The sequence below is a fragment of the Oenanthe melanoleuca genome, chromosome 20, assembly GCF_029582105.1.
Source record: "Oenanthe melanoleuca isolate GR-GAL-2019-014 chromosome 20, OMel1.0, whole genome shotgun sequence".
Lineage (NCBI taxonomy): Eukaryota > Metazoa > Chordata > Aves > Passeriformes > Muscicapidae > Oenanthe > Oenanthe melanoleuca.
In genome coordinates this window covers 5680201-5942207 of record NC_079353.1, presented here as the reverse complement: position 1 = coordinate 5942207, position 262007 = coordinate 5680201, and the positions used below count along the sequence as shown (strand labels likewise).

Genomic DNA, 262007 nt, shown 5'->3' with positions numbered 1-262007 from the left:
AGGTCATTGTGTCATTGCCAGGAACGTCAGCAGCTCCTTCAGCTGGGGGAAGGAGAGGGGAAAAGTGATGCTCAGAGTTTCTTTTGGGACCAAAACAAAGCCACAAAGTGATCCTTTACGTGGATAAGTTGGTAGGGGTTTTTATTTGCAAGGGGGTGGATCAGGAGAAGTTTGGTTTGGGGTCTGTTTCCAGGGCTGGGACACCATGGCTGGCATTGTGCCTCTGAGCCTTGCTCTGCATCCACTGCCCAAATCCCATCTGTTTTCTGCTGTGACTTCAAACCCTGTCTTTCCACATTTTCCCTGTGTCATATCAAGAGCCTGTTAAGGATATTTAGGTGACAACTTCATTTCTGTGTGGCCTTTGAGAGGTTGAACATTGATTTGCTTGGGGTGGAGACTCACAGCCTTTTTCTCTCCTCCTGTTTGCTTGACCACACACAGCAACCAGGGGAGACCCAGGATAATTTTGGCCTTAGGGAAGATGTGGGTGCAGTCTGACAGCTTGCAGACAGGAAATGAAACCATTCTTTTGCTAGTGCCCAGGGCCAGCATACCGGTCTTTTCAAGGAATGAGGAAGGAGGAAGTATCTTCACAACTTTTCCTGCCATTTTTCACCATTCAGGAGGGGAAAACCTTGTTCTTAGGGAGCAGCTGGGCTTCCAGCCATGATAGTTCTTTTCTTTCCCCTCTTGAGCCATGTTTTTGTTAACTTCTGCAGTTTTTCCCTCTTTGTTTGTGCTCCAAAACTCCTTCTGGCTCCAGATCTCTTTGTGCAGAGTTAACACAGCAATGCCCTTGACCTCCACACAGAGACAACTTTAAATGCCAAATGCTGTAAATTGTGCAGATTTGCCTCTGGTGTGTTCCAAAATGAGATCCTTTCTGCTAGAACAAAAAGTGTCAGCAGGTCCTAAATCAAATGTGGTGGCCTGGGCTTTCTACCCACCACAAGAATGGAAATTGCATTTGGTGAGGCAAAAGTCAACATTGCTCCAGCCAGCTGCTCACTGCAAATTTTGTCCAAGTCAGAGATAACAAAGATTTATTCTCTTATTTGTTTGCAATTACTCTTCAAGGCCTGCTGGAAATTTGGCACAGAGGGTATGATAGGGAGGCAGGAATTCCAGATGAGGATGAGGATAAGGATGATATCATGCAGTCCTATTGCAGCACAGGTACATGACTGGTCTTTAGTCACAGAATTGTTGATTCACAGAACCACAGAATGGTTTGGGTGGAAGGGGACCTTAAAACTCATCTTTAGGGGTTACATAGGAAAAATTCAGTTTTTCCTCTTCAAATTCCTGCTCTGGAATCTATAAAGATCTTTTGACTTGTATCTTGAAAAGTTGTTGGATTTGTCCCATAATCAGATTGCAGAAAACTGGTTTTATACACATTTCACATAGAATTCACATAGAGTTTTTTTAGAAGGTATGAGATATATTTTTCTGTGATGTCATATCAAAGAAATTCTGACACACCTCCATGCATGAACATGCCATAAATCATCACTTCTCATTCATCCAGGCAAAACTCCATGGAATTTGGGGTTAGTTTACACCAGAATTAGCTACAAATAATGCTCATCATTTCTATGAAATTATTTGAGTCTGCATTAACAATGACAGGCCCTGCTTGTTGCTTATTGACATAAATAATTTCATTCTTCTCCTAAATCATAGTCCAGTAGTCTCTGAAATTCTTCCCTTCTAATCACTCAGCTCCCCCATGTCTGTACCACACATTCCTGGTGGCAATCTCCCACAAGAAGTCTTAACCACCAGACTACAAGGAAATAAAATAAATCAGCTTTGGGTTGCTGATAAGGCAGTCCTGTTGACAAAGACCTTTAAAAGGGTGGAGAGGCAAACTTTGTCCCTCTGCTGAGCCTCTCTTGGGCTACTCTTTGCTCCCCTCTTCCTCCCAAATCTTATTCCATATTTTTTGGAGGACAGAAACAAGTTCTAGGTGATGCCAAGTGTGGACAGAGGAGTCCACAGAGAGCTGAAGATGTGAAAGCCAAATTTCCAGCAGACCATCTTGAGCTGCTCCATGCCCACACTTGGTTCTGTGCCCAGAGCCTGGTTCCAGGCGTGTCTGTGCTGAGTGTGAAGCCAGACCTTGGACCAGAGCCTGAGCTCTGGTCTCCAAGAAACTTCTGGGCTTTTTTTTCCCCCCCCATAATCTGGGTCTAGGTCTGGAAAGAAACCCTGTAATTGGCCCACCCGTGGGATGGAGCAATGCCTGGGGCTGGGACATGAAGCCACAGTAATTTTTTGTGTCCTTCGGGTCCAAGAGTGAGTTCAGGTGGTCTGAGGAGTTCTCTGAGCAGGAGATGTGGCTGGAGATGTTGCAAGGTTGCCTTTCATAATGTGACCCCGAGACAGAGGAACAGCCATAAGTCAAATTTCCCAATATTTGGGAAGGGACTTTAATGTTACTCAAGTGCAGATTTTGTATGTGAATTTCCTTGTTGACCCGTTTTCTTAATAACAGTTTTTAAAGCAGAAAATGTCAAGGAGCTTACCAAAACCAAACCTCTCATCCAGCTCAGAAAGCCATTCTGTTTCTTTAGACAGACTATGTGATAGATCAGATTTTCTAAAAATGCATTTTGTTTCAATGCTGCTTAGCAGGTCCAAATAAATATTGCAGGGTCATTGCTATTTATGGATAAATAGGTATATTTTTACATTTTTACTTGATTTTTAAAATTTTAAATTATGTGAATTTTTAGGAAAAGTTTGTATAATCTACCTGAGAAGCCAGAGCATCACCTCAGATAGAAATGCTCCTCTTACAGATAATTACCCAAGAGAAAAGAAAAACACCTTCACTCATACTTTTATCTAGAGGGAGCAACTGGAAATCTCATTTTCCTGATATCCTCAGACCACCGTGGTCACAGCAACATCATTGCTAAGACTAAAATATAAGTATTTAAAGAGAAACTGAAATTTCCAAGGGATTTACCCAAAGTTGTCCCACACAAAGACCCTTAGCAGTGAGTATTTCATTGGGAATGTTAAAAAGCCCAGGAGCAGGATAAGGATTTCTATTCTCCATCAGGCTGAGTGAGCCCTGAGCCTCCAGCCCTTTCTTCCCAGCCCACAGCTGCACGCCCACATCCTCTCCATCCTCTCTCCACCACGGGTCAGCCTCTTCTGTTCTCATCAGCGTCCCTTTCCTGAGCCAGAAACAAGGAAATCAGATACAAAAGCTCCTTCAGCTGCAGGTGGCACTGAGGAGGGGGCTGTGGGGAGGGCTGGGGGCTGCAGCCCCTCCCAGCCCTGCGGGGTCACTGCTGCTCAGAGGTGTGAAAGCAAACCTTTGCTTTTAGCACACAAACACCCCAAGCTCTCTGCCTCACGGAGCAAAGCCTGCTCAGGGCAGGGGTGTGGGTTCACTGGTGTTTTTTAACAATAACAATAGGGTGGGTTTTTAATAATAAGGATAATAATACTGCATAGGAATCTTCTTTAGTATATCTTAGTGTTTGATGCCCCAGTGACACAATACTGCTTGCCTTACCTTAGTGTCTAGAGGGAGAGGGATCACACACCTTTTGATACACTATTAATCATGCTTTGAATTTAGGTAGCAGCAGGGTCCTTTTTAACTTATGAATGTGCTTTCTGGACTATCTCACTGACTGTACTCTCAATTTTGCCTGCTACTGCATGCAGCCTGAGATGAGTAGACAGCAATATGCTCCAGCTGTATCTGCACTCCCAGATTGCTGTAGTACCTGACAAGGTGACATTGCCAAAAGCATCGCTCTGGGGAGGGGCTGTCCTCCCAGGGAGCCTTCTGTAGGTAATAACACTGATACACCAAGTGTCTTTCATGCTGCAGCTGGCCATCACCCATCCCTCTGACACAGCATGCACTGACTCCATTTCTGCTTGTGACTGCGGGGTAGAAAACCATGTTTGTACCTGTGGTTCCTTCAAACGAGCAAATGGGGAGGAAAAAATACGAATATTGTTGGCTGTGTGTCACAACCTCCTTTCCATCCTGAGAAAGAGCATCCCAGGTAGTCCTTTCTGTGGGTTTGGAGGAGCAGGCAGTGCCAAGGGTGGAGGCCTGGTCTTCATTTCAAAGATGCCATTTGAACCCACACGTGTGGGACCTGCCATGTGTCTGCTTTAGTTCCCATAGGATTCTCCACCTGCAGCCAGCCCTGGGGTGCCATGTGCTTTTGTGCCTGCAGCACAGCCCGAGGCACAGGGGAGAGTGTGACTTCCAGACCTTGGGAACCACTCTTTGGAAATTCCTCCCACCCCTCTCTAGAGCCTGGGTGGTCTGGGGCACCCTGCAGCTGTGCCATAACCACTCCTCATGGAAGCATCTCTCACTCCCTTTACAGAGTGGCACTGAGCTACATTTTCACCTCCATAAATATTTTGCCAGTGTTCTCCCTTCTGCAGTACCAGGCTGTCATGAGGCCATCAGGGTTTGCCCATTTGCTGGTGTTTGCAGTCTCTCACATCTCTTGGCACTGCTGCCAGGACCTGGTTTGACCCTGGCCCCATATCCTCTCCTTCCTTCCCCAGACTATTTACCAGGGAAGCTGTAACGCCAGAACTCTGCCCTGAGACTTGGCCTGGCATCACCAGATGTCCAGAGAGCCTTTGTGTTTTGTTAGCATGACAGTTTTGCTTTTTATTGGCAATTCATTTGCTTCCTCATTGAGCCACCATGGCCTCAACACATCCCTGGTTTGTTCTGCTGGATCTTTTCCATACAGGGATGGGTCTGTGTTGTCTCTGTGCCCCGTGGCTTTAGCTGATTAAAGCTGAACAGGGATGAGGGTCTGGCTCAGGTTTTCTTGTCCAGGTGAACATCTCCTGGAAGAGCTCACAGGCTCTACCAGTGTAGAATGGTTTTGCTCCCTGAAGCAAGAGCTGTTTCAAGACCCCTGTCCCCCTTTGCAGCCCACAGATGTGGCTGTGCATGCCAGGCTCCAGCTCGGCCATGGGGAGAACTGGAAAGCAGCTGGTCCAAGCTGTGCTGTTTCCAAAGCTGCCAGTGAACCTGGAAGCATCTTGCCCTCTCCTAATTCCTGTAAATACAGCTGCAGGTGAATTGTTCAAGCAGCATTTGTTAGCTCTGTTCTGAGAAACCTGAGCTCACCACAAGGCTTTCCAAAGCTCAGTGCCAAGCCCAGGCTGGATTTCACCTGCAGCTATGCCTATAATTTTAGGGCAGGGTTAATGATTTCAGGTAGAAGCCATGCCAGAACCTCCATTTAGGATGGTCCTGACCCCAAAACAAGGCTGAATGTCACTGCCAGCAAAGCCTCCGCTGGAATTTCATTCCATTTGACACTGATGGCTGTGGACCTGGGGAGATGCTCTCTCCTTCCCACTCCACACAAGAAAAGGCCAGCACAAGCCTTGCAAGCCACAATGGGAAAACACCTCTTTATTTTAACATGCCATGGGCACCTCCCATTAAATCAGCAGCATTTCACAGAAATCCCTTAAACGTGGCAGTGGCCATGACCCAGTGCTTTCCATATGCAGTGATGCTCTGATCACAGGTGTGGGAGTGGAGGTCTCAGTTCTTTAACACCTCCATAGACACCATGGTCAGCCTTGCTGAGAACCTGGGGACAAGTCACCAAGGCTGGTGACAGGTCTTTTCTGTCCTGCCTGGTTCTTCACACTGCTCCAGCATCTTCCCTGGAGCTGGAGTCACCCCACGCTCCTGTCAGCAGGCAGGATGGAGACCTTTCTTTGTTGGTTACTCTTTCCTACCCCCCAAACACCCAAAATTTGAAGTTTCTTCACTTCTTCCTCAAAAAATTCACGCACAGTGTAGAGTACCTGAGACTTTCAGGAACACCGAGGCAAAACAAGATATAGCTGATAAATGACAGAGATTTTGTTGTTTTAAACCAAGAGCAGATTTCAAACATAGTTGCAGTTGCTGCGTGGTGTATCAAATGCTTTAGGAGATTCAATAAATTATTCTTATAAATGTTTTATTCTTTTATCAGTAATTCATATAGGTGGGTGCCACTGTTCTTATACAGCAACGACGCTGCACACACTAAACCTGTATTCCTGTTTCTCCAATATAGACACTGTATTTATAAAATTTATCTTGCTTGGTGTCACTTTGGCACATTATCCACATGTACTGCACACGGATTGCACATTACATGCCATGTGCTGATAGGTATCTCTACATGTAATCAACATATGTGCATTGAACAGACACCAGAGTGTCACCTGCCTGGTTTGTGATGTGACTCAGCATAACTGGGAAAAGGGAAAAAATGAACATCCTGTTTTGTTAAGAAATTCACTGCATTTGAATGCTTCTTTAAACAGATTTTATCAGGAAGCTAAAATACGAGATTGCCTCTGTGATGTTAATTTTAAAAAAACCTGAACAAAACGAACACACACAGCCCATAAATACTTACCAGCTACTGTATTCCTATGTATTCTTCATTGCTATTCATCTGAACTGTAAATTCTGTACAGATTGAATGAAGCTCACAGTTTATCTTTGTCATAACATGCAAGATAAAAGGACAACACAACTTTGGCTGCAGAAGTGTGTGCATGTGGTTGGAGTACATGCACCCACGTGTGGCTGTATGTGCGTGTGGGTATGAACACGTGTGCCAAAACAGATAAAAACAAAACCAAATCACTTTTTCAATGATTTGTTTCGGTCAGAAAGGAAGATTTGCAGAGGGATTGGTGTGTGACTGCCATGCCAAGGAGAAATCCCACTTCTGAAGGCAGCACAGCCCGTGCAGCAGAGCAGTGCAGTTCTTTGAGTGATAATTTCTTTGGCTTCCTTTCAAACAAACAAATACAGAGTAGCCAGTGCCAACTTCAAGTCCAAAAAAGCCCATTCCTAAGATGTGTGGCCAAACAGTTGTCCTGTGCCCTTGGAGATCCAAGGGCAAAGTCTTTTCCTGCTGTGCCAGGGTGTCCCACGGCAGCGGTGCTGACTCAGGGCAGTGCCAGGGTCTCCCACAAACCTGCTACCCAAGCAGAGCATCCCAGTGCCCCATGGGTCTTACCTTTACCTGTATTTAAAACCCCCCTAGGTAAGAGGTGTTTAAGAAAAGAAACTTTAAAAGCCCATCTTTGATCTTAGAGTTATGGAAGAAAGGACCATATTCTAACCAATAAATCTGATTTTTCAATCAGGTCAGCCCACAGACTCCAACAGCCCCTACACAGAGATTTCACCAGCCTCACCAAATGAATCATCCTCTAGGAATGAATTCTGCCAATATTTTCACAGATACAAGATTTATATTGGGTAGAGCTTGCCCTTCAGTGTTTAAACTGAATAAACAAAGGCATGAAGAGCTAACTTTCCTGGTTTAATATTACTGGATGCCTTGAATAAATCCTAAATTTTTGCATTGGCCTGAAATTCATCTCTGGGTCCAAAGTTCTCAGCTGGGCTCCTTCAGCCCTAAAGAGGTCACTGAGCAAAGGGTACATCCACTGCTGGAGTGCTGCCCCTTCCCTGAGATACCTTGGCACTCCCATGGTTTATAACAGCACCTGGCTCCTCTGGCCTTGCCTGGGCTGGAATTGGTTCGTGTTTTTGTCCTGACAGTGAGAGCTGAGAGGTGAATTTCCCACCAGGGGAAGTTTGGTTGTCCTTTAGAAAGCAAAGACAGCTGCTGCTTTGCTTCCTTTCATTTGCTCTGTTGCCTTGGCTTTCTTGCACTTTCGTTTCATCTCCAAAGAATCTCTCATAATGCCTTTGGTACTTATGTACAATTTGAAAACATTTTGTATGTATGGAATGAGACACACTTTTCTCTTGTAAAATAGCAATCAGATTTTCTTTTCTCTCTTCTTTTTTTTTTTTCCCCCCCTTTTTTTTTCCTTCTGTTGGCGAATGTGTAATTTCCTCTGTACATTTCAATCATGACTTTGTGCAATGTACATTTTATAGGGACAGGTGCCAAGGGAATGACCTGTATTTTTCCTAAGGGACTGGTTAGAAGCTGACAGACACAGTCACACATGGTTTTACATGAGCACCGTGGAAAAGCATCATAGCCCAGACTTTTACACTGAAGCATTGAGCGTGGGTCAGCTTGTACCTTCACAGGAATGACTGTGGCAGCTGCAAAACTCTTCATGTGTGGTGTGAAAACCAACAGAGACGTTGCAACTGGAAGGGAAATGGAGGAAAATTAAATAATCACAATCATTAATTTAAGCCTCGAAGCATCAGAATGGAAAATTTGCATTCAGTAAAAAATACCAGAGATTTAACCTTCATGAGATGAAATACACATTTATTTTTCTTTGCACTTCCTCTGTTCTCTTTGTTTCTTTATTTCTGGGGATTTCTTGGTACTTTGGGGACGTATTTAATGGCTGATGAAAGGAAGAGGAATGGGGACCTGACTTCCTGACATTAAACCTCCACACATTTTTATTTCCAATGTTAGAATATATTTTTCTTTCTGAAGCATAAAATCAAGCTCATAAATCTAAATGCCCTTAGTTACAAGGACAGTGCCCCTTCAGAGTCCTTTAAAAATATTGACTCTCTTAGGGTTCTACATCAACCACATCCTGACAGATAAAAGATGGTTACTGAAGATTTTCACCCCCTGTGCCAGCTCCTTATCTAAATCTACCCTGCTAAAAATGGAGGTTGGTGTCATTGAGGTGGGCTCAGAGCCAAGAAATGGCACTGGGAAGGGAGTTACCCATGAGTTACTTTGCTTACCAGCCCTAAATCAAAAAATGTGGATTTTGGAGCACTGTCGAGGAGGAAAGTGGATTGACTGACAGCATTTCCTGTAGTGATCTTGGCTGAGGAAACAGCAGTTCCATTTTGCAAGAGAAAAGGAAAAAATAAATCCCTTCCTCCATGCTGATATTTTTTTCCAGAGTGATGTAGCATGAGAATCTGGAGGATCCAGAGCCTGGGTTTTAGACAGCCTGCCAGTCCTTTGGGCAAGGCAGCGACAGAGGCTTGGCAGGATGAGCAGCCTGCCCAGGCACAGCAGCCCCTGCTTGTGCCAGAGTCCTTGGCTCAAAGCCTCCAGCAGCTCCATCCTCCCCAGAGCTACTAGAGAGCCCGGTGTGAGCATTTCCCGTGGATACAGCACGCTGAGAGGGCTTCAGCAGCCTCATCCTGTTGGATCTCATTAGCTTTCACACCAGTGAGACAAACAGGGAAATTCCCAGTTTGCTGAGGCACATTCCCAGCTGTCTGCACAGGATTATGAGCTGCATCCAAACACTGTCCTGCTGCATCCCACAGGGATGCTGCTGGAGCCAGACGTGGCACCTGCTGTGCCAGAGCAGAGCAGCCAAGCAGACCTGCAGCCTTTTCTCACACGTGTGCTGAGCCAGGAGAGGAGGCAGCAGGAGGAGTCATGGCTTTCATTGGGCATTGGCCTCCTCACAGACTGGAAAAATCAGGGAGGCCCTTCCCCTGCAGCAGAAATAAATACAGGAGTCTTAGAAAAATTTATATGAATACAAACTTTTTATATGCCTTAGGAGAGTGGTTGCTATCACCTGTCTTCTCACATATAAAGCTCCTCAAGGGAAATTAGTTTTATCCAAACTATTTGCCCTCAGTGGTGTTCAGCTCAGGATGCAGGGAGCTGGGTCCCAGGGAGCTGTGACAACAACCTTCAGTAGCTCAATGATCCCATGCAAGTTCACAGCCCCTGGTTCTATCTAAATTCCAGAATTTAAGTAAAAGTGATTTTCCCAAATTAGCCCAGTTATTTGGGACTGCATATGCAGCCTGAAGTTCTGCAGGAGGAACTCGGTGCCAAAAACTCTGCTGTGTTCTCTTCCTAAGCAAAAACCCAATCTTTTTGCTTTGTTTGCTGACTAATTAAACCATTTAATCTCCTTGAAAATTAAATGAACATTTCTTCCTTATTCACTGGAGGGATAAGCAGGTGTTGCAAGATTAAGATGCAATTTGTAAAACCTCAGTCCTACTTTTGAGCACTGCATTTAAGACACACAAAGCTGACAATTCTCAGTCCAAGGTGAAAAAAAAGCCAACCCCAGCTTTTGGTCTTGATAGCACCTGATTCCAGCATTTTGATTTTGTGCTCAGGGTGGGCAGAAACCTTTTCCCTTTGAGAAGTTGTGCAATAACTCAGTGGCAGAACAGTGAATGAAATCTCTCTGATCCATTAAATGCTACTCCAGCTCTGCTCTGGGGTATAATTTACCCTTATTACTTTCTTGGCAGCTGTTTCCTGATGAAACCCTGTTTCCATCAATAGTAACTTAATGGTGGTTTTGGGCATAAAGTGTCTTTCTGGAAAGAGAAACCATTTGCAGCAAGGTGGTCACTCTCTTTATATAAGGAAGTTAATAGTTAAAGAGAAAGGCAGACAAATTGAAGTGGAAGGAAGAGGGCATGGGACATACTTTAAAGGATTATGTAATTTGGCATGAATAAGGGATTCAGTGAATAATGGAACATGAGACTTTTCATACAAAACTCATGAGCAAATTTCCTTATCTCCTTGCCCTCAAAAGACTGTTAGCATGAGACAAGTCAGAGATGGAGAGGGGAGGTTTTGGACACACCTAAAATCTGATAAGATTACTCTTTACACCATGGTTGTTAAACAAAACAAACAAATGTCCCTGAGCTCCTCTTTCCACTTTGAATTTCAGAGATTTCTTGGCTTCAGCTGAGCCAGTCCCAGATATTCCCCCATCACCAGACCTATAAATTACACATTTCCCAATGATTTATTGAACAAATGTTTTAGATGCACTGACACACTTTCTCTCTCCAACTTTCTAGTACCAAAAATGAGTGGAAATCCTTGCTGTTTCTTTTTCTCCCTCTGTCACTGGTCAGCACTGGTTAGAGGGTTTTGTTACACTGGCATATTTTTAATTTATGTAGCATTCTGCTCAATTCATTTTTGGGCACAAAAGCAGTTCATGGGTTTGGGGCTGGTTCTCCAAACTAAATAAAAACCACAGTTGCTGTGTCTTTTCAGGTCCTGATTTCTTCTTAAAGGGTAAATATTAAAATATTATTTTATAGTTGGGCTTTTCCTACTTAGCTGAAGCTTTTATTGAAAGCAGAGTATGAAGAAGCCAGTGAATATGAACCAATGGATAGACTTTTAATTGAGGGTTAAACCAAACAGCAGCAAGGCACAACAGATGAACTGGGAGAACTGGTGCAGCACATAATCCCATCTGCTCTTCATCAGTGGAGCATCATTAGGGCAGGTTTTGGAGTGGCTCAAAGCTGAAATTTCCTCTCCAGCCCATCCTGCAGAAAGGCTGGAGCTGCTCTCAGGAGGGAGGGAGGCGAGCTGGACCCTAGAGGGCAGAACGAGCCTGCTGCTGGCTGGAACCCTGCTCAGCATCCCTCGGCGCAGCGCCCTCATTCCTCCCTTTTCCTGCCCGAATCCTGGCTCCTGCAGAGTCCAGGAAACCACACTGCTGCTGGTGATTACAGCCAAGCACCAAACACAGTGAGGGCAGCATCACAACATCTCTGGGGAGAAGCAGATTGCTCCCAGAACTGAGCACACACACAGGCTGTGCCCCAGACCACCTCACTAGCCCAAAGCATCTGCATTTCATTTCTCCTAAATAAGGGAGGAAAGCAGACAAATTTGGGGTCTTCCCTGATTTAACAAGTCTTCCTTAGGATGTCTCACCCGTCTTCTTGCAGAGTGGAAACAGCTCTGTTGGCAAAAATAAAAGCATTCAGTTAAACCGGGTTCCTAAATGGGGCAAAACATGTTTTCTTGCAAGGAATGGGGTATTGTGTGAAGTGGGAAAAGTTACTGTGTGGGAAAAAACAGAGACAGGAATATTAATGTTTCCTGGCCTCTTGCCCTTCAAGCTGAGGATGGGAGGAGAATAAACATTATTTAGGTTTTATTACATGATTTATTGATAGCACTGAATATATTATTCAAGGCTTCCTCCTCATCTGAGGTCTGCAGGCTTTTTGTTCAGCATGGCAGGAAGGGCCGGGGTGGGTGGAGATCCTGTCTTGTTTTCCCCATCTCAGCCACATCCCTGTGAGTATTTCCATGGTAAAAGAAGGAATTTTAGATTAAAGTCCTGTGAAAAAGCAGCATGCAAACAGGACATGGTTGATGTGCCACGGGCATCTCCCCAGCAGAGGGTGCAGGAGCTTTATTTCCAGAGTCCATGGCTCCTCACATGTTTAATTTGGGATATTTGTTAATGCAGAGCTGGTAAGCTGACCCTGAGTTATTTCACCTGCATTGTGTCCTGCAGATTACAGAGACTGTGCTCACCTCATGCACATCCAAAGGTTTGTCCTGTGAGAAGGGAAGGATTTCCCCACAGGTTCAGGGGGGATAGCTGCACTGTTTCTGCCCATCTTGCACAGTTGCAGGCTGTCCTGTGTGGAGCAGAGCTATTTAGCTAATGGACACACAGCTCTTGGAAGATGTATGGCCCTTTGTAAAGGCCTGCTATGATTGTTCTGCATTACTCATAAAAGGCAATGGTGCAATTCATCTTCCACCACAGCCTGGGAGCCTTTGGGACCAGCTGAAGAGCTGATTTACTTCATCCCTTCCTGATGAAGAGAGGGCTGGGAGGCTGAAATTGGCCTTTGAAGGAAATGCTCTGTGATGGATATTGATAGGGAGGGTGCTCAATACAGAAATGGGGTGGCTGAGAGAGGAATAAAAGCAGATTGTTTGCAAATCAAATTTCTGCAGCTGTAAAGTGGGTGAGGTGGTGCTACACAAAATGCAAAAAAAAAGCTGCTTTCATGGGCTGGAGTTTAGCAAATGTGGGATAAACACCATGGTTCTGCAGAAATATGAGCTCTTCAGGAATCCCATTTCCCCACAGCATCCCAAACTGTTTGACAGAGCAGCCTGTGCACTCACATGGTGACTTAGGGACACACAGGGACAGGGTGGAGGCTCCTGCTGTGTCCAGTGGTTGAGGCTTAGCTCAAAGGAGGCACCAAAAAACCCAATATCACCAACACAAAGTACAGCAGCATTTGAGAATATTATCTGCCTTATTATGGGGTTGTGTAGGAGTAAATCTCAAATAGGTTTTTCACCACACTGCCTGCAAAATGGGAATTTTGATCAAAGGGATTGAATCTCAAAGCTGCACCTCAATCATCCCAGGTGAATGAGGATCTGGAAAAACAAAAAAGCAAGCAAGGAACTTTTCAAGTTCTTTAAATTCCAAGATTTCCAGTACCCAGGAACCACCAGTACCAACAAATGGGATGAGAGCTCAGTCCTGTGCTGTGCAAAGAGACAATTCCTTTAAACTGCCAGTGAATGGATGTGCCAGGTGCTGATCTTTATTCAGCATTCACCCTCTTGCTGTACAAGGAAGAAATGAGAGTCACTGAAAGGAAGGATCCAGCTGAAGAATGAAAGAGAAGCCAACCTTGGCTTGCAATGATAAATCCTGCTCCTTAATACAGCACTGCTGCAGAGCCTCTCGTTCTTGCCCTGCTTCCAAAATGAAAAGGTTTGATTCCCAAAGCCTGTTTTCTCCTTCAGTCTTCACAGATATTGATCTGTATGAAAATGGATTTTAGAAGAAGGAGGGAGAAAACAGCCCCATGACCTTCACGTTTATTTGGCAGTCAGAGTCACTTGAAAAATATCTTGATTATAGCTTGGCAATTTTCTCGGGCTGGGCAGCTGATGTAGGCAGGAGGGAAACACAGGCAGCAGAATTTACCTCTGCACTCTGAATAAAGACTTATTGCAGTGGGGATTTTGCCCAGTTCAGCCCTTTTGAAGCAGAGTCCAGGTAAGTGGGTTTGTGAACACAGTTCCCCGTTGGCTGCTGGTCAATGGGTGCAGCTCCACTGGAGCTGTTTGCATTGATGGAGAGCTGGTCAGAACCTCATCACCCCCACCCAGATGTGCTCCTCTAATCCACACCCTGTGGGATTCCCAGCATCCTGCCCAGGAGCCACATCTGGGCTCCAGGGTCACCTGTGACCCGTGGGACAGCAACAAGATGTTCCCAAGCACTGCTCACATCCCTCCAATAAACCAGGTACATTCTTCCACTTTAGTGGCTGTGACTGAGCATAAACAGAGTTTTGGATTCCTACACTGAAGGCAACACACAGAGCTCTGCTCACATGGTTTTGGAAAAAATCTTAAAACTTTTCTGTTTATGGATGTTATATTAACATGAAGTCAGAGAAATTTCCAGGCATTTCATAGATGTGGTGGCAGATGGGATTGGTGCCTGATTTCTGGAAATCCTTGCTCTAGTGGGTCCTTGCACTGCATTTCTCATTTTTGTGCAAGGTATGATTTATGCCAAGAAAAAGAAAAATAGAAAAGAGCAACTTTTACAGAGAAAAAGAGAGGTTCTGTTCTCTTGCCTTTGGCTAAAGTACCTGCAGTAATGTTGGCAAAATAAAAGGAAAAGCCAAGTTTTGTTTTTCATGGACATGTGGGCAGAGGGCTTGTGAAGAAAGCTCCAAACTGACCCTGACCTCTCCCTCCTGGGCAGAGATTTCCCCTTGCCTGGGGGTTGTTATGAGGATCTGCTCTCTTCTCAAGGATTTTTAAAAGCATTTAATGAGTTCCCAGTTTGGAAGTCATAAGCCAACATAACAGCACAGTCTGCTCTTCAGCATCTCAGGGATACAATCTCCAGAGTTCTCTCCTTCTCTGGAGCAGTAAAGGCAAGCATAGAAAATAAATATCTTAAATATTTGTTAGTCCTAAAACCTCCAGCCACCAGCTCTCTGCACAGTCAAAGCAGCTCTCCTTGGGGTCTACACAGGCACAACCACTGAAAAAAATGCTCTGCTGGAAACACTCATTAATCCCCCAGGGACAGAAGATACAGAGAAGCTCTGAACGCTTCTTCAGAGTTGAGAGCTCCTAGTTTTTGCCTTCTGTGGAGCTGCAGATGCAGAGTCCTGGCCAATTCCTGTTATGCCACTATTTGCTGAGTGAATAAAAAGTCTGTGCTTATCATGGGCACACAAAACAAGTGTTATCTCTGTAATTAGACTGTTAAAACCACAGCACAAGCTACAATTTCTCATGATAATAAAACAGTTCATTAGCATAAGTCCATCAAGAGCAGATTTTAAAAATAATTGGTTTAGATTTTGAGCTAACATCTGCTTTGATTATTAGCTCTTGGACACTTTGGTTTTAATTGGACAATTTAAAGAAAATGTTATCCAGTGCCTCGGGTCTTCTTTCAATAGAAAATTTCTTTTAAAAGAAGAGTTCTGTGGAAGTTTGCCTTTCTGTAAAGAAGTGTGTGTGGGTAAAACAGTCTGTAATAACAGCAGTTACTGCTATTCTTAACTGTAATGGTGGCCAGGGCACAAAATTAAAAGAAAGTGAAACTGGGTAGTACTTTTGGAAGTACTGATTCCTCTCCCCTAGATCCGAGCACAATGCCCTGGAGGAACAAAGCATCTTGCAAATCACAGTTTCTTCAGGTGCTGGAGATGCTGTTCCACCTGCAGTTGTATATTTCAAAGTGATTCAGGGACATTTTTGGGGGTCCAAGCCCAGGATGGGCTAGGATGCCCCAATGGGCTGTGCTGGCAGAAAACCCACCGTGGTCTGCAGAGCCAGGGACAGAGGGAGCTGCTAGAAATGGCCCATGAAGTTTTCTGTTACAGAGAATGGATCACATGCACAGAACACCAATTTAGAGAGCTGGAAATACACAGCAGATGGAAGAGACCTGTTTGTGCCAGAGCAGAACTTGGCAAGGGGTGGCTGAAGCTGTTGAGGTAACATCAGCTTCTGTTTCCTTGGAAAGCTCTGTGGAATTTTCTTTTTAACCTGAAATGCTGTTGCAAAAAAAATTGTGAGCAAAACAGATTTTACAGCACATGAGGGAGAAGTATCAGGTCACAAGCTGAGACAAGACCCCTGAATCTTCCTCTTCCAAAACAATGTCAGTCCTGGCCCATCTCTGGTGCTTCCCCTCTTGTTTTTTAAACTCCAGCCTTTGGCATTGCCAGACATCTCCTGTTCTGCTACTGCTGCTCAGCAAGTTTGTGCCATGTTCTCAAATCATCCTCTCACTGTCTCCAGAAGCTTTGGACCATCTTCTCCCCAGTTCTGCTGCTGCAAACCCACTTTGGGACCCCCCCCATCCTCCCAGGCTTCCCACGAAGGTCTCTCACAGATCAGAGCTCTCCCAGGTCACTGCTCCCATGGCAATTATTAGAAACCTGTCCAGACTATTTTCCCTTTCCAGCCCAGATTTCTGGAAATAGCAGCCTGCCCACATTTGGAGAACTTGCCTGATATGAGGCAGACGAAGCCTCTAAAACTCTTTCCCTGACATTCAGAGCTGCTATTTCTTAATGCAAACTGTTGCCTTGGTATTTGCATTCCAAATGGGTTTACATTTCCTTAACTCTGGTGCCACTCCCTCTACAGCAGGATAGACTCTGCAGTTTCACAGGAGCATTTGAGGCATCAGGCTGTCCCTGAGAACTTCTGCTCGTGTCCCCAAGATGTGCAGCCTTGACACACTCACCAACAGGCTGCTGCTGCCCTTGGCACTGCCAAGAGCCATCCCAAGGCAAATCCCACTCCTCACAAACCAGTGGGAAAAGGACCAGTTCTGGCACATTCTGTATTCCAGTTCTCTCTTTCTTTCTTCATGATTTCATGACTTAGAAGCTGTAATCAAACCATTTTGTTTTCTCAAAGGCATTTTAGAACAGCTGGTCATTCAGCATGGATCAGCTTCTATGGAGCATTATATCCTACAGGAAGGGTAAGACATAGTGTGGATGATCAAATAGTTAAAACCTCCTTTGCCTGGAAGCAGAACACCCTGAATATAAAGCAGAAATGAAAGATGATACATTGGGTCTTCTTCTTATCAAGTTTTTAAAATATTGTAAATTCAAATCAAATTATTGACAGGTAAGGGAGGGTAGGTGATACTGCCAGGTAATAATATATTTATGCTGAAAACTCCCATGGTTTTTGGCAGCTGAGGCTAAGATTAGTTAAAATCTAGCTAGAAAAATATGGAGTAAAACAGATTTTAGTGTGGGAATATCCTGGGCTGTGAAATTTTCAAAGCATATCTCTGGAATTTTGCACACCAATTGCTTGAAAGCAGAATTCTGCTTAAATGTGGAAGGGTTTGATTGCACAGAGCCCACCAAACTTGCTCCAATATGATGACAGATTAGGAAGATGGAAAGTTAAAAGGGTATTTCATCACTCTCTTTTTAAGGAGTGTTTACTGCAATCACTCATTCCAGCCAGCAGATCTACAAACCTGCACAGAACCTCACATAAAAAAATGCTGGGACCAACCCCAAGTTTCCAATGTGGGTGTTCAGAGCAGATTGAAAGAGAAGTGAAGGGATTGAGAGCACATTTCTCAGGAGAATGAATCAATTCCAATACACTCAGGGTGAAGGGGGAATTTCATGCTTTGGTAACTTTTCCTGACACTGTAATTCATATGGGCCCTGCCTGTGTATGTGCTGATCTGAGTGTTTTTCCTGAGGAAAGCTCAGCTCATTTTCCCCCTGTGACACCATGCAGGGCTGGAGGAGCCCCTGGGTGCCTCCTGCCCAATCCTGCTGCCCAAGCAGAGAGCACCACGGTGTTAGACCCAGCTTTGGAGTCAGACCCAGCTTTGGAGCCAGACCAGTCTGCTCAGGCCATTTTGCCATTTCTGAATGTCCCCAGGGATGGACAATTCCCAGCCTCCACAGGAAACCTGCAGGGGAAGCCTGAAGCTGAACAGCAGAGGGGTTGACTCAGTTTTGACTCTGCTGATGACCCAGTGGTGGGCTGCTCTTATCAAAATAGAGTCCTTATCAAAATAGAGGCAGCACTCAGTTATCTAAACTTAACAGACCCATAGACAAGTGCTACACTTGTGCAGTTTCTCTGCCAAATCATGTAAGCACATAATCAAATGAAATCAAGTCATGGCATGACAAGTTTCAGCTCAGCAGAAGAGAGAAGAAATCCTCATCTGTGCTTTCATCCCTTTGGATGCTGAGCTTCATTTGCTTAAGATTCCTCATTAAATCAGTCTAACTTGGCCATGTTACCTGGCACCCTGAGCCTGGCCATGCTGATGTGGATTATGGAAACAAATTGGGGGGCTGCCCTCTGTGCTTCCCTTTTCTTCTCTGCACAACTGAGTTGCCTTACAGGAGATTAAATACCAAGGGTGTTTCTTCATATGCAAATCAGGCATGAATCTCAGGGGACAGAAATTTATTCACCCAACTTCTCTGTTTTAAAACTGGTGAAATTCAGCATGTGCTGATGTGCTGATTGCATGAGTAATCTCCAGATCACAGCAGTGCTGGCTGGACAGTGCTCCTGGAAGCCTCTAATCCAACCTCCAGCTTGAAGCAGGACTAATGCCAGCACTTGATCAGGCCAGACATGACTGGAAATTCCTGACCTTGTGGATTTTATCCCTGCCCTTCACACTGTCCTATTTTCCCCTATTTTCTTACTCAGTATTTCTATTATTCTGTCTCCAAGAACCCCCAGCTGCCATCATGCACCACTGTGCACAAAGATGCACAGATACAAAATGGATGTGATTTGCCTGAAAACTGTTGAACTAAGCAAGAAACAGCAGAGTATTTACTGTGCAGTTGGACACACAGAGGTGCAGATCTGCCTTAGGGCACGTGAAGGGCAGAAGGGACACCAGAATAAGGAATATTGTGACAAGGGAGGCCTGGGCCTGTGTCTCAGGGTGCAGACACACTGCTGGGTGTGATGGATGGGGAGTGAGAACAGCACAGGGTCAAGAACTCAGTAACCTGATGCCTGGAACAAACTGGCTTTTCAGAGTTCAAAATCACTGAATCACAGAATGGCTTGGGCACCTTCCACTATCCCAGGCTGCTCCACCTAACCTGGACTTAAACACTTCCAGGGATGGGGCATTCCAAAACTCATTTCTTGCTGTTTTTCATTTTCTAGACCCCAGCCTAAGTTTTATCCGAAGCAAGAAAATCTCATTTGCCTCCTAATCATTTCCCACCACAAGAGCATCCTCAGGAGGGGCAGTTCTTGCTGATCTTCAGGGTTCTGTCAGCTTGCAGCAGCTCATGATTTACTCCCCAAGAACACCTCACAATCAGAGGTTGCAGGACCTGTGCCTGTAATCTATTCTGGGAAAGGAATCCATCTTCATTAACTCTGGAGGCAGTCATGTGCATCCAGAGTCCTACATTAATAATAACCATACTTGATTAAAATGGGGGCATAAGCCCAACCCTCATTAAAAGCAAGGGCCCAAATCCCACAAACATTCCTGGTGCCTTAATTACAACAGAACAGAGAAAAGGCAGCAGTTAGCCATGTACTGCCTGACAGGCAGTTGCAGTTGCTCTGTATTACAAGGGCATAGGGAATAGAAATCTTATTGGAATGCATCAAGAAAGTGTAGCCCTCAAAAGAGCCCGAAGAAAATGTCTACCATATTTTAATGATTTTTTTCCATCTAATTTTCCACTTAAACAAGGCAGCAGTATCAGTTTGCAATCAGCTGAGGCTCTGGCACTAGCTCCCAGTGCTTCCTTATCACATTTACAGCAGCTCTTCCACACAGCAGGGCTGAATTAGCATTCAGGAGCAGCAGCAGGGCTGCTCTCGAGCCAAGCACCTGTAGAAGATAGAAATTAAAATCAGGAGTCAGAGCTGCAAGCCAGATCTCACATACCAGCAGCCCAGGTCTCCAGAGATGTAGTAAAGACTGGAGGATTTCATGCTGCATTGAGCATGAATGGAGCCTGATTTCTAGGACCAAATCTGTTCTTATTAAAGGCAGACAGAGCAAGGATAACACACGAGGTAGGATTTGGGATGAGGGGCTCTGCTTTACCACAGATTAATCTTGATCAATCACTTTGCTTCTCCATCCCTCAGCTCCCTGAAAAATGAAAATAGCAGTTTCCTCCATCCACCCTTCAGGCTGTGAGATGCTGAGACCTTCTGGGCAGGAGGGGGTGGAGGAAATAGGCATCAGAGTTGCTTGAATAAACTGTTCAAATACCAAATGTTTATTTAAGCGGGAAAAAAATCCCACCAAGAAAAAATTAGAAAGCACAGACACCCTCTTTCAGCCATTAAAATGCACACTTATGGAAGAGAAAACCTGCTGCACTGAGGGCTTGGGGACAGTCCCTGGCTGCGGTGACCCTGCTGTGTTCCTGGCTGTGCACTGAGTTACCTGAGCACAAAACCTCTGTGCTTATCCTCCCAGCCTTGTCTGCTCACACAGCCCAGCCCAGCAGAGCACTTATCAGGGGCAGGCAGCTCTGCACAGCTCCAGGGCTCTGTGCCTTCCCTCTCTCTGAGGAGTGATGCTGATCTCCCCATCAAACCTCTGCTCCATCAACAGCCCCAGTGGGCTCCACTTTCCCTGGCTCCAGCTGGAGCTGGTGCCTCTCCATCCTGCAGTGCCCCACCCGGGTGCTGGCACCACCTCGAGCGTTTTCTTCAAACACACACTGAGAAAAAACAAAACAAAGATCTTCTTTCATTCACAGCCATTTTTACAGAGCATGGAAAGGTAAAGATCAGCATCCCCTTGTACACAAATCCAAGGGCACGGTGAAAGCCTGGCTGCACTCTGTGCTGACCAGAGCAGCTCCTTTCCTCCCAGGACCAGGAGCTGCCTCTCCCAGTGAGCTCAGCTCGGGGGCATCCAGCTTTTCTCCAGGATAACCGAGCTGTTACTGGGTCTGTGCCCTCAGAAAGGAGCTCAGACGACTCTGCCCACACAATATCTTTGGTTTTCTTTGCCTGCTCTCCGTTTAACTGAGGTTACACACCATAAAATAGAGGTTTTCTGCTGACCCCCAGGTTGAGGGCAGCAGAGCTGGCTGTGCAGATGTTCCCTTGTGGATTTGGGCTGCACATCCCAGATGCCTGTTGCCATCCCAGGCACGGGGAGGGAGGATGGGTGTGCTCCTGGTTTCAAGCCATGGCACTCAGGTCCTGACCACTCAAGCTGACCCAAAGGAAGCCTGTCCTGAGCTGGTGGAGTCAGACTATCAGATTTTCACAGGTTACAGGCACTCACTGAGGTGAGAAGTGTTCTGCAGCACAAAGACCCAGATCCTGTCTGGGAAAAGTGAGGCAGAACCATCTTTGGGGTGAAGGACAGATGTATAAATCTTCTTTTCACACCTTCCCAAGCAGGACTGAAGTGTTTGCCAACCCTTAGTTATGTGAGGTAGATGAGAGTCTGGAAAAACAAGATTATATTCCCTGGGCACTTCAGAGAGGAGTGGCAACAGCTCCAGGCAGCAAACCCAGCTGTGCCTTTCCTGTGCATGCAGCCAGGAGAGGAGATTTGCTCTGCCAAAAGCAGGAAAGGGACTTGTGCCCATCCCTGTGCCCAGCACAGCCCTGCCTGGCCACCCTGGCACACACCAGCACTGCAGCAGCTCTCTCCTTCAGAAATACTAAATCTGTGTTCTGCCTCTCCCTGGAGTCATCTTTTCATTCCAGATGGCACGTGATTAGAGTCCTAATCGCTGTTAGCTTATCAGCAGCACCCCCAAGCACTGACCAGCCCATAACAACAAAAGCAAAAGGGAATTAAAGGACTGTGGATTGGCTTGTTTAGCTTAGAAGGGTTTGAGGAAGCAATTAACTGGAATCCTCTTGATTGGTATTTTGTACAGAAGGATGCTACTATTGACACCTTGGAGGAAAAACTATTATGGGAAGGAGAGTTAGAATGTGAAGGGAAAATATATTGAAATTAATTGAGCTCATTCTTTTACCTTAAGCAGAGAAAACAACAGAAACAACAAAAAAAAAAGAGTAAAATGTTATTTGTGCCCAGGCACTATTCCCACCTCCACAGGCTCTGAGTCACTCTGACACACACAATCCAGGGTGTATCAAAACCTCATTTGGCTCCTGCAAGATCTGTCAGTCACATCCAGGGGTTGCAAAAAAGCAGCTGAATTCCATGATTTTCACTGGAATTATACAGATTTGTATCCCCTCTGATGATCTGGCCCTACCTATGCCAGGCATGACACAGAAAGGGGCTGGAACAATTGAGATTATCAGAATAATACCTTAAGAAAGTTGGGAAACAGGTAAGACACCAAAATAAAACTAATGACACATTTAGGTAGGCAGAGAAGAGGGAGAGCATTCCATCCTGAAAAGCCATTAAGGAAGGAGCTGAATTACAGAGCCAAATATAAACCTGGTTTGGATGTGATTCATCCAACAGGGGGAAACCCAGATATAGAATATATTTATATAGAAATATAAAAATATAGAAACATAGAAATATAGAAAATTGAAAATATAGAAACTTGCTCAATGCTTGGAATAGCACTGGACACAGTGCCTGATACCTTTGTGAGGAGCAGGAGTTCTGCCTTAATGTGCCATTGAAATGAAATTCAGAGTGAGCTCAGAAGCAATGGCTTTGTGCTATATTCATCATGAAAAGTGAAATGGAAAAAATATTCCTCTTTTTTTCCTCATTGGTTTGTCTTTTCTTCTCCACCCCACTGTTATTCTGGAATAGTTCATGTTCCAGAGGTCACCAAATGTGTCCTCAGGTCCTGTGGACTTGTGCCAGGCTCTAGTACTCCACTGATTGTTCCAGCATGACAGTGCTGTGTGTGGGAACAGGCAAGTTCTTTCTGGGGGCAACACTGCAAGGATAAACACTTCCCCTCACCAATTACTTCCTCCTCATTACAACTTGGAAATCTATTTATTGCCCAATTGTCCATCTTCAGCCAGGCTGCATTTGGCATCACTCCTTGCTGCCTTTTTCTAAATAAAAAAATCACTCTTGCTATAGCTTGAAATTAATTTGATTCTCCCAGATTACAGGAACTAATCTAACATTTGACACCATTTGAGGATTCTCCCTATCTATCCCTTTGCTGGATCTTGTTAAAATAAATAAATAATAACAAGAAAAGAAAGTCCAATTTAAGCTGCATTTGAAAGATACAATAGATTGGTGCAGCCAGGTCCTTTGAAGCTCTTTATTAAACAGAGCTGGCTGGGTTCTCAGTGTGTCAGACAAGCTCTCCAGGTGGGATGAATGTATTCATGTGATATTTTATACATCCCTGGCTGTGCTGAGGCAGAACTGGTAGCACAGCAGTGCTCAGAGGGTGGGAGGGGGCACAGCTCAGTTTGGGTCTCTCAGACTTTGCTCAGCCCCTGCTGGGCAGGCTCTGCCCTCAGCCCTGGCCAGGCAGGTTCAGGTTTCATTTGTCACCAGAGCAGTCTATAAACAGCATCCTTGGCTAACCCTTGGATGGCAGATGCTGGACTCTTCCTCAGCCAGTGTGTCTGACAAAACATCTCCAGGTCAGGAACTGGTGATGCCCTGTCCCTGAAGGACAGTGCTGGGTCAGTTTTGCCAGGATAGAAAATTCAGGGTTGGAGTTATAAAATCTTCCACGTTTTGGACAGCCTGGAAAGCAACTTTCCTCATTCTAATCTGTTTTTTAAGATATGATTATATTTTTAATGCTCTATTATTTGTACTTTTAAAAGGGCAGCAAGGTTGCAAAGTGAGTTCCATTCCACTCCCCAGTTTCCCATGGCCCTTTCAAAGAACAATCTGACAAATCTTGCCACTATGGCTTGGGTTATTCACCCCAAAAACATCCTTTTAGCATTTGAAAGGAAAAGTCTGTGAAGCTGAGAGACTGAGAAATTTGTCTCACTGTATTTCCTTGCTGGAGACAACTTGAAGACTTGCACACAGGCTCAGAATCTCTCTGGGTCTTCCTTTGCTGAAATCAAGAGGAATTGTTAGCACTGAATGGGAGCTTTTGGAGGAAAGGGCTGCCTGATTTTGAAAATCACTTACACTTTATAAAAAAGTTATTTTTATTATTATTTAAAATAAAGGTAGTGAGAGATGCCAGTGAGAAACTGTCTGGGCTGCTCTACAAGAAGGACACCAGCAGGGTGGCTGTGCTCTGCAGGGAGTGGTTGCTTGTTTGCTTTAATTATTAAACCTCACAAGAAGCTCCATGCTCCACAAATCAGCAAAAGCTGGATTTTCCACCTTACAGTTGTGACTAAGTGAACCAAAACTTCACCAAACCTCCCCTTTTTCTGACAGTAAATGGTGGTGAAATTCCACCCTGAGCCAACCCCCAGCTTGGAGTGTGCTTTGTATTGACATCTCCTGTTAGCAAAAGAAAGGAGGAAGAAAGGAGTAATCTGAACTGGAGCACTTTGTATGAGTCTATTAATGTTTGATTTCTGGTGCCCAGAAAGAGGATGTTAATAATGCATTATTGCTGAAGGCTCTGCACAGCCTGGGGAGGAGGACAGCAGGGTGACAACTGCAGCAGTGAGGCACAAGAGCCAGAGACATCTCCCAGGACATTTCCACTGTGCCATTTCTCTTCAAACCACAACAGTGACAGAGGCTGGGAAGATCTGGGTACAATTTAGTGTAGGTGCAGTCACCTCCTCTATTATGAATGTGGCATCTCTGGGGGTACCCAGCAATACATTGCCAACCCCACGACTACATTTAAATGTTTAAAGCAAACATCACCTGAAAAAATGGCAAAAAACCACAACACTTCCCCAAAAAACCCTCAGAAGCTGGTTAGGTTTGTGATGTTTGTTAAACAAATATTAGTGAGCAGGATGTCACAATCTAGCTCAGCCCAGTTTGTAAATTATTTCTCTCCATGTCTCAGTGCTACACCAGGACAGAGGAAAGTTGAATTTAGAGTCCCTGCTCCTTTTTGTGGGTAAAGCCCGTGAAGTTTCTTAAAAATATTCAGTGTATTTAAGTGTATTTGAGGACTGCCTGTGAAACTAATGTAGGAGACAAAGAATCATTTCTCTCCCTGGGTAAAGCTAACCAAAATATAAGATGGGAATGCATTATAGACTCTTAAATGAGAATCACCCAAGGAAAAGAATATGACCTTAAATTTAGAAATTTGTCTAGTGAAAGCTGGTTTCTAAGAAGGGCATTATTACACTCTGTGAGAAACAGTGATATCAGTGCATTCTTCTCCAGCAAGACTGACAGTGCCTCTGGTCAATGCCATTAGACTGAGGCTCCTGGAAGTCTTTGAAATGTTTTTCTTCCAGAATGAAAGGGAATGAGTCAGATCAAAGTTGAATAATGCAGACTAAAAAGCCTCCCTTTTCCTCTTCCACTTCCTAATTAAGATGAGTGTGTAATCTCCATGAAGACAGAGGTTCAGCAAAACCGGGGGATGGAAGTGCTGCAAATACAGAGCCAGAACCTTTCTTCACTAATTGAACCTTTTCAAGTAGGCTCCACAAACTATGAAGAGACAAATTACCCTCCAGGACTGGGTGAGCAGGAAGAGGGGTTTGCTAAAGACAAAAAGCAGGAGGAAGAGAAAGGGGAAAATATGCATTCTGAATCATATTTTTGAGTCAATTTCCAATTCCCTTTATCAGCTCCATGTGGCCTGAGATTGGTGACTGATTCTCCCTAATTATCATCTTGAAGACCAAACCCAGCCATTCCCAGAGTGGGCTTTAGAGCAGCCTTTGAAGGAAATAAGAGACTCATTTTGGGAGAGTTTAGGGGTTCTGAACATGCAAATGATAATTTCTTCCAGAGAAAACTCAGTGCTGTTCACACTGGCAGCTGAACAGGCAGAAGGTCTCAGCTGCTGCCTTTTTTTGTTGGTAAAATGTGTTGGGTGCTGGGGACCTGGCTGGCTCTGACTGAAGGGTTTTCCTCTTTGCTCTCTTCTTGCTCAGCAGAATAATTCCAAATAGCAAAGCAGAGCATCCCAGGGACTGCTCAAACCAGGCTCAGGGCACAGGCAAGCAACAAAACTATTGTTTGTGATAGTGGATTTAGTCCTTTTATTCTCAAATCACTGTGTCCCATCACATCCCAGCTCAAAAACTCACCCTGTCTCCTCTGCTCCAGGCATCTGGCCAGCATTACACAGGGGCCAGTGGGAGTGAGGTGAGCCAAGAGGATAAATAATTATCCCTTGGTATGGTGAGATGTGCTGGGGGAAGGGAGGAAGAGATTAAAATAATCTTTTTGGAAAATGGATCAAAAAGCTCTAAGCGGAGATTATCCACAACCCAAGCCAGGCCCAATGCTATACCTTCCATAAATAAAAAAAATCCACCCCAGAAAAATGAAAAGTCAGAAGATTGACATAAACCCCACAGAAATGCGTGGCTGTGTCCCTGCCTGGCTGTTTGGACCTAAGAGCAGCAGAATGACAACAGACAGATTAGAGGAGAAGGGTGCCTGTGGAATCTGTTCCACTAATCACCTCCCACGGGCTTATTATTATCTCATGGGGGTAAAATCAGCTTGGTCCCACTGTATCCCTATAGAGGCCACCAAGAAGCTCTAGTAGGGCCTTTCCCCTTCTCCCACTGGTGATAGATGAGGGCAAGCCATCTCTAAAGGATGCCAAGAGCACCAAAAGTACACAAAGATAACCAGTAAATTGCTTTGTGATTTTCAAATTTACGATAACAGTGGTTTCTGGTACTTCCTTTAGGATAAAATAAAAAATCCATAGAGAAAGTGTGCAATTGTCTGTCTCCAGAAGTGATGCTGGAAACTCCCAGCAGAAGCAGGAAGGCAGGTTTGGACACAGAGCTGCACAGGGTGAATTTGTGGGGATGGGCAGAAGGTGAACTCTCATGCCTTTGTCCCACAGAGAAATCCCAATATCTGTAAAGTGAGTCTGGTGGTCACTCCTGAGCTCTCTCATCCCAGAGAGAGTGAATGGAGCAGTTCAGAGAGACATGGAGGTGGAAGAGAGAAAACCAAAATGTTACATTTTGCCTCCAGTTTCAAGTTACCCAAGAAAAAGGATAAATATTTCATGACTCCTTTTGCTTAAAATAAATTGCTGTGAGTCAGAGAGAAACTGGCAGCCAGATCAAGTGGGCAATGTTGAAAAATGCAGCTGGTTGTCTTCTTGAAATGCCATGGCATAAAGTGACTGATAAAGGATGCTGGAGTCAAACTGACAAGTGACCACTCCAGAACACTTAGCAGAAAGCCGACAAAATGCTGCAATTTCTGTTTATAATATGATTATGTTTCAAGTTGCACAAAGGGAATGGGTAAACCCCTGGGAAATCTTTGCATGCACGTGAGCAAGAGAGGAGCTTCTTTTTTTTGTCTGGTCCCTGGTCCATCCAGGCAGAGGGAAACAAAGCTGAAAGTTAATTTCGTGTTGTTGGATAATTTCTCCTCCTCCTCGTCTCGCTGTTTTCACTTGGAGGCATCATCTTGGAGGCTGAGATTCAGTCCAAAGCCCGGGCAGCTCATCTGCATCCCTCTTTCCTGAGCAGCGGCAGTGCTGAGTCATTATTTTGGCACAAAGGGCTGTCTGTTCTGCAGAGGAAAAGGGTCTCAGAGGGGCACTTTTCCAGGCTTTATCACACACAGGATTTGTACAGACATGCTGTACACAGAAAGGCAGCACAGAAGAGGGAGCAGAACAAAAGCTCAGGCTCAGAAAGGACTGAGAGTGAAGGGGAGTGAAAGGAGGGACAGTGCGAGGTGGGGAGAGGGAAGGGAGGATGGAGGGGGAAGGTCGGGAAAGGTGGAAATTAAATAAAAGGGAGGGAAGGGCAGCCAGGCGAGAGAAATAGAGACTGCAAAGTGATTAAAAGCAGGAAAAGGGGGCAGGACATGGAGTTCCAGCAGGGAGAGCCACCAAGCCCAGCCGGACAGGTCTGAGCTCCTGGAGGCTGGTAACACCTGGGTTTGGGGCTCTGCTGGATTTGTCTTAGTCAGGGGCTGTTTCAGGGCTCTGCTCTGGGATGCAGAGCTCAGATCCCACCTTCTTCCAAAGCAGGGATGGATCAGGACTGTCGTGAAAGACGTAACAGGAAAGCCTTAGTTACTGAATATCTATAAGACAATGGGATAGCCGGCTAGAGGTAATCCCCTCTCGATAGAACAATGCCTTCTGCCAGAGAGCGAGTCCTGAAGGTCAGAGAAAACTTGCTAGGGTCCCAAGACTGGTTTTTAGAGTTTAAAGTGCAACACACTATGATAATATAAGGATTCCTATAGGTTGTATGTAAATGCTACTGAATTTGTATCTTGTATTACATTGGTTAGTGGAAATTAGAATATTCATCATGGAGGAAGATTTATTGTATTGCAAACGGGAAATCGCTCTTTTGCTTTTACTCTTTACTCTCTCCTCTTACCCCTCTCTTACCTCCCTCCTGCTCTCTCTCCCTCTCTTCTTTTTCTCTCTCCCTCTCTCTCTCTTTACTCTCTCCTCTTACCCCTCTCTTACCTCCCTCCTATTCTTCCTCTCTCCCTCTTCTCTTACCCCACCACCCTTTTATCCCATTGCTCTTTCTCTTCCCCCTTTTATCTCTCTATCCCACTCTGGGCTGCCCTGGCAGCTCTTAGCAGGGCTCGTTACAATGAACTGCAATGTAACTTTTAGCACATACATATAGAGCACATGAGTTTGTCGCTGGCGACCGCATATCGTGACACAAGGACACCCTCCCTGTGCAGGCACACAGCGGGGCTGGAGGGAGCCCTTGGGGTGGCTGAGCCTCCTCACAAGTGTCAGCAGTGTCTCATTTTACAGAAACACCTTTCCCCCGAGTTTCCACACTCCCTAGGACAGCAGAGCCCTGTGTTTCAGCTCCTGAGGCATGGATAGATAGCAGAGGTGTTTCCCCTCACCTGCATGCTCTCAAGTCCCTGCAATAGGCTCAGCCCATGTTACATTGTGCAGTAAAACTGGTATTTTGCACCGAATTCAAATGAGATTCCTGGATTGTGCATGCAGAGATAACTTAGAGGGAAGAGCCTGGACAAAGAGCAGCGCAGGTTGTGTGCTGCTCACAGGGCGAGGGGTTGGACTCAAGGTCAGTGAATCAATCACCATCCAGAGGCAGAAAAGAAACTGGACAATGCAGAATCTCTCTGACACGCAGATCCTAATCACGGCCTCCTGGCATGGCTCCAGTGACAGAAATAAAGGGTTTCATTCCCTTTGGCACCATTTCAGCACCTGGGCAATTCTTCTTCCCAGAGTAAGGACAGCTTTCATAATCCATTATTGCACTCACTTGAACTTCTTGCCCATCCATCACACATGCCAGCACTCACAGCAATGTGGACCTCACACTTCACATCCCTCAGATGTGTCCTTCCCCTCACAGGGCTGACTTGCCCTCAGGTTTCTGTCCACAGAATGTCAGCTCCATAAATTATTATTTCCAAGTGAGAGCTTGGGGCTGCTGAGAGCCCAGCAGCTCTCTCTTCCACCCTCTTCCTTCAGTACTGTGTAAATCCAACTTTCACCTGACAACTGGAAAAATAATAACCCACTACTGCCTTTTGGTTTATACCAAGATTAGAGTTGAAATATTTTATCAACATTAATTCTGTTTAACATCTGTATTAATTTTAAATCCCAGCCTGCCTGCCCTCTCCTAAGAATATCTGCTGTCAACCCTGCTAATCATATGTGCAAATGGATCCAAAAATCCCCCCCAAATACACAAAAATCAGCAGGTACAGCATTTGTGGGGATCTGTGGAGCCACCCAGGTAAAGTACATGGGGGATTTATCACCTAAATGCATGTTGTTATATAAAACTGTACAACTCCTTTGTGCCCCGTGGGAACATGATTCATAAAACTGTATCAGTGCAGCGAGGCTCCAAGTGTCACAGCACTAAATGTGATTAACCATCTTCCCTGAGTCAATTCAATCATTTCAGTGCATCTCTGCTGTCTGTCAGTGGGAGCCCTGAAAAAAACCAAATTGTTTTAAGGAATGGCTGTCCACGGGAGAAGAGGGGAAATGTCTTCATTTGCTGTCAGGACAGATTAGCTGCAGGGCCAGGGCTCAGCTGGGCACGGCTCTGGCACCTGCAGAGGGACACAGCCATGGCTGCACTGCTGGCACCAAGGGGGCTCCTCTGGTCCTGGAGACTCAGGGAAGGCAGAGCCAGCCTGGCTGAGCAAGTGCAACAGAGCCAAGGGGGGCCTGTCCAGGCTCTGCAGGGTCTGGTTGAGTTTTACCCTCTCCACATCTCTCCTTACATTGGTTTCTTTCAGTCCAAAGGAAGAGTGAAATTTGTCATCCTTCTGACTAATGAGAAGTGCAAAGCTTCTGCCAGTGCAGGAGCCATGGGAAGAGTGTCCCAGCAAAGCCCAGGCTGGTTTGTGGCTTCAGGGTGAGATCCCAAAAACTGAAAACCAACTTCATTTCCAGCTCAAACAGCGCCTTGCTCTCCTTCCCTATTTTGTTTGCCCTTGATCAAAGTCAAGCTCTCATTGAGCTGACATGAGTGTCTAACAGCCACCACAACTTTTATTTTCCACAGTGAATAATGGTAATTAATATTTGACTAGGGGACAACTTGCTTTGCAGTCTGAAGTTTTTTTTAAGCTGTCACTCAGAAAGCATGTTTGTAATGGGCTTAACACTTCCTTCCTCTGCAATTCCAGGAGGGAAACCCAGATGAATGTGCACTGTTATGTCTACAAAAGTGACACAAGAGTGATATGAAAATAAGGATCCAGCAGTCCTCAGGGTGTGTGAGAAATCCTAAGTGTTGCTGTGCAGGAAAAGGGTTCCCTTCCCACTGGGAGCTGCTGCCTGTTCACTGACACCTGCAAATGCTCAGGGGAGCTTGGGGGAGCATCAGAGATTCACACATCATGATGAAGAGCAGATTTGGGGCTGTTTCCCCATTCCCATACTCTCTTCTCCATGCCTCACCCAAGTGACCCCCTCACCCTGCAGGATGCTGCTATTTCCTGTTAGAAAGGTTTGGAAATAAATAACCCTTTGCACTCCCTCCTCCCTCACCCCCTCCTGCACATCTTGAAAGACAAATTGCCAGCAAAAGTAGCTGGAGAGCAGGCCAGCCACATCTAATGACACCACTCAGCCCCTAAATGGTTGTCACTCCCATTACTGAATTAGTCCTGACAAGGACTCATTCTCCCTGCAGTAAACACAGGCAGGGAGTGCAGCAGCCTGCTCCCAACTTTATTGCTTTGCTGCTGCTGCTGCTGGAGCTGATGCTTGGCACATCCACGAGGTGCAGGAAAAGGGGTGGAAATTTTCCATCTGTGTTAACAAACCCCCAATACTCACTTCCTGCTGAGCCACAGGGGTACAGACTGCCCTTGCTCGCCACAGAAAGGATAGAATTCACCTGTTTCTTTGAAGTGTGCACCAAAAGGATAATTATTTATCATCTTGGTTCACCTATCCTTTTTTCATGCATTCCTGGAAACCTGAGTGCTTTCTCCTGTCTCTCCTCTGAGGCTTCAGGTTGTACTGACCCACCAGAACAGAGGCACCTGCATCCCTGTGAATCAGCTTCCTCTTGCTTCATTTGTAGAAAAAAAAAAATATTTGGAAAGACAGTTTTTAGGGGGATGGAAAAAATGAAAAAGTTTGCAGAAAAGAGAGAAGCCTCTGAGGAGGTACTATCAATGAGGAACTTGGAATATGGAAGATCCACAGTTTTAGGCTTTGTTTTAGCTTTTTCCTTGCTTCACTTCATGACCCTAAAGCTGTTGCTCCCCCATGAAATTTCCATTCTCCAGTCTCTTCCTTTCTCTCTTTTTTTTCTGCTTTGTCTTTCAACTGAGAAGTGAAGAGAAAGAGAACAGAGCTAGGTTTATCAGGAAGCTTAGCTTCATCTTCTGCCTGACTCCTAACACGTTGGGAGGGGAGGAAAGGGTGTGAGCAGCTCATTGCTATGCTGCTGTTGCATGCCAGGGAATGGCTGATGAATACATAAAATGGCCCATCCCTGCAGGGCAAGGTTATGTCCCTGCTGCTCGACCCTCAGCCAATTCCTCTGCTGGAATCCAGCTGCTCCACTGAGCAGGAGGAGCATTAGGGATCCTCTTCTGCTCAAATCCAAGGGTGGCTTCTCTCTGAAACGCCCCAGGCTTTGCAAACAAATGCAACGTACAGAAATCACATTTCTCTGCTGCATGACAGTCCCAGCCAGCAAGGTATGAGAGTTAATAACCCTAAAAACTCCTCTCCATGCACAGCTCTCTATGCTAACAAAGATTTGTTTACCCTATTAAAGCAGACCCTGCAATTTACATAGACTCAGTGAATTCCTTCTTGTTAAAACCTTTCTTGCCTCCTGTGTCCTCTTTTTAGAGGTGGAGATTTAATTTACCCTCAGACTGTTCTGCAGCAGATCCTGTGCAGAGGTGATGCTCTTGTGAGAAAGGTCCCACATTTCTCAAGACTTTAAATCCACTCCAGACGAAGTGTGGATGTGGGTTTATCCAGCCAGAGGCTGTCAAGTAGCTCTGCTAATTATTCCCATTATTTTTTAAGTGTTAGGTTTTGGATTTGTATCATGCTGCAAAATTCAGGTGGGTTGATCACAGGGCTGTAAATTGAGAAACCAGCCATGGCTGGGTCCCTGTGCACATCCCACCATCCCTGTCCTGTCTGAGCACCTCTGCCTCCCAGCACATTATATTTAAAAGTAGCTAGATAAAAGAATTTTTTCTCTACTATGTAGAGAGCTGATGCTCTCTGTTGAAAGCTGAAAAGTGGAAAGCTCTTTTTGGAGACTTTTCCTGGTCATTTGCAATTTTAACTGTCATGAGGAAGGGAGCAGATGAAGCAGTTTCCATCCATCATTTGTACATGTAACCAGCACCAAATGGGAACCAAATTTAGCACAGCTCTGGCAGAGACCTCATGGCATTGATTTCTTCTGCTCTGGGATGATCCAAATCTGTTACTGATGGATTTGGCTTTGCAGAGCTGCTCCACACAAACACAACAAGGGATTGTGTTGGCTTCTTGAGCTCCTGAGAAACCTCTGGAAGAATCAGACATGACTTTGAAGTTTGGTTCCACTTTGTTTGGCCTCAATCCCATTTGGTACTTTTTGAAGTTTCCTCTCATTGTTCCTCATTGGCCAGTGACTGGCAATAAAAAAGCAAAATGTAAAAATATAAAATTATACATGGGGTGGTTAATATTTGCTTGCCTATGTATTTATCTATATATTTGTATATGAAATATATTTTGTATATATAAATATTTATGTATATATATAAATATATGGGTGTTTTAAGTGAGGCTTTAAAGAGTTCCTACTGCCTGCCTAAAAATAAAAAGATGTTTAGGGAAGATGCAAAATTATAATTTCTTGTGACAGTAAAGTTATGTTTATTTAACCTATTTCCAGTACTGGCTTTCAAGTCTTATCCTGAAGAAAATGTTTTGCCAATGCTTTATCATATTTTCACAACTTGGACTTTAAAGAAAATGATCATCCCTGAGCTGGTTTTTTTTTTTTTCAGATCTTCAGAAACTTTAAATAGCATTTTCTGCCTTCATCACAAAACCAGTTCAGCACTATCTGACTAAATGTGTGAGCAGAATTATCTCATTTCGTTCAAGCTTTTAAACTCTCCTTGTCAACAAATGATTTGAGCATCTCTGCAGAGTGTGCTGTCACTTCTGTGCCATCTGTCATCCGTCACTTTCTCTCTTTTTCCCCAAGGAGAAATGTCAATCGCTGATTTATATTTCATGTTTTCCTTTACAAAAGAAAATCCTGTTAGGAGACAAATGATTTTTGTAGCTCTTACTCAGCTTCTCAGAGGCTATTAATTGTTCTCTTCCAGGCACTATGTAATTCCTTCCTACTGACATATTCTGGTTTTCTCCCTTTTTTAAAATTTTATTTTAGGAAGCCATACCTTCTGTTCATTTGAAAGTAAGGAAAGCATAAACAAGTTTCAGCAAAAGTACTAATTGTTTGTTGATACTGCTGGAAAGATGTGGAATCAAAGGTCTGTGGATTATTCTAAATTAGAGGAGACAAACATTATTAAAATTTCTCAGGACAGCTTCAGACTCACAAGATTTGCTTTTGGAAAAAATATTTTAAATCACCCGTGGCAAACCATTTCCAGTCAGCTCTCATCCACTCTGGGATGAGATGGCACATGGGCAGACCAGAACAGCTGATGTGTTCAGACAGAATTAAGATTCCCTTTTGATTTTAAATCTAAGAAAGAGGGGAGGGGAGAGATGGTTTCACTGCTCTATATTTAAATTGATCCATTTACATCCATTTAAATCCACTGTCTGTCCAGTCTCTTCATAAAGGAATAAGTAGGAAAATGCTGTTTTTCTGCACATGGAAAACCATTGTTAATTCTGAACCTCCTGTTTAGCAGTTTTTGGCTCAAGAAGTGTGGTGGTGATGTTTGACCTCCTTGGATGCTCCTGATGAGCTTCCCATTGTCTGGCTGGGAACCTTCTCCCTTTTAGGGGTGTAGGGCAGGGTCTGGAAGCTGCCAGAAATTTTGGTGCCAGTTTGTATTACACTCTCAAAGGAAGATTTTCTTCTGAGAGGAGAAAGTTTTGGATACAGCTGGTAAAGAACCCAATTTGAAAACTGTAATTGTTGCCATGTGTTTATTTCTTCTCCATCTGCTTTTGATCACTTCTTTCCAGCTCTGGAGAGTTTTCAGCTAATGGGTAGGATTTTAACTTTAGCTAAGAAAAGCTGATGCTTTCAAGATTTAATTAAAAGTAGCACTTGTAATGATTTATGAATTGGCCCCCACTGCACAGGGAGCACCAAACTCCTGCTCTAGGGGGAATGGTGCTGCTCCAGCTTGGGGAAGAGCCCTGACTTGGATCAGCACCTCTGGCTGAAATGGACACTCAGGAGTGATTATTTACAGCCCCTCTCCCCTGCCTCAGATTTCTACTGAAAAACACTGATTTATCTTCTGTTTGGATGCCATCAAGAGAGGCTCAGTGCCTGGGGAAGCAAACCAGGAGCTCTGGGAAGCTCCAGTTGGATCCCTGAGGTGGGATTCACTAGGAAAGGGTCACCCAAGGGCCCCTCACAGCCCTTTTCCCATTAAACCAGGATTACTGTGGTGAAATGTGCAATTGGATTTTCGACCCAGCATCTTCAGTAGAAAGAGGAGCAAATAACAGATGAATAATTCCAACAGAAAAATGTAACACATTGCCCAGAGGAGCCTGGTGATGTCATCTACCTCATTTCCCCCGTGCCTGAGATGATGTGCTGCTTCCAGCAAAAGGTGAAAGTCTGCTCACCCCTCCACATCACTGTGCACCACAAATTAGATCCAGATGAAGCTGACTTTGATTTAAACACCCTTGCAGGAGGAACATCGGCAGCTAATTAAACTTGCAGCAGTTCACCTTTGTGAGAGCTTAATTAGCTGAGATCCTGCCTTCTCTATATTTATCTTGTGTGTCTTGCAGAGATGTGTGTTGAGAGGGGGGTTGATTTGTGAGTTGTGTAACCACAAGTGCAGGCAAGCTCTTCAGTTCATCTCCTTGGAATGCTGAGTGTGGGGTGGTGCAGGATCAGTGGTTAATTCTTTTTTTTTTTTTTTTAAGGTCCCTGAGTATTTTTAGAGACACAAGTGCCATAATTTTAAACTGAGTTGCACCATGAGATGTGTAAATCACTCCCAGTGCTTGAAGTGCTGGTGCATGGCCAGAGCCTTGTGTATCACCCCTGCTGGTGTTTGGATCAGGAGCACAAACTCCCACTTAGATAAACGGTCTTTGCTTCCAAAGCACGTCCACTGTGCTTAAAATAAAGTACAAAAGGCCCTGAAATCCCCCTCAGCCCCCTGCACATCACATGCTTTGCAGCAACTTTCCTTCTTGACTGAATGTCTTGGGTTGTTAAACTTCTCCTTCTCTCCTTCTCCCCTTCTCCCCTTCTCTCCTTCTCTCCTTCTCCCCTTCTCTCCTTCTCTCCTTCTCCCCTTCTCTCCTTCTCTCCTTTTCTCCTTCTCTCCTTCTCTCCTTCTCCCCTTTTCTCCTTCTCTCCTTCTCCCCTTCTCTCCTTCTCTCCCTCTCCTCTGTTCTTTCTCACATGGGTTTGCTGGTTTTCAGTGCAGATGGGTGATGCTGTGTGGGAGAGGGACAAATTGCTTGTGCATGGCACCTTTTCTCCAAACCAATGCACCAGTTCAATGAAAATCTCAGGAAAAAGCTTAAAATCACCAGGTTTTAAAGATGATTTGTTTACATGTTTGTTTGTGAATTGCTAATTTCACTTCTTACTTCAGCTGCAAATATAAGATTTACAAATCCACATTTAAAATAATATAAAATATAGGATGTTTCATGGCTCCACAATTTGTAGTTTTAAAGGAAAGGCATTCACAAGGCAGCCTTGTGAGGATTGGGTTTAGTGCTTTTGTTCATGTGTGAAATTTTTTCAGGCAGGTATTACTAAAATCCTCCAAAATCCTGCCTTGGTAGCCCAGGTTTAGCCCAGAAACTCAGCCTTACCTTCTCTCTTTGGATGGTTTGAGGGGTCACATCCCAAGAACCTGAACATTATTGGATCTGAAGCTTCTGTGTCTGTGTCACTGCTGGACTTTTACTCTCTGGAATAAAAGATTTTTACTCTCTGGACCCAGAAACTTTCCCCTGCTCCTGAGAGCCAGTGGCTCCATTGTCAATGGTGCCCAAGGTGCAAATAATGTCTCAATTCATCAGTGTAACTCCAAATAGTGTAGAAATAACAGATTTCTATTAAGATCGGGTCACCTCTCATATATATCCTGAGAAAAGTCATTGTGCTCCCCTGTAATATTTTTAAAAGTATGTAAAAGTCATGTAAGTTACACAGACCCCTGCAATTCTGGAAAAGAATTGCTTTAAAACTCCATATATCACTGTCTTCCCCAAAAAACTACCAGTGCTCTTGGAGAATACCTGGGAGCAGTCCATAAGAGGGCAATAAATATTCATCAGGGCTTTGGAGGATGGGTTTGAAGCACTCTAATTACCTCTCATTAGGCTCACAAAGCCTCCCCTGTGCACACTTAGCTACTTCAGACTTTTTTGGTTGTCAGCTCTCCCCTGAAGGGCAGCTCTGGGCTCTGCTCACACCTGGCATTGTCCCACACAGCCGGGAGCAGAGATCCAGGGAATGGAGGTGGGGAATTAAAACGGGGACTGCGAGGAAGGGGAGGTGTGGGGCCACAGCCAAACCTGGGAAATGCAGGGAAATCCAGATTCCTCCTTCCCAGCCGTGGGGAGAGCGTGGCTGGCGCCTTCTGGGTGCCTAAAAAACATGGATCCTTGTGGAAATCATTGCCCTGCTTGGGACAGCGTCGTGTTTTCCCAGGAACTGAGTGTCCCAGGAGTGGTGGTGGCCACTATTCGATGTGTGGGTGGTGATTTGGTGGCAGCAGCTGCCCAGCTCCCCAGCAGATGCTGTCAGCCCAACTTTCCCAAGGGTCCCTCATCCACCCTGCCAGGGATGCTCACAGCCAGTCCAGGGCCATCTCTAGCCTTGGCTGCTTTAAACACTCTGCATCTTCATGGGAGATGGGGTGTAAATTTAAATTTAAATTTTTGGTGCTCGTTTTTTCTCTCAATGTGGCATCTGAGGGGCAAGGCAGCCTCGCCAGGGCTGAACAGTGTGATGTGGATAAAGAAAAAGGATGTGCATGGCTCTGGGCTCCCACTTTGGGACCAGCACTGCTGCCCCCACAGATTCCTACACAGACATCATTGCAGGGACCACTCTGCAGGCATCATCTTTCCCATTTAATCGATTTCCATGGCTGACAGCTGGATTATTTGGGTAAAGATGTTTACATCTTGGATAATCACCAAGAAATTGAAGCGCTGACTAGAGTGAACCATCCCCTCGAACGTTTGGAGAATTGCTTGTAATCAGTTGTTGCTATGACTCTGGACACATTTCCCTGTATCCTAGCAATGATTGTCTCTGACTGAAGTTTTGGCTGCTGCATTTGGGATCCTGATGGGAAAATTCTGACTGTCAGCCCCCTGCCTTCGCTTGTGCCGAGTCTTTCACATCTGATCTCCTGCCCTGCTCCACAAAGCTGGTAACTTGCCTCAGGCAACATCATTCCTTGCAACACAGCCATTTACACCTTGCTGAAATGATGGGGGCATTAGAATAACATCAGTTCTGGGTGGGACCTGACTGGATTTTTAATAAATTGTGGTGTGAGCAGGGATTGCAGTCACCAGCCACAGCAGAGAGGAGCCACTCGCTGCCTTCCAAACACTGCCAGTGAATTCCCCCTCAAAAACCTCACTGATTTCTGCCTGCATAATTTACACATCTGTGTTTTCCTCCTGTAGCTAGAGGACCAAACAATGGCAGTGCATTGAAGCAAATATCCCTCAGTGAAACACTTCCATGAATTCCAAAGCACTTTCACTCGCAGGAGGAAAAAAATAACAAACCCCAGCAATAAAAAAATATTACTGTAGTGTGGGTTGTAAATGTAGGAAGTTTTCCACACTTCCAGCAAACAGCATGTTGCAGAGAAGAGGAGGCCATGATGAGATGGGGCCAGGGGTTTGGTTTTCCCACTTGTTTCTCCTGGAATTCTGCAGCAGTGTCACTGGCAGAGGCTGAGCTCTGGTGCCAGGGGAAGGGCTGAGGTTCAGGGCTGCCAGGTCTTGGGGTTACACCACAGGGCTTGTGATGTCTCACCAACATCTGGCAGACACTGAAGGGAAATAAATATCTAACAACCTCTGGTTTTTTTTCCTTCTTATAGCTGTAAAAAATCTTAGTCAGGAAGTGAAGTGTTTGGCCTCTGTAGGATGGGGGTAGTAAGCATTGCAAAGAACCTCAAACACACATTTAATCCTATGATTTTAAAGAAAAACTGCTCTTTGGACTATGACTCATGTTTGTGGGTGCTTTTTTATGTTAAGTGGTCAGCACTTTCTTCCTCACACAAAGCAAGGCTCAGCTCAATGATTTGAGTGTTCATTAAGGGCTGAGATGAGAAATCTCTCTCCATCAGAAAAGAGATGCCCCACAGGAGCCTCTTCTGCTGCAGGTGTTTGAATACATGGAGCAAAATGGCTCTTCAGCCCTGCAGCACAGCCTTTGTATTTGCTATTATAGTTGATTGATTTTTCACTCTCTGCTGTGTGGAGCTGTCTGTCTGATTTCCATTTGCAATCTCCATTGCTCAAGGAATTTATGGGTTACAGGACACATGTTTTATGTTATATATCTTAAGCCATAGGACCAAACTCAACTGCTGCCACATAGGAGCAGCTCTTTATCCATCAAAATTTTCGTCCCACAAAATGGACATAATCAGTGATTTCAGTGTTGTCCTGTTCCAAGAACCTGGCTTGATTCCCTTGCCAGTAACAGAATCATGACTGAGAATATTTGAGGATTGCAAATATTCTATTATAAGCACTTTCTGGACAGGCAGAGAGAATAATTTTTCCATGCCCATCTTTTCTTCCTTTAGACAAATTTAACTTCTTGCTGCAACCCACAAATTAGTCAGCTCCTCTCTTACTGCTGTAAAATGCTTTCATCAGGTTTACAGGAAAAATAATGTTACCACCAGCCTTGCTACTAACAGAGAGTTTTGTTATTTGCTTCTCATTTATCCACACCTGGTTTTGTGTGAAATAGTCTGGGGAGTCCTTTTTAATTTCCCTCCTATTCTATAATGGCAAAATTTGAAAGAACAAGTAACTTTTACTCTTGATGGTGTGGATAGTCCAGAGGACTTCAAGGAAAGTAAGTCAAGATATGATGTGGTTTGGGGATGGGTTACAAAAAGAAATCTCCCAGTGTCCCTGTCTCCAAACTTCTATCCCCAGGTCATTCTGTATGGTTTGGCTGCATTTCCTTCCTCACAGATGGAAGGAGGTGGTTGATCTTGTTCTTTGATCTTGGGTGTAGGTAATCCCCCACCCTGTGGAGCAAGAGATTGCTCAGACCAAGAGTTGTGTTTCCCAAGGGAAGGAACCACTTGATTTCTAAACCCAGAGGCCAGAGCTGGGATTGGGATTTTATTCCTCCAAGTTCCAGTCAGAGCTGACTGTGTGATCTGAAACCAGTTTCCAGTTGGAAACATGCTACAGGAGACCAAAAGTGGAATATTTCATCTCCTCAGAGAATAAACTTGCATGTGTATTGCTCAGTGTAGAAAATGTCTTCTTCCTGTTGAACAGTGAAATAGAAATGACACGACTGTTTCCATTTGCCAAAAGCATTTCCAGCCTGAGCCAGCCCAAAGGCACAACTTGGTATTTTCAAGTGTCAATCAGAGATGCTTTTCCTTCAGCTGGTGCAGGGTCCAACAATGGGCCATATGGGACACCAGTCTGTGCCAAAGGAAGAAGAATAGAATCAGGAATAAAATATGTCAAAGTATCGTCATGCTAATTCCAGTCTCTGCAGTCATCATGATGGGAGTTGCTGCAGCCATGCCAGCCCAATCATCTTGCTTGGCAAAATTAGCAGCAGTCCAGGTATAAATATCCCTGAACTTTTGGATGTTTTGAGTGGCAGGATGAGGCCTAAAGACATCATGATCAATTGTTCTTGTAGCAAAGTGCAAAAAATAACTGAGTTCCTGAATAGCATGAGACTGCTGTGGTTCCCTGACAATGCTTTGGTGGGCATGGTCCAGATTTCCAAAGATATCCAGGCACTTGAAATCAAGTGTTTGTGTTCCTCTGCTCTGCCTGAGCAGTGAGTGGTGCTGTAAATAACTGCTGTGCAAATACAAGTGTTGTGCATGGATCTGAAGCAAAGGCCAGTGTGTTGCTAACATGCAGGACAAGAAGCTGTAATTTTAGATGAAGACACAATATTTTGGGGGAAATCAGTGGGAAATGGGTGCCTTTTGGAAAAACTTCCTCCTTAATCAACAACACTCTTGTGATCCAGAAAACTGTGGGAGTAACAGATGGCTGATGTTTCTTTCTGTGTGGGCCAGTCAGCAGGAAAATAATAGAAGCCTGTATCTTAATGAGCAGAGAAGAGCCTGGAGGTACCAGAAACGTGGGAGGAGGGTGTAGGCAAATCAGGCTCTGCCTTCCTGAATCCTCTTTGTTATTTCTTTAACTTTGGACACAGATTTTATAGTAGGTATGAAAGGTATCTCCACTGGCTTGATCACAGCTAAACTACCAGACAGGATGGTAGCATCTCAGCAACTTCCAATTCCAAAAATTCACTAAAAAAACTTTCCTTTCCTGTTTGTGCAGCACTTTTGAAGATTCACATCCTAAGACTGTATGTGAGCTATATATGAATGAATCCAGTAAATAAAGAAATTTGATGGAAAAATTAAAAGCTGGAAAAGAACTTCCACTACATCTACTGCAGGAAGTTTTTGGACAGTGACTAAGGAAGTCTAAACATGAGGGTTTTTTCATCCCAGCTCTTTCTAAATTAAGAAAGAAAACAAATGCTGTTGAACTCTGGAAATCAGAAATCAGTTTCAGGGTTGCTTCCAAAGCTGTGGGAAAGCTGCCCTTATTTGCCACACAAGCAAGGCAGGACCCTGGTGCCAATGAGTGAGAGCCAGTTACTACTCAACTATAATTGAGATTTAAGAGCTATCATTTCCTATTGGTTAACCAAGGAAATATTTATGGCCAAAGCTTTGTGCCAAGCACAATATTTATGACCAAGTTTTTCACTGGCTGCAGATTTTAAATGCTGATTTTTGCACAGAGGACACAGATCACATTGACAATGATGTGGGCATGGAAATAAAGGCTGAAGTCTTCAAGACAGAGCCTGGAGTAGGGTCACATCACTCTTCTCTCCATGCCTGGCTAAAATATCCTATGCAGGGAGCTGAAGCCTGGCATGGGAGTTGTTGTGGGTCATGTCTGTGCAGTGGCATCAGGAGTTTTAAATCAGGGACCCCCTGAGCTGCAGAGATGCAAACAGGGGTGGCTGGAGGAGCTCCCAGCTCCTCTCTGCAGATGGATGGGCAGGACCTGCACCTCACCTTCACAGCCCAGTGCTCAGCAGGTTTTTGACACCCCCATCACCAGGCAGGAGTCAGGGGAGGGTGTAACTCACTCAGTCACCTCATCCAGCTAATTACAGCCTGTTCTCATGAGCCCTGGCTTTGTCTGTAGCCTGCAGCACCCCAGACAGGTTTGCACTGGCTGGGAAGTTGTGATCTGCTGCTGGAGCTGATTGGGGAGAGGAAAGGATTTGTCAGTCACTCAACCCCAGATTTCTTCAGTGAGTAAATTGGGCAGTGTTTGCCCTCTGGTGAGGAAAGGACAAGAGCCTAATTTAGATCCACAAAGCTGAGCAGTGAAACCAAAGCTATCCTTGGAGAACAAACTTGTCTGGAGAAACATGCTTCAGTTCTCTAAATTAAAAATCCATCTCCATGGATCTTAAGAGAAGTGAAAGCTGCCTCCTTGCTCTTTATGGGCTCTTTACAATGGAGCCTGGCATTTACAAATAAGATGTAGAGGTCCATCTGATCTGTAACATGAGCCCTTTAATAGTTGTAGAGCTGGAAGTCTTAATGAGGCCACGACTTTCTGCTTTGCTTCATTTCCTCTTTCAATGCTTGGCTCACTTTGTTTGTTGCTTTGTTTAAGCACAGCCAGAACCACAAATCCTCCTGTTGCTTCATTAATAAAGAGCCTTTTTCAGAAATTCCCAGGATAAGCCTGAGTGAGCAACAGGAAGAAGAGAAATCCAGAGAGGAAGAAATGTGTGGATTATTGTGTTTTGTTGGCATGATGAGTCATTGGACATAGAGAAAGAGAATCAATGCATTGATGTGGAGGACAGAGGTGGGAACAAGTCTGGAGACAGAAGGAATGAGAGAATTTTCCCTGCTCTCCATCAGGACAGGCTGTTTAGAGGTAAACAGAGCTGGATTCTCCCCAGAGCTTTGTTATGGAGTTAATCCTGCCAGGTTCTGAGCTCCCCCAGCTCCCAGCCCCACAATGCCTGACAATTCCAAGGCAGCACAGAAGGGCTCCTGTGCTGGATTCCACTGCTGATGGGCACACAGAGCAGGGGGAGATGCTGCATGAGGCACACTGCCCTGCTGTGGAGTGTGAATCCCTCTGCTCCAACCCCCCTGAGCATCTCCTCAAGGATGGACCTGGGGCTGCCCTGGCTCAGTGCTGGGGGGGCATTGATGCCTTGGAGTGGCTGCTTAGAGCAGAGGCTGGACAAGATTAAAAGCAGGTATTTATTAAAGGCATTCAATAGGTACCAAAGCCTCCAAGAGGGGCTACACCCAAGGTGGGTGATCACGACTTTTTCACACAATTCTAACTTTGGTCCATTTATATATCAGGGGTTAATCCTCCAATTACAGCTTTAGGTAATGAAGTCATGCACCCCCAGTTTGCTCCCCACTCAGCTTACTTTTTGTTTACACTCTTCAGGGCCTGAGACAGTAGGGTGTCCTTGAGTTTCAGGCCCAGAGAGGAATTGTTCTGAATAAAATGGGCAGGCAGTAACTAACAGGCTGTGGGGCTTTAGAGTTACACACTGCGGGAGTACAGGATCTGAAAAATATCAAAACTAAAATCCTAAGGCATCACCCTGACTGAACAATGCCAGGGCAGGGCTGCCAGGTATCTGCTCACCTGGAGGGGGACACTGGTCTGGAGGGGAATCCCAGGGGAGATGCAGCTTTGGAGCATCTCAGAGGTGTTGGCACACCTGGCTTCTCCCTGGGGGTAAGGTTTAGCAAAACCATGGCTCTGCCTTGGTCTGCAGGGCCTGGTCAGTGCCATGAGGGTGCTCCAGGAAATAATAACAGGATATGGTAAAATTCTGTGGCTGAACACACCACTCCGTAGCCAGCTTCCAAGAGGATGAGAAGCCTTGGAAAAGCTATCTACTGCTTTGGAAATAATCATTCCTGCATTTACAGGCAGCATCTCCCCCTCCTCTCTGTGTGCTCATTAGGATTTGAATCCCTTTAATTTCCTACACTGTTGTTTTACTCTTGTTCTTACTCCCATGCAGGTGTCTCGGCTCCCCTGCATGGCCAAAAGTCTCTTACACAGTAAAAAAATTTTTGATTTAGTTAAAAATGTCTTTCAAAGCCTCCTGCCACTTCAGAAACAAGCTGAAATGAATATGAATAAATCAGAGTCCCTCTTGAGAGGCCAGCAGTACCTGGCAGGTCTCCCCAGAGGCAGATGGAGCCTGCTGTGCTCAGAAACAGCCCTGCACATCCCTCTGCTCTGCTCATTTCAGTGCACATTTCACTGAAAGGAGATCTCTCTCCTTTCACTCTTGGTTTTCTTCCTTCTGCTTTTGCTCCACCTGAAGCCTCTGTTGATGACAAAGCGGTTAGGAACAGGAGAGGGAAATATTTATCACAGGAACAGAAAGACAGGAAAAAAATCCTGATCCCTTTTGGATGCAGGGATGGTGTTTCTCAAGCATTCCATTAACCTGTGCTGTCCCCCTGCCAATCCCAAATGGGCAGGGGTAAGGAGATATTATCATTATAATGTCTCACTCCTGTGGATTTAAACATCCAAATGACATTTTACAAAACAAACAGAGGCCAAGGGCTTGCCCTGGAGGGCTGGCTGTGACATCCAAGACAAGATCATGGAGAGAGAGCAAATTCAAAGGAAATGTGCAATCCTAGGAAGCCTTGGCAGTGCAGCTGCTTCTGCCTCCTTGAGCAGTGAGTGTTTCAATACTGAATGAGTGATGGCAGGAGAGGGGGCTCAGGCACAGTTTATGTGCAGGCATCCCTCCCAGGCACCTTCAATCTGCTCCTGCCAGTGCCTTTTATAGAATAAAAATTATCTGAGAAAGGGTTAAAGTAGACAAGAGATTTTCAGGAGTGCAGAATGCAAGAAGGCAGAGTCAAGATTTACACATCCTTGCAAAATCATGGAATTCCACTAAGTGGCTCAAAACTGAGCTTGTTACTGGCTTGCCCTTTTTCCAAGGACAAGTCTGAAATTTCACTGGAAACCTTGGGGACACACTGCCTTGTTTCTGTTTTGTTCAGTCTAGAATCTTCAATAGCTGGGATGTTTCAATCAGCTTTTGTGAACATCTGGATCACCCAAATTATCCATGTCTTTTTTGGACAAAGGAAGATAATAAAAACGAGGAGACTCAGAGCTGGGTCCCTGGAAATCAGGCTGCAGTTGCAGCTTTGTATCACTATAAAAAAATCATTACATCCTTTAAATGGCATCTTTTGTTCCAGTCAGAGTCCCTTGCACATGTACCAGTGGAAGTCATCACCTTCCAAATACACACAGGAGCTGATGGAAATTTTGTTATGGCCCAATGATGCAGAAAGAAACTGGCAGTGAGATTTAACAAGGTCACTTCAAGGCACAGAAACCACTGTAAAATATGCTCATTCCCCACATGGCCAGCGAGGTGAGGGATAAGCATTTCACTCATAGGATATAGTGATTTACAATTAATTTCCTAAAGAAGGAAATCCTTTTTTAATCAAAATAATTTATAGGGTTAATCTAAAGGCAGTGTTTGCTCGGCAGCACGGAAAGGCAGGCAAGGTGAAGATGGATGGGGTTTGTCCATGGGGTTTGAATCAGTTCTGCACAGGAGGGACTGTAGTCAAGGATACTTGTATTATTTATGGCCAAGGTTTTCAAAAGGGAATAGTTGATCTTGCATCCCTTGGGTCTGGCTGCTCAGTGTGTGACCTGTGCAGAGCACCAGCCTCACTGAAAAATGGCCCCAGAAATCCCATTCCCCACTATTTGTCTGTTGTGCTTGGTGCTCGTGGCTGATGTAGGTGGCAGAAACCCAGGGTTCCCTCATTTAATTCTGCTGGGTCAGAACTGAGCAGGGCTGGACATAATGAGGAGTACAAGGACCTGCACACCTCAGATGCCCCAGAGAAAAGGTGTTTAAAGAAGTGCCAGGAGGCTTTTGTAGCTCCTTTGGGAATGTGTGGCTGCAGTAGGTGACAGGGTGATGCTGTTTTAACCCTGGAGAGGAGTGACTGCCCCTCTGCTCCCCTGTTGCTGGAGGTGCTCAGAGCTGCACAGGACCTGGCTCTCAGGATGTTTCAGATCCCAGTTAATTTGATCTCACATCTGCTGCTTATTAAATTAATGCTGGATGGTTCCCTGGAATGAGCACTACAGATTTTTATTGCATCTCACAGGTGCTCAGTGAGGGTCAGGACTGAAAACAAAGCAGGCAACTGTACAGGAATCCATAAAGTGGGATTTGTCACAATAGTTGAGGAAGAGATGAGATAAGAAAAACAAGTCGAGTTTGGTACTACGCTGTTATTTATAATCTCACTACAGACCTAATTTCTCTTGTGACTTTAATCCTCCCCATTTGCAGTGAGCAATCTATTATATTGGAAGATATTTGAGATGCTTTGGGAGTAGGGAAATTATTATACATAAAATATGTAGCTAATATTATTAGAACAGACTCTGATTAATTTTGCAGCTGGCAACATTACCCCTGCCTGAAAATTAAATCCATTTGCTATCCATGTAGAAGTAATTGTGTTAATATCAAAGCTAGTTTTGAAATGAAAAGGGGAGAGCTCTACTCTATGTCTCCCATGCAGGGAATCAGGGATGTGAGATGAAGGGCTGGAGTGATAATTCCTTGCTAACACAAGGAGTTATCCTTTCCTCTAACAAATTTTCAAGACTTCAGCAGAGTTTTTTGTGATGTATTTAAGGTACATTTAACATATAGATAAATTCAAGTGACCTTGCCTCGGTCTCACCCCAGGTTTGCAATATTTCCTGTGGGCAGACACTGATATTTGTATTTTCACTCTGTGTTTGTGCAGCACCAAGCACAGCAGACCCTGTTCTCACGGGCAGGTTCATCACCCCAGTAATTATTGATAGCAAAGATTCGTGCCCAAGCCAGAAATATCTCAGTCTAATTACACTGGAGTGATTTCGAAAAGCAGTTGGACGAGATTAAAGAGACAGCTTTCGTTAATTAAGAACTGTTTGGGCTTCTGGTGCTATAAAGATCCCAGCTGGCCCCACATCCACCTCTGGCTGCAGCTGGGCTCTGCATCTCCCCCTTTATTTCTCCTGCAAAAGTTTTCCTGCCTGCAGCCTGTTTGCTGGAGCTCAGGGATTCTCTCCTGCTCCTGCTCCTCCTCCTAAGCAGGAGGTGGGCAGGTCTGACTACATTAAATATACAAACACGCTGTGCTCACTCTCAGGCATCATCCGTGGCCCATCAGCAGCAAAACCCGAGCGAAGGCTGCCCCAAGGGCTGGGGAAGGCTGAAAGCAGCAGCAGCAGCAGCAAATAAAGCAGCAGCCTGGTGGGAAAGGGGAGAGGAGCAGCAGGAGGAGGCTGGGCACCCCAGGCTCGCACAGGAGCTCCTGCAGCCCCTGCACATCACCTGTGAGTGACCCAGCAGCAGCGTCCCAGCAAACAGCATCCTTCGAGGAGGAAGAGCATCCTTCGAGGAGGAAGAGCTGGAAGAGAGAAGAGCAAAAAAAAAAAAAACAAAACCACAACAAAGCACCAGCTGCTATCCCTTCCCAGAGGGAGAGAGAGTGGAAGGAGTTTAAGGGAATGAACCTGGAGGATCCAGAGACTCAGAGTGGAAAAGTTGCCCTGACGGGAGACTCTGCACACTGAAGCTCTGCTCCACGATGGGATTTCTCGTGCCTAAGGGAAACCTCCTCCTCCTGCTGTGTGCCAGCGTTTTCCCCGGTAAGTTTGAGACAGCTCTTCTCCCCCTGCTCCACTCTTTATCTCTTTCCCCCCTTATCCCTCTCAGAGACACCTTGCCGAGACCAGCCCCTCTCACCAGGGAATTTCCCTGACTCCTCCACCCTTCTGCCCCATCGTTTCTGGTCCCCTGAGCACCAGCCTCTGCTGAGCAGCGCTTTGCCTTTATTTCCTGCTCCATGTCTGATTTGATGGAGAAAAGGTTAAAGCCACGGTGGGAAGGGGACAGGAGGGGGGACGCTGAGCAGGGGCTCAGCATCCTGCTTCTTGCCTGGGCTTTTCTTCCCTGGGTAAAGCGTGTTAATGTGTCTCGGGGCTACGGCTCCGGCTGGGGAGAGCACAGCCAGCGCTCAGCTAATGCTTCCCTTTGTATAATCCAGGGCAGCTACACACTGAATAGAAGCCATATTCCACGGGGGACGTGGGGACAGCCCCCGGCTCCCTCTCCCCTCTGTCGGGGACCGGCACAGGAGCGCAGCTCCTCCGACAGCCCCTGGATGAAACGTGGCTTTAATTGTTAAAAGCCACCAGGCACCTCTGACAGCTCCTGGAGCCTGTGTGTGGGGTCAGGGCTGCTCCTTGCAGCCTCCAACTTTTAAAGTTATGCCTGAGCAAAACTGGGATCGTGTTATCCAACTTGTGCTCTCCACCATCCTCTTCTTTCTCCTGTTGTTTTTGTGAAATATCCACTAATCAGGTTAAAGAGCTGAATTTCAGTCTGCCTTTTTTTCTGATACATATAATGCCAATTTTTTATCTGTAAATCTGATGTAAAATCCCTATCTCCCTGCAGGAGGCTACTTTTTCCTTTTTGGCTTGCCCTTCTAGCATCCCTCTTCCCTGCTTGCAGACTCCAGTGCTAGGAGCTTGCCACAAAGTGGCCATAAGAATTAGACCAGATTCAGGGAAGAATGGCTCATGTAGTGGTTTCTAAGACGTATTACTGGTGCCCTCACTTCCTTCAGAGCAATCCTGGTCTGTAACAATGGGTGAATAGAGTGAGGAACACCTGGCAGTGCCAGGGACAGAGGGGAGACACATCAGCTGAGCAGCATCACCCTCCTGTGTGTTCGCTGCATTTCCCTCCGGAGGAGGCTCCAGCTGTGCCAGCCCTTGGAGCTGCAGGTGTTCCCCTCCCTCCCACAGCCTTTGGCCACGTGGAGACCCGAGCCCACGCCGAGGAGCGGCTGCTGAAGAAACTCTTCTCAGGTTACAACAAGTGGTCGCGTCCCGTGGCCAACATCTCGGACGTGGTGCTGGTGCGCTTCGGGCTCTCCATCGCCCAGCTCATCGACGTGGTAAGTGCCACACGGCCGGGATCAGCCAGGCTGGCACCCAGGAGGGCTCCTGGAGCATGTGGGCTCCGCTGGCTGGTCCAGGGTTGGGTGGGGAAGGCTCTGCCCTCAGCAGAGAGGAGTGATGGTGCAGGCAGACCTGGTGACTCATGTGAGCAGCTCATCATCAAAGTGCATCCTCTACTCTTCATTTACTACAGGCAAAATCCCAAATTCCCTATTAAACCCGCGGGAGTGGTCACAGCAGGGCGGTGGAGCTGCTGGCATAAGTGCCAGAGAATTCTGGCAAAAGAATAAATCAAACAGCTAATTTGGAATTTGAGCCATGATCGTTAACACACTAATTTACACAAGTTAATAGGGACAGTGCTTTGCACACCTTGGGAAGAGAGATTGCCTGAAGAGGTTTCTGCAAATGAAAGTTTTGAGGGTTTTTAGCTAATCTGGCAGATATTAAGAAGAAAATTCTTTCTGAGTGTTTGCTTGAATAGAAGTCACATATGTGCAAACTGTACTAAAAAGAGTGGTGTGCATGCAGACTGATGTGTGCTGAAACAGGATTTATGGGATTATTCTGGCACAGAGTGCTGGGGTCAAGTGTTGGACAAAGGAGGTCCCTGCAGGGCTGCAGATGCCAGACACACTCAGGCTTTAGAGCTTGTGCAGATCCTGCTCCTGCATCCTCCTCCTTCCTGTCCCTATTTGCACGTGGCACCTCCCAGGACAGTGTCTGCACACTCCTCGAGCAGTACTGGGCTGGCTTTCATTGGACACTTTGGCTTGGAAGGGACCTTTAAAGGCCTTCTTGTCTGACCCCCTTATTTTTCAGAAGAGGGGCTCCCTGTCACTTTTTACTGTAGTCTTGTGGCAGAATGAAAGGGCTGATAATGCCCCAGCCCAGGCTGGATGAGGCTTGGATCAGCCTGGTCTAGTGGAAGGTGTTGGAGAGGGCTGGAACTGGATGAGCTTGAAAGCCTCTTCCAATAGAAACCATTCTGTGATTTCTCTGATGGAAAGAATAATGCAACCTAAAGACATTACTGGTGTAGGACAGTCATAGCAGGTGACTATCCACACAGTTTTATGTTTTGAAATCAGACTTTTGAGATGAAAAGGGAACAGCTGTGGTGGTTCAGGAGGTGAGGAATCAAAGACACCAGTTGCTGGAGAGTCTCATCTCCTCATGCAGAAGCCATCACTTCCAGCTTTGCAGCCCAGCAATGCTCTCCCATTCCCCTCCTGGCTCTTACATCAGCCTGAGGGATCCAGGGCTGTTTGCAGTTGCTAATGTTGAAGTTGCATGGCTCTCATCTGAATAATTGATAAGACTAAAGATGAGACATTAGTGACTGTGGAGGCATGAGAGAGACTTTCCATTATTCAGCTGCTGAATCGTGGAAGAGGGGGATCAATACACCTGCTCCACGGAGCTTTCCCAGTTTACTTAAGAAAAATTAATTTTCTTAAAACCATGTCAGTGGTTAGAAGTGCAGCTCACAGGCAGAGCTGTGCCAGGACCTGTGGGCATGGCTGGAGGAGAGCTCTCAGCCCTCCTGCCCAGCCTGTGGCTGGTGACACTCCTGCCACCACTGTGGCTCTTCAGCTCCTCTCCCCCTTCCAGACAGTGACAGTTTTGGTGCAAACCCTGCTGCAATTGTTAGACACAATGCTCAGCTCCCAACGACAAGGAGTCTGAAAGGGAAATCAGAGCTGTATTCAAAGCCCAGCTCCTGCTGACAAAAGCTGGGAGCAGGGGAACAGAAATCAATGGGGAACTCTGCATTCCTGCATGTCCTTACCTCACCCTGGGTGGTTGAGGACTTTCTGAGACCAGAAATAAGGGGGGAAAGATCAAATATGTTTCCAGGAGCAGCCAGAAGAGACACAGTTGGACTCTGTGCAGGATCCCACCTGCTGTGTTCTCCTGGAGAGGAGGGGCCAGGTGGTGCAGCATCCCATGGCTGTGGGGTCCCCTCTGTCCTCTGGGCTGGCTCCAAGAGGAGCATCCAGCTGTGCCAGCTGTGGAGCAGCTTGGTCATTAGCACATTGCAAACCCCTCTCAGAGAATCCCATGGCACTGGAGCTGGGCTTCACTCAGGTCAGGAGGATGGTGTGGTGATGGGCAGCAGCTTCCACCAAGGCTGGTTCCAGGGGGAGAATTCCAGGAAAAGGCAGCACCAGCTACACCTGGATGCCCAGTGAAGGGGCTGTGGAGGTGGAGACCCTCAGGGGCTTGAATTGCAAAGTGGTAAGAGAAGCAGGTTCTCGGGGATTGGTCCAGGCCATGGCATTCTTCATCTCCCATTGGCACCAAAGAGGCAGCTGGGTATTTTCTCTCCCTTTGTTCCTCAGTGGAGTGTTTTTGTATTCATCCTTCCTCCATGTGCTTCTGGTCCCTAACCCAGAGGAGAGAGCTCTGCTCAGGTTTTACATCTGGTTCCACAGCAGCAATCAGGAGGCAGAGCTTCCCCCAAACTTCCTGGGTTTTAATGTTCACAATCAATCCTGAGCTGCCACAAGAGCAAGGTTAATGATGAGCAGTTTGCTGTCAAATGAGCCCTGCCAGCTCAGCTGGGTTTGTGCCAAACAAGGGAAGAGATAAAAAGCCCCACACAAATAAACCCTGAGCTCTGGTGGGACACTTCAGTCAGACCAGCACTGGGCTCTGCCCCATGTAATTCATCTGAGTTACAGAGGGCACAAAAGACAAGCAGCAAACAGTAATTAACTCTACTGCAGTGCTGCCAGCATTATAAATGCCAGGCATTATTTAAATATGTATCTACAGTCTCACCTTTCCATACTGTTTCTGCACAGAGTTGGGAAAAATCTACCCATCAATGGAAATACACCAGGCAGCCCAAAAATTCCATGTCAGCAGAGCAACTGGGGTTTATTCAGAAATCCCAATCAATAGTGCCACAAGTTCATGTGTTTGGTAGAAGGAAAAATGCTGCTGAGCTTCCTGTTTCCAGAATTGTGTCCATGGGTAATGTTTCACAGGGCAGCACCCTTGCAGATGGAGCTGAGCCCTGGAATCCACCACACACGTGTGAGTAAGGGTTTGGATATCCATCACTCCCTTCCTTCAGGGCTCAGCTCAAAGGCAGGCTGGGGAGCTTTTTCCTCTACCTGGAGTCATCATCCCAGGCTGAATCCATCAGCACTAAGTAAAATCCCAATAAATTCCAGTCCATCTGCTCACAGGATTGCTTAGGTGCAGGCTCAGCTGTTCAGTGGTATCAGACAGCTGTGCCCTGTCCCATGTCAAATGACAGAAACATCTGCTTTTTATTTCCAAGACAGAACTTACATTTATTGCAGAGGTGATTTGCAATTACATAAATGAAATACAATTAAGGGAAATTAAGAGTCTTCTTTCAGCCTCTTAATCTGCTCCTGTAACCAATATCTGATCTTGCATTTCAGGATGAGAAAAACCAAATGATGACCACGAATGTGTGGGTGAAGCAGGTGGGTGCCCCTAAAAGTGTGTTTTTCCTTGTTTCTTTGCATTTTTTTCTGCTGAACTCTCCCAGGTTTGTAACCACCTATTTTTGGCAGGAGTGGCACGACTACAAGCTGCGCTGGGACCCCCAGGAGTACGAAAATGTCACATCCATCCGCATCCCCTCGGAGCTCATCTGGAGGCCAGACATTGTCCTGTACAACAAGTGAGTGTGACTCTGTGACCAGAGGGTGAACTCATCCTTCAGATTTTCTCTCCTCATGAGGTTAAAATGTTTCCTGCAGTTGCTCCACTTCAATTTGGTCTCTGTGGTCGGAGTTCATGTAGATTCTATAACATGCCTTAAATGACATGAGTGGCATTCAGCACAAGGGCTTTGCTCTCCTAATGATCCTTCCTCTGGGCAGCCAGTTTTGTTGGGGGATGCCAGGTATTGTTTTCTCTTCACATGTCAGATGCACAATTAAGCTGGATTTGAGCTTTCAGTCCCCTTCAATTTCATTTCACCCAGGAGCTCTCCCCTAATTCATCACCATCAACTGGAAAAGCCAATTACTGAGGATGGGCTTAAATGAGGAAAATATGCTGAAACATGTCAGGCTTGTGTGTCTACAAACAGGGGTTTCAGGTCAGCTAAATACCATTCTGGAATGATTTCTAAATTGGTATTTGTTCCTCATTGGAGATGCTTGGAGTCTGTCCCTTGTATGGACACTTCCTAGGGAGCAGCTTGTGGTTTTCTTTCTTTCTTTCTTTCCTTTGGAGCCTGTTGATATTCAGAAATGCTGCACAAGTGCCAAGGCTGTTTCTCCCTGGAGCCCCCAGCACAGCTCTCCAGTCTCCCAGGATGTCAGATATCCCAGTCCCCCACCCCAGCATAGAAAACCCCCAGAGAGAACACTTGCTGCAGGCATCAAAGAAAAGCATCTTTGCATGTGGCTGATGCTCAGAGAAAACCCTCACAGCAGCAGCCAGGCTTGGTTTTAATAAACAGTTGCCTGGTTCTAGCTTGATATGATTTTGCTTCTGTTTAAAAACCAAAATAAATGGCTGGAGCTGGAATCTGCCCAGGGGATTGTGAGCTTTGGAGACTACAGGGGCTGTTATCTTTCCCATTAGCTTGTTCCTGATCCTCAGTGGGGTTTAGTGATTACAAACCTCTTGGAAATCACTGCATCCTCACTGAGCACCTTTCACAGATTAGCCCAATGGAAATGAGTCATTCAGAGGCACTTGGACCTTCCTGCCCTCTGAGCATGAGTATTGCATCTCAAGTGCCTCACTGGGCAGCCAAGAAAAAAAAAAAGTCTTTGTCATTCTCATTGTTTAATTAATGACAATGGCAAAGATTATTATTTTTGGAGCTTCTGGTGGTTGTGGTAGGCCGTGGTGCCAAAGGAAATGATGTGGCACAAATCCCCACTCGATCTTTGTGCATCAAACCATCCTTTTGCTGGAGCTACTGGCACAGAAGAACATGATGTGTCACCTCTGCTTCCTCTCCCTTGGCTCAACATGGTTGGTGAGGATGGTCCATGCAAGGAGGAGCCTGGAAATAAGGAAATCACAGAATAACAGAATGGTTTGGGATGAAGAAGATCTTAAACATCTCATCCCACTCCCTGCCATGGCAAGGACACTTTCCACCAGAACAGGATGCTCAAAGCCCTGCACAACCTTGCCTTGAACACTTCCAGGGATGAGGAAGACTCCAGGAGACCTTGGTATCCTTTAGGTCTCTGGACATTTTGGGGTTTCATGCTGAGGACACCCAGACCTTGAGCTGGGCAGCCTTTGGCTCCTGCCCCTCCCAGGCTCTGCCCCTCTGCCCTGTTGTAGCTCACTGCTGCTGTCACAGTCTCTACAAGGACTCCAGGGTTCTGCTCTGCCCACAGCAGCTACTCCACAATCCTTCTCAACCTCTGCTGGGCAGTGGGAGTCTCTCAGTCCTGCCCACTTTTTGTCTGACTTGCAGTGACAAATCTGACTGTGCTGGGACCTGCAGACAGGGACATCTCATGTCCCAGCTCCCAAATCCAAGCTACTCCCCTCACTTGATCCATATTTAGCATTAATAATATGCATTAGTCTAGTGGTTGTCATGAGCCTATCATGCATTTTTAACTGGTTTCTTTATCCATGAATTAAACATGGGTGTAAGCTGGGCACCAGGCATTTGTGGGTTTCCATTAATTCCATATGCCCTCACTGCTGTATTTCCCTTTGTTCTTATGCAAAATGTTTTCTGCCCTGAGATGTTCTTCTCTCTTCCACCTAACTTCCTACCAAACACATCTGGAGCTGCAGTCAGTGTCTTCATCAGGTTGCACATTTTTTAGGGGTTGCAGGGCAAATGCAAGGCAAAACCTCAGAGTGATGGGAACCAAGGTGAGGCTCTTCTGCAGGGCACTTCACCAACTGCATTCCCAGCCAGGGCTTCTCCTGGGGAGCATCTCAGCTGGAAGTGGTAGTGATGAGCCATGGTGATGCTAGCAAGGAGTCCATCTCATATTTTACACACATGTATGTATAGTTTAGAGGGGGTTTAGCACAGCTGCACATGGTTCTGGGTGTCTGAGAGCAAGAGAATGTGCAAAGGAACCTTGGGGAAGAGAGGCCACACTGACCTTTTGCTGTCTTCAGGCTGGTTAGTGTGAGTTAATTATTGCTTATCACATGCTCTGGCAGAAATATGGTATTTCTGTTTGGGATGGACTCTTTTAGGAAAGATTATACAAATACCTCTTCTGTTTTCATCTTGGGCTGTATACAGAAATGGTAAAATTTCTATTGGTTTCAGATTTACGTCTTTAAGGAAACCTAACCCTCTGTTGTGAGGTTATTCTCCTATCTTGGCTCATTATTGTAAAAAACATTCCATTTACCCACTCTAGAGACCCAAATTAAATCAGTAAATTCAGCTGGTTTGGCCTAGAGACTAAATGTAGTTGTCAACATTCATAAGGAATCTGAAACCAAATTAATATCCTACAGGGAAATTAATATGCTGTTGAATTTTCAGGCTTGATGAGATAAGTTCCAAGACTCTGCAAATAGTTTCTACTGGATGTGACATAACATATGTAAAACAGAGGAATATGAGTTCATAGTGAAGTGACAAAGTCTCCTCTTTGCCAAAAAACCAGGCTGCTCCTTATCTCAGGTTGTAAAGCCTCTTCAGGCACTACCAAATCATTTCTAAATGAATTATCTAATCCTCTGCACTGATTTGTTTTTCCATTCATGAATGGATTGAAGCACATTTTAGTTTTTCTTTGTTTATTTGAAGTTTAAAAAACGAATTGTATTTTTTTTCTCTAATGAGGGAATAAGCTCTTGGGGATTGCATTTTTTGTTTGTGGTGGGGGGTTTTTTTGTTGGTTTTTTTTTGCTTCTCCATCACTGTATTGAGTCACTTGTTCATCATAGGAGCTCCAGAGGGAAACCCCTGAAGGCACAGGTTTAAATCCAGGTGCTCCAGCTGCCAAAGGCTGCTCAGGGCAGTCCAAGCCCATGTCCTTGAGCCCAATACTGCTTTTTCAGCTGGATAATCATGATATTCTCACAGCATTTGTTTTCTCCAGCCTGGTGATTGTAAAACCTGGGTAGAAGCCACTGGGAATATTGAGAATTCTGAAGTTTCTCTTTTCTCAGTATTTTCTGGGGTTAACTGTTCCAGAAAGTGATCCCTGCCTTAGACTCCACAGTTACAAAAAGAAAAAAAATCAGATGTGAAGGAAAATCAAATACAAATTTCTGTAATTAGGGGTAGGAAATATCTTGAGGAATTAATGCAGTGATAAAATGGACACAAAGGGATTACTGGACTGGGTAAGATCATCTGTCAGGCAGCTTTTGAAAATCATGGAACAGCAAAGAGTTCTTTTGGAAAGTACTGTAGCAGCTTGTTCTCGTGAACTGTGCTGTGATGTTTGCAACCAGTTAGATTTATGGAGCAACACTGGTTTCATGACTCATCCCAAAGCTCTTTGGAAGAGAAATACCAAAAGATGCCCCAGTGTAACCTTTAAAATTGGAAACACACTTGACATTTTTCTTTGTGTGCATTGGCACAGACCTCATCATTGTGCACCAGCTGTATTTATAACAGACCAAAAAAAAAAAAATCACCAATTCACCCTTCAGCTCTCCTGATTCTTCTGGAAGGTTCAGTGGTTGTTTTTCTGGAAAGGGATAGCTTTGAGGTTTGCTGCCAAGCTCTGCCCAGCCAGACAGGAGCTGATAGAAGGAAATCTGCAGGAGGGATGCTCCTCCTGCCTGGGCTGCTGCTCTGCTCACACCCAAGGGCTTCTCCTACCACTCTGCCAAGGGCAGAGCAAAGCTTTGCCTTGTGCTGGCGAGGATCAGAGCAAAAATGCCCCAATCCAGCACAGCCAGAGCCTCCTGGGACACCTGAGCTCATCCCAAGGTGTAGCACAGCCTCTGCTGAGAGTGGTGCCTGTTCTGCTGAGCAGAAATCACATCTTTGGTTACTGCTTCTTTCTAAACACCTAAACCGAGCAAAAACTGGGATGTGACTGGAAGAAATCCCATCAGTGCACACACATCTCTCCCTGGGCACCCCAGGAGTTTTGTACCCAAGCTGCCAGGACCCTGGAAATATCTAAAACCCCAGCCAGGTAAGGTCCTGGTGCTCTCAGAGCTGACCTGCTCTGGGCAGGGAGTTTTGGGCAGGAGGCAGTTTCAGAGGTGCCTCCCAAGCAATGCATTTAAGTTGTCATTTGGTAGCACAAAACAACAGTTAAAATACTTTCTTGTTTCCCTTTGAAGAGAATTTTAATCTGAATATTCCAGAAACATCTCTTTATTGTGTACCAAAAGGGTGCAAGCTCCTAATACTACAATTTTTCTTTGTTACTGCTCTTTGATGAAAAAATGCTTTAAATGAGGACATTCTACTATATCCATATATGTGTATAGATAATTTTCAGGCTTTTAAAGGTCTGTTTGGATTTAAATTGCATCATCAGAAATTAAAATAAATGTGTGTCACATTTACATGCATTCTGAAAACACTTAATTTTGTGAGATGGTGTATCTCTCAACTGCAGGAAAATAGAAAGTGGCAAAAGAAAATAAAAATCCTCTGTCAGCAGAGCTTTTTAGTGGAGCATGGCTGGTAGATGTCAATAAAGCAATGCCATCCTTAAACCCTTATAAATTTAGGAGATTTGGAAGAGCAGCCTTTATTCTCAAAATGAGAAATCAAAGGCTGCAGCACACAGCAGCTTTTTCCTTGGGAGCAAAATCAGTAATTGTCTTCTCTCTTTCTTGGTGTGCACTGCTGTGTTTGACATAAAAATATAAGAGCTGCAGTCCTTTATTACTGACATATTTTTAAAGCTGTCAGGTCAGAGTAACCAGGAGAGCCTGACTTTCTGAATTCTCCATTCTTGTGGTGTTTGCCTTGCACTCACACCTTCTTCCAAGTGGATTTTCATGACAACTGTCACAACTCAGTGGTCTCCTCTGAGAGAGGTGAGAATGTGCTGCTGCTCCAAAGGAATGTCTGCAGATTCTCTGTGTCCCACCACATCAGGTCTCCTGTCTGAGGCAATACTCACGTGGTGCTGTAGGAGCAGGAGTGGGTTTTCCCACAGCAAAGCTGTCCAAAAGAGCACAGGCTTCCCCAATCTCCCAACTCCAGACTGTGTTTGCAGTTGGTTGTCTCACCTTCATCCCTTGGAGGAGACTGGGGAAAGACTTGGGAAGGCACTCAGCAGCCAGGTGACCTTGTTTGCTCCCTGTCTGATGGGGAGAGGGGCAGAGTCAGAGTCCCACGCAGGAGGGGAGAGAGAATCTCTCCAGGCTCCCTGCATGGGCAGGGTGCCAGCAGGCACAGCTTCCAGTTCACCAAACATGTGCCTGAAGTCCAGTGTGGGTGGAAATCTTGGGGAAGGAGGCAAAAATATATGTGTGCATGAAGGGTGAGACAAATGGGAGCACTGCCTTTGCAGGATGTGGCTGGCTGGGATGTATTCTATGTACACAGCATGGCTGATTTACTCTGCTAACAAATCCCTCTGCATTGAGCTGCAATGGGAAGTCCAAACACACTGAGCAAAGACAGGAATTCCTTCATAGTCTGGTAGGCTGGTGAGGCAGGAGCATCCCGGGGTGTTTTATGGCTCCTCAGAGTCAGTAACTGACTAAATCCAAAGAGATGTTCTGCAGCTGCTTTCACCCCTGCCATGGCACTGCAGGCAAAGTCCAGCCTGGAAGGCAGTGCCAGTGTTATTTGTAAAAACATGTGAGCCAAAGAGGACCCAGGATGAAGCTAGGTTTGTTATGTGAGCAATTTAAAAATATGTTCCTCACTAAAAAGCAGATAATTTCCAAATTTACACAAGATCTGCAGCATGACAATGGTTCCATCTACACTTGGAGAAGAGGAGTGTGGTGATCACACATAAACTGCAAAATTGGCAGGGAAGGCATTTTTGGGAATGAAACAGTTACATGGATTATTATCTTTCCTTGATGCCATTTTAGTGTTTTTTTCCCAAGAATTTTCAAAAGAAAAATGCACACCTGTGTTGCTTATCCAGCCACTTACACATTGCTCTGCCTAAGAAGGGAAACACTCCTAGTGGGTGCTCATAATCCCTTTTCTCTAATAAGATCCAATTAAAAATATTGCTCCATTAATGAGCAATTTAATCATGCCTCAGAGATATCATTAAATGCAGAATCAGATTCCATATTCCTATTGAGATTTGAAAAGAAAGCCACCAAGAACAGCAAGCACTGGACTGTCACTTGCTGTGCATGTTTCATGTCTCAGTCTGGCTTTACTGTGCTCCTGGCAAAACCCAGGAGGAAAAAAAAAAGGTGGTTTTCATCCAAATCACATGTCCTGGAGTGTAAATTAGATTTAAGAAAGAAGAGGTAAGACAGAAGCTGGATGGATTATACAGTGTCTCAGGTTTGTTTGCTTCAGAGTAAATCACAGTGCTGATTTTGTCTTAATCCCTTTGTGAGGGTCTTGTATGGAGTTTCCACTTTTTTAAAGTGTTTCCAATCTTTAAAGAAAAATCCAGTTTAGAGGTGGCACTATTCCCTTTTGTGTTCTTTTGGCTGTTCCAAAATCTGCCCCAAAGAACATAAAGAATGAAGAAGAGTTTAGTAAAACCTGGTTCTCCACCACACAAAAATTCTGAGTTTATTTTTCCATTAATTCAAGCAGCCTAGAAAATTGTCTCAAGGACATCTGAGCTGTGATCCTGGGGATTGGGGATGTTTCCATCTGTGCCCAGAAACCAGGTTAGCCAAGGCAGCTCAGCAAGTGCCAGATCCTGCCACTATTTCCCAACACTACACCAGTCTCATTTTTAGGATGTTTCACAGGGAAGTGGAAATATGTGATGTGAGTTGTGAGGCCCTGGCACAGGCTGCCAGAGAAGCTGTGGCTGTTTCATCCCTAGAATTGTTCATGGCCAGATTGGATGGGGATTGGTGCAACCTGGTCTAGTGGAAAGGAGAAAAATAGAAACTTCCATGGTAGGGAGTTGAAATCAGATGGTCTTTAAGGTCCCTTCCAACCCAAACCATTCCATGATTCTATGAAACTATCAAAAAGGTCTTTTTTTTTTTTTTTTTTTTTTTTTTTTCTATTTTACTTGTAAATGAATGGTCTCCTAAAGAAATGCATGTATAAAGTTCTGTGCCTTCTGCAGCTTGAGGAGCCCTGCTGGATCACCCGTGTGTTGATGATCCTGCTGCTGGTGGGGAGGAGGAGAGGCGTGCCCCTGTCCCTGCCTGGCTGCTGTCAGGGCACATCTGGGGGATGAAGCAGCAGAGCAGAGCCCAGGGATTTTGGGAACGTGGCTGCAGGCTGGGCTGGCTCCAGCAGGAAGCACCGGGCAGGAGCAGAGAGCTTTCTATCTATATCAGCCTGAATAATTCATCCCAAGGTTTTAGCAGAAGCTCTCTTCCCCTGCACAGCCTGCTCTTTGTCTGGCAGTGCTGCTCTTTGTAACTCAGATTCTTCCTCCAAAAGTCTGGAAAATACAATTTATTCATACAATCCTAGTACAAACTCCTGAGCTGCTACCTAGCTGAGAGCTCCTGTGAGAAGACCCACAAAAGCCAATTCTCTTCCTGACGGGGAAATCAAAAGATTAATGTTCACTATTCCTATTAATAGGATGTTCTTGCTGTTTTTCATGTAAAAGGCTGGGTGATTACCCAACACTTTCATTTTTAGCAGCTGTCACAAATAATTCTGCAGAGCCAACAGCTACACTATGTGATAGCACTTCCTCCCACCTCTAAAACAAACTCAACCCATTCCAGAGCACATCTGGGACACCTTTGGGGAAAACCTGCATACAACCACACCAAGGAACTGACTTATGCCAGGGAAAGGGTGACATGGGCATGAATTCCAGGGCTTGTGTAAGCCAAGAGCTCAAAATCCACGGGGCAGAGTAGATGGATCCAGCGTTTGAACATGATGTGCCCCTTGCATCTCTGAGGTCATTTGGAAGCCAGGCACTAAATGTCCTATTTCCTTAACAGAGTTGACATGTCCTAGAGAAGCCTGAGCCTTTTTTATCTTCCATCTGTCCCCAGTGCTGACGGTGACTTTGCAGTGACCCACCTGACCAAGGCTCACCTCTTCTATGACGGGAGAATTAAGTGGATGCCCCCTGCTATCTATAAAAGCTCCTGCAGCATCGATGTCACCTTCTTCCCCTTTGACCAGCAAAACTGCACGATGAAGTTTGGCTCCTGGACCTATGACAAAGCCAAGATAGACCTGGTGAGCATGCACAGCCACGTGGACCAGCTGGACTACTGGGAGAGCGGGGAGTGGGTCATCATCAACGCCGTGGGCAATTACAACAGCAAGAAATACGAGTGCTGCACAGAGATCTACCCTGATATCACTTACTCCTTCATTATCCGGAGGCTGCCGCTCTTCTACACCATCAACCTGATCATCCCCTGCCTGCTGATCTCCTGCCTGACCGTCCTGGTCTTCTACCTGCCCTCTGAGTGTGGGGAGAAGATAACCCTGTGCATCTCCGTGCTGCTGTCCCTCACTGTGTTCCTGCTGCTCATCACGGAGATCATCCCATCCACCTCCCTGGTCATCCCTCTGATTGGGGAGTACCTGCTGTTCACCATGATTTTCGTTACCTTGTCTATCATCATCACTGTCTTCGTGCTCAACGTGCACCACCGCTCCCCCCGCACCCACACCATGCCAGACTGGGTCAGGAGGGTTTTCCTGGACGTGGTGCCTCGGATCCTGTTCATGAAACGTCCCTCCACAGTGAAGGACAGCTGCAAGAAGCTCATCGAGTCCATGCACAAGACAGCCAACGCGCCGAGGCTCTGGTCCGAGATGGACGTGGAGCCCACCTTCACTACCTCATCCTCTCCCAGCCCCCAGAGCGACGAGCCATCGCCCACCTCCTCCCTCTGCGCCCACCTGGAGGAGCCAGCCCAGCCCCAGCCCCTCTGCAAGTCCCCCTCTGGCCAGTGCTCAGGGCTGCACCCAGAGCCCGCACAGGTGTCCTGCTCCTCTCCCCAGCCCTGCTCTGCCCTGAAGGGCAGGTCGCTGAGCGTGCAGCAGATGCACAGCCCCGGCAAGGGCGAGGAGGGCGCGATGCGCTGCCGGTCCCGCAGCATCCAGCACTGCTACCTGCAGGAGGACTCCTGCCGGGCCAGCGCCCGCCCCAGCGGCTCCCCGGCCTGCCGGCCCCACGACAAGCCCCCCCAGTGCAGCTGCAAGTGCAAAAAGGCTGTGGCAGCCGGCACAGCGGCCCAGGGCAGCAGGAGCCACGGCGCCAAGGAGCAGCACCTCGTGCTGATGTCCCCGGCCCTGAAGCTGGCAGTGGAAGGGGTTCACTACATCGCAGACCACCTGCGGGCAGAGGATGCTGACTTCTCAGTGAGTATTCCAGCAGGGCCTGCTCTCCTTCAGAAAGTCAAAAAACAGCTGCTAAGGGAGCCACGGCCAGCCTTGAGCCGTGCAGAGGGTGTGCATGTTGAGGCAGGCTCAGCCATGCCTCACTTGTGGGTTTTGGCCACCGTAGGCACAGCTGGAGATGTCCTCGGGCTCTTGGAATGAGGGCCAAGGGGGCACCACAACCAGGTCATGCTCAGGGCTGCTCTAGAACAGTGGGTTCTCCAGCAGAAAGTGGGAATAAAGTTGTTGTCAGGCAGCAAAGAAGCAGTAGGGTTTGTGGGAGACCCAAAAAACTGCAGCCATCTCACAGGAGCAGAGATTTATTCCTTATTTAAGCCGCTGACAAATGGGGAATTCACACTCTCTGCCTTTTATTAATCACTGTCTGTGGAGCCCAGGAAAGCAAACTGCCCAAGTAGGCTGTGGGTGTGGGAAGCTGTAGCAGTGTGGGGATACTGCAGGGTCTGTTTGTCTCAGATTATTATCCTGATGTGATTCCTCATTAGTGGACTTCACTGGAGCAGTTGGCTCTGTGCAGGGAACAAATTTCCTGCTTATTCTGTGGGGGTAAATATGGCCACAAATAAAGGGAGTAGAGGCTGAAAGGATTTATTTAATTTTTTTTATGGAGATGCACATAACAAATGCCACATCCTTTCACAGATTTTGTAGCTCTTCCTTGCAGGACTGTGGATACTGTGTGCTAGTAATGATGGCCATAATGAAGGGAGGCACAAGATAAACTGAAGTTAGTAATCTTATTAAAGAAAAGTCTTACCTACTTTTTCTGTGCAAATCCATATGCAAAAGGTGCTTTCTAGCTTTGTCTACAGGTTAAATTTCTTAATATTGAGAATCAGTGCAAGCATAATGTGTTTATACAAGACTTTCTGAACATGCAGAGTGTCTTTTATTTGCATTTTCCACAGCACTGAGCAGCAGCAAGAAAAGCTTAAGTACTACTGTCCATTTCTGCACTCTTTGGTATCATAGTTAAGGGACTCTGGTTTTCAGTGGATTTTGCTTCACAGCATCCCCTTTGAGGAAGAAACTGTTAATTCCTTATGTTGAGGAGTTACAGCCAAAACACAAACTTCCTGCTCAAGGTCACAGAACAAATCTGTGGCAGAGATGGGCTGTGAATCCTCATGTTCATTAGTTGCCAGTCCAAAACTCCTTGCCAGGGTAAAGCACTTCAGAAGCACATTAGGAGTGCAGGAATTAAACTCTGCTCTCTCCCTCTGGCAATAATCACAAGCAAACCCTTGGATGTCAGTTGAGTTTAGCTTAATTTTTTCCCCATGGTGCAAATGAAAAAATATTACACCAATAATACTTCCCATTTCAAATGATTCTCCCTGCTGAGTTGGTTGGTGTTAACAAGAATGGACTCAATTAATATTTTGGGTTCCTTCCTCCTAATTTTTTTTTAATGAAGCAGTCTTCAGAAGCCACAGATTTTCTTTTGATACCTTCTGCTGCTCTTCCCTCTTGAAATTAAGTGATCATCCTGAGGAGAAAGCTATTTACAGCACTAACCATCAAAAGCAGAAGAAAAGGAGCAACTTTGAGCCTTTGGTCTCTGACCCAACCTCCTGCCAGCCCAGGCTGAGAGGGAAGGTGCCAGGAAAACATCCAGCAATGAGCTGTGGGCAGGTTCTGGGCTCTCCTGGGGACTTGGGGTGACCTTTCTCCACTGTTCCACAGCAGCTGTGGTTGGCACAGAAGGCAGAGCTTGAGTTTTCAGGCAGAGGGGATAATGCTGACTCCATTGTGGGGCTGCACTATTTTCTCTCTCTGAACCCAAGTAACATAAATTAGGAAAGCACAATTTTTTTCACCCAGTGCAAATGAAAAAGAAGAAGGAAAATGATCTTCTGGAACTGAAATATGCTGTGAGGAGCAGAACTGATCTAATAAACTGAGAATTTATTGGGGGAAATATCAGTACTCAGAAATTTGCTTTCATCTTAAAATCAAATTGTGGCATTTCCTCATGGAAGTCTTCAATAAATCTATCAGCAAGCACCTCTTGTGCAGCTGCTGAGACACATCTCGCTGTCTTGTGGGCAATATTTCCAGAGACATTCACCTTCCCAGAAGGAGAACAGAGCTTCTTTTAACTTCCTGTCTTTTTTATTTTTTTTTTTTTTCTCTAAAGCTCCATTGCCACAGGGGCAGTGCTTCTAAATTAAAAGTAAATAGCTCATTTAATTAAGTGCTCCAGCGAAGAGAAAATGGGAAATGCAAGAGGCAGTTGTTTGTTACAGAAAGATATCTGCAAACAACTCAGGCACAATGGGGCACTGGGGAAAACACACGGCAGGATTGTCCCAGCATAGGGTGGAAATGCCATTAGAAATTAATTACAGACTGAAGGGCAGAACAAGTTCCATGTGACACATCAGCCAAAATAACCAGACACCACCAGCACTGTCTGGGAAGTCGTTCTGTCCGTGGCTGTGTGCATCTGTGGAACACTCTGGTATGAAGGCATTTAAAAATAAAATGGGAAGGGCTAAAGCTGAGGGGGAGGAAGCAGGATAATCTCACTGGTTATTTATAACAAAGTGCAATAAAACCACCTGGGACTGCTCTAATCTGTGTTGGGTCCTGGAGATCAGATGTCACCAAGGCTCCCCAGTCCTCCACTCAGATCTGAGGCTCAGACCCACAGGGAGCTGCAGCAGGGAGGAGCTGCACATTCCCACTTTTCAGCACTCTGGGAGTGGGGCAGTCAGCTGCTTCTCCCCCTGATTGCTTCCCAAAAATAATTTTGAGTGATCTTCTTAGAACTGATCAGAATAGAGGTCAGGAGTTGTGTGGCAGATGTTGGCAGCTGCATGGGTGTGAGAGATGCCTGGATCAGGCTCCACGTGGGCTGCTGGACCACCAGGAAATGCTACAGCTGTGGCAGAACACAAAACAACAAAATCCAGATCGTTTTCTCTCCCTCATCCTCTTTTTTCTTTTTTTCTTTTTTCTTTTTTTTTTTTTTTCATTATCTCCCCATAATTTCCAATTTCACCCTCTGTGCTCTTAGTCTGAAGCTGGATATTGATTTTACAAACATCTGATGCACTCCCAGCCATCATTTTCAAGATGGGCTCAGTATCTCTGCATACACCATTACATTAGAAAGCAAATTCCTGTCCAAGTTGTTCATTCCCCACTTTCCTTTTTTCTCAGAGAGAAACTCATCAAGTTTATTTTCTTTGTGTGGTTTAGCATTTATTTTTACTTGCATAAATATTCAGAGAAAGTTATTTTACTAGGATGAGGCATTATTTACTCAATCCAGCTTTCCAGCTGAACATCAGGAGGGAAATTTCAGATTTGCTTTATACATTGGTTACATCATAAGACATTAATCCCATAAAAACAATCATCCAGGGCTTGCTTAGATGCCTTTCTCATGAGGAATTTTAAGCATAAGAGACTCAAATTCTCAGCAAGCAATGAATAGGTCAGAAAATAGATGCAGCAAAAGGGAGTTATCCACTGGGCTCTTATCACAAAATTGTAAAATCACAGAATTGGGTTGGAAGGCTCATTTCATTCCCCCTGCCACGAGCAGAGCCCCATCCAACCTGCCCTAGAACTTTCCAGGGCTGGGGCAGCCACAGCTGGTGTGTGCCACAGTAAAGGATTTCTTCCTAATTTCTAATCTAAAATACTCTATTTCAGTTTAAAGCCATTCCCCCCTTGTCCTGTCACTACATGATCTTATAAACCTGAATAAATTACAGTTCACAACACAAGGAAATTATAGAAGCTTGGATGAGAAAATTCTTTTAGGTTTCAAGGGTCAATATTTTTTTACTTACCTTAATTACAGATGGTTGTGCAGAGGGTTGTACAATCATAAGATAACATGATTTTTCCCAAGAAGGTGACAAGATGCAGGATGAACCTGGTTGTTTTTCTCTGCCTATTCAGTAGCAAAGGCTGACTTAACTCAATGCTGGTTTTAAAAGGAATAAATCTATCCACTGAATGAAAACATTGAACCCATTCTTATGCTTTTGACAACGTTCAGGTGTTCTTGAAATTGAAAATGCTTTGTTCAGAGAAAATATAATATGGTCTCCATCCTGTGCCTCATTTCCCAGCTCACAAAGCTGCTCACTGAGCCAAGGAGCTCAGCAGACCTGTGGAAACACCCTCTGCTGCAAGTGGCATTTCACTGATACCTGCTTGGCTTCCGTTAGAAAATGCATTTTGGGCTTGTCCCTTTCTCCTTTCACCCCTCTCAGCCTCTGGGGAGGTTTGAGTGGGCTCCTGCTGAGATGTTTTCCCCACAGAACAAGCAGCTTGCTGAATTTCAGCCCTCAGGTCTATTAATCCCCAAGTGGGAAATTGTAGGAAATCATAATGGGTACAGTCATATCCAATAGAGCTTTACCATCTGCTCAGGCCTCTTCCTGGCAAAGAAATTAATAGTAGCAATGTAATATAAGAGGTTTTCATATATATATATATATGGTTTCTTAATGAAGCAGTCATTTACCATTTCTGCCTGATGGTGCTGGACCTCCCCAGAGAGGAATTGCTGGAAAATTCATCCACAGCAAGGCAAAAAATGGGGGAAAAGGAGGGTGAGGGTTTTTATTTGCTGGTTCATTTTCACTGCTTATTCACCCAAAGCTGTAAATCCCTTCACAGAAAGAGTTTGGCTTTGTTAATCTGTAAGCAAATCTTTTTATGAGCATGGGGAAATGAGTAATTTCTTACCCCCTACAGCCCTAGCTTGAATCACAGCCTCATTTACACACCCAGCCACAGGTGCTGCTGATGGAAAATGAGAGAGTGAGTGTGCAGATGACCTTAATTATCCACAGGGGTTATCCACAGGGATTTGTGACTTCACATGCACACCCCTGCAGTCTGGGAATCTCTCAGGTGATTGATGGAATAAACTTTTGCCATTTTATAGGAGCACTAAGAGTGACTGGGACCACTCCCTCCTATCTCTGGAATTATATGAAAATATCCTACTTTGGAGTGCAGCTGTAAGAGTTTTATTTATTAAAATAAATTTCAAACTCCAGTAAATGTTAATAGTTGGCCTCTCCCCTCTGTGTTCCAGGTGAAGGAAGACTGGAAGTACGTTGCAATGGTCATTGACAGGATCTTCCTCTGGATGTTCATCATTGTGTGTCTGCTGGGAACTGTTGGGCTCTTTCTCCCACCGTGGCTGGCAGGAATGATCTAAATATAGCACCAAAGGGAAGAGATTATTGTCCCACTATCCCTCTGTGGGTTTTAGTTCACCTGGAAGGAGAGCACAGAGAGATGGGGGCAGCCCTTTGAATAATTCACTGCGTGTCCTCACTCGAGCTGCTCCCAGGGAATCCTTTCTGAAGTTGCATTGTTTTGCTGAGCCATTTCCATCTCCTCCATCTAATTTAGGGGAAGAGTTCTTATCCAAGTCTGTACATAGCACGGTGGCATTCATTGGCATATACTCAGCAGTGTAAGAACACGAGCTTGTCCTAAAGCAGCACAGAAAGGGGCTCTGCATCCACAAACCAGCCCCTGGCAATAGCTCCAGGCACCCTCAGCAGCCTCACTGTGCCCTGCCCTGTCAGGCTCAAGTCTTGCAGGGCTGTGTGTCCCTGTATGAGTCATTTTATAAATAAAGTTCTGAATTTGGGATACCTGTGCAGGATGTGGTCTGTGTTCAGCTGGTAAAGGCAAAGAGTCTGGAAAGGCTTAAATTATTGCTTGGGACCAACATGAGGATTAGCACAGCAGATGCAGATTTTATACAGATTTTACTTTGGCCAGTGCCCTCCAGAAACTGTGGAGACTGGGGCTGAATGAGGATCAGGTAAAGGGAAGGAGAATTTGGGGTTAAGGTTGGGACCACAAAGCACTTTAGGGCACTTTCAGAGGAAATCTGCTGGATCCAAGCTATGGCTTCTATCCTGCAAAACAGCAGAGGGTCACCCTGAGCTGTAAAACCTTGGTGTAGGTGGGGAAGGTACCTGGACATGGGGAAGCCAGAAGAAAATCCAGGATGATGTCAGGATCATGAAGAAATGTGCCAGAGTCACCTACAGCAGGTCCCAGAGAGAGAGAGACTCCATGGCCTCACGGGGCAGCCTCAGTGCTCTGCCACCCTCAATATGCAGTTTTTCAAAGCAGTTTTTCCTCATGTTGAGGTGAAACTTCTGTTGTTTCAGTCTGTCCAGCTCAGTTAGTTCTGGCTCACCTTTCCCATTGGGAACAGCCCAATGTCTCCCTGCTTCTTTCAGAGCTCTCAGAGGCAGAAGGGCATGTGAACATTTCACCAGTGTGTGCAGGGAGAGGCAAACGTGGTCTAAAAATCCACCTGCCCCAGGACCTGCCACGAGAGCACAGCTCAAACCCCAGGCTAGCAGCTCTGGGGTCTGGGCTTTGCCCAGCACCTCCTCCACACCCCACAGTAGGATCAGCAGTGAGGCTGCCTGGGCACTGGGAAGTTTACCCTGCCCTGAATTTAGGGGAATACACACCAGGAGAGGCAGGCGGCTGCCTGGGGACCAGCACAAAAGGTCCTGGCAGAAGCCAGAACCAGATGAGAGCCAAGGTGGGAATCCAGGTGAGCCCAGGTGGGAATCCAGGTGAGAATACAGGTGAGAGCCCAGGTGAGAATACAGGTGAGAGCCCAGATGAGAGCCCAGGTGGGAATGCAGGTGGGAATCCAGGTGGGCGCCCAGGTGAGAGCCCAGGTGAGAGCCCAGATGAGAGCCCAGGTGAGAATCCAGGTGAGAATCCAGGTAGGAGCCCAGGTGAGAGCCCAGGTGGGACGTGTGTGCCACCCCTGTGTGGTGGCCTGGCACACGTTGCTGCCCCACGGCTCAGTGAGCAGCACAGAGCTGCTCAGCCTTGTGACAGCAAGGCTGGAACAGGAACAATGGGGTTTAGAGACTTCTTTGAAATACAAGTTACTGCACTCAGCCCGAGCAGCACAGGTTAAAAATCAATGCAGTCATCAGCCTGTGAGGCATCATCTAAGAAACTACAACTGACCTCTGTGTTCACAGGCTCAGCCAAGTGCTGAAAATGCGTTTGGCTCACAAAGAAACCAGAGCAGCCATGGTTTGGGCCAGTTCTACAAAGAGCTGTGCTGGCACAGGCAGGGGGGGAGGAGGAGGGAGCCGAGCTGCCGCTCCTCGTTGCTTGTTTTCAGAATGAAGACAGACTCAGCCTTTGGAGATGCTAATTTATCCCTTTTCACAGTCAGAGGGTTTGCTTATGGCAATGAAAGGAAAACAAACAGTCGAACATCTTCAAGGTCTGGTGCACCAGCGCAGAGGCACAGCTGCAGTGAGTGCTGGGCTGTGACACAGGTGAGCCCTCCCTGCCACCTCTGAGTGCACCGACAAAGGGATCATGAAGCTGGAAGATTTCCACCCTGGGCACTGCTGGGTCAGGGGCATGGTATCAGCAATGCCAGCAACAGCTGCTCAGAGCTCTCCCTCCTCCTCCTGAGCACATGGGAATCACTAGCAGCAGAGCAGGTGGGAGGCTTGGCTGTGCAGGCACATTTTTAGCAGTAAAACCAGCAGTTTCCAACTGGGATGGAGTCAACAGCAGCAGCTCCAGTCTCTGCTGGCATCCCCCAGCAAACAGGAGCCAAAGCAAGGGCTGCTGCTAGGGCTTGTAGGCACCAGGAGAACTGAGAAAGATTTAAGGACAGAAGAAGAGCCAGAGAGATAGAAAAAGAATAAGGGAACAAATAAGAATTTCTTTTAAAGGCAGAAAAAGAAAGAATAAGAATAAGAATAAGAATAAGAATAAGAATAAGAATAAGAATAAGAATAAGAATAAGAATAAGAATAAGAATAAGAATAAGAATAAGAATAAGAATTTCTTTTAAAGACAGAAAAATAATAAGGGGACGAATAAGAATTTCTTTTAAAGAGAGAATAGGAATAAGGGGATGTATTTGGAAGTTCAGTAGGGACAGGCTGTCCTTTGCTCACAGCTAAGGGCTCATCTGCAATTTTTCTGCTCAAAGTTAAGTTCAGTGCACACTGTGTGAAGGGCAGGACGCTCAGGGGAGCGTGGCACTTTGACTGCAACAGAGCAGGGCATGAAATCCCAGGCAGAACAGCAGAAAGGGGAGGAGGAAAGAGCTCCATCAGAAATATCAGGTGCACTTAGGAGCTCTAAGGATGTGGCTGTGTCCCTGAAGTGACAGTGTCACTGCAGGATCACAGGGTTTGGTGGGACAAGATGAGAAGTGACAGCTGAAACCAGTTCCAAAGGTGTCACTGGTGACTGGGGGGAAGCTGGGGTAGGGCAGGACCCTGGCATCCTCTGCTTTGTTAATGTCACAGCAGGTTTCATACACTGCTAACTACATTTCTTCACACATTGCATAAGTAGTTTCCCAGGTTAAAGTTCAAATAAATTCTTGGTTTTGCTTCTGATGTGCCTCCTTTTAAATTCTAAGGGAAAAAAAATTAGGAAACAACATCTACTGCTCTTTCTTAGGTGGGTTATTACATCTTAGAGGTTGTTTAGGAGGATGCTATCCCTCCATGGGATCCAGTGATCAGAAACTGGAATAAAACTGGGACATGAACCAGTCTATAACTGTAGAATAATGGATAATTTTGCTATTTCCAACCCATGGAACACAAAGAGAGGTTTTTAGCATATGAAAGACTCCAGGAAAATGCATGCAGCCAGACTGCTGGCATTTGTAATGCTCCCAGCTCAGAAATTATTCCTAGGACTTTAGTGAACAAGCTGACATCAGAAAAATAGTGAGGAAACAAGAGTGGGACACAACAAGAGCTCTAAAAGTGTCTTGGAAGAGATCCAGAACTATGTAAATGGTTTTCAAGTTCCAAGAGTGCAAAACTAAGCTCAAAGGCATCAAAGACAGCAGATCTGCATGTTGATCTTTTCTGTTCCACTTGTGCAGGAGGGATTGAATCCTTACCATGGTGTTTGATGCTTTCCCTGCAGTGCAGCTCCTTTGGGCATGACTGGAACAAAACTGACTGTAACAGCCTCAGTCACCTCCACTGTTCTGTTTTTCTCTCCATCTTCTTTCTCCTGCTTCCCTAATGCTCACTTGTCCAGATCATGTTCCCAGCCACAGAGGATGCAGGGTGTTTTCTCTGCAGCTGGCTGGTAGGATGATCTATGTAATCCCCATTTCCCCAGCATCTCCAGGGCTGGCTTCCATCTCATTCCCCAATGAGCTAATCCACATAGCTTATAACACCTCCCTTTTGGAAAAGTTTCTCTAGGCATTTATCAAGAAATTTGACTCAAGGAAATTCACTGGTGTGGAGGCAGAGAGGCAGAGGTGAAGATGTGAGATGGAAGATTCATGTACAGTCCCAGGAAAACACCCCCAAAACAGCCCCACTGCCTGGCCCATTAATGACCCTTTATCCACTCCCAGGATATGTTTTTGTTTCCAGCCCTCTAATTCTGGTCCAGCCAAGCTGTTGAGTCATGGAGAAAGGGAACAAGCTCTGCTGCCTGTTAACAGCATTGCTGGTTACTCCTGTGGTTGTGTCTTACTCCTGAGATAGAGATAACACCTCTAAAAGATGCTTGTTGCAAAAATATTTGTCACTGAAAGGCCCTCAGCCTCTGCCAGAATCCACCTACACCAGGTGGGTCAAACTCTCAGTGCCTAAAATCTCACAGCAGAAAACTTCCTTGGCTCGAGGAATTGGGTTACAAAGCACTGGCACAGGCTCTGTGACACTACATGGACTAAATATCCGTGATTTCAAATAAATAAAACCACTCATGGGACAAAGTTGAGGGAGATAAATGGACAAGTTGTTTGTGCAGGTTGTCTGTGTCCTAATCAGTAGCCCTGTTGGGACCAAATTTTTTTAAAGTCTGACCCTTCCTGTTGTAACTGAAATAATGAGACAAAAGCAAATGTCACTTGAAATTCCATCAAAATAGATCAATTCCCAAGACAGGAAGTCTTGGGATTTGAGGGGATGTGAGCAATTTTCAAACACAGTTGATAAAGAAACATAAAGGAGCTGTGTCTCAAATCACCTGTGGTTTCTAATTTGAACAGGCAGAACAGCAAGCTCAGAACTGGGAATTTGGCTGTGCTGCTTCAAGTCAGAAAGGAAGCAGAATAACCTGCAAATGCAGAGGTTCCTCATTGCACTGCCCACCTTCCCCACTTTTGAGCATTTCATGGGAATGGTTTCCTGTTCTGCTGGGCACCCCTCTTGCCTCCTTGCCTTTGCTGCCCACTGCATTCACCTGCCAGTCATCACAGCCTTGGAGTCTATACTCAGTGCTAAATTCAGAGCCATTCTGAACCAGCTTAATGCAGGTTTGGAAAGCACAGTTCCAAAGCTCTTTGACCTGTATAAACAGAAACACTGCATCTCCCAACACCTGTGCAGGGTGTTCCTGTGAATGTGGCACTCCCAAAAGTTGTGTTCTGCTGGGCTGCAACCCTCAGCTCCTCTGACCTCTCCTTTTCCTTCTGACTGGAGCTTTGTCTGCAACAACACTTCATCTGAGCTTGAAAGTTTCCATTTTATATGTCAAGGCAGCTCTGGAGAGCTCCACAGTGAACAGAAATGTGACTTTATCAGAGTGGAATTTCTATGCATTTTCCTACATTTTCCAAAGGGAATGTATGTCATACTGAAACTATTAACTCTTGGGAGTTTCTAGAGAATGAACACACATAAAGCCAAGGACTACTTTAAATACTTACAGAATGCACTAACCATATTTTATCTGACTTTTGATGTAGGTTGGCTCCCACACAAGTCTGGCATATTCCAATGTTCCTTTAGCAGAATTTCTTAACTCTATAGGGTTTTTCCTTAATGACAAGAAGAAATAATATTTGGACTCCTTGTCTAAAAACAGCCAGTTCTCTTAAGGTAAACCCCTTTCTCCTCAGTATTGATGTGACAATCTAGTTTCTAAGTGTGATATATTCTCTGCTAAGTTTTCAAAGGTTGGCTGTATGAACACCCAGGCTGCCAGCCTGTATGTAACTGCAGAAATCACACATCCAGAATAAATGTGGAGGAATGTGCATGATGCTCCATTTTTTACCTCTAACAGCTTTGAAAAATCTGTACTGATAATTTTTGTGCCGCTCTGCTTTAGGGTTAGGATTTAAATCAGAGTTCAGGAAGGTTTGTTTCTGAAGCAGGTTATATCCAGCACAGCCTGAAGCAGTGATTGCAAAGAAGGAGGAACATTTTTATCAGTATCTGCATGGTTTGTTACAGACACATCTCAGCTGATGGCAAGGAAAGGGGTGTAACACAATTACCTCCATGTCATATGGGTAAAAGCCAGACTCAGAGCTGTTCAATATTCCACCTGATAAAATGCAAAGTAGCTACTCAGCCTGCAGGAAGGAGACATGGGAAAGGCTGTAGGTTAATCTCCAGCTCCTCTCAGCACAGGGTTGTGACTCATGTGAGGCTTTGCCTGAGTTACCCAGAGGAGTTAACAGAGGTTTGTCACATCACAGTGAGGTGATCTCTGGCTGCAGTGTTTGTGTACAAAACACCCCTGCAAGGAAACCATCAGCATTCTGCCAACAGCAGAAGCAGCCAAGATGGTGCCAGACTTTGTTACCTTGGCAGCCAACAGAAAATTCAGCTTTGCTCCAGTGGATTTGCTTCTTTGGTTACGAGGTGCTGCTTTTCTCTGTGCTGGGGACACAGAACAACAACTGCTAAAAAGAAACCACAAGCAGACAAGCAGGCAGAGATTATCTGTTATTTCTGAGCATTTCAATACAGTATTTCTTTTTCTTACAAGTCTGTCAGCCTGAGTGTCCAGATGTGCCTTTGTCTTGCTGTGGGATGTGCAATGTGGGTTTGAGCACTGCAGTGGTGCAGACAGACAGCTCAGCCAGACACAGGCTGTGGAGTTTGATTGACTTGTCCATACAGAAATGATGAGGCATTAAAAAAACAGAGCACATCTGCTATTTGGGCTGCTGCTTCTTGTGGAGTTGTGGAGTTTTCTTCCAGAGATTTCCAGGGAAAGGCGATGTCTTCAGCTGCCTCCACCCCAACCATCAGGGGACAAAATCTGTGTGTGGAAAGGATTAGGCCACTGAGCAAATGAATAAATCAGTGCCAGGGCCTGAGAAGGAATGGCACAGAATTAATCCTTTTCCCTTGTAAACCTTTTGTTCCATGCCAGTGAATTTCTTCATCACCCTGGTCTTTGTCTCACTGAGCCTCCATGAAATGTAAATGTAGGAACTGTCCCTCCCTCCATCCCCCATGGACACATTGCTGGGGACACAAAAAACTGATCCCCCATGATCACTCCCCAGCTGCTTGACTACTCTGCAGTTATGTGTTAATCCTTGAAGGATGGCTGAGGAGCAGCCCATGGAACTGGATTTATCCATGTGGGTTGCAGGGGAATCACCCTGACTGCTTTGCAGAGGAGGCTTTGCAGGACTGATGGTGCCTGAAGGATGAACAGAGGTCTCTGCCTGGCTCAAGAGAAGTAACCAGAGACCAGCCATAAAATCAGCTTTTGTACTGACATACAGAACTTACCTCTTCTATCAGCCTCATAACATCCAGAGAAATCACAGCCCCCTGGATGTCCAGGCTGCCCAGGCTGCCCTCTGGCACCAGGGAAACCTGGAGGACCAACATTCCCAGGGAAACCCTTGGGACCTGGTTTCCCCTGCACAACTTCTCCTGGTGGGCCTGCAGAAGGAGAAGCACAATAAGCTGTAGCACATCTGCTTTAGCTCTTCTGTATTTTCCTACATGGAAGGTAATTTTCTGAGCATGGATTCCTCTTTTTGGTGGATAAATAGGACCTGCCTATTGGAAAACCTGTTCTGAATCCCAGTACTTGAATCCCAGTATTTTTGACCTTAAGAGTGCTCAGCTTGGCTAAAAATGGAGCCTGGTTATGAGAACCCAAAATCCACCTACATGTTAATGCAGAGCATCACCTTAAGCCCAGGATCCATCCCAGAGTCATTGAGTTTGTGTCTTTACCTCTCATGTATAGAAAATTAAATGAAGAAGAATGTGTTTGATCACACTCTTTTGACAGTTCCTGGTTTGTTATGCCAGTGGCAAACTTCCCACAGATCCCAAGTAGCAGGGATCAGGGGGGAGGAGTACTCCAAATCCTCACAGGTTACTCACAAACCCTGATGTTCCACAAGCTGAGTTTTCAGAGCCTCTATCCCCCGAGCATCTGGTCTTGCATGCAAAAAGGCAGCAAAACTAAAACTCCCTGGACGTGTCTCAGGTCCTCAAAACACACCATCCCCTGGGAATGGGTACCAGAGGGAAGAAATAATCTTCCTGCAGTAATCTTCTGCAGTTTAGCAGAGAGGAAGCACTGAGGATGCTGCCAGCAGGGCTGTGGTGGGAAGGTCAGCCCAACCCCACCACAGAGGTCCTCCAGCTGCATGATGCTTTGAATCTGAGAGCTGGTGGCCATCACATGGCAAACAGAGCTTGTGGCCACTCTACCTGTTCTTCCTCTGGGTCCTTGGCTCCCTTCCTCACTGGCTCCAGACATCCCTTTCTCTCCTTTGGGCCCTGGGGCACCTGTTCACAGATAAGAGGTAAGTGTTGCTTCACTGTTGTTGAATTTCACCCTGAACTGAGGCTCCTGCAGCCTCCCCATGAGTCAAAGTGGAGTCACAGCCCTTAGCAACACTGAGAAACATCCACTTATTTCATTCAGTCTGGGCACCACTCTTGCTGTGACCAACAGGGCACTGGTTCCTTTGATCCAAGCAGCACTGATTTGCAGCTCAATAGGGGTGGGAATGAGCATTTTTCACAGAGAAATTCGTAGCAATATTGTTACTGCACCAGCCTGAGGGTCAGGCTCTGTGCTCCCAAACAAATCCCAAAGCTGAACTGTCTCTTTGACCAGGTGCTGGTTAGCCAGGATTGATGTTTTCCTGCTAAATTACATGTGAAACCAGTACCTCTCAGAGAGAACAGGTATATTTTGAAAAATATGATTTTTCATTGTTTTAAGATGAAAATATTTTCATCAGCCATGTCCTTCAGGTGGTTTTTCATTGAGATTCATCTTCTGCCCTCTCCTGCTTGACAGGCTGGAAAAATCTGCAGGTTGTTACTCCCTTCTCTCTGAAGTGACATTTTGATAAGTTCTGCAGGTACCAGCTAAGACTGACTACTGCAGGAGGAAGGGGTTAAACAGAACATTTCCAGTTACTCAGAGGTGTTAGGACACTGTTGAAACCAATGTTTTTCTTTTTATTTTGACAAACAATTACCTGAGCCACTGACAAACCTTGTCTGCAAATCCAAGCAAAACATCTCCCCACCTTTCACTCATTCCTGTGCAGTAACTGAGGCCACTTCTGAGATTACATAATTCTATTTCTTGAGTCATGTCTGAGTCTTTCATTGCTGAAAATACTGCTCCAGAAACTTATTTCCCCTTTAAAGATTGCTGCAGCTGCCTCATGCCTTCCATCAGTGTTTTCCAACACTCCTCATTTCTGCCCAAAGCTGATCTGTTCCACCACCATGTGTTCACCCAAATGGCTGCTTTTTCTGTAGGAAAATCCTCCTGCCCTCTAAAATTAAACTCTCCATCCCCCCAAACCTACAAATGGTGCTAAACTGGCCTTTCCTTCCATGTAGAACTTGAAAATAGAGTGGGCTGCATGTGGCTTCTTCCTGCTTGTTGAGATTTATAATTTGGGTGTCTCTTCCTAGAGTGGGGAAGTCCAAAGGGAAAACAGCAATGAAATGAGATAATATCATGGATTATCTACACAGTAGTGCTTGAGGCACTGAGATTTAGTTCAAGTATCAAAGATGCAGTGAAAAATGCTTATGAACACCATACCTCTCTCTCCTGGATACCCATCTTTGCCTGGCTGTCCAGGAGTGCCATTTTCTCCTCTTTCTCCACTGCTCCCAGGTGGGCCTGGAGGACCTGGTGGTCCTGGTTCTCCTGGTTTTAACCTTTCCTCCCAAATGGGAACTGGCTTCCTTGCATGTTCATGTATGAATGAATCAAATTTCAACACATGAGCTGAGAAGGCAAGACAGAAAATAAACGTTTCCTTGGCTGGGAAATTGAGAAGGGAGAGAAAAAGGATTTTGTTTAAAAAGGTATTTAGAGTGATCAGCTAGTGCTAAAAAGCTGTCAGTCCAAGGTGAGAAGATGAAAATGGGCAGCTGAGGGATGACTTTGCTGCCTGACCTTGGACAAAACTCTGCTTCTCTTTGTGCATCACAGCACAGGAGCTTTACAGAACTGCCTCATCTCGGGAGGAATCAGCACATATTGCTGAAAGAGCAATTTCTCACAAATTAGTGTCAAGCTTTTCCATTTGAGAAATAAAGGAGGCTTTGCAAAACACCAAAGGGTTTTGCAAATAAATATTTTGCAGGTCTTTTCTGTGCTGATGGCACCTGACAAAGCCAAAGTATTGCTTACAGCCTGAGATGGGACACTGGCTGCTGGTGGTGCTGAGCAGGGCACAGGGTGGTGGAGCTGCTGGGGTCACTGCAGCTTCAGGCTGTTCTCCTCTGGCTTTCCACTCCTGGACAGTCATAGGATCACAGATCACAGACTGGTCTGGGTTGGAAGGGACCTTAAAGCTCATAATGTTCCATGCCCTGCCATGGCAGGGACACCTCCCACTGCCCCAGGCTGCTCCAAGCCCCATCCAGCCTGGCCTTGGACACTCCCAGGGATGGAACAGCCACAGCTTCTCTGTGCCAGGGCCTCAGCACCCTCACAGGGAACAATTTTATATCTAATATAAATCCAATCCTTCATCTTGAAGCCATCCCCCCTTGTCCCATCACCCCACGACCAGACCCAGGAGCTGGGCTGGTTCTACTCACTCTGAATCATCCTCTCACAAGCCTGGCTAACCAGCTGGTAAATTGTGGCCAAAGACTGTGGTTCCCCCTAAAATGAAGCATTTTTTAGAACATTAAGAAAAAAAGGAAGTATTAATATCTTTTAGAAAGGATCGATCTCATAATGCATGATAGCTTTCAGCCCATTCATTTTCTCAGCTTGAGTTCCAGAGATATTAATTACTGTGAAATGCAGCCCTATTTATTTATCATGAAGCTCTGAAACCAGAAAATTGAAACTGGAAACATCAATAATTGCTTGTCTCCTGCACATCAAAAAGCCCAGACCGAATCTAAATAATTACCAAAAAAGGGAGAGCAAATTTCACCCTCACATTTTATCAGAAAAGATGCTAAGTCTATAACTCAGTGTTCTGTGATATGTAAAACATTTAGTATGATCAGATATTAGAATGTTCTATCTTTGACTCCATCTTCTATAAATATTTATTCTTGCTGTATTTTGAATAAATCATATACAATGGGCCCTTCAGAAAGTTTTAGTAAAGTAGAGAAGAGCAATAAAAATGCAAAAAACCTGCTTAAAAACAAACATGACTGTGAAAATTCATAGCTAATTCACCTGCTTCCAGAACTGTTTATAAAACACACATCTCTGTGGGGATCACAGTCAGATAATCCAGGCTTAAAAAATGCTCTGTTTAACACCCAAAGGAGGGGGAACTGGAAAGTCTCAGTGAAAAAAAAAAAAAAAAAAAAAAGTAAAAAAAAAAAAAAAGTCTAGAAAAGGAAAAGCTGGTGGAATTGGAAGGAGAATGCTCTTAAAAATTATAATTCTGAGGCATTAACTTGAGACAAAAGCACCTCATCCCTGTCTGAAGACAAATTTGCATAAGTCAGTCTTGGCAATGACTCCTAGAAAGTCATGGTATTCTGATTTAACCAGAAGTCAGGATGAGAAAAACTTCCCAAGAAAATAACCTTCCAAGGTAGTGTGGATGTCCTATTGCCAAGGTTCTGTGCTGGGGCAGGGACAGTGATTATTACAAATGAGTCTCCTTTTGCAACACATTAAACCAGAACAAAGTGGAGCCAAGAAAGTTTGGATTTTCCCTTCTCAGCAAAGAATGGATTTGCATTTGATATTTCTGCTTCATTGCTGCCCTAATCCCAAGGATCTCCAGGCTGCTGTGGGATTATTGATATCCCACCAGGGCAGGTGAAAGGAAAGGCAACAAGCAATAGGTACAACAACACTGCAAAGGTTTGCCTTATAATTGTAAGCAAAGTTTGCAGTTCAGGTTACCACATTCACTGTTTTGAGGTGCACCAGAAAAACTCACTTTCTCTCCTCTTTCTCCTTTGGGACCTGGCAGCCCCTATAGGGAAAAAAAAATTAAAAATAAGTAAGTCTAAGGAAAGGAAGAACTGAAAACAAACAAAGAAATTCATGGGGGTGGGTTGCATTAGTGGGACATGGAGCACAAAGTTTGTTTCTCACACTCTTGTTGTTTCCTTGACCTCATGGTAGTTATTGTAAGAGCTTTAAGACCTTACTTAAAAGTATGAACTCATACTCAAACACTTTGTTTTTAAAGAAAAAGTGTAATAAATCAGTTACTGGAGCAGTGGGATATGCACCATCAACAGGGATACAGAAATTTCTCAGATGTGCTCTTAGAACAGATTTCCCAACAGGACAGGTGGTTTTTAACACCTGAGGAGAAGAAATACCTGTGACATTTACATCTGTGGTTTCAACTACAAGCCCAATATTGGCTGCTCCAGCTCAGGAGTGACTTTCTTGCTTTATTCTAGAATCTTACACCAGAAATTTGTTTAGATTTTGTGTAGCAGGTGAATCTGGGCAAAGGGAGGTGGGATTTGTTGAATGCTTTATCAACAGATCAGCAACCTGGGCTTTGAATGCCCAGACATCCCCTTAAGGAGGATAAGTGTGAATTTAAACCATTCTTCAGACTCATAGCTGCTGTGGGAACAGCTCATTTCCATTCAACTATTCCATGTCTTGGCTTTCTTTGAGACCCAAAAGCAGAAACTTACTGTTGGCCCAACATCTCCTGGAGGTCCCTTCTCACCACTGCTGCCTCGGGTGCCTGTGGCTCCTTGGAAACCCTGCAGACATTACAGATTAAAAAATCAGTTATTTCCTAATTTTTTATTTTATTTTTTTCTGTTCAAGGGCTCCAGGGGCACCTGTTGTGGGAGTTTAGAGGACTCAAGCAAGGGAAGAGTGGCCTTAAGTTTCCTGTCCAGCCACGAGCCCTCTGTTCAAAGCACATTGTGTGTGAGTCATGCTCACATCATTTCCCATCACCATCTCAATTATGGCCAAGCCAGCAAAGATGAGTTTTGCCAACAAACTGTAGTGTGGTTTACACCCTACAGGCTTTTGATCTTTCATTATATATTCAGATTTAGACATAGCCTAGAGAACAATGCTCTTCTTCAGCCTCCCAATGCCACATGGTTGTTTTCTTTTTCCTTTAAAACTGTGCTGCCTCCAATATTTTACAACATCAACAGCAGCAGAGAGAGTGGGAAGTGCCTTCTGTGGTCATCTCCTCTTTGTGAGCCATCTGAGCCATAAAGGGAAGAAAAAAATCAGCCAAAAACAACTAGCAGAAATACTTTGGTTTAGGATTTCCCAGCTATTACATTTGAACTCAGTAGGTATTAGCAACCTTTCTGAACAATGAAACAGAAAAGGTTTCAAGGCAGCACCAGAACAGCTTTCAGAGCCTGCTCTGAAGGTGACACTCCTTTCCTCATATTTGAAAAGATGAGGCTCAATCCTGCCAGCTCCACATATTCAAAAGTTAAAGTTTTGAGCCTAATTCAACCTTGGCTCCTATAAATAACTTAGCACAACCTCTGCCAAAATCCTTATAATTCAGTGGTGAGACTCAGCTGTGAGATTCAGTAACTTATCAGGTCCACCAGCCATCAACTAAACCCATATTTGGTTCAATTTCCTGGGGTGCCTTCCAATTAGGAGCTGTAAATCAACAGATCTTAAAGTTCTGCTACCCTGGGCACAACTGAGTGCAAGTACACCCATGTAAATCCAGCCCTGGCAGCAGATGCTGGCAGTGATGTGGGGGGAAACCTTCCACACTGCCTGCATCCTCCAGTCTAACAAACCAAATCACCTCCAACTCAACCAACAGTTGGAAAGCAGCAGTGTCAGGAAAGTGAAAACAGCAAAGAAGAATCTCCTTGCTGGGATGAAGTTCCCTCAGGACTTGCCAGAGGAATCCAAGGATCTTCTCCCTACACTGGGAGTGGCAGGGAAAGGGGTTCCTGCACGATGTGCCAGGTGTTCCCCATGGTGCCCCAGGAAGGGGGTTTGCCCTGACACTTCCAGGTGAAAGCATAAAACTGCTGAGGAGCAGATTTCAGAGAGCATCACTCACAGGGAGTACTCACCCTTGGTCCAGGAGGTCCTGGGGGCCCAGCTGTGCCTTCTAGTCCCCTCACCCCCTGCAAAGCCAAATCCAGCATTTACTAACAAGAGGATTCTAAGAGACCTCATCAGCAGTGAGATTATTTTTCCACGTTCTGCTTTTAACAGGGACTTGCTAAAGATGGGTAAAAAAAGCATCTGTCGAGCAGCAAGAAGGGCAGTATCTGCTCAAATTTAGCCAAACCTAAAATTATCCCATTTTTGTTCCCCAATCTCTCTGGCTTTCTGAAAAGACCATTCACTGAATGCATTGGGATGTTTTGGGTCTCTGCTGGGACCCTCCTAGCAGATTTTTAGGCACTCATTCACAAAATCTCAGGGATGAGATGATTTACCTTTGCACCTTGAAGTCCATCCCTGCCTGGAGCTCCCTGCACACCAGGAATGCCCTGTAAATCAGAAATGCTAGGTAAGGTCAGCATCTGATTATCATTGCCCTAATTCATCTGATAACAGAGGACAGAAGAGAAAGGTCAAAGAAGAGAGTTATTCATGACATAGAGCAGAGAGTGTTATCCCAGCTTTAATTCCATCATATCCAGCTGCCAGACAGGTCTATCTCTCTTCCACCAAGTGACTCAGTTTCCCTTGGGATGGCATTCCAAAAGACAGACACTTCCCAAGAGACAAGAGCAACAACTTTCAGACTGCTAAAGTAGTTACTCAGAAAAAAAAAAAAGGACAAATCTTTGGGACAAGCAGAAGGAGTGGTGTTTACCATTACCTGCATGCCAGGGATTCCAGTGTCTCCTTTCTCTCCTTTAATTCCTGGTGGCCCCTTGGATTAAAACAGAAGCACACAGTTGGGTGTGTGGAAGAACCCTTTAAGGAAAAGAGCATCCTGCTGCTCCACATCCATGTCCCAGGCTGTTCCTGCTCCCTGCAGTGTTCCAGGGTAATTTACAGCCACAGCATGTGCACAGGGATCCTGCCATCCCAGACAAGTGGCAGCCCTTGCCACTGCTCCCTGCCAAGCAATGATGATCACTGGAAAGAGAAATGCCTGAATATTCATAGAATATCCTGGCTTGGAAGGGACCCCACTGGGCTGCTTTCAATAAAAGCCCATTAAGGAGAGTCTGGACAAAAGCAGGCTTTGGCCAGAATGATGAAGTGCAGGGCCTCATCAGCATAAAACCCAGTGATTGTCATCTCTGCCTCTGCAGCTGTTGGGCTGTTGGTGAGGGTGGTGTAAGTACACAAATCACAGCACTGACACCCATTTCTGAGACAGGCTCTAACTGTGAACAGCAAAGAGCAGCTGACAAAGAAAGGCAGTGGAAGAGGTCACATACCACAGGGCCCTGAACCGTGATCCCTTGGGACCCTGGAGAGCCTTGCTGGCCACTGGGACCTGCTGGTCCTACTTGTCCAGGTGGGCCTGGTTCACCCTGAAACCAAAGAGAAGGAAACAATCACAGGGGAATGCTTGGTGCCTGCTCTCCTCATGGGCTGCCCTGCATGGCCTGGGTCAGCATGAACCAGCTACAGGATTCCAGATTAAACTGGGGCACTGAGGGCATCTCCAGTATCCTCAGCTGCCTTTGTGTGTTAGGTCCAAGGTTTTGGTCCATCTTCCATAAGAGCAGACAGCAAAGCTGCAGAGGGTGTTGTGCAGAGCACAGTTCACCTTCCCAAGCAGTTACTCCTGTTATTCAAGGCAGTCAGAGAGCAAAGGGAAATATTCTCAGATAATTTCTGAGATCTGTGTCCATTCTCATTCCTTCCCCCAAACCTTTCCCCTGCAGCCATGCTGCTTTCCCAGATGTCATCCCAAAAATGGGGCCAGTGCTCTGCTCTGGCTCTGCCCTGTGCTGATCCATGGGGCTGTGAACACTTGCACCAGGGTTTGCTACAGTCCCCAGGGCTGGGGAATTCAGAGCCAGCCCTTCCTCAGGCTCACCTCAGGGCTGTGGTTCCCTCTCTGCCTCCCTCCCCAGGGCAGTAGCAGTGTGTCTGATCAGGAGGTTTGGCAGCTCAAAGCCTGACCTGTCCAGCACAGCTGCTCTCAGAGGACATTGCTGACCATGTGCTGTGCATTAATTCAGCACAAGCAGGCTCATCATCTCCATTTCCAAAGCCCCACTGAGCATTTAATTAATAATAAGTGATCCCATCCTCCTTGATGTGTCGTTAAGACCCTGTTTGGGCTCAGCTTGGTGCAGTGAGATAATCTCCAGTTTAAGGACTCACCTTGGGTCCTGGCTCCCCCTGCTCCCCCTGAGGTCCTCTCCTCCCAGGGCTGCCCTGCCAGTGGGACACAAAGATCATCACATTTATTGCACTGTAACAGGAGCCTCTGCATTTCACTGCCCCACACTTCCTGCCCACAGAGCTCAAAACAAATAGAGACAAGAAGAAAATTAATTGAGTTGTCCAGGAAATGCAGGAAAGGGAAGAATAAAGTAACAGCCCAGCCCCTCCATGACCAGCACTGGGAGCACAGCACTTATTCCCAGCAGAGAGAGATGAAGTTTCAACTTTTTAACCTCCCTCCAACTCCCTCTGAGTGGATCCATGGTGAGACAACATCTCATATGGAGATGGGAACACACTTGAGAAGGAAGAAAAGGGGTGCTCACATCTACACTCCTTTGGAACTCAGATGGGTTTTACACTCTCCACCCCACAGAAGTGACATGAGCTGAGATCAGGGACAGACCTGGCTCTGGGAGACCTGGCTTAGCTCTGCCTCTGCCTAACTCTGGGTGGGCAAAAGAAACCAATCTCCTGGCCTGAACTAATTTTGTCTGAATTTTTGCTATTCTTGAATCCCAAAAAATCCCCATGGATTTGAATTGAGAAGCACAGGCAGGGAACTTTGGGAAAGGTGCTTCCAGAAGTGCCCAGAAATCCATTTCAGAAGCCAGCTGGAGCTGGTCAGACACACTCATTAAGGCCAGTGATAAACACAAGGTGGGACATGTCTTGCTAACTGGAGTTTTAAAAACAGCAGTGAGTGCTGTTGTAACTGCAGCAAATTACCAAGGGTTCAGTGGTGTGAGGAGAAGGTTGTGTGTCAAAACCCGATTTCCTCTGATGCCTTAAAGAGTCCTGCTCTTTAAGGAGTTGTCTGTGGAGATGCTTAAACACAGGGCAATGCAAGCTGGTAATTATGCACTTAGGATATTGGAGCAAACTGTGACAGTGGAGTGTGCTGTTAATTAAACTTCCACCGGAATGAGCAAGTAATTACTGCAATGAGGCACTCTGCTTGCACAGAACTGAGCTCACAGCTGAACACAGGTCAGGGCAGGAGGAGATCTCAGACCTTTTCACTTGAAAAAGGAGGCAAACCTTTCCATGATGGTTATTTTCCAGGAGAAAAGCACCTGGAGAGGTTGACCTCAGGTGCTCTGGACAGGCTGTCTGTCAGGTTTCAGCTGCCTTGTGCAAATATTCTTCCCCAAATTTCCCAAAAGCAAATTTTTCAGAACTGCTTCCTAGTGTTTAACAGGAATATTTTCTCCTGGGATTTAAGCCCATGATGGCTTTCCTGCATCCATAATGGATAGAGCAGAATTTTTCCTGAGCATACTGAATATGTAATGGCTGGTTTCTCTTCCCCCTCATTTCTTCAGGGTTTTCTTGCAAGTGACATTCACTGAACAGAAAGAGAACTTTGGGGACAGACAGGATAGCAAAGTCTCCCCTTTCTCTTTACACTGTCCACCCACACAGACACTTACAAGACTCCAATTTAACATACAATCCAGATAGGAAGATTTTTTTTTTTTTTTTTTTTTTTTTTTTTGGTGAGTAGTTTTTTTCCTAAATTTACAGAGAGTTTCAGAGCCTCCAACCCATGAAATCTCTCCAGACACTGAGGGTGACCTGTCCTCCTCTCCTAAGAGGATTAATGTGGAACCAGGAGCTGCTCAGCCTGTTCCCAGCTGCAGCTGTTGCCCTGCCAACTCTCCACCTCCCCATTTCATCACCATCCAAAATCCAAAGGGAAACTCTCAGCCTTGCCCTGGAAAACTCTTTGAGTTAGGATGAGAGGAAAAGGCACCAGGGGAGGTTCAGATTGGACATGAGGATAAAACTTCTCCACCAAAAGGGTTGTCAAGCCCTGGCTGCTCAGGGCAGGGCTGGAGTCACCATCTCTGCAGGGATTTTTAAAAGGTGAAGATGTGGCTTTTGGGGACACAGTTTACAGCTGGGCTTGGCAGCCCTCATTAATGGGAGGACTCAAGGATCTTCAGGATCTTTTCCAGCCTGAATGATTCTGTGATTCTCAAACCTCAGAGAGCCCCAGGGGTGTTACCCAAGGCCCAACATGCCACGACAAATGAAGCAAGAGCAGCACAAGCAATCCCCCAGGTGGGAGGGAGAACTTACAGGGGGCCCTGGGGGTCCTGGCAAGCCTGGGCGCCCAGAAGTGCAAGAACAGGCAGGAGCCAGGGTAGGGCAGGTGTCCTCATCCCTCTGCAATGAAACCAAGCCAAAACCAGTCATGAGCAGCTGCACAGCAAGAGCAGGATGGATCACAAGTGCAACACTCAGTGTTTCAAAATTCAGTTTTTTACTTAAAGAAAAGCAGATTTTTTTTTTTCTACTCCACTGAGAGATTTTTGTGACCAATCGAGTGCTTTACTTTTTCTGTTGAATAACAAATTTAGACCAAAAAAAATCCCCAAAAAACTATGAACCAGCCCTGAAAAACACATATTGGAAAATAATTTTCTCCTTTTTACATATTTATACACCCCACATAGCAGTTCTCTGTGTTGAGAAGTGAGAGGAAGAGTGGGGGATGTTCTGCCTTGGGGCTGAGCTGGCAGCAAAGCCCAGGACTGCCAGGGCTCCTGGATGAGGTCATGCCAGGAAAAATATGCACTGCACCAGCATTGGAAGTTTTCCTTCTTCTTGAAGCAAACATAGTTTTGTTTACTTCACCAATAAATACACTGGTGTTATTCCCAAGAGTAAAAAAAATGCTTTCCCTCTTAAGTCTATCAAAATAATTTGTAGTGTCACTTCAGTGCCATGGACTTGTCCCTTCCTCCCCAGGCTCCTGCCAATGAGCAGAGCACTGTCCTTTGTCTCACCAGTGCAGGGAGATCACAGCATCTGTCCTGCTCTGCCCCCACACTGCTGCACAGGATCTGCAGAGACTGCAGCTGCAACTGGGGAAAAAAAAAGAGAGTTTGATAAGAAAGTAGCATTGGCTCCCACCACCCATCACCAAGCCTTATGAAGTTCAAGTGATAAAAATAATCATCAGGGATGGTTTGACAGGACTCTGCTGTGTGATCCCAATTATAACTGTGCCCCAAAAAAGCCACAACATGAGAGCTGGCCCCAGACTGAGCATTCCACAAGCCCTCAGTTCTCTGTCCTGCTAAGCCAGTCAAAAAAGCAGCTTCACATCACTTCTCCAGTTTACTCACAGCCCTGCAATAGCAGCAGGTTCCCAACTAATTGGGCTTCAGCACCACCAAGATGTGAAAGCAAACTTTGATTTGCTGCCCTTGGGGACATGGGGAGAAGGGAAATGTGGCAGCAGCTTTTCCCAGGGCAGATGGGATCCCCTCCCCAGAAACCCCAACCAGTCTCTCACTGCCTCCCTCACAACAGCCACATCTTCCCATTCTGATTAACAAAAAAGCACACACTGCACAAAGCCAAACAAAATAATGAGGCAGAGATTAATTTTTCTTTCCTTGACACCATTTCTCTTTTTTTTTTTTTTTTTTTTCTTCTCCATGCATTTAACAAGGAGCGAGCTGTACAGCCCAGGGAGGGTGACAGGCAGCATACAGATACAGATGAGCCCTACAGATCAAGTGGCATTTAAAGATTTCTTAAATTAAATAAGGTTCCATGATAACCAATAATGAGGCACTCTGTCTTCTCAAGGACAGCAGAGCTGTTGAGGATGTGCTTGAAAGGCAATGGGAGTAGGGATGGCACAAGGCTGTTTATAATTTGACCAGACCTGTCTAGCTAAGCTGCTAGCAGAGAGAATTTGAGAGGGGCAAGGAAAGCACAGATTCCTGCCTTGATGGCCACAGGCTTGTGATCAAATTGCCAGAGAATTTATTTAGGAAACAAGTGGATACTGATTGAATGCAGTTTCTTGGTTTGTCACACAGCAGACCCCATTTCTTACAGGAAATTCCACTTTTTTTCCTGGTGTATCACAGACCTCTGCCACTCAATTTGCAGCTGGGGATGCACATAGGACAAAGTGATTTTATGGTGCTGCTTTGAGGTAAGGGGAGTTATAAATCACTTGATGAGCCATTTTCCCCTGGACTTCTAAATCTAAAAGCAGAGCCAAGCAGCAAGATCTTCACATCAGTGGTAAATGATTTCCTATAGCCCCACTAGAACCTTGTGAGTGATGAACTTGCCACTGATTCTGCACATGATTAACACTCCTGCTCTGGGGAGTAAGAATGGAACAGACAGACAGACAGAAGGGTGATTTTGCTCTGAGAACTGTGCACAGGCCAGGACACCGAGTGCAACCTGCCCTTTCCCTGTCCCCTTCAGGGAGCAGCTCCCTGCAGAGCTGTGAGGACATACCCACAGGCCAGCACTCACTGTTGGGTTGGGGTTTTTTTCCAAGTAGCAGCTGATAATCTCTATGGGAGATTATTTTCCCCTCATTTGCATTCAGACAGACAAATCCCAACACACTGGAGACTGAGGCACACTCAGCTCTGCTGCCTGCAGCCACTAGCATTTCCCTACATCACTCCATGTGGGCTGATGTCCCCAGGTTTCCCTGCAGAAGCAATTCCCAAACCCTGCTGTCTGCTTCAGCATCTCAGTGCAGGAGCTGTGCTTCCCCAGCCCGGGGGATGCAGCCAGCAGAAGGCTCCTCTGGGACACTCTCCTGCTGCCACCCCCATCACAGTCCCCATACCAAGACAGGAGGGACAAAAACGCTCTCCCAGTGCTGGGAAAGCTCCTTAAACACAAGGGGTCAGCAGGATTAGGGTGCTGTGCACCATAACAGTGTTGGGAGGTGCTCAGAGGATGATGTGACACTGCTGGAAGGAGCTCAGATGAGGCTGATGTGACACTGCTCCTTTTTCCCCAGCCCAGCCAGCCCCAGCAGTGCTGGAAGGAGCTCAAATGAGGATGATGTGACACTGCTGCCCCTGTCCCCATCCCAGCCAGCCCCAGCAGTGCTAGAAGGAGCTCAGATCAGGCTGATGTGACACTGCTGCCCCTGTCCCCATCCCAGGCAGCCCCAGCAGTGCTGGAAGGAGCTCAGATGAGGATGATGTGACACTGCTCCTTTTTCCCCAGCCCAGCCAGCCCCAGCAGTGCTGGAAGGAGCTCAGATGAGGGTGATGTGACACTGCTGCCCATGTCCCCAGCCCAGGCAGCCCCAGCTCCCCCCAGCACTCACGGGCACGGAGCCGCTCCGGGGGCCCCTGGTCCGGGTCACTTTTCCCAGCATGATGAAGCCAGCAGTGGAGATGCTGCCGAGGGTGTTGATGGATTTCTCTGCTATTTTCTTACAGTCCACATAGAGCTTGACCTTGAAGTGGCTCACGGCCACGTGCACCTGCAGCAGGTGGAAAAAGCTGTGCTGGAGATGAGGGGGTTTCTACTGACAGCAACACCTCCTGCTGCCACCAAAACACCTCCTGTCCCATCCCCTGCTGCTGCTGGCACGGGCGGGGTGTTTGTGACGAGTGAATGCATGGAGGGGGCTCAGGAGAAAGTTTTAGTGTGTGCTTTCCCCTGTTGAACCCCTCACCTGTCCTTGGGAGAAGCCTTTCTGGAGCTGAGTAATGAATCTGCTCACAGATACCCACGGAAAGAGCTCATTGCTCATTTGGGTGCAATCCCTTTGCTATGAGGACATAGATAGCCAAAACCTCCACCCTATTATAAGTGATAAAGTGGTTTTTTTTCACAAGATTGGATTCTCTTTGCCTTTCATCCAGGATTAAATGGTTACCAAATTTATAAATTCTAAAAAACCATAATTATTGTTTTTTCAATTTTTCCTGCCTAAAAAACACCTCAATTTTTGGAGTCTGGGGGGAAAAGGGAAAGATCAATATGTGGAAATCATATTTTGAACATGAGATCCACCTAAACTTTTTACAATTATGAATTTCAGCATATCAAAGAGGTTGGCCACTTCCCTGGCACTCAGGCTGCAAAGCATTTGGATGATCACTCCTCAGTTTGAACAACACTCCCTGACCAGAGTGAGATAATGAGCCACATTTCTCCCTCTCTTGATAAGGACCTTATGAAAGCTCCCATAGAATATCTTCTTCACTTCCTGATGGTCAAAGGAGACTTCCTGTAAATCAGCCTTGTAGTCATGGTTGAAATAAGTCAAGGATTTCTTACTGGCTGCAGGGAAAACACGACAAATAACTGCTCAGAAATTGATTTCACACATATATACAATAGTAAATAATTAGGCTTAATGTGGAAGATTTCCTATGTTATTAAGAAGTACTTCTAAACAATGGAAAAATATGTAAAAATAAAGAATATGCTATAAGTAGAATAAAAATGAAAACATATCTTTCAATTGCCCTGGGCAGTGTTTTAAATATGAGGTTGGCAGCCACCACAAAGCCTCCTGAGAAAACGCTGCTGAGTATGGAAACCATTAAAACAATCCAAGTGGGTTCTGCTGCTTGCAAGAGGCACGGAAACACCCGAATTTAACGTGTTCAGCAAGAAATCTTACGGTCAAGGTTAACACCCAGGAGGGGCTGGAAGTCCTCGTCCGTGACCTGCCACACAGCAAAGGGCTCCTTGGGCGTGTCGGGCAGCAGGCGCAGGAGGAGGAGGATGGTGTGCTCGGGTGGGATGGAGAACAGGTGCACGTCACTGCAACGACACACAGCAAGGGGTTTAAAAACACCAGGGATTTAAAACAGCAGGCAGCATCCTGCAGCCTCATCCTGCTGTTTGCTGGGCAGGGGGGCTGGAGAAGCTTTGCTCCCAGGAGTTGATGGTGACGTGTTGGTGTCTTGGGCTGCAATACAGGATGTGACCAGGGGTGTGTATTCTATCACCTTCTGCTGAAATCAGGTGGGGCAGTGACCCTTATCTCTGTGGGAGATATCCTCTGCTAATGGGCCAGCTGTTAAAACCAGGTGGAGTAGTCATCTTTATCTTTTCACAACCCATCCTTCCTTCCTTCAGGGATACATCTTCTGTTAATGGCCATTGAGTCCCACTGCATGACTGATAAAATTACATCATCCCACTGGGAGATGCTCCAGCCAGGGGAGGAACGAAGGCTTTCCTACCTAGATAAAAACTGAGATTTGGGACACCAAGGCACCTTCTTTTCACTGGATTCCAGAGGAAAACTGGGCCTTCCCACATCACCATTGGACCTTTGGAAGAAAACTGCACCTTCTCCAGGAGCAATGCTCCAGCTGAACCACATCTGCCCCTGCAGGAGGATGCAGCCACCATTGAATGGGACTGTGCCAACACCCTGACTGACTGATGGAGTGTCAGGTTGTATTCTGACTCTCAGTGGTTTTGGGATTGTCCTTTGTAATACTGTATTTCTATTTTAATTTTCCTAGTAAAGAACTGTTATTCCTGTTTCCCATATCTTTGCCTGAGAGCCCCTTAATTTCAAAATTATAATAATTTGGAGGGAGGGGGTTTACATTCTCCATTTCAAAGGAGGTTCCTGCTTTTTCCTAGCAGACACCTGTCCTCCAAACCAGGACAGTCAGAAAGAGCCTGGGCCTGCTGGAGCCTGTGGTGAGTGATGAGCACTCAGGGGCTCTCTCCTCGTGCCTGGGGGATGCTCAGGTGGAGCAGTTGGGGTCAATCCATCCCTGCCAGAGCTGCTCAGGGAATGCCAAGCCACAGAGAGTGCAGCCTCAATGCTTTTGAGATGAGAGCTCAGTGGAGGCTCACAGAACATCCCTGCCAGGTTCCAAAGCACTCCCCCAGGTCTCCTCTCTAAGAAGGAGGAATGGCTGCCATGTATCATGGGGTAAATCTTTAAACCTTGGCACAAAACTCTTGGCTTAGGGACATGGCTTATTGGCAGACCTGGCAGCATTAGGGTAATGGTTGGACTCGGTGATTCTTCCAACCTAAATGATTCTATTATCCTAAATCAGTGTAAATGCCCTTCAGGGATAAGCACTGAGCCCACAGAAAAGCCCCCTCTGGATCCCCACATCCCAGCTGCAGGATTTAGGCTCAGCAGCTGTGAGAAGATACAAGGCAATAAAGGAAGGTCAAATTGGTTTTGCCTGAAGCACGCCTGTAATCTGAAACAGGACACATTGGCACAGCATAAACACAACCCACCAGGCATCTTTTCAGGACTGATTCATAAACAATACAACTTCTTTTCTTTCTCTCTCAGTTTCTGAAGGGGTAGTGTCCTTGGAAAGGCATCCATAAGAGCTGAACAAAAGGATTTGCCATCATTTTCTGAGTATTTAGACAAAAGGGTTCTCTGAATCACCCCCACTCTGTTTACTCTAAGAAGCTTTGCCTCTTTAACTAAGATTAAGCAGTGGCTCAGTAATTAGGCTTTGAACAAAGTAGCAATGAATGTCAGGAGTCAGATCAGTCCTGATTCATAATCATAAAAAAGGAATGAGGTCACAGGAGCTGCCTGGCTTGCCTGGGACCCTGTGGAGAAGCTTCATATGCAATGGAATGGGGTCAAGGCACAACCCAGAGCCAGTGGCTGTTCCCTCTCTCAGGCTGCAGAGAGCAGCTACAAATGATATTTTCTAAAGCAAAGATCACTCTCCAAACCAGAGATATTTGGGAGAAAGGATTGAAGATGAAAATGTGACCTCAAACTGCCATCCCTGAAGTATGGGTGGCTGTGGACAGAATGCCTAAAGACTGGTGCAGTGTTCATACGTGACATGGTCCTCATGTCCATCACAGCAACTAAAAAAGCTGGAAAAAAAGTGATTTTGTAGAAACCAAAAACAGCACTGTGAAAACGTTTGGCTGTACAAATGTATAATAAATATTATTGTGTCCTTTTAATTTCTACATGATAACTCATCTTGAGGAATATTTATTTATTATTAAATAAATTATTTATTTATTTAATAATAAATTATTTCTTTAATTTATTAAGAGGTTTTTAATTAATACTTTGAGTAAAAACCCTCTGGCTATCTTTTCAAACTACCAGTGGTTTCATTTAGCTCATCATATTTATCATTTTTTTTGGAAGTTGCCAGTGGGGCTGCACCATTCCTCCCCAAAATGACCTTCCTTTGCCATGCAGGTGGCATGAGAATGAGGATGAGGATGGCAACATCCAGAGCTGTGCTCCCACCTGGTCCTCTGGGTGAGCTGGATGTCCCTGAACAGGGTGAAAATGCGGGAACCACTGAATACAAAGGGCTCCATGGCTACGCCTTTAATGGAGGAATATTCCTTCTCTACCAAGCCAAAAACTTCCATCATATCAAATCCTGGAACAAAGGAAAACAGAGAATTCAGTGGTTAGGCAGGAGTGCAGAAGAAGAGTGTTTGAAGAGCAGGTTGAATAAGCACAGAGAAGGCAACAAGAGAAAATTCCCTTAATGACACAGCATCAGCTCGAGTGCAGCCCTCAAATGGCAGCCAAGGAAAATACTGTGTGCACCATTTTTTGTAATCTCTTCCTCTTGGAGGAGAGTGGACAAAAGATGGAGACTTTCACAACTGTGTTTTCAAATCTTCAGAATAAAAAAAAAAACCCGAATGAGAAAGATGTTACTCCAACGATTTCTTCCTTTCAACTACACTCAAAGTATTATCTTCAAAAGGCATGGAATCAGTCCAGTAATTGCTAGCAGGGAGAGAAAATGATTTCTGCTCTGAAATGCCTTCTATGTAAGAGCCAGGAAAAAAATAGGAGAAAAACTTTAAAACGCGAACTTTTCCATTTCTATTTTCTGGAGGCACCCTGGGCTGACCTGCCTTGTGTGGGCTACAGAGATTCTCCTCTGACACCTCTGACATCTCCTCTGGCTCATGCAGCTTCATCTCTCTCCCCCAGCTCATCATTAAAGCTCCAAGTCCTTTTCATTTCAGTTTTCTGCTCAGTAGGACAGGATCTCACTGTTTGGATTGTGTTTGAGTTTATCTGAGTTTGCAGCAGGGATGAAGGAGATGGTTCCTTCTTGAGCAAATGGAAGGGCTTCATCTCACTGTGGTGCTTTCAGTCTGGATTCCCTCACCCCTTCACCATTCACAATCTTCTGCTGTTTCTTGGTTTGAGTTTTTGTTTCACCTGGGTGTTGGCCCTGGGTGGTTTTATTTTATTATTATTTTTTTAATATCCCAGCTGTACAAGGGAGTTTGCCAAAATAAATGACCTACTTGAGGGATATTTATCTCTGTTATGAAGCTTCTGACACTGAGACTTCCTTTAAAATGCCCAGGAAGAGAAGGCTTGAGCCACAATTAAAAATGAATTGAAATGTAATCCCGTTATTATCACAGTCATGGAATCATAGAGCAGCCTGAGTTGGAAGAACATCTTCAGGAACATCAGTTCCATGAGCAGGGATGTCACCTGTGGGATCAATTTGCTCCACATCCAGCCTGGGCTTGGGCAAAGGTGAAGTGACTCAGCCAGGGAGGAACCAGAGCTGAGACCTGCAGGCAGCTCCTCAGGCTCACCTGGAACTCAGAACTCTCTGGGCAGGAGGTGATGCCCCTCCCTGGGCAGAGCTCACTGCTTCCTCAGCAAGAAACACTTGCAGCAAACCCAGCAGCATGAACAGCTCTCACAGCACACTCAGGACAAAGGGAGAGCAGCAAGGTCTCCTCTGGAGGAGGCACAGGGGATCCTGGGGACAGACTAGAGTGTGACAGTCAGAGCAGCCCTTGTGAGTTAGGAATTCAGGTCCTCTTGAAATTCAAGGGCTGTTTGAAGCTTCACCTCCTCAAGGCTGGTGAAAATCCTGGTGTGCAGCACTAACAGCCAAGAGCATGAGCTGGTGGAGCAGCAGAGCATAACAATTCAGGCAAAATATTCTTCTACCTGATAAAAGATATGTTCCAGTTTTGGTTCTCCCCTTTTCCTTGGGACATTTTCCCCACACTCAGCTCTTGCATATGTCTCCAAACCAAGACCAGGCAATGTTTTCAGTCACAGCCCAGCAGCACCAGGGCTTGGATCTGCTACTGTACCTCTTATGGAACCTTCTGTGGAGGTGATGCTGGGGCAGGCTGTGAGAACAGAATAAAAGGAGAAAACTGTTAGAGGAAAAAAGGACAGTGGGGGATTATTGAAGCAAAATGAACACAGTTACCTTAGACAGAGAAAAAGAAAAATATAGCAAAACTTAGAATATCCTGCAGCTACATTCAGAGCTTGGACTTAACCTTGTTCATATATATATGGAGAAAGAGAGAACTGATGTTTATGAAGTTATTTCCTGGCTTGCCTATCACCAAAATAAAAATAGTGTCTTTCATCATCAAACATCTCCATGATCACTCTCTTTGACTAACTTGTCTGCCACCTGATGATATAGAATACAAGAGAACATCATTTTTAGCAAGTTTTTTTTTTAAACAGACATCAAAACATTTTCTTTCTTTTAACACTGCCTTAGTAGTGTGGTAAAATAAAGATACACGCAGTTTCAAATTTTGTGCCTGCAATTAAAAATACACACAGCAAAAAAAAAAAAAATCTCAACTTGAGAGTCTGGCTTTTGATTTCTTTCAGAAAACACAGAGAGTTTTGAAAAGTTTTGCAGTTTGTTTGTCTTTCAGAAATCCTCTTGATGAATCATCTGAGATGCCACAGGACAAAAAGCAAGAGAAGAGATGGGGATGTGAAGCTTGAACATGAGGCACCAGGGCTATGAGCACTCTGTTTGAAGGCTCAGGTGTTTTAGCAAACAGCTCATGAATGCTACTTTCAATCATCTGCTGCCATGTAAATCCCAGGCCATGGATGCCAGATGCAGCTGGGACAAAGGGAATGATTGACACAAAATGAGAAATGTCCCTGAAAATCAAGGATACTTGACAGGATGGGCTGTTTGACAAGGGTCATCAAGATAATAGAATCTAAGAGATCATTGTGCTGAGGCTTCAGCACAGCCTTGCCATTCTTGCATCAATGCCATTTCCTACCTCAGCTGCAGCATAACTTTTGTAAAATGTGTGCAACAATTAAAGGAAGTGACTTACTCACCCCAAAAGATCTGAGATTCCTAAGCCTGTAAGAGTTTCAGTGCCATTCCTCATGGTGAAAAAAGGGCACCCAAACCCATGACTGATGGCAGGATTTAAACCACAAATACTTACAAGGTCTGACCTCCACTGTTCTAACTGATGCTTATTTTTTTATATACCATAACTCCTGTAGAAGTGGGTGTAGAACTATTGAAGGGATCTATGGAAATCCATTAAAAAAATCTGTTTCTGAGCCTAGCAATGCTGAGCTTGACCATCCCTTGCATGCAGGATCTCCAACCTATACACTGTTCTTTCCCTTCCCCTTCCAGAAACCAACTTTTCTAAATCTTTGAGAATGGTTTGGGTAGGAAGGGGCTTTAAAGCTCATCTCATTCCATCCCCTGCCATGGGCAGGGACACCTTCTACTATCCCAGGTGGCTCCAAGCCCCATCCACCCTGGCCTTGGACACTTCCAGGGATCCAGGGGCAGCCACAGCTTCTCTGGGCACCTGTGCCAGGGGCTCAGCACCCTCACAGGGAAGAATACCTTCCTAACATCTAATGCAAAGCTGCTCTTTGTCAGTCTGAAGCCATCCCACCTTGTTCTACCATCCCACACCCTAGTGATAAGTCTCTCTCCAGCTCTCTCAGATTTGAAGCATGGTGAATGAAAAATGAAAAAGAGATGATCCCAAAGCAGGCTGTAACCTTGTCCATTTTCCAGGTATCTGACTTTCTTGTTTGGAGTCAGTGAGCTCGTTCTGACCCTTGCCCAAGCCCCAGAGCCCCTCTGCCTTTCATCCCTGGCAGTTCTCCCCTCCTGCCCAGCTGGTGGCACTGGGATTGCTCACAGCCCTTTGATCAGGCAATGCTCAGCTTGGGGGAAGCCTCTTACAGCCAGAGCATGGAACCCTGACACTGGCAGTTGCACTTCTGCTTTGAAGACTTTTCCCTAGACTTTCCAGCCTGAGATTCCTGCTGCCTTGTTCTTTTCTTTGGTTTTTGTTTTTGTCTCCAAATCCCAGCACAATGCAGTTATTCACTGTTCAATGAACACTCACTCCTGCAGTGTCAGAACACTTCTCTCAATAATTTGGTTATATATCAATATTGAAGTATTTTATTGCACATCCAACTGTTTTCCCAGCATTGTTACATATTGTCTCTCCTTGTTCAAAAAAAGGTACTTCATAAAACATAAAGAATTTAGAATTTCTTCCATTGTCTTTTCAGCTACCATAGCCAAACAGATATATTAAATTCTACAAGGTGACTCATCAGCCTTTTGAGAGGATTGTTTTCTGCTTGACAGTTGACAGGACTTTTTCACTGTGATCTGAAAACCTCAATAAACCACTTGAAAACTTAATCTGGTATGTCCTTTGTTGGCTATAAACTAAATTTTTTCATCTAAGCTGCCCCATTCTTCAATCTTGACTTCACTCAATAAATTTTAAAACTGAAATTTTGCTTTGGATAGTTTCAAATAGTCAGGAACAGCCTGCACTCCCACAATATCTGCATTCCAATATTTGCTTATGAAAAAATTAATATAACCCCATTAATTCAACATTTCTCACTAATCCATTTCATAGTTTGCTTTCTATCAGCTATGAGAGCATATGCTCATTAAATTTAATAAGGGACTTTACAGGGAATTTTAATTCAAAACATGTCACACTTCCCTACACTAAATTTTGGTCAAGTTGTGCAAAAATCCTCTAAAATACTGTTGGTCTCTTTACTGAGCCTGATGTTAAGTTCTGTGGTTTCTGGCTGTCCTTGGATTGTCCCCAAGGGCAGTGCCAAGAGCTGATGGGCCCCTCCTGCTGCTCAGCAGAGCCCACACTGGGATGTTTGCTACTGAATTCAAACCACAAGAACAAAGCAGGACTTTAGAGGAGATGAGTTACCCTCTGCTTTAGGTGGGATGAATCCTCGGATGGAAGGGAATTTAGACAGCACAGGAGCTGGAAGAGAAAGCAATCATAGAATCATAAAATTGGAAAAGACCTTAAAGATCATCAAGTGCAACCTTTGACCAAAGACCACCAAATCCACTCAACCATATTGGGAAGTGCCACATCTGCTTGGTTTTTAGCACTTCCAGGGATGGTGACTCTGCCATTCCCCTGGGGAGCATTTTCCAATGCCTAACCACTCTTTCAGTGAAGAAATGTTTCCTAATATCTGACCTGAGCCTCTCCTGCCTGAGCTCTGTTCTTCAAGGTTGTGGTGCCTGGCTCAAAACCCAGAGGGCTGCCAGCCCTTTGCACTCATCCTAGGATGGTCAATAACTCACAGGAGTACAGAAATTGGGGCAGGACTTTCACTTTTCAAGGCTAGTATTCTGTGGACACTTCTGAAGGCTCAGGGAAAATTCCAATTTGTATTCTTCCCAGGCTAGAGACTTTCTCAGAGATAACAAGAAAAGGAAGAATGAGTAACATAGATTAATACCTGCTGTTGATCATGTGTGCTATGTGATGTTTTGCTGAAAGCATGTTTTCAAAGAGGTATTGCCTTCTTGGACCAATGAGCCTTTTCTGTTCTGTATGGCACAAACTATCCTGTATCAGTGCAGTGGCTTTTCAATAAAGCACTTCTTGCTGCCTTGGAAGGAGCTGTGTGTGTGTTACTGCATTATTCACCATTCCTAATCAGACAGGCACAGTATTCTACTGCTGAGCAAAACCCTGGCCTCAGGCAGAGCCCAGTGCTGTGGCAGCAAGGTGGGCTGGGGGCTGGCAGGGGGAGATGGGGAATGGATGTGCAGCTGCTGCTGTACCTGTCCGTCCCGTGGTGGCCGTGCTCTCGCTCTCCCCCGTGTAGTGGATGGCAGAAATGGTCACCTTGTAGGCTCTGTCAGGCAGCAGGGACTGCAGGGTCACACTGCTGCTCTTGCCAGCAGCCATGATCTACAGTGGGGAAAAAAGATTCCAGCATTTGGGGCTCTCATTCCAGCTCTCACCCACAGCCCTGAGTTAGGTGGAGCTGACTCCTGGGTGTGAGGCTCAGAGCAGCATTCCTGCAAACTTGGCTGAGTGTTGCTGTTGGACTAGCAACGGCCAGGGAAAAAGCATTTTCCCAGTATTCCCCATGGAAATGCAGCAGAGTGCTTTATAACAGGATAATCAGGCTGTTTAAGCAGGGAATCTGTGTCTTAAAAGGATTATATTCAACCTCCCTAAGCCAGAGGGGCAGTAGGTTTATCCCCCACCCCTCTGCCTCCAAGAATTCCCTCCTCAGTTCAGGAAGCAGAGAAAGCTGTGTTACCAGTGGCTTTGATGGAGAAAAACATCTTAATGACAAAAGAGTCTTGGAGTTCTGATTACACAGCAACACATCAGCAAGAAGAGATTTGGTTTTGAGCCCTGATATCCTGAAGGAAAACCTGACTGGAGTGAGCAGAGTTCTTCTGGTCACATTGTCCCCAGTGTCTGGGCACTCACAGTTTGCTGGGCAGCAGCATCAGAAACAGGGCTGTAGGTGATTCTGTAGTGCTGGACACGGCCATCAGGAGGGGTCCAGTGCACCTGGAGGCTGCTGGGGGTCTCGGAGTCGATGAAGAGGTTGGTGGGTGGGCTCCGGGAATCTGGCAGGGATGGAAGGAGAGCAGCATAGAAAGCAGGGAGAAATCTATAAATGCAGCCAGCAGTGTTTGCTTCCAGGCCTGTTTCTGAACACCTCAGTGCTCTGCTGTGCAGGTAACCAACACCCAGGGCAGACACAGGCACCCCAGGCACCGGGCAAGAGGGAAAACAGATTCTGGAGGGATGAGGATTGTTCAAATACAACACACCACAGCTCAAGCATTCAGCAATTCCAGGCCTAGGACATGGGGAAAACTCTTGGAAAGGTGGAAGAGTCCTGGAAGCACAAGGCAAAGAGGCCCATTGCACACACCATGTACAAACACCAAGGGTGCTCAAACTGGAACTGAATTTCATCAAGCTGGACAAACAGTTCTACTGGCAATTAAACCTGCATCACACATCAGAGCTAATCTGTCATAATTTCTAATATTTTTCAGCTTTTTCTGTCTTAAAATTACTCTTTAAAAAAAAAAAAATCCCAGAGTATCCAGCACACCAGAGTTCTGCCTAGAGCTTCTCACAAAAACACCCACAGCCCTGGAATGGGTCACACATGGTGCCTGAGCCACCCCCTCCTCTCTGGCCCTGTCCTGGGATGGATGGATTGATTCAGGTGATGGGCTGGGCCAGACAACCAGAAAAGACTTTGCCAGAGACCAAAGCCAAGCAATTTTTAATTACATAAATGCGTTTCTTTCCCTGGGGTCCTGCTGTGCAGCAAACTGGATCTGATGACACAGGCTCTTGTGCTGGAGGGATTTCCCTGAGCAGAGGCTGAGAGGGAGGAAGGGAAAAGCACAGGGGGCTAAATCAGTTCAAAAAGAGGCTCAAGAACATGGGGTCATCTGTTCCTGAGGCATGTGTCTGTCCTTAAACTCATGATGGTGTGAAAACACAGAAGTTCTGGGCAGAGAAAAAAGAAGAATTCATTCAGAAGACACTAAAAATGATGGGTGAGCCCTAAAGACAGTGAAAGGAACACACCCAGGTGATGAGGTTTTTATTCTGCAGTTTTCCTGTAAGGATGTTCTGCCCACCCAGCAAAGCCTGGGGTGACCTTAAAGCACAGGTTGAGTGAAGATCATTTGCATCTCCATTGATCCTCCTTCCTTTTGTTTATAAAATGAGCTTATTTTACTGAGGCTGAACTGGGATTGCAGCACTGAACCAGGCTGGAGACTGCTGCTGTGCACCACCACGAGGTAAAGCAGAGAAGAAAACAAGAGTGGGAATAAAGTCACTTCAGCAGCACTTTTATTAGTCAGTGATGTATCTCTGCTGCCTGCACTGGCTTTTTCCTTCACCTGAGGTAAGGGGAGACTGCTTAAGTGAACTCTGAAGGCAGAGTTAGGGAAGTCTTTAGAGCCAGGTTTATTCTGGGAAGCCCTCAGGCCTGGCAGAATCTGATGGCATGGATGTGACAGACAGGGGACAGGCCACCTCCTGAAGCTGCCCTGGAGGACAGAAGCATCTCTGCCACCATCTGTGTCTTTGTTTACCTCTTCAACCTCTGCTCCTCCACAGGAGCAATCCCTGCGTGCTCTCAGGCCTGACCAGCATCACAGGCACACAAATACTCAAATAAAAATAAAACCCTGGGCTCCACCCCATCAGAATGCTCACCTGCAGTGAGTATTTTGTATTAACTACAAGCCATGTTTTTTCCTGCCGTGGGTTGAAGCTTCATTCCCACATTTCAATCTCTTTTATTTGCCATGCACACTCTGCTAGGAAGAGCTCACTGAGGAGCTGGATAAAGAGATTTAGCTGGAGGAGCAGGGCACACAAACACTTTGGGTGGCTCAGCCCAGTTTCAGCAGCAGCCCCCATCCAAACTGCCCCATCCTTGTCCTTCAGCACTACCAAGGGACTCTTTCCTTTTGTTCAAGTTCTGTTTCCCCAGACTGGATGGAAGAACTCTCCCTCTACAAAAGAAGGTCCTGTCTGATTCTAGCAGGACCAAATCCACCCCTTGCAGCATTTCCAAGGATCACCATTCAGCAGCACCTCCATGTCCCAGCAGATTCCTCTCAGGAAAGCACCACCTGCACTCCCCTGTGCTTGCTTTGTGTGGTTTGTGTGGCTTTGAAGGTTGTTTATTAATATGACAAGTGATCACTGTGAAAGCCTTTGGTCAAGGATAAGGACTCTGCTACACTTGACAATTTATAAAGCAGACTGAAAGGAGAGCTCAACTCAAGGGAGAATTCAGTCCAAACATAACAGAGAGAAGAAAAGAAACATCAGAACCATGGCTAAGCAGCACACTTTGACAATTTTGTTGTCTCTGGGAAATACATCAGCATGCTTTTGTTCCTGCTCTGCCTCTTGTGAAGTCTGCAGGGAAAAGTTTGCTAACTGGGTTACTGAAAAATAATCCCAAACTTTTTTCTTTCCTCTAGTCTAAACAAAGAATTTTTAAAAATCCAATTTCTCCAAGACAAGAAAGGACCTGCACCATATCACTGTCTCCGAATTTTCTTTTCTAGATAAAGCTACTCACTGATTTTGAGTTCATAAAATGACAAATCTCAAACCACAACTTTGAAACAACTTCTTTTCCTACCAGAAAGATGGGTGACCTCATCCCAGTCCTTCCAAATGACACATCAGAGTGATGAGTGCTGTTGTTTTTTATAAGAGGATGACATCTCTGGTGACCTGTATTTTGTGAGGGATTGGTTTCTGCAGGGTCCCATGAATGTAACACATTTGGTCTCAAAATGGGTGTTTCAGGTGAGACAAGAGGCATTACTGGCCCTGAATAAAATTAACTTGTTGTTTTAACCTCCCCCCAGGGGAGGAACTCGGTTCCATTTCACAAAACCAGAGGCAAAGAGCATTGCCCTGACCTGGCAATTTTTTCCCTTGACCTTCAAAGAAGAAAGTATCCCAGGAAGGCTGAAGGACAGGGAGAGAATCTTGTGTTACCACTTCCTGCTGAGTTTCACTTCAGTCATCGCCCTTAAACTTCAGCATTTCTTAGAAATTCTACCAAGACATTTTTAAGAAAAACATCATGACTTGACCTATCCTTATATAAAGGGATGCTGCCAAGAGAGAGAAAGAGAAAAGTGATGATGAAAGCAGAAGAAAGCCCTTGCTCCCTCCCACAGCCTCCTCTAGCACACAGTTTGGGAATTGCTCAGCACAGCCTGATCAATGCTGTTCACCATGTCTGCCATCCTGAGGAGAGCCAGACAGCTTTCATCACTGCTTCAGCCCTCAGAATTCCATTTTATAATGAAAATTAAGGGGGAGAGGGCTCAAAGATCAGGCCAAGGGGTCTGGGTTTTCAGATAACAGCAGAGATTTCCATGCTGTGTCTGCATGGGTTACAATCCTCCAGCTCTGATGGTAGATTAGCACCACTGGACATCCTGACCAGGCACAGCACAAGGTGGCAGTTTTTGCTTGAAACACTGAAGATTTGAAATACAAACATATCCCAGGATTTCCCAGAGTCCTGCCTAGTGCCACATCATCCCATACACTCATTGCACAAGGCTTCAGCAATTTTCTGGCATCCCCAGTTTCCCCTGACCTGCCCCAGAGCAGCACTGGAAATCACCAGCCACCCCTTCTGTGCCACTTCTTACCTTAAACACTAGAAAAGAATCAGCATCAAATCACTGATTTCACCTGCAAATGTTGGCTGGGAGAAGTGTGGCAGTGTCCTGACTGCTCCTGCAAAGGGCCCAGCAGCACCCAGGCACTGAACCCTGTCTTGGCTGCCCAGCTGCACACCTGGGTTCCTGGAGAATTTTATTTTCTTCAGGCAGAAGGCAAAGGCTGACAATTCCCAAGGCTCCTGCACAAGGACAGCAGCTGACAAGCAGAAATCAAATTGCTTTTCCTGTCCCTCTGGGGTGCCAGCAGCAGCAAGGACTGGCTTGTGCAAATGTGCCCAAAAGGGCACTGTCACGTGTCATTTTATTGGGCTGAGAGAGCTCCTCTGACATTTCATAATTCATAGCTCAAAACACAGTAATTAATTTTCCTACACCCTCCAAACACCTCTAATTGTCCTCTTGTCAACATACATCAGTAGGATGCTTGCTTTTTTTTTTTTTCTTTTGTCAGTATGCAGCTCCAAGGTACTTGTCTGAGGTAGCTTCCTATAAAAATGGTTTTATTATTTATTATTAATAAAACCTGAGCTTCTTATTCCAAGATTACCATTTACTTGGAGCTTTATCAGCTCAACCTCAGCCTAAATGAGTTTATTCTGCAGAGGAGGATGAGATCTGAGAGAGGAGAGAGGACTGCTGGTGTTGAAGGGATTGTGATCCATTCACTTCCAACCCAGCCATTTTACAGGCAATATTCATTACCAGCACCTCTGGGAGCGCCACTTTTTAACCTCATATCCTGCCTGTACAAAGGCAGATTTAAATAAAGCTTCCAAGGCAGAGTGTGCCTGCAGGATTCCCTCCCACATTTGTAAATGTGGGGTACAGCTCCTTCCAGGCAATATTTTATTAACAAGAGCCATTCCTTGGGCAGCACAGTGACATGTTCAGCTGAACACCCTCAGAATTCGTTTCCATGCCTGCACTGCACTGAGGCAGGGGAGGGATGAAATGTATTTTACATGGAACATGCAGGATTACCACCAGCCTGATGTGGCTGTCCAGCCTCTTGCTCTCAGGACAGATTGAGAATGTTTTCAGACAGAAGCCTGAATATCTCCAGCTTTTTCCAGCCACGTGTGGTTGGTTTTTGTCTGAGCTGCAGGTGTGTGAGCTGTGGAGCATCCCATGCCCTGTGTGCCACCCTGGTGTGGGTCCCAGCGCTGCTCACTTACTGGTCCTGTGGTGAACAGACACGGTGTCACTCCGAGCCCCATCTTTGTAGTAGGCCCAGATGGATATTTTGTAGTCAGTGTTCTTCTGCAGGCCGGGCAGGACGGCTGTGGCCACGTTTCCAGCGAGGGAGAGCTGCAGCAGGGGAGGGAATGGGTCAGTGCCACTGCCAGGCTGGCTCCCCACCCCAGTGCCTGGCTCACAGGCTGCCCTTGGGCACAAACGAGTGAGCACAGGGCTCTGGGGCCACAGTTTGGGGCTGGACACGTGTGAGCAAAGGCAGAATTCCAGCCCTGAGTAATGCAGAGCAGGTGCCTGTGCACAGCAGCCCAGTTACACAGAGCTCTGACACAAGGCAGTGCATGCTCAGAGCACAGAATCCCTTTGCTGAGGGAGGGGAGCTGACCACAGGAGCCCCAGGACCCCCCTGTTCCAGCCCAAATGGAACATATTTGGTCTCACTCATTGCAGAAGAGTCTTGGGTATTAGGCCTCCATTTAAATTGTTGAAAACAGGGGCTTCAGATGGACCAGGGCACCTGGTCCCTCCTGCCCCTCCTGCTATGGTCATTCTCCCCTGTGTGCTCCTCACTTGGACCTCATCCTTCCCAAAGAGCAGTATCCCAAAAGCATCAGTGCTTCTTAACGCTGAGAAGAGAAAATGCTTCTCCTTCTTAAAAGCAATACCTCCAGCTATAAATACTTGAGTATTGTCTTTATCTTATCCACAACATCTTGACATTGGGAGCTGGTGATCCTCTGCAACCCCAGATCTTTTTCGACTGAATTGCTTCGTAGCTATTTGTTCTACATCCTGTATACCTGTGGTTAATTATTCCTGCCTAAGCTTAATACTTTCTGCTTGTCCCTATTAAATTTCATCCTTGAGGTTTCCCAGAACTCTTCTGCAATCTTCCCAGAGCCTGTAGGACTTTGCCCTGCTGTCCCTCCTGCTTCCAGCCCTCAAGGAGGATCAAGGGGGGATCCTGCTGAACTCTTCAACTGCTGGAGTGCATTTCCCTGAATAGTTTCACACAGCTCTCTGCCACTCCAGCAGGTGGGTTCAGGGCCAGCCCAGCCTCCCCAGAGCTGTGTGTGGGCTCCTACCTCCTGAGGCTTCTCTCCACTGGCTGTGCTCCACCTGATCTGATAGACAACCACGTCCGAGGCAGCGACAGCTTCCCACTGCAGGCGGAGGCTGCTCCCGGAGAGCTCAGTGACCTTCAGAGCACGGGGAGGGGGCACCTTCACTGGGGAGCACAGGAACAGCAGTGAAGGGAGGCCCTGACAGCACCCTGTCACAGCCAAGGTGGGGAGCAGATGGCTGGGGAGCAACACATCAACCAGGCAGATGTCTGGGACCAGCCTGTCTGTCGCCCAAGTGACAACAGTCATCAGGACAGACAGGGGAAATTAATGTTAAAGCCCTAATTAAGACAGGTTATCTCGTTATGGAGGGCACACATATCACATTGGTTTTGTAAAGGGAAGAGGTTAGGAGGGCTCTCAAGGACGCAGAGGTTAGTGATACATCATGCTTTTCTTCATTTGCTTCTTTTCTTTATCCTTCCACCTCTTTTTGAGCATAACACAGTTGGACATATTCCACACACAAAGAACAGCAGCCATCTGTGCTCTGTGCAGGCCATGAGCTGCTGGGGCCAGTCTTCAAAACCCCCCAGTTCAGAGACACACAAGCCAACTTTGCCACCTCCAGCTGAGACCAGAAGTGTTTCTGTTCCTTACTTACAGGTGGTGACATTGCCAGTAATTGGGAAGGAGTCCCCTTCATCGTATGTAGATCTGACACTGATGAAGTATTGTGTGAGGGAGGACAGGGGTCTCAGGACAGTGGATGTTGCAGTGCCAGGAACTTCCACCTGCAGTGGGGGAGTTGTGTGAGCATTGTAAGGCTGAGACACTTGGGCTTGTTCAGCCTGAGGAAAAGGAGACACTGTATTGCAGCCTCTCAGTGTTTAAAGGGAGCTTAAATGAAAGATGGGAACAGACATTTTTAACATTTTTTGTTGCTGTAGGACAAGGGGGCCTGGCTTTTAACTAAAGAGATAAATTCAGATGAGATACAAGGAAGACTCTTACAACAAAGGTGGTAAAACACTGGCACAGATTACCCAGAGAGGTGGTGGATGCTCCATCCCTGGAAACATTCAAGGCCTGATTGGATGGGAATCTGAGCATCTAGCTGAAGATGTCCCTGCTCACTGCAGGGGAGTTGGACTAGGTGGTTATGGATGTCCCTTCCAACCCAAACTGTGGGAGTCCAGGGTGTTCCCCTGGCTTCCCTGGATGCCTCTAGACCCCCTGGCAGGGGTCTCAGAGGCCCTGGCATGGTGCCCAGGACTCCTGGGGGCTGGCCTTAAGTCCCTGGGAAAAATTACCATCATTGCAGGAAGAATTACAAGTCACAAAAAATAAGTAGAGTATAAATTACATTGTTAGAAGATAAAAAAGTGAATTTTTAGAAATGTTTATATTAGGGGGTTTGAAGCTAATATGGAGGATTTTGGGCATGGTATGTCTTTTCTTTCTTCTTCTTCTTCATGCCATCCATGTTAAGTGCCAGGCTGGCACTATTGGATTGGTCTGAGACAGAGTTGGACAGTGTAATAAAATTGTCATGTATTGGAAAGTAATTGTAAATATTACGTACGTAATTTATAGTATAACAGATAAGTCCTGCCCCAGGGACAGGCAGTGTGTCTCGGATCTCAAGCTGAACAGACCACTGTTAGCTAGAGAAAGAATTTCTTAGATAAGAAACAACAAACAACCCTGAAAACCTCAGAAAACAGCCTCCTGAACCTTCTTCGGTGACCAGCTGAGAACACCTGAACTTTAAACCACCTGCATGTCCTGCTGTGAGGATGCCAGGCTCACAGACAGTGACACCAGACCATCCCGTGATTCTAGAGGTCAGCATGTGTGACAACCACAGCAGAAATGACAATTCAGAGTTAATTGGCTGTCCCTGGCCCATACAATCTCAATCTCCCGGCCCCTTTTCCCGCCCCAGCACTCACCTGGGCAGCGCTGCCCCCCCTGGCGGACAGGTAGGAGAGGCGGTGTGCGCGCACGGCCGGCGCTGCCGCCGCCCAGCTCACCCGCACGGACGCGTGGCTCAGCTCCGAGAAGCTCAGGAACCGCGGGGGGCTCAGGGCCACTGCAAGACAGCCAGAGACACACTGCCAGCCCCGCCGGGAAATGCTGCCCACTGCCTCCTGCTGCCCTTTGTCACCCCTCCTTGAAACCAGGACACCATTACAGGCCCAGGCAGAATCTTAAAGGATTTTTCCAGTCTGGCTTTCTCAGGCTTGGCTGGGATTTTTTCCCAAGCTAGAGCCTCTTTCTCTACTGTAAACATGAGAGAAAGAATCATAACAAAAGATAAACACCTGCTGGATCCGTGAGAAAGCCTGGGACAAGAGGGGTCTCCTTCTCTGACCAATGGACTGTCTGTATTTTGTTTTTCACAAACTGTCTTATTTAAAGCCATGGCTTCCTTCAATAAATTGCTCTTTCTTGCTCTTTCTTGCTCTTTTTTGCACCATGCAAGAGAGTGCCATGTTACTGTGTCCTTTCAGTGCTCTGTAACCCTGATACAGCAGCACACCTTCAGCCAAGAGGCTCCTTCATTATGCAGGACAATATTCCCTTTATTCACTACCACACGCACATCTGGGAGGTTATGGAGGGGTTTTCACAGATTTAGGTGAGGGAACAGCCAGATTATTGTCTTTCCCCCCAAAGGCAACAAAGACTTTATGGAACACCTCTTTTAGTAGTCTTTTGTTACCAGGGGAACACCACTCCTTTCTCACAGCTCACCATGCAATTACAGACCCCCTTGGGGACCAATATTGGCTTCAGATCCAGCAGAAAAGAGGCAGGGTGTGTACAGGCCACATGCACACTATGGGAAGCACCTCATTTAACATCTCTCTCCTGCCCTGGGTGTTTAATAGCAGCTCAGTAAGCAGCAGCAGCAGCACTTACAGGTGGTTTCCTGGATGCTGGCTGGATCACTGGCTTCTTCCCCATACATGGCATACACTGCCACAGAGTACCCAGTGCTGGGGGACAGCCCCTCCAGCAGCACCTCGGGCTGGGTCACCTTCACCTGCCAACAGAGAGGGTTTAGGGTACCCTGCAGCTCCAGGGCACCTCCCACAGCATTTCAGAGAGCAGGACCTTACAGAGACATGGCCAAGGATCCTCTGGCTACACTAAGGGGACATCTACACTCTAGAATGCTCTTAGAATCGTGGCATCACAGAATATCCCCAGCTGGGAGAGACTGACAAGGATCATCAGAATCCAAATCCTGTTCCTGAACAGGAAAATCCCAAGAATGTGCCTGAGAGTGCTGCACAAATTCCCTTTGGCCTCTGTCACCCTGGTGCTGTGACCATTCCCTGGGGAGCCTGCTCAGTGCCCAGCCACCCCCAGGTAAGGAACTCTTTCTGATGTCCCAGTAAACCTGCCCTGACACAGCTCCAGCTGTCCCCTCGGGTCCTGCCACTGCTCACACAGAGCAGAGATGGGAGCTGCCCCTCCATTCCCCCCATGGGGAAACTGCAGACCTCGAGGATGTCTCCCCTCATTCCCCCCTTCTCCAGACCCTTCCCCACCTGGGCAGGTGCTCTGCAGTGCTCTGCCTCTTGCCCAAACCCTCTGGGGATGCACAGCACCTCCTCCTGACCCTGCTCTGCAGAGCCCTGAGTCTGTCACACCCAGATGCTGCTGCTCTGGGCCGGATCAGGGGATATTCAGGAGCTGATCCCGCTTTTCCCAGAGCCTTGGGAAGCTCTGGCAGGAGCAGCCGGGCTGCTGCCATCTGCTGCCAGCACAGCACGGGCACAGCTCTGCTCCTGCAGAAAGGCACCAGGGACATGAGGAGTCTGCATCCACCGGAGCACAGTTTATAAGAAAATGGGAACATTTTAATGCTGGTTTTGCAGACATCCCCAAAAGTCTGGAGCATTGCACTCTTGCAGGGAGTAGGTCAGGTAAATCTGGAAATGTTTTAGTATGCTGAAATACAAATTTGAACGTTGGTGTTGCTTCAAGTGTTCTGAATCTTATAAAAATTCCATGATTATGCCCTGAAAGCAGAGTATTAATTAGTATGTTTTAGAAACCATCCTGCAATTGCCCCTATTGCTGTGCATTCAAAGGGGGAATCTTATTCAAAGAGGCAATAAATTCCTCCCCACTCACTTTGTTTTTTTTAAACTAATATTCTCAGCCTACAGGTACTCCAGATAAGGCATTAAAATGCACAACAAAGGGTTCTTATATGTTTTTAAGGATTTTCCATTAATCAAGCATTGTTTCATTCATCTGCAGTGTCGTTGCAGATGTCAGCAAAATCCACCCTAACGCATTTTCAATTAACATTTAAAGATACACACAGTCAAGTGTTTATGTACAGCCTCAAGGCTGATTACACTTGGGGCTGCAGGGATGTGGGTTCAGTGCCTTGGTTTCCAGAGCCCCAGGAGGCAGCCAGATCTCTCCCATGCCTTAATTCCCCATATGAAACCCTTGCAGCTATAAATAGTTTTGAGACAAACCATTAAGAAAGAATCTTTTATGAAAACTATTCTTGGCAATAATTCTGATACATTTTTCTCTTTGACCACATGATACCAATTACCCAAGCTCAGAGCTAGCACTAAACTCAGCCCAGACAGAGAAAAAGCAGTATTATCAGTATTGTCACAAGCTGTACCTCTGTTGTGTAGTCCTCTGCTGCATCAGGGGCTGCAGAGCAGAGCACCAGGTAGTGTGTGGCTCCCTGGGCTGCTTTCCAGCTCAGCCTCAGGCTGTTGTGGCTCAGCTCAGACACACGCAGGGAGCGAGGGGAAGACAAAGGCACTAAAGAGAAAAATGAGGCACAAAGGTACCTTCAGTGTATGAGGCCTGAAACAACTCAAAACCCAGGGGACGCTTGGCTTTACAACAGCTACTGCAAGCTGGTGGGCACTCAACCCTAAAATCTCTGTGCTACAGAGATTTTAATTCAATTGGAGACCATGGACTAAAAAGAAAATATATGTCTAGCAGGGTGTGTTACTGCCACATCCTGCTTTGCAGAAGGAAAGGTGGAAAGGATCCCTGGAAGTCCCTGGCCCAACCAGCTGCTCAAAGAACAGGATGCTCAGAACCTTGTCTGGCTGAGTTCTGAGCATCTCCACAGACGAAGAGAGCTGTAGGCAGGCTGGACCTGAGCTGGGGAATACACGAGGCAGGCTCCAGTGTGAGATGGTCAGAGAGGGAGCTGTGCTGTTGGAGAAGATGAAACTGAGGAATCTTGCAAATATGAATGCTCAGATTCGGGGCAATTGTTGGGGAAGGTAGAACAGGAAAGCCCTAGTTACTGAATTACCATAAACACAATAGGATGGCTCACCGAAGCTAATCCACTCTTAATTAAACAATGCTTTTGGCCAGAGGGCAAAGCCAAAAGACACAAAAGACTAGCCAACACCCAAAGATTAGATCTTAGAGTTTAGAATGTCACACACTATGCTAGTATAAGAATTCCTATAGGCTACATGTAAATGCTATAGAATTAGTATTTTGTATTGCATTGGTTCTTAGGGATTAGAATATTCATGATGAAAATGGATTTATTGTGTTACAAACGGGAAGTCTCTCTCTTTTCTCTTCCTATCTTTACTCCTTGCTCTTCTTCTCCCACTTCTCCTCTCCTCTCCTCTCCCTCTTCCATTACCCCATTACCCTTTTATCCCATTACTCTTTCTCTTCTCCTCTTCTTCCTCTCTTTTCCTCTTCTCTTCCCCTCTTTACCTTCTTTACTGTCTCTCTACCCTCCCTCTTCTCTCTGTCTTTCCCTCCCTTTATCTCTTTAATCTGCACGTGGCTGTGCCGAGCAGCTCCTTGCAGACTCTCTTATAATAAACTGCAACTGCAGCTTTTAGCATTTACAGAGCGTCTGAGTCTTGTTCCACAAAGAATCCGGGAGTCCCCCGCCCTGTGCTGCCGTTCCATGCCCATCCTGTACTCACGGGTGGAGGTGACGCCCCTGAGCGCGTCCCCCGGCGCGCCGCCGTACACGGGGATCACCGACAGCACGTACTCGGTGTGCGAGGTCAGGTTGGACAGCTGCACGGAGCACTCTGCTCCCCCCAGAGCCACCTGCAAGCACAGCCAGGCTGTCAAGGCAGGGAATGGAGCACCAGTGGAACAGCTGAACTGGCCGTCCCCGGCCGGTGTGGATTCTCCATGGCAGAAACGTGAAGTCCTCTGTGCTTTGTGCCAGCTAAAATCTCTCCAAAACAGAGGGGTGAGAGGCAAAAAGGATTCCTGGCCTCTAAGCCTGAGATTTGTGCAAACACTGAGCACAAGACTCTAGTCATGCTCTCACTGAAATGGATGGAAACTCATCCACAATTTGGATTTGCTTTTTTAAGTCATATCCATCACAGATGAGTATCCTTGGACAGCTCTCTGTACCTGAGTGTCCTCATTGAGTCAAAACACGTGATTTAGGGAGGGGATAGCACTGGCTAAGAGAAAAATCATCTTCTGTCCTGTCACCCCATTACCTCATCACATTTACACTCACTGTGCATTAATTTCATCTCTGGCTTAACTGATGTCCCACTTACCAGCCTCTTTTTGACCACCCAAGCCTACTAAAATTCCCAGCCACCATCTGGAAGCTGTGGCAGTCTCAGGTGTCCCAGGGAAGGTCTCTCACCTCTTTGGGGGTCCCCCCCTTGGATGGGTAATACACAACCCTGTATTTCTTTGGTGGTCTCACAGGAGGGCTCCAGGCCAAGTGCATGCTCTTGGAGGTCACAGCAGATATTTTCAGGTCAGATGGGCTGAGCTGGGGACCTGTGTTCACAGGGGTGTCTTTCACAGCGCTGCCTAGGAATTAAAAACACAGTTATTTTCTTACATTCACACTTCTCATGCCAAACATACTTTCCAGCTCATAAATATGAGTGACATTTTTCAAATCAAGTTGCAGTCTCGTTCCCTATAGAGTATAGAAACTGTTCCAGACTGCTCTGAAATAAATATTTTAAAGCTGGGTGTACAGAGAACATAAATACTCCGTAAAGAGCAGGCTGGGTGCTGCAAATAATTCTTCAAAACAAGTTTGCGTTCCTCAATCACAAAAATTTGCTAAAATTAACATGCAAAAATTACTTTGATTTCTTTTTGGAGAAGATAATTTTTCTTCAGCCTAGCCTTCACCTTTGTAAAATGCCTAATTATGTAAAACACAAATCAATAAGAATAAATTAATTGATTTATATGAATGTGCAGAGCATTAAAATAAAATTATGTTTGAAATTTAGATGTTCCCATCCTGCTTAGGTCAATCTTAGAGCAAAAAGAGATAGAAATATGTACACAGTATTTCTCCTGAGGATCTAAGCTAACATCTGGAGTGATTCTTCATGCTCTTGATCATGCAAGCTGTTCCCCAGCAAAGAAAAGAAATGGCTGCTAGATTTGAACTTCAAAATGCCTTGGAGATCCAGCATTCAAAGTTTAATGGAGAAAAAAATTGTGTTTAGGTTTTTATCATCTCCTCATCCTACCTCCACATTTACCCCATACACTTCCCCTAGTAGATTTCCATATTAGTTCTGCTTTTTCTGCTTCTTTTTGGTTGGAAGAAACTCAGAAAAGGAGATGGTTACAACACATTTATCACACGAGGGAAGGGAAGTTTCAGGGAAGTTTCAGGGAAGGGAAGGGAAGGGAAGTTTCAGGGAAGGGAAGGGAAGTTTCAGGGAAGGGAAGGGAAGTTTCAGGGAAGGGAAGGGAAGGGAAGTTTCAGGGAAGGGAAGGGAAGTTTCAGGGAAGTTTCAGGGAAGTTTCAGGGAAGTTTCAGGGAAGTTTCAGGGAAGTTTCAGGGAAGTTTCAGGGAAGGGAAGGGAAGGGAAGGGAAGGGAAGGGAAGGGAAGGGAAGGGAAGGGAAGGGAAGGGAAGGGAAGGGAAGAGAAGGGAAGGGAAGGGAAGGGAAGGGAAGGGAAGGGAAGGGAAGGGAAGGGAAGGGAAGGGAAGGGAAGTTTCAGGGAAGGGAAGGGAAGGGAAGGGAAGGGAAGGGAAGGGAAGATTCAGGGAAGGGAAGGGAAGGGAAGGGAAGGGAAGGGAAGGGAAGGGAAGGGAAGGGAAGGGAAGGGAAGGGAAGGGAAGGGAAGGGAAGTTTCAGGGAAGGGAAGGGAAGTTTCAGGGAAGGGAAGTTTCAGGGAAGGGAAGGGAAGGGAAGGGAAGGGAAGGGAAGGGAAGGGAAGGGAAGGGAAGGGAAGTTTCAGGGAAGGGAAGTTTCAGGGAAGGGAAGGGAAGGGAAGGGAAGGGAAGGGAAGGGAAGGGAAGGGAAGGGAAGGGAAGGGAAGGGAAGTTTCAGGGAAGGGAAGTTTCAGGGAAGGGAAGTTTCAGGGAAGGGAAGTTTCAGGGAAGGGAAGTTTCAGGGAAGGGAAGTTTCAGGGAAGGGAAGGGAAGGGAAGGGAAGGGAAGGGAAGGGAAGGGAAGGGAAGGGAAGGGAAGGGAAGGGAAGGGAAGGGAAGGGAAGGGAAGGGAAGGGAAGGGAAGGGAAGGGAAGGGAAGGGAAGGGAAGGGAAGGGAAGGGAAGGGAAGGGAAGGGAAGGGAAGGGAAGGGAAGGGAAGGGAAGGGAAGGGAAGGGAAGGGAAGGGAAGGGAAGGGAAGGGAAGGGAAGGGAAGGGAAGGGAAGGGAAGGGAAGTTTCAGGGAAGGGAAGGGAAGGGAAGGGAAGGGAAGGGAAGGGAAGGGAAGGGAAGGGAAGGGAAGGGAAGGGAAGGGAAGGGAAGGGAAGGGAAGGGAAGGGAAGGGAAGGGAAGTTTCAGGGAAGGGAAGGGAAGGGAAGTTTCAGGGAAGGGAAGGGAAGGGAAGTTTCAGGGAAGTTTCAGGGAAGGGAAGGGAAGGGAAGGGAAGGGAAGGGAAGGGAAGGGAAGGGAAGGGAAGGGAAGGGAAGGGAAGGGAAGGGAAGGGAAGGGAAGGGAAGGGAAGGGAAGGGAAGGGAAGGGAAGGGAAGGGAAGGGAAGGGAAGGGAAGGGAAGGGAAGGGAAGGGAAGGGAAGGGAAGGGAAGGGAAGGGAAGGGAAGGGAAGGGAAGGGAAGGGAAGGGAAGGGAAGGGAAGGGAAGGGAAGGGAAGGGAAGGGAAGGGAAGGGAAGGGAAGGGAAGGGAAGGGAAGGGAAGGGAAGGGAAGGGAAGTTTCAGGGAAGGGAAGGGAAGGGAAGGGAAGGGAAGGGAAGGGAAGGGAAGGGAAGGGAAGGGAAGGGAAGGGAAGGGAAGGGAAGTTTCAGGGAAGGGAAGTTTCAGGGAAGGGAAGTTTCAGGGAAGGGAAGGGAAGGGAAGGGAAGGGAAGGGAAGGGAAGGGACAGGGAAGGGAAGGGAAGGGAAGGGAAGGGAAGGGAAGGGAAGGGAAGGGAAGGGAAGGGAAGGGAAGGGAAGGGAAGGGAAGGGAAGGGAAGGGAAGGGAAGGGAAGGGAAGGGAAAGGAAGGGAAGGGAAGGGAAGGGAAGGGAAGGGAAGGGAAGGGAAGGGAAGGGAAGGGAAGGGAAGGGAAGGGAAGGGAAGGGAAGGGAAGGGAAGGGAAGGGAAGGGAAGGGAAGGGAAGGGAAGGGAAGGGAAGGGAAGGGAAGGGAAGGGAAGGGAAGGGAAGGGAAGGGAAGGGAAGGGAAGGGAAGGGAAGGGAAGGGAAGGGAAGGGAAGGGAAGGGAAGGGAAGGGAAGGGAAGGGAAGGGAAGGGAAGGGAAGGGAAGGGAAGGGAAGTTTCAGGGAAGTTTCAGGGAAGGGAAGGGAAGTTTCAGGGAAGGGAAGTTTCAGGGAAGGGAAGGGAAGGGAAGGGAAGGGAAGGGAAGGGAAGGGAAGGGAAGGGAAGGGAAGGGAAGGGAAGGGAAGGGAAGGGAAGGGAAGGGAAGGGAAGGGAAGGGAAGGGAAGGGAAGGGAAGGGAAGGGAAGGGAAGGGAAGGGAAGGGAAGGGAAGGGAAGGGAAGGGAAGGGAAGGGAAGGGAAGGGAAGGGAAGGGAAGGGAAGGGAAGGGAAGGGAAGGGAAGGGAAGGGAAGTTTCAGGGAAGTTTCAGGGAAGGGAAGGGAAGGGAAGGGAAGGGAAGGGAAGGGAAGGGAAGGGAAGGGAAGGGAAGGGAAGGGAAGGGACAGGGAAGGGAAGGGAAGGGAAGGGAAGGGAAGGGAAGGGAAGGGAAGGGAAGGGAAGGGAAGGGAAGGGAAGGGAAGGGAAGGGAAGGGAAGGGAAGGGAAGGGAAGGGAAGGGAAGTTTCAGGGAAGGGAAGGGAAGTTTCAGGGAAGTTTCAGGGAAGTTTCAGGGAAGTTTCAGGGAAGTTTCAGGGAAGTTTCAGGGAAGTTTCAGGGAAGTTTCAGGGAAGGGAAGTTTCAGGGAAGTTTCAGGGAAGGGAAGGGAAGGGAAGGGAAGGGAAGGGAAGGGAAGGGAAGGGAAGGGAAGGGAAGGGAAGGGAAGGGAAGGGAAGGGAAGGGAAGGGAAGGGAAGGGAAGGGAAGGGAAGGGAAGGGAAGGGAAGGGAAGGGAAGGGAAGGGAAGGGAAGGGAAGGGAAGGGAAGGGAAGGGAAGGGAAGGGAAGGGAAGGGAAGGGAAGGGAAGGGAAGGGAAGGGAAGGGAAGGGAAGGGAAGGGAAGGGAAGGGAAGGGAAGGGAAGGGAAGGGAAGGGAAGGGAAGTTTCAGGGAAGGGAAGTTTCAGGGAAGGGAAGTTTCAGGGAAGGGAAGTTTCAGGGAAGGGAAGTTTCAGGGAAGTTTCAGGGAAGTTTCAGGGAAGTTTCAGGGAAGTTTCAGGGAAGTTTCAGGGAAGTTTCAGGGAAGTTTCAGGGAAGTTTCAGGGAAGGGAAGGGAAGGGAAGGGAAGGGAAGGGAAGGGAAGGGAAGGGAAGGGAAGGGAAGGGAAGGGAAGGGAAGGGAAGGGAAGGGAAGGGAAGGGAAGGGAAGGGAAGGGAAGGGAAGGGAAGGGAAGGGAAGGGAAGGGAAGGGAAGGGAAGGGAAGTTTCAGGGAAGGGAAGTTTCAGGGAAGGGAAGTTTCAGGGAAGGGAAGGGAAGGGAAGGGAAGGGAAGGGAAGGGAAGGGAAGGGAAGGGAAGGGAAGGGAAGGGAAGGGAAGGGAAGGGAAGGGAAGGGAAGGGAAGGGAAGGGAAGGGAAGGGAAGGGAAGGGAAGGGAAGGGAAGGGAAGGGAAGGGAAGGGAAGGGAAGGGAAGGGAAGGGAAGGGAAGTTTCAGGGAAGGGAAGTTTCAGGGAAGGGAAGGGAAGGGAAGGGAAGGGAAGGGAAGGGAAGGGAAGGGAAGGGAAGGGAAGGGAAGGGAAGGGAAGGGAAGGGAAGGGAAGGGAAGGGAAGGGAAGGGAAGGGAAGGGAAGGGAAGGGAAGGGAAGGGAAGGGAAGTTTCAGGGAAGGGAAGGGAAGTTTCAGGGAAGGGAAGGGAAGGGAAGGGAAGGGAAGGGAAGGGAAGGGAAGGGAAGGGAAGGGAAGGGAAGGGAAGGGAAGGGAAGGGAAGGGAAGGGAAGGGAAGGGAAGGGAAGGGAAGGGAAGGGAAGGGAAGGGAAGGGAAGGGAAGGGAAGGGAAGGGAAGGGAAGGGAAGGGAAGGGAAGTTTCAGGGAAGGGAAGGGAAGGGAAGTTTCAGGGAAGTTTCAGGGAAGTTTCAGGGAAGTTTCAGGGAAGTTTCAGGGAAGTTTCAGGGAAGTTTCAGGGAAGGGAAGGGAAGGGAAGGGAAGTTTCAGGGAAGGGAAGGGAAGGGAAGGGAAGTTTCAGGGAAGTTTCAGGGAAGTTTCAGGGAAGGGAAGGGAAGGGAAGGGAAGGGAAGGGAAGGGAAGGGAAGGGAAGGGAAGGGAAGGGAAGGGAAGGGAAGGGAAGGGAAGGGAAGGGAAGTTTCAGGGAAGGGAAGGGAAGGGAAGGGAAGGGAAGGGAAGGGAAGGGAAGGGAAGGGAAGGGAAGGGAAGGGAAGGGAAGGGAAGGGAAGGGAAGGGAAGTTTCAGGGAAGTTTCAGGGAAGGGAAGGGAAGGGAAGGGAAGGGAAGGGAAGGGAAGGGAAGGGAAGGGAAGGGAAGGGAAGGGAAGGGAAGGGAAGGGAAGGGAAGGGAAGGGAAGGGAAGGGAAGGGAAGGGAAGGGAAGGGAAGGGAAGGGAAGGGAAGGGAAGGGAAGGGAAGGGAAGGGAAGTTTCAGGGAAGGGAAGTTTCAGGGAAGGGAAGGGAAGGGAAGGGAAGGGAAGGGAAGTTTCAGGGAAGGGAAGTTTCAGGGAAGGGAAGGGAAGGGAAGGGAAGGGAAGGGAAGGGAAGGGAAGGGAAGGGAAGGGAAGGGAAGGGAAGGGAAGGGAAGGGAAGGGAAGGGAAGGGAAGGGAAGGGAAGGGAAGGGAAGGGAAGGGAAGGGAAGGGAAGGGAAGGGAAGGGAAGGGAAGGGAAGGGAAGGGAAGGGAAGGGAAGGGAAGGGAAGGGAAGGGAAGGGAAGGGAAGGGAAGGGAAGGGAAGGGAAGGGAAGGGAAGGGAAGGGAAGGGAAGGGAAGGGAAGGGAAGGGAAGTTTCAGGGAAGGGAAGGGAAGGGAAGTTTCAGGGAAGGGAAGGGAAGGGAAGGGAAGGGAAGGGAAGGGAAGGGAAGGGAAGGGAAGGGAAGGGAAGGGAAGGGAAGTTTCAGGGAAGGGAAGGGAAGGGAAGTTTCAGGGAAGGGAAGGGAAGGGAAGTTTCAGGGAAGGGAAGGGAAGGGAAGTTTCAGGGAAGGGAAGGGAAGGGAAGGGAAGGGAAGGGAAGGGAAGGGAAGGGAAGGGAAGGGAAGGGTAAGGGAAGGGAAGGGAAGGGAAGGGAAGGGAAGGGAAGGGAAGGGAAGGGAAGGGAAGGGAAGGGAAGGGAAGGGAAGGGAAGGGAAGGGAAGGGAAGGGAAGGGAAGGGAAGGGAAGGGAAGGGAAGGGAAGGGAAGGGAAGGGAAGGGAAGGGAAGGGAAGGGAAGTTTCAGGGAAGGGAAGTTTCAGGGAAGTTTCAGGGAAGTTTCAGGGAAGTTTCAGGGAAGTTTCAGGGAAGTTTCAGGGAAGTTTCAGGGAAGTTTCAGGGAAGTTTCAGGGAAGTTTCAGGGAAGGGAAGGGAAGGGAAGGGAAGGGAAGGGAAGGGAAGGGAAGGGAAGGGAAGGGAAGGGAAGGGAAGGGAAGGGAAGGGAAGGGAAGGGAAGGGAAGGGAAGGGAAGGGAAGGGAAGGGAAGGGAAGGGAAGGGAAGGGAAGGGAAGGGAAGGGAAGGGAAGGGAAGGGAAGGGAAGGGAAGGGAAGGGAAGGGAAGGGAAGGGAAGGGAATTTTCAGGGAAGGGAAGGGAAGGGAAGGGAAGGGAAGGGAAGGGAAGGGAAGGGAAGGGAAGTTTCAGGGAAGTTTCAGGGAAGGGAAGGGAAGGGAAGGGAAGGGAAGGGAAGGGAAGGGAAGGGAAGGGAAGGGAAGGGAAGGGAAGGGAAGGGAAGGGAAGGGAAGGGAAGGGAAGGGAAGGGAAGGGAAGGGAAGGGAAGGGAAGGGAAGGGAAGGGAAGGGAAGGGAAGGGAAGGGAAGGGAAGGGAAGGGAAGGGAAGGGAAGTTTCAGGGAAGGGAAGGGAAGTTTCAGGGAAGGGAAGGGAAGGGAAGTTTCAGGGAAGTTTCAGGGAAGGGAAGGGAAGGGAAGGGAAGGGAAGGGAAGGGAAGGGAAGGGAAGGGAAGGGAAGGGAAGGGAAGGGAAGGGAAGGGAAGGGAAGGGAAGGGAAGGGAAGGGAAGGGAAGGGAAGGGAAGGGAAGGGAAGGGAAGGGAAGGGAAGGGAAGGGAAGGGAAGGGAAGGGAAGGGAAGGGAAGGGAAGGGAAGGGAAGGGAAGGGAAGGGAAGGGAAGGGAAGGGAAGGGAAGGGAAGGGAAGTTTCAGGGAAGGGAAGGGAAGGGAAGTTTCAGGGAAGGGAAGGGAAGTTTCAGGGAAGGGAAGGGAAGTTTCAGGGAAGGGAAGGGAAGGGAAGGGAAGGGAAGGGAAGGGAAGGGAAGGGAAGGGAAGGGAAGGGAAGGGAAGGGAAGGGAAGGGAAGGGAAGGGAAGGGAAGGGAAGGGAAGGGAAGGGAAGGGAAGGGAAGGGAAGGGAAGGGAAGGGAAGGGAAGGGAAGGGAAGGGAAGGGAAGGGAAGGGAAGGGAAGGGAAGGGAAGGGAAGGGAAGGGAAGGGAAGGGAAGGGAAGGGAAGGGAAGGGAAGGGAAGGGAAGGGAAGTTTCAGGGAAGGGAAGGGAAGGGAAGGGAAGGGAAGGGAAGGGAAGGGAAGGGAAGGGAAGGGAAGTTTCAGGGAAGGGAAGGGAAGGGAAGTTTCAGGGAAGTTTCAGGGAAGGGAAGGGAAGGGAAGGGAAGGGAAGGGAAGGGAAGGGAAGGGAAGGGAAGGGAAGGGAAGGGAAGGGAAGGGAAGGGAAGGGAAGGGAAGGGAAGGGAAGGGAAGGGAAGGGAAGGGAAGGGAAGGGAAGGGAAGGGAAGGGAAGGGAAGGGAAGGGAAGGGAAGGGAAGGGAAGGGAAGGGAAGGGAAGGGAAGGGAAGGGAAGGGAAGGGAAGGGAAGGGAAGGGAAGGGAAGTTTCAGGGAAGGGAAGGGAAGGGAAGTTTCAGGGAAGTTTCAGGGAAGGGAAGTTTCAGGGAAGGGAAGGGAAGGGAAGGGAAGGGAAGGGAAGGGAAGGGAAGGGAAGGGAAGGGAAGGGAAGGGAAGGGAAGGGAAGGGAAGTTTCAGGGAAGGGAAGTTTCAGGGAAGGGAAGGGAAGTTTCAGGGAAGGGAAGGGAAGTTTCAGGGAAGTTTCAGGGAAGGGAAGGGAAGGGAAGGGAAGGGAAGGGAAGGGAAGGGAAGGGAAGGGAAGGGAAGGGAAGGGAAGGGAAGGGAAGGGAAGGGAAGGGAAGGGAAGGGAAGGGAAGGGAAGGGAAGGGAAGGGAAGGGAAGGGAAGGGAAGGGAAGGGAAGGGAAGGGAAGGGAAGGGAAGGGAAGGGAAGGGAAGGGAAGGGAAGGGAAGGGAAGGGAAGGGAAGGGAAGGGAAGGGAAGGGAAGGGAAGGGAAGGGAAGGGAAGGGAAGGGAAGGGAAGGGAAGGGAAGGGAAGGGAAGGGAAGGGAAGTTTCAGGGAAGGGAAGGGAAGGGAAGGGAAGGGAAGGGAAGGGAAGGGAAGGGAAGGGAAGTTTCAGGGAAGGGAAGGGAAGGGAAGTTTCAGGGAAGGGAAGTTTCAGGGAAGGGAAGGGAAGGGAAGGGAAGGGAAGGGAAGGGAAGGGAAGGGAAGGGAAGGGAAGGGAAGGGAAGGGAAGGGAAGGGAAGGGAAGGGAAGGGAAGGGAAGGGAAGGGAAGGGAAGGGAAGGGAAGGGAAGGGAAGGGAAGGGAAGGGAAGGGAAGGGAAGGGAAGGGAAGGGAAGGGAAGGGAAGTTTCAGGGAAGGGAAGTTTCAGGGAAGGGAAGGGAAGGGAAGGGAAGGGAAGGGAAGGGAAGGGAAGGGAAGGGAAGGGAAGGGAAGGGAAGGGAAGGGAAGGGAAGGGAAGGGAAGGGAAGGGAAGGGAAGGGAAGGGAAGGGAAGGGAAGGGAAGGGAAGGGAAGGGAAGGGAAGGGAAGGGAAGGGAAGGGAAGGGAAGGGAAGGGAAGGGAAGGGAAGGGAAGGGAAGGGAAGGGAAGGGAAGGGAAGTTTCAGGGAAGGGAAGTTTCAGGGAAGGGAAGGGAAGGGAAGGGAAGGGAAGGGAAGGGAAGGGAAGGGAAGGGAAGGGAAGGGAAGGGAAGGGAAGGGAAGGGAAGGGAAGGGAAGGGAAGGGAAGGGAAGGGAAGGGAAGGGAAGGGAAGGGAAGGGAAGGGAAGGGAAGGGAAGGGAAGGGAAGGGATGGGAAGGGAAGGGAAGGGAAGGGAAGGGAAGGGAAGGGAAGGGAAGGGAAGGGAAGGGAAGGGAAGGGAAGGGAAGGGAAGGAAGGGAAGGGAAGGGAAGGGAAGGGAAGGGAAGGGAAGGGAAGGGAAGGGAAGGGAAGGGAAGGGAAGGGAAGGGAAGGGAAGGGAAGGGAAGGGAAGGGAAGGGAAGGGAAGGGAAGGGAAGGGAAGGGAAGGGAAGGGAAGGGAAGGGAAGGGAAGGGAAGGGAAGGGAAGGGAAGGGAAGGGAAGGGAAGGGAAGGGAAGGGAAGGGAAGGCCCTTCTCTCTATGATGGTAGTTGCTATCGTTAGGTGATTTTATCCCCCAGGAGGAAGGAGGATAGCGAGCAGCAGGAAGCTCAGCCCTCACCCAGCAGGTCCCACTTCACCTGTGGTTTCCTTGTGGCTCCTCTCTTTGATCCTGGCGCACAGGACCCGTGTGAGTCTGCCCACCAGGGAGCTGAGCAGGGGGAAGTCCAGCACGTTGTAGACGGTGAGCTCCAGCGGCTCCGAGGCCACCTGCCTCAGCTCCGCCTCGTCCGCGTTCTTCACCCCTGCACAGAGAGCCAGCTCAGGGACTGCGGGCAGCAGCACAGCGCTCACAGCCCGGGCTCAGCACCACCCTGCTCTCCCACACACTCCTGCTGTCCCACTGGCCCTGGCCTCTCCTGCAGCAACCACCTCAGCCCAGCCCACGAGGATCTTCCAGCTCAGAACACCTTCAGTGGCCTGGAGACAGCCTGGTGTGGACACTGCTGAAGAGTCGTGGAAAAATGCAGTCTGGATTTTTTTTTTCCCAGGCTGTGTTTACAATATATTATACCATTAATATAATATAATATAATATAATATAATATAATATAATATAATATAATATAATATAATATAATATAATATAATATAATATAATATAATATAATATAATATAATATAATATAATATAATGTAATACAGATTATATATTATATATATATAAATTGTACAATATATAATACAATTTTATATACAATTGTATTGTATATAATGCAATTGCTTTCTCAGCTCCAGCCCAGACCTTTCCCAGGCTGGGGATTTTTCTCAGAGACAAAACAAGAGCAGGAAGAAAAAGCAGCACAGATAGACACCTGGTGTTGACCACCGAGCCGTGTGATGTTTTGCAGAAGGCATGTTTTCAAAGAGGTGTTGCCTTCTCGGACCAATGAGTCTTTTCTACTTTGTTTTGCAGGATCTATCCTGTATAAATGCCATGGCTTTTCAATAAATCACTCTTTCCTGCTGCTTGGAAGAAGCAGCGTGTGCTGCTGCATTATTCGCCGTTCCTAATCAGACAGCCACAGCCTGGTGAATCTCCTTTCTGTTCTCCTGCCTCCTCACCACCTGCAGCTTTTGCTAGCAGAAAGGTAGATATTTTTCAAGCCAGAGGCAGTTGGCATAAACGGATGGGAGATTGAATGTGCAAACAAGCATTTTATATTTATGAGGTGCCAGCGCTCCCCACAGAGAGCCTGTTGTTCATCAGAACATCACATTGCATTTCAGCAGAGCTGGGATGAGCAAAAAGCAGCCCGTTTATATAACAGAGCTTCTCCATCACACAGCATCCTCCATCCCCATCCTTCACTCCCCATCCTCATTAACTCTCTGCTGACCAAACTCCACAGCACAACTCATTTTGCTTCCCAGAGCTAGGTTCAAGGTTCCCTAACACCATCCCAGGAGGCTCAGCTGCTCTCCTCCCTCCAGAAAAGCCACTTACCTGCATAACCCTATTTAATAAATCTCACTTGCATTTTACCAACAGAAATCAGCACTAAAACCTTTGGAGATTGCAGTTTAAGGGGAGTTTATTGCTCAAGTATCAATCTCCTGCAGACCTCGTGTGGTCCTCAAGGCCAGAGCTGCTCAAGGCCATTCTGTGTCTCAGTGCTGCTGCCAGACAGTGAAAAGCAGATAATGTTGTTATTCAGAGAAATGGGAAGTTGTGAGAGGCAGTAATTATACAGGAGGTCTCCTGCCATCCCCAATACAATGTTCTCTTGCCTAATTCCACAGCTGAGAACATTGTTTTCATGCCACTGGTCCCTGAGGCTCCCAAAGGTCTTTACATGGTAGGTGTGAAATCTCTCATGTGAATACTTTCTCAAAAAAAAAAAAATATTATCCTTTGAAGACACTGCCTGGGCTGAATAAATGAGTTAATTTTCATCTGAGCCACAATGCAATGAACTCTCACCCACTACCTCAGTTCTACAGCCTCAGGCTTCTGTGAAAATTGAGGGAACATAACCTTCAATTTCATGACCAAGACCAGGTTGGCTTTGTCTTATAGCTTACCAATGGCTGTGATCTTACCAATGGCAAATATCTCTATGCCCAGGTTTTTCAAGGTCTGAGCAGCCAGGTTGGCATCATCCTGGGATTTCCCATCAGTCAGGAGGATTACCAACTTCTCAGCCTCCAGCCGGGCACCAGCCTCTGGTTTCAGATTCTGCTCCAGGACGTGGGTGAGTGCTAGACCTGGGGAGGGGCAGAGATGGAGGTTGTGCCACAGCCTGCCAAAAAATCCCCCGTGCATTTTTCTGTTTTCTCTGCCCCCCAGCAGCCACAGTCCCCAGAGAGCACATCACCTGGGAACAGTTCCCCCGTGGCTGCTCAGAGCCCTCAAGGCACAGTTACCTGTGAAGGTGTTGCCACCCTTGTACCGCAGGCTCCTCACGGCCTCCAGCAGCTGCTCCCTCGTGGAGAAAGCGCTCAGATCCCACTCAGTGCGGGGGTCACTGCTGTACTGGGACAGCCCTGGGCAAGACAGGAGCTGTGGGCAGCCAGCCAGCCCAGGGGAGCTGCAGGAGCCCCACTCTGGGGACTGGTGTGAGGACTGGCAGGGAGGATGGCACAAAATGATGACAGGGATGGGGTGAGCAGTTGGGGCTTCTAACTCCCCTTCTCTGTGTGGTTCTGAAGAGCTGAAGTTGAGTCAGGGGAGGTTTAGGCTGGATATGGTGAAAAGGTTCTTCCCCCAGAGGGTGGTGGGGCACTGAACACGTTCCCCAGGGCAGTGGTCACAGCCCCAGGCCCCATAGAGCTCAAGGAATATTTGGACAGTGATCTCAGGCACAGGGTGGGATCCTTGGGGTGCTCTGTGCAGGGCCAGGACTTGGACCCAATGATCCTTGTGGGTGCCTCCCAAATCAGGATATTCCACAATTCTATGATTCTACAGTCCTGCCGTGCTGGCAGCAAAGCAATGCCTCAGACCCCATGGGGTACAGGATACACACCCCTGCCAGGATAATCAGAGGTATTTGATAAGGTTAATCTGGGTCAAACCATCAGCTGCAAAGGCTAAGAATGATTTATACCATCCTATTTCATGTACAGCCTGGCTGTCAGCATCAGTCAGAGCTGGAGGCAGCCCCATTCCCTGCTGAGCTCACAGCAGCCCCAGTGGGGCATTGCCACTGCACCCAGTGCATTGGTGGCTGAGCAGCTCATCAGAGATGGCAGCAAATCCCAAAAGTATCTCAGCATCACCCCTGACCTAGGGCTGCCCAAAGACAGCGCTTCTGTTCATTGTGCAGATATTTTTCACAGCCACTAGAGGCCAGAGCTTGCTGCCAGATGGGAAAAGCTTCCAAGAGCAGCTCTAGGATACCACCCTAAAGAAACAGCAGCTCCCAAAAGGAGCACATAACCACAAGAGACCAAGGCCCCTTCAAACATCAACATCCCAAGGTCAGGAGACAGGAGCATGTCCTACCTACTCTTATCTTGTCTTCTGCAATGCTGAATGGGGAAATCAAATTGCTCAGGAACTCCTTAATGAGCTTGAAATTGTTGCGCCCGATGCTCCAGGACCCATCCACAAGCAGGACAATATCAATCACTGCAGGTGTGTCACACTGAAACTGGGAGCCTGGGGGAAAAGGTTTGATACTGAGGGAAGCAATTGTAAGGAGGAAAACCTGCTTCAGTTTAAAGATGAAAAGCAAATCTGCTGTGCAAGGCCTTGTCTGGATGGTGGAATGGACCATCTGCCAGTCTGGCACATGCCAGCAGCCTGTGAAAACCACAGAGCCGAGGGTAACCCATCCCAGCACCTCGAAATGGAGTGCTGCACCTCTGCAAAGAAGGGGTTAAAGCTGTCAGGAAGCATGTGCTAACCCAAGCACTGCCCTCTGCAAGCTGTCAGCTCCATTCCATCTCTGCCCCAGCCCAGTGCTTCCTTTTATCTAGCTTAAGTCTCCAAGAATTGCAGGTGATTGCTTAATTCCATTCCATCACGAGATCCCCCGTGGGCTACAATTATTTCATGGCTTAATATTAAATCCAATCTCTCTGTAAAAACCTGCTGGCACCATGGATGCTCCAGCTCTGCCTCCCTCCCCACCCCAGGCCTTCAGCTCAGCAGAGGATAAGATAAGGCATGTTGCTAATTGAATGCATCTTCCTTGAGGATTTCTCAGATGGGGAATTTTCTATTTTTGGTGGAGGGAAAACAGATGATCCCATTAAGATTTATCAGGAATGTCTTCTATCACAGAGATGGATTTCTGCTGGGCCAAAGGGGATGCTCTGGCCCATCCCTTTCCCACCACTTCAGCAGAGCTGGGAGCCACCACAATCTCAACTGCATCTGAAGGATTCTCACAGATCAGTTATCTGTGAAACACAAAGAACAAGCCCAGAAGGAGGAGCAGGCTGGGTAACAAGCACCCCTGGTGTTTGGAAAGGAAACACCTTGGAAAGGTCCATGGCTGGGGATGCTCTGCTGGAGAACAAATGCTTACATGAATCTGCCAGAAGCAGGGGGAGATGACAACATGAAGAGAGAATGGTGCCAAATCAATTAAAATCAATAAATTAAATCATCTGGAAGGAATTTTTGGCCTAACTCCAGCTTTCCTGAGAATTCACATTGCTCTACAGAACTCCAAATTTCTCCAGTGAGCTCTGACAGCTCCCAAAGCATGACCCAGTAATTGGAAGCACAACCAGCAGCAGTGTACTCTGGGGGGGCAGAGGGTGGGCTGGAAAGCTTGAATTCAATGAGTGTTAGTGAAAATACAGGGAAGAAGGAGCAAGACATGTTTGAATCCTCTCTCACCTCGCCTCAGTGAATCCTTTGGGGGTTTTTCTTTTCCTGGAGGCTCTTGTTCCACCTTTGCAGCAGTGTGTGGGGATGATTTCGGGGCTGTTGATGTTGTTTCTGTCACACTGGCCTCCACACTGGGCTGGTTTCTTGTCGTTTCACCTGAGCTCTTTGGCTGAATCCCCTTCTGCCTTTTCTTTTCAGCTCTGTCCTTTGCTGTGCTCCAAAGAGAAAAATCCCATTGTCCCTAACTGTGTTATCCCCATGCAGCCCCACTCCTCAGCTGATTTAAGCCACATTTGGCACAGGTGTAGGGAGCTCAGAGAGGGTAAAATTACAACAAGTTTATGGAAATAGATGGATAGACTGACACCACCTTCACTCATACCTCTCTGAGAGGGCTGCATGTGTGCTCAGGAGCTAAAAATGGATCACACCAGCAAGTCCTTCCCATTATCTTCCATGATGAAAAACAATGAATGTTTATAAAATATAAATCAGGGAAAACATCTCATGGCACCTCATACCCAGTTGCTCTGCAGAGCTCAGCAATCTGTGGCTTGCAAACACCCTGGGCTAGTGCAAGACTTTTTGGATAATGGCCCTGATGGATCTTTCTTCCATCAACAGGTGTAATTCCCTTTTGAGCTCATGGAAACATGAGACTCTGTGGTTACACACAGTCCTGAGCCAGGGAAGTTGAGGAAATCCTTCTTGCAGAGCACCTGCAGCCCTGGGACATGGAGCTTAGGGAAAAAAGCACCAACAGCCCCAGTGCTCAGGGAGCAGCCTGTTCTCAAAGGACCCACATTCACTTGAAGGACAAGTTTGCTGAATTTGGATACCTGGATGTGCGTTTTCAGCTTGGCTGAAATGAGGGGCAAATATTTTTAAGTGGTTTACTGTGTTTCTGTAGCTAAGAATTGGATGCAAAGGATGAGATTAGGCTAGCAGGGCTCTCTGAAAGAATATCTCTGATGAAGGGAGATTGCAGGGAGAAAATGGGAATGGTTTTAGGGAGAGCTGAATGCTCCAGCTGTGTTAGCATGGCACAGGCTATGGTGGCTCAAAATCAACCCCAGTGATTCCAGGATGGTGAGAGCACCCACCTGTCTGTGACAGGGCAGTGTCCAGGGCTGGGGGGGTGGCCTCTGCCCCCTCACTGTGCTCAGCTGCTGAGCCCCCCGAGGAGGTGAGGTTCTTTCCTGACACAGCTCCTGCGTTCCTCCGGTTATTTCTAGTCTGCGATGCATTTTTGAGCTCCTCTACTGTAGGAAGACCAAAACCAGAGAAATCACCCATCTAGAGAGGCCTGTGAGCCACAGTCCCTCATCCCCTGGGTCTTCCCCATCTCCCTTTCCAGCCTTCCAACAGAAATAGCACCAGGCTGTGTGATTGCCAAGCAGCCTGCAGGGCGTGTGCCAGAGGATGGGCTCTGAGCAGCCACATCCCCAACAGCCTCAGGAGCTCTGAGTGGCAAAATTCAGCCCTCTCCACTTACTCACAAATTTCCTCTTGGCAAACAGGGCTTCCTGGGAGCCATTGAGCACGTAGACCTGCAGGGTGTATTCCTTGGTGGGGCTCAGCCCTCCCACTGTGGCTTTGGGAGTCTTGGTTTTCAGCATGACTTCTTGCTCCGAGTCCCCTGAGGTGGGATGAAGCCACAGTTCAGAGCATGTCAGAACTCAAATTTAAGCTGACAATAGCAAAAGCAGCACTGAAATGCAGGGAATGTCTGCCTAGGGACCATAGTCAGCTCCTATTTATGCTTTAAATTTTGAGGAGCTCTGATTTTTACTCTTTTTCTCAATGTAGAGTTGGGAAGATTGAGGCGGGTTTTTTTAAATCCCTGGTATGTGCCCAAATTAGAAAATTACTTCCCACCCAGTATTAGTGTAACCCTCACCAGCTTCCCAAGGAGCTGCTGAGTGAAAAGCTGGTGCTCAGAGTGTAAAGACTGAGAACACCCAGCTGGCTGAGGTCGTGTGTGACAGAATGAGGAAGTGACTCGGTGTCTCTGGAGGTCACTGCTGGTGCTTGGACCCATCTTACTCATCCCAGCTGTGCTGTCTCTGCCCCATCTCTCCAAGGGCAGCTGCTGCCTGCAGGGCACAGCTCATTTTTGGGCTGGCACTGCCTCCAGACCCCTCCAGAGCTGTGTCCCAAGCTGTTGGACCCTGTCCTGGGGCTGGGATGGCTGGCCAGGCAAGAACTGGGGGGTTTCTGTGTTGGCAGGGCAGTGAGCAGAGGGAGCAAGGCAGTGATTGCTGCCCCAAAGCGGGCACAGCAGCTCCTAAATCCTTGCAGAAAGATCTGCAAGCTTTATCTGGATGTGTTTCTGACCCAGCCATCCCTGTGCTCCTGCCCAGGGCTGGAGACTCCCCAGCCTGAGAGGGGAAGCCCCAGGCATGTGCTGGGAGCGCCGCTGGGAATTCCCTGCATTGCCGGGATGCTGATGGATCTGTGCTGAGCTGAGGCTCGGGGAGGAGCAGGCAGGGAAGGAATGAGAAGCCTCCTGCTCCATCCAGCCTGGGCAGCAGGTGGGGCTGGGCTAAGATGGAGCGGGTGATCACAGGAGCTGCCGCCCGCACTCTGCCCCTTTCCTGCTCACTGGGAGCCACTCACTGAGTGCCAGCCGCCACTGAGGGTGTCTCCAGCCCCATCCTGTCCTTCCAGCACCACCAGCTTCAACATCTGAGAGCAGGGAGTGGGGCTGGGGAGGCAGAGGGATGAGCTGCCCCCACCAGCAGGGTCAAACCCTTCCCGTGTCATGTCCCTGCAGTGCTGGCAGAGCTGGTGATGCCTTGAGTTCTGAGTTTTCTCTTCTGCTTGGGTGTGCTTTTCTATTCTGCTTAGGGTGATGAAGACAAAATAGTCTGATTTCAGCTATTGACTCAGGGACAATTTCTTCAAACTTCAGGCCCTAAGAATGAGCAACGTGAAGAGAGGAGGGAGGGCCAGCCAGGAGGCAAGGAGGATGAAACCTTCCAATTTGAGACTATTAATTGGATAGTTGATTGCTGTATGCAAATAGACTGAAGTCTATAAAGATGTGAGATCACCAAGCTCTCTTTTACTTCCATCCCAGAGCCATCCAGGCACTGTGGCACTGGCACTGCCAGCGTGTGGCCTTTGCAGACCTCTCAACAAATACCCATTTTATTCCCCTTAACTCTGTGTGATCTCTGTTCCAGCTCCTCAAGGCATCACTGGGAGCTCCCACAGGAGAGCCAGGCAATAAACCTGTTCCACTTCTGTCTCACAGAGCCCCACAGAACAGCGTTTCTGGCTGAACCTTTCCCCTAGGATGGGGAGAGCTGGATTTCACCTCTTTGCTGTGAATGAGTGATCAAGGGACTGTGCTGTGTTGGGTGGCACTAGAGGCTGCTCCAGAAAGGCTCCTTGTCCATGCTGCACCTACAGCCCAGTGAAACCAACACTTGGAGCCAGAGCAGGCTGTGGAGAATTCCCTCTGCCTTGTCTCTGTTCCTCTAAGGTCTGAATAATGCTGGCACTTGGGTCCTGCTGTGCTCCAGGTGCAGCTCAGCCCCTCTGTCACACACAAATCCCTGTCCAGGGTGTCAGCACGTACCTGCCATGGGCTTTACCCGAATTTTGTAGCCACTGATGCTCCCTTCAGTCTCTTTCCACTTCATCTGGAGCCTGTCTTCTGCAAGGACAGTGAGTTTCAGCCGGCCTGACCCTGGGGAGGAGGAGACGTGTCCGTGCTGCTCTGGGTGCAATTCCTCCCTCCAAACCCTCGTGTGCTGTCTCCTCTAGGGCCATGGGAGTGTTGTAGCACAAAGGGAACCTGCCCCAGCCCAGGCAGCATCTCCTGGGGCTGCATCCTGCAATCCCCTTGCACCTCTGCAGGCCTGGAGCCTTCTGTGCAAAGAGGAGGTTCTCAGGTGTTCATTTTACACCCCTGCAGAGAGGTAAAGCAGCCTCCCCAGAGCTGGGGGCTTCTCTGAACCCCTCCTGTCTTGGAGGAGCTTTCATGCTGAATGTTTTTTTTACAACATGTTCAGTGCAAACATGTGAAATGGGAGGGCAACAAAAAGATAAATGGGCTCAGCAAGGCTCTTCAACAGGCTCAGGCTGCTGAGAAATACTGAAATTCCCCAGGTGATGGATCCCACACTTCTGCAGAATGATCATTTCTGAGGCAGCTCCAAGGACCAGCTGGGTTCAAAAAAAAAAAAAAAGAGAAAAAAAAAAGAAAGAAAACCTGATAAAGTGTAAATAACAGGTCCTGGCAGGACCATAACTGATGGGCACCAGCTTGTATCAGTTTGCTGCAGGGAGCTGCAAACTAAATGACAATTCCTGAAGAAAAAAAAAATAGTATCAGACAAGGATGTAAAGAGAAGAAAGAGCACATTCCTTTATCATCTCCAGATTTCACAGCTCTCTCTTAAGCCCAGCTAGATGTCTGAGCTCATGTGTCACTCCTTGAATCAATGATTCCTGTCACACAAATGTCACCATATGAAACTTTTTCACTCGGCTGGATGCAGGGTGGCAACTCAGCAGATTTCTCTCCCCTCCTCCTGACACTGTGCCCAGAGCTGCCTTTCCAGCAGGATGCCCTAATCTGCAGTGAGTGAGCACACTAGAAACATCTGCACCCAAGTGCTCCCCTCGTTTGCAGCTGTTACCAATCTCTTTCCCTTTACAATTACTCACAAAAAAAAAATGAATCTTAGGGTGACCTGGAGTTTCTGTTCAGTGCTGCCAAACTGTCACCCAGGGCTCCTCAACTCCCTCCTCTGGTCTTGCATGATGCCCAGACACCTCCTGCTGTGCTGTCACCACCCAGGAAAGCAGTGAGAGCTGGCACTGAGGTTCCTGCTTGTCTCAGCCCAACATCTGTGCCTTAACCTTTCCTTGCAGAGACTTCCTGCAGGCTGCCCAACAAGCAGATAACTATTTTGGGAAAACAAAGCTCAGATTCACATCTCACCCCAGGCAAATCTGAAGAGGAAGAAAGAAAACAGGGGAAAGAGGGGTGAAGGGCAAGAAGCAAATCCCAAAATCATGCCTAAGAGAAATGGTAAAAGATCATGGAACAATGAGGGGAATTCATAGTTAGATTAAACATGGAGCTGTCTTCTTTTGGCCAAGTGTGGTCCAGCTTCTTGGGCATCACTCTAGGAGCCCAGAAGCTAAAAAGACAAGAATGTCCCCAGACAGAGCAGAAAGGACATCATCCTCTAAAGCACCATTATGTGCTAGATGCAAATGATCCCCAGTGCCATGAAAGCTCCACTGTTTCCTTGCCCTGTGTTAGATGTGCACTATTTGATGCTGTAACCTTGCTCTCCAGCTCACAGGGAGTTAAGCCCGGGCTCAACTGCAGAAGTCTGGAAGATGCACAGCAGGGAGACACATCTGTCCCAGCCCTGCAGTGCCACCACCTCTCCAGGAACCTTTGTGCTCTTCCACAGAGCATTCAAACATAACATTAAGGTGGATCTTCCACATCAGAAAGGCTGTGCTGATGTGCTGTCAGCATTTTCTGGTCACTCTGGGGAGCAGGGTGATACAGGAGGAATCGCCTCGTGCTTTCTGACCCAGATGTTGCACCACATCTCACCACAAACCCCCAAAGCAGGAAAGTGCAGTGCCTGAAGAAGCAACACCCTTTTTATTCTGTTTCTCAGGCTCCCACAGGTCACATAAGCCCCTGACTGCTTGCCCAGGCTGAAATGCATCCCTGATGCAAGGGAGTGGCTGAACTGCTGCCAGAGATGAGGACAGGCCTGGAGGGGTGGGGAGGGATGGAGGGGCTCTCCCAGATGGGCCCCCTGACCCCTCATTGCTTTTCATGATGGGAAAGGCTGTTTGCAGCTTCAGCAGCTGACACCAGGGCACAGCAGCCCCTGGAATCCTGCCTGGTTTGGGAATGGCCCTGGCCACAGCCAAAGGGAAGGGCTGGGCTCTGCAGGGACAGACAAACCACAGGGAACAGGGGGCTCCTTACCTTGGCCCACTCGTCCCCAGACATGGCTCACCACAGGCAGGCAGGCAAGAAAGAACCAAATGTGAACCAGCATTGTGGCCAGGACCTACAAAGGGGCAAATGTCAGGAAGGAGAAGTAAAAGTTGTATTTCACCACATCAAAATCCAAGTTTTTTCCATCCTCATTTAAGGCACCACATTGATGGCACTGAGGGGGTGGGTGGAGAAGAGCACACAGATTTTCCTGCCACCCCTGCACATTATTTGATCTTTTTGGTCTCTCCAACATGGCTGTTCAGTGCCTTGGGCTAAACTGTGTTTATAAACAGAGTGGGGAGCACTCCTCTCCTCCTGGCTGGACACTGCAGGACAATCTCAGCAGTGGAACTCACAGGGATGGGCTCTGCTCTGGTCATGAGACCCAACCACACTGGCAAACGACTGGACAGATAGATTCCAGAATAACTTCTGGATTAAGCTGTACAGAAGTGATTTGTGATTATCATGACCACAATCATTGCAGGTGTACAGACAGCACGTGCCTCATGTCCCTGGGATGCACACACCAATCACAAGGGAAAAGCACAGAGAGGAGCACTCTGTGGCAGCCAGGCTCCTCAAACCACAGATTTAATGATTTAATTGCTGTGATAAAGCAATTTTGCAGCAGGAGGGATCCACAGACCCAGTGGCGTTGGTATGTGAACAGTTTATGAAGAAGGGGTTTATTTATTATTTCATTCCCAAGAAGTTATATCCAGGACTTGTTGGGATAGTTTTGCTTTATTTCACCTGAAGACACTGAAAGCAGGCAGGACAGACTCAGCCATGGCAGAGGATCAGTTTGATCAGAAAGAACCCCAGCAGCATGGCCAAAGCTGACTGCCAGCCTCAGCCCATGGGCCTCAGGCACCACAGCTGGCTCTGCCAGCCTGGATTTCAGTGCTATTCAGTCTGGGTCAGGAATTTCAGAAAACCACCCTGATGGGAGCAGTGCCACCCTCTCATCTGGCTCTCAGCAAAGCAGGTTTTAGGCTCACATTGCTGGCCTTTTGTCATCTCTGTGCTCCACATTTCAGCCTCACTGCTCCTGGCAGAGCCAGCCCCTGCACCCACTGCCTCCTGCAGTGACATTTCACTTCTGTTCACCCTGATGGACAGGTATGTAGAGCCCCCTTCAAACCTGTTTCCCTTCAAACACAGCAGCTTTGTAGTGATTTCAAGGAAAAATAAATATGCACGTGAGTGACTCAGGCATGATCTGTTTAAATCAGATCTAAATTGCTGGAAGAATGAATGGAAGAACATGCAAGTTGTAACAGGGAGTTGTACACCACCCTTCTCTGTCTGTGATTTTTTTTTTTTTTTTTTTGATTGAAGATGAATGGAACAACTGCAGTGTAACCAAAGCCTTTAGCCATGGGAAACACTTGCTTTATTTTTCCAGCTAATAAAATGAGGTCATTGTTTATAAAAAACAGCAAACATTTTATAGGTGGGTTTCAGGACTCTGACTGTCATCTCCAGGATGTCATCCCTGGCTGCAGCAGGGCAGGCAAAAAATCAGCATTTTTCAAATTCCTCAAACTAAAATTTCATTTTGGCCATTTTGCAATGTCACCAAACTCCTCTAGATTTCCTTGAAACTTCTGTGCAACTCTGCTGACAAACAGGATGCCAAACTCTGGCAAAAGCACTGGATTGTGTGTTATCTGTTCATGTTAACCAGGGATCCAAAGTCCAGAAAAATAAATTCCTTCGCCCTGCACTGATCTGGGCTTACTGCAGGCTCTGATTTAGGCAGGAGCTTCCACCCTGTGCTGTCAGTAAGGATGAGTTCAATGTTATCACAGAATCACTGACTAGTTTGGAAGGGACCTTAAAGCTCACCTCATTCCAGGGGACACCTTCCACTATCCCAGGCTGCTCCAAGCCCTGTCCAACCTTGGACACTTCCAGGGATGGGGCAGCCACAGCTTCTCTGGCTCCCTGTGCCAGGGCCTCCCAACCCTCCCAGAAATCCTGCTTTTAACCCAGACTGGGCACAGTCAGACCCCAGGATGTGGATCTGCTCTGTAACTTTAAAGCAATAATCAGGGACTTCATCTCTTCTGCCACCTCAGAGGAAAACCCATCACCATTCTACCTCTTCTCCAACATTCATTTTCCTACCTGTAAGTCAGGAATAACAAATACACCTGGCTGAAGAGGTGGAAGACACACATTTGGAGGAGCTCCCTCTGCCCAGCTCACCTGCCACATCCCAAGCCCAGCTCCAGCACTCTGTGGTCCCTCCCCATCCATTTCTGCCATCAGAGGTGCCACCAGCCAGCCAGGCTGAGGGAGCCCAGTGGCAGCAGCCTGCTGGCAGGCAGGGAGCCCCCAGCACGCTGATCCCTCTCTCCTGTTACTCACCCCAGGCAAGGAATGTGGAGACAGCAGCAAGTGGTGAGTATTTCCAGAGCCTGGAAAATAGGGGTCTGTTGGGAACACACCACTTTCCACTTGCTCCAGCCATGTGCTCAGAGGAGATTTGGGGGTTCAGGCAGACAGAGATCCCCGGTTTTGTACAGGATATTTTACAAGTAGTTGCTTTAGTTAAATAATTAAAAAAAAAATGCTTGCCACATTTTTAAGTCAGCAGGACTAAAGGTGAGGATTTGGAGGCATTGTGAATTATTTCCATCTTCCAAAGTCACAGTTTGGGGACATTTTCTCATGCCAGAGGTCATCACTGTCTCTGCACAGAGGTGCTGGCAGAAGCAATGTCACCTCGTGTCCCTCTCACGGCTGGACACACAGGGACAGCCCTGCACAAGAGACAGGGACCTGCCAACTGCAGGGGATAAATCTGTCCCACATTCCCCGAGTGCTTTGCTGGGTAAAGGACCTAAAACAGACTGAAAAACACGAATTCATCAACCCCTTTTTGTTTTCTCCTGGAAAGTTCCTCTATTTCAGTTCCACTATCGAACAAAAGGTCTCAGACATCGCAGCACCAGACTAAAAAAAGTCGGGAGGAAGCTCCACTTCTAGGCTGAGCTTTGGCAGCTCCCCCAGCCCGTCAGGCTGAACCCACCCACACCTCCAGGTGGGGAAAACCCACCCAGGTAACAACAAACCCACCCAGGTACCCTCTGGCAGCAGCATCCTGCAGTTTTGTACTATCAACCACAGCACAGAAGGAAAAAAGCAAATCAAACCAGCAAGCAAAGCACGTTTCTCCTGCAATCCCAGCCCGAGGGGACGGGCACAGACCTCTCGGAGCGGCTTCTCCTGGATCCGGACGGCTCCAGCTACATTCTGAGATTCTGGGACACGCTGCCCTGGCGCCTCGGCTGCTCCCCGGCTGATGGAAGATTTCAGTTCCAGACGGCAGGAGGGAGAAGGAAGGGGAGGGAGAGCAGAGGGAGAGGGATGGGATTCCCTCGCCTCCCTCTCCACAGGCACAGCTTGGCCCCTTCCGCGGCCAAATAAAGCGTGAAAAGCGAGAGGCTGCTGCTATGGGCAGGAGCGAACGGCTCCTGGGGCTTTGCGAATGAAAGGAAATAAAATCTCTGCGAGGCTGCACGCTGAGCTCCTAGAAGGCAGCAACAAGTGCTGGCTCCCTCCCACCCTGGAACTGCCTGGGATGGAGTCAGAACAGCCTCACTCACATCCCACCCAGGGATGCCCAGGATCAGCCCAGCCTCATTCACATCCCACCCTGGAACTGCCCAGGATCAGCCCAGCCTCATTCACATCCCACCCTGGAACTGCCCAGGATCAGCCCAGCCTCACTCACATCCCACCCTGGGATGCCCAGGATCAGCCCAGCCTCACTCACATCCACCCTGGGATGCCCAGGATCAGCCCAGCCTCACTCACATCCACCCTGGGATGCCCAGGATCAGCCCAGCCTCATTCACATCCCACCCTGGGATGCCCAGGATCAGCCCAGCCTCACTCACATCCACCCTGGGATGCCCAGGATCAGCCCAGCCTCACTCACATCCACCCTGGGACTGCCCAGGATCAGCCCAGCCTCACTCACTTCCTCCTTGGGATGGTCATCCACCCTGGGATGCCCAGGATCAGCCCAGCCTCACTCACATCCCACCCTGGGATGGTCAGTATCAGCCCAGCCTCACTCACATCCCACCCTGGGATGCCCAGGATCAGCCCAGCCTCACTCACATCCACCCAGGGATGCCCAGGATCAGCCCAGCCTCACTCACATCCACTCTGGGATGCCCAGGATCAGCCCAGCCTCACTCACATCCACCCTGGGATGCTCAGGATCAGCCCAGCCTCACTCACATCCACCCTGGGATGCCCAGGATCAGCCCAGCCTCACTCACATCCCACCAAGAGCTGAGAGAGCCGTCCCTGTGCACTGATGGGAGCTGTGTTTTGTGTGCTGAAGGAAATGCAGCACATCTGTAAGTTTTGCAGGGCCAGAGGCTGAATCATGAACTGCTGCTGCAGGATCCAGCCCTGAGCTCCTAAGGGAAGGATCCCCAGCACCAGGAGCACCTGGGACACACACCCTGCTCCCTGCCAAAACTTCTGCACAGATTTTGTCCTCGTTGCCAGGAGGGAATGACTGACGGTGACATTTCTTGTTACAGAGGCCAGATTTTCAGCTGCATCTGGATGGGCTGTCAGCATCAGTCTCCCATCACAACTGAGGTTTCAGACTCTTGCATTGCCATTCAGCAGGAAACACAGATACCTTTGAAAGTGTCAAGTTAAATGAGGAAAAGAATCATAGTTTTCAAAATATTTTGCACATTAGACAAGTATTTCTTAGCTCTTTGCAGTTTTGTTTTATAATCTTGTAAGTGTTTAAAAGCATCACAGTATACAGACCAAAGGATAACACCACAAGGAAGCACTTAAATAATAGAATTACAAAAGGATTTGGATTGGAAGGGGCCTAACAGCACATGTTATTCCAATGCCTGCATGGACAGGAACTCTTTCCACAATCCCAGGTTGCTCCAAGCCTCATCCAACCCAGCTTTGAACACTTCCAGGGATGAGGCAGCTACAGCTTCTCTGGGCAAAAAAAGTGGGCAACAAATCTTAATAACACAAAGCACAGAGCATGGAGAGAGGGTTGTCACTGCCCTATGTGTAAATACCACAAATTACCTCTTCTGCAATTCCTACTGGGTTTTTGTTCTTGTTCAAAGCTGCTATAGTTTTCTTTAAAAGTAGAAGGAGAGAAAGAAGTGAGCATTTGTCTCCTGTGCTTTCAAGGAATTCAGATCCAGAATTAAAAAATCCTGCTTTGACACAATAAAATCTGGAGCTGTTTTCAGTGCTTGTGTTCAGGATGCTGTTTCCTGACCTGTCTTTCCCAAGGTGTCCACACCATGCTTAAATCTTCTAAATTTGACTTAGAGTGAGCCAAGCACCCTAGGTTAAACCTTTGGGACATCACAGACAGCCAAACTCTCCCTAAAGAGAGTTTAAAAAGCAAAAAGGCAGATGGAGGTTACTGAACTCATGCACTGAATGCTACAAATAACAACTGTGAGTTTATTGACAAACGGCTGAGGAGATGGTCTGGTTCCACTTAGGGGCTGGAAGGACCCCAATTATCAATGCAAACATCTTGCCTGGACCCTGTTCCAGGAATTCTGTGCTCCAAGTTGTCCCATTACCTCAGCACCAGCACTGGGGGAGCAGAAATCCCTTTATACCAAGGGGAAAAAAAGGCAGCCAGCAATACAGCAATACCTGATACACAGCTGACACCAGATTCTCCAATAAAGTTAACTCCATTTTAACACAAATCAAAATTATTATTCTTGGCCTTTTGGGGGTTTTTTTAAGGCTTGGTTTGTGGCCAAAGGAGCTGCACTGAGGACCCTGCCCTAAGCAGGAGTGCTGGAAATCTTCCTGTCTCTGCACAGCACAGCAGGCTAATCACAAAATGGATGCTCTGTGAACTGGAAAGAAGGAAACCTCCCCAATTTCTTGTTATTACCTGTGTCTCTATATTTAGTTCACTTTAAGAATAGTTTGCAAGGAATATTTTGCACTGGCTGCAAATACAGCCATGCTGCAAGCAGCAGAGGACAGGGGCTGGATTTTGGTGGTTTTCACCCATTTTTGCTCCTTCCCAGACCCAGATTCAGATTAGGACACATTTCCTTTAGGGCACTGTCTGGTTTTGGTCCCTCCTTTACCCACTGCCCCCCAAGGTTGGTAGCAGCCTATGATGTTGGGGATCTCTGCCTGCCTCCTTGCTGAGGTGAAGCTGATTAATGAAATTAGGCATTATTAAGGGGTGAGAACACAAAAAGCACAATCATGGAAGTGTCACCTTTTCAAGAAACAGCTGGGAACAGCAACCAGCCCTGGCTGTGAACGTGGCTAAGCCAGGAAAGTAGCAGGAGCCTTAGACTTTACAAGGAGCACACATTCCTGTATTCATTTCCTTATTTTCTTGACAGAGCCAGTGGCACAGCTTATGGGGGCCATCTGGAGAGCACATTGTGTTCTCACAAGAGTGCACAGACAGCTCAGGGCAGCTCAGACAGACTCACTTGGTATAAACTTCTTGCTGCTTACCAGCTTTGCCACCTGCCTCACAGCCTGGCTGGTGAAGGGCTTGCTCCAAGGTGGGGCTCATTGAGTGCTGAATTCTCACACTGGCAACAAAAAGGAGCTGCAAGAGCTTAGACATTCTAAGAGCAGGACAAATATTTCAAGGGCAGAAAAATCCAAGATTTGTCCATTAGAATGTATTTATTTGAAAATACATCAAAATGCCTGGGTGAGACATCACAGTGAATGGTCGAGCTTGGTCCCTCCCCACAGTCCATCCCTGCCAAGTGGAGAGTCCTGCCTTCCCAACAGCAGTGGGATGAGACCCTTGGCTCATTCAATGGCTTCCATGACTTCCATCACCAGAGTCCGTGGTCCTGTCATGATGAGGCTGCTGATGGTCTGATAGTCCAGATGCAGAACATACACCCCATTCACTGAGAAAACAAACTGGCACACCTGCAAGAGAGGAGGGACAGGTCCCACAGCCTGGGATTAACTGGAACCAGGGGCTGTGATGCAAGTAACTTGTGTCAAAATCCTGGAAACACTCAAGCATCACCACTCTATAGCTACACCAATAATCACAGTGCTGTGATCGCTGTGTCATACAAATGGGAGCAAAGGGATTTAGGCTGTGAGCTCACAGAGGGAAAAAAGACTCATTTAGGAGCAGTGGCTCATTTCACAGATGGAAATGAAGCACAATATTAACATCCAGCAATTTGGTGGTAAATGAGATTAGGTAAGGAGAAATTAACTGGGCTCTTGAGTAAATTAAACAAATTCATCCATCCCCTTCCAATCCTGCCTGAAGCAAACAAGGAGTCACACTCTGCCTCTGAAGAATCCCATTATTTCAAATATTCATGTGACTTTAGACTTATAGCAGCTTTTAGAAATTACTCCCTTGCTTCTGGGCTTTCTGTAGGGAACTGGGAAACTCAACACTTCTTTCATTCATGCCTAAGATTTCACACCAAACTCACATGCCTAGGCCTAAAGTGAGTTTCAAGCTCTAAGTTCATTTCTCCTGAGCTGGAAATACTGGAAGTTACTTGATGAATCGAATCAAGCCATCAATTTAATATTATTTAATATTATCATTATATGGAAAACAGCTCCAGGCAGAAGTCCATTGCCAATAGCAGGGAAACAAAATGCTCAGGAGCTGAGCATTTCAGGAATTGTGAGATTCAGGACAAACCTCTGCTGGTCCCCTGCCTCCCTGGGGTTATATAAAGTCACTGGAACTGAGGTGGGAATTCTCTGCTTTGTTTTTAGTAGTTCACATAGTTTTGACACTTCCAAGTTCTGGCACAGGGATGGTTTTCTTTTGATAGTTTTTGAGTTTTAGCTGCCCACAGCCCCTGTGCTGCCTTGGAAAACTTGGAAAAGGCAAATCCTCCACTCTGCCACCATGCACAGGGCACTCTGCCTGCAGAGAACATTCCTCTCTCCACCCTCCCAGAGCTCCATGTGCCCATTCCATCAGTCTGATCCCCAGGGCAGGAGGTGGGAATACCATGGAGGATGTGTTCAGCCCAAAAAGCTCAAGCAGGACACAAATCCTGTCTCCTGTTTAAGGAAGAAGTACCTTCATGCCTGCAGCAGCAGCAGGTCCTCCTGGGTCCACTGCCTGGATGTGGCAAGGTCTTCCCCCTCGAACCACGAACCCCCAGCCCACTGCATCCCCCACAATCTGCAAGGAAAACAAAAGGGGGTTAAAAATCACATAATGGGCTGGAGAGAGGATGTGCAGCAGTTCCTGGAGAGACAGAGAGCTCATGATCCAAACCTATTGTGACAGAAAGGGCCGTGCACCAGGTGAGATGCAGAACTGATTAACTGCTCCCTGCAAAGCTGTTTCTGATTAATTCCCTGTCAGCCTGTCACAGGCAGCATCAAGCTGAAGTGCAAGGCATGCACCACCAGCATGCTTGAGAGCATTCCCATAGCACACACAGAGCCTTTTCCTTGGCACAGCAGAGCACTTCCTGGGGAAGGGGCTGCTCTTGCCTTGCCCCGTGCCAGTGTCAGCCTGCCAGAGCAGTTTGCTGTGACACTGCGGCCCTCTGAAGTGCCCAAAAGAGAAAAGGAATTCCCAAGGGACTTTGCACATCACCCATATAAATAAATAACAGCAACTGCAGAGCTAAGCAGGGGGAAATGAGCCGTGAAAGGCCCAGGCTGGCAGAGTTGAAGGGCAGGGCAAGAGCGTTCAGGAGAATGAACAGCACGTCCCCAGACGTGCCATGCTAATCACCAGCTTGATTTTTCTTGCTCCTTCCCACCACTTTCTGCAGCACACTTCATTGGGGAACCTGATCCACAGCTCCTGGTGCCAAACCAGCACGGCCAGGCAGCTCTCACACTTCCTGCACTGCTCTCTGTGAGTTTGCCCCTGTCAGAGGTGGGCAGTGAAGGGATGGGACACAAAAATAACCAAGTGCAATAGGATCCACAGAGCAGGAGCTGTCCTGTAACATTTCCACCCAGCCCTGCCTTGACCAGTCCTACAGCTTTAGAAATAATTTAAAAAGCAAAAGCCCCAGACTTGGGTTGTTTGCAGCATCCTGGAGATTTGTCCATGCAAAAAGCCCCACATATGGAAGGCAAGAGTGGCCCTTGGATGTTCCCCCATTCAGTGCAGCTCCAGCAGGTGCTGATGGATCAAATCAATACCCCTGATCTGCAGAGGGACCTGAAAGATGCATAGAGCTGTGCCTAAAGCCATGTGACAGAGGGTGAGTGTCACAGTCCCAAGTGTCACAGGACTTACTGATTCTGCAGTTTGCAAGGAGCTGGATGGAACAGAAATCACAGAATATTAGAATGGGTTGGATTGGAAAGGGCCTTGAAGATCACCTCATTCCACACTCCTGCCAGGAGCAGGGACACCTTCCACTATCCCAGGTTGCTCCAAGCCCTGTCCAACCTGGTCTTGGACACTTTCAGGGATGGGGCAGCCACAGCTTCTCTGGGCACCTGTGCCAGGGCCTCACCAATGGCAAAAAACTCCAAAATGGGAGATTTTTGCTGGCCAAGAAACATTTTCTTTCTTAATCTATCTGATTGATATGCATTAAACTCTCAGAGGGGCTGAGCACATTTCCCATGTGAAGACATTGATCCCTAGGGAGTCACCCACCAAAAGCCACAATGATGTGACATGCAGTCAAAGCTTTAGCATAGAGAGGTCAGAGCAGCCAACAGAAAACCACCAGAGAGCAGGCAGGGAGCTGGATTAGCAAAGCCATTCCCAGTGGTCACTCACAGTCAGCGTTTTCTTGACATAGGGGGCCCCAGGGGACAGCAGCTCTTCGTTGGTGACAGGTCTCTTTAACACTAGAGCAGAAGGTGACAGATTCTATCAGAATCAAGGGGTTTGTACAGTAAAGTGCATAACAAGGCAGCCTGGGGGTTACCCCGGGCTGCAAAGCAGATGTTAGAACCATGGTTCCTGCAGACAGAAACCTCTGTGTTATCCAGACACATGCACAACTCTCCAAACCAAGATGCAGAGGTGAGGCTGACCCTCTCCTCTAGATGGGTCTTGAGCCCATGCCCTGAAGGAATAGAAGTCTCCCATATAACAACAGGGAATGCAGAAGCTCAGACCTGATTTGGGGTTGCACTCAGGCACAGGAGGGAATACCAAGGTAGGAGGAGCAGTGAAGTAGGCATTGGAGTTTCCAGAGAGGGAAGTGATGCTGCTCCTTCGAACTGCTGAGACAACTTTGATCTCCTTGTTGGTCTGGACTGAAAGAGGCACAGAAAAATTTTTCCTATGAAAAAACAGAGTGATTTAAAATAACATACTTCCCATCAAGGCTGACCTGCACTTGAAAGGTATGTGTACACTGAAGAGGACATTTGAGCCTAGAAAGAGTAAAACCAGCTCCAAAGAAAGGTCAAGAGCTGATCTGATGCTAAGCTGTTTTCCTGGGACAGGGGGCTGTGCTAGGGACTGTCAGTGCATTGTGACATGCACCACAAACCAGTGGGACGGGTGTTCACTTCATGGGATGCCCAGAGCAAGCTCAGACTCTGCTGGGGTACCCTGGGGTACCCTGCTGATGTCACCCTCGCCTCCAGAGCCGCGTTACCAGAGAGGAAGCTGGTGTTGCCCGGCTCTGGGTTGAGCTTGCGGAGGCAGAAGGGGCTGTCGGGGCTCTCGGGCAGGGCGCGGCAGCAGTTCTCATTGAGCAGCTCCGGCAGCCGCCGCCGCCGGCGGAAGTTGGTCCAGAAGTGGTAGAGGATGTCACTGTCAAAGAAGTGATGCCGGTTGGAGACTAGGAGAGAACAGGGGAGGAGGGAGAGCCTGAGGGGTGGAAACATATGTCACAAATCTCCTGAGGGACCCTCATGAATTGCTGTTAATGCCCCTGTGCTCTACTGCAGATTTCTGCCTGTTTGGGAATGCTGCCTGCACAGCAGGGCCACCCCCAAAGAGGTGCCATCCCCCAGGGTACACTCAGTGTCACAGCCCTCCATCTGCCCCTGTCCCACGGCACTCAGAGGACTCCCTGCCTTCCAAATTGGAAGTTTAATTATAGCAGATGGATGTGATCTCCAGCCAAGAGGAGCTAAACATTACATCCTCATGCCCCAGCCCTCCAAACCCAGGGGTGCAGCCCAGCCCTGTGGCCGGTGGCTTTGAAGAACTGAAGAGCAAGAGCTCAGATTTCATCTCAAAGCCTTTGTGGATGGTAAAAGATTGCTCCAGTTTCAAAGGTCACCAGCTCCAAACATAGAACTAAAAGGCTGCATTGCCATCTCCAAGTGGGCACTTGACCAGCACTTGTTGCATGGCATGAATGAGGATTTGTTCCTCGCACAGCCACGCTCATCCCTTCCCAGCCCAGCTCCAGCCAGAGCCTGGCTCACCATGCTGAATGATGCCGTGCTCCAGCAGTGCCCGTCCCAGCTCCACCGCCTCCTGCCTGTTCTCCACTTCTCCCTCCTGAACCAGCCAGTCGATCATCTCGGAGCCCAGGAAAGCCCTCTGGTACTTCACCGAGTTCTCCTCCCTCACCTTCAGGATGGACTCCTCCACGCTCACCAGCCTGGCACAGAGGTGGGACAAGGCTCCCGTGATGCCAGACGTCCCTGGCAGTCCCCACGGAGCGCAGCCGGGGGAGCAGGGTGGGGAAGTGGGCAAAGCCCCGCAGCCACAGCACTCACACAGCAGCGGGCAGGGAGGGAGAGCGCCGAGCTGCAAATCTTCATCACAGCGAGGCGGCAGCTCCAGCCAAACCCCAGCCGGGCTGTGATCTCAGCTAAAGATCACAGGGAAAGCCAAGCAAGCGTGGCTGACGCAAGGCAGGCAGTCCAAAGGCAAGGGTGAGGTGGGTTCCAGTCAGCGGGTGCTCCCCTGGCAGCACCGAGAGCTGAATCCAGCGTCTCCACGAGAGGGTGCAGCCGGCTCAGCCAGCAGCCTGCGGGATGCTCGCACATCCCTCGGCCACCGCTGCGGACCAAGAGCAGAGCACAAGGGATGCACGGGGGCACAGGGGCAGCGACACCCCAAAATCACCGCCCGCCCCCATGGGGGACTCGCCTTCAGGGCACGTTGGGACTCCCCTGCCAGGGTGGGAGCCGGGAAAAGGCTGTTAAAGGAAACGGGTCCACAGAGTGGGCTGGGCTTAAACTGGGACAATGGCCTGGATTTAGAACCAGAAGCCATCAACACAAAGAAAACAAAACTCTTGGAGGTGGAAGGAGTTTTCTCTACTCTCTGGAAAAGGGAATAATCTTTTCCATTACAAATTTTGCACACAGGATAAACAAGAGGCAGGGACCCAGGCCCACGAGGGTCCTGAAAGTCCCATACCTTGCTGACTTTGGTGGGACAGAAGTCCTGGTACTGGTGGAAACACCTCCCACAAGGAGGCTGGAAGAGTGCTGGGAATGGCCACTGGATTGTTCATCCCAGGAGCACCCAGACTGACCCTCCCTGTACCAGACCCCAGATCCTGCGCGTGGGCTGGAGCCCTTGAGTTCGTGTATGTCCATGTACAGTAACTCATGGGTTCACAGTAAAACTCCTGTCCCCTCCCCAGCACTCTGGCTGTCCTGTCCATGGGTTCATATCAATCTCCTGTTCCTCCCCAGCACTCTGGCTGTCCTGTCCATGGGTTGATATCAATCTCCTGTCCCATCCCCAACACTCTGGCTGTCCTGTCCATGGGTTCCCAGTAAATCTCCTGTCCCTCCCCAGCACTCTGGCTGTCCTGTCCATGGGTTCACAGTAAATCTCCTGTCCCTCCCCAGCACTCTGGCTGTCCTGTCCATGGGTTCACAGTAAATCTCCTGTCCCTCCCCAGCACTCTGGCTGTCCTGTCCATGGGTTGATATCAATCTCCTGTCCCTCCCCAGCACTCTGGCTGTCCTGTCCATGGGTTGATATCAATCTCCTGTCCCTCCCCAGCACTCTGGCTGTCCTGTCCATGGGTTGATATCAATCTCCTGTCCCCTCCCCAGCACTCTGGCTGTCCTGCAGCGGTGCCAGGCTCACCAAGCAGCATTCCCCAGTGGGACAGCAGGGATGCAGAGAGGCAAAGCAGAGCTGTGGCTGCCAGCTGGCCCTGCCCCAGTGGCCCAGAGCCAGGGGACTCACTCACTTCTCGTAGAGGCTCTGTCCCCGCAGGAACACCTTGACGTCCTTGCTGAGGGGGAAGGTGCCGTCGTCCTTGCGGAAGCGGTAGAGCAGCTTGGCGTCCTTGTAATCCGAGTGCTCGTCACACACTGCAACACAGGGCAGGGCTGTCACTGCTGGGGACACGCGGGCTCACGCTCAGCTGGGTGTTGTCTGCAGGATGAAAGCTGTGAGGGCTTCATGTCATTACCTTCCCTGTGCCCCTTGTCCCGTGAACAACCTCAGTCCCCAAAAATTGCCTGCTCAGGAATACCTGAAGCTCATGCTGGTGGGAGAGGTCAATCCCAATGTACAGACCTTGGAAAAGCTGGAGAGGGGTAACACAACCAACATTTTGCACCAGACACTAAAATATTCATTTGAAAAAACATGGCTTCCTTTTTTTTTTTTTTTCTTTTAAGTGTTAATGTTCAGATTTAGACTAAAAGAGGATGAACAGAACTGCCTCAATTAACTTTTTTAAAAAAGCTACAGCCACATGTAAGCAGACTTAGAGTACAGAGGAAAAAAGCCACACTCCACTCAAACTCCCATAAAATCACATCTGTCAAAAATGTTCATAAGCTAAAAAAATTTTAAATGGCACAAACTTTTCTACATCATTTTGTGTCAACCCTGCCCAATTAATTTGCATGGCAAACTGATCTCAAGAGAAAATTTCCTTCAGAGCCAGGTGCAATATAACAGGAGTAATTAAATCTGTATGAAAAGCCTGGGATGCAGCTTGGGGATGGGCACACAGTCTGCAAATGGCTTTATAGCTCATGTAACCTTTATCAGGTAAATATTTGGGCTACCAAATATTTAAATAAATATTTGAGATAAACCTGCCTGAAACAGACTCCTAGAATACAAGTACAAAAAAAAAAAAAAAAAAAGCAAACAAAAACTAAAACAAAGACAAAAAAACCTAGTCCAAAAATCATAGTTCAGCTCTTAACAGTCAGCCTGCCTTCAGCTCCACCCATGTGAAGGAAGAAGAATAAATGTAAGTGATAAAAAAACCAAACCCAAGCAACAAAAAGAAAACAAACACTAGAATAAAGAATATGCCTGGAAAACAAAGAAAAAAGGAAAAAGAAAAACCACAAATGTTTCCTCACTAAAGTAACTTCATTCACTAGAGTGAAATTCAAAAGATTCAAGATACTTCTTGTGAAAATTTTAACACTTTTCATCCTTCTGAGCAGACAGGCAAAACCACATTCTCCTTCAGGTGAGCAGCAAAATGCCAAAACTTGTCAGATTATCTCAGGATCATCATTCCTGCAGAGCAGCTGTCTGAGATGCAATCAGGACTCTGCAGCCTGTGACTCACTGAGCACGAGGGCAGGATGAGAAAATTGTTTTAGCAGTGAAAGTCTGCAGCTCCAAGGAGCAACAATTCCAAAGCCATTGCAACCAGGAATAGAACAAAAAAAAACCCTACAGGACTGTGGCCACAGAAAACCAAAGCAGTTTTCCTATTTAAACACCAGTTTTGATGTGTTTCCAGTGTGTAATAGAACCAAAGCCCAAAGCACAGCAGACAGTTCAGAGGCAGCTCAATGATCTTCATGAGATAATTATCTGGGTGCCAGGGGAGATGAGGGCAAACACTTCAGCCAGACAATTGCCAAGCACCAGCACTGGGCTGCATGAGCTGGCAGCCCCCTTTCCACAGGACTAACAAAATTAATGGACACAAGGCAACCTGGAAATTCAACTTCTGTGTCCTGCCAGGAATTGTCACAGGAGCAGGAGGGACATGCCTTAATATGCAATCAAAATAGTGCTGGTACCTAGCACTACACTGGTTTAATTAACTAATGGATTTATTTGAAACTGTCAGTTGGAGAGATGGAAAAATAATCAGGTGTAAGTGTTAATGGTTAACTGAGAACTCCCTGCCTCAGCTTTTTGTGATAAAGCCCAGCAGCAGTTTATTTTTGTTCAAGGCAGTTTAATGTAAAGGGCATTACCCTCAGCAAGTAGCAGATGGCAACAGGGAGTGTTTGCATTGCAGTGGTCAAAGGCAGCTATTTTTGGACCCCAGAGAAGCAGGGGGAGGAGAGGGTTTGGTTTGGTGTGGTTTGGTTTGGTGATCATCTGCTCTGCCTCCTCAGCTACATCCTCATGTGACAGCCCAGCTTAGCCAGAGCCTTCCCACCCATGGCAGAGGTGTCCAGGGCTGTCTGACAGTCTGGGGTTCTCTTTCTGCCTGGGCCTGAAAACCACATGGACAGGAATTGCTTTTTGCCCATCTGAAGCACAACTTGTTTTCTCCTGTTATACTGGGACCAAGGGCTGGACCTTTCTCTGCAGCACAGAGCTCATTATGTGACCAAAACTACTGAAGTTCCAAAGAAATTTTAAAAAGAAAAAAACCTGAATACTACTAAGAGCTGGGCTTGAGCATCAAACTGCTTTTTCTCAATGCTTCCTTTTTTTCTTCCCCTTCCTTTTAAAATTTTTTTAATTAGGTTCCACAGACAAGCCTTTGTAACAGCAGCACACACTTAAACCCCAAGGAAAGCAGAATTCCTTCATCTCCAGGTTCACAAGTGCCAGATTAAATTTTCCTTGGAGTGATGTGGAACTCCACAGCCCTATTTGTCCCATCATGGGGAAAACTAAGGAGTACTGGGGTCTTATGGCAAGAGAATGAATTTTCCTGCAGATGTGAAGCCATGCTGTAATTCAGCCTCCACTTCTTGTGACAGCTGCTGCACAAACATCCACCTGGCTGGGTACAGGAACACAGGTCAGGTGTGACAGAGCTGGCTTCCAAAGAAGAGACACTTTAGACATCATTTTACCAGTGCAGAGCCCAAGCCCCTTCTCTGGTGGGCAGGGAGCTGGCACATCCCCCAGAAAAAAGCAGATCCAGCCTCTGCAGGAGCCCTGACCCATGGCAGGGGGGCACACTGGGACCTGGCCAGGCTCCTGGGTGCTGGGCTGGGGGACACAGGGGGTGGCAGGGACACAGGGGTGGGCAGGGACAGGGGTGAGCAGGGACAGGGGTGAGCAGGGACACAGGGGTGAGCAGGGACAGGGGTGAGCAGGAACACAGGGGTGAGCAGGGACACAGGGGTGAGCAGGGACAGGGGTGAGCAGGAACACAGGGGGAGCAGGGACACAGGGGTGAGCAGGGACACAGGGGTGAGCAGGGACAGGGGTGAGCAGTGACACAGGGGTGAGCAGGGACAGAGGTGAGCAGGGACACAGGGGTGAGCAGGGACAGAGGTGAGCAGGGACAGGGGTGAGCAGTGACACAGGGGTGGGCAGGGACACAGAGGCTGAGCAGGGACAGAGGGGTGAGAGGGGTGAGCAGGGACACAGGGGTGTCAGGCACACAGGAGATGATGCAGGCACACAGGGGTGTCAGGCACACAGGGGGTGTCAGGCACACAGGGGTGTCAGGCACACAGGGGCAGGTGTCAGGCACACAGGAGGTGATGCAGGCACACGGGGGTGTCAGGCACACAGGGGCAGGTGTCAGGCACACACGGGTGGCAGGCACACGGGGCAGTGGCAGGCACACAGGGGGTGATGCAGGCACACAGGGTGTCAGGCACACACGGGTGGCAGGCACACGGGGCAGTGGCAGGCTGGCACACACCGTGGTGGATGATGTAGTGGTCCATCAGTTTCTGCAGCAGGCGGATGGCGGTCTCGCGGTCGGGCGCCTCCTTGTGCTCCACCAGCCAGTCCGTGAGCTCCTTGGCCACGAAGCAGTTGGGGTAGGTCCTCAGGTGGTACCTCCTGTCCTTCACCAGCTTCCCATCGTGCAGACGGAGCCTGGGGGCAAAGGCAGCCCCTGAGCACAGCTGGGCTCTCAGGGCAGTTGGGCTGTGCTGGTCCAGCCTGGGGAGATCACCCTGGATGTGCTGGGATGGTGCCAAGCAGCCAGGGACTGGCAAATACCACCAAACCCCTTGGCAGGGCCAGGCTGCACCAGCCAGTTCCAGGGAGCTCTCCCCCATCCCCTCCTGTCCTCCTGCCACCACTCAGGGTGCCTGAGCAGACCTAGTCTGACCCATAGCTGTCTTTTCATTCTAAACAAGCCTCTAAAACCCACAGCAGCCAACCAAAGGGGGTGAAGGGGGTCAGAAAAAACAAATAGCAGTACATGTATTTGTTATCTATGATTCTGTGTCTAGTTCTCCTTCCCCATGACCACAAAAACAGGAATAAAGCACAGAGCCTTGCTCATGACTCCAGGTGGGAGCAGTAACAGGAGCCCTCCTTTCTTCTGTCCAAGCAAAGAGTGCCAGGTGGATCCCAGCAGTCCCCAATCCATGCACCCACTAAGCCACAGTGAACAACAGCACTGACATTTTCTGCTTCCAGCTGGGATTGACTGGGACAGAGTTTACCCAAACAACACCACTCCTGATGTTCTGGCTGGTCTGCAGCCCTGATGGAAAGATACATGGGGGAAAGTTGCTCAGGTGAGCACAGCTTTGACTTTTAAAGGACCTTAACAGCAGAAGGAGCCACAGGGCACAGAGTTCCTCTGTGCTCCAGCCAAAGCCAGCCCAGTTTGGCAGGAGATCTGTCCAGGGGCCAAACTTCTGCCCTGTAGCCACGGCCGTTCCCAAAACACCACTGCTGGAAAATGCCCAGTGTGTGCAGCAGGCTCTGAGGGGAGATATTAATTAAACATCTCTGTAACTCCAGGATGGTTTTAGCTTCAAATTATTCATTGCAATTCCCAGTTTTGCCCCAGGCCAGTGAGTTTTACTAAGGAATTAAACACTGCAGCCTTTCATTATTTCATGCCTCAAGTTCTTTTGTTCTTTTTGGAAAAGTTATGCCTGTTGGACAACACTTCAGGACTCAAAAGAAGTTTAAATACCCTAAAAAACTATCAGCAAATAATGGATTATCTTATATTGTAGGATTTATAAATACAAAGTTCCTAAAAGTTTTACCATAAAACATTTTGTTAGAGGAATAGTTAGTCACTGATTATTGCAATTAATGCTGACAAGTTGAGAGAAGTTTTCAGACCTTTCTGCTAATTAAAATACTAAACTAAAGACTCATGCAGAACCAGCTCCTGGCCTTGCCTTGCACAGACCCCCTCAAATCCTGAGTCTATATCCAGTATTTCACTCTTTACCTGGAAGCTGATTCCCACATGTGATCCTCATTCTGCAGATGGATTTTACCCAGAAAGAACAGTCCACAGACAGCTGCCTTGCTTTTTTAGTTTTTGTCTTTTCCCTTTGTTTCACTGTCCACTGTCACAGCAGTGACTGCTATGGGGGCAGACACTGCCAATTTTTATGTTCTCTCTCCTTCACAATCAGCAAGTGGGAAGGCACTTTAGAGGAATGTTTGGTAAAGATATGAAATGTTCCAGGAGTGCTCTGCTGCCATCAAGAGTCTGCAGGACTCTATAAATAATATATCTATATATATTTACACTCACACACACTCCCTGTACATACAATAACACATAGACCACAATCACACAAGGCCTGAATAGAAACTGGTTGGGTGAACACTATTTCCCCTATTTTATTCCCTTTTTAAAATTATGTTTCAGAATAGAGAAAAAAAAAAAAAAAAAAAAAGCTCAGATTTTGAAGATGAAAAATTTTTTAAAAATATTTTTAGCAAGCAATGCTGATAAGGCCTACCTAAGATTTAAAAATTTAACAATATTCTGAAAATATTTGATTTGGAGCAATTGCCAGCACAGGATTGTGGTGTTTCTGCACCTCTGGGGCAGCTTTTTGGACCTTTAATTCTGTTTTAAGTCTGTGAGGAGTTTCCCCTCTGTCCTGCAGACCCAGGGCAGAGGAAGAGGCTCGACTGGAGTGTCCTTGTGGACTTTTCACTTTCCTCTTGTTTACTGCTTCCTGTCAACCCTGAAGAGACAAACTTTGTCCTTCAGCCACAGGATGTAACATCTCTTGTGTGATGTTACAAAAACAAAGCTGGTGAAACCATGAGCGGGTTTTATTCATTCTTCCAGATAAAAAGGATTGGGGATATATATAATAATATGCAATATTATGAGTTTTCCAAATGGCAAAATCCACCCTGTGGACATACTAGTTGTTCAAAAGGATTTTTTAAAAAAGGCAGAATAAGGTCAGGATGAAACACTTGCTGGAACATGAGATGGGCTCTTATGAAACACTCCTGGCTTGGCAGGCAGAGCCTCCACGTGCGTTTGCTTTGGGTAGGTTGTGTTGGGTAAGCAAATTGTTTCTTTGTCAAGGTCACTACAAAGCCATCATTATTCATCCTGGGTAACCTTGTTGAAAGGGACATCCAGACAGAAGAGGAATAACCTCTCCCTCACCTCCCATGTAAACCGACCTTGAGCATCTCCAATGACAAGGTGGATCTTTCAAGGATATTCATTCCAGTTCACATTCCCACAGCAGCCAAGCACAAATGAGTGGCCTTGGAAAGATGCATCAGCCAAAAGATCTTTTCTGTTCCTATCTTCACAGGAACAAACAAACAAAAACCACAAATAAACCCCTACCAAAACAACAAACCACCAAGTGCTCACTAAAAGGCAGCAACGGACACAGGAGCATTTCTGCAGAGCTGCTGCTGCTGGAGAGGCACATTCAGGAAAAAGACTCAGCAAACCCCAGTTTGCACCACCCCCAGTCTGAAAAATCAGGGACAAAGGAGGGTTTTGCACAGCTGTGACATCCCACAGTGGTACTGAGATGTTTTATTTTCTTTGTATTTAAATATAAGTATAGGAAGACTTAAATCTCAAATCCCAGCAGATGCAAGCATAATTCCCAGTCCTCCCTTTCACCAGTGCTAGAAATTTAATAATTAGCTTTTCCAGTTCTTTGAATAAGGTTCACTGTTACATCAAGCAGTGCCCCATGATTCCTCAAGGAAGATTTCACCACAAGAGACCCAAGTCCAACAGAGAAGCACCAAACTTCCTGCAGACAAATGACTTTTGGGCAAGAACACAAATCTTGGCACATTCAGGCACACACCTTTAGTGAGCCAAATTTCCAGAGCACCAAAGTATGAGCACTTTACTTAACAGCATTGCAGTTTGAGAATTCAAATAAAACACCACCCTGAAAGTTTTGGACAGTGGCAGAAACTGCAATTTTATTCTTTGTAGGAAAAAAGCTTCCTTCTCCTCTCGCTTTTTCTGTGCAAGATATAAATTTAATGAGCATATTTTCTGTTTGGGAGTGATTAATGCAGCTTAACAGAGCTATTAGAGCACAGCTGCTTCTCATGACCATGGGAATACCCAGACCTGAGTGCACCAGGGCTTGTCCATACTTGAGGAACTCTGATTACAGCAGGGTGTAAATGCAAAGCAAGGAAGCTGCTCCAGAACCTCTCCGTGCAGATCAGCCATTTGCTGCAATTAGAAGTGACTAATTGGGCCTCTCTCACAGAATGCCACCCAGGAATACACAACGCCCAGTGAAGCTGATGTGAGTCTCATCATGTGTCTGACACAAGAGGAATGACAGCAGACATGAGGAACGAGCCTGAGCCAGCAGCTCTGTCACACTCAGGCCAAAACACCAGTGAAAATTTGATTTTTGTCTTTCTAGTGGAGAGAGGCTCCAAATATAAAGTTATTTTTCTCCCTCCCTGGACTGGGCAGCTGCTGAAGCAGAGGGACCCTGGCAAACCAACCCACAGTGGCCAATGCCCCACTGATTCCTTCAGACTCTTCATTCCCAGCCTTCCACACAGAGCATTCCTCCAGCCCTCACTTGTGCAGCTATTGCTGGCTGGGAAACACATCCTGACACTGAACAGACTCACCCCTCTGGCCAAACCAAACTCTGAGGGATTTTGCAAACTTGCTGGGAAGCCAAAGATCTGTAAAGATGGAGCAAAGGTTTGTTTGATTTAATGTAATAGTGGGGAGGCAGGGCAGGAAGCGGGGAGCAGGGAAAAACAAATGTTTGATGTTTCATGTGGATACAGCAGCATTTATTTGCTGATGGAGGTTCACTGAGCCAGGGCAGCTGCAAGGCTCCTTTCCCTGCCCCTGTGTTCCACATCTGGGGAGCAGCAGGGGAGGACAAGGTGGACATTTAGCCCTGTCCATCTGCTGTGGTCTGACACATCACCAGCCTCTCTGCCTCAGTTTCCCCAGTGCTCCCCACCAGCTATCCAGGTCCCAGAAGATCCATGCCATGACTCCTGACCTGCCAGGCTGTGAGATCCCCAGAACACAAGAGAGAAATTCAAACTCTGTGTGTTCTGCCCCACTCAATTCTCCTTCCAGCCAGAGGTTCAGTGGAAGGAGCAGCCCAGCTCCAGGCTGGGTCCATCTCCTCATCCTCCTCCCCAGGTTTTACACCAACAGCTCCTTCCCATCCTTCTGCACTGGGAACAGGCTCCTGCCCAGACCAAAGCAAAAGAATGCAACTGCTGTGTGCCCAGCCCCAGCAAAAGGACCCTCCTCTCCCTCCTTGTGAGCTCTCAGATTTTGGGAGCTCCCTAAACCAGGAAACTTCAAGGCACTGAAGCTATGGGGGGAAAAAAGAAGAAGGAAAAAAGGATGCATGTCCCCAAAAGTACATAAACTTTGGGGTTTCTATTTAACTTTAGCCCAGTGAACAGTGTACTGGAAGAGTTCTGTTCCCAATAAAAAATTTACTGGATTCCCTTCCCGTGCCTACAGTCACAATCACCAGATGGTCCAGGGTCTGATCTGCTCCTGTCCTGCAACAGGTATAGAGAATTCCCATCACCCCCCACATATGGAACATGGTTTTAATACACACCTTGATTATTTTATTTTCTCTCTGAATATCTGATCCCTTCCTTTGGCCTCGGGGCTCAACTTAAACCTCAGTCACTCCAGATGAGTAAAATATTGGAAATATAAATATGAATAAATCTGCTCTGTCCCTTAGCTGTATTTTCAAGATGGGGCCCCAATCCTTATCTGGAAATTATCAATCCTTGATACAGAACAAATAATAAAGCTAAAGCTAACAATGCTCACTAAGAATGGGCAATGTATCTACACCAAGCTAATTTTAGGGATCTGATGACAGCATACTCAGGCTCTGGACTATTTAGATTATCAAGGATGTATTTCCTATTTTCCACCCACATTTCAAAACAAACCAGAATGGCTCCAGATACAAACAAGCAAACTCAGCTCTGGAGCTAGGAAATCCACAGTCCTTGCTTGGAAGCAAGGAGGGGGTTCTGACCCCAGATACACAAGGAACAAGTTTTCTCAGCCACACATTGCAGAGGAGAATGGATTTCTGTCTTCATAAGAAGAAAAGAGAAGCTGCTGAAGAACTGGGACTACAAACCAGTAGAAGTTCCCAAAAGAGACTTTGAGGAAAGCAAAGATCCAGTTCAGGCATGTGGCACCCCTGGAATGCCCTTCCAAGTCCCCCTGAAAGTGTGAACATCCCCAAAAATGCTGCTGTCCTCATCCAGCCAGGGGTCAGGGACCTTGTGGGGCCGCTCAGTGCCACAACATCATTCCCCATAGTTTGGGGAAGGTGGAAAGGCACAAAGAAATCTGATGCCATCTAACCTCACCCGTCAGTGCCCTGGTACCTGGGGCTGAAGGGTGGGAGCTGCCAGAGAGGAGCAGCAGCCAAGGTGTAACAGGGGAGGACGTGGTTCAGCACTCTTTGGTGGGTGAAGGGAGGATCAGCAGGTACTGGAGAGGGGGATAAACCTTGGAGCCTGCTGCTAACGGGTACAGCCCAGAGCCCCGGGCTGCAGAAGAACCCCAGGAGCTCCTACCTCAGCTGCTCTCCAGCAATCATCACCTCAGCCCTGTAGTGGTGCTCCGTGGCTTTCTTCTTGAGGCTGCTGCTCAGGCTCTCCATGCCGGGCTGGCGATGCTGCCCATGGGATGCGGCTCGGGGGATGCGGCTCGGGAGGATGCTGGTCCTGTGCTGTCCGGCTCTGTCCCTTGCTGTCCCTGCTGTCCCTTGCTGTCCCTGCTGTCCCGCTCTGTCCCTTGCTGTCCCTGCTGTCCCTTGCTGTCCCGTGCTGTCCCTCGCTGTCCCCGCTGTCCCTGCTGTCCCTGCTGTCCCGCTCTGTCCCGCTCTGTCCCGCTCTGTCCCGCTCTGTCCCTTGCTGTCCCTTGCTGTCCCTTGCTGTCCCTTGCTGTCCCTGCTGTCCCGCTCTGTCCCGCTCTGTCCCTTGCTGTCCCTGCTGTCCCGCTCTGTCCCGCTCTGTCCCTGCTGTCCCGCTCTGTCCCGTTCTGTCCCGTTCTGTCCCTTGCTGTCCCTGCTGTCCCTGCTGTCCCTGCTGTCCCTCGCTGTCCCTTGCTGTCCCTGCTGTCCCTTGCTGTCCCTTGCTGTCCCTGCTGTCCCTGCTGTCCCTTGCTGTCCCTTGCTGTCCCTGCTGTCCCGCTCTGTCCCGCTCTGTCCCGTGCTGTCCCTTGCTGTCCCTGCTGTCCTTGCTGTCCCGCTCTGTCCCTGCTGTCCCCGCTGTCCCGTTCTGTCCCGTTCTGTCCCCTGCTGTCCCGTTCTGTCCCGTTCTGTCCCTCGCTGTCCCTGCTGTCCCTGCTGTCCCTTGCTGTCCCTTGCTGTCCCCGCTGTCCCTGCTGTCCCGTTCTGTCCCTGCTGTCCCTGCTGTCCCGTTCTGTCCCTCGCTGTCAAACCTGTCCCCGCAGTCCCCCGCTGGCGCGGTGCAGGTGAGGCTGTCCGGAGCTGCTGGCTCTCTCTCCACGCCTCTCCTGGGCTGCCGGAGGAGGAGTCTGCTGCAATCCGAGCCGGCTGCTGGCCCGGGGCCGGGAGAGCGGCCGGGATGCTCCCAGCGGGCTGGGACAGTGTCCCCTCTGCCCGGGGCACACACGGGCTGGAGGATGGACCCAGCAGCTCCTTCCTCACCCGGTAACTTTCCTGCAGGGGTTCAAGATGTGCCATTCCCCAGCCCAAGCCCTGTGCCTTGTTCCCATCTTCCTCCCTGAGGACTCTCTGCCTTTCCACGGATTGGGATGGGTCCAACAGCACGGCCAATCCTGCTAAAAGGGGGATCAGAGCAGCCTGAGCCCTCCCCCTGTGCAGGAGAGGGTGGATGGAGAAGCACAGGCTGGGAATAGCAAGATCTGGCCCTGGTGATCTGAGCTCTGCCGGTGCCAAGCTGGCACTGGTACCAGCTCTAAAATCTGCCTCCAGGCACTGGCACCTGCCTCAGCCACTGCTCATCATTCCCATTACCTGAGGAGCTTTCTGCAAGGCCAGAGCTGACCCAAAAGTGACAGTGACCAACAAAGTAAAAGGCAGAGGAACTGGGATGTGGAGAGGGTTAATTACACCCATCACTACTGTCGGGTTGCTGTGCTATCACACTTCCAACAGTTAAATCAGGAGTGAAAAATACTGCCTGGCATAGGGGAACAAACCTCAGAAACACAAAAGAAACTTCCCAAAAGAGAGTGTGGAGAAGATGGGTGTGAGGCAGGGAAGGAAATGTTATCAGCTAAGAGGTTCTGCTTCAATTTAAAGTCTAATAAATCAATTAACTAAATGCTGTCTTTAATTAGCTCCTCTGTAGCAGTAATTCATCAGCAAGCATTGACTTTGCCACTGTCTCCATCAGCACAGACTTCCAGGCTTACATTCCCCCATCCCATAAATGCTGCTAAATCCAACCACGTGGATTGGGGATTGGGGAGGAGCAGCATGGTGTGGCCAGAAGGAGCAGGAGGCACAGGTGAGGGCAGCACTGCAGCTGGAGCTGGCTCTGTGCTGCTGCAGGAGCAGCCCAGGTAACCAGGGGGGCTGGACAAACCTCACTGCTGGTGCTGCTGTCCAAGGCAAACACCAGGAGCAGCAGGATGGGCTGTGCCAACCAGGCTGTGCCAACAAGGCTGTGCCAACAAGGCTGCTCTGTCTGGGCTGTCCCAGAGCAGCTCTGCCCCTGTCCCTCTCTCCAGCCCCTAAAGGCAGAACAGGCTCCCCTTGTGCTCCTGCAGCCCCAGGGTGTCCATGCCAGGCTCAGCTAAAGCCTAAAGAGCCTTTGGGCTGCTCCCAGGGCAGGCTGGGCTTGTCCCTGCCCTGCTGCAGCATCCTTCATTCCTACCAGGGACACAGTGGGGAGAGCTCCCCACATCTGCCCATCCCATTGCTCACTGTGCTGCTTCAGCTGTGGAGAAACTGCTGCTCTTTTAATCATTGGATAATAACTAACTTCAACCATTGGATAAAAACTATCTTCAACCATTGGATAATAACTAACTTCAACCATTGGGTAATAACTATCTTCCTTAAACAAATATAAAAAATTTAAAAATTTAAAAAAAAATAATTTAAAATACTCAGTTCCAATCCTGAGAGTGCTTTACAGTAATAAGGTAAAGGATTTCAGCTCTTGCCAGCTTCTTCCATGAAAAACACAGAGGAAAAAAAGGTTCTTTCTTCCATAAATAACTTTGTAAAATGTGCCCTTTAAGTTAGACATTAATGTTTCTACTTAAGATGCACAAAAAAGGAAGAGAAGTGACTAAAAATATATTATCTCCCCATCTCAAGCCTGGGAAACAGTCAAGGAGCAGAGTGAGGGCACAGCAGCCAGAGATATGTGGGGCTGCTGAGGATGGACTGTGCTTGGAAAGCTGCCTGTGAGGATGATGGGCTGGGAGATGGATTAAAACTCCTCCTGAGAGGACAGAGCACCACTGTGAACCTGCAGGAGGTGACTGGAGTGACTGTTTTCCCAACAAGGACCAGGGCCAAGCTGGTGAAATGAGTCAGCAGCCTTGAGAAAACTCCTTGAGAGGAGGGTTTTCCCTCTTCAGCTGCATGAAATTAAATTGGGCAAATTATGAATACTGGATGTTGAGCCTCAAAATCTAAATAAATTTTAAAAAGTAATTAGGTAAATTAATGCAGGACAGGTCCTGGTATTGAACATGGAAATCCAGATGATTACTTCTGTTTTCAGTGATGGAAGCTGTAAGAACACATTAGTGGAGAGTTCACTCACAATTGCTTCTCCTCTTTCCCTGATCTCTGCTACTGGTCCACACCAGAGCAAGGATCCAGGCCTGGAAGAATTTCTGTTCTCCATCAGATCAACACTCTGAATGTCACAGCCTCAGGGTTCTTACACTGACATTTAATGGAAATTCAGGAGAAAATGGATGTTAAACCACAGCCCCAGCTCACAGCACCAAGCTCCTATTTAACCTCAGCAGTGGCTTTCCCCAAAGCATTTTGTTCCCTTTTTTGAAGGGAATACAGGGCATACACCCAGCAAGCTGCTGCTAACTCCATCCTGGAGGTGACAGAATTTCAGGGTTGGGAAAAACAATCCCTGAATAAGTCTCCCTTGCTCCCCATCCATTCAGGGATTAATTAGGTTGAATTAGTCATCAGCTTGATCTAGAGATGGAAAGTGCTTTCCACAGCATGGCTTCAGAGTCCAATCTACAATGAATGTGCAGAGTCCCTTCACCTAGGTTTCCTCTCCAGAGGAACTGCAGTGTCTGAATTTTCTGTTTCAATAGATTAGGAAGTGGTTTGACTAATTAAGTGTTCAGAAAAGATAGAAGCACCTCTAGGTACAGCCAAATGTCTTTGTTTTCAGCTCCCAACTTCATTACATCAAATTGAAGGTTCAGCACCCTATGATTTTTTTTTGTTGTTGTTTCCTTCTTTCTTCCCTAGCAGGGCTGAGGAAAAGACAGGAAGAAATCAGATGAGTTTGTTTTGAAAAGCTGTAAAAAGATCAAAAATCTGTTTGTAAATCTTGCCAGGAGTGAGCACAGAGGACACCAGGAGCTGTCACAGCCGTCCTTGTCACTGGCTGCGAAGTTTGCCTTAATCCTTTGCTTAAATTTTGTCTTCTCTGTGGCAATTCAGGCTCTGCATTTCAAGCAGAGAGCTGGAGAAATCTCCTGTGCAGGGGAGCAGAGTCTGGCAAGAGACAGATTCAGATTTTTCCTGCTAGGAGCTGGCACACCTGATGCCAGCCAGCACTGCTCACCCCACACACCAAATTTAATTTAGCTTAAGCAAAAAAAAAACCCCATAAACATTTTAAAAGGATTTCACTGCCAACATCACCACAACAAAATCCCTGATTTGCAGGGCTGTGTTCCTCTGGCTTTCCCCAGGCCAGCTGACATGGTGCTGTCCTTGCCACTGAGCATTTCCCTGGAGGCAAGTCCTTGTCCCCAGCAAGGTGTGCTCACCTGGGCTGGAGCCCAGCATTGTTTGGAGCCAGCCCCTCCCTGCTGCTTTGGGAAAAGTTGTTTTTATCCAGCAGTAAAGGTCACAGGCCACCCCAGGGCTATTTGTGCTTCACTCATTGGTGTCAGTGCCACAGCAAACACTGGGGCCACCGTGCATCCTCCACTGGGAACAGCACACCAGCAATCCTGGGGCATCTTGCATGGAGATCCTTCCTCCACAGCAGCCAGGAATGGTCCTGGGGCCATTACAGCCAGCTGGAGGCTGCTGTGCACCAGGGAAGCACATTGCACCCTGGAGCATCCTCCACTGCTGGGCTGGGAGTGCACAGCACTGCTCTCAGGGAAAACTGGGAAGATTTATTTCCATCTAGTGGCAGAAAACAAACTCGTTATTCAGCAATTTCTCATTAGCCAGTTATAAATCTGAGCTGGAGTTCTCCTGTCATTGAGTGTCCTTCATTTTGTTCCAGAAAAGAAAATTTGGATGTCTGAGCAATATGTTGCTTCTTTCCACAGGAAAGAGAGGCTGCTAACCCCAAGCAATCAAATGCAAGACAAAATAATTTGTTTGGCTTCAAAGTAACAAATAGGGGATCTTTATTACCCTCATTTATTGTAAACAAATACAGCTCAGTCCTGATTCTCCAGAACTACAAGGGATAGAACTTTAGCTTGAAAAAAAACAAACCAAAAAAATCCCACTGAAAAATTAAATTCTCCTATGGTTGCATAGCTTCAGGACCTACCTGCAGCTTTAATGAAAACACCATCAAGTACTCAGCTTCTTTATGAACTAATAAAAGTTTTCATCGGGAAAGAAGAAAACTGACAAAGAATAAATGACAACAAAAGAAATGCTCTTACACAAGACAAGGAACCTCTGTCACCTCCACTTCCCCATTCCTCAACATCAGAGGAAACATTTCAAACAGTCAATAGTCCTTAGCTGTTAGCTCCATACCAGTGTGTGGGTGTGAGACTTCAGGGCAGAGGAGTTTAATTCCCCCTCTTCTCCCTCATTCCCCCTCTTCTCAAGGTGTTTTTAAAGATCAATTAGGTGTTGCAGACCACTGACACAGGGACACAGAGACTTCCTTGTCCCTGCTCTGGGACATCTCTGAGAGGCACCAGCTCCACAGACACCTCTCAGAACTGGATCTTGGGGGTCTTTCCAGTCCAGGTGATTCTGTGATTCAGGGAGGAGCAGACTCAGAGCTGCACTCAGAGCTTCCCATGGTCTGGACACCCTGACCTGGGTCAGGGCCATGCCATGGCCAAATCTAAACCCACATTTCTCTCAGAGAAGGAATGCTCAAGCTTCAGAGGTGGGCAAGTCTCCAGGCTCCTGCTGTGATGGGAATGTGCTAATTACAACACAATTAGCCTGGACTGAGGACAGGCAAAGGAGCCACTCGTGGCAGGGGAAGTGTAATCCTATCATGATCCATTGATCCATAAGAATCATGATCTGTGGTCCATCAAAAAGAGCTGTTGGCTATTGCTGTGCCAGCCTGTATTGTGAGAGTGAGAGACAGCCTGTCCCAGCTCTGCTCCTCCTTGTCAGAAAGAAAGGGCTCTGACACTGGTTTAACAGCAAGGGCCAGGCTAACAGGGATAACAAAGCCCTGGTATTTGGTATTTGTCACAGCCTGAGCTTTAAACTGCCTCCATGCAGCCTGGTGCACTCTGGCAGAGAAGGGAGAGCTGGAATCCCAAGGCAGCAAATATAAAATCACAGGAGAACGTGTGTGGTTTGAGGACAGGAATTTTCCCCGCTGGCTTAATGCAGCAAGAAAGTCCCAGGCAGAGGACAGGATGGGGCTGTGGATAAGCAGGTCCATGAGCAGAACACGTTTCCACCCCTGCATGCAGCTACTCAGAGCTCAGGTAGGGCTCCCTCAGAGCCATCCATGCCCAGGGACACAATCCCCTCTAGAGGAAGGAAGGTGACGTGACAAGGGAAGATCTGCCAGCAGCTCTGAAAGGAGAATCATCACAGAACCCTACAATCACTTTGGGCTGGAAAGGACCTTCAAGGTCATCTAGTTCCAACCCCTGCTGCAGGGCAGGGACACCTGCACTAGATCAGCATCCTCTGTGTGAGCTGGTGCTGCCCCAGTCCTTCCTCAGTGCAAGAGAGGGTTTGGGTGGCCTTGAGCCATGGTACAAAGCCCTTCCCAACCACCATCAAAGAGAGGACAGGCATTTAACAGACGTGGGAATGGGTGAGTCTCTTCTGCAGAGCTTTAATTTGACAAGCTGGGATCTCACCAGCAGCCTAGATTACACAAGGAGTATTTATTCCACTTCTCTGATATGCTTTGTGCTGCCTCCCAAGGTCTGGGACCAGCTTAGAGACACACCTTGGTGTGGGCAAGAAGTTTAAGAGAGTTGCAGCAGCCTCAGCTTCAGATTCTATCTCTTCTTGCCAGTCCTGCAGTAACACTGGGCAGCCTCACTTGGCTGGGCAGATGAGATTTTAATTCAAGTCCAGAGCATTGAGCTGCTCCCCAAACGTGACAGCTGATGGCTGGAGTCAATAGGCAATTTGTGAACACACAATTAAAACAGCAATTCCCTCTTGAATGGTATCAAGCTTCAATGCAACAACAATACACAGAAGAGGCTCTGTAAGGAAGAAAATTCCTGGTTTGACCTTGATCACAACAGCCTTTATATAGGCTGGCACATCAATTTACATATATTAACCATCTCTGTCAGCAGAGTAGGGAAAAAAATGTATATACAAGTGGTTTTTGCCCTAGAAAGTAAAACACCCTTCCATTGAAGGCAAGATGAGGAACCCAGTGCAGAACTGCTGATACTAAGCTGCAGCACTTCTCAGTCAGAAGTGGTGAAATTTTTTTCATAAAAGACACACTCCAGCCTTTCTGCCTTTGCTGGCAGAAGCTGATTTATTGTAAAATTCACCAGCCCCACAAAGCTGAGCAGCCTCTCCGAGGGAGCACACTTTGGCAGGGCTTAGAGGGCAAGATGAGAACTGGTTTCCACAGTGAGCAGAGCTGATAGCACTGGATTTTCCTGCTTGAGCAGTGGTCACAGTCCTGGTGAGGTACAACACGACTGTTCTTGGCAGTCCTTGCAGCCAGCCCTGCCAGAGATTCGGTCTCTCCCACTCATTCTCAGCAACTGCAAGTACAAGGAGGCTTCTCCTGGAGATCTTTTCAGTATTTTTTAAATCTCTTCTGTTTTTAGCCAGCTTGAATGTTGCCATCAGGTGAAATTCAGATTGGAGGCAAAGTAGCATTTGAGGATAAAAAGCCAGGATGGTTTCATCTCACCTAAAGCAAACATCAGCACCTTGCTCAGAGGAGCTGACCTTTCTTTTCCTGCCTTCCTGAGGAGATGCAGCTTCTTGCTGACAGAGCACAAATGTCTGGAACTGACACAGCCAGGCAGCCTCTCCTGGCTCCTGCAAATCAGTGACTGAACAGCCCAGGAATGATCACACTGCAGCCCTGCCAGAGCTTCCCAACAGGACAACACAGCCCCAGCTCGTTTTCCTGATGGGATTTTCAGTTTCCACCCCATGGCTGCATCCTGCAAACCTCTGCCAAAGCAGTGGGGAGCTGCAGAGCCTCAGGGGGTCCCTGTGTACTGAGCTGAGCTGTGGAGTTTGGGGGGGTGATGGTGAAGCTCCTGAGGCCAAAGGCTGCTCAGATGGCTCCTGTGGAGAAACCTTCTGGAGCAGGTGGAGAGCACAAGGAGGGAAACCAGACACAGCCCCAGTGCCTGCCTGCACACCTCAGGGGGCACCAGGGTGAAGTGGGTGAGCTGTGAAGCCCAGAGTCACCTTCTGAGCCTGCACCTGCCTTGGAGGGCACCTACACAGATAACAGTGGCAGGAAGCTCCAGCTGGACTTGCTGGAGTCCAACATTTGTGTCTTCTGCTCTTAGTGTTTTCTGGTCCAGGCTCCACTTTCTCTACCAGCTGTTACTGACTGTGCTCAGTCTGAAATCCAGAATATACATCACTGTTTCCATGATGGTTTGTTTTTACATCATTAACTCTGGATGTTGTCAGAATAAAGGGCCGAAATCCTCTCTCCAGGACATGTCCTGTTTACTTCCACTAATCCCATGTGAAAACTTTGCAGCCCACACAGCAGCCCTTACAGGAAGAATGGACACAGCCTGTCTGTAGAATAATACCAGTGATGCTATCAAACACAAATGTCCTTTTTTTGTGTAAAAATCAGTAAAATTACCTCTCTAGGGTAAGTAGGATTCAGTCTTGCTGACCAAGAACTTAACAAAAGAGATTTTAAATTTGCACAAAGCCAAGTGCAGTCATCTGGAGTACTCACATGGCTGTTTGGCTCATGAAGGAAACTGGAATCTGAATGTGGAGCACTGCCACAACTAAAGGATTTGTCAGAGGACTCACTTCTTGAAGAAAACTGCTTTAAAAGTTTCCTTTTTCTGCTGTAATAAGTGCCTCTGCAGACAAGCTATTAAAAATCTCAGAGTACATAAATTCATCTGCACTTCCATTTCTACTTATAGTTCTCCCTAAATAAGGAGGCAAACAATGTCTCCAAACTGTTCCTGAGTTTGAAGTTAGACTGTGAAACTTTAATTAAATTTAAAGATGTTTTTTGGCTTTATGAATGTTGGCAGCTTCCTTTCTCCTTTGTTACTGGCAGAGAAGAATATGCCTGACACCAGCACCTGGGTTGAAAATTAACTGAAGGCTCCTGAAAAAGGGCTGACCACTGTTCTGCTCCATATCTTTTGCTTTATTATAATACTCTTTAAAAGATGACACTGCAGTTCAAGTCCAGAACCACTCTACAGAACAATGAATAGTGTTCACTGAAATTGCCATTCCTGTGAACTTCACAAAAAAACACAGCAGGAAAATTAAAGATACAGTACTCCAGACTGACCAAGTTTCTGCTGGCATGGAAATGAAAGAGGGTTCTGCAGCAAGAGGTCACTCAGGATCAAACTCTTAATTATGGCCATGGAAATGTTTCTTGATTTCTCTTTAAATCACTGATAGCTCAAACCTTTACCTGGGTCACTGAAATTTAGTATTTCAGCCAAAATAAGCTAAGAACTGAAATACTTGTGTAGACTGCTACTCTCCAAGAGGACCACTGTATCTTTAAATGTATCCTGGATGAAACAAAGGTTTTATCTACACTTGTTAAATTATTGCACAGACCATTACACTGACAAGTACATTATGAACCCATGGAATGTTACAGTCTGGCCTGGAAAATAAAAGCAGCATTATCCTTGAGGTCTCCACCAGGAGGGAGAGCTGGCCAAGCACTTCTTGAATTGTACTAAATATTAATAGGTTTCAAGACACAAATGAAACACTTTAAAATAATCCCTGACTCCCAGGATTATGTTTGGGAGCATTCTCCAAGATTTGCACTCTTTTGCAAGTGGCACTTAGTTTGATTTCTTGACATTTTTCCTGTCTCAGACTACCTGCAGGAATCCAGCTGCCCTGTATTTTCCAAAGTTGAAGCCATACAAAGAAATAAAAGCTTGGGTGACCAGGGGATTTGAACCAGCCATTGCAATGTCCAACTGGTGCAGCAATTTCACCTACTGCACATCTCCTGGCAGTTTGCTTGTAGGACTTCAGACTGTACTGCAGGAGGGGGATGGAAGGGGGGCAGAGCCCACGGTGACACCACAGCCCTGCCAAAGCACAGGCTCAGATCCAGGGCTGGATCCTCCCTCAGCCAGGCAGCCCCAGCTCCAGCAAACTGCACTCAATGCCTCTGCTCCTCATCAGGCCAAAAGGAGAATTAAAAAATAAAAAGTTTGATTCACACTTGCTCTGCAACTTAATGTGCAGAAATCTCCCAGCCACCTACTCTGAAAAAAAGTAAAATTCAATAAAACACTGTGTGTGCAAAAATAAATGCCCTCATTTTGTCCTCTTCTTTGGAAGGCATGATCACACATTCAGGCTCAGACAAGTCATTAAAAAATGCCCATTTGGCCATCAAACTGACCAGCTGGCACATTGGGTTTGTCTGCAGTTACCCTTCTGCCACTATATTGGTTTATTTGGAACTTCCAGGAACATCCTTCTGTCAGTTGTAGGATTTTGTTGCTTCCTGCAACACTGCAGAAAGAGAGACAACTGTTCTGTCCCTGTCTCTTCAACTGGAGGAAAAATCCTTACCCAAAGCTTCTGCTTGAGCAGGGCTCTGGCTGTTCGATTTAGAATATAAGTTTCAAAAGCTACAAAAATCAACAGAACAAATAAATGGTTCATGCCAATTGCGGCTGCAAGTGATTCATAAATAAACCACTTCTGTCCCAGGCAAAGCTCCCAGCTGAGGAGAACATGCACACAATCACTGCCACTGATAGAGTGGACTGAAAGATTCTCCTGCCATGAACCATTTCAGGAGATTTATGAAAGAGAAACTGTTAATAAACTTGTACAGAAGCTGAATCAGCTTCAGACTGGGCAGCAGCCACATTGACAAGGAGGCAACAGAGGTGCAAGCATAAAAAAAACAAAGTTATGTTTGACATGCAGCTAAGCTATGATAAAATTATACTTGGAACTGGACAAAAAGTAGAAAAAAAAACCTGTTTTAGTCAGGCTGTGACCTGCTGCCAATGGTACCACGAGCAGCACTGCAAACTCTCGTGCCTTTGGCACTTCCAAAGGGTCTGTGACAGCAGGGACACCTTGGGAATGGCTCAGCCTGGAGCTGCACTTGGGTCTGAGCAGCTCAGAGACCACAAGCTTCAGACCACACTCTCTCAGGAGAGGCAAGGGGGAAAAAGGAAATCCCAACTCTCACAGAACAGGGTCAGAGAAGCCTGGAAAAATATTCTGTTCACCATCTGAAAGATCCTAGTCATAGAAATATAGATTCAGGCTGTAAATAGAGCTATTTCTACTCAGACTTCAGCCTTTAAAATCTGCTGCTTATGAGGAAATGAATTTTGTTTCCTTTTTAAACTGTTGCTATTACTATCTGCTCAAAAACCTCTGTGAGGAGTAAAAGAAGTGGAGTGTTATTTAGGGTGACTGACACCTTTGGTTGGTTGCTGAACAAATTAACCAGTTTTTAAAGGAAAAGGCTTTTTAGATAAGTAATAGGATCTACAGGGTTCACAGAAAGAACTCCATGCTGGAAATACAGACCACAGAGAACATAATGATTTGAGTTTTCAAGCAAGCTGATTGTTTTCGTGCTGAGGGTACATTCACAACTCATCCCCCAAAATAAAATGGGATACCTATGACACCTGTGATGTTTAAAGTCACAATTCTTCTCTAGAAGTTATGGCTTGTGTCATGCAAAGCCATTTGTTGGGTCAAAACTGACACATAACTCAATCTCCCGTTCCAGTCCTTAATGCTGACGAAGAGTTTCTCAAGTTTCCAAAATAGTGTTTCTTTAACAAGATCCAGGAAGAAAATGTGGAGAAATATATGACAGAAACAGAGATACAGCTTGACACACTAAAGAATCGTTTGGAAAACATCTGATTAAATTAAATTTTACTATTAAGTCCAGACATTTACTTATCTTGAAAGGGGCTTGCTGCCAGGCTCTTTCCTCAATGTTCTTGTATTTTCCACCCATTTTTTCTTGCTGGAATTTTCTTTGTAATTTATTTTTTTGCTGCCAGGTTGCCAAACAGATGTCCAGGAGGACATAAGCAGCAGAAAGACTTTGTTTTTAACACCATTAATACTACACAGGTAGAAGGAAGGAACAAAGAGAAAAAAGAGAGTACATAAAATACTCAAATTGGGGCATGGGTGAGGAAGGAAAACACCACAGCTTTGCAATTCCACGTACAAACTCAATCCACTGAGTAAGGTGGGAAAATAGAGCCATTCTGGATATCCCTTAAGAGCTCAGGTCAAACCTGTAAGTTTACACAAGTAATTACCTAGTTCTAGATCCCTTCTGAATTCTAAAGGGGAAAAATAAGTTTTCACCTACTAAAAAAAAAATAATGTCATAATGTTTAAAAACAACGCTCCAATAAAAAATATGTTAAAGACCATCTCGAATTGCCAGACCTCCTGTAGTCAGAGCAATCCATAAGGCATTGGAACTTGATGTGTCCAACTGCAGCTTGCCCACTTAATGGCTGTCTTTCCAAGTCACACCCTGTCCTTTGTTTGCATTAAACACCCCAAATCTCAAATTAGATGAGGATTGGATGAACACCTATTAACCTACACATGCAAGGTTGTGCCATGGAAGTGTCCTTGCACTGATTTCTTTCCTTTAACAAGGAAGTTGCTGTAGCCAGCTCCAGTAGTGCAAGGAGAATATATTTATCACTAGCCTTAAAAAAGGGAGAGCCACCTTTATGTAAGGAAAGATTCAGATGCTACTTTTTTTTTCCCTATACCAGGGTAGAAGGAAGGAGAATGAATGGGAAGCACAAACAGATCAGAAAGGTCAGCCATGATACTCCAGGTGTGTGTAAAACTTCCTCCCCTCCATCAGCCAGCACAGCCTCCCCTCTCCCAGCTGTGCAGAGCAGAGTTCTAGAAGTCATCCCATGCATTTTTTGTTGCCTTAGGAGGTTTTCTGGTCTTGCTCTCCCCTCCTGTGCTCTCCCAGTTGGTCTCCCAGTTCTCCCAGCTGTCGCTGTTACTGTTCTTGTTGGAGACTGTTCCTGAGCCCCACACGTCCCAGCTATCCGAGCTCTTCTTCTCTGTGGAATTGTCCACATAGGTCCAGCTCTCACTGCTTGGAGATTTGTGAGCTTTTGGTGGATCTGAGTTGCCAAAGGTCTCCCAGAAGCTTTGATCTACAGCATTGTTCTGGTAGCCCTCCCCTCCACTGTTCTGGTAGCTGTCTCCCTCAGCTGGTCTTTTATGGGGTGGGAGGGAAAGGAAGGTAGAAATAAATTAGTTATGCCAAACATAACAGTAAAAATAAATGACCCCAAAGAAAACCATAATTCTACTTCTCTTTGCTAAAAAAAATTTTTTTAGGTTTTTCCTTGATGATAAAGGAAGAACTAAATATTGCTCCAAATGACGTAAGCTTGTTATCTAATTCACAGATTTTGTTAAGAGATTTAACAGGCCCAGGGAAAGAGAATGTACCTTTGAAGTAAGTTTTAAACTAAAATATCTGCACTACTTTGTTTTCAGCTTAAAAACAAAGCTAAATTGAATCCTTCCCTATTACATAGAGGAGGACTATCAGCAAAGACAGAGTAAGTTCTTAATATTGAAAAAACTCCTTTCACTACTATACTGCAGAGAATGTACAGGAGATAAAATTATGTGTTCAGGGATACAAAGCAAGAACAAGAAATTACCTGTCAGAATTATCATCTGGTTTGCCTGAAAAGAAAGTGGTGACATCTCTCCACCCCTTACTTCCAACTCCCTGAACCTAGAGGAAAAAAAAGACACTCCATTCATTTGGACTGAACCAACACTTCTGCCAAGTCCAACAGCAAAAGCCAGAACAAATTCCTCAACGTGTTCCCATAAATTAAACACATTTAACTCACAGCTCATTCATGTTTTTGATGGGCAGTTCCATGGTGAATATAAAGAACATACATTTGACAGCACTGTGCTGCTGGAAGAGGTGGGAAGTAGGTCAGGTTTAGCTTTAGCACCTATTGTTTTAACATCTTTTGAGTTCTCTCCTAGACTTCCTCGACAAAAATACTAGAATTAGCCCTTACATAAAATTAATGAAAGCACTGATGTTTTATGATTAATGTAACTTGTATGTGTATTTCAGTTGTTCCACACAGCTACTTTCACTCTGTTTCAACATTATTTCACTTCCCATGTAGAACAGGCCAAAAGCTGAGTCCTAGAATTGGATTAGAAATACAACTTCTTAAGTGACACCATGGAAGGTACTATTCTGAGTTAGAGGTAGGGTGAATAAATCCCAGAATTCAGCCTGAGAGTTACCAGGCTCAACACAGAACAGATAACATAATTTATTTTATTTTATTCAAATAGCACCAAAGCCTAAGACACTGAGCTGGTCTGTGGGAGAGCTGTGCTGACTTTCCCAGTGCTAGACACACATTCCTGGGTAACACCATGCAAGTCACCCCAGCAGGTGTGAGTTTGTGCAGGATTTCTGTGCTTGGCAGCCTCAGACAGCACTTACCACATCCCCGAGCACCAAGGGCAGCAGAAGGCAAAGGAGAAAGGTGCAGAGCATTAGCAGGTTTTACTGTACCAGTGCAACACAAGCTGTCTCCATATTCCCTCAGAGCTTTTCTCTGCTGTTTGTAACCACCCCATGTCCTCATTCAAATCACTAAGAGGACACCACCCTGCCTGTGCAGCTGCAAACACCCCAACAGAAGTGCTGCCCGCTGAAAATTCCACTTGCCAAATTTTTCTATTCAACACAAGCACACCAAAGCTGCAGTAGGGTTTTCCATTATTTTTCATAAGAATATGGAGACTGGCTTGACTTGCTTGGCCTCCTGAAAGCCAGGCAGGCCACCTCATACCTTGCTGGCCAACTGTGACACCCCCGTGGTGACCTCCTCAAATATTTTCCCCTCTTTCACCTATGTGGACCAAAACATTGGTAATTAGTCAGAAAACAAAGTATTACTGAAACCTCCAGACAAGCTCATTTGTGCTTAACAGCTAAAAGGTCAAAAAGCCCAACCCCAAACTGAATCAAAATAGATTTAAGTCAACACAAAGTTAAGAAAATTATATATGAAGTCTGTTGATCAATAGTGGAGTGAAGCTCAGTCCTTTGAGTTTGTGGGAATTTTCTGTGGCTATGAATCCAGTCTGAGGAAGGTATCACACCCAGTTCCCAGTTTGAGGAAGGTATCCTTTAAACACACTTCAGGTATCATTACACTACTGCTGAGCACAAAAACACCAGTACAAAAAACATCTGCAAACATGAAGCTTTATCAATATATTCTACTGCATATAAAGATTGTGTTTGGAAACTTAGCAGATCCCTTTTATTCTCTATCTTTCAGAGATTCTTATTTAAATATTAAAAGGGCTTTGAATTTTGGTGGAACACAATACAACAGTTACTTTTCACCACTTAATAAATGGCAGCTGTTCCAAAGCAAGTGACTTTGTAGAACCATATAAAGAATACTTATTTCATAAAGTAACACTTATTTAGAACTAACAGCACAACATCCTAAGGGAAATGGATCTCTCTTTTTCTAACACAGAATGCCTAATTTCTCATTAAATTGTCCTACAAAATAAAAATCAGCTCAAGGAAATGCACCCTAAAAATAACCCGGAAAATAATGCATCTAAGCCCTCTGAAATAAGCTGTGGATAATTCTAGGGAATAGAAAACCAATTAGTCTTCTCCTGTGGTTTGAAATGCCATGTAAAGAATGGTGAATTAATAAAGGCAATGGAAGAGAAATTAGTTTGCAATATGATTAAAACATTCTCTTCAAATGGCTCAAAGATATTTGAATTAAAATAAAGCTGGCAGGCAGGTAAAACACTAGGAACTTAACACTCCAAGATACAACTACTAGTAGATATAAATATGTATATATTTAAACAACTGATTTTATATCCCTTTAGGGTGCATTTTCCCCTTGTTCCATCTTCCATTATTGAAAGCCTATAGTCTACAAAATGGTATCTAACCAGAAAGAATGTGACAGACTCTGGTGGACATGAGAAAGTTGGGTGGAGTGAGTTTACCCTCATTAACATTTCTCTGGTAACAGCCTAACTTTTTGTTTGAGTTGTTTGATGTTTCCCCTTTACAGAAAGGCCCCCGGAGACCCTGGGCAGCTGTGGCAGGAGGAATCAACCACTCCCTGAGTGAGTTCAAGCATTTTTCTGCAAGTCATTTACTAGTTTCAAAGTTACCTTTTCCTGTGCAGGTTTGAGAACATTTTCATTTAATGTCTGACCTAACTCTGATGCCTATTTAAAAGCAAAACAAAAACAAAGTCAGTTATATTTTCTTTTTTAAAAAAACCCAATAAAAACCCACAGCCAACACCTTCTGCAGGCTCATTTCTCAGCAGTATCTCCAAAAACACAAGAAGCCTTTAGCTTTGATTCATACAAGCAGAATGAGCTGAAAAGCACACACAGCAAAGTGCTGCAGGAGACATTAAAAGACAATAAATTAAAATGAGATACACAAGGCAATAGATGCCCAGAGCCCAAGCAAAGTCTGACCTTGCACTGGAAGCAGAAGCAATGGTGCAACCAGCTAGTTTTGAGGATGGGCCCCTTGCTAATGCCTGCAGCTGCATATTTGGAAGAACTGTTCTCATCCCCCCTTATTTTTCCATATTAATTAAAGTACTTGTAGAATTAGATCTTTTTGGCTGATTTTCCCATAATTTCTCTGTCTCATAATGCTCCAATTATCATCTGTTACTAAGAGCCCAAGTGTTTCTGTGCAATACACAAGAGCCAAAGCTGTGACAAAAGACTTGCTATTTTCTTTAAAGCTCCAGGTTTGCAGGGAGAAAAAACAATGAACTTCAGAATCTGTTGCAATTCAGAACAAGATGCACAAGGATATTGTACTTCAGAGGCAGTTTACAAAAATGTAAGCCACAGTCTAAGTCACAAAATTACTTTCCTAAGGCAATGCTGACAAAGACAGGAGGTTTAGAAGAGTTTGAAATAATTCTTTGCCCTACTACCACAATAAGCCTTTGACAGATTTAAACTTTCTTCAGAACTGCTATACCATACTGAATGCCTCCAGAATTATCCTGGTTAATCCAAAAGGGCCAATATGCCAGGCAATTAGGCTAAATTTCCTAATGGTTCATATTTGATTACTATCATTGGTCAGAGTGTGAGCCTTCACTCATGTTCCTCCTGGGAATGGAGCACCTTAAACATCTTTCCTCCACAGACTCCCAGGTGTCTAAGAAGCCTTTCCCTCAGCCACAGCATTCCCAGGATCTCCCCTTTTCCCAGCCATTATCTCCAGTACTTCTACTCCTTATAGGATAAAAATTCTTTGAGGAGCAAAGGCAGAAGGAAATCCCACTTTCACCTAATGAGAAACATGAATGCAAATCCCAAAGGGCTTGTTACCCTTGGAAATGAGGCTACATAGTGTTTAAGAAAACCGAGAAAGGGGTGTTCTCACCTTTGAAAAACCCTCTGGAGTCTACTGAACCCAGCAAACTGTTAATGTTCTAAAATAAATAGTGTAACACACCCAGACTAACAGTTCAGGTGTCCAAGTGGAGTCACTACTAGAATGAGGAAGAATTCTTATCTGATCCTCCTTACTCAACCACATAATTGTTGTAAATGTGGAATGGAAAGGTTTGGGTACAACTGTATTTTCATCTAAATCTTCATTTTTCCTTCCTATTGCTGAATTTAGGACAGCACTCTAACCACCATTACAAACATTTCACTCAAGTGTCTGCCTTCCAGCTACACCCAGCTGTTGGCACATTCCTGGGGCAGACATGCAAACAAAAATCCTGAAATCATCAGAGCATGGACAGCAGCACAGTCAATTTTCAGACAGTGCACAGCTTGGGTATCTCTATCCAACTTCACAAATTTTAAGTAGGTTTGAAGAAATGTTACCATACAAAACACACAACATTATTCTAAACAGGTTTGACGTAAGGCAGAAAAAGAAAAGACAGCTCAGGAGCAAATGCACATATTCAGCACCAACAGACAAGGAGTCCATGCACAAGAACAGATGTGAGGGTGTTACCGGCTCTGGCTGCTGCTTGTAGCCCCAAAACTTTACCCAGAGAGCAAAAGAGAAAAGAGCAAGGAAGGTAGAAGCAGCTTTTAGAAAAAAAATTGGCAGCATTTTTTCAGGCAAGTTAAGTAGCATGAACCTTTTCCAACTTTCAACATCTACTGACAAGACAAAGTGAAATGTCTTTGGCTACTGGGCCCCAAATACACTTTTAACCAATGCAGTGCATAAAAAATATGTTAAATCTGTTCAGCAGAAGTTTCAGGAACAAAATTTAACCTTCAGTAACATAGCTCAGACTCTAGAGCACCATGTTGCTGTGGTCCTTGTCAGTAGAGGTGATGAGCTTTTACACTTAATATTATATTTATTAATAATACTAAACAAAGAGCAGCTTCTAAAAGGAAAACTGCCAGAGAGAGTGAAGAGGAAGACCTGTAGAAAACTTAATTTCTCTTAAGCCAAGCAGTAAATACTTCAAAGCTTTGAAATAGGAAGTTTGGGTGCTTTAACAAGACATTTTTGTTGCAAACATGCCAAAGTTTGGCCATTTGAAGGATTAATATCCCAGTGCACAGACCTGTCTGAACACCAGCACTGCAGCTGCACACTGGTTTTGAGCAATACTTTCTATGCCTATCAGAAAGCAAAGCAGACTAATGCTGCAAATACACAAGTTATAGTTCATTTAAAACTCCTGAACCATCTATAAATATTTGCATCTCACTCAGAACCAGGCAAATTAAGAATCCCATTATTTTATACACTTTTACATTTGAAACTTTTCCTTGCAGACCTATCTTGCTTATGTCAGAGCTCTGTGTAAATAGGTCTGACTGTCTCTGTTTTAACCCCAGTTAGATAAATTAAATCCTTTTGTTACTGCTACTTTTTAAAACACACCCAAGCTGATTTATTAATGATATTGAGCAGTTCACATTTGTAACATCTTATTAGGCTTTAGCCATGGGAAGATAGCTTGCATTGTATTGTATCTACTTCAAGCTAGACCACATTTAAGATTCAGAGAAGTAAAACAGGGGTGTGTTAAGTTTGCAAGCTCTGCAGCCTCTCCAATACATCCAACAGGAACAAACAGCAGACTATCCCTGTTTATCTCTTGCTTAATTTGATCACTGCAGCTGATTGCAATTCCCATGGAATTCAAAGCTAGAACTAAACACTACTGTGCACCATGAAGGAAAAGCACACTGGTCTGTTGATGATCAAATCTAAGTCAATTGGTGCAAGCAAACAAATGGCACTTAAAGACAATTAGATGAGTAAGAGCTAAATCTATAATCACCTTTTGACTTGCTTGAGATCCAAATCTGGTAGCCTGTGAAGAGAAACAAATATATGCAGGTTTACCTGGAATAACTCCTTTAAAAATCAAAGATATACATTTAGAAATGCTGCATGGTCCTCTCCAAGGTAATCTGGCAGAATTTCACAATGAAAAGAGAATACCCATATCACCATCTCTGGCAATCCACTGCTAACTAAACCCCATTTTATTTACTTACACCCTCTTTAGCAGCTGAGGCAATTTTGCTTGCTCCAGTTGTAAAACTGCTCCATCCCTTTAAAGAAAGCAAGAAAGTCATTAGCTACATGTGAATAATAACAGCAAATAGCCAAGTTTCCATTAAAACAGATTAACTTAAGTCAAAATGCTCTAATACATGTTGTCCTGTAGTCCTAAGAACTACCTGCTACTGAGAGAAAAAATAGAGCCTCTCATTTAACTGAAATATAGTGATGAACTTCCAGTATTTGTGTGAATTTGAACAAGCCAGGGTGTTTCAGATGTTACTCTGCTAAAAATGGCTACAAGTGTGGGGAAAAATCAACCCATGCAGTGGAAGGCAAATTGTTTTCCTCACCAGGATGCAAGGAACTCAGCCTCCCAGAAACACAGGATTTCAGAGCACACTGCAGTGTGTGTCTGTGCTCACATGAGGGCATTCCAGCCAGGACATTCAGGGGGATCCTGTCTCAAAGACTGGCTCACAGGAACAGTGCTCTCCTTGGCTGTCTTAGCTCATCTGCAACACACTGCAGAAGTACTTTCTAATCTGAACTCTCTGGCCTAAAAGCTGTGAGATACCTAGAAAATATTTAGCTGATCTATACCAAGCAGCCTGTGGGATCACCTGGAATATGGTGATCAACCTGTTCAAAGGCTCAGGCATTACCTATCTCTGATAAGTACCAGTGAAATGATTTATTTATTTTTAAATAAACAGTGGAATCTGGTAGGGGTATCTAGGCCAGTGAGGCTCTACAGAGGCTGTTGGCCACTAGCCTTGGTAGGATACCTTATTGTATTTCCAAATTACTCCAAACCCCAAATATTGTTCAGCACTGTGACTTTGCAGCGTATCAAAGCACCAGCATGGCCCTGACTGCCTCTGATTTTATTCCCATTTTATTTCAACAATGCATCTTTCACTATCTCTACTTGAATCACGACAACTGTTCAGCCATATGCTGTTATCTCTTCACACCTTGTCACAAGTATTTCAAATGTTTTCATCACTGCTCAGGGCTTCTGGCACCCACATACACACACATTTCAGTTGTTTTCCTCTGAACATTCCTAATACTGTTAACAGATTTAGAGCTATTCCCTACAGGTAACTACATTTTTTTCCTTCAGCCCTGTTGATTATTATTTCTTAATCCATTGCTATATCCTCACTTATTTCTATGAAGTGATACCAGACATAATTCTTAAGTTCTGCTCAAGTTTCTCCATTTTGCCTTTTAAAGTCCACCAGTATCTTCTTCACTCTTTGAGAATACAACCAGTACTCTGCATCTCTCCATATCCACCTGCAGTCTTTAGTTTCTCCTCTCCATTCATATTCTCTCATAACAGGGGCTAAACCAGGAGAAAATAGTAATTCAGAAAGCTCCAAGCAATTCCTTACCGAGTACAATGAGGACATGGCATTATTCAGGAAGTCATCCTCTTTTTTGGGAGGGTTTACTGTGTTCCCAAACCCCACGTAGCGATTCTCTTGGCCACTGCCACAGAAAAAGGAATAAACAGTACCTGTATCAGCATGCAGCCATTAAAACCACTAAACAAGAACTGACAAGCCTGGAAGAATGACAATTGTTTTTGCACCTGGAAAAGAAAGTCCTGCAGCACCCAGCACCCAAAATACAAAACTACTCACTTCATAAAAACCAAGGATCCACTGAGGAATCCTAGCACAATACAATTTCCTCTGTGCAAGCTAATGTGGTCATAATGATTCTTCAGGTTTAACAGATCACTGACATCAGAAAGCTGAGTAAATCCTAATAAAGTGATATATGAAAATGAGAAAAGGAATGAAAGAAGATCTATAAATGCCTCTGTATAATTCAATATACTCTATATAACAATCATAACTGATTGTATGTAAGGTACAACATACAATCAGAATTCCCTGGTTTGGAACCCACCACAAAAATATTTGGAGTTACAAACTTTTTTTTCAGTGCTTCAAACATTTTGTTATGCTAGAGAGAGAGGCACTCAGAAAGTCAGTAAATATTGCATTACCCTTGGTAGGAGCTGACATCATCATTTAACCAGTCTTCAAAAGCCTTGTCAGAAGAGGCAGTTGCAGTCTGAGATTGTCCAGCAGAACTGAAATAAAACATTGAAGAATCAAAGCCATGTTAAGCAAAATCCACTAGCTCAGCAGTGCAGCTTGATGTATACACCATAATAAAGGTTAAAAATTGATTATTTATTTCATCTATCAAGAAGGGAACTCTAATGCAACCACTAAAAGGCATGAAGCTCTTGTTCCTTTGATTTACAACTGCTTTTGCAGTTAACTTGGATCTTTAGTGCACAGAGTAACAAACACATACAAAAGCAGAACAACAGAATTGCTGTGGTACAGAGCTTTGATGCTCCCCTGGTAATTAGCACCAGAAGGGAAAAGTCTGTTTCTTTTTCCCTGGCATCCAATCCCAACTGGCACAGCACCACAGTTAAGGTGAGGATGTCACACACTGCCTGTGAGTGACACAAATGTGCAATTTCAGGTGCACCACAAGTCAGGAGAAAACAAGCATGGCTTGTGCCCTGCTCTTGCTCACTTCTCTCTGCCATGGTTTAAGGCTCAGGTGCAAGGGTGGGAATTATTACAAAAACAAAGTCCTGTTACCTCATACTCCATAACTCCAGCTTGTTCAGACACCAGCACCAACAGAGCAGACATTAAACCATCAGGTTTTGATGATGTGTCTGTATCTGCTGCTGTATCTGTACCAACATTAAGCAAGCAGGGCACGTACCGGTGAGCAGAAGACAGAGACATTTTAGGCTGAGGTGGGGTCCAGTTCCTGGCAGGAGAAGTTTCAATGGACCACTCCTTGCCTTCAGCTACTGTAGCTACCTACAACAGCCACAATAGTCAAGAATACTAAGTCAGACATTTCATACAAATTATAAACTGGTTCTGTAACATGAGGACAATTTGCTGCTGGATCAATTAACTTTTTTTCACAAGAAAACAATTTTTTTTTCTGACTCCCAGGCTGTGATGTTGAACAATGAAATAGAAAATGAAACAATTTCCTCAAAGAGGCAGATTTGGTTTCAAGAAGAAAGACTGGATTAGTGAAGAGATAGAAGCTTATCACAGAGTAATGGAAGAAGAGAACTACATTGTGATTGTATGTTACTGCATACACTAAAGATTTATCAAAAATCACTTTAGACAGAACTGTACAGGTGAAGTAGTGAACTGCAGTGAACTAAGACAGCTCCACTAAACAGCTCCAACAAATGCAGCACTGAAAATCAGAGCTAGCTCAGCTAAATGCAGAAATGAAAATTTCAGCAGAGAACTCTTACAAGACTTGGGAGGAAGCACTCTAAGACCTTTAGGGTCCCAAGAGGGCAGTCCTGGACTGTCAACTCTGAGGTACCAGACCACTGGGATACCCTTGGGCTAAATTGGAAAGTGCTACCCAAAATGAGGAAGTTAGTCCAGAAAAGCTCCTGCCTGACCAAGACACTCTTTTCTAACCCCACCTTATCTCCCTGGCAGGACAACATTCCTTTTCTCTTCTGCCCAATACTTGAGCCATGAACTCATCCAGGTTTACATGAACTCTTCCAGGATTTCACTCTCTCACATTTACCTTTCCAGGAACCACTGCAGAGGTTCAAAAAACTGCAACTTTCCCTCCTTTCAAAACCAAGTGCTTACAAAGCACTTTGATATTTTCAGATCATAGGGGTGAGGACACACCTAAAACTGAGCTTACCTGGTCTCTAAACAGAGCTGCAGCTTTGCTGTTGTACTTCTCTTGCATTGTCCAGCATGGATCATAATCATCTTGAGATTCCAAGAACTGTCGGAATTTGCTGTTACCTCCAGCCTTCATTTTCTCCAGCTCAATATCCTTCCACTTGTCCATGGTTACAGAACGCACAAAACTGAAAAGCATGTTAAAAAAAAAAAAAAAATTAGATCACAGCTTGTTACAATTTCCTGCTGTATCAACAGTGTCTAAAAAAAAAGCTTATTAGAACCTGTCTCAAAAGTTGAGAGTATAAACATGTTAGAGAACACTCTCCTAGTACAGAAAGACAGATCATGATAAGAAGGTGGGCAGATCCTCACTGAAATAAGCCAAAATCATGTCATTTATTGGCATTTAAAGGAGACAGTCAACAGAAGGCAAGTTACTGAAAAAGCAGCTTCTTTTAAAGTCCAGAAACTAATCTAACCCACTATGTAACAAACTTTTCCCATACTTCACTCTGCAATTTTCTTTTTGTCTATTATTGTGCATTTTGACAGCTGACTCGATGATCTTAGAGGTCTTTTCCAACCTTGGCAATTCTATGTTCTCATGTCAGAAATTTCATCTTTTCTTTCATGCCACAAACAGAACAGTTCCAAATGTTCCTTTCCTATGCAACTTCTACTCACTAATGAGCTCCAAATCACCCCTGGAAAAGCAAAGCATGTACTCCTGAATGGCCTCCTTGCTTTGATGATTTCCCTCCTGGACTTTCTCTCCTCTGCTCATCTGAGGAACTGTTCCCTGTTTTGGCCCTATTATATACACACTGTGAGTCTTCAGCACCCAAAACAGTTCTTATTCCACAGACTCCCATCTCAGCTAAGCATGGTTGCTGGAAAACAACAAAAGCTATCATTTGTATTACAAAGAAAAAAGAAATCTCCTGAACAGAATAAAGCTATTTTTTAGACTATTTTTATACCCAACTAGTTACAGACAAGGCACAGAGAGCAAAGCCCACTTTGGAGAGGAGCATGAAGCCAAACTGCCAGTGAAATGTTGGATTTAAGACATTCTATACATTCCAAACCAACACATGCTGTTCACAGCCATAGTGCACCCTGAGTCCAAGGTCTGTTGGAAAGGCTGACCTGAGGTGAACTCCCAAGCCTCTGTGTTTTCCTGAGCACTCCAGACAGATCCAAATTCCATAGGTCACACTCACCCACTGGGGGTTAAATGCACCACATTCAAAACAGACCTGTGAGAAAAAAAAAAAAAAGTTATCTCTGCAATCTGCTATCACTGTCCATGGCAAGTTTTCACAGCTCATAAAGGCAAATCATCAAAACATCACACACTGAAAATAATTTCAGAAGGAAGGGTTCTTAGTGTTTGGAAACACCTTCCCTGACATCATAAAACTCATTCAGGTATTTATTTATGCTGCTTGGATTATAAAAATTACTGCACCATCTACCAAAAACCAGTAAGAAAATACAGACAAGCAAATGGAAATTACTATGCAAAGAATTAATTTTGATTTCATTTTCATGCCTTGAAAGAAAGTAACCAAACTGAATTCTTGAGGTTTCCTTGGCAAAATAAAAATGCAATATTTAAAGTTTTGAACATTTTTTCAGTCACACTACAATTTGGCAGTAAATGGCAGCAGATCTAAACAGAATTTTTTCTTTAGAAATAGCTTTATTGCTCATACAGTGCAACAACTTTTTGATCAGATTCATCACTCAAGACTTAATGCATTGATAAAATAAAACTGAATCTTTCCAAGGACTATCACATTTAAGGAATAATCAAGCTACTTGAAATGGACCATTTAAATATTAAGTTGTGCCCTAGACACCACTTGCTGAAAAGACCCCAGGGTTCCAGAATTACTAGAATACTTGTGCCAAATATGCAGCAATGTATTGTAGTGCATACATGAGATATCCAAATTTCTATGTGAGCATTAGTGAGCCACAGCACAAAGACAACAGCAGCTGCAGCAGATCCCAGTGTACATCTGGAGTAGGTAAAAAGCAAATTCAATTCTACAAAACTGATCTAGATATCATAATTTTCTCACATTGTTCTCATCTTGTGCTCTGACTTCCTTGAGGACTTTCCTTGTTCTTGGACTTGCCATGATTCTGCAAAAGGAGAAAAAGAAGAAAACTAAGTCATGATCGTGGATTTGATTTTGGTAGGATGCTCAGTACCTCACAAGCACAGCTCTGTGACAAAGAGCCTGGAATCTAAACCACTGACTCACAGCCAGCTGCAGAGCAAAAACAGAACACCACAACCTTATTTTTCCATCTACTTTGAACTCTTGGGGGGATTTATTCATCTTAACTCCACCAGTGGAAAGGTGGAATTCAGTCATGGCTGAAAGGTGGGTGTGGGGTGATAAACACAGGAATTCTTCTGTCACAAATGGTACCAAAACAGACTATACTGGTTCCTGTCCCAGACCCATCCACCACTCCTCACAACATCCATGATTCCACAGGATCACATGCACACAAGTCATCAGACCTAGGAAAATAGCAGGAACTCTTACACTTCAGAGTGCAGAACACGTTACTCAAACAGCCCCTTACGAGATGAAACAAGAACTTGTAATTTTCCAGAAATACTGAGTTTGTTTGTCAACTGAATCCTGAAGAAATTAAGGCAATTATTTGGACCTTTCACACAAAATAGAATTGTAATTCAACAGGCACATCTTGCTGGCAGACCACATCATCTCACTCTAATTTTTATGACGCAGAAAACAGCAGGGAGCAGTGTCAAGCTATGGATAAAATTCACATTAAGACAAAAAATGTGATTCATACACAGTACACAGATTGGAAAAACCCAAAATACACAAAGCACTCATGAATTGAAGAACTGTAGTGTAGGGTGCAGCATAAGGTTGCAATTTAGATAAAAAATAAATTCCTAGTACCAACTAATAGCATCATATTTAAATTAACCTTAAATAAATAACATCTGTTCTCCTTTTTTACTTCCTCTCCATCTTATCATTTCTACTCCAGAAAACAAACTTCTAAGATGTAATAAAAGGCAGAAGTCACCATCTACTATATGTCAAGCTCACTGGCCAGTCAAGACACAAAGTATAGAACAGCAGGTTGATATTTTCACCAAACACTGGTGTGAGAGGCAAAAATGCCTTTATGTAACTCTCTGACACTGGTTCACTCTGCTATTTGACTAAATAATCCAAAGTCCTTAGAACATAAATAAAATTAACAATCTCACATTAAATTTAGAAGGGAACTGATTAAGTGTTGCAACTGCCACAGCCCTAGGGGATGGAGGGAGGATGTATCCTTAAATAAAGGAAGGGTGTTTAAAAAGGTAAAATGCTACAGGCAAGGAAACATTGCATTTGTATGACTGACATCAATTTAGAAATCTCTAAAGCAGGGCAGTACAATAAATAGTTCTGTGCATCACCAGCTAAGATAAAATGACTCAGAAAGGAAAAAGCTCAGTTTTGTGTTGCCACTGCCAAAAGCAGGTGTTTGTAGCAGAACTCACTGCCTTTTATCTAAAGCACCTATTCCTCTGTAAATCTTGTTGACAAATGCTTCGTTCAGTGGAATTTAAGGGGCAGTGTTTTCACTGATGTTTAGAATGTGACAGCCTTTTAGCCTTAATTACTTTGTATTAGGCAAAACCAGGTAATTGTGATAAAAGTGTTTTAGGCTCAAAAGGTGAGTAGTAGTGGTAGCAAGTAGTGATGAATAAAATCTTCCTGTCCTCCTGTATTAAAAAAAAAACTGAACACAGTTTTGTCAATAATCTAGTGAGAATTGTGTAACTTTCAGAACAGGAGAATGAAAGTGTAGCAAACAACCTCTCATACAATGAAAAACACCTTTTCCAATAGCATTTCCATAATCTTTAACCTTCCTTAACTTACTCATGTGCATGTGAGCAGGGAGGGAGATAGCACTAAAAGCATTTGCTTGTCCTAAATAACAACCATAAACACATTTATTTACATGACTCCCAGTCCACATCTTCAATTCCACTCCTTGTCCCTGGTGAGATAACAGAGAATTCTTCCTCTGCAGTACAGAAATTAAGTAAATAACTCAGCAGGAATAGCCAGACAGACAACAGTGCACCCTCTGGGCCCTCCTCTCTGCCATTATTGCTGCTTTATCTTTGCATGTCAACACTTCTTCCCCAGAAATGAATTTACCCAGCATCTTCCTGTACATTACTGACAGCTTACAAGGCCCCTCTCTTTGGCTGGATCAATCCTCTAATCCCTACCCTTCCTTTACCATTTTTGCTCCTTTTTCCCAGGTTTTCAATCAGAATAACCAACACAGACAGCCTACATGCAGAGGCCTTCCAGCCTCCATGGCAGATGAGCACTGCTGGAGCTGAACAGGAAAGCCTCTTCCCACTCCAACTCTGCACATGCCAGGAACTGTCTACAAAGCAGAAAATACCACCCATCCTCCAGCAACCAACATCCAGCCTCCTCCAGTGTTTATACAAGAGTTTCAGAACTCCAGCTCCAAGGTGACAGAGGAAGCAATTGCTTTTGGTTCTGCTATAAGTACCTTTTTTTAAAACAAAAACTGAAAGACTTTGCCCAACTGCAGTCGGAAGATACACCCATTCCACAGGCACCAAGCTCCCTGCCCAAACCACCACCTCTGTCTGGTGGAAAGGCAGAGCTTCATCCACACCATGACATCCAAAAAAAGGATGTCAAAAAGAAAACAAAGGCACCAGCTTTTCACCTCCTTCTCCTCTACCAAAGCTTTTAGAAACAAAGCACAAAGTAAAAATGTCATGTTCTAAGCTTTCTAATACATAATGTCTTTAGAGATGCCTAGTTTACTTCTAATAATTTTCCCTCAAAGTTTTAAGGGTTCAAATTATCATTGATTACCACCAAAAAGCAGAGCTCTGGCAGCTGACTGATATAACCACTGTGCTGTTTAAGTTTCATGACTAAATACAGAAGAAAGAAGCCACTTAAAGAAATATACATAGTTTTGATCTAATAGAAACACACATAAGCAGTGAGGACAATGTTTAGTTACAGAGTAAGTTTCCGTTGAAGAATATAAATACTTTTTACAAGGGTTCCAAAGTGGAAAGAGACAGCTTCACACAGATCAATCTCACACTCTTATTTCCCAAACAATCTGTTCCCAGAGCAAAAAACTAGATGTACACCTTATGCGTTTTCTGGTTATGAAATTTTTAGTTTGCTAAACAAGCAAAAAGGCAGAAGTGGACTAGAAGTGGAAATAATACATGACAGAACTTTGCTCCTCTGATTCAGCAGCAAATGCAGCGCCGACCTGCGAAGGGCTCTGCAATTCAGCACGCGAGGAGACAGCGGGTGACGTGGCCTGCTGACTTCGTGCTCCTGAAGGCTCCCTGGGAACCCCACCAGCGCTAAAAGGCCACAGAGGCCGAAGAAACCTCTGGAATGACACACTGCGCCCATCTCCATGGAGCTGGCACGGCTCTCCTCCACAAACACATCAAAGGCCGGTGCATACTTTAAAGCGGCGCAGATTCACACTCACCCGTCTCACCCTGGCAGGGCCGAGAGAAGGGCGATTCCTCCAGGCACACCTGCGCTACCCGGATCCAGCGGCGTCCTGCAGCCTCCCTCAGAACATGGCCCGGTTCCGCCGAGCCCTCCGGCCTCTGCTTTCTAGGCAAGAAAATAACGCAGAAACAGCTGAAGAGCGGGCAGGCAGATGCCTCCTGCCCACCAAGCCAGCCTGGCACCCGCACCTCGCCCGCCCTCGGCACCGTCCTGTGTGACAGGCGGGGGCCGGGCCCGAGCGCCGCCACCTCAGCGCTGGGCCGGGCTGGGGGCACGGGCACCGCCAGCCCCGGCGCGGGGAGCCGCGGGCACGGGGACGCACCACGAGCCTGAGCAGCACTGGTCCTGGTCCCGGTCCTGGTCCTGGTCCTGGTCCCGATCCTAATCCCGATCCCGATCCCGATCCCGATCCCGATCCCAATCCCAATCCCAATTCCCGAACCCGACCCCGGCCCGGTCCCGGCCCGGTCCCGCCCGGCGCCGCCGACGTTGCAGAGCGCGAGGCATTGTGGGCGCGCGGCTTAACCCGCTGATGGCCGGGCCGGGCCGGCCGAGGCGCCCCGAAAATTCCCGATTGTATCGAGCTCCCCGTGCTCCAGAGAGTAGTTTGGGGGGGTTTGTTTCAACCGGGCAAAGCCGAAATAAAGCTTTAAAGCGGACCTGGCGCGCTGCGCTCGGTGCGGTGCCACGCTGCAAAAACACCCGGGGTTTATGGCTGAGGGGAGGCTGCCCGTGCGGGTGAATTATATGGAATTACGTGTTTTTTTTCTCAAACACTTATTGATGTGAGGGCTTTCAGATGAGCTCCGTGTTGTCCCAGGCTGGGAATAGCAGATGGAGGAGCTGGTTGGATCCCCAGGCCTCCCCCAGCTTCACAGTGCTGCTGTGGGCACACCTGGGGCCCTGCGATGGCCTGGGGCACCCCAGTCAATATATGGAGAATCTAAAGCTACTGAGGAGCATCCAAAGGAGGCCACAAGGATGAGAAAGGGTCTAGGAAAAGCCATTCGAGGAGCAGCTGAGGGTGCTTGGCTTGTTCAGCCTGAAGGAGACTGAGGGGATACATTGAGGTCTGAGCTTCCTCATGAGGAGCAGCTCCCATCTCTGCTCTGTGGTGACACAAGGGAATGGCTGAAACTGGGCCAGGGGAGGGTTAGGTTGGATGGTACAAAAAGGTTCTTCCCCCACAGGGTGGTTGGGCACTGAACAGGCTCCCCTGGGAATGGTCACGGCCCCAAGGCTGCCAGAGCTCCAGGAGCTTCTGGACAATACTCTCAAGGACGCACAGACTGAGATTTTGGCATTTCCTGTGCAGGAAAACCCCTGTGTAGGAAAAAGTCCGAGTTGGACTCAATGATTCTTGTGTGTCCCTTCCAGCTCAGTGCTTTGTCTCCAGAGATCTCAAAGGTGAGGGTGAATCGGACGGGAAGAGCACCCAGGGCTGCTTTGTGGTGTTTGGCAGCACGAGCCAGACAAGCACATTTATGCTATCGCTAACTTCTTTTTAATCATCAGCTGTAGGCACGGGGCAATGATTTAGTGTTTACATCTGAATCCCACAGAGACAATACGCTGCTCATTTCAGTGCAGCTCCTAGTCTGGCCTCTGTACTTAATAAGTAGGCTATTATCTGACTATCAGCTCACGGGAGATTAACAGGAGCCATTTTCATTACCTTTAATGGTGGCTACACAGATAATGCCCTCACGTCAATGAGAAGATAATGGGCCCTTAAGTGTGCGTGTGTAAGGCCGACAGAGGAAGGGGTATGAAATATAAAGCAAACCTGGTTTAAATAATTTGCTTTTCCAGTTAAGAAGAAACTAATCTCTTCTCATAAGCACCATCATTTTCTGGTAAACGTGAACCAACAGGTAATGAGGTTCCCATTACACAAATGCTGTGTTACGGGGTCTAATGAGCATATTAATCTTTGTTTTTCCATATAATTGGTAGATAATCCAGGGATATGTGTTGGCTCTGCAGTGGTTCTGGATGAATGTGTGTGCTCACAGCCTGAGCCAGGAGTCATCCTCAACCCCAGACACACAGTGAGCAGAAAAGAATCACCTACATGAGGGCTGCAGGATGGGGCTGTCTGGTGTGCAGTAGGAATGAAGGGATGCCACAAACATTTGTCTTTCTCAGCAAGCAAATGAATGTGTGCCATTCCTTGGCAAGTCCAGTTTGCACCGTTCCTGGAATTTGGGATGGGTGCATAGCTCTCTCCCCATCTCTGCAATGCATGGCAAATGTCTATTCTGAGATAATAGATAATGCCAAGAAGAAACATTTGCAAAGGCAGCCAGCACTGCCTCCCCTACTTGTTCCCTTTATCTGCTTATGAACTGTTTCTAGCCTGAGACTAAATGACAAATATTTTTAGCACAATTGCCATTGTTATAATTGTTATGCCCAATGTCAAGAACATATGAAACATGATGATAAGGAGCAAATTACAGCATAAAATAATACAAGGCAGGCACAGTATCCTTGAGCTGTTTTCCATGTTGAGATTTTCCAGATAGAAATCATTTTGCTTGGCTTCAAAAGGACAATATGCCAACATGTAAAGGTCAGTCTGATTTGAGAACACAGAAAACAGCTAGAGCCAAATTCTGCAGAGATTTCATGAACAAGTTCACCATAATTGCAGTGAAGAAGACTAATAGCCAGTGGAAACTTACTAAGATAAGCTACCTAGTGTGCAGTTTTGCTTGTAAGTTAATGATTTTCTATGATGATTTTGGAACTTCTTTGGGAAAAAAAAAAAATCTCTGGAATAGGATTTGAACCAAAGAGCATTCATTTTCACTTTTTTCCTGTTTTGCAGATTTAGTAAACCCTTTCTAATCTATTAATAAGACTAGATTTGGGTTATTAAATATTGCAGTCCCTGACATAAATGAAGCAGCATTATCACTCCGTTTAAATCACACTTAAATACCTGAAAAATTCTCTTCTAGAACAGCTGACAGGCTGAGCTTCAAATATTAAAGGCAAAAGAGATACCACAAAACCCTGTTTGGACTTGTTTACTGATGCTGATGTGGGCTGAATTACAGCCCTCACTAGTCGCAGCACTTGTCATGGACCGAGAAACTGTGAATTTTTATTGCCTTTTCCCCTCCCAACACACATGAGATGAGCCACAATATCAGGATGTCACAACACTTAAATTGAGGGGGAACAAGAAGAAACGCAGATCCCTTCTTAGATAAATCTCGTTAATAAATCTGAGGAGCAAGCAGCGAGGAATGGACCTGTTTGCATGATAAATGCCACCACTGGAGTTCTGCGTTGTCACTGTGTGTGACTTATGTAACTGTGTGAATAAAGTACAGCCATGAATGTAACACAGACCTGTGTTTGTAACTCAGAGCTGTGTCTGTAAGTAATAATTACTGTGTGAGTAATAATGCAACCCCAAACTCAGCCCTTCTAGCAGGACAAGACCGGTTAATTGATGGGACTACACCCTTTTCCTGCAGGGCTTTTTGGTACTTCTGTGTGTTGTATGCTTTGAGTAGCACCCTGGGAACTGCAGGTTGTCACATGAGCCACCAAAGGCTTCACCTCATTTTCAACTCCACAGGCTTGAGAGTTCAGAGTGACTTTGGAGAGGGTCTTATCTTTGTAAATCTCGACAGAAGATTTGTACTAACGTTATGTCACATTAAAAAATACTAAAAAAATAATATGTGAAATATTTTTTGCCACGGGAGGAAACAGTAGTCTTTATTAAATGTTTACTTTTATATTATTATTTATTATGCTGAATGAAAAATATTTATTTTTATTAATCATAACACTCAGGGCTATTGATACTGCATTTGGCAGCCACAGTCTAGCAAACCTAGGCAGCTACAATGAATATTGCCATTAAGCTAGAGAAATGTCACATGCATTTAATAAAAAAGTCTCTTCCCTTTCCTTGTACAAGGGAACATTACTTTTTTCCTTCCTTTTCAGCTGAGAAACCCATTTTTTCTGATACATTTCCTCAGTTAACTTGAGACTGACACAAATCAGTAACTCCATCTAATGATAGCACAGCCCTGCTGGTGGTCAGGCACCAGAAGCCAGAGTTTAGGCAGGGGTTTAGTCCTACAGGTAAATCACAGAGTCCTGCCTATGCTATGACCACACACCACAGGCTCCAGCACTGAATTTCATGTCTAGCTCTTCAAAGCACAGACAAGATCAGGACAGTAATCAGCCCCCATCCTTCCTCTGCATATTTACAGGGAATTCACTGCCAGCTGAACTCCTGTGCCCACTCCTCCACACAGCTGGGAGGGCATTTTAATATGTGTATTTCTACTACCCATCATGTCACTCAGACATCCTTTCATTATATTTTTCCACCTCAGAGCTAGAGCTGAAACAAAACTTAAGCAGATGCTTGTATTCATAAACCCCCATCAGTCCTTCTCCCTGTGCACATTTTTTTCATATCAAAAACTGAGCAAAATTTGCAAAGCTTTTGTATGAGACCACAGGAAGCTTTACTCTGATATTAGAACACCAGACAGAAAAGCAAAACCTTTTATTCTAAAAGCAGCTGTTACTCCATGCAGCTTTAACTTTGTGTTTATGTCATGTCCATGTGTGTCACATCACAGTTTGTAGCACTGTCAATCAAAGCTGTCAAAGTGGCCAGCTTGGTCCAGGAGAAGGAAAAAAGCCTGGAAGTGCTGCTTGAATCTACTCTGTGGATATGCAGAATGAACTCTGGAGGCTGGTTCAAGTGGCTTATTTCCAAGGCAATTAAGTCTTTCTTAAGTAAATGTGTGTAAAAAATGCTCCCTCAGCCTGGTGGCACCTGACACTGCTGACTTCTTAATACGCATTAGCCCTCCCTGGCTGGGATTGGAGAGAATATCACTGAAAAACCAGCAGAAAAGTAGCTGGGTTTGTGTGTGTATGTGTTGGAATATCTTTGGTCTGCACGTTCCATCCCCTCCCTGCTCAGGGCAGGACTCACACACGCTGGCTCCTGACACCACACACCCACACTGCTGCAGATGTCCTTCAAAAGACATGCTAAAAGAAACTCTTTATTGATTTCTTCTCCATCACATCACATGAGACTTGTTAAATTGGCTCGGGGAAGTTTGTAATCATTTGAGAGGAAAGGATGATCCCTAAGCAAATGGGGAAGCAGCTTGTCTAAAGGAGAGCCCTAAGCCAGTGCCTGAAACTGGAGACTGCTCTCACCCTTCAGGCTCTCTTTTTTGTCATATCATTTGAGAAATGCAACTGTTGCATGGAAACCTTGAATAATCACTTGGTATCAATACCCAGGGACCTTGGCAGCTGCATTGAATTACTCCTTGGTCACAGTGCCTAGTGAAACTGCGGCTGGAAATGTGGCTGCAATCATGCCAGCTACTCGGGTTGCATGGCTGAGGTGCTGGGCTGTCAGCTGTGCTGCTCCTGTGGGGTTTAACCCTTCGGGCACTGCCTCCCCTCTGCTCCAGGCTGTGCCTGTTTTGTCAGGAATGCTGACACAGAATCATAGGATATCCTAGGCTGGAAGGTACATCGAGCTCCTGACCACACAGAACAATTCCTTCATGTGCCTGAGAGCATTGTCCAAACACTGTGTGAGCTCTGCCAGTCTGGGAGGCAAAACCACTTCCCTGGGGAGCTGCTCCAATGCTCAGCCATCCTCTGGGGGCAGAACCTGTTCCCAATATCCAACCTAAACCTCTCCTGACACAAGTCCATGCTGTTCTCTGGGTCCTATCCCTGCACAATTCATCCCCAGAGCTACTACAACACTAGTTTGAGCAGCATTTCTCAAGGTCAGTAGTTGTTACATGTTTTTGGTCTCCAGACCAAAAAGACAGGTGGGGAATTTCAATGGATGAGGGAGGATTTTCAGTGCTGCTGCTTGGGTGAGGTGTTCTGTGGCACAAGGTACCGACTCAGACTAACAAAAATACTGGCAGCTTCCAGGGTGTGTCTGTCTCAATGTTTTTCCTTTATAGCCATGGAGAAATAGAAAAAGAGAGGGTTATGAGAGGCTGTTTGTGAGATGCTATGGCAGAATTACCACATTAGCAAAGCTGTAAAAGTGCAAATTTGAACCTTGACTCCAGTGTAGAGGTAAATGGGTCCTGCTGATGTGTTGGATCCAGCAATTAATTCAGCAAAAGGACAGGAAGATCAGTGTACAGTTCCTCTGGCCATGGCCTGCTGAGGGTGTGCCACTGTGGTGCTGCTCAGTTTAAACTTTTCTTTGGTCCCTCTGGAGAGAAGGACATGTCTGGGCTACTGCCAACTCTCTTGGGTCTTCTACCATGATAGTCTTGATTTCAGCTAGCTTCAGTCCCAGAGCAGCAGTTATTAGGCCAGGGTAATGGCAGGTTTAAAAAATTACAAGTTTAAAATTAGAAGGTCAAGAGTTCTTGTCCTTTTTTTCACACTCTCTTTCTAGCTGGTTCAGTAATCTTTCTCTATGTTGAAAGTTTTCAATAAAACACATGGGACACATCACAGAGCCCAGCTTTTACATCCAGAGCTGGCTGCCCAAGGTGACTGGAGGCAGCCTTGGGTCACCAGCAGTGAGATCCTCTCCCTGCATCCAGCGTTAGTCTTGAGGAGACAGGAGAGAGCTCTTTCCTCCTCCCATGCAGGAAGATGATTTATCCTAATTCAATTGTATATTTTAAACTTCCACATTGTCCTGTGGCAGGAAGCTTCACAGCTCACCCACCTTTGCCAGTGAAGACTTCCCAGTTATCATTTTGGATGTGTGTGCAGGAAATCCTGCTGTGTGCAGTGCTGAGCTGCCATCACTCAGGCTGCAGGCAGTGGGGCTTACTTCTCATAGTGACACAGAAACAGGATGTGACATGCCACCTTGGGGAGGCTGCTGTGTGCCCTGGAGCAGGGGAGCAGGCTGCTGATTAGCTCCTGGAGCATGGGACGGGCACGCTTTGCCTTTGGGGTGTGGATGGAAAGGCTGGAACACTCTGACACTGCTGTGTTTGATCAGACACCTGCACAGGCACGGGGAGCCAGCTGATGTTATTAAAATGGAGAGGAGGTGGATGTAAATGAACTGAGTGGAATAATGCACCCCATGCTACCGTGGGATGTAAGACCATCTCCAGCCTTCAGCAGCTGTGACAATTACAGGGTTTGGCTGTGAAGAGACATGTCCCCAGCTAATACTTTTAGCCTCTACTGCTCCTCTTGATCTGTCAGAGTGAGGAAGCTGCAGGTATTAGAGATAACAAGCTGTGGTAAGGTACTGCTGCTTTGTTTCAAGTGTGCTAACTTTGTTTCTTCATTTCTTCTAAGGTAAACCTATGACTTTCTCCCAGAAATTTGGATGTAATCAGAGAGGTGATAACCAGGTCCCACTAGCTAAGGTAAATCACCCCTGGCAGTGCAGCTGGATCCATGCAACAATACATTTGCATGGGAAGAGATTCCTGATTCAAACACTGTCTAAGAACAGGGATATCCAACTTTTGCAGCACCATTTGAACCTGAGGATGTTTCCTATCCCATAGAGGGATTCCATTCCCTCCATTAAATCAGGATGTGCCTCAGAATCTTAAAATACAGGCACATCCTCAGGAATTAAAGGAGGATAAAGGAAGCAACCAGGATCTCTTAAACATCCCTGTGGCCTGGCATTTGGAGAGGGCTGCAGTAATGATTGCTTGACCAATTCTTTGTCCTTGGTCCTCTCCTGATGGTGAGGGATGCAGCTGCCTGTGGTTGCCTTGCTCTGTGTACACAGATCCCTGCACACCAAAATCCCTGCTAAGAATCCCTCAGACCTCACCCAGAACCCCTTAATCAGGAGAAATCCTTCTTAACATTCAGGCTGGACTCTTGAAGCAACATTTCATCTATCAGAAGCAGAGGGCAAGTTTATACTTCAGGAAATAAAACAATTCAGGATACTGAGAAATTCTGGCTTTCTTTTTTTTATGAATTAAGCTTTCAAGGTAGATATATGGTCCTGCTGCACTCATGCAGGAATTCAGATGGTCAGATATACAGATAAGAAATCATATGAATGAAGGTTATAATATCAGGGTCTGGGAGTTTTAATCTCTTCTTTGTAATACAGGTTGTGTTATTCCTGTCACCCTTATTAAAAAGCATGGGAAAGTCTGAGCTTTCCTTCACATGCATATGGAATCCAAGCCAAACCATGCTTGCTTTCTGCACAGCTTATCAAGATAAAAGTGCAGGTGGAAAAAATCCTATTTCTGTCAAACTTAGCCTTTCAGCAGCAATAGCTTTTGCTGTTTCACACTGTGCCTCCTTTGCAGTACAACTGAGCTGGAAAATAGCAATGCCTACAGGAGGTTTTCAGAAGCAGGAGGTGGAACAAGAGATGCAGAAAACCTTAAGAAGTGGCACAAAAGCCAGGTTCTAACCTGCATGGCTGTATCCCAGCTTTCCCCTGCTGTTCCCAGCAGTTTCCAAAGCATGTAACAAGTCCAGCCTAACCCCAGGCTGCTTTTGGCTGACTTGACCTCCTGTTCTAATTCCAATGTCAGTTGTCTGACCCTACAGTGCAGAATGAGACCTCCCTATGCAGTTTTTAAGGAATGTTTTGTCTGCATTCATGAAAAAAATAAACTGATCTTTGCTCCATTGCCTTTTCCATTCAAAACCCACCTTCTGGTGAATATGAATACTGCCAAAACTTCCTCAGTCCACAGTTTTCTGGGTGAAATAAATTGATTTCTTCTCTGGGTATTTCTTCTCTGGGTGTTTTCCTTTCACCTATAATAAAATGTGTTTTATTGTACCTGACTGCATTAATTGATGCCTTGGCTATGCACAGTGCACAGGTCAGATAATCAATATATTTTACCATTTAAAACCAGAAGGATTTGTGATCAATTCAGAGTCTGCCTTCTAATCTCAGGTATTCAGACTTTGTTTGTTTGTTCTATTTCTTCCAGTGGCTGATGTGAATAACAATAACCTTGTTAATACAAGGTTCTAAACCTTCCTAGCACTTGAAGACCAATCCTGCTTCCTTAGGATATTGGCAGGCAGTGTTTTCCTCGAGTGAAATGGTAGAGCTGCTGTGATTTCAGCTGCCACCTCCTTCTCATCCCACTGCAAGGAGCAGAGGGCTGTGCCTATTTAAAATGAAAGTGGAGCTGATCACTGCTGGTGGGAGTCACAGCCTGCTTTGGAGGCAGAAAAGAAACCCTGGCTTGCTTCAGAGGTACAGCCAGAGGCGACAGAACAAACTGTTGTGCAGACTCTGGAGCCACCGGAGACTGCAAAGAGACGACCTTGTCACCAGATGAGGCTCCCCCAAAGCTTCTTATCCTGTTGTGCCGAGCTTAGCAGCGAGTCTGTCCCAATCAGCGTGGTGTGTGACCTGCTCCTCAGGCCAGGGTGTGCACAGGGGAGGCTGCCATGAGCCCTGCCTTCTGGATCCGGCTTCTCCTTCGGCAGGGGAGCGACTCGGGCATGTAAAGGAGGCGGTTGTGTGCTTGTGGCTTTGCTCTGCTGTTCACAGTTAAAGTTGACTGACTTGCTTTTCTACAAGTGCAGGGTACAGCGAGTGGTGCGCACGTGGTGCTCAGATAAAAGCACTTTTTGGAAGTAGAGCGATGCTTTCCTACATCCCTCTGCTCCCACTCAGCTGGGGGTCCTTCTTAAGCCTGGCTGTACTTTAAACTACCCACAAACGCGCATTTTAAACAATCCCATGTTTCATGGCCCTTTAGGAGTTTGTCTTCCATGTGCACCCTCTGACAAATTTTATGGGAAAAAAATCATTGCATTTTAGGTTAATTTGGGGCTTCATAACGTTCAGGGTGAACACGCCAGCACCAGCACGGGGAAGCCTGTGTGGAAAAAGGCGAGGAGCTCCACAGACCGTGGCTCCCGCACACACCTGGCCAGCAGTCACCGCTCACGGCCGCGTCCGGCCACGGGAGAAGCGAGGGGCTGCCCTGTCCGGGGAATCGGAGCTGCCCCCGCCTCTCGTGGGAGGGCCGGCCGGGGCCGGAGCATCCCAGCGCGCCTGCGGGGGCGCGGGGGGCGCATCCCGGGCTGGCGGCAGCCCCCGCCCAGCCTGCGGGACGGCAGCGCCGCCGGAGCGTTGCCCTTTTAAGCTGTGGCCCCGCTCGCCTCCTCCCCGGCTCCCGGAGGGGCTCCGGCAGCCGGCACCGAGCGAGCGGCACCGAGCGAGCTGCGCGCCGCGGAGAGCCCCGGGGCGGCAGCGGGCTGCCCTGCCCTGCCCCGCCGCTCGGGGACCATGGGATGCTGCACCGGCCGCTGCACCCTCATCTTCCTCTGCGCTCTGCAGCTGGTGAGTGCAGCAGTGGGGAGCGGGGGCAGGTCGGGGAGCCGCGGGTCCGGGAACAAAAGCGCCTCGGTGCCCGCTGCCCCGGGCAGGGCTGCGCTGCTCCGCGGCTTGGGAGGGTGGAGGGATGTCGGGAGCGCTCCCGGGACGCTGGGCTGCGCAGCGGGGATTTACCCATACTTAAAACTAAAAAAAAAAACGGAAAAGGGTGAAAAAAAGCCTGAAACAACAAAAGTAGTTTTCAATTAGTAAGTTTGTGCTTATAAAATACAACTGAAAAAAAAAAGGAAATTACTCTGTGAGAGGAGCCCCGGCGGCTCGGTGGCGATGTTGCAAACCAAACCAAACTTCATCCGTGCCAAAACCCACCGGTACCTTCAGCCTCTTGCGTGGAAAGGTCCACCCACATCCCACCCTGGTGACCAGCATCCCGCTATGCTGGGGTCTCTGCTTGCTTGGAAGGAATTACTTCAAACCTCCTCGGGATGAAGTGCTTAGATAGAATGTGCCTATTAATACGCATGTATTTATGTAGAAATAAACTCCCCAGTGTGCGGAGAGTGCGGTCCCTGGTGGGCACGGGTCGGTCCTTGGCGGGTGCGGGTTCCTGGTCCTTATGACATCTGCATAGATGATAAACAAAGGTCTGGTTGTTCCCTGAGTGTCTGTGCATCCAAGCTGGATCTGGAGGGTCCCCTTCTTGTCAATAGCTAATGGGCTCCAAGGCTCCTCCAGCCTTAAAAAGGAAATGACAGCATCTAGTGTTTTAATTTCATTGACTTCTCCCAAATTTGCTTTATTTTGGAGCGTTAGTGGTGCGCAGGAAAGGGCAGGCTTCCTGCAAAGTTCTTTTGAATAGTTTGCTGGTGCCAAGGGGTGAGATTAGTTAAAACTCTTTGTTTTGGAGTTGGGTGCTGTGACAACGTTTCTTTTTCTGCAAAGAGCCAGGGGGCAGGCAGGGGAGGGAAAGGGAGAGGGAAACTGGGAACCTGCTAGTTTTGAAATTATACCCATCAGCCTAAAATTGAAAGGGAGGAGAGTGGGAATGCACCCCTCTGAGCCCAGACTAGCACAATCGGAAGATGAGTGTGGAGGATTTGACTCATCGTCAAACAAAATACAGAATAGAATTGATGGGGTTTTCTTGCACAAAGCGTCTTGCTCAGCATATTTATGAGTGAGTTGAATGGCTGGGGAGTGTATTTAGTCTCCTGGATTATTTCTTTTGATTTTTCACCCGTGATCACACAAGAAAGAAGCTGCACCCTGTACTACATTAGAAATTGGCGTCTCAGCACTCACTGTCTCTTAAACCCATCACTATGTCATCCTGCTCACACTCACACACAGGGGTAAAAAAAAAGGGGGGGAATGAGAAAAAGAAAAAGCCATGAGGTGCTGGTGCTGTTCTGATTTCTGACAAGCGTGGGAGTTTTCTTGTATCCAAGATACAGGGACAAAGAACCCCCAGCATTTTATTTTCCTTAAGACCCTCCTCCTTGAAGAAAAGAATCAGTTTGGCTCATTCTTAAGCAAGTTTGGATGCCTCAGCCATAGCGATTTCCCATGGCACTCGCTGGGTGAATTGGTAGAGCTGGAAAAATGCGAACTATGGTGAGGGAATTTCTGGAGCTCCACTCCAGTGGGGGTGAGGTCAGGAGATCCTGGCCAGTTCCCAGCAAGAGCTCGGGTGAGGATGAGATCCAGTGTGATGCTTTTTTTATGTACTTTATTATTCAATTAAGCAAACTTTGTCTGTAAATCATCACATCACTTCCACATCCACGCGGCCGTGACGTGCAGGACTCGCTGCTGCCCGGGGTGGGCTCTGCTAAGACAAAACACTGAAGCAATCAGGCCAAGATCATCAATAAATTATAATGACGTGAACTTCCTTTGTTCCTCTCATGTCTCTGCTCAGCTTTATTTGATACTTTGAACCCTTCACAGCCTTCCCTGTTTGTTGCCAAGCTCTGTGTCTCCCACTGCTGAAGTCCCAGGGGTGAAATTCTGGCTCTTGTGTGGACGTTTTGCCTCTGACTTAAGTTGGGATCTCCCACTTCAGTTCTGCAGCACACCCCTGAGATCTGTTACATGTTCTCGTGTCTGTTCCTTAAAGCTTCACAGGGTTTTTTAAATAAATGATGAATGGAAACATGAACAACCCCCCAGAAAACTCGAATCGGGGATCTGAGTTGCAATGCTTCATATAGATTGTTTTATTATTAGGTGCAAATAGTTGAGTGAGGTGCAGGGATGTGTTTGCACACTGCAGTCTAAATGTTTCCCTGGGAAAAAAGAAACAAAACAAAACAAAACAAAAAAAAAAAACAGGCAGAAAGCAAACAAATTCATCATTTGCAGTGTGTGCACCAAAAGAAAAAGTTTGTGCTCCAGCCGGAGAGCAGAACAACGTGTGAATTGAAGGAGCTGCTACACAATGCGAATACCAACGAGCTCCTCAGCCCCCAGGGCTGCGCCTCGTGGCACGGGAGAGGAGCAGAGCCTCCGCATCTGTCTGAGGAAAATCAGGGCTGGCTCCCCAGCGGTTTGCTAATCAGGGGGGAAGGGAAGGCTGGGGTTTGAATAAATAATTTGCCGTGTTCCAATTTTAGATTATTGTTTCCTTGACGCGTCCACGGTAGGCTCGGCGCTTTGCTGAGCGGTGCTGCGGGGAAGCTGCAGGAAGGTTCTGGCTCTCCCTGCCCTGTCCCTATTCCTGCCCTTTTTCCCAGTCCAGCCCAACCTCCAGCAGCAGTTTGGGTGAAAGTTGACCCAGGTCAGGGCTGCCCTGCAAAAGGGCTTAGCCAAGGATGGCATGGAGGAGGACTGTCAGCAGGGTGGTGGGGTGTTTTTCCAGGGTTTGTGATTCTCAAAGTGTCTTTCATCTCCCCTTTCTCACTTTGCCCAAACACCTCTGCCATCCAGGAGCTATTGTCGCCTACAGCAGACCACCAGCCCTTCCTCAGCCCTTCCAACCTTTGGGCATGCTTGTTTCTTAATAAGAAAGAAGAACAAAGTTTAAATAAGCCATAGACTTCCCCAGGAAAAAATCATGAGGTTCTCTGTCAGGGAGCCTCTGCAGTGGGTTAAGAAATGCCCCTTGTAGGAATTAGAACTCCAAAAGGTGCCAAGGGCAGGATTTCCATACCCTAGTGGAATGAAGCTGTCGTACCCACCAGTGGCTGGGTGGCTCCTGGTGAGGAGCCACAGACCAGGGCTGGGTCTCAGGCAGGAAGATATTAAATAATCATTGATTTGCTGCTTTCCTCTCGGCCAGTGTGAGATTGCACCCCACTGGTGAATTTTCTGGAGCAGTAAGTGCCTGTGCACCGGAGGCACTATGTGAATTTATTTCCACTGAGCATGGAAAAACTCCCTCACTCCCTGTGCCCTGTCCCTATAAATCAAACAACTGTAGTTTCTTTACATTCTGTCCATGGATTGAGAGCTCAGATGCCAAGCAAAGCCTGGAGACAATTTTACAGATACATTATAAATCCCCCTAGAATAACAGCTTCTAATGGAAAAAGTGACTAATACTTCAAATGAGCACAGAACAAGGCGCCCTGGGACGGGACAGCACATCGAGACTAACCAAAAGTAACTATATACATTTATTTATTTATTTATTTCCTCGTGCTCTCTTTCTGCCTTGCTTCTTTCTTGGTGATTTCTTTTTAATCTCTTACAGTAGAGGGTGACCAGTTCTGGGAGCTATTTGAAACCAGCCCAGATCCTTCTCTAAGTACTCTCTTGAAGTGGTTGTATTGGTTTGATCGAGGCAAAAAATTATGCAGAGGAGTGAGGGTAGAAGGGGAGTGTGGCAGACTGGCAGTGGGATGCCATGGAAAGGCCAGATCTGGGCAAAATTGAAATGTGAGTTAAAATAGTTGGAACAGAGTGATTTTTCATGAGGGGATGTAGTGATAGGACAAGGGGAAATAGCTTTTAATTGAAAGAGAGTAGGTTTAGATTGGATTTTGGGAAGAAATTCTCCCCTGTGAGGGTGGTGAGGTGCTGTGAGAAGCTGTGGCTGCTGCTCCTGCATCCTTGGAAGTGTTCAAGTTGGATGGAGCTTGGAACAGCTTGGAACAGTGGAAGGTGTCCCTGCCCATGGCAGGGGGTTGGAATGAGATGGTCTTTAAGGTCCCTTCCAACCCAAACCATCCTGTGATCCTGACTCTGTCACTTGATCCATCAGCACCCGTGGCTAAAAGGGGGGTGAGGAGGAGACAGGATTGCAGTGCCTGGGGGCTGTAGAAATGACTTGCTTGGCTTTCTCCTCTCCACCTCAGGGATCACTTGGAGGTTGGGAGAGGGGAGCAGGACTCATCTCTCCCCTCCTCTGCAGCTGCCTCTGGAGCTGGGGCAGTGTTGGGCTGCCCTGGGGGAGCTGTGAGCCTGCACAGCTGCCATGTGGCTGAGCACAAAGCCTTGGGGGAAGAGCAGGTGCAAGGGCAAGCACAGCGTCCCTCTGCTCATCACGCTGCTCAGGACCCCTCCAAAATTACCTTGTGCTCTCCCCAGCTGTTTATCTTCTCTGTGGCTTATGCTCAGATTCTAACCCCTCCAAGGAAAAGGCCATCTTTGGTGGATGTGCACAGCACCCAGCTCTGGGATGGCCCAAAGTCCTTGAACAATATTCCAGGCTAAATAATAATGTAAGACTAAAGACTTCGTTTGACAGATGCTGTCTTCTCCATGTCTGTTCCAGACAAAGGAAAATTAAAGCTGTGCCAATAATAGAGCTCGTCAGCATTTTCCACTGAAGCTGACTTTCAGTAGAAACCTGGGGATTTGACTAAATGAATATTTTCATGAGAAGTATCTGCTTTCCATAGACAATCCTGACTTTTTCTCCCAAGTTTTGGCCAGAATATTTTGGCGAAAAGTCAAAAATGTGCTGGCAAGTGTTTGCTGCGCTGGCAAACATTTTTAATTTTGGAGTGGTGGAGCTTTTCTTATAAAAAGTTAAGTTTTTGCATGAGATTTTTCTTTTCTTCCCCCGTTTTTCCTGAGCAGCTGGAGTCAGTACACTGCAGCCCAAGGGAAGAAGGGAGGAGCAGTTTGGGGTCTGTGTTTCAGAAGTGCCCAGGTCTCCTGGCTCCCCACATCCTTTCCTATGGTGGTGCTGGAGATTGCAGATGACTCACAGGAACTGTGTCCTCTAACCAAACCCACTCAGAGCAGGAATGAAATTTGGCCAAAGCCAAGCCAAAAAAGCAGCTGAGGGCAGAGGGTGGTGTTGAAGTCAACCCTCCTTGGAGAGCTGGGGTTTGATTTCGGCTGACACAGTGTCTTTGTTGACCACTCTGATTTTTCCCAGTCACTCTCTCCTCCTTTGGCTTCCCCTTTTCCTCTCAGTAGAAGAAGAGAAGGAGCTGATTTTCCCTGATGGGGACCCTCTCTCTCTGGCTGGTGTGGGGTTAAGGGAGCTGACGTTGCTCCATTGTGTGCTAATAATATATGGAAACTCGGATCAGTTTGGCTGGGGTGCAAAGTGGAGCTCTTCCAAGAATCTGCTCCAGGGGCCCTCAAGTATGAATTCTTGGAGAACAAACTGGATAACAAAGGCCAGATTGTGATCTCTTTTCCTCCAGGAAAACCCTGGACTAGCCCATTGCTTTTTGAGCACTTAAGAAAATGCACATTATCCAGTGAGCAGCAAGTGCCCCAGCTGTAGCATTGCCTTGCCCATTAACTAAACGTTTGGTCTGGGGTCAGTAAAACTGAACCTTTTCTTTCTTCTTAAACCTCCCCCAAAACCAGGGATAATTTGTGATTTAATGTTCCCTTTGTCCCCACTCCTCCCTCAGTAGATATGATGGGCACACCCAACTGCACAGGTTGTGTCTCTGTGTTTCAGTTTGGTAGAAAGAGAGTTTTTAACCAAGTGGAAACTTTTGTCTCAAAAGCAGCACATTCTTCACCCTTCCCTGTGTAAGGAACGCGCAGAGGGAAAAAATGGCATTTCTGGACAGAAAAGGAAGAAAATACCCTGGCATTTATCAATGTTTGCTGAAAATGATGGGGGTGTTTATTGTGCCAAACCCCAAATATTTTGAACTTTTACAGAAGCTTGAAAACACTTCTGAAAAAAGTCGAAGTCTCCCCAAAAAGAAGTTGCTTTGTTGTTGTTTTTTTGTTTTCTTTTTCATTGGGGTTGTGCACTCTGGATGTTCTCACCTTTCAGATATCTCTGACATTATCATGACTCCCCCAAACCCAGCTCATGGTGGGATTTAAGGAAAGGAGTCCCCAGAGGGAAAGCACAGGTTTGGGTGTTGCTCAGGGTGGTGCTTTGCTGCAGTGACTCATCTGTTCTCAGTGGTTTGGGGTATTTTTGTTGCAGAAGGAAACTCAATGAATAAACGCCCTGTGGAAATTGGAATCTGAGATGTTTTGTAATCGTCTCAGAGTCATAATATTACCTTAAAGTTCATGAGATTTCAGCTAAGAATAAACAACTTCTGCTGCATTTGTTTATTGATCTTTGGTCAGAGTCAGAATCTTATTTCACCTTCTTGCCAGGGATAATAGTAGGGATTACAAAAGTATGGATTAACAGGAGTAGAAAGTCAAGAATCAGTAGTAAAGTAATAATAGAAGAGTAGGTGGTAATAATAGGGAGGAGAAAAACTGAAATGATTGAAATACCTGGCAGAAATCTCTGAGATGATGTTTCTGCAGAGTTGCTGCTTCTCACTAGCATGTCAGAGCTGTGTCTCACCTTCAGCACAGAAAAGTCAATGGTGATGTTGCTCTGGCTCCTCCAAGCCCTGGCCCTACATCTAAGAGTCCTTGTGAAGAACAGAAGTTTTATTTTGCTCTATGTTCTGAGGCTTCACAGACTATGGAGGAGCAAGCAGCAGATCTCTGCTGGGGCATGATCAATGTCTCCTCCCTTGACTTTGCTGTAGCTCATTAACATCAAATGTCTTTTCCAAGGGGTGCTTTTTGGTCTATTTTCCACAAGGACTTAATTGCCATTTTCCTGGTGTCTGTGGCTTGTTCTTAGCACAGCTGCTTTTGTGTCAGAACAAAATGTGTTGGACACAAATATCAGGAAAGCACACGTCCCAGATTTTCTCTCAAAAGTGAGAATTGATGGAAATCAGGAGCACAGCTTTTCTGATCCCCTTTCCCCATCGTCCATCAGGTGCTGCTTGGGTGATTCCAGGTTTAGTAATGGAGATGTCAGATTCCCTGACACCTTTGGGCTGGAAGGATGATGGTGTGGAAGCAGTGACCTCAGCTGCCATCTGCCTGGGCCTAATGAAAATATACTGTGGGAATAGAGGCAACAGCTTGTCTTCATCACCTGCTGGAGGCGGGCAGACGTCAGGGCTTGCTGTGCCAGCTTCCTTTGCCACCTCTCAGCGACTGGCCAGCCCTGCAGGCAGCTTCCACCTGCTCCCCAGGCTCTCTCTGGCCAGCAAAATATCTGCTTTCTTCCCTTTTTTCTTTTTGTTTTTTTTTTTCCCCTTGGTTTTTTCCTTCCAATGCTCAAAACTCAAGGAAACCAGGATGCTCATTGTGTTGTTTTGAGCCAGTGGAGCAAGCACACAGATGAGTGCCCAGCCCTGATGTGCAGGAGTGTGGGGGCACAGGCTGCCCCCATTTCAGTGCCCAGGGTGGGCAGGGAGGGCTGGATGTGCTGTGCTCTGTCACTGTGCCACCCTGTGAGCAGGGACACCTCAGCTGAGGTCAGAATGATACAGGACACACTCTGTCCTTCCTCTGTGAGCACCTGGGCACCTGGGCTAAGAGGAGAGAACAAGAATTGAACAGACTGAGGATAGTTCAGTTTCATTTCTCCTGAAGTCCTAAGACCTCATACAAATGGATTCAGGTGCTCAGATAAATACACAGTTACAGCAAACACAGAACCTGGGAAGGTGCCTCCTGTGACACCTCTCAGGAGACCAGGGACCTGTCTTGTGTCTGTGGTGACTCTGACAGCAGCCTTGGACCCATTACAGCATTTGGTGCTGATTTATATTTTCCAAGTGCTGTTCCCTGGGGTTACTTCATCTGTGAGCACAGTTTCATGTGAGCAGGAAGGTGAGATAGAGGACACTAAAGAAGGGGATGGGGCATTTTATTACCCACACAACTTATAAAATATTGAGTGTAGCCTTGCATGGCGTGCTCTGAGTGCTGTGGTCATCCATCAGGGATTAACAGGCTACCCACAATTAACAGTTTGTCACTGTCTATCTTCAGCTCCATCTGAACATTACCTCTGTAGTAACCAGAGCTCAATCTCAGTACCAGCATGGTTGACCTACTTGGAGATCAGGAGGAATCTTTAGTCTTACTCAGGTTTGTTCATATTTAGGAAGTTTGGATGTTGTCCTACAGTACTACAACAAGAGCATTGTCCTGCATGTTAGAAATGGCTTCTTTGAGTTGAGAGTACACTGGGTTCTGCTCTAAGCTCTCTCTAAGCAAGCTCAGCAGATGGATGGTGCTTTTGTGGAGGGAATGTGCCAGGGTCTTTGCTTATTATTTCTGCTGTGGTCCAGATCCCTGGGAGAGTGTAACTCTGTGCTGTGGGGTTGGGAGCAACCTTTCCTTCTTTGAGAGATGCTGGGTCATTGATATTCCTTTAAGAGCTCCCACTTTGGTGGGAGCACCACATCCAAATGCTCCTTGAGCCAGAATGTACTCATGCCCACTTAAAAAAAAACAACAAACAAACAAATTTTTTCTGCTTGCTTGAGAAGGAGTTACTGAGTGAAGCTGACTAGAGGAAAAACTCCTCTTGAATCAAAGAGCCACCTCAGCAGGACAAGAAAGAGCTGCCATGGCCTGTCTTGGACCTTCATTTAAGGTCATTCATTTCAAGAGACCTTGGGAGTGGCACAGAGCACAGACAAGTGGTTGCCAGCTCACAGGTTCACAGAGATAAGGACCAGGCCTTGGGCTGATGAACCTCGTGGAGAATGACCAAGACTTGAGTCCTGAGTCTTGGGCAGACTCCCAGAACCTCCCCAGAACCCAGAACACCTCTGAGGTTGTGGGCCAAGCACCTGCTGTTCAACTGCAGCACAGAGCAACTCCTGCAGCTGATCCCTGGAGGGCAGTGAAGGGAACATGCTCATCCCTGGCCAAATTTGAGCTCTGTGCATTTAGATAAGTTGCATGAACATCTGAACTACTGCTTGCTAAGCCAGCACAAGCCCAGGTCCCAATTCCCCATGGCTGCTGGCAGTCTGTTAGCAGATTTGCATGTGGGAGGTGGGAAGGGGCTCTGGCAGGCTGCTGGCACCCCTGGCTGAGCAGGCAGCACTCTTCTTGTGATACCATTGTGGGAAAGGCAGCACACCTGCTTCTATTGTGGATGTACAGAATTAGGGGAGAAATCTGATTATCCTAATTACTCAGAAATGCTAAATATGTGCAGAATACCGTTTGGCTAATTAGCCTGGGAGATTGCTGGCTGTTCAGCAGGGAGCAGAGTGGGTGCTGGGAGAAGTGTGATGGGAGCTCACAGGCTGTTTTGTGCCCTTTGCTGTCTGAGCATGTGGAGAGAAGTGAGCTTGGATGCTTGGAGATGTGATTGCCAACCTTAAAACAAATTAAAAAGCTGGGAAAGTGCAATATTTTTTTCAGATGTCTGACACTTTTTAGGATTGTGGGTCTCCAAGTTTCCCATCTCATTATTTTGAGCAGAGATATCCAAAGAAAGGATGAATTTGCCTTACTGCAAACAGCTGGTGAGAGCCCCTGCACAGCACCTTTGCAGAGGGGTCTGTTCTACTCCTTGTCCTGCCTTGTGCTGACACAGGCACAGCCCCAAGTGCTCCTGGAGCCTCAGGAGACCATGATGTCCTTGGTTCTCTGAATGGTGCTGCTTTGTTTGCATTTAATATGCTCATCTGCACCACTGAGGATGTCTTGTGGCCCCAGGGCTGGCCTGCTTTACCCAGAGGCACAGAGCAAAGCAGGTGGAGGGTGGTTCATGCTTAGATCCCAAGGTGTTAATCCCCCCATATCCAGATCCAGGGAACCAGGCTGGCTCCTCAGCTGGACACAGATCCACCAGAGAAGCCCTGAGGCTGCCTGGGAGGGCTGCAGGGAGGCTGGGACAGGGGATGTCACAGCTTGGTGTGTCCCACAGCCAACACAGCTCTGCCATCAGGCCAGGGCCAAACCCAGCTCTTCTGGGTATAATCAGTGCCCAAAACTCACATCCATCCTTGTAGCTGTGCTTCCCCTTGTCTTTAAATAACCCTGCCTGGCTTTTAGTCCTCACTAGCAGAGATGAATGTCCACCTCCAGCTTTTCTGGAAAGCTTCACTTTCCTGCTCCTGCAAGCTTGGGGTCAGTCCAGCACAGCACTAGCTGAGCACTTCACTGGGAGAAGCTACAAAACATTTGGGCCTCCAGGGCTGCCATTGAGACAGCTTAAAGCTGAGTTGTGTGACATGAGAAAGAATAGATAGGGTGATAGAAAAACTCTGCTTCAGACAATAGAGACTGTGTCTCCCTTGTGATGAATAATGGCTCTTTGTTTTATTCCTTAGATGACAGGGCTGTTAGAACTGCTGAGGACTGTCCCAGTGCTAAATATATGGGTGTGCAATAAAGGCTCTGCAATCCATGAACTGAGACTGAATGGATACTTGAGTGAATCATTTCAAGTAGGATGAATTTCTGGAGCAGCTCACAGTGGCAGGAGGTGGTGGGGCAGTGTCCTGTAGGATGCTTTCCTTGCATGAGATGTATCCCAGGTTTCATGGCTGCCAACTTTTTTCCCTCCTGAAGCCTCTCTTGGCCATGTCAAGCTCCTCACTCCAAGTTTTGGCCACTAACCTCTAAACAAAGGGCATTTCAGATAGAGCTCCAGGGTTTGGTGCTGAGACACTGTCCAGATTTTCTGTCAGAAATCCCAGAATCCCAATCCTGGCACACTCAATGGGAATGAAGCAGTGAACCCCAGGTTCAGCTGCAGGCCAGGGCTCAGAGCTCATCAGAACTCATCAGAAATAGAGCCCTGCTACAATAAGGAGGAAAATGCTGCATCTGCCTGCTGCAGTGTCACCAGGCTGGAGGAAGAGGTGATGCACAAGTGTTATTGTCACTGGAGTCACCTCTGAGTCCTGCCAGATTAAACTTCCTTGAAATTACTTTAATGAAGCAGCAAGGATTTGAATTTCCATGATGTGGATTAGCACTTTTCTATTTTAGCTAATCCTTGCAGTCAGACCCACAAGCAAGAAGATCAGAGGACTTGGGGGGGAAAAATGGCCAGGAAGTTTGGAGTAGGAGCTGACCACAGATGCCATTGTTCCAGGGAGGAGGAATCATCTCACACCTCCAAGGAGAGGTGTGGAGGAAGCTTTGGTGTCACCAGCTAATAGAGGATAAGTCTTTGTCCCTTTCCATGGCTGAAGGAGGCACAAGAGTCTGTGGGGCCCCATGGGTGAGCTCCTGGTTGGGGCTCAGCCCCTGCAGGGTCACCAAACTCTTGCCCTATGGGGACACAATCACAAAGATTTGCTGCAAGTGAACTTTGTTCTCCAGAGCTGCCAGAGTGGCATCTATTATCCAGCCTCTATTTCCAAAAGGAGGGGAAAGTGGAAAAAGAGAAGGAAAAGAGAAATTCAGCTTTGCTGTTGAATAAACCATGAGCCATTGAGGAGCTGCAGCAGGGGAGGGGCAGGGGCAGTGCAGAAATAAGGGGACAAAAATGTCATGCAAAAAATGAAGCACAGGAGGGGCCTGGCCATTGTGTGACACTCCTGGAAACTTGGAGAGCTGGTTGGTGGGAGGCCAAAAGATGTGTACAATGAAAGGGAGACACTCGAGTGGACTGAAAATGCAAACAAATTGAGTAGCACAACGGAGGAGATAAATTGTGCTCATAAAGTAAACAATGGCTGAGTGACACTGGATAAACAGTTACATATAATAACACCACTGTTTGTCCCAGCCACCCTAATTGGGAGGCTGGGCAGCATCCGATGAAAACTCTGTGTTGCACATTTTCCCCTCCTAATGAGGGAGGTTTTCCCTGCCCCCTGAAGCCTCCTCCCCCCAGTCCCATTTAGCAGCAAACTGAAAGGCCTGGTTTCATTCCACTTTCCCACAGCAAACTCATCCTGGCAGGAACTGCATTAAGGAGGACAAGTAGAAAATGATAATAAATTGAGGACTTGCTCTTATTTCACCTTGTGACAAATCTATCCAGTGGGTGACTCAGGGAGGGTGATAAGAGCATGGACTGGGCTGCTGCTTTCCTTTTGGTGCTTTGTCATGTGGAAAATAACCCCATTCTAGCCCTCACTCAGAAGGGCTTTCCTTTAAAAATAATGCTTTTTAAAAGGCACTGAATCCCCATTTACCCTGTTGGAAAGCCAGCAGCTCGCCCCCATCAAAGTGAACGTCAGGGCTCTCATTTCATCATCCACTTGGGCTGAGGAGCAAAAACAAAGGGCAGGCAGCACCACAAGTGAGGTGGTCAGTGCTGCCAGTGCCACTGGGGGAGTCTGGTAAACCTTAGTGGGTTTTCAGCATGATTCTCTATTGCTGATAAATCCCTGATGAGAATCTTTGGTTTTGCTGAGCTGGTCTCGAGTGCAGCAGGAAACACTGGGGACAGTGGCATGAGAAAACCACTGTGATGTCCCCACAGCCACTCTCACACTGTGAATCCCAGAAAATCCACCCTGGAGCCCTGGTTCCCAGCACTCAGGCTGTTTTACAGCAGAGCTGTGCTCTCACCCTTCCATGACTGCCCAGAGCACATTGCAGTTCCCAGACTACTCCATCACCCGTGAAAGAGGGAGGCACAACTTCAGCCTCAAATCGTGCCTAGACTTTCTGCCAGCTCCCTCTTTAGATATTTACTTGATTAATCTGTTTGAGCACTTTGTGTGACTCTGTTTTCTGGCTTTTATTTGAGGAAAATAGAGCTGGGGTTCTGCTCTGCAGCATGCCCTGCTCGTGGGGAGGTACAGCTGAGGAAGACTCCCAGGAGATGCTCAGCCTTCCTCACCTCTGAGGGACCATGCTGAGGGTGCTCCTGAGGTGTGGGTCACAGCTCAGAACTCATCTTTGATCACATAAAATTGGCTCTGCCTCCTGAAACAGCTGGAAAACTGGAATATCCCTAGTTTGCATGCCTTGAGGGAGGCAAGAACCTGTGATTGCTAAGGTAACTAATCAATTGCTTAAGTAGGACTGATTTTCTTCCAGAGAAGCAATCAGATGATGAAAATCAATAGTGATTGATTCATTTTCTATCCACTTCTTGGAGGGAAGTTCTTTGTGGGGATTGTGGCTATTGGAAAATTCCTGCAATATCCCAAAAGCCTCTGACAGTCTCTGTTTTGAACAAAATCGTTGTTTTCCTGTTTGTTCCAATTTAAAACTCTTCCTGTCAGAAGCATTTTACTGGAACCAGGAGATGAGCTGCTAAATGTTTTTCTTGTCCAAAATACTATTTTCTTCTCAGTTCTTTTTCATTTTGTGCTCTGATGACAGGCCTGGAAATTTGCTGGTACATTCATTAGAGGAGAGTTGGTCGATATTTCTTCACTGATATCTATTTTTCAGCTGAAAAAAATGTCCACATGTTTTTTCAACTGTAATTTTTCATTTTGTCCTTTTTTTTTTTTTTTTTTTTTTTTTTTTAAATTGATATAAACACATTTTTGTGTTTTGGTTGGGGTTTTTTTTGGATGATTAAAACCCAGCTGTCAGAGTATAGGTCACTTTATATGATGATAGTGTGGATGAAATGCAAACAAACCACTTGGCCTGTTTGCAGCCTGACTCTGAAATACCTCCAGCTTCTCATCTGGGGGATGCAGGCATGGGAACAGGGGGAGTTCTCCCCTCTGTGCTGAGAATGTGACAGTGAAGGGAAGGGTGAGGGGTTAGGGTTGGTGCTGCTGCCATCATGGGAAGTTCCAAAAACCCACAATGGCAGTGAAGGTGCTGTCAGGGCTGAGGCAGGATTATTGCTGTGGAATGTTACAGAAGCTTTTTACAAGCAGGACCCAAGTCTGCAGCAATCCTCTGTGGGAAGCAGGGTTGTTATTCCTAATTTCACTGCATAGATGGGAAAATAGAGAGTCCCCAGCTGTGCTGCAGGGCTTGGTGGAAGGAGCAGGAGCAGCACAAGGGGGCACAAAGCATCATATGGAGCTGCTGGTAGGTGGAAAGGGAAAGCTGCAAAATAATGGGAACTGCATCCCTTTGGCCTCATGTTGTCTCTTCCTCTCACCCCCAAATTGACAGCTAGGTGCTAAGAGCACTTCTCTGTGTCCTGGTGGGGTGAGAAAGCCTTGCTCTGTGAAAAAGGGTCCATTTGTACAGTAATTGCCAAGGAAGTCTCTGGGTGACTGTGCTGTGTCCCCTCCTGCTTCGGGCTGATTAGGATGAGCTTTCCTTCAAGGAGCAAAGCTGCAGCAAGACCGTGGCAGATCCCAATTTCCTAGATTATTAAAAATAACAATATCATTTTCTCTCTCTCCCCTATTTCTCACCCACCCTGTGCTTCCCTTTTAATGAATTCTCCTCTCTTGCTGCAGTGACACCAGCCTGATTTGTAATGTAAATAGGCAGCCCAGTGTAAAGGCGACCTGCAAGAGCACCGCAGGGCTCTAATTATAATTTTCATTAAATTCCTTCTGTTTACGAATATCCAAGCAATCTGGCATTGCAGCAGAAGCAAGAGGAAATTAAAGCAATGCTACCACTTAGCTCCAGTGTCAGGGAGCAGGGGCCCAGCTGTCGAGCACAAACTGAAGTGAGGCTCCTGCAGACAAAGTTTTGAAGAGTTATTTCAGCTTTGGCATCTCTCCTCTCCCAAGCTTTTCCCCCAGTTGCAGGGCTTGCATGTTTTTCCTTCAGAGGATCTGGCTGGTGCAAGTGTTTTACACGTGATCCATTAGTGACCTAATTAAGGGGATCAGCTGCTGGAGCTCCCAGTGTCATGTGCAGGAAGGAGCTGGGGGAGAGCAGGAGCTGAGCTGAGCAGGGATGGGGATGGAGCAGGGATGGGGACAGAGCAGGGATGGGGATGGAGCAGGGATGGGGACAGAGCAGGGATGGGCACAGAGCAGGGATGGGCACAGAGCAGGGATGGGCACAGAGCAGGGATGGGGATGGAGCAGGGATGGGGACAGAGCAGGGATGGGCACAGAGCAGGGATGGGCACAGAGCAGGGATGGGGATGGAGCAGGGATGGGCAGGGAGCAGGGATGGGGACGGAGCAGGGATGGGGACGGAGCAGGGATGGGGATGGAGCAGGGATGGGGATGGAGCAGGGATGGGCACAGAGCAGGGATGGGCACGGAGCAGGGATGGGCACAGAGCAGGGATGGGCACAGAGCAGGGATGGGGACAGAGCAGGGATGGGGACAGAGCAGGGATGGGGACAGAGCAGGGATGGGGATGGAGCAGGGATGGGGATGGAGCAGGGATGGGGATGGAGCAGGGATGGGGACAGAGCAGGACCTTTGGCTCACAGGGCCCTGCAGGGGCAGTCCAGCAGCACAGGGACAATTTTTCCCCTGTGCTGGGAGCATCCTGAGGAGTGAGGGCTGCTGTGACCCCTCACTGTGTGAGGTGGGGCTTTGCTCTTTGCTCCCACCCTCATCTTCTGCTGGATGAGAAAAATGACTTCAGGTGGCTTTTTGCAGGTGTTTTGCCTTTATAGAGGTATTTTGGCTGATCCTTCCTGAAGAGGAGATGCTGCCAGCCATGAGCTAGACTGACAGGGAACACCAATGAATATTTTTGTTGATAAAGCCAAAAGAGGGGGTGGTCTCAGTGTCACTTGGTCACAGCAAGTCTTTCTTAGGCTGTGTGTGGACAGGACAGAGGGAAAACTGAGCTTGGCTTTTCAAGGCTGCAGCAAGAGTTACTGCTCCCTTGGGGAAACTGCCAGGGGTGTATTTACAGCCACAATTCAGCTTTGGGGTAAACAACAGCCAAATAAAATTGCAGTTTGCAGTAAGTGCCTATAAAATAGCAAAGAAAGAATTTTTTTCTAAACTGGGTGAATCCAGCTGGTGTCTCATGGGCTTTATACACACTGAGTATTTTGGTCAGAGCCCTGAATAATTTAAAGTCTTTCTAGTACACTTGAGAGTTCATGGGATCTCTGAGCTGCTCCCACACCCAGAGGACTCCAGAGGGCTGCATCAGGAGGAGACAGGCTGGGCAGTGCTGGCCCCAGCAGTGCTTCAGGGCAGCCTTGTGCCTTCTGTGCCAGCCCTGTCAATGGTTTCCCTTCTCTGTTAGCTAAGCAGATAATGCCTAGGATAGAGGGTCAAAAGGATATAGGTTATATTCCCTAAACAGAGCAACCTTTGGCTAATTTTCAAGTATTTTCACTTTTTTCTCTGCATACCTTTCATTGGGAACAAGCCCAAACTTCAGGTAGACTTCATGGCTGAGGGATCACACAATATAAAGCCCTGTTGGTAGGGAATAAATCTCTCCATTAGAAAATTAAATTCCTGCTGATCTCCAGCACTGCTCTGCCTTTCAGCCTTTGGAGAGTTTAGATGGGTTCATAACTGGTAGCAGATCTCCAGAGGGAAATGGCTGCTGAGTTAATGGCACACATTTAATATGTATTATTTCATGCAACAGGGAAATTTGTGCTCCTGGTGGGAGAACTTTCCCCCAGAGCTGAAGCTCAGACCAGGATGCTGTTTGGGGGAGCAGCTGGGTTTGCCCAGGATCAGCAGCATGGGGTGGGATAAGTTAGCTCAGCAAGTTCTTCAGCAGGTGAGGCAAAGCCAGGAGTGTGGAGCCTGAGCCTGGGCCTCTGGGTGACAAAAGTGTCAGGCACTTGTTGAAATCACTGGTTTTATGTCTGCTGCAAATGCAGCCACATCCCCTTCACCCCAGTGCCTCCCCCCTCAGTCCCAAAGCTGGAGACTCAAAGTTGAGCCATGAAACTGAGGGAGGAGAAAAACATTGATTGAGGGGCTTAGGGGAGAACATTGTGGGCACAACAGATCAATTTAATTATGTTTGGGGAACTTAGGCTGGAGTGTTGACGTAGGTTGCAAATAAAACAAGTTTGTCATTCCTGCCAGAAGTGCTTTTCTGCCTGGATCACAAAGGCACCTGCTCATTAATTTAGGCTGATTGCTGCTCTCAGCAGTCAGCAATCCCAGCAGTGTGCAGGGCTGAGGTGCCATCAGGAGCACAGGGAGCACAGCAGCTCCATGTCCAGTGCTGCCTGCATCCCTGGGCTCTGAGCCCCAGGGGGAGCTGGGACCCATGGAGCCAAACAGGACACAGGCTGTGAGGGGAATGGAGCACAAGCCTCATCAGACATGTGGCTGACCCTCATTTGGGACAAGTTTAGGCAATCCAGAGCAGCAATTTTTCAAAGCATTCCTCCTAGGAAGCAGTCTTTTTCCCAGGAGCTGGATTCTGAGCACCACTCAGAACCTCAGTTAATTCACTGTCCTGCTGACCTCCCTGTGAGAAGGTTGTGGATCAGGAGAGGGCACCTGTGGATGTGCCATGTGCAGGGAAGAAGTGCTAGAAGTGCTAGAAGTGCTGCCAGCTCCTGATGCTTTGCCAGTTCCATGGCACAATCCAACACTTGGGGTAAAAAGGCTTAAGAGGTTTGCTTGGATATGTGCCTCAAATTGTTCCAGGGGAGGTTTAGAGTGGATATGAGGAACAATTTCTTCACCAAAAGGGTTGTCAAGCATTGGAGCAGGCTGCCCAGGGAGTCACTATTTGTGGAGGGATTTAAAAGACATTCAGATGTGGCACTTGGGGACATGGGTTAGTTCTGGGCTTGGCAGTGCTGAGGGAATGGTTGGACTCAGTGATCTTGGAAGGCTTTTCCAGCCTAAAGGATTCCCTGATTGTGGGAATTGTTGTGCATGGCCCATGTCTTCAGCTGATGTACTCAGGAAACCTCAGTCCCTCTGGAGCCAGAGCCTCAGCTCCAGACACACACAGCCTTCTGCACTGCTCAGTGCCAGCCTCATGCCTTATGTTTAGCAGGATTGTGCCTTCCCTGGAATGCTAAGCAGCATTTGGACATGTGGGACTGAATAATGACATATCTTTGCAGCTGAGATGTTTCTGGGAGGCTTTGGCAGCAGAAAGCTCAGGGCTCAAGGTCACAGCAGTGACTCCTGAGAGCATCACTGCCCCACACAGAATGATGCTGGGAGGGGAGAGCTCAGAGCTCAGAGGTGCCAGGCCAGGGGCAGTGAGGAGGTGAGGGCTCAGCACTGGGATGTTTAACAGCAGAGAAGTTGTGATGAGGGTGTTACAGGGAGGGTGTTACACCTGCCCAGGCTCTGCACAGGGTGGTTCTGGGCTGGGAGAAGTCCTGATCCTTGAATGTGGCACAAGGCAGCCTAAAAGTTGTGTTTGCTGGAGTGTGATGCCCAGGAGCAGCCAGGAGGGACCTGGTGTGGACCATGGTGGGGATTTCACTGCTGGGGCCCTTTGGCAGGGCCAGCACAGTCTTCTGAAATATAAATGGCTTCAAGCTATCAGCCCTGCTGTTGGAGGCTCTCTAAAGCCTGTGTGGATAGAAGAGGGCTCAGCAGCTGCTGGGGAGAAAGCAGACCAGGGGAGCAGAGAGTGGGGCACAGAGTGGCCAAAGACACTCGAGGGAGCCAGTGACGAGCACAGACCTCCTGTGCAATTGTCTCCTGACCTCTGTGCTGGGGAGAGGGATGCTGGGAACGGAGCTGTGCATCACAAGGCCCCAAGGAAGGTTTCCTTGACAACACTTACCGAAGAAAAATGAGATTTGATGAATGCAGAGGGTGTGAGCCCGTGAGAGGCTGACTTTGGGAGAGACAAGGAGGTGGCACCTCGCAGAGCGAGCCCCTCCGTTTGGGGACGGGAAGGAATGGCTCACTGAGCTCCTTTTGCAGATAAACTTAATTAAAGAGCTATTGCAACCAGTCATACTTACTTAGAAATGCAGCCACTGTGGTGAAAGCAGACATTGTTTAATTGTTTTTTCTCCTCACAGAATCTTCTCCACCTTGAATGAGCACTGGCACAGAAGGGAATTTTTTGTTCACTTCTGATAGTTTCAGCACACAGCAGCTTGGGTTTAGGATTCTTTAGTTCTGGCATTGTCTCAGCATTTACAGAGTCAAAGGGATTATATAGAAATCTGTGTGGAATTAATCATTGTATCACAATAATACCAATATATTAATAATAATAAACAGCAGATAGGTGTTTAGTATTGCCAGACTTAAACCATGTGGAAGAACTAAAAAAAAAAGATATTTCTGTACAAAACCGAAATAGATATATTTTTCAAATTACACAATCTGAGGCTTTTTAATTTCTTCCTGCTGTTTCAGGTAGCAGGACGTACATTTCCATCCTTGTGTGATGTCTCATAGGGGCAGTGGCACTGAGACTTTGCCCTGAGCTGGAGCCATCACATCTCATGGCCAAAACACCTCAGGAAACCAGTGCAGGTTTTTGCTGAAGAAAAAGCCTGTGACCTTCTCCAGTGAAAGCTCTGCTGGTGTTTGCACAGCAGACAAAGAAAGAGCATCTTCTTAAAAAGGGAAGCACTTGGCAGGAAATCAAACCCTGGATCAGGGCACTGGGATCAGCCAGGAGCCCAGAACATCATCCCAGCAGAGCTCTGGGGACCCAGGGCTGCAGCTGAGGCTCTTGCAAGGGGTTAAGTGGAAAATTTAGTCCCAGTTGAAGCTGGAGGAGGAGCAAGAGCTGGAGCAGTCTGTGAGGCTGTGTCCTCACAGCACTGAGAGACAAGGAGTAGCAAAAGAGTTTTCAGGTTGTTTTCTTATAGGTCAAGTGGAAAATTGCCTGGGTTTCTGGGTAAAACATTTTTTCTTCTCTTTTTTTCTTAGTATTTTTTTTTTTTCAGCAGTAGGATCAGCCTTTCCCATTTGTTCCCTTTGTTGCACACTTGGATGTTTATTTCTAACATTTCATTTTGAAAATAAAAAGTAAATCTCTTATTAAAGCTTAACTTGGAAAGGTTAAAAGCAGGTTTGCTTACAGAAACAAATGGGTGTGTGACTGCACCTTTTGTGGGGTTTTCTGAGCACCTTCCCCGTGTCTGTAGGAGTCATGCCAACATGTCTTGAGACTGATATTTTTTCTTTTGTGTCCCAATTGATTTCAGAAATGCAGTGAAAGACACAGATACAAACCAAATAAGATTAAAGGCTTTCAAAGCTTAATAAATTAAGAAGAGCAAATCTAGCTGATAGCATGGCTTTGATAGCAGGCTATAAAGGACAAGGAGTTAAGGAATTACAGGTACCTGACTGTTCAGCAGCATCCCTTCCTCCTCAGCACTGTGGGGGCACAGGGGAGCAGGTTGGACTCTCCAGCTTATCAGCAGGAGAGGAGCAACAGAAGACAAAGTTGAGGGGATAGAAAAGATTTGAGGCACTGGAATTTAAAACAGGCACCCCCAGCCCATGCTGAACCAGCTCAGAGTGCTGCTGGCAGTGACACCTGCCAGTGACACTGGAAAAGCAACTGGGATGCTTTGAGCCCCCAGTGAGAAACTGGGATGTCTTTTGAGATGTTTGCTAGGAGTTACTTCCTGTTTTGCTATGGGCACCCCTCCAGCTCAGGTACAGCTCCCACTCTGGAGAAGTTTTGTGGTGTGATGTCCCTGAGCGTGTCCAGAGCTCCCTGTGCTCCTGTGTGTGGGCCATGGGATGGGCTCCATAAGCTGCAGAACATTCCTCTGCCTTTCATCTCTTCCCCAGCTGTATAAATGAGTGATGGCCTGAGAGAGAGCTTTGGCTTGTGTTGTTTTCCTGGCTGACAATTGCTTCTCGTGGTTATTTGCTACTCCAGTTTCACTCAGATCAGCAAAAATGTGGTTTATTTCAGGAGAGAAAATTCTGCCACAACTCTTCTGATTTTAGTGCTGCAATCAATCATTTAATTTAGAGAATGAAAGGTAAAAGTATACTATGGGTTAGAGAAGCAAAAGGAGTGAAGGAATCCTGGTTTTAATAAGAGCAGTCATAAAGAAGAAAAATTTGTCTTCCCTGATGGAAAGGTCCTGTCAGCTTTGAGTGGGTAGAAACCTGTGCCACAATCTGTGACATTTCTCTTTACAACCAGCATCTCTGGAATATAATAGGCTTTCTCAGTGGGACAGTGTGAATCATTGTAGGGAACAGCCCAGTGAGGATATTGCTGTGCACAAACCTGGCAGCCCAGGAGAGAGATGGCATTTCCTGCTCAGCCAGAGAGCTCCATACAGGGACAGATAGATCAGGGCAAACCCTGACCCTGCCACCTGAGCAGGACTGAGGCACCAGCACTGAGGGGCACAGTGACATCCTTCACATCCCAACCCCAAATCAAGGCCAGCTTAGCCCCAACATCAGCCCTGTTCACCTGCAGCTCTCTGCAGCATTTTGTGGGTAAGCTGTGCACACAGACCTGCAGTGTAATGAGTGAAATGGTTGTTTATCAATTTGTTTGCAGCAAATATTTCCTTCATTATGGTAAGCTCCAGAGAGAACAGGGGGAAGCCCAGGATAACTTCAGGCTGCATTTCCAAAGGCTGGATTGCAGCACAGACTCACTCCCTGCCTGTCACTGACACAGTGCTGGAGTTCCATCAGCAGCACTTGCTTGTCACCAACATGTTTTACAGAAAATCGTAATTTTATTTCTATAAATGAGGAAACAGCTTGTGTGAGCTCACACATCCCACAGCCCCTCTCCTCCCCTGAGCCAGCAGATGGGCACAGCCCATCCCTGGACCAGCTGAGTCATGCCTGCAGCTCCCAGGGGCACAAAAACAGTTAAAGGTGCTGGGAAAGTGGCAAAAGAGAGTAAATCAGGATGGAAAGAATCTGGGGACAAGGGAGGTGAGGGAGAAGGAAGTATGGTGTGAAGACAATTTTCAGGATTATGGGGAAAAATCCAGAAACTTCTCAAGGAGCTGTGCCCAATCTGAAGTTGTGTAGATTGGCAGGTCCATCTCCAGGACTCATTTATCTGTCACTTCACAGCCCAGTCTCTTCCCTGGTGCAAACAAACCAGGAGACATCCAGAGGCTGTGGAAGGAGCAGCTTTCCCCTTTTTTCACAGCCCTAATGACAAATACTCGTGGAGCAGAGTGGAGGAGAAACTCCTCCAGACATGGATTGCCCTGATTCTGGAGTGTTGTTTTTTTTTATCCTGATGTTCAGAGCCTGGAGGCAGGAGGGGAGGCTGGGCAGGGTTACCTGCACCCCATCGTGTCCCCAGGCTGGGTGAGGCTCTCAGGGCACTCACAAAGCCAATTAAATGCCTGATTGGATGAAGCAGCCACAGCCAAGTGGCTCATTGCCAGCCAGTCAGGATCCCGAATTTCCCAATACCGTTAAGGTATGTGTGTTAATCCCCTCCTGAAGGATTAAGTTTAACCTGTGGCTGGTGTTTCTGAGGAGAGTAGCAAACCTGCTGGGCTGGGGGGAGCAGCACTCACCCCACAGCATCTTCCAGGTGCTTCAGAGGGATCAGAGGGTGCTGCTTCCAAGGGAGGGTTATTTGGTGACTGCCTCCATTCCTTCCCTGCTCTCTGTCCCTCTTTTCCTGGGAATAACATACTGTAGAGGGAAAGCTGTCTCCCCCTCCCTGATTGCCCTTAACCACAGATTTCTTTGAAATACAGATTTTTATTGAACTTTCAAAGTAGTGTTGGGAATTGCAATACCTTCCTAGCCCAAGAGAGGTGTGAAGGCAATTTCCCCACTGAGCCAGGAAGAAGGATGAATAATGACCATTTAATAGATGTGGCTGCTCTCATCATGGGGCTTGAGAGGAACTGCAGCCACTCACATCCTTAAAGGCTTTGAGCCATCACAGAAGCCTTGGTGCTTAGATCCCAGCCAGGAAAAGGTGTCACATAGCTGATTACACACAGCAGACCAGGATTACCCATGGTTAATGCCTGATTAGGAGTTAAATTAATATTGACTGTCGATAGTAAACTGTAATGATTTATTTAGCAAAAAATAAATGAGAAATGTCATAATGCAATCCCAGTGGCCTACTGTGATAATTAAACATACTTTCAAATCTTGTGCTGACAGGGAAGACACAGGTCCATGGAAGGCTTTGCACTGTGTTAATAAAGACAAAAAAAGAGAATATCTCTCCACACAAGGCTGGACATGGGAGAAAAACCTGCATTAACAGTTTTGCCCCTACACTTATGATTTCTCCTGCAGATAAATCATTTAAGGGCTGTGGGCATGCAGAGGCCAGCAGGCAATTGCTGTCCACTGCTCTCTTTCAGCTGCACAGAGGCTCAGAACCAGGGGACCAGATGTTATCTGATACTCAGATGATGGCTGCAGGTAAAAAGCACATCTTTTTGCAGATATGGTTTGAAAATCAACCCCAGCACTCCAACAGGGATGGAGTTTTATGTCTAGAGCACATTGCTAGCCTTGAACCATGTTATTAGTGCTGGAGAGGAGCACAGCCTGTCCTGGAAAACTGATGTGCTGGCAGAATTTCCTTACTGGTGGCAGCATTTTCTGTGGGGTGAAGTGGAGGAGAGTTTCCTTCTCTCCCTCACTTTGATGGATGTGTGCAGGAGAGCAGAGACATAGGAGGTGTCAGGAGTGATGGAGTGATGCTGACAAATGAGCTCTAGAAAGTTACAGTGGCATCTTTGTGAATGTATTTCATGTTCAACATTTAAGATGTCACCATCCCTCTGCTCCCCTGTCCTCTGCCAGAGCCCCAAAGTGCTCTGGAGCTCGGCCATCAGAGGAGCTGGGGTGGGAGCAGAGGGGAAGGGGGATGTGTAAACAAGCCTTGTGTCCCACTGACCTGGTTCAAGGCAGCAAATTGCTTTGGGAACCCTTCAGCTGCCACAGGGGTTTGCTCAGAGCCTGGAGAACAGGCACTGTGGGTGCAGGAGCTCTAACCCTCCTGGTCCTTCTCCCTTCCAGCTTGCTGCACTAGAGAGGCAAGTGTTTGACTTCCTGGGCTACCAGTGGGCTCCTATCCTCGCCAACTTCCTGCACATCATCATCGTCATCCTGGGGCTCTTCGGCACCATCCAGTACAGACCTCGCTACATCGTGGTGGTGAGTGTGCCCTGGGGCACAGAGCTGTGCCAGCCTGGCTCAGGGGGAGGTGGCACTGCTGGGGACAGGGCAGAGCCCTGGGACATCAGCACCAGCCCTTCTAGCAGGAGGTGCCTGGCTGTGCTCAGGAATCCACTGTCAGCTGTGCCTGTGCCAAGCTTGGGAGGTTTCAGGTCATTCCTGCTGGAGCTGAGGTAGCCTTGCCCAAACAGTGCCCAGCAGAGAGAGAGGGTGAGGGGCTGGACAAATGCAGCACAGAAACTCTGACAGCCCTCCAGGCTCCTGCCCCTGTGTGTCTTATTGAATGTGGAAAACAGAGGAAGAGAAAAAGGATTTCAGTGCTGACTCAGGGCATTCCACTGCCTCCAGCTAGAGCATACATACATAAATATAAATAAATAGAAATAGAAATAGAAATAGAAATAGAAATAGAAATAATATAAATAATATAAATATAAATAATATAAATAATATAAATATAAATATAAATATAAATATAAATATAAATATAAATATAAATATAAATATAAATATAAATATAAATATAAATATATGCACACTAATTCCAGTGACTTCCTGATGTTTGTTGCTTCTCTCTCCCCAACCCCGTTCCTTTCCCAGTATGCCATCTGGACTGCAGTCTGGGTCACCTGGAACATCTTCATCATCTGCTTTTACTTGGAAGTGGGAGGGCTCTCAAAGGTGAGTGCCCAGGCTTTGCAGCAAAGGGGGTGGACTGAGTGGGGAGGGGAGGGTGGCATGGCTGAGGTGAGGGGTGGGAGCAGGTCCTGCCCTCCTGCCTGTGGAGAATTCTGCTTCATCAGGGATGGGCAATACTGCTGCTTGTATGGGAAACTGAGGAGCCACTGCTGGTTTCTGGAGCTCTTGGCTGGCTGGTGCAGGTGTGGCTGGAATAAACCCTGCCCTCTCAGCAGGGAGAGTGCATTTGCTTTCCAGAGGTGAGAGCAGGGCCATCCTGAGGGCACAGGGGTTTGGGGACAATTCCCAGCTGTGATGCAGAGGAGGGTCAGGAGATGACAGACTGCAGCTGATGCTCTTGATGTGAGCCCAGCTTGGCAGGAAGGTGTGTGCTGCAGCACCTGGCTGTGGGCTCTGTGCCCCAGGGAGGGGTGCAGCAGGTCTGCCTGGCTTAGCCTGAACCAAAGACTCTGCTGGAGCTCCACACCTGACCAGCTCTTGATATTCTGGTGCCTCCCAGTCCTGCTGAAGACTTGCTGCACTTCAGCAGAAGGGATAAATACCTGGTTGTTGCCACAGGAGAGGCTCCCCTGCCTGCTGAACAGAGAACATCCCTCCCCAGAGGGATCTGCCTCATCTTCCCTGCTTTAATTCTTCCTTCTTAAGTACAGTGGTAGCTACTCATGGCTGCTGGCCAGGGTGTTGTGAGTTCATATGCAAAGCTCTTTGAAGACTAGGTTAGCTGAGTATTGCTCTCTGCCTAATGAGGGGTGAGTCAGAAATAATAAAAATGGGAGGCAGGCCCTAAATTAAGCCTGGGCTGTAAGCAGTGAATTGTGAGTGTTGCTGTAGCAGAGCAGACTGAGTGATTGTGGGATGCAGGTTCATTTCAGAGCACTCCACATCTGGCCTGGATTCCCAGGTCATGCATTGGAGTTGCACTCATAATTGGAATTGCCCTGTGGTTTTATCAGGCCTACAGCAAGTCAGGAGTGGCAGCCTAAATCCTTTGAAGATAAGAAAATGTAACTTCCTAATGTCTCAATTCATCTTTATTTCCTCTCTCAATTATCTCCATAAACTTTGAGGGAGTTCTTGCCCGAAACAGTGATTATTCATAGTCTGAAATCTCAGCCTGAGATGATCTCGATGTTGGCTGCGACCAACTTTAAAAAAAGAATTTTATGTAACTGTTTAAATGCTCCCTTCTGCAGAGAGAGTGTTGGCTTGATAAACTGCTCTGGGAGCTTCTCAGAGCCAGTGTTTGCTTCCAGCCAGCTGGATGCTCGTGTTTGCTGATCCCAGCCTGCGCTGCAGCACGTTCTGCAATTCAAACAGCACCACAAACTCCTTTTTTTGTGCCACAGAGCAGCCTCACCTGGTAACCTTGCTTTGTGCTGGGGCTCATTTTAGCCAAGCCAGCACTCACAGAGAGGCTTTATTTAGCCCACAGGGTGACACTTGTGACTGGGGATATTTTTTATAGAACTGGGCTGCAGTGTAAGTTGTTACTGACTCAGTGGACTTTCAGTCTGCAATGAAAAATTAGTTCATTTAATGGCAACCAGCAAAACCAAGAGAGAGTTTGTGCTTGTTTGGCTGTAAAGTAGTTGACAGCCTTGCCTCTGTTCTTAATGAGTTGTTCTCACTTTAAAAAGCTGTTTTGTAAGGAAAACTAATGATTCTGCTTTCCATCCTCCTCACTTTCACTGAAGTAATTTGGGTCTTTGTAGTGGCAGAACAAATCTTTGTTTCCAGAAGAGACCAAAAAGTCCACCTGAAGCAGGAGCTGAGGTTTCTGTAGGACACTTCACAGGCTGGGCTCTGCTGCTGCACCTCTGGAAACCTGATCCAAAGCCAGCTGGTGTTTGATTGATCTCAGAACGGGATCAGACCCCTCAAGGACACCTGGGCTTGGCTGTACAAGTGTTGGGCAGGGCAGTGTCAGCTGGGAGGGGATGGCAGCAGGGCTGCAGGTACCTGTGTGTGCCCCAGCACCTCGGGAGGAGCTGCTCTATGGTCCTGATGAGGAGTCAGTGTCACAGCTCATCATTGCCTGGCAGTAGGCAGGGAAATTGCAAATATTGGAAGAAGAGCTTTGGTGGAGGGAAGCTGATGGAGCTGGTCTGATAAACACTGACTCATTAACTGCCAGACTGGGGAGTGCTTGGACAGGGCTGTGCTGCTGTGCAAGTCCCTGAAGGGGCTGAGAGCTCTGAAGGTCTTCAGGGTGATGTCTCCTCTGTGATTCCTGGTGAGCCTGGGGGAGTGGCATTCCTGCCAGCCCTGCACTGACCTGCTGTGCTCTGACAAGGGCAGCCTGCCAGGGCAGGCTCTGCCAGCAGCTTATTTACAGTGAGAGCATGCAGAGAGGGCAAGGGACTCAGGAGAATGCAGTTTGTTAACTTGGTGCCTGCTAATGACAGCCCAGGGCAGCTGAGACAGGTGATAACTCAGGTGGGCTGAGAAAGGAGAGAAAGGATTCAAGTGTTCCCATGTAACAGATTTAAGAAAAGCCTAGGGAATTGGAAAGATTAGGAAACAGTTATGTGCAGTCATTGCACATAAAAACCAGTTCTTTGTGCTGTGCTGCCTAGATCTGATCTCACAGTGGTGAAGGAATACAGGATGGGAGCAGGAAGTGCTGTCACAAGAACAGGGATGTTGCTCTTGTGCCCCCCTGGCTCTGGGTGCCTGGCTGATTTAATGGACAGAAACCAGGGACCCCATGTCAGCCCCTGGGTGATTTGGCAAAGGGGTTTTTGTCACAATCTCTCAGTTATAAACTTTAGGTCATGAGTAGAATAAGGGCTGGTAGGTGCAATTTGGCTCTTTGCTTTTCCTTACCAAGGAATTGTTCTCTCCTGCATCTTTCCTCTGTTCCATTGTCTGCCACCATTTCTCACCCTCTCTTTCCTCCTGTCTTTCTCATTTCTTTATCCTTCAGCTTATTCCAGCTTGTCCATTCCATGTCTCCTGGCCATGGAATTGCTGAGGATGCTGTTCTGGTCAGCCCTGCTCAGGGAATTAGTAACTAATTACTAACCAGCTACCAATTACTAATTACACTGAATTTTTTGTTGGAAAGGAAAATACATTTTACTGATCACTGAATTTATTCCCTACTTCTTGGAAGAGCTAAACTGACTTGATTTCTGTCTTTCTGTCCTGCCAGGGTATTTTATCTTGGCATCATTTCTCAGCAGGAGTAAGAGTGTGAAATATGGCCCAGCAGAACTCCTTGGCTGGCCAGACAGAGGTGGCTCAGCACAGGTGTCTAAGGAAACCCTTCCCTTGCTGCTGGAAGGGCCCCCCAAGCACCCAGCCCGTGCTGGAAGAGCTCTGCCAGTGAGCAGAGTGCTGGAGCAGCCTGGATTTGCAGAGCTGCTCCTCAGCCCTGGCAGGCAGGTGATGATGGATGTCTCTGAGCAGCTTTTGGCAGCTTTGCCTTGCTCTGCTCACACTCCTGAGCTCACTTGCAGCTCCAAGAGCTGTGCCACTGCTCTGTGCTGGGGCTCACAGCCGAATTTCCAGGTTGCTGTTCCTCCTCCTGTCCCATCTCCCTCTTCTCCCTCCATCTGGCCCTTTGGGTAGGTGAATTGCTGGGAGCTAGCTCTGAAGTTTCCAGGCTGTGTTTGCAGGAATATGTTAAGCTTCTCCCTCATCCCTCCTGCAACCCCTCAGTCTGAGTCAATTATTAAAATCCTGCTGCTAAGACATATGAGCATATGCCTGTCCAGCTGCCATGCTGACTGACTCTTCATCATGCACTTGAGAAATGTTCAGAGAGGTTTAAGGAACTGGTGTCCTGTATTTCAATGTATTCCTTTGTCTTTTCCCTCTGGAATTATTCTTCTTGAATGGTGATTTCTATTTTATTTATTTTTTTATCCTTCCTTTATATTCTCTCTTGTCTATGCACTGCTTTGATCTGAATCCAAAGCTGTGGTGGCCTAAATCTCCTCTTGAAATGGAAGCAGCCCTTGTGAGTCAAACGGGGGTTATTTGTATTTCAGAGAATCTGGATGGCATCTTGGGAGGATTTTGTACCTAGTTAAAATACCAGGAGGATGGATAAATTCACATGTATGTAAAACTGTCCCTCAACTCCTCCTAAATTTAGAATTTGGAAGCCTGGGATTTGGCTTTTAAATGCTGTGGCATTGTCAGCCACTGGGAGTGTTTCTCTGTGTCTCAAGGTGATGCAGGACTGAAGATGAACATTATATTTCCTATTTTAATAAGAAATGCTTCCATCTAAAGAGATTTTAAATGATTCTTCTGTCGAGCTCTGGTGGCTCCCAAACGAGGTTCAGTTTGTTGCAGAGCTGTCCTAATGTGGTTTTGCCTGATAATTAAGGAAATTTGGGGGAGGCAGTTCAGAAGGCTGTTAACAACAAGATGTAAAACCATCTCTGTTAGTGTCCCTTAGAAAATCCCTTCAGAGCAGCTTTCAGGAAGCTATTTTAGCCCAGGCTTGCAGCTGGCTCCGTGGGTGTTGGAGGTAGGTGTGAGTTTCCCGTGGGACACGCTGGGGAAAGCAGGCTCTGGGAAATGTGGCTGCTGCAGTTTCAGAGCTGCTGTCGTCCCTCTCACCCTGGTGGCAAGTGGGGGCAGCCAGGTGCTACAGCAGCTCAGAGTGAGATGTGATTTTTTTTTGACTGGCCTTCAAGGAGCTCCCAGAAAGGAGCTTGGATTGTCCTGGCTGGGGTTCCCTCCAGGCTGAGGTGGAAGAGGCAGTGCCAGCCCTGGCCAGGCACACACAGAACCCACTGCTGGGGCTCATCAAATCTCCCAACCCACATTCCACTTCTGGGAGCATTTCAGTGTGTTTAGATTTCAAATGCATCACAGAAAGCTTTTGGGAGACAGCTGTTCCCTAAACCTTCTTAAAACTGGCTCTTTCCTCCTGATTTTTGTGTGCTGTTCCAGTTCATGGTTTTGCTGCTCTCCAAGTGTATTCTCACAAGCGAAGCTGGCAAACCACAGGGGACATCCTGGAGTTGTTTTTGTAGTCTCCCAGCAAGCTCTGAGCAACAGGAGGTCAATTAAGGGATTTTCTTGAGTGCTCTTTTCATTGTCCAGGTATCCAGGGACACAGGCAAAGGAGCAGCTCTGCTTTGCATGTTGAGACCCTCTTGTTGGTGCTGCCCTTGTGCTCCAGACAGGTGCTGGTTCAGGAGGGTGGCTCTGAACAGAGACATTCCCTGATCCCAGTGTGCAATCAGCATTCACTTTACATCTGTGAGATTGATGGCTCGTGAGTTTGAGGCATTGTGGCACTTTTAGAATCCAAATGTGCTCAGTTTTTCCAATCTGCTCTTCACTGCTGTATAACTTTTTTTTCTTTTTTGCTCAGAGCTGGAGTGTGACTGTGGGCAAAGAGCAGTGAGTGCTGGTTAGGACCTCCTGTTCCTCCACCTGCCCAGCTCCAGCCACACCTGTTCTGCTTTTTCAGGCTGAATTCACAAGCAAGTTCATCTTCTGCAGCAAAGTTAGGGCAGAGCCAAATCTCTGAAGGCTGAAAAAGGGAGATTCTAGAAGGAAAGCAGGCTGTTTCTTCCTTTGCCAAACACACTGTAAGGAGCAGGGAGGGCACTGAGGGTCTGTCTGCATCAGTGAGGCAGAAGGTTTGGGAAGGCACCATCTGTGAGCTGGGAGAGGGAAGCCCTGGGGACTGAGGTTAGAACAGATCCTGTGGTGCCCTGGGGAACAGCTTTGGTTCAGTGCTAATGGGGGAGCCCCAGGCAAAGAAACAGGAATTCACTTGGAGGGGTTTGGTTGTTTTGGAAGTTTCTTTCTGTTTATTTGTTTGTCTGTGAGGGTTTGGTTTTTGTTGTTTGAGAAAGATGATTGCTTCTTTCCCCAGCCAAAGCAGTGAGAGAGAGAAGAGCCCAGCCACTGGAGAACTGGCTTTGGCTAGGAAAAAGCCATGAGCCTCAGAACACACAAACTTTGCAGAAAAGCTGTGATTTGGTGACTTTCTGAGATGTGTGTGGGCCACTGAAGGGTGAGCCCAGGAGAGGGGTAAACTCCCAGGTGTTAGTGGAGTTTTCCCCATTGTCTGTGCTGGTCTGGCTGCTCCTGCCCCGGTGCCACGCTCCATCTCCGTGCCCTCCATCTCTGAAAAGCACTTGCCATCTGCTGTGGTGATTGTGTCAGGAGCTTGGCAGCTGTCTTCTCACTTAATTGTCCACATTTCTCAGCACGTGCTTCCTGCAGCAGATTTGGAGAAGGGCTTCAGGCTGGTTTGGGGTGTCTGTGCTGCAAGGAGGGTCCCACACAGCTGGGGCTGTTCACTGGTTCTCTGGCTGGCGTTCAGGTTCCTGCCCCTGTGACTCGAGTTTGGCCCTGGATGTGCTTTGCAGTCCATGTTTTCTATCTGCAGGACTGCCTGGCTTGGCTCCTGTGTTGGCTGTGGAGACAGGCCCTCTCTCCAGAGGGTAATTTTGGAGCAGGAGCTTGGACAAGCTGCTCTGAATCTGTTTTTCCTTTTGGCTCTACACAGAGCTGACACAAAGGAGCTGCCATGTGAGGTTTTCCATGCTGGGGAGTGTGAATACCCCAAGCTCTGACTGCTGCTGTTCTGGGAGTCACAGCTTTCCTCCTGGGGCTGTGTAGGAGCCTGGCACGAGCAGTGTGAAATAGTTTATGGATAGGTGCTAAAACCTTTAGTAATGGGTGGGTGACATGTGTAGATCCAGCATTCATCCTTTTCTGTAGAGATACAGATTCTCTGCCTTCAGATTCTTTAGTCTGTTCTTCAGAATAAAAATTCCAGCTCCTTGCCTTGTTTTGTGGTCAAAAGGGATTGTTGATTCTACATCAAAGTGACCTGAGAGGGCTTCAGGGGCAGCCAGCACTTGGCACTCATCCATAAAGGGTTGCAGCTGTTCAGACAGTCCTGAGTTTGTCTTTTACCTGGAGGAGGGTCCTGCAAGCTCAAAATCCTAAAGCTCTTCTGAGTATTCATATAAATACCACACTTTTCTCAAGTATGAGGGAAGTGTGGTCATTTAAAGATAAGCACCTGGCTGCACACCAAAGCCCTGCACTCCTTGTGTGCATTTCACTCTGTAATGCCCTCAACTGGTTTAAAGTATTTACCTAGCAAAGACAAGGGAGCAAAACAAAAAGCCTCTTGAGGTAAAGTTGATAAGAAATTGCAGGGGAGGTGTTTGCAAGAGGCTGCAGTCAGCACTGGGAGGTCAGCTCAGCTGACCTGGGGCTGACAGGAGGTGCAGAAGCACCAGATGTGAAGAGTGTGGAAGGAAAACAGGCAAAAGTGGTACAGGGTCTTGTCAGATGTGTTAAAAGCTAAGAACAGAGGAAGATCTGTTGGGTTTTGAAACTCACTTTGGGGTTATGAAGTTCATATTTTTCAGTTGCTTGTGTTGATTTCTGTGCTGGGAAGAGCCTGGCAGGACACTTAGTGCTGCCTTGTTTACCTTTCCCCTCTAGAGTTACAGGGTTCATCTCCCAAACCCAAAACTTGAGGGCTCTTTTCTGAGCGAAGAAACCACAAGCAAAATGTTCTTGGGTCTGCAGCCTGTGTCCAAGCTGTGCTACAGGATGGTGGAATAGATTTATTGCAGGGCTACCTCAGGAATGGTTCTCACCACAGCAGCCTGCTTGGGAAATATGTTTACATTAGATAATAGGAGGAAATTCTTCCCTGTGAGGCTGGGGGGGCCTGGCACAGGGTGCCCAGAGAAGCTGTGGCTGCCCCATCCCTGGAGGTGTCCAAGGCCAGGCAGGACAGGGCTTGGAGCAAGCTGGGACAGTGGAAGGTTCTTTAAGGTCCCTTCCAAACCAAACCATCCCATGATTCTGTGAAGGAATATCAAGCCTATGTACTTTGATCAGTGCTAGCATTTTTGAGGAGTGGGGATCTCAGAAACTAATTTTTCCATTGATTTAATAGGGCCTCCCTCTGAGAGCAAGTCTGGCACTCTCAAATTAAACAGAGACCTCTGCAACTTTTCCCTTTAGGACAGCGAGCTCCTGACATTCAACATCTCCCGGCACCAGTCCTGGTGGAGTGAAAATGGCCCTGGCTGTGTGAGGAAGGAGGCTTCAGTGCCTGGCATCAAGGGGCTGGATAGCCATTCCTACATCTCAGTGATCGGCTGTGCCCTGGAGTACCGCTACATCGAGGTCATGCACAGCTCCTTCCAGATCCTCCTGGCGGTGAGTGCCTGCTCCTTGGCTTTGGTTTGGTTTTGTACAGAGATTGGATTGTGTTTTCCACCCCTCTTTGTGTTGCCTGATTGCAGAAGCCTGTGTAAATTGTTTTGTTCGATTGTTCTCCTGTTTTATCTCTTACAAAAATACTGCTTGAAACAGTTGGAGATGGGTATCAGCAACCTGGTGCCTGAAGTAATGCATCTGTGCAACCTGACAGTTACAAAGGGCTCTGCACCCCTGTTGGGGTGTGGGAACTCATGTTCTGACAAGGACAGAGACCCTTCTGGAGGAGGGTCCAAAGAAAAGGACAAGAGGAAATGGCATCAGATTGCACTGGGGAGGTTTAGTTTGGATACTGGGGACAATTTCTGCACAGAAAGGGTTGTAAAGCCCTGGAACAGACTGCTCAGGGAAGTGGTGGAGCCACCATACCTGAAAGTGTTCTGAAAATGTGTGGGCATAGCACTTGAGGACATGGTTTAGTGTTGAACATGCTGGTGATGCTGGGTTGATGGTTGGCTTGATCTTAAAAGGCTTTTTCCAACCTTAATTCCATGTTTCTGTGAGGAATTAGTATTACTCCCCATGGCTCAGTGATGGGTGGTGGAGCACATACCTGAACATTTGTTGTGAAGAATCTCCAGAAAATTAAATCAACCTTTAGGAGGCAGTAAGCAGCATATTTTCCTTCTGCTGATACCCAGGATATATTCACTAAAAGTTTTCATCCACTTTTTCCTCATCACAGTCTTACTCAGGCTTTTGAAAGTACTCTGCAAAAATGCAGCATCCTTAACATTCACTATTAATTGTCTCTCACTTTTCTGTGAAATTAACTGAAACAAAATGTCCCTTGTGCCACTCACTTCTGTGGTGCTCTTGTATTTTGGAGCCCACATCTCTAATCCTCTTTGGGATAATGGCTTTAGTTACAAATGTGAACTGGGGAGCCATTCACCTTTTGGCTTTCAGTTTTGGTTTAAAAAAGAAAGGTGGCTTGCCCTGTTTCAATGCTGAAGGACAACAGAGATTTTTCAAGTTTCTGGAGTGCCAAGCACTTCTCTGCACGTTTTTGGTCCAGCTTTGTGCTGTGCTGCTCCTGCATTTCCTATTAGCTGGGATGGTCTGTGTGAATGGCAGGGAGGGGGAAGGCTCAGGCTCTTTCTTGCCATGTCACAGAGAAGAGGAGAGGCAGAAGCTCCTGTTTCCTGAGCTGGAAGGGCTCCCTGGCACGTGTGCTGGCTGTTAATATTGCCTCAGCTCTCCTTTGGGGCAGATGATCCACATGAATCTGTGTGTGAGCTGCTTCCATGCCTGTGTGTGGGAGAGGCAAACCTGTGTGTCCAGGAGAATACAGCCTGGTGTGTTTTAGAGAGAGCTTTTGGGTGGAACAGGATTGCTGCTGTACCTGAGCTGGGTGAAACAAGGCAGACTTTGCAGTCATAATATCCCTTTTTAAAGCACAGGGGTTTCTCACTCCTAGCATCCTTCCTGAACTCCTGAGCTGGCACAGCCCCTCTGCCCTGGGCTAGAGGTTGAGCCAACAAATGGTCCTGAGTTTGTTTGGAGTAGATCTTTGTTTTTTGGCAGCTTACTGACTTAGGCACATGGCCCTGGGCTGAGTGATCACTCTGATATACAGGGCTCTGTCTCTGGCAGTGGCTTCACTTCTTCCCAAAGGCACATGACAATATTCTCTGTGCTCTGCAAAACACAACTAAGGGCCAGATGGGGAGGGAGAGAGGAGGGAAATATAAGACAAAGTAGAATTTAGGGAAATACTTTCTCTCTCTTTCTCCCTGAGATTTCAGGTGCAATAAATTTTTCAGTCCTAAACTCTGGAAATGGGGTTAAAATACTTGCAGGCAAGAAACCCATATGTGCTGAGCTATGCAGCAAACTAAATTTCTACTTGTCCTGTAATAAAAGCAGAGTATTGAAGCACCAGGTCTGTAACTGCTGCTGGTTCTGAAATGCTCATGAAATTTTGTCGTGTAGTGGGAGAAATGGAGCTTTTCCCCTCTTCTTTGAGGTCAGGCAAAAAGGAAATCTTTCTCTCTCAGACCTTGCCTGGAAGCAGTCAGCCAGTTCTCTCCCTTTTTACTCTCTGAGGGTCAAACTCTTTGATCCCTGCCAGCATCTTTTTCTGTTCCCTTTATCTCACTTTGAGGCAGGTTTTATTACGGGCAGCTGTCCCCAGAGTGCTGGCAGGTACAGTGCTGCAGACAGGCAGGACACAGATCAATAGCACAAAAACACAACCAGCAACTTGAGGGCTCAGGGGATGCAGCAAGGGACATGACCTAGTTCCCTCCTTGTCTGAGACCAGAAGAGTCAGTTCCCTGTTAGGAAGGGCAAGGGACAGGCAGAATTGTGCTTTCAGTGGTTTGGTTTTGCTTTGTCTAATGTTTTTTAGAAGTTGTGGGGTGGGGGGTGTATTGTGCACTGTGAAATCCACACTGTTTGAATATGCAGTGCTCAAATGTGAGCACTTTCTTTTTATATTTTTTTCTGGAAGTTCCAATTCCTTGAGGCTGCTGAGGGACTGTACTGCAGTGTTGTGCACTCGGGGCAAGGCTCCCTGAATTCAGTCTTGCATGCCAAAGGAGATGGAAAGCAAACCTGGACCCATATGGTGAGCACAGTGTTGGCTGTCAGCTTGACTCCTGCTGATTATATCATCCTGCTCCTGGGCATACATTTGAGGATACATAAGGTCTCAGTCTGCTTTTGCTCTTAGCTTGTCTGTACTCCTTGAAGGCAAAAGCAATTCCTTTAATCTGGAATGCAATCAGACTTGGGCATATTAGTCACCACATGTGATACAAGTTGCTGTAGGGCCCAGTATGAAAATCTTTCTCAATGCTTTAGCACAAAACACATCAGAGGTAAAAGCTCATTGTGGCAACATCTAAAAGTTTGTCCTGGTATAGAAATTGACTGTGAAGATAATCCTACCAGCCCAGGTAGGAAATGAAGCAGCAACTACTTTGTCAAGATAGGAATCTGTTTTGCTCTTGCCTTATTCATCTTGCACATCCCCAGCTCGCCAGCCAGCAGGGAGAGGAGTGATTCCCAGCTCTGAAATACCTGGCATAGCTCTGGGCTGTCCATATGGTACTTCTGGGAGTGGGGAGGGTTGGGCTTTTCCTGAGGCTCCACTGAATGGGGCAGAAATTGGAAATGTCTTGCAGCCGCCAGAACTCGCTGCCTGCCTGTCTGTTGTTTTCACTCAGACTGACAGGTTGGAAGGTTCCCAGGGAGGCAGCAAGGCAAGCCTTGACAGCAGATGTTATGTGAGAACCAGTGCACAAGAGATGCCTTGCTCTTGGCAGAAGGTAGATTTTCAGTGGTTGTAATTGCATCCAAAGAGTAAAGAAGGTCAAGGAATTAAAGGATTTTGATTGCCTCTCTTTGGCTATCTGGTCACAATAGCTCTTTCACAGGCTGGATTTTTGCTTTCTCATAGCAGACTTCCATCATTTCCCCCACTGATGTTAGTGTGCACCTTTTATTAGCTCTGATTAGAATCTGCCCTGAAAGAAGAGACTTTGCACCTACTCTCTGTGGTGGAAGAGCAGTGGCAAGTTTGTCTGTTGAGAGAAGAGTTGGAGAATCTTCACTAGGACAGAGGTAGACTAAAGCTAGGATCTTACACAAGTATCAGTAACACCTCCTGAAATGTGCCTTCCCATGCTTTGTGTATTTTGCACATTTGCAGCCAGCTGGCCCCTTTCTGCAGGTTTTTCTCAAATTTACTCTGCCTGGCTCCACCTCCTTCATCCAGCGCTGCTGTTTCATGAGCAGCTTTCACCTCTCTATTAAAAACTTAACTTAAGAGCACTGAGGGGCAGGGGGATGCTCAGACATATGTTTCCCTCATTCCCTTGGGGCACACTTGTCTCTTCCTGTCTTTCCCACTCTGCAGAGTGCTCGGGGCAGCCCAGCTCCATCCTCTGCTGTGGGGCAGCGTGTGCGTTCCCAGGCTGACAGAACACACCTGCCCTCAACATGTGTTCCTCATAAAAAGCTTAATCGGATCCTTCTGCAGCTTGGAGAAAGCTGGTACTGCACATGCAGAGCAAGCAGAGAAACAGCAGCAGAGGCTGAAGCCCTAGAACATTCTTTGGGGAATTAGAGCACTGGCTTAGTGTCATTTTACATCGCTGACGTTTTCCCTCCTCTTCCACCTCCCCCGATGTAATTTGCAAAGATCCAAGAATTGTTGGTATTTCCCAGGGATACAGACCTTAAACCCCTCCTTTTTACTGAAATCAGCTGCCAGGATGGCACTTGGAGCAAGGGTGAAATTATTCCAATGGTTGGCTTCTGTGAATCTTCCTGTTCTGTGTTAATTGCTGATAAACAGGGTGATGTTTGGGGGTTTGACACATCGTTGTCAAAGGTGCAGTCAGAAGGGAATTTCGGGTGTTTCTTGGACTCTGCTCATTCCACACTCCAGAAGACTCTTCCAGAGGAAAGACTGGACAATAGGAGCACCATTTCTCCTTCTTAGCTGCATTTCATTCATAATTTATTCCAAAGGTGAGACACGGGGATTCCCCTGAGTTCAGTTAATACTTGAGATTATTTAATTTGAGATTATTTAATTACAGATGAATCCTTTAGAGTATTTAATTACAGTTTAGGTCAGCACAAAAAATATGGAATTCATATTTATATTGTACATCTCTTCCCCCCTTTTGCCATTGAAACTCTCCTGTTTTGGTCAGATCACGAGACACAGCTTCTTTGAATAAGAAGTTCCATTAAATAAACAAGTTTTTTTTATTGCTGAAGCTCATCCAAAGAAGGAATGGATTATAGAGTCAATAAAAAATAAATTTTAAACACTAAGCAAATGATTTTGAAACAAAGCCAGGAGATGGAAGTAATCAAAAACGAAAACCCTCCACTCCAACAGAGCTGGAATTAGAGATTTAGGGAAGTTCGCTTAGTTCACTAGTTTTTGATTGGTTGGTTTGTTTTACTGAATGCAAAAAGTCACCTTAGTCATAAAGTGAAAAATGTATGGGGTGAGCAGAATGATGGTTGAGGGTTATGGGGCATTAATTTCTGTGCAAAACAAACTTCCCAAGTGAATCACATTGCTTGGTGCTTCTGAACCGTGAAAAATGTCCAGAGCTTTATCAGGTTTGCTGTGACAGTACAGCTGATAATCACTCCCAACTCTGCCCATAAACTGGGCAGGTAAATCATTTTCATTGTTAATTCTATCAGGAGTTTCCTGACACAGGTACCACATAAGATTTGTGTCTATGTTTTATAGAGTATAATAATACTGAGTGGATTTAGAGCTGCCACTTTGCATGGCTGTTAACCCAAAGTTCCTGCTCTGAGAGCTGATGGGAAATCTGGGCAGGGAGAAAACCATCATAGAGTTCCCTTGGAGTCAGGATGTGTATTCAGGATGCATCTTTCCTGCCTGGATATTTGTGTGTGTGTGCAAATTGACCTGATGGAAGAGGCTGGATCTTGCAACTATAAAAATGCTCCAGCAAGTACAGATGTGTGTGAGTGTGAGCCAAAATGAGGGATGTGGGGTTCCAGGTTACTCTTTAAAATGCTGTTTATTGTGTCTAAATGATACAGCAATTCATGGGTTGTGGATGACAGAAGCTCAGCTCACAGCCTCTTAGTCACAGCTGTGGGTTCATCTGCAGCCAGCTCTAGTTCTGGTTACAAGGCATTATATATTTTTTATTGCAGAGCATTTTACAACATGACAACCAATTAATACCTTTACTATTACCTATAGATTATTATAACTATTAAAATTACCATATTCATGTTACTATATTCCAGTCACAAAAATTTAGTATGTTACAGTTAAGGGTAAAAGTTCGTTTTCAGTTTTCTTACAGTGAAAAATTTTTAAATCTTTCTTTTTACTTGTAACATTGGCTTTTTATTTGTCTGTAAAAATCTTTTTACTTAGAAAAAACAGCTTTTGTTTGAAGTGAATTTATCCTTTGCTCAGAGTCATAAAAGCCTCTTGCAACTCACTTGCTCTTTATCTTCTAGTTACCCAGTAAGACTGGCTCAGCATTTTTTTTCTTTTATATCAAAACTTGCTATTATTTCTATTCCTTCTTTAAATTCTGCATTCAAAGATCTTTCTGTTATACATACATATCTGTGAGACCTTGTCAAATCCTTATTCTTCCCAACACGTGAGCACACTCCGAATTTTTTACTTGGGTTCAAATGCCATCATGCTGGAGATGGGGGCGTGCAGAAGGGTGGCTGGACATGTCTGGGGGTGCTGGGACGTGCAGGAATCGCTTTTGTTTCTCCGAGAGCATCTGGGTGAGGTCCGGCAGCGCAGGGATGAGCGGGGGCGGCTCCCGGGGGTTCAGCACCACGGCCAGAGCCCGGGCCGGGCCGGGAATCCGTGGGCTGGGAAGGCTGGACAAGACCATGGGGCTCCCCCAGCACCCCTAAACCCGGCCCCAAGTGCCACTGCTGCTTGTCTTTTCAGTCCCTCCAGGGATGGTGACTCCACTGCCCTGGGCACCCGCTGAATGATGAAATTTTCCCCAATGTCCAATCTAAACCTCCCCTGGCACAGCTCCAGGCCATTTGCTGTTGTCTGCTTGTTTCTTGGGAGAAGAGAGTGGCTCTCACCTGGCTACAGCCTCCTTCCAGAGAGTCACAGGGAGCATCAAGCTCCTTCCTCAGCCTCCTTTTCTCCTGGGCCCCCTCAGCCATTCCTCATCACACTTGTGCTCCAGACCCTTCCCAGCTTTACTGCTCTCACCTGCCCAAAAACTGCCACAAACTTCAGGAAAAAAAAAACCAAAAACCATTTCCAGGTTTTATTGTATTACAGTACAAGCAATAGGAGAGAGGAAAAAAATCTCTGATACTTAGGGTGTGATTTGTCTGCCTTAAACAGCAATAGTTCTATTGTGAGACAATTCTAAAAGGCTGCAGGTACAATCAGATTGGCCACTGCATGTGGATTTATGTTTCCCTGTAGCTCACAGGAGCTTTTAGCCTGAAACAGCCTTGGTTTCAGCAATGCCCAGCAGAGGAATGAGGGAGTCCCCAGAGCTACCCTTCTTCCAGTGAGGTTCTGGGATGTGCTCACATCAGGCCTCCCCAAGAGGAAAGGAGCGAGCTGCCTTCTCCTTCAGATTCTTAAAGAAAAATCTTCAAGGAAAACCAGGGTTTAGTGATGCTACAAAACCATTCCATTTCCTCCCAGCAAGGCATGTTTTGTCAGGGGGAGCTGGAGAAACCACAAATGTTGTAAAACTCCCCAGCAGAAATCTCATTATCTTGCCTTTTGTTTTCGGGTGTGATGTATTTTTCTGTCATATTAAAAATGAATGGACTCTACTTTCCAAGCCCTCCCATGCATCATTCTGTCTCTGCTCAGAGTGAGTCACTGTGTGTTACAGGCTGCCTCTTGTTCCCAGGAATTGAGTTCACAGTGGAAAACAATTATGCCTCACAATAACTTTACTAACACAGTTACTGTCAACCAAGATCTCGCTAAGTGGGGTGCTATGTAAAGATGTAAAATGAAGGATGGAGAGGATATTTGATTAACAGGAAGAAGGCAAAGCAAAATAAGACCCTGCTGCATCAGGAATGCTAAACTCCCATAATACCAGGAGTTTGTTTCCCTGTTTAGGCTGAGGAACACTTTGATAGTGAGCCTGAAGGAGGCAGCTCTGATGCTTTAGAGCTTCTAGAAATTACCAAGTTACTAAAGATTTTGGTGTCTCTGAACACTTCTGCCAGCACAGCACCATTCTTATGGTTAACCAATTTTCTATTTCATCTGCATAAAAACTACTCACCTCTAATTGGTAATTTACCCCATATGACAGGAATGCTGAGCTGATGAGTTCCTGTCATTGAATCTGTGTGTCTCCTGTACATTGTTGTCTGTGCCACAAGGCCCCCTCCTGTATCCCCATCACTTCTTACAGAGAGTTAACTTGGCACAGCAGTTTCAGTTTCAACAAAGCCAGCCCATGTTCCTGCATTCAGGCAGCTGAAGGTGAGGATGGGTCTTACAAGTTTTCCTTCTGGAGCTTTGGGTGTGCTCCATCAGTGCCTTCCCTGACACCCACACCTGCCCCCCCTCCTACAGCAAACAGGACTTGGCTCCACAGTTACAGAAATGCTGCCAAGCTGAGTGTAAATAGTGCCTGTTGAAGTTGTGCCCAGTGGGTTCTGACCAGGCTCACACTGGCTGATGCTAAAATGATTTATTCTCTCTTTTCCAGCTGGTGGGCTTTGTGTACGCCTGTTACGTGGTTAGTGTTTTTACAGAAGAAGAAGACAGCTGTAAGTATTTATCAACAGATCCCTTGGCAAAGGTTTTAGTAAATTTTATTTCTCTCTCAGATGTTTGTCTGTCAGGACTGAGCTGCCATCAGACTTCTTTCCATCCCTGCCTCTGTGTGTTATGGCACTAACTACCCTTCAGGGATCAGGTTTTTTTTTTTGAGAGTATTTTTTCCCCATGTCACTCTGTGTTAGATTCTGTAATTCTGCTACACTTAGAGCATAAAAAGAGCTTGGTTTTGGCTTCTCAGCTGGACTAAGCCTTAGAGAAACTGGGCAGCTGCTTCTGTTCTCAAGCTCATATAGCCTGACAATAATGGCTCTGAAATATTACTGCTGTGATTAAAAGCACCTACAGCAGAGCTTTCAGCCCAGGGCTCAAGTGGGAGACCTGCTGAGTCTCATGTGCCACAAGCTGAGGATGAAGCAGATCATGAGAGCTCTTGCCAAGAACCAATCTGACCACTTAATTTAAGAGCAGAGGAAGTGCAGTGTTTGAATTAGGAGGAGGAAGGAGCCAGCTCCCTGTGTTGGGAGCACAGATCTCTTCAGTGACAGCCAGGCACTGTGGCAGGGCAAGGACTCACAGCTCTGTGGCACCTGTGCAGGTATCCAGCTGCTCCTGGGTTGCTTTGTCCTTCTAAACACCCTTGGAGACCAGTAATTTTACAGACAGAAAAATGGATGCATAGGGTTAAAGGAAATGCAAATTTTAGATTTGTTTGGCAATGTGTTGGGTCTAGGCCAGTTTACTTCAGCAAAGGATCTCATCCAAAGGTTTTACATCCGAGTATCCATTCTTTTAAGGCATTGATTAGGTTTGTGCAAGTAGCTTTGTTGTTTTAAAGAGCAGCTGGCATGGAGGAGAGCTGGAAAACAACAGCTTTGAACTGAATAGTTGAAAGTATGTGAAGAATGTGTTTTCATAGGAGTGAGAGGAGATGCATTACTTATCTGCCTTGTCCTTATGTTTTTTTCTTCCTTCCTTCCTGGCTGAACTCATTCTCCTGGCTTTATTGATCATTTCTTTAGAGCTTGGCAGTGCACTTAGAGAAGGTGCTACATTATAGTAATATTTTTTAAATTAGGCTATAGCTCTTCTATTAGCTAAATAGCTCCAGTTCTGAGCCCCTGCTGAATATTGTAAAGCAATAACTTAACAGAACTCATTTTATAGTAGGGATCTGTTAGGAGAGGCAACAACATGGAAGGAAGCTTTATCTAAGAAACACAGAGCTGGTAATTTCAGGATATGTATTTTTTTCCCCCACTAACAAATTCACTTTCCCTCCCAGTTTCCCAGCTTGGAGTTAAAATGCCAGCTTGAATAATTAACAATGACAAACCATCAATATTTCACACTCACAGGGGTAGATCCTTCCAGTGACCTGAATAAATTTGAGCTGTGTTTTAATTTTCTCTTCCATTTGTGGTTTCCTTTAAATGTTGCTTTGATATGCAGCATGAAGTAATTATAAGTGCTGAGGCACATTAATCAGGAAGCTCATGCTAACGTGATTTTCATGAGAAAACACAGCAGTAGGGCCCTACTAATGCTGAATTGTGGGCAAGAATATTTTAGATGTGCTAATGCAATGTATTGAATCCAAGGAACCACACTTAAGATTTATTTTTTTAAGTGTCTTGGATTTTAAGTGCCTTGATGTTCAGATAAGACTTGTTTTTGTTCAAGGTGCTCAGTAGTTACTGAACACTGCAGTTCTTTAAAGTTTCCCAATTCAGGCATTCCACAACTGAGGTAGCAAAGTTAATATCTTGTGGGGTTTTTTAAATGGCAGCCTGTTTTGATTTTAGAATACTCAAACACTTTTAAAAATGGCTGAGAAAAGGTAAAGTTCCTCTGAAACTATTAGGGAATTATCCCCACAATTAACTTAGAACCTCTACAGATTTCACCCATTACCTGTCAGTTGTCCCATAAGTGCAGTATCAGCATGAAGCTCTCCATCAAGATGGACTTTGTCAGAATCTGTTCTCCTTAGGTTTCTAAGTATATTTTAAGAGATTTGGTTTTTTTCACATCCAGTGTATTAGTAAATATTTTTTCTATTATTTGATCAGTAATAAAACCTCAAACCTCTTCAGCTTAAATTTAAAATACTAGTGCCACCTTCAGGAAAGAAAAATAAATAGGCACTGAAATAGTTAATAAAATCTCCAATTATTTTGAAATGGCAATTGGACAGGATGGTTTTCACACTCCCATACAAAATTCACTAACTTGGCACCAAAAAATGACCCAGACTGGGTGTGTTATAAGGGGTTTTGCAAGGCCTGTGAGGTCAGTCACAAACCAGAGCACCTCACTCCCCTCCTGCCCTGACTGTGCTGGCCAGCTCTGTGCTGCAGGCTTGGCCTGAAGTGCAGGGAACTGGGACAGCCTTGGAAAACTCTCCCCTGGTTACTTAGGGCTGGAGAAGGGAGGCATTGTTCTACTCAGGCACAATGAAAAGAAATGGGGTTGGCAGAGGGGATGCAAAAAATACCAGAGCTGGAGATAATGAGGTGGTTGCAGTTTTCCAAAGCTGCTGTTGTCTTGCAGGAAAGGCAGGCAGGGCAAGAAAATTCCCATTTGCTGTGTAACCTTCCCAGGGAGTGCAGTGCTGCCAGCTTGTCCCTGGCATTGGCTCAGGAGCATTCCCCAGCTTCCTCCCCTGCCTCTGGCTTTGTCTGCTCCTCTCCTGCAGTCACAGCCTGGAGGCAAGACCCAAGGAGGCTTTTCTAGAGTCTTTTGTTAGCTCTGCTTTAACTTCTGTGTTAGCTGAAATCTCCTCTTTGGCACACTTTCCATCCCAGGAGATGCCAGAAATCCATACCTGAAAAAATCACTTTTCTGTTCTGTCACTAATTTTTGTGTTTATGCCATGACATGCACCAAGCCTTCCTTTCATTTCCTTTCAACTTTCTGGCCATGTTTGTTTGTTTATTTGAGTTTTGATTTTTTTTCAGTTGATTTCATTGGTGGATTTGATCCATTTCCTCTCTACCATGTCAATGAAAAACCCACCAACCTTTTGTTCAAGCAGACATACCTGTAAGTATCATCTGTGCTAAGAGACTCCACGTGCTCCTTGGTTTCATGGCTCAAGGGTACCACAGGTCTGGGCTTTTTCCTCCTTGCAGGTTGATTTCTCCAACAGGCTTTTCAGACATGGAAATAATGAACACATGGACACCAGAAGGGGTGAAACTTGCCCTTTCTCAGCTCCAAAATAATTTTAAATTCTGTTGCCTCCAAGAACTGGGCTTTCCATGTGTGGGGCAGCCCAAGAGTTCAGCTGAGAGCAGAAAGGGGAATTGTCCACAGCAGCTTCTCTCATACCAATAATGAAGGGCCACTGTTGAATTCCCATTTCTGACCCTTGAGGCACAAGATCACAATTTCACTCTGTCCACTTAAAAGCTGGTTCTTAATGAGATCCTCAAACACAAAGGCCAGTTCTGTCTGTTTAAAGCAGCAGTGAGATCTGATTTTGTATTCTTTAAATTGATCTGCAAGAGGCAGTTCAGCACATGGAAGTTTTTCACAGCAGCTGCTGAGGGAGGCTGTTTTTCAGGAACAATGTTACCAGAGAGTCCTGCCAAAAAGAAGGATGTGAGGATGGTGGAAAATAGTGGGGCTGAGGGAAGAAAAACTTCCCTGAGGTGGAGTGGTAGATGTGCCCCTCTAATTTCATAAGGACTTAGTGCCCACTTTGTCACTGCAGCACCAGATCAGGAATACAAGTAATTTTTGCAAAGCCATTGAATTCCCTGTAACTTTGGGGGTTCTGTAGTGTCATTACAAGAGATGCTACAGGAGATTAAATATTGATTTCTCTCTCTTTTTGTCACAGTGGGGTAGAATTTTTCATAGTCTGCAGAAGATGTGCAGCTCCAAGCAGCTCCCTGATTTACTAGCTGGATGCAGCAGTGTGCTGAAGAAGCAGCACATTTTTACAGCACAGGGTTTGGGCTGTTTTTTTCTCAAAATGACCAGTTCTGCTTGTGAAAGAAGCTCTCACTTCTAAATGAAGATTCCTGCATGGGGAGATGGTAGTATGAAGAGAAGTTAGCAATGTGAAACTTCCTTCCAGGGCCTCAGTAAGAGGGGAAGCTACTGCTCTAGTCCACAGATAATTCTGTTGTTCCTCCTTCCCATTCTTTAGCCCATCACTTCTCTGTTGATATTTTCTGCCAGCACAAAATAGTATTTCTTTCAGGCTACCAGGAGGTGAAAACAGCTGCTGAGCTGTAGATAATACAACCCTCTATAAATTTCAGCAGCCACCAAACAGCAATTTTTGTTTATTTATTTCAGCCTATTGCCTTTTTTTCCATGTGTGTGAATGGGAGTGAGGGGAGGAAGGCTAATTGATTCCCAGGTTATGGTGCCATGGAGTGTTGCAGGCTGAGGCACTGACTGCCAGATGCCTTTGTCTTGCAGTGAAAATAATTTAATGACAACTTGAAGGCATTTTTTTAAAATATCCTCTTCAAGAAGATGTGAAACAACAGCTGTATCCAACTTGCTTGAAGAGCTAAGGATCAGGAACATGGGCTTTCTAGTGTGAGCTCCTTTTTGTTGATGGAAATGCTGAATGAAACCAAATTTATTCTACAGCTGATCCCTTGGAGCTGACTGCAAGCAGGAACTTTCATTTTAGGATGGCATCACCCCCTTGGCTGCAGTCAGATGCATTTTCTGGGCTGCCACACTTCTCTAACAGGATCACTTTCCCTCATTCCCTAATGGAATTATCCTGTTCACTCCAGTTTTACCTATCCTTTCCTGATGAGATCACCATTTCCTTCCACTGTGCCCCTACCTGCATTTTTCTCTAGCCTCTCTTCTTCATATCTCTGAATTTATGAGTTTTTGGAGACCTCACAGAACAATGACATGAGGTGCTAAATTCAGTATTCAAACTGTGCATCCCAGCCTTCAGCTTCCAGCCACAGCACTGGAAGAAGTTCTTAAACACCTTTGCCTCCTGCTAGGAGGTAAAAACACCTCCCCAAACTGTCACTGATAATAGATGCTTCCACACCATAATCCACTTATGTCCCAGCTTTATCATAATGATCTCCCTGACCTCAGCTGAAAGCCTCCAGTTAGTGGAAAACCTCACAAATTTATCAAGTCAGGTGTTATTTTTCTCTTTTAAAAAAGCCAGCAACAGCAATCAGTCATCATTTTGTTCTGTTGTTTACAAAGGCAAGGTTTAAGAGTGCTCATCTCAATTCACACCTTGGTATTCTATACCTACTAACATGATGGTATTCTAAAAATAAAGTTATTTCTGTTTCAGGTTCCACAACTGCTTTTGCTCCACATTTTGTTGACTCCAGAGGAGTTTGGTTGTAATAGTTACTGTTTGAAGTCACAGCCTTAAGTAACAAGAGGCTCAAATTATAGTGAAAAAAAAAAATGTTTCTGGAAGTTTTACTGAGCAAAAGAATTGTCCTTAATCTCACTGGTGGTTACCAATCAAGCCACCACACTAATTATTTAATAATAATATATTAGCACTCTTGATAGAAGACATGTTTAAGTCTTCAGTGCCCAAGTTTCTGTGTCAAAGTACTTATCCAAAGGATAATAAATCACTTTGGAAAGACAAAGTTGCTCAGCTGAGGCTAAAAGAGAGTATTTCCAGTGAGATTTTAGGAAGAAAGGGTTGAACTGTTTCTCCTCCCTCAACAGAAGCACAAGTTCAGGTGGTGCCTGCTGGCACCACTGTCTCCCCTTGTGCTGCACAGCACAAGACTCAGCTCTGGGTTGCTTTTCTTCTTGTTTGTTCATTTGTATTAACAGAATTCTCATCACTTGAGGCAAAACATTTTTGCACCAGTAACTGTGGAAGTGCTGGCCAAGCCAGCTTTGACATTTCTCACTCAAGCTGTTCTCCCCAAGCCCCTGCAGGACCTGCCAAGTACCCAGAGCATCCTGAGCATTTGTCAGCACCTCCTGCCTGCTGAGCCCTTTCACTTTCCTGACATCACTCTGAATTTGTTTTGGAGAGCAGCACTGTGCAATCTCAATTATAAAGCAGAATAGCTTCAAGCATGATTTTGTACACGGGGTAGTAAATCAAGAACCTGCTGGATGACAGGAGGTGCTTGTGTTTATTTAAAAGGTACAGGACAAGCACCAGATCTTCCTGCCTTGCAAGACTATGTTTGTAAGACCAAGCAGTGAATTGCATCTTTGTGAGGCTCCAGCCCCCAACACTGTTCACACCTCAAGTACTACATCACATTAGGGACTTCAGAGCTTTAATTTGAGTTGTGTTAGCCAGATTTTATGGACTTTCCTTTCCTCAGATGTACCAGAGGAAAGGGCCCTGTGTTAACACAGGGTGTGACTTTTATCAGATGGAGACCTGAGTATTGACAGGGCAGCAACAGGAGGTATTGGTTAATTGAAGGATCTGAGGCTCCAGGTGGCAATTGCTCACTTGATTGGTCCCTGATCAATTTTTGTGGGGCACTGTCTGCTGGCCACAGGCACGAAGCAGCTGTGAGCACTAAAGGACTTGTCCCAATACAACCATCATCCCTTGCAGGCTTAAAGTGGGTTCTTCAATGCACCAATCTGTACAAACACACAAATAATATTAAGTCAAAAAGTCAGAATCCAAGAGTGAAACACTGGAATAAGGAGAGGGATGAAAACTCCTCTAGAATTGTTTTCCCACCTATTCTCTCCAAACTTTGACGACCAGAATAATTTACAAAGGAAAATTAAAGAGGTAAAAAAAAATCTCTCTCTGTTCTGAGAAGAGAAAAAACACAAAACAAAATACTTCTGCTTCTCTTTCTAGGTAGACTTTTTCCCAAACAAACAACATGAATTTGCACTCTTTTGATCATCCTGAAGCTGCATGTGTACGAGGTGATGTTTCAGCCAAAAGCATTCACTCACCTTTACTGCTGGCTCCAAAAGTAGATCTGCTTATCCTGCTGCACCTACACAAAAAGCACATCACTGCAATTTCAAGCAGCTCCTTTATCCTGGAGATGACCTTTAGCTTTTTAAGCTCCTAACCAAATTTGATGCAGCTCCAAACGCTGAGGATCCATAGATCTAACACTTGAGCCTAACTGCAGCATCCTCAGGTCTGACACATGCACTGCATTCTTTCCAGCCTTGAAGACTATTTAACCACATTACTTCTGAGCTCTCAATCCTATTCCTCATCTGCAGTCAGTCATATTTAAAAGTCCAGAAGAGGAAATAAAAAACTGTTCTCATTATTTCCACACCATTTCTGTCACATAAAGAAAGCAGCTGAGTACTTGCTCTGTACTCACACCCTGCCTTCTCCTTTTCTCCCCTCTCATAGGCCTGCGTAAGTGAAGAGGAGCCAGAGGATGGATAAACCTTGCACTCCACCAAAGGTGCTGCAGGAAACAGTCCCCTGGGGCCTGGATCTCTGGCAGAGGAAATGCAGGATGGTGAACTCCATTCCATTTGTTTGCTCCTTGTCTCCTTTTCAAACGCAATGAATGTACAAAGAATGGCCACACGGTTGGTTTTCAATTCTCCAAGTGCCCTGACGAACCTTTCCTACCACAGTCTGCTGGTACTGGCCCAGAAGTGGCACAGGCCTAAAGACCTCTGGCAGAACAAGTTCACCAAGAGCCTCTCTCAAGAGCTACAAGTTGAAGCTGGAGCTGCTTCCTTGCACCATGGATCCAGAAAGAAGGAAGCACTGCATAACACCCTGGGACATTTCAAATGTTCTGTAGTTAGTTCCCTCCCCTTTTTCTGAACAGAGCCTAAATCCCCTAACACAACTTCATCTCCTCCCTGCCTGTATAAATGAGGTAGGGGCTCTTTACACCTGAGTTACTTAGGCATTGTTGGGTTCTAAGTGATAGATGAGAACTTTTCCCTTCTTCATCCCTGCTCGTTGCTCCTTCTCTGTAGACATGGCAGTAGCGTTTGTCCTGGAGTTCAGTGTTCTGTGCCCTAACTCCTGTAATGCTCAACAGCTGAAATCTAGCACAGCCACCTCACTCAGCATGCAGCTTCACCCCGTTTCAAGCAGCCAAGCCATTCTTGGAGCAGCTGTAGCTTACTCTGGGTCTGTGACATTGAATTAAATTAACCCTGGTGTAGCTGAATCCTGCTGCAGGCCACTGGAAAAGGGCCAGCTCCTCCTGGAGCACAGGGGGTCTGCACCTGCCTTCACCTAGAGCCACACCTATTCCATGGGAAGAGCCTGATGGAAGAGTTTTGTTTGTGACAGGCTTTTTGAGGGGAGGGAAAGGGCTGAAGGGGGAATGTCAGCGTAATTAAGTTGCATTAATGAGCTGCAGCAATTAATTAGAAAGAAGAACAAAACCAAGTCAGTTTTGTTAGCTGTGTCTCCCAGCATGTTGAGTGTCAAAAGCAGAGGAGGAGAGTTGTCAGCCAGCCCTGGCATTTTTGGGCTGGTACTTCAAGTGTTGTTGGAATTCATTATTGTCTTGCCTAATTTGTTTGGGATTACTTGGCATTTTTTGAGAAGTGCTTTTCAGAAGGATCAAGCTCGAAGCCATGCTAGGGAGAAGCGTGAGGGAAGAATTTAAAAAAAAAAATAAAAACATTAAGTGCTAAATCAAAGACAGAATGATGCAGCTTTTTTTATGTTTCATTCCAAAGGGCCCAGGAAGCAAAATCCTCTTTTGTAAACCCAAATGTACAAGCACTGAGAGAATTTTTTTGCTTCTGTGCAACTTCTATTCCAGATACCCAAACATCCTGAGTTCTGCTTGGGTGCAGCTGCAAGTAAAAATGTTGTTTTCTGTTGGGTGTTTTTTCCCTTCTTTTAGCCCCCAAAAGCTACAGCTTCTGACTGAGCAAAACTAGGTTCATCCTAGTTTAATACCTCATCAAAGAAAAAAAGCTCAACCCTGACAGCTCTGCATGACAAAACACAATTCCCTCCCTTATTAGTAATATTGTGTCACTACCAAGTTAAAAAATACCAGTGAAACACAAGCTACTCTCCATTTTAAGATCACACACAATAGTATGCACACACTGTTAATATTTTCTCCACCTCTCCTTTATTCACTTTCTTTCTGGATCACACTCATTCCTGTCTGCCCACCTGACATTCTCTGGAGAGGCAGAAAAACAAAAAGGAGAAGAAGAATATACATCCTCTATTCAATGAGATTTTCCCATGAAATATTTCATTTGTTTGGGGATTTTTAAATTAATCTTTCCTTTTCTCACTCCTTGGGTTTAATATGATTTCTTTTCCTCAGAGAGAGTATTATTAATCAGATACCAGCAGTCTTTGTCAGCCTTGTTTGGGAGCAACCAAAATTCAGCACAGATGGTGGAAAAAGCAGTTTCAACTCTGAATACCTGAAAGATTTTACTGGTAGTTTCAGGAAGCAATTCCTCTAGATGCTAAGAGGAGAGAATTTCTGGAATTGAGGTCTGCATATTCTTAACACTGCACCTCTCCAACTGACCAAGCCCTGATGCCACTTTCACCAATAAAACTGATCAAAACCACTTGCCAAGTACTCTAAAGAGCTAAAACATCTAACTATACATTTAATAGCATTGCCCCATGGCTCTAATACACACTGGTGAAGATCAATTAAATGAAAGTGTGATTGACTTCAGTGAGTGTGAATCACTTCAGTTCTACCACTCAATTGCCTGTGCTCATTGTAGCATAAAACACCAATTAATAGAAATATAATAAACACCAAGCCCATAGTCAGGTAAGTCTGTAATATGCAGTATCAATGACTGCCATTAATCATAAAAAAAAGAAAAAAAAGTCTGAGAAGAAACAAAGCTACCAAGGGTCATGTTCCACACTTAATTATCTCCTGCAGGTTTCATTAGCAGAGCCATTCCTCCTCCTGAGAGCTCCTCTCAGGGTCTGCTTGTGCTAGACCCACTCTGAGCCCCAGAAGGTGGCACAGTGACCTTGTGTGAGGGCAGGGGCTGCCAGTGCCTCCCACCCCATCCCCGGGGTGATCCAGGAGCAGCAGGTGCTGGTGGCTTCCCCTATCTCCAGTTTCAGAGTGCCCTCTGTTGGGGACACACATCGCTGGAGATGCTCCTCACCACAGCACAGTGGTACCTGTTTCTCAAGGGACATTCCCCACAGGAAAACAAACCAGTTCCTCCCTGTTGCTGGTGTGGAAAAACCACTATTTTCACACTGTTCAGTAGGAGAAGCCCCAGAAATAATTGGTGCAGTTCCAGCCTTGCTTAGGTTCCAGGCACACTGAGTTTGGGAGGAAATAACTGTTCCAGCACTGAGCTGCTGTTTTCCTTTCTCAGATCTATTCAAACTACAAGTTTTTGCTGTACTTACAGAGGCAAAACAAAACCAATGCTACCATGAACCCAGACAACAGCTAATTTGGCATGGTGGTTCTGTTCCCTAGGAAAGCTGCTGTCTGGCAGAGACCCAACCAATTCCTTCAAGAGTTACAGAGTTTAAAGCACTCAAGTTGTAATTTCTCTCATCTATGGCAAGCACTGTGCTAACATTCCCTTCTTCTGAAGGCAGGGATGAAGAGAGCTGCCCTCCCATGGGACCCACAGATAACTGACACCTTAAAGTTACTCACAGACAAGCCCCTGAACTGTTTAGTAATCAGAGCTGGAACCAAAGAGAAGCAATTCCAGAGCCACAAATACACTGAAGAGCCACCTACCAAATCTCTGCAGAGTTCAGATCAGAATTACTCTGCATTTGCACAGTTTCATGTAGCAGATCTTACTCTTCACCCTTACCCCTTCTTTTGCAGTTTAAGAGGATCTTGAGGAGCCAGATTCTTCCCTGTGAGGATGGGGAGGCCCTGGCACAGGGTGACCAGAGAATCTGTGGCTGCACCATCCCTGGAAGTGCCCAAGGTCAGGTTGGACAGAGCTTGGAACAACCTGGGACAGTGGGAGGTGTCCCTGCCCATGGATGGGGCATGGAATGAGATGAGCTTTAAATTCCCTTCCAACCAAACCACTCTAAAGCTCTGTGACCCACACTGCTGTCTGGTAAATTCTAAAGGAAATTAATGACTAGTAAGAGCAGTGGGTTTTCTTACTCCTGCCCAGGTAGCACTGAAGGATGGATGTGATTTACAAACTGATGTTACTCCAGCATCTCACCACACCCCTCCCCCAGTAGGGAATTCCACTAGAATCAGATACTCAGACCTCTAAGTTAAAGGAAAAAATTTATTCCATTAAAAAGAACAGTTTATTTTTAAAAACTTATTTCCTTTCCCTTCACTTAACAAGGGATAGGGATGAAACTTACATTTGGCTACATGATAGAATATTCCATTTTAAATACAGAATCACCAGTTTAGCCAGCAAACAGATGTTCTAAAAAGGTGTTTTCCAGTAGGATAATACCCAACAGCCAGGGAAGAGCTCCATAAGAAGCTTCCAGGAGACCATCCAGTGACCCTGAGCAAAGAGCTTTCCACCTGGGGAGGTCAGCTGAGAGCACAGAGGTTGGAGAATCAGGCCAGGCTTTTCCACTTAGTTATGCAAATTTGAGTATTTCTGAAACATTTCATCAGTTGTTGAAAATTCAACAGAAATGGGAGGGAAAAAAAAAAGCAAAAAGGGGAGAAAAAGGTAGATTCTCCCTCCCCCACAGCACATGGCTGCTGAGTATTCTAGTCTCACTGGAATGCATTTTGTACAAAAAATACTCCCATTTTCAATCAAACTTCCTGAAGGAATCCCTAGCAGCTGTCTAGAGATTGTTCTGCTAAGTGAGTGAGAAAGAACCAGAGAGTCTGCTGAAAAGTGTCTTTGATTTCAATACAGAGAGAAAGATTCACTTGAGAACACAAAAATGTGGAGGAATAGAATCTGTCAATAAAAGCCTCATTTTGGAGGGCAAAAGAATCCAGCAGAGTTTTCCTGGAGCAGTCCTAAAGCAAGAGTAGATCAAACCAGCAGTTTTTCTTAGAAACACTGTGCATGGGAAACACATTTAGTGAGTTTTTACACTTATGCCAAGCTACCCTGCAAATAAGATTGCTCCAGCAAACTATTTATTTTCTCCCTCTGCAGAGTTATGAGTGAGTTGTATAGATTTCTCTTTCCCCTTGGGTGCATCATGGCTCAGGACATGAAAGCTCTCACACTGCCCTGGATGACAGCTCTGCAGATGGGACACAGCCTCAAATTGAGGGCACATTCTGCACAAGCTACCAGGTGGCCACAGGGGACAAACACCACAGACACATCTCTGTCCATGCACACTTTGCACATCCTCTCCTTCTGCAGGCGGTGGAGCTCTTCTTCTGTGCTCAGCTGAGACCCATCTTCACCAAAAAAAAAGAAAAAAAACCCAGAAGCCAAACTGTTAGTGTTGTCACAGCTCCAGAGTGCCAGTTGTGACACCTTAGGTCATCACACTGCAACTTGCCCATTATTTTGTTCAGAGACTCTGAAGGTGGCAAAAGTACCTCCCAGGCAAGTTTCATTTCAGCTGGAAACCTACAGCTATTTTAGACTGGCTTATCTACACAAGGTTCAGCTTATCTACACATGCTGGACAGAGCAGGGACACAGATAAACAGCATTTACTGTGGTACATAAATTATCCCCATAAACTGGATTTTTTTTGTGGCAGCTGCTTCACAGGAGCACTCCAAACCCTGAATAAGGGTGCCTGTGCTCAGCACCACTCAAACTAGCACACAGACCCCTCCAAAATTAAAAAATTAGTATAGTGTACTGATACTGTCATTCTAGAACAACTCCCAATTATGCTTAAAATCAATTCCCCACCACTGCCAGCCCAGAGTACCTGATTCCTTTTGCTGTACAGATCTCATTTCTTGTCTTGATGTTCCAGTCTCTCTCTGAACAGCACCTGTTTAAGCAGAAAATAAGATAGCATTCCATGCTACCCCCTTCATCCCTCTCCTGACAGTGCTGTGTGAAAAGATGAAGTACCCTGGACCTCAGAAGCATTTGGTTAAAGATTGAACTCAGCCTGTGGCTGATGTTCTCTGTGGTGCTTTAGAGTAAGTTCACCACCTTGCCAAGGCTGCCTGTCCACATTACATTCTCTCCTCAAAGTTGGTTTATCTATCACATCAGCTGGTCATTCCAGCTCCTGTGCTACTAATCAATCCAAATTTCAGTTTTGTGGAATTTTTTTTTCCCCCATGTTAGCTACAGAAATGGCAGACCATGCTGTGGAAGCAGCAGCTTTGGAACTGCATCTTTGAGTAAACTTCAAAAAACAGATAACACAAGACAGAAGTTAAGGAAAATATATATTATCTAGACAAGAACTGTGGCTATTTCTGATCAATTTATTGATCCAGTTTTAAATAGGCTTGGAGTGATCATCCACCCTAGGAGCTTTGCTTCAGAAAACTGCCTCTGTCTGGATCAGCTGTGGATTTATACACAGGCCTGCACATCATGGAGCTGCCAGTTTCTGCAGGTCTGAGGGCAGCAGGAAACACCAAGGATATCCCCCCACAGCCCAGTGCAGGCAGAGACAGCCACAGACACCCCAGCAACCACAGCTTCTCCAGGTTTCTTTAAACCAGGACCTCATTGCTCAGCTCCCAAGGGAGGGCAGGCTTGGGGCATTACCCCTCTCAATCCCAGCCTGGGCAGACCCTGAGGATGCTCCAGCAGAGCTCCAGGGGCAGTGGGGAAGAGGTCCAACACCCCCCAGCCCAGCTGTGAGTCAGGCATACCTCTGCTTGCTCCTGCACTGCTGCTGGCCTCCCTGCCTGCCTGCAGCAGCTCTGAAACCAGCTCAGACTCAGACAGGTAGAAGGTCCCAGTCAGTGCAAATTTATTCTCCACCAGGTTTGCCACCCAGCTGGGGTCAAAGCCCATCTGCAGGACATTCTGCACTACCAGACTCTGTGCCTCAGAGGGACGAGCCCGCAATTTCCAACCCCTCAGAGGATCTGCAAGGCAGTGAACAGGTACTTCACCAAAGAGGCAGACAGTGTGCCATTCCTTGATGGTTTCTACATAAAATGGCATTAATACATCTTAGAACACTCCTCAAGCCATCCATACAGCTAGATTAACTTCCACATTTTTTACTTCAAATCATAATTCACAAGAAGGTTAGTCAAAGCCAGTTTCATGAAAGCCCAGACACTTGTTTTGATTGGTTTATTTCACTTTATCAGTGGAGAGTCTCCTGTGCTTGGCATCAGTCCAGAATCCTTATCTCTGTTCTCACATCCCAGAACAGAAGCCTCAGAACTGCTTTCATGAACATCAAGTGGAACATCCCAATTGAAGCCTCTCCTACCTCAACCATTCATCAGTAACAACAGAAGCAGGAAATTCAGCTGGCAGTCTCTTCAAAGGCTCAAGTCTTGCTTAAGCTTATGGGAGCCAAATTTCACCTACTTAGATTTCTGGGAGCAACTGATAAATGGGAACAAACCCCAGGATCAACACTTTCATGAACAAGTAGACCCTCTACTGTTCTCTGGTTTATCAAACATGTTTAAAGTATTGTAGTGAAGGGCTTTACAGACAGACACCAAGAGCAAAAGCCAAAGGTAAGTTAGGTAAGCACTTAAAACTCACATGATTATCCAGACTAGCTAACTGTCTCTGGCTTTAGGCTAAGAGATCTCACAATAACAAGTAATTTTGTTCCTTTAGCTAGTGACCATTTCCTAAAACCAAAGTGAAACAGCTTCTACAATATCAAAACATCTCACAAACACCATGTCTACAGAGGGAAGAACAGCTGAGGTAGGCTGATGGAACTCAGACTGCACCACATTCACCAGAAGATAAAACACCATGGAATTACAGCACTGACCTTGGGAAGGAGAGGAGTCTTGCTCAGTCTGATCCCAGGAATGTCTCTGAAAATGATACAAAAAAAGAAGCATGTGTTCAAAACTCTCCCATCTACCAAACCTAATCCACTGCACATAAAATATTCATGACTCACTGGAGCCAGCAGGGTGGTAGAAAAGGTCGCCTGAACGCTGCTAATAAATTCTCTTCCCCTTGAGTGCAGTAAAAATTCACACCTAGGAGCAGAAAAGTTTAAATGCATGAGTAAAGGATCTCCCAAGGGAAAGCAGCAGTTTGGAATTTAGAAGCAAAGGGTTCTATGGGCAATGAGCAAACTGCTATATCCCCATTAAAGACAGGGTATCAGGTGTTTCATCTGCCCATCTCTTGCACAAAGGCTGACAGCAAGAGAATCACGATCCCTCCCCCTGAATTCAGTCTTCATTTTGGCCCTAGATGAGCTCAGTTGTAACAGGCTTTAGAACAGACCACAGGAACTGTGATGAGAGAGCAGTTCACAGGAAAGAAACAAGAACTGCTGCAGAAACCCAAGATGCACAGTACATTTCTTCTTGTATCTTAGAGTAGAAGCAATGAAAGTTCCTCTTTGATGCTGAAGAAAGTTATTTAATTGAACACTTAGATAGTGAACTCTAGGTCAGATTAGAGAATCTCAGGTCTGAACTGTGCCATTCCACCTGAGCATGAACATTTTGTTTTGCTTTTAAGGTGATAGGATATAAATATTTCTATCCTGTGGAAGAGAAGTATCAGTGTGAAATGCATGACCCATCTTTTGGCCCTGCTATGAGGGGTATTTGTTAACCAAGACTGACTTACTCTGGGTACCATTTGGCATGCTCCCTCCAAGGATCATCTCCAAAGGACCAGCTCCTCACACCTCCATCACAGTAAAAACACCTCACCACATCTCCTTGTCCTGAAAGGGAGATGAAGAGATTATTTGATACCTGAGACACTACATACCCTACACTAACCCTGGGTGAGACTCAGCACAAAGCACAGGCTTTGGACAGAAAAGGTGAACACATGACAATTTACCAACACAGTGCACATTGTACAGGGGCAGGAGCTCAGTCTGAGCTCCCAGAGCTGCAGCTGGTTGAGATGATTCCAGAAGGGGGTCACAAGCTGTCAGGCAGCATCTATGGGAACAGCTGAGCTCCCCTGCACAAACCCCCAGCCTGCCTTTAGAGCAGAGCTGGAATCAGTTATACCTGTGACTAACCACAATCTGCCACAGTGCAAATATTTCCTCTGACTGGTCAATTCAGAGAGGAGCATTTCTTCAAACCTGTTACAGCAAAGCATTCTCAAAGGGAAAGGATAACATTATATTGATAGTCACAGGCATGCGATTACAAGAAATATAGCCAGTTTTCCACAACAAAAAAAAAAAGTATCTGATTTCTGTATTTCAAATGAAGAGCCCTTAGAGAAATAAGCAACAGCCAGATGGGCTGGCTCCATACAGCTGTCACTCAGATTTGGGGTTTTGAGAAGAAAAGGCTTCAGTGCAAGACACAGCCTATCCAAAACATGACATGCTAAGAAAGCTCCTCAAACCCTTTTAGAAGTGCAAAGAATAAATAAACTCAGTGGATCTTAAAGCACACAATTTTCTGTCAGTAAAAAATATGTTTAAAACACATCACCTTTTCCTCTCCTGCTGGCAAGGAGGAATTTACTAGTGGACCCCTCAGTACCCAAACAGGAGTTAAATGTTGAATTCTGCACAAGCAGCAAGAGAAACAGCACAGGCAGAAGGAAGGATGTGGTTTTTAACTACAAACAGTAAAGCTTTCAGAAGTTAACTTGAATAAGAGTTAAAGGATATTTCCCCAGAGTACCTACCTGTGTAGAAGAACCCTGCTCTAGCCAGTTGCTCTGGGTGCATGCTGGAATTTTGCGGCCAGCTCTCAAATGTAGACAGTCTCATCTCCTCTGTCACCATCTCGGGGTACTCTGGCTCGTTGGGCAGGGCTGTCTCCTCGCTGACTGTCCCCTGCAGGACACTCAGGAACTGCCCATCCACGGTGTCAAAGATGTTCTGCAGGCACAGCATCTCCTGGTTCCCAACACCCTCATTACAGAGGTACTGACAGGAAGGGAAGAAATTCAGGTGTTCTCTTATGGGGCAATCTCCAGGTCTCCAGTCCTTCAGCACTCCACCACAGCAGAAACACTGCACTTCATCCCTGGGGCCCACATAGAAGAAGCCAGCCTCCACCAGGTCCTGGGCAGACACAGGGGCGCTGCGGGGCCACTGCTGGAACGTCCTCAGCCTCCTGGCCGTGCTCCTCATGCTGGAGTCAAAGAGCTGGCAGCGAGCAGCCCTGGGCTCAGGCTGCCCTGCTGCTGCATCCCCCATGGCTGTGCTCTGCAAGAGAGGATGGGGAGCCCAGAGCAGTCACTCACCCTGGGTTATTGTCCCCGTGCACATTCCAGAAAGCTCCTGCTCACAACAAAGCCCAGCTCGTTTGGGAATGGCAGCCCAGCCACAGACCTGGGCTTTCTGTACTTTGCTGTTGAACTTTTGCTGAGCCCTCACTGGTGTCTGATGGGAAGAGTCCAGCACTTTCCAAGGCTCTCTGCCAATTCTCAGGAAAGATGGAACAGAGAGGGGAGGGCAAAACCTATCATGCCTCCCAAGCTGAACCAAGCCAACCTTTGGGCATCTGATCTGCAAGATAGATCCCCAGCCATTTTGCTCTGCCTTTAAACTAGCATTTAGAAGGCTCTGCTTTTTATTCTCCTAATCAAGCATGTCATAACAAAACAGAGAACAACCACACCCAAACAAATAATGTCTCCATCTCCCCTTTACAGCCAAACACCACCCAAAACATCACATTTCTCACATCTTTATTGACATGATTATTAAGCAGCGATTATCTGGAAATAGCTCTATAAAAGAGAACTTTTCCAAGCCATGGCCTAAAATAATTAGGTGCAGTTTCTACGGGATGGTGTCTTTAAATCAAGAATTTTCCAGTTTTTGTCATATTCTCCCTGTGCTACTTCTGTGCAAGAAGAAGAGTAAAATTAAAGAAGTTACGAAGTGCCTGATTCTCCAAGCTCTCATCTTGCTTAAGGTAACAGCCCTTCCCTGGGTGATTGAGCTGAACTGCAACTCAGCCACTGCTTCCAACATTTTCCTTATGGCTGGCAAAGACACTTTCAAAAGACCCTATAATTACACAACTAAGAACCAGGAACAATTTAATTCCTTTGGAGTGAAGGCCCTGCACAATGTGACTAAGTGAAAGCTGCAGTCAACCCCCTTTTTTAAATTAAGGGCCCTCAAAAATCCCTTCCCCACCCAACTCACCTGTTGAGTTCAACTTCTTACCTACTGGTTATCAGGGCTAAGCATTATTAGAACACAGACCCCAAAACATCACACAGGAAAATGGTAAATCAAGGGGGGCAAAACCCCATAAATACACACCCTTAAAAGCTACAATTTTTCAAGGCTGGTACAGCATTTTAAAATAACAACTACAGCAGTGCACAGTAAAATACAAACAAGTGGAAACCATAGATGCAGCAGACTCTGAGGAGGCTTGAGAGACACTCAGGCCAGTAGCATTTCTGAAGAGCTATTTCTCTTAATTAAGAGCTACAGCACATTTAGGGAGGAAAAAAAAAACCTACAGGTCATTTTAGCCACAATACCCACAGTTGTCCTCCATAGATATTACACATTTAGTGATATTTTAAACTTAGTTCATCACATGCCTCTCAAAAGGTAGCAAGGAAAAGAAAACTCATTAGCAACCAGAATTTCCTTCTACAATGACAGGGACAGAAACCAGGGCTGGAAGAAAAGGCTCTGAAAGTCTCTTTCAGAAACTATGCTCTATTTAATACAATAAAGAAGTTACTCAAGAGCTATGTCACTGGTATAAGGAAAAGGCCACAGAGAAACAAAGCTCTGAAGCCATTAGTCACTGATGCCCAGCAGAATTTGCAAGCTAAGCAAACTGAGGAGACACAGATTGTTTGCCCTCACAGCAGATTTTGCTCCCAGAACACAGAAGCTTTTTCATCAGGCACAGCTCCACAATCAGTGCTGCTCTCATCTTGAGCCTTAACAAAGCAAAAGCTGTAACTCTTAAAAGAAAATAAATGCTGGGTTTCATAGAGATGATGGCCAGGTTAGCTTAGCCTTCCTCCACCTAGACAGCTTGAGAGCAAGCTTCACAGCTTTTGCTTTGTGTCTTCACAAAGAAAATTATTTCTTCCACAAAAGACTTTTTTCATTAAGAGGCACAACATAGGAGAACAAATATATTTATCTTTTGCTTATTAAGAAGCCCATTATGGTTTACCCACATATTCTGCAGAAGATTCATTAACCCTGCTAATGAGACTTTCCAAACCAAATTAAAATTTTAAACAGTTCTAACACCACTAAAAATCAGTATTCTACCACAACCCACTACTTACATAGCAATACAAAGCCAAAGCAACATTACAGTTCATACCAACAATTAGCATGATAAAAATAAAACTATTTTTTTTAAGAAAACCCACTTTACCTGAAACATGCTAACCAAACCCCAGAAGGCTTCCATGATTTAAAACTCTCTCAACACCACAACCTTCACACAAAAAAAATCTTCTCTCCTCAGACTCTCTCCCAAAGCAAGAAGCACTACTAAGGAGTAAGTGAGCCCACCTGCCTCAGAGGCCATTTATAATGCTTAGTTGCCCCCAATTGGTTGGGATGGGCTGAAGTTCTCAATTGGCTAATGAGTCCAAATTTCATCTTTATAAAAAGGAGTCACAAGGCAAAGGTATAAAATTAGGGTCAGATTTTCTCCAGGAAATAACAGATTTTGTTAAAACCAGGTGTGGCATCCTGTCTCCCATGATATAATGGCTGTCACCTCCCTATTTTGTGACCCTATTAACAATATTTCTGTATCTTTTTCAGCTTGTTCTCACATGTGCTTTTCACCTTACATTTCTTAAGAAAATATACTGTAAAATTAGTAGATAAACAGCAACAAGAATTTTCTCCAGACAGCTTGAACAGATTGCATTGCCTTTACTTTGGGAATCAATTCTTTTTCTACAATTGCATCTTCACAACTTGAAATCCTCCTATGCCTTTGCCTTCCTGTGGTCACACTTTCACAAAATGGGAGATTTTAAGGATAGTTTTGAACAGTGCAATTACTTGAAAATGTGTTTTCCTTTACCACTGCCTGAGAAGATGCACAAAGCTTCTTCTAAACTCTTGACAAAATATCAGTTCTCCATGTAAACATAAGAACGTGGGTGGTTCATGTTTTTTAGAAATGATAAATTAGCATTTTTCTTTTAATAAAAAGATCCAGAATCTTTTTTTTTTTTTTTTTTTTTTTTTTTTTACAGGCAAACCCATACAATCATTCTCATTAAGAAGAACAGTGTTGGGTTTTTGCTAATTAAATACTCGTTAATGAAAGCCCCTGAGCAGTAGAGGGCACTGCTTTTATATGACATTCAGAGAATCTTGTAACAAGAGAATGTGCTGGGGAGGTTTGTCCTTAGTGAATTTCTCTGTAATAAAATACATAAAAAGATAATTGCACATTATCTTCTACTCCATGGATCCTGTCCTTTCTAAGTCTATGTTGATTTTTAAAGAATGCATCCTAAAAATCCAAGGGACAGAGTTAACAAAATCCCCCCTGCAGAGGCTGTTTGGGGTTTGCTGATGGTTTGGAGAAAATCACCTGTTAATCAACAGGAGTGACTGATAATTCTGATTTTATGAAGCATTTTACAAGCAATGACCTCATCTTCTACTGCTTATAACTGCCTGGCTTCTCAAAGGGGTGCACAATTCCACCTGTTTTAGGGGAGCCCCAGCCTGATTGTTAAAGAGGGAAAAGCTGTATAAATCTCAGAGGAGCTCCAAAGCAGCTTCTAAGTTAATTGACAACATTGGTCTGTTTTTGGCAGTGGTTATTTGTTGTAGTTCTTTTTCTTGTATACATAACATTTTTCCATCATAAAAACTTCAGGACAGGTTTAAGGTTGATTATCTATGGGATACACTCATGTGGTTTTGGGAGGGAATATTTCACCAGCAGGGGAAAGCTGAGGAGGACCAGTGAGATAACTGCAGCAGAAGAAAATGAAATTACACCAAGTGTGAGGCTGAGAGCAAGTAAAAGCAAGTCACCATGTATAAATTATAGGGTTTTATTTTAGCAAACCGAAATTTGGAAAGCAAATAACATATTCAGTAATCTGTTGTATGCAACTTACACTGATCTCTTTTAGCAATTCATACATTTTCAGTTTCTTTTCAGAGCATGAAGATGTCCTACTGAACTTCTGAATGCTTCTTAAAATGAGGAGTGCCATGAGCTAGTGATAAACAAATGTGGGAATCAGTAAACATCAATCAGGAGTCCAGGACAGATCAGTGATAATGATCAACAGTGCCATCACTAGACAGTGATTGGAAACACTCAATGAAGAAAGTAATATAAACATAATTAATCAAAAATCTGCTTGCTATTATCAACCTGATTCAGAAGGAAAACAATCAATAAATACAAGGGCCAGAGTATATCTGAAGCATAATGAAGAGCTTGAAAGCACTGGAGTGACTGGAGCCCCTGGAAAAACTCCAGCAGCATTCAGCATCTCTAGCCTCGAGGTGCTCCACAGCTGTAAGGGCTGAAGCTGCTCTCTGTGGCTTAGCTGGAGGAAGAGTATTGTGTTTCATCAATAAATTAAGAGTTTACGGAGGAAAGAGCTTTTATAACAGGCAGGAAAAAAAGGTATCAGTTGGCATTGGTGAAGAAATGAACACAAAGGAGACACCATAGCTTGCCACTGCTAGTGATGTGTAAAGGGACTGGGTATCAAGCAAATTTATGGCATAGTTCCCATTCCCACTTGCTCAGATGTTAGCCACTATTAAGATGTGGATCCATTTTTCAGAATAAAACATTCAGACCCTGTGATATAACTGCTTTGCAGCCTGAAGCAGAGTAGACAAATTCATTACACCTGAAGCCTGACACAGACTGCTGATGTTTCTCCATTTAGGGCCTCTCTTTCCCTCTTCTGGCTGCTCTTCCTTGTGTGTTGTTCTCCCCCTTCCTTCCCACTGGAGGGCTGCTGGTCTGGCCCTGCAGCACAGCACCTGCACTGCTGCTCTCTGGGGAGCTCCTGCCACAGGAACAGCCCTGAGGAGCCCATCTGCTCAGGATGGTGACACTGAGCTCCACAGCATCCACAAAGCAAACCCACTGTGGGCAGGAAACAGGATCCAACTCACTGAATAGTGACAAGACACACTGAAAAGTGACTGGTCACCCCTGGGACAAACACAAAGCCATTTCCTCAAGGCAGGGCAAAGCTCAGAATTCTCACTTTGCTGTTTCATGCAGCTCAAGTTTTTCTTTTGCCATACATTCCCAGTTCTGCTATACACCTACAGGGATCTTCTCTGCCTGTCAACAGTTTCCTTGCTGCCCTTCCCTCAGTGGACTTTTCAATAATAATGAAAAAAAGATTAAAACATTAATAATAATAATAAATGGTTTATTTCTCCACATATTAACAATCATTCATTCAGGGAGCCTGAAAATGTTGTTATGAAGTAACAGAATCCCAGAATAGTTTGGGTTGGAAGGAACCTTAAATCTCATCTCATTCCATCCCCTGCCATGGGCAGGACACCTTTTACAGTCCCAGGTTGCTCCAAGCCCCATCCAACCTGACCTTGGACACTTCTAGGAATGGGGCAGCCACAGCTTCTCTGGGCTCTGTGCCAGGGCCTCAGCACTGTCTGAGTAAAGAACTTCTTCCTAATATCAAACCTAAACCTCTCCTCTTTTAGTTTAAAGCCATTCTCCCTTATCCTATCACTGCATGCTCTTGTAAGAAGTACACAAACCATACATAGAGACTGCTGGAACTAACACACAGGTGAGTAACAAATACCTGCTTTGTGATTTCCTAGGGATTCAAATCTTTTCATCTCCTGCCCCAACTCTTTCCCCTGGCCCCCACTACCATGGCATTTGATTGCCTGAAAACTTTAGGTATTGTAATAGTTAGGAATAGCTAAATGTAGCTTGCAACGTGATTCATGAAAGTGCTTCAAATCAAATCCTATTAATATCCCAGCCCACAGAACAGAACACAGTACATATGAAAAGGAAAATCTGCAAAGCACAGCAGATACTCAAAAAATCAGTAGAGGAACTGGCCTTAAAAATCTAAAAAACTTCATGGTTTCAGTGTCCAGCCTATTATAAAAAATATTTCTGCTATTGAAGAGTGGGTTGACCACTGTTCACTTCTATTTCAAAAGAAAGCATTTGTAGAAAATAGCTTCTCTTTTATTTTTCTAAATGTCTTTTGGAGCTGAAAAATGTGAGTTTCTTTTTCAAGAGTCATTTTTTTCTCTTCATTCATTTTTGTAGCCCTTCTTGCCCTTGCTGGTGAACCCAATAATCATGAGGGGGGAAAAAAGAAATAAACCCAAACTCCATCCATTATTTGTTGTCCTTTATTTTTTGTTTGTTTGGTTGTTGTTTGGTTTTTGTTTTTGTGGTTTTTTTTTTTTTTTTTTTTTTTTTTGTTTGTTTTTTTGTTTCCCATAAGATTCTGAATACCTGAGAAAAAGATCTGTAAAAAATTCACTGATGCTGAAAATTGAATTAACTATTTTCAGGTTTCAGCAAATCAACAATCCAATGATCCAAAGAGCATGCAGAATGTTTAGAGGCCTGAACAGAAGCACAGGGATTGGGAATACAAATTAAAATTTGAGGAGAGCCTCACATTTGGGCTCTATTCCCTTTACCTACTCCAAGCCAGGAGGTACAGGAACAGAAGACCTGGAGCCTCATGTAAACTGAGTGGCATTGCAACTCCAGATTATTCACATTCTTCTCCCCAGAAGAGATTCTTACTCACTTGTGGCCACAGTTCCACCATTTCAGCCATTAAATTACCTGTAAAGAAGGATTTGTCAGGCATTGTTGTGATTCTAATGGAGCTCATCCTACTTTATAATTGGCAGAAAATCAGCCATCAGCAATCATAGAACATCTGATTTTCCAATTAAATCCTGCTGCAGTTTGGACTGTGTTTATATTGCAGGGAATATGCCTGGCTGCCTGAATATTGCTTGGGCAACAGGCAGAAAGATCTGTTCTTGATCTATTCACACTGCAATCATCTGCTTTTCTCCATGCAAATTTGCTTGGAATGAGTTTATTTTACCCCTGTATCAATAATCAATAGAGATTGAAAGACAAGGAAGAAAGACAACAGAGCAACCTGAAGTCACTGCAAAGAGCTGAAGGGAAAAATACAGAACAAAGTAACCAAAGACAGACTGACCTTACAATTTACTGGAAAGCCCAGGACAGCAGCAAGAAGGAGCTGCCAAGGATGAAGATGGAGAGGGAGACAGGGAAGAGCCCCTGTGCTCAGCCGTTGCTCTGTTGAGCTCCTTGCTTTCCAAGGAAGTTGTTTTGCAGGGAACAGCATGTGTGGTGCTGATGTCAGATGGGATCTGTTCACAGGCCACACTCTCTGCATATGATTCCCCTCCTCATGTTTTCACAAACAATGTGTCAGTGACATGAGAAACAGGAGAGGAGAACAGATACAACTTCTCTGTGCGTCTGCTTTTATTTTTCACCCTAAAATGATGGAAGTGGATGCTGGATCTATGGTTTGGGAACATTTCACAGGGGTGTAGGATGCAGGAGGGAGATTATTCCATTATGGCAATATTTGATTTTCTTCCATGCTCATAACAGAGAGGGCTGTGTAAAATTCCTGTAAAACCTAAATTAAAAACAAATAATATAAACAAAAAAGTATGCTGTAGCTTACACATTAATTCTTCTGAGATTTCAGAGAGTATTAGTAAAGGAAGAAAAAGATAACTACAACTTCTTCTTAAACTAGAAGAACACATTTCATTCAACTAAGACAAAACCAAAACTCATGTTTCCCCCCGGGTTACAGTGTTACACTCCAAGAGTATCCTAAATTATATAATATATATAAAAATATGAATATTGCTTTATCCATATCCTTTTCATCTTACTGGTTTTATTTCTCAAAGACTATGTGCTTCTCAATGGATAGACAAGATCATTCTTAGCATTACCAGGAAGAAAAAGATATTCAGATTTTCCAAATTCAACAGAAAAAAAAGAAATTCCCACAAAGACAGATGTGTACAATTATGTATTTGTGTGACATGCTGCCTTTGGGTCTGATCTGACAGGTAGAGCCTAAGAGCAGCCCCCTGTACATGGGATGCTGAAGCAGAGAGAACTCTAACATTCTGCCCACATGCTCTCCTGGTGGGGATGATTCACAGTCACATCGTTTCTATATCGAGATGTGAACATACACAATCACATGGACTCCAGAGCAGTGCCCACCACCCAGCACCCAGCCTCTCCCTTCTCCTTCCACACACGTTCCTCTCCCCAGCCACGCTGATCACTTTGGTTCTGTCCTGTTTTTTGCAGCTCTGTTATTTGGACAGACTTCCCATCTCACTCAGGGACTGCCACAGCAGGGATTTACTGGCTTGCTCCAAAATTACACTGAAGGCAAAGAGAATTGGAACAGCCCAGGCTGGAGCCTGGTCTAGTGGGAGGTGTCCCTGCCCACGGCAGGGATTGGAACAAGATGATCTCCGAGGTGTCTTCCAACTCAAACCATTCTGGGATTCTAGGAAAACACCAATTATTACTTGATACCTAATTCAAACAGAACCAAAGCATGTCCAGGTGTTGAGCACCACTCTTTCTTCCTTACCTCTGGATGTCTGATCAGAAGAAGGACAAAAGCAGACTCTTCATTTTAGATATTTTATTAGAATGGCAAGTACAAACTCAAACTAGCAGTTTCCAACTATGTGAACACTCTGGTTTTAACTGTGTCTAAAGAAAAGCATTATTATGTTGTTTAGTGTATTCCACAAGGACCAGATTTCGCCACTTTTACCCCCAAAATTAAGCGTGGAGATGTTGCAAGAATTTGTAACTTGTGGGACTTAGACCTTGACCCTGCTGAAATCAACAAAAACTGAGCTAAGACACCCACAATTCCACACAGGTTCTGCAAAACAACTAGAATGAAAAAAAAATTAAAAATTAATCTGATGAAAACCCATGTTGAGGGTGGCTGCTGCCAGTGGTCAGACTGGCTGCGATCTTCTGTTCCAATGGCTACCATGAGCTGGTGTGAGGGCAAGTGGGGCTCCCAAAGCACTGGGGTGAACTAGGACAGGCTCCCCAGGAAAGTGATCCTGGCACAGAGCCTGGCAGAGCTCAAGGAGATCTGGACAATGCTCTCAGACACGAGGTGGGATTGTTGGAGGTGTCCTGTGCCAGGACAGGAGTTGGGTTTGATGATCCTTGCTGTCAATTGGAGACAACAGACTTAAAAAGAACCTGGGAAGTTCAGGCAGGACATTAAGATGAATTCCTTCACAGAAAGAGTGATTAGACATTGGAATGGGTGAAGTCACTGGGGGAGCTTAAGGAAAGACTGGCAGTGGCACTCAGTGCCCTGGTGTAGCTGACCATGTGCTGGGTCATAGGTTGGATTTGATGGTCTCAGAAGCCTTTTCCAACCTAATTGATTCGGCGATCCTGGGTCCCTTCCACCTCAGCAGCTCAGTGATTCTGTC

At 46.4% G+C, this 262007-nt stretch overlaps 6 protein-coding genes across 16 annotated transcripts; 2 read left to right on the top strand and 4 right to left on the bottom strand.

Annotated features, from left to right (window-relative positions):
- The first annotated feature begins 46929 nt into the window (after nt 1-46929).
- On the top strand, nt 46930-67905 carry CHRNA4 (cholinergic receptor nicotinic alpha 4 subunit). Of its 2 annotated transcripts, XM_056507369.1 has the most exons (6): nt 46930-47527; nt 48692-48843; nt 52270-52314; nt 52405-52514; nt 60905-62231; nt 67339-67905. In XM_056507369.1, the coding sequence occupies exons 1-6, from the start codon at nt 47467-47469 to the stop codon at nt 67462-67464; spliced, it is 1821 nt and encodes a 606-aa protein (XP_056363344.1). In that variant the 5' UTR covers nt 46930-47466; the 3' UTR covers nt 67465-67905. The 2 variants fall into 2 exon arrangements, with proteins under 2 accessions (XP_056363344.1, XP_056363343.1); XM_056507368.1 differs by having other exon boundaries at nt 46936-47527; nt 52270-52514.
- Nucleotides 67906-73866: 5961 nt separating this feature from the next.
- Nucleotides 73867-135572, bottom strand: COL20A1 (collagen type XX alpha 1 chain). The gene is made up of 40 exons (XM_056507383.1): nt 135272-135572; nt 132035-132119; nt 129644-129754; nt 127553-127696; nt 127161-127319; nt 126067-126267; nt 124720-124875; nt 123639-123758; nt 123315-123479; nt 121352-121516; nt 111851-112023; nt 111156-111285; nt 109856-110001; nt 108118-108241; nt 107145-107284; nt 105854-105983; nt 105211-105353; nt 104107-104239; nt 99156-99298; nt 98492-98621; nt 97617-97673; nt 94701-94739; nt 92854-92992; nt 90253-90395; nt 89797-89906; nt 88942-89100; nt 86624-86701; nt 85914-86000; nt 83766-83819; nt 82868-82963; nt 82297-82350; nt 81908-81961; nt 81536-81589; nt 80150-80221; nt 79429-79464; nt 78107-78173; nt 77097-77285; nt 75734-75811; nt 74792-74947; nt 73867-74309 (listed from the first exon to the last, which is right to left on the bottom strand). Exons 2-40 carry the CDS (start codon nt 132105-132107, stop codon nt 74296-74298), a joined length of 4422 nt encoding a protein of 1473 aa, XP_056363358.1. The 5' UTR covers nt 132108-132119; nt 135272-135572; the 3' UTR covers nt 73867-74295.
- Nucleotides 135573-138735: 3163 nt separating this feature from the next.
- Nucleotides 138736-155997, bottom strand: LOC130261457 (DEP domain-containing mTOR-interacting protein-like). 7 transcript variants are annotated; one of them, XM_056507710.1, is made up of 9 exons: nt 154947-155997; nt 148816-148994; nt 145180-145303; nt 143444-143622; nt 142663-142848; nt 142175-142315; nt 141831-141901; nt 140151-140255; nt 138736-139012 (listed from the first exon to the last, which is right to left on the bottom strand). In XM_056507710.1, the coding sequence occupies exons 1-9, from the start codon at nt 155030-155032 to the stop codon at nt 138887-138889; spliced, it is 1197 nt and encodes a 398-aa protein (XP_056363685.1). In that variant the 5' UTR covers nt 155033-155997; the 3' UTR covers nt 138736-138886. The 7 variants fall into 7 exon arrangements, with proteins under 7 accessions (XP_056363685.1, XP_056363683.1, XP_056363684.1 ...); XM_056507708.1 differs by having other exon boundaries at nt 145180-145330; nt 154947-155883; XM_056507709.1 differs by having other exon boundaries at nt 145180-145327; nt 154947-155838.
- Nucleotides 155998-164090: 8093 nt separating this feature from the next.
- On the bottom strand, nt 164091-184514 carry ARFGAP1 (ADP ribosylation factor GTPase activating protein 1). 3 transcript variants are annotated; one of them, XM_056507718.1, is made up of 14 exons: nt 184235-184511; nt 183887-184017; nt 180397-180460; nt 179456-179565; nt 178320-178491; nt 177342-177442; nt 176596-176682; nt 175973-176069; nt 174563-174619; nt 174343-174375; nt 171203-171259; nt 169834-169893; nt 168661-168737; nt 164091-168203 (listed from the first exon to the last, which is right to left on the bottom strand). In XM_056507718.1, exons 3-14 carry the CDS (start codon nt 180454-180456, stop codon nt 167876-167878), a joined length of 1239 nt encoding a protein of 412 aa, XP_056363693.1. In that variant the 5' UTR covers nt 180457-180460; nt 183887-184017; nt 184235-184511; the 3' UTR covers nt 164091-167875. The 3 variants fall into 3 exon arrangements, with proteins under 3 accessions (XP_056363693.1, XP_056363694.1, XP_056363695.1); XM_056507719.1 differs by lacking the exon at nt 171203-171259 and having other exon boundaries at nt 184235-184514; XM_056507720.1 differs by lacking the exons at nt 169834-169893; nt 171203-171259 and having other exon boundaries at nt 184235-184514.
- Nucleotides 184515-193930: 9416 nt separating this feature from the next.
- Nucleotides 193931-244389, top strand: NKAIN4 (sodium/potassium transporting ATPase interacting 4). 2 transcript variants are annotated; one of them, XM_056507721.1, is made up of 7 exons: nt 193931-194227; nt 218158-218295; nt 218917-218997; nt 226987-227184; nt 235446-235506; nt 238477-238561; nt 242856-244389. In XM_056507721.1, exons 1-7 carry the CDS (start codon nt 194174-194176, stop codon nt 242863-242865), a joined length of 627 nt encoding a protein of 208 aa, XP_056363696.1. In that variant the 5' UTR covers nt 193931-194173; the 3' UTR covers nt 242866-244389. The 2 variants fall into 2 exon arrangements, with proteins under 2 accessions (XP_056363696.1, XP_056363697.1); XM_056507722.1 differs by lacking the exon at nt 242856-244389 and adding an exon at nt 242334-242405.
- A 2306-nt stretch (nt 244390-246695) lies between these two features.
- On the bottom strand, nt 246696-252689 carry BIRC7 (baculoviral IAP repeat containing 7). Its single transcript, XM_056507724.1, has 7 exons — nt 252173-252689; nt 251138-251237; nt 250452-250533; nt 250317-250362; nt 249217-249435; nt 248307-248372; nt 246696-247818 (listed from the first exon to the last, which is right to left on the bottom strand). Exons 1-7 carry the CDS (start codon nt 252687-252689, stop codon nt 247616-247618), a joined length of 1233 nt encoding a protein of 410 aa, XP_056363699.1. The 3' UTR covers nt 246696-247615.
- Nucleotides 252690-262007: the final 9318 nt, after the last annotated feature.

Coding starts and splice junctions, on each gene's coding strand:
- COL20A1 (XM_056507383.1), bottom strand. CDS start 132,107: ATGCTGGTTCACATTTGGTTCTTTCTTGCCTGCCTGCCTGTGGTGAGC. Junction 107,285..108,117: donor CAGCATCCAGGAAACCACCT/GTAAGTGCTGCT, acceptor GCTGTCTTGCAG/TGGCCCTGAGCCCCCCGCGG. Junction 75,812..77,096: donor TGGGTATCCAGGAGAGAGAG/GTATGGTGTTCA, acceptor ATCTGTGAACAG/GTGCCCCAGGGCCCAAAGGA.
- CHRNA4 (XM_056507368.1), top strand. CDS start 47,467: ATGGGATTTCTCGTGCCTAAGGGAAACCTCCTCCTCCTGCTGTGTGCC. Junction 47,528..48,691: donor GTGTGCCAGCGTTTTCCCCG/GTAAGTTTGAGA, acceptor TCCCTCCCACAG/CCTTTGGCCACGTGGAGACC. Junction 48,844..52,269: donor TCGCCCAGCTCATCGACGTG/GTAAGTGCCACA, acceptor CTTGCATTTCAG/GATGAGAAAAACCAAATGAT.
- BIRC7 (XM_056507724.1), bottom strand. CDS start 252,689: ATGGGGGATGCAGCAGCAGGGCAGCCTGAGCCCAGGGCTGCTCGCTGC. Junction 250,363..250,451: donor CTACCACCCTGCTGGCTCCA/GTGAGTCATGAA, acceptor TATCATTTTCAG/AGACATTCCTGGGATCAGAC. Junction 247,819..248,306: donor TGTACAGCAAAAGGAATCAG/GTACTCTGGGCT, acceptor TTTTTGGTGAAG/ATGGGTCTCAGCTGAGCACA.
- NKAIN4 (XM_056507721.1), top strand. CDS start 194,174: ATGGGATGCTGCACCGGCCGCTGCACCCTCATCTTCCTCTGCGCTCTG. Junction 194,228..218,157: donor TCCTCTGCGCTCTGCAGCTG/GTGAGTGCAGCA, acceptor TCTCCCTTCCAG/CTTGCTGCACTAGAGAGGCA. Junction 235,507..238,476: donor TACAGAAGAAGAAGACAGCT/GTAAGTATTTAT, acceptor ATTTTTTTTCAG/TTGATTTCATTGGTGGATTT.
- ARFGAP1 (XM_056507718.1), bottom strand. CDS start 180,456: ATGGCAAGTCCAAGAACAAGGAAAGTCCTCAAGGAAGTCAGAGCACAA. Junction 179,566..180,396: donor GAGCACAAGATGAGAACAAT/GTGAGAAAATTA, acceptor TTTTTCTCACAG/GTCTGTTTTGAATGTGGTGC. Junction 176,683..177,341: donor TCTCTGTCTTCTGCTCACCG/GTACGTGCCCTG, acceptor GTTTTATTTCAG/TTCTGCTGGACAATCTCAGA.
- LOC130261457 (XM_056507711.1), bottom strand. CDS start 153,226: ATGTGGAACACAGGGGCAGGGAAAGGAGCCTTGCAGCTGCCCTGGCTC. Junction 141,902..142,174: donor TGAGTGCAACCCCAAATCAG/GTCTGAGCTTCT, acceptor CTTCTGCTCTAG/TGTTAAAGAGACCTGTCACC. Junction 139,013..140,150: donor CTGCTGCTGCAGGCATGAAG/GTACTTCTTCCT, acceptor CCTCTCTTGCAG/GTGTGCCAGTTTGTTTTCTC.